The sequence below is a fragment of the Anser brachyrhynchus genome (assembly GCF_964034855.1).
Source record: "Anser brachyrhynchus genome assembly, chromosome: 1".
NCBI classification, from domain to species: Eukaryota; Metazoa; Chordata; class Aves; order Anseriformes; family Anatidae; genus Anser; species Anser brachyrhynchus.
The window spans coordinates 38,778,003-39,066,360 of NC_137694.1; the positions used below are offsets into that span (position 1 = coordinate 38,778,003).

At 41.2% G+C, this 288,358-nt stretch overlaps 4 protein-coding genes across 11 annotated transcripts in view; 1 reads left to right on the forward strand and 3 right to left on the reverse strand.

Moving 5' to 3' along the window:
- KCNMB4 (potassium calcium-activated channel subfamily M regulatory beta subunit 4) overlaps positions 1-7,500 on the forward strand; it is a 14,330-nt gene extending 6,830 nt beyond the window's left edge. Inside the window, exon 3 of the mRNA XM_080576937.1 lies at positions 6,586-7,500. Within this exon, the coding sequence (XP_080433063.1) occupies positions 6,586-6,754 (169 nt within the window). The 3' untranslated portion in view covers positions 6,755-7,500. The remainder of the gene's footprint in view (positions 1-6,585) is intronic.
- An 11,158-nt stretch (positions 7,501-18,658) lies between these two features.
- PTPRB (protein tyrosine phosphatase receptor type B) lies at positions 18,659-84,267 on the reverse strand. Of its 3 annotated transcripts, XM_080579576.1 has the most exons (34): positions 84,121-84,267; positions 82,439-82,831; positions 73,307-73,545; positions 67,805-68,081; positions 59,021-59,299; positions 58,400-58,657; positions 56,590-56,853; positions 54,820-55,089; positions 52,773-53,033; positions 50,368-50,634; positions 48,838-49,101; positions 47,596-47,859; positions 46,824-47,087; positions 45,816-46,079; positions 44,656-44,925; positions 43,758-44,021; positions 42,617-42,880; positions 41,860-42,141; positions 40,376-40,654; positions 38,292-38,441; positions 37,128-37,371; positions 35,874-35,980; positions 35,238-35,337; positions 34,254-34,337; positions 34,123-34,140; positions 33,938-34,019; positions 33,349-33,439; positions 32,426-32,502; positions 31,477-31,611; positions 28,278-28,400; positions 27,877-28,040; positions 27,252-27,387; positions 25,435-25,555; positions 18,659-23,465 (listed from the first exon to the last, which is right to left on the reverse strand). In XM_080579576.1, the coding sequence occupies exons 1-34, from the start codon at positions 84,173-84,175 to the stop codon at positions 23,443-23,445; spliced, it is 6,633 nt and encodes a 2,210-aa protein (XP_080435702.1). In that variant the 5' UTR covers positions 84,176-84,267; the 3' UTR covers positions 18,659-23,442. The 3 variants fall into 3 exon arrangements, with proteins under 3 accessions (XP_080435702.1, XP_080435701.1, XP_080435703.1); XM_080579575.1 differs by lacking the exon at positions 18,659-23,465 and having other exon boundaries at positions 25,394-25,555; XM_080579577.1 differs by lacking the exons at positions 18,659-23,465; positions 73,307-73,545; positions 82,439-82,831; positions 84,121-84,267 and adding an exon at positions 68,191-68,406 and having other exon boundaries at positions 25,394-25,555.
- Positions 84,268-84,908: 641 nt separating this feature from the next.
- PTPRR (protein tyrosine phosphatase receptor type R) lies at positions 84,909-229,541 on the reverse strand. 2 transcript variants are annotated; one of them, XM_080579605.1, is made up of 14 exons: positions 229,396-229,541; positions 218,722-219,026; positions 157,260-157,373; positions 153,855-154,010; positions 147,492-147,602; positions 140,841-141,103; positions 118,675-118,861; positions 113,164-113,248; positions 106,172-106,251; positions 103,940-104,077; positions 97,534-97,644; positions 96,151-96,308; positions 92,173-92,286; positions 84,909-86,124 (listed from the first exon to the last, which is right to left on the reverse strand). In XM_080579605.1, exons 1-14 carry the CDS (start codon positions 229,454-229,456, stop codon positions 86,031-86,033), a joined length of 1,977 nt encoding a protein of 658 aa, XP_080435731.1. In that variant the 5' UTR covers positions 229,457-229,541; the 3' UTR covers positions 84,909-86,030. The 2 variants fall into 2 exon arrangements, with proteins under 2 accessions (XP_080435731.1, XP_080435732.1); XM_080579606.1 differs by lacking the exons at positions 218,722-219,026; positions 229,396-229,541 and adding an exon at positions 205,543-205,682.
- Positions 229,542-264,401: 34,860 nt separating this feature from the next.
- LOC308191776 (uncharacterized protein) lies at positions 264,402-278,673 on the reverse strand. Of its 5 annotated transcripts, XM_080584598.1 has the most exons (13): positions 277,889-278,673; positions 277,636-277,706; positions 276,543-276,633; positions 275,650-275,679; positions 274,863-275,174; positions 274,448-274,524; positions 273,769-274,360; positions 273,278-273,672; positions 271,394-271,551; positions 270,305-270,457; positions 269,799-269,947; positions 268,398-268,511; positions 264,402-264,590 (listed from the first exon to the last, which is right to left on the reverse strand). In XM_080584598.1, the coding sequence occupies exons 10-13, from the start codon at positions 270,321-270,323 to the stop codon at positions 264,513-264,515; spliced, it is 360 nt and encodes a 119-aa protein (XP_080440724.1). In that variant the 5' UTR covers positions 270,324-270,457; positions 271,394-271,551; positions 273,278-273,672; positions 273,769-274,360; positions 274,448-274,524; positions 274,863-275,174; positions 275,650-275,679; positions 276,543-276,633; positions 277,636-277,706; positions 277,889-278,673; the 3' UTR covers positions 264,402-264,512. The 5 variants fall into 5 exon arrangements, 1 of the variants encoding a protein (XP_080440724.1); XR_013948268.1 differs by lacking the exons at positions 264,402-264,590; positions 269,799-269,947; positions 270,305-270,457; positions 274,863-275,174; positions 275,650-275,679 and adding an exon at positions 265,339-267,263 and having other exon boundaries at positions 273,769-274,524; XR_013948269.1 differs by lacking the exons at positions 264,402-264,590; positions 269,799-269,947; positions 270,305-270,457; positions 274,863-275,174; positions 275,650-275,679 and adding an exon at positions 265,339-267,263 and having other exon boundaries at positions 271,359-271,551; positions 273,769-274,524.
- Between the last annotated feature and the right edge of the window lie 9,685 nt (positions 278,674-288,358).

Here is a 288,358-nt window from a genome sequence, read left to right on the forward strand (position 1 = left end):
GACCAATAAATAGTACAAACCAACTCAGGAATTGTGTTCACAGAGGATTAATGAATCAGATACATCCACTAAATGTTCACAGAACTGTCAGTTTTCATACATGCTTTCAGAGTAGAAAGTTGTAACTGAAAGCATCACCTCTTCCGTTTCAATTCTTCCTTTTACTCCCAGTGCTGATGGGACTTACACGTGCACCAGGGTCATAGCTGGTCTCCTCCCTTCAGTAAATGGGATTAGGAAGGAGTGCTCTTGCCTGTCTCCTTCTGGTAGTGATGTGCTGGGAAATAAAAGGTGACGTGGTGGCTGGAACTGAGTGCTACCACAGTGTGCAGGCACGCTGGGAGGAATGTGGGAGAACAGCTGCGGAGGCGATCACAGGTCCATGTAGACAGGGAGGTGGAAAGATGATACTTCAGATCTCCTGATCAGCCAAGTTTTTGAGGGGTTTAGACTCCAGTTCTGGAGGGATACGGCATGTGCTTGATCAGCATGAGCCATTTTGGTAGAGCTGAGGAGACTGTTCCTGGCTGCTAAGTTAAGCGCTGAATGGATGTCTGCCCCACCAGCGACTAAAGGAGGGTGGGTGTCCTACACCACGAACACCCAGAAATTAAACAGGTGAGAGAGACTTGGGTGGGGAATGGCATGGTTCCGGGCTCAGTATGGAAGTATTGGAGTCAGATATCTGCATTCACTAAGACACAGAGGGAGGAAAATGTGAGGCCAGTGTGTGCTAGGAACTTGGAGGAACCGGGGAGCTGGAGCAGGCTGGCCAGCACAGAGACACCCAACTCTTGTGGGTAGCTCTGGGGGCTTCAGGTTTCTCCTAGGCTGGTTGTGGTTGTCCTCCCCTCCCTGGTGAGGCCATAGACCTAGTCAGCGTGCCCAGGAGGACAGTCTGTTGTCCCTGGCCAGCTCTTTGCAGAGGGGAACTACCAGTGCTTTGTAGCAAAATCTAGTTGTTTCTTATGGAAGGGGTGAAGCATTGTCTAGAGCATAAAGAGACTGAGTTTTAGGGCACCCAGGGCAGTGGCATCATGCCTGGCAGGGCCCTTGCTGCCCTTGCTGGGGCACCTTTGGTCAGCAAGGTGCTAGTGCTCGGTTCTGCTGAGCAGGAGCTAAGTGATGGCTTTGGCTCCACTGGGCAGGCAGCTGCTGTTGTGGTGAGCAGCAAAGGATTCTCAGAAACATTTCTAAAATGCCAGTTGTGCAGCACTCAGGCAAGTTTTTTTTTTTTTCCTTATATTTGCCGCATCCTATATTGTTCAATGTTATTGCCAAATGTTACGGCTGCCTTGAAACGCTGCCTTTTGCTGATTGTAGAACAATTTATATATGCTAGAAGGGAGGCTAACTGCCAGAGATACTTGAAGATAGCCTAAGCTGAAATGTGCACACCATCTATTTTCTTCTGGAGATAGGAACGAGCTTCGAAAGATAAGTTTTGCTGACTAGAAAGGTGTTTGCTTAGGTATACTGCTGGAGCTATGATAACTAAAGAGCTTACCAAGCAGGAAAAGATAAAACAAACAAGCAAACAAACAAAAAACAGATATACAAACTGGGGGAAAATTCTGTTCACTTCAGAATGGAAATGTGCATATTTTCTGTCAGCATTTTAGTAACTGTGTGGTGGAGCTCACTCCTCCTTCTCAGCCTGTACAAAATATATACAATTACAGTGGCAGGTCCCTTAGATGGAGTAGTATTCATAATATTATCGTTCTCTTGAGATGTAGAATAAAATTCTAGGTAAGTATGAAGGTAATGAATTAACATCGTCTCTTCTTCATCAAACTTAATTCAGTAACACTGTCAGGATTGTTGCTGCATGTGGAGCTTGCTGTTGGGCAACTCTCTTCAGTTTGGTGGGGCACATTTCAACAGGCTTGTTTGAGAAGAAGCAGCAAGTGATGCAATTAGTACGGTTCAAGTTTAGACAAAAAGGGTGAGAAGCAAATTTGGCAATTTCAGTCATTCTCTGTTAATACAAATAGCAAGACCCAGCACAACTTGCTGCCTGACATTTATCTAAGGCAACCAAAGCACGGCTTAGGTTTTGTGGATCTCTGATGAAGGTGTCAGTCTGCTGGCATGATGACGCTCCGGTCTGTGGGGAGAGCTGCCCAGCAAGAACCAGCTCCCAGTGTTGCAGAGCACAAAAGAAACAACAAATTCAGGTAAAGCTCTCAGGCTGCTGCGAAGGTTTGAGAAAGCACTGAGCTCTGGCACCTCAGTGCTGGTCGATCTCCCATTGAGTGTCCCGAGGGGTCTGCAGTCATGACCATGTACAAACAAGGGTCACATCTGCATGTCCTGGAGTGGGAGGTCTGAGGGAATGGGCGGGATGGAGGAGATCCTGTCACTCTGCATCAGGGGAAGTTCAGATTGGACATTGGGAAGAATTTCTTTCTGGAAAGGGTGACCAAGCGTTGGAACGGGCTGCCCAGGGAAGTGGTGGAGTCCCCATCCCTGGAGGTATTTAAGAGAATCATGGATGTGGCACTAAGTGATGCGGTGTATTGATGGGACTCAGTAGGTCAGGTTGATGTTCTTGAAGGTCTCTTCCAACCTAGATGATTCTATGGTTCTGTGATGAATTTCTTCAAGTTACAGGTCTCATTGCTATCAACCAAAAATCAATAAACAAGGATCTCTGTCAGCTCAGACCCCTCAATCTCATGCCACTCAGAGATAGACAGAGCAACATATGTCAATTCATTTCTTATTAGTGGCTCATGTATGTGGCGTCGTTGTTCTTCAGCTCTGGGCTCATCCGTGACAGCAAGAATGCACTGTGGTTGCTTTGCTGCAGAACAGCTTGATCCATTTCAGAGTTTGCGGCAGGGTGCAGTACAGAAATTCATGCCAGATTTGAAGAGCAAACACTATTTAGTGAGTAGTGACCACCTGTGTGGTGTTGGGTCTACCCTGTAGGACATTTACGTGGGAATAATTATCTGCAGAAGCCGAGGGCGCTGTGGGCATCGGGCTGCTCATCCATAAAGGGTGGAACAGAAATCTCAGTTTGCCTTGGTACACCACACAATTTTCTAAATTAATTCCCTGCAGTCAGATGACGGCATTGCTCTTTTTCATCCTTTCTTTCACTGTGTGGCCTGTGGAGCTGTTCTCAGGCCAGAGAGGGAAAGGACATCGCTGTCGGTAAGCCACAGCACTGCCCCTGCCTGAGGCGATCCAGCAGCGCCTTGCGGCAGTGGGAAAAGAAACTACTGAGTGCTCATCCTAGTGAAGCTGAAGGGAGGTGAATCTGTGGGCAAAATAAGTGCATGCAGACTGCAAACATCTTTAAATCTGGATTACTCTGAATGCAAAAAATAGTTGTAAGGTTTTCAAGTCCTACACCTTCACTTCTGTTGCTTTTGCTGTGTCACGTAAGTTGCTCGGTGTGGTAAATCAGTGAAACTTTTTGGTCCTGCATGGCTCTTTGGTAAGCCCTGCAAGCAGTTCTTTGCATGGTGCTTGGTAATTGCCCCGAAGGGCCTGGTGGGGACCTGCTTCTCTCAGTGCCTGCTCTGAGCAGCCGGGCAGTGCCCAGCCGTGAAGCATCTCACCGTGCAGCGCCTGTCTGGGCAGCCTGGTCAAGGCCATCAAGACTGCAACTCTGACCAAGAAGTCTCGCTAAAAATAAGTGCTGCTTTCACCTTTTAACAATGAAAACGGATTTATGCCATCCTTATCTCTGCAGGGAAAGGGGAGGTATGTTTTCAGTTAATGTAGAGACTTTAGTTGTGGTGGTTTTGGGTTGTTTAGTTGTTTGGGTGGTGTTGTGTAGCATCCATCACTGTCTGCAGCAGCTCCAGGGCTTGGTGGCATGCACTGGGGCAGGATGAGCTCCCGCTCACTCAGTAGTTAAAATCTCCTGATTTTCACAGCGAAAATAAACATGTTTCCAGGCACAACATACCTCCTTGGGCTTCAGCATCGCTGCCTCCAGACCGGGGGAGTGATGCTGGGGGGACTTCCAGCAAAGCCACATCCTTGTGCAGTGAGGGCTTCCCACGGGGATGGAGGCACCTTTCCTTTTCTGTTTCCAAGCCAAACACAGGCCTTCATACTCTGCCATCAGGCAGGTCACCTCTACAAAAGCAGTAAACACAAGTCAAAAGAGCTTGATACAAAACTGTGTTCGATGCATGCTGACCTTGCAGTGCAAACCCAAAACTTTAACGTTATTTTGGGTGTATTCTGGGTGTCCTGATAGCTATTTATTTTTCTTCCTGAGAAAATGAGTTGTTTGCTGTGGAAGTACAGCCACAACACTCTCTTCTCTTTTTTCATTTTTCTCCCTTTACCCTTCCACCATCCTCTCGTTTTCCCTGCCCACCCTTGGTAGCCTCTGCTAACTGCTCTCCTTGTTTCTACTGCCGATAAGAGCTATTGCTTTAGAGGTGGAATCCAGAGATTTCAGCTACATTTTTCTGCTCCTTTGGTCCACGTGCACCATTTCTGGATGGCTGCAACATTTTCTTTCTACTGTGGGCTTCCGTGTTGTGGGCAGGTGATAACCACCAAGAGGCATGTTCTCCTGACAGCTACCTCTGGGCGCATTATTCTGATTCAAAAAACTTGCAGGCAGCTCTCTTGTATTAACCACGTCCCACTGTGTAAGCTGTGGAGCAAAAGTTGAAGGTTTTTGTACCGGGAGAGCAGGATGGACCCAGCTTTTGCTGGGCCATGAGGAGGCTTGGTGCAGAGCTCTGGCAACAAGCTGCAGGGTGCTGCAGGCAGGTTTTGTTCCTTATCCCTCAGTGTCTGCTGCAGAAAGAGTTGTCCCAGGGATTTTCGCAGACGTTCTCTGTTTGTGCTTCCAGTGCCTGAGGACAGCTGCTTTGACAGTGCAATGTCTGAAGAGGTGCTGTGAGCAGCTAACAGGGAATTGCTGCCTACCTGCTACAATCTAGGAATTAGACAGGGACTCTTGCTGCAACTAACATTAATAATAACATACATCTGAAAGCAGCATTCATCCCGAGACTTCACTAATGGCACCTCTTTTCCAAAAGGGAAACCCTTTAAATGACTAAGTTGTGAGATTCACAATCCCACCTGCAATGAGTGGTTGGAATCCATTACTGCTGTCACATCAAATATTTTCCAAAATCTCTTAAGATTCAATTAAAAGGGTATCTTGGTCTCCCTAACTGCACTTTCTTTTCTTTAATTAAATCCAATTCTCTAGTGTGTTTGCATGCCCTTTGTTTTTAAACTCTTTGATTAGTATCCACTTTAAAAAAAAATACTTGAAATTCAATGTCTCTTGTAAGTTTAGAACCAAGAGGATTGAATGCTGTCTATTTATGGTCTCCTGGGCAATTAGCACTCTGTAATTCACAGGTGATGATACAGTAAATAGGAGGGAAGCAATATTATGCCTCCTGGGAAAGGATTTCCTCTTTGGGTGCTGTCATTAATTTGGCATAGACTGGTGAGTTTGTGCACATCACACTAATATTATTTCATTCACATGCGGTCTCCGCATGTTTCTGATTATGTGTCTGGAGGATTTCGGCTGAGCAGCCTTCACATGCTCCCCTGTTGAATATACCTGGGTTTCTTTTGATCGATTTTTATGTAGCTGAGTCTCAACTTTTATGTAGACGAGCTGCTCATGATCAGAGACTTACTCTGCTGGTTCCTACACAAACAGAGATGCGCTGTGCTGGCATCTGCTGATTTGCAGATTAATTAATTTCTTGGTGCAGCAAAAAGGGGATAATAGCACAGTTAAACTGCAGGGAAAGCAGACAGAGCCAGAGCTGAGGAAAACCCACCTGCAGGTGTCCAGACCAGCTTCCCAGGCTGGGGGGAGGCAGGTGGACACCTGGTCTTTCTGACATTTGGCCCGGCTGAATTGCCAAGCCCCTTGAGATGCCTCCTCCTTGCTGTTCTCCTCCTCCACCCTTCCCTCCGTTTCCCTTTAGCAATGTGCGCATCGCTTACAGACCCACACATGGCCGTGTGTTTGCTACCCCTGGCAGAGGTGTGGGGGGCAGGTCCTCAGGGGGATCCCCAAATTCCCCCTGCCTGCTCGAGCCCCCCGAGCGGCCGAGGACGTGGGCTGGTTCTCCACCCAGACCCAGAGCACAGCCAGGGCTCCCTCAGGGGCCTCCGTGTGGCCTCGCAGACGTGCCAGGGCTCACAGCCGGGAGGGAAGCTTTAACCGCGCTTTCAGTTCGTCGTGTGGTGTCTGAGGCCGTTTCAGGTAGGTATGTGTAATTGCTGTCTTATGTAACGTTTTCCTGGAGTGGTTTTTCAATCCGCAGCGTGATATTATATCTCTTTGTGATTACCACGACCCCAGAAAGACCTAAAGTACCAGCGCTTTTTTATTTTTTTTTTTGTCTGAATGAACTTTTTGGTCTGTCAGCACTGCAAGGGCAACGTCCTCGCGGCCTGCCGTGGGCGCCGATGAGAGACAGGCCAACAAGGCAGTGACCGAAGCCGAGCAGGCCGCTTAATCACACCCAGTGCTGCTGCGAGCAAAGTGCCTTGATTATTTTCACGGCAGATGCTTTCCCCCGGTGGCGGCGTGGGGCGGGTTTTCACCTCTTCCCGTTGCAGGCCAGACGACGTCATGCTGAAGCGCACCCACGACGAGACCGTCCTCCTGCACTGCTTCCTCTGGCCGCTGGTCACCTTCCTGGTGGGCGTCCTCATCGTGGTGCTGACCGCCTGCGCCAGGAGCCTGGCCGCGAGGGCGGAGGCCATCAAGAAGAAGAAGCACTCGTAATCTGAAGGGCTGTGAGGGGGAACGGAGAAGCTGGGCCGGGAGTCTCACACGGGGAGGCTCAACACACCGCGCGTCCCCGGCGTCCCATCTGACGGCGGAGCTGCTCTTGCCTGAGGATTAATCCTGGGAGACCGCCCTACGAAATGTCGGCTAATTGCTTCTTCTGCTATGGCAGTAAATAATTATATGCTACCAAAAAAACCCTACACTGCACCAAATATGCTGTGCTCTGTTAGTCCTCACCAGCAGCTGCCCGGGTCCTAGCGGTACTGAGAGACAGTTTCTGAAAACCCCTGATGTGGCTCATTTCATCTCTGCAAAGTGATCTTTGCTACTGTTTAATATCATATATTTAAAATATTTCCTTTATGATAGACTGTATTTCCAAAATAATAAAGGTTGGTTGTTGTTGTTTTTTTTTTTTAACCTTTGTTTTGTTGTTGTTTTTTTATTAAAAAAGCTTTAAGACAAAAATGTCACTGTGGTGATTTTATTATTTTTCACTGAGTAGAAGAACGTCGCTTTAAAACTCAAACTTTTACTTCTGTCTAGACAAAATCCCTCATCATCACCTGCTTATTGTGAGGAAATGTAAAAACCTCTCAGAAATATTCCCCCCCATCCCCCCACCAAAAAACAAAACAAAAAAAACCACAAATTACTGGAAAAGGTGATTAAATACTGGATCTAATTTTGTTGCCTCAGTGGTGTTCAGTCCCTACAGCTTCTCTCATCCCCTCTCAGTTGCCCCCAAACGCTGTCAGGCCATAAGGAGCAGACATTTCATTTGGCGTGGATTTACCCGAATGCGTTTCACCAGAGACTCTCCCAAACAGCAGGGTGCCCCAGCGCTTCCTGAGGGCCGCGAGCCTTGGTGTCACCCATGCCACCAGGCTGTGGGTGACAAGGGAAGGACACCAGCACGACGGGGCCACCAGCCCTGCTCCACTGGCTCTGGAGCTGTGGGCTTGCTCCCTGCAGGGCTTTCCCTGCCCCTGCCCCTACAACCAGATTTTCCCGACCTCATCCTCAGGGCGCTGCAGGTGATTTCAGGAGCATCCTCTGGTCCCCATCCCCACCAGGATGCCTCTTACCTGAAGGTGCCATCTCAGCCTGCAGAAAAGACAGGCAGTACATTTATTGTCAGGATGAACAGAGCACACAGCCTGATGTGTGCGAGTGTGCTGATGTCTCACTCACGTCTTCTCTCAGCATGGCCTCCCTGCATCCTCTGATTCTGAAACATTACATGCACATGTGTGGTTTGAGAATTTTTATTTTATTTTATTTTATTTTATTTTATTTTATTTTATTTTATTTTATTTTATTTTATTTTATTTTATTTTATTTTATTTTATTTTATTTTATTTTTAAAAAAGCCCCCAAATTTAAAGCCCCTAAAATTTAATAGGGGCAGTTTTGTGATGTGTGTAAGCAGTGCCATGTTCACCTCATCTGTTCCCTATTGGTAACCTCTTAAAGGTAAGGGGAATGGCCACGATTTTGTGCATGTGTCCTGTGTTTTCCTGCAGGAGGAGAGGTGTGGTGACACAGATTTATCCAAACTGTCAAGCCAGTAGCTTGGGGTTTACAAATCCAGATTAACAAAATCCTCTCTATCTTTGCTCCAGAAGCTTTTGTGCGTGAACTGTGCAACTCTGTCACCTCTGAGCAAAAGGCAAGAAGCGAATTGAGTTCATGCAGCCCACCCAACTGTATGTTGTGTCTTTAAGTGTGGTAGAAACATGGTGTGCAAGGGCCTCTGGAAGTCAGTAATGGCTGCAGGGACAATATTAAACCATTTTGCAGAGGGGATTAACATCACAAGTTAAACATCTGAATTGGCACACAAAGTCAGGCCGTACCCATCTCTGCCAAGCTGGTGTGTGATGCTGAGAAAAAAAAATCCTAAAATTCACTCTTCTGTCATAGCCAGCACTTTGTTGATTCAGAAATGTCTTTCTAATCCCCATACTTGTTGGTGGAAGCTGAGGATTTCCTTACAGAGTATTATACACTGATTTCCCCCTTGGCTTTGTGTATTTCCAGTTTTCGTGGCATATTCTCTGAAGTGTATCCGCAGCCAGCGTGTCTGCTTTCTTCAGAGCCATCAGCAGAGTTGACTTTTCCATTTTATTCAATATTTATGCACTCTTGCTTTGAGGAATTTTGTTCCGTCATGCTCTCTGTCGCTCAGCTTTAGCACGCCCCACTTTCATGTGGTGCAATTAAATCATTTTGTTGACACAGCATCTTTCTCTGCTAACATCTTAGGCTCCTTTTAGAAGCTGGAGTCACTGGAGCGTTGTCTGTCAAGCAATTTGTCCCTGCTGGGACTGCAGAGCTGCTCCCGCTGCCACCGGTGTCCCCAGCCCCCGGGACCAAAGCACTCGACCCGCACGGGCCGTCCCCTGTGAGCGCAGGTGGGAGATGTGAAAGGGGAAAGTTTGGCCGGTGCTTAAAAAAACCTTCACCTGAGGGGCTGCTTGAAAATGCAAAACTCTTTTAAATCGCAAAGTCAACATCTGAGTGGGTCTAACACGACACCAGATTGCCTGCTAATGGCAGAAATGTGCTGCGCAAGCCTGTTTGCTCAGCGCTGCAAACGCAGGAGCTGGCCACTGAGCTGGTGTTTCTGATAAGTTGCGCCTAAATGGCCAGAAATAAATATTTTAAAGACAAGAATGTCAGCATGGAAGAGGAGAGGACACCTGGAATTAGAAAAGAGAGGACAAAACAAAACAAAACAACTCAGGTGATGGCTTTTATTTAATTATTCAGATGAAATGAAGCACAGCAGAATTCCTAATGACGAAGCTCATTGTACCCAGTGAATAGTTTCTTGTGGTCACTGACAGAAATCCTGTAGCTGGAGTTAGCAACAAATTCTGTGCGTAATATCTCTGAGTCAAAACCCACTTTTTCCTCAGCAAGGAACAGCTGCTGCTCCTCCAGTAAATTCCAGCCAGAAGCAAAGCCCTTCCCTTTCTGCCCTCTTAAGGGTTTCCTGCGATGACACGTGGAGCATAAGCTTTGCCGCAGAGAGTGCAGAAAGCGCGAGTGAGGAAACCTCGGAGGGAAGACGTGCAGGATTCACCACGCTGCCTTGTCGGGTCAAGGCCCCAGTGGATGAATCAGACCCAAGCTGGTACCTGCGAGGCTGCATGGTGTTGACACCCCGGCACACATGTATGTAGCACACACGTATGTAGCACACACAGCAATCCATTTGAAATCACTTTCCCAGAAATGCAGCAAAAGTTACTTGAATCACCTTTGATATTGCTTAAAAATATATATATATAAATAAATAGTAATCTACCCGTAATTTAATTTAATGAGTTAATGCAGTGTCAAACATGAACCTGCAAAATACAAATTTTCCATAACATTTTGGCTAGCAAACGGTTTGTCCCTTTTCTTACTTGCATGCCAACTGTCATTCACTAAAAGGAGTAGGAAAAAAATCAAATATTCAGCTCTTTTCTGTAACTGCTTGTTCAGCAGCCCCCAGCAGCTGGCGGTGGTTTCTGGGCAAAGCACTTCCCATGCCCGGGTGATTTTTCTCCTGAAAAATCATGAAAAATTGGCCTGATACCTAAGGAAAAAAACAAATTCTGGAATCAGCCAGCTTCTCTGGCTTTTGGTGGATTAATATTCGTTCCTCATTGAAGCTACTGAGAGTATGCTGTGACCCTACAAGCACCCAGATGAGTGGATCCCAGGCAGCCAGCGATTCTGCTGTATTAAAAGCAAACCGTGTCCTGTGAACTTTGCTGCTCTTTTACAGTCAAACTGGAGACTAATGGAGACATACGGGAAGCAATACACCACAGGGAGCATTTTAAGTAATGCCTCGGGAACTTATTGGAGAAATTAATTTATATCAGGCTGGCAACAAGCTCAGGGAGACTGAAAATGGGCTGAAGAAGTGTCAACACAAAGCAATAATGAACTGCAAGATGCCGAGTGCAGGTGTGGGGCGAGGAGTCTCAGCAGCTTTACTCATGATATGACACGGCAAGGTAAAGGGCAAATTAATTGCATTTTTTAAAATATGTCAGATCAGGAGGTTTATGAGCGGCGGTTTGATGGGCAGATGAATCAAAAGCAAATATGAGCAGCTAAGAGCATTAGCAGAAGAATAAAATGTTTTTTTCTATTCTTGAAAAATACCAACTAGTAAACGAGGATGGGAGGAATACAGCAAATACAGCATCTGGGGGGAGGAAGCTTCTCGGCAAGGAGACCCTTGTGACGGTAAAGCCCCCAGGGGTGATGCAGTTCAGCAGCGTGGTGCAGCAAGCACTGAGAGCACCTGCCTGCCCCCGTGCCCTGGCCTTCTCTTCAGCAGCTGCCACTCAGCGACTTCTTGGGGAAACACGGGGCTGACGTGGCATTTTTTTAGCCTGTTTTGCTTTGTAATCGAGCAAAATAAATGAAAGTTTTGGCAAAACTCCGCATTTCAAACCAGAGCTACTTTTACTGACCTACTGCTCAAATTTCATTCTGACCTATCTGGCAACTTTGTGGGGATGATTTCTTTTTGTCTGGTGACTTCCAGCCCCTCTCGTGCAGTTAGAGGGTGGCTGTCAGAGCGATTTGTCCCTGAGAGGGGCTGGCCATGGCCCTTCCTTCCCATGTGCTGCTGGCATGGCGCACGCGCTCTGGTTTCACCCTGCTCCTTCCTTCTTAAGCACCCTTCTCCAGGCACATAAATGCACCCATACCATGTAGTAGATGTTTACTAAACTCATCGTTATTCTGTATTCATGCACACTGAGCTGTCTCTCTCAATAATTAGCTTTATAATGATCTAAAACAGTCTGTACCAACTCGCATTCCTCGTAGCATTGTTCCCCTATCGCTCTCTAACACTCAAGTTACACTTTCAAGGTTGCTTTTATTGATAGCCAAAACAAAAAGAGAAGTGACGGATTGATTAGTTTCATATTTATTTTGCAGAGGCACATTAGAATTCACTTTTTTTTTTTTAATTTGATGTACATTCTGTGCTTCGCTAAATAACCTTGAAGACCGTGTTGCCAAGTCAAATGTTGCCATTAGGATCGCCCATTATGGAGCTCAAAAGAGTTCTGATAATTTGGCCCTCTCCATTCAAAGAGTAGCTATTATGAAATATGAAATCAGAAGGAAAAGAAAAACACAACCCCTAAGAAGTGCTGTAGCCTTTCTGACAATGCAGAGTTTGCTTCCCTTTTCAGGAGAGCTTTCCCTTTTCTGGCAAATGTGCTGTATTAAAATCTGCTCCGTCCTTGGGTGAGGAAAAAGAGGGTTGGCAGCATGGTTATTTTTAATAGCTTCTTTCAAAGTGGGATTTTAATTGGAGTGTGTGTCTCCTCACATCCCCAGGAAGCAAGAATTTCTTTTACATGCAGCTGAACTGCTGCGTGCGGGAGTTAAGCGTTGTGTGCAGGGTTACTCCACGAAACAGCAGCCGAGATGGACACAAAATGTAGGGATACCAGGTCCTCAGTCCCTACCTCTGCTGGTGGATTCAGCGTTTCCCCACCTCACCTGCCCCATCGGGTGCTAGCGCTCCAGCGGAGCTGCTTCTGCAGGCACGGCTGTAAGTGATGGCGTCTGCATCCATCACCTTGCAGCTCCAACGCATGGTGCTGGCATGGTGCTGGCATGGAGCAGAGGTTCGCTGTGCTAGGGAAGGAAACAGCTTCCCCTGCCCCTCGCTGCGTTATCCCTTGCTGTTCATCTGAACAATGCCCTCACATTTTGAACTAATTTTCTTTGAACTGCGGGCACTGCGAAACTCATACTTCTGCTTGCTATTCCTTCCCTAAGCATCTGTCATTATTTATCCAGGCAGTTTAAACTCTTTACGTCCAATTTATTAGTCTCTCTGAGAACTGCCTCCAGCTTTGTGTGGAAATACACTCGGTGATGGAAACAGCTGCCAGGAGGGCTCCTCTCGTGATGGTTTTCATTACCAGGATAGCGAGGACGAGGCAGTTTCCAGCACTGCTTCAGAGGCTGGGATCTGAGGACCGTGCTATTTTCCTGGAAGGAGGCAGCAGCCCCATCTAGCACAATCTCTTTTACCACCTAAGTTTTGAGTGAAGACACGTTTAACAGTGATCCAGCAGCAGACGTCGTGGGTGCACCCCTTTCCTCGCCCACGTCGAGGGAAGATCTCCCCATCTCCTGCCCCACGGTGTGTGCTGTGGCTGGGAGGCAGCGGTGGGATCCCGCTGCCTGATGTTGTGCCAGCAGGCTGAGGACAGCTGCTCCTCACCCCATCGAGTTCATGCAGTGGTCTTAAATGTCTTAAAACAGGGAGGACAGCGAGAGAACGGGCTTGGAGCACGGGGCCTGCTTTGGATGTGCGGTTGCAGTAAGGAGGAAAACATCACAGCGAAGAGGAGATGCTTCACACGTTCAGTGCTTTACTCTCACACAGATTAATTAATTATTTCTTCTGTTTTGAATTAATCTCCCGTACTTCAGGGACTAGTGCTAGGTTTGTCTAAACTGCGTGCTTCAAGATCCCACCTTGCCCAAATCCTTTATTTCCTACCTTGGACACTGTCATTGAAGCTTAGTGGGAACCTCGGTTAGGGCACACCAAGCGGTGTGGCAAATCAGACTGGCCACAATGTTCAGGGAAAAGCTTGATTTTAAAACTTAATTGTGAATATCAAGTTGGAGGCTAAAGGGCCATTCATTTCTTCTGGTTAAAGGCCACTGCACAAGCAGATTTTGAAATTCAACTACTTCAAGGTCCATATACCACCCAAATCTGTATGCACATCGCTGTTAAAGATTGAAATGCACAGCATTTTCTACAGCATCTTGCATGCCATCTGTTTCCAAATCACTTTCCTCAGCTGCATAATTTAATTATCAAGATAAGTGCTAGAGAGGGGAAGGCATGGGGACGCAGCTAAGGGAAAAGCTCTTTCTGAAGGCTCTGCACCACATTTTCCCTTTCGGTTCGAAGGTAAAAAGTGGCATTTCAGGAGCAAAGGGGACCTGGCCACGTGAACAAACCCCTCAGCTTCCCCGTCTCAGCTGGGGACTGAACGGGGCTTGGGCCTCGCTTCCTGAGGCATCCTGGTGGGGTAGTGAGGGGCAGGCCAGGCTCTGCCACAGCAGATCTCTCCTGAAACAGACCAGGGAGTCTACTCGTCTTTACCCTTCCACCCAATTGCCTTCCCATCCCCGCATGGATGTTTGTGCAACTTTCCCAACAGAGATGAATAACGAACGCACTCACTAGACAAGAGCAGTAGAAGTGCACTCACCGTATTTTCTGACTTTTCTTCTTTTCCTCTAATTGACTCAGTACAACCAGATGTTTAGGTCTAATCCCACCTAAGCAAACAGAAATCCATGCTCCAGAACATCATTAAGTCAAGCATCAGAAATCTTCCCACCTACCCTGGCTAATCAACCACAACATACTTGACACTAGCGCTTCCTTTTGCTTTTTTTCCCTCTCTATTTTTGCCGTTTGAAATTCTGGGCATTTTTAATGCAAGATTTCAGCTGCCCAGGAGCTCCTGGAGGGGGCTTGGGGGAGTTGCTTGTTCATCAGGATGTTTACAGCAAATTTGTCACAGCCCAACCAGATCTAATTGGCATGATGTGTAAGAAACAGGCTCCTCAGCTATTTTTAGTGCTCCCCAATCTTTCTAGCACAGATCTGTAGGGCATTAATTAATTCCAGTTGTCTGCCAGTTCGGTCTTTCCAAGTTGGGCTCACAAATAATTTGGCTCCAGGTGTCTTTTAGATCCAGCGATAAGATAACAGGATGCTGCCATTTATCATGCTTGGTGTCTTGAGCCTACCTTTACTGATCTGTTTGGTACTTTGGACATTATACGAGTCTTTACTGCCTTTGCAAGTACACATATTTTTCTCCTAGTGGTTTCATTACTGTTGCTTTAGTCAGTGACAGGCAAGAGAAGTGCCCCCAATTAACACATGGACCTTTCTGTATCTGGCCTTTATTTGCATAACATTTTCCTCCCTAGCCAAGCCGTGCGGAGCATTCAGACCACCTTCACTTTACTGTCTGCATCTGATTATTTTTACTCTGTATTTTTACAGTGCGGCTCAGTTCATACCAACTCTATTCTGGTGGCTTTATTATGTGCCATCTCCAGCAAGTATGGGCTTTCTTATCCATAATACCACTAGTCTCTTCTTTAATTTCAGGTTTCCTTATTCACTGTAGGATGGAAAACAAAACTGAAGGGCCTTCTTTCTTTGCTGGCTGTGCTAGAGCCTCAAACCTGGTCTGGGTTAAAAACAGACATGTTTGTCCCACATACTCAATGGGAGCAGGAGAGATCTTGGGATTGTAGTTGCAACAGATCACTTTTAAAATTCCTAGTAATAAATTTGCAAAGTGGAAACAATTTTCTTATCTTTGCACCTTCCAGTAGGCATCTGACAACTCAAACAAATGGATTTGAAATATATCCCCATCCCTACTGACTTGTGTATGTGTGCTATGCCATGGACAGGGAAGTAATTTCTTACAAAGTCCTTTTTGTTTGCATATCAATGCAAGGATCTAGTGCTAGTGTCCTGTGGAGCCACCCAATGCAGTTGCTTTTATCCCTGAAGAGACCCTTGGTAATTTTTCCCCATCACTCTGCTAGCCTGATGATTAGGGACTTTGGCTGCACACCTTTCTCACCAGCTGTGAATTCAGAGCTTCATTCAGAAAATGCTGAGCAGCAAAGCTGTGAGGGGCTGAAGGCCCCAAGGTGACCCCAGATCACCTCCATTTGGCAGGGTGAAGTAGCTCAACTCCTTATCCGTCCCAAATATGACCAGGATACAGGGATAGTAATCAGTTTACTTAAGCCCATGGGTATCTACATAGGCACTGTAGCTATCTGCCTTGCTATCTGCTTTGTCAACCTAACAGCTTTCTGTGTCTCTGATGACTGGGGTATGGTTCTTCTGACCTCCTCTGGTTATTTGGGGAAGGGCGATCATAGGGGAAGTCTGCCCCAGACAGACATGGCTGTACTAGAAAAGTTTGTGTGTGAGCAGATGTAAACACTCCTAGTGTTTGCTCTGTCTCCAGAGCGAAATTCTTCAGCCCTGAGATGCCACCACAGGTTGGAGAAGATGGTGGGAACCAGGTTTCGGTAGCAGCTTGGTCGGTGCCCCTTGAGTGCACTTTATGGGGCATATATAACCCAATGTTAGCCAGGTGCCTGGTCCCCTATCCTAAGGACAAAGCTGATGGAAATGCTACAGCTTTAGCTCTGTGAGAACCAGCGATAAGGACTTTATGAATGTACATTGTTCTCCACATTAAGGAGGAACTTGACCTAAACTAAATTTACTCTCTTGATAGTCCTGCAAAGTGGTTTTTTTTTTTTTTTTTTTTTTTATGGAGGTGTGATATTAGCCAGATCATTGACTTTCTTCTGTCCAGGTTCAGACCTATGCAGGAGAGTGCACTTGGGCGTCCCTCAGCAAAACATGCCTAGTTTTAAGGCCCGGTGCAAACCAGCCTGACCAAGACGCGTATGTAAAAAAAGCATCCAAGAGAGCCAGCATGTGAAACAGGGCAGCTGGGAGACACCTCCCTCCTGCAAGGGCTCACCCAGCTCACCCTTTCTGCCTGTACCCCATCTTTTAGACAGGACAGTGCCTCTCCTCAGGCAACGGGGGAGCTTGTGGGAGCAGAAATACCTGGTTTCTGGCCCCTTCTTGTCCTGAGAGGACTCAAATTGGGTGGCACCTAACTACCAGCTGTGGCCTCACTGCTGTGGGGAGAGCAGGAAAACTCTGCCTTTATCCCTCAGTAAAAGGTAGCTGCTGCAGGTCTCTGCTCATTTGGAGCATAAGCAGGTCTGGGTGCTCGAACACCAAAGACAAGCAAGGACATGGTGTGAAACTTGGCAGGGATTTTGGCACGAGCGTGGGGAAGGCCATGTACAAATGCCTGTCCCCGCCAGCGCGGCGTTTGCCAGCGACGCTCGGTGCCTGGCGTTCGGCTGCTGCCCAAGGCTGCGGCTGTCACCCTCCCCCTCCAGGCCGGGCTCCTGGCAGTGCTCAGCCTCCTCTGAGCTGCTTTGCAAGCGGGCTGCAGTAACACCGGTGGGTTCTGGTCATCTTGCCCCAGCTTTTCGCCTGTCCCTGTTGCTGTTCCCACAAGCGCTGGGTGTGCGGCCCCGTGGCTCAGTGACCGAAGGCCTCTGTGTGGAGGGAGGAAGCGAGGCGGTGCCCAGCCCAGGGCCTACTGGCACTTCTCTCTCTCGTTGTCTCCCAAAGCTGTGTGCAACCACTGGGAGCACCTCCAGGGGCCGGACACCCTCCTGCCACCCTGTGTGGCTGGGAATTTGGGTCAGAAGGGGGTGTGCGGGGAGGGCAGCCTGGAGCTGAACCCTCCCGTGCTGGTGGTGGGGACCCTGTCTGGTCAGTGACAGCACTCGGGGCACTTCAGCCTTTTTGGGGTCCCCAGGACCTGCACAACAGCAAAGCTGTAGGTGCTAAGCTAATGTTCTGCATGGAGAATTGAATACTTCGAGGTCTGCAAAAAAGCTTCTCCTTGGATTTTGGTGCCTACACGCCCGCAGAGCGCTGCCTAGCCCTACAGCCTTGGGGAGCCACCCCTAGTCCCACGCAGGAAGCACAGGTGCCTGTTGTGGTGAGGTTTTTGGAAGACGCAAATGACGGCTACCACCTCACTTTGATGTAACGTCAGGCACCTGCGAGAGGCAGACCCCAACACGGAGGCACACACGCCTCTTCACGCAAATATGAACAGCTACCAAGGCCCCCTTGGGACAGGAAAAGCATGCCTGGCTTTTGCAACTCCTCCGCAATACCATGTTTTTTCACTATCTAATTGGAAGGCTGTTTTTCTCTTTTATGTGTCTTTTGTTGTTGCTGAGGGGTGTCTGCACAGGTCAGGACTGGTATTTTAAATGAGTGATGTGTAAAGGCTCGGTTAGCAGCACTTTACATTTTCACTTGTGGTGTTTGCTGATGTACTGGTATTGCCAACCAAGTTCTGTCTTCTTGGTAAAACCAGAAGTGCTGGAGACCCTCTGTGTTTCGATTTCCTTGCTGCACCTTGTAAAACCATTTGTATTTATTCCTGTCTGCAGTGCTGGCCATGTTTCTCCTGCATAGAGATACTAACCGTACATTATCTTTATTGCTGCTCTTCTGTGCCTACGTTGGCTTCAGAATGGCGTATGCTTAGGAGGTAAGCTTTTATACCACAAAGAAAAAATGTAACACCTTCCTCAAGACGTATCTAACAACATAGCCTTCAGTACACGGCTTCTCAGCGAATAGTTCACAGTACAATGTGTAACCCAATACATCATTCTTCCTTTAAAATAAACAGAATCACCTCGTTCTAAACACTTCTGATGACAAATAAGGACTAATGGAGGCACACAGGGCTGGCAACAAGCATGCTACTGCTGAGCTCCCCGAACCCACAAGAATGCTAATGGGTTTTAAGCATTGTGGAGAAGGGGAGCAGGAAAAATATATTTGTTATAAAGAATGGTTCAGATCCTCAGGTGGTAGACAGCGATGTAGCTCCAGTGCAGTCTTAATTGGTACAACCGCTTTGCGAAACATCTCTAAAATAACAGGCACTCAAGTTCCTGAGTAGCACCGTTGTTTCAAATGCACACTGCATAATCCAGACAATAAGGGCAGAGAACTTGGGGGTGGAACAACTGTATCTTTCTGCATGGGCACTAATCCAGCCACCAGGCAACAACAGAACCCCTTTCCCCAATAGGCTGAGGCTTTTGGTGAATTTAATGTTCTCTGAAGACCGTCTCACTTGAAATCAAACTCACTTACGACCTTTTCTGTGAGCAGCAGGACAACAAAATCCATAATGCAAAGGCAGTCAGAAGACAAAGATGTGATTTTTTTTTTTTTTAAATGAATGTTTTATTCATGAACTATTTATAAAAATGTGTAAAATACACTCAAATATATTTGATTTGTTGACTGTAGCTAAAAATATAAAAATATACTTAACAAATGCATAAATTAAATTGACAAGAGTAGCACAATTCTGTGTTCACCCAGTGTTTGTTTGGAACACAAATATAAGTAATTATATAGCATATGACAATGGAGTATGTGCTGAAGAATTTTTCAGTCACTTTACTCCAGGCACTGGCAAAGAATTTATGGCTAGCTGTATTTCAAAATCATGGCTTTTTTCACTATAACATACAGCCCTGGTAGAGAGCAATATATATTTAGCTACTTGACATTACTTATAGTATTTCTTTAGCTTTCAAATAAACCAAGAAACAACCAAGTCATGCATATCAATCTACCAGCATCACTGACACTGTCTGTGCCCAAATTCCACAGTATTTTCTAAATTTAGCGAGACCCCAGTCTCCAGTATTTCCTGCCAGTCTTAAAAAAATATCCCAGTCTGAACTAGCTATTGATCGGTGGGTTCACTGGTAACAGACCACTTTGCTTTAGCCATACCAACAGGTCAGGAGTTTGACTTTGTCAGCTTGGGAGGGACAATGAAGGGCACAGGGTCCAAAGCCTACATGCAGTGGTGCACACTCACGTTTTATTCAAAGTTGCAGCCTCCTGGGACTAAGGGTCCCAGAGCTCTCACCTCCAGAGCCCACTCATCTGTGACAGGGCCATGAGGGGATTGGTTGTCATTTTATATTTTATTTTGTTTAAAAAAACCTGTATGCATGAAGTACTGAAAGAACTCTGAATAAACCTAAGCACCCAACATACCACTCCTTGGTATCGAAGCTGTAACTGCTCTAGGCTGCATCTCTGAATGTCAGATGTGTTTCTCTGATCTGTGACCCTGGGAGGAGATGCTAATATAGTGATTAGATGGTTATTTGCTCATTCCTTTAGCCCACATATTAACTCCCAGGCTGGTGAGCACAGCTAAGCGCTCATGTACTCCGATCTGTTCAGTATTTGACTTCCTGCTTTCTAAGTTAAAGCACAGATAACCATATTCAATACATAATATAAACTTAAAGCTCACACATATTCTTTTCTCTGTTCTACAACTGAAAGAAAATTCATAGTATATCATGGCATAAAATAATATTTCTGGCAATCTTAGGCACGTATATAAGCTGTATAAATAACTATAGCAGCAGAGAAAAATGTATAAAGTTGCACTTTTATGACATCTTCACAGTATGCCTATTTCTCACCCACTTTTGTGTTCCATTAGTAACAAAAAATATCATTTATCAACTCCAGCTATGCAAAATCTACTTCTTTTCTATGATCGGTAGTGGATCTTGTAATTGTATTGCACGGATTAAAAACATTAATTATATTTTTTTCATTATTAAATAACTTTCAATACAAAAATTTGAATTAACCTAAAAGCCCAACCCTGCAAGTGCTTCACAAGTTGCATGGTATTTTTCAGACAAACATTCCAGTTGACTTTCATTAAGGTATTCAGGTAGCTTTGTGGACAATGTGGATATTCACAGGACTGGGCTCCAAGTGTGCAAATCTTAGCTTATGGATCAGCAATAACACTAGCCTTGCTTTATAACATTATTATTGGGAAACATCAAGAAGGGAATTCTGAACATCATCCATGGACATTCAAAACAGAAGCATCCTCTTCAGCAGAGGATGTCTCTTTCCTTCAGAGCCATCTTTGTTCAGTACACAGGCTTCTTCAAGTCCATTCTTGTTACATTAATAATTTCCCTTTGATTCTGTTGTTTAGCTTAGAGGCACAGTAAATATAATTAATTAAACTGGTAAGTAAGTGTCTTATATTAAAAAAAATGCTACATAGATACTTTATACTTATTCTCAGTGGATTTACACCGGTTTCATAGGACCAGAATTGTCCAGAAAGCAGAACCAGAGCAATAAAGTGTATGTACAGTTTCTTGCATGACCTAACTAGGCAGAGACGTAAAGCTGTTCAAGAGCACTGTGCCAGAGTGTTTAAGGTCATCTGTCATGTTAATAAGTGATAAGGAGGAAGAGGCTTATGCACTGTGTCCATTATTAGCTGAGAAAAAAGATGTTTGCTACAACACCATCATTTTGAGTGTAGACTTGTGAACTCTATAGGTGTTCCCTACAGAGTTCCCTCTGAGAAGGGAGCTGAGAAACAACATTAAAATAAAGAGCAGAATGATGTGCCCGTCTGAAAACAACGAACAACATACATATATAGTAGTATACAATCAGACTTTTGCCATCCAATCATGCATTATTGAGCGAGTTCCATTTCCCTCAGCATACAGAAATGACACGGTAATATATAGAGTGAGCTAATTTACGGAGTGCACGTGGTACTTCTTCACAGTGCTGTTGTACTGCTGGTAACTAACATGATCTTCATTCTGCAGCCACTGCTGCAGAAAGAAAGGACTAAATGCAGCGCACGTAGCACAAAAGCAATTTCCATGATGCCCTAAGTTCAGCTGTTATTAGCAGAACCAATGATCAATCTAATGCTGCCATGCTTGTTTGTCCTTGCCTGCTAACCTGGAGTCTCTGCAGCGCAAGAAACAGAGAAGAGGCCTGCAGAAAACTTGCACCCTTCCTTGTGCTTTTGCCTAGACTTCCCCCTGTGAAAGTGGCTTCCACTGCAATGTTGGTCCCTTCTTCTTCAGATCCCACTAAGGATGGTGAATCTTGAGGTTTGTGTGGGGGCCAATAGGGACGTACAGGAGGAAGAAGCAGCGTTTTCATACAGACACCTACAAGCTTATCTGAGCCTACGTGTTCTGAGCAGATGTGAAAGCTGATATGAAAGGTTGCTTCTGAGGCAGCTGAGGGTACTGGACAAGAAAGGATGAGACTCTAGCTGGAGTAAGGAAAAGGCACTATCAGGCTGTTTCTTTCTCTTAAGGAAAATCCGAGTGACGCGGATGTGCACAGTCTTGCTGGTTCTGTTTTAGAATGATTTAAGAAAACTGTCAGAGAAGCCTTGCACATTTCTTCACCCATTGTCAGACAGGTGTTCCTACTGCTGAGAGAGTGTGGCTCCAGTAAGTCGTGGTGAAGTCACAGTAATCTTGTCCCAGAGCCACTGCAGTTTCTAACTAAGGCACTTAGATGTATTGGCTGGTTCTCTGGAGGCCTTCAGAAATGCTGATTTCTCTCCAAAATAAAAGTGGAACCTAGGCACTTGTCTTCAGCAGCAGGCTAAGTTTCTTCTAAGTAAAGAAGGAACGAATAGATAAAAGGAGAACTACCAAACACTTCCTACATGTGAAGGAGATGAACTGCGTGCTGCCTCTTTTCTGTTTATTTATAAAATGCTCTTCAAAGACAAAGAACAGCTGAGCAGAGTGTTCAAATCAGTTCCTTGAAGGAAAAGCCTCTTTTGGAGAGGAAAGAGGATGTTCCTAAACTGCTTGGCTGGGCAGGATACCTGGTGGGTGCTGTTGGATTACACTTCTTGCTAATCACAGGACGTTCTGAGTGCATCTGATGATTAGCACAGCGAGCTAATCATCGTGAGACTACATCCCCTGGGATATGATGAGCCTTTTTCTATTCCATCTGCCCCTGCAGCGGTGACATCAGGCAATATCTAAATGGAGGAGTCCTTCTGTGCGGACATGCTGGGGCCACGCTTTTCCTCTGTGAAAGCAAACAGCATTCGAAGGAGACCTGCACTTGGGCTGAGGCAGCTATGCTGCAAGCAGCTTAAAGCCAAAGCCAGTTGTGCAAACTGTGGGATATGTATCTTTGTATGTCTTTATTTCAATAAGTTTGTAACCCCTCTACTTCCTAAGCTGTCATGGTACATCACTGTTTTAATGAGCTATGGAAGCTGACAGCTTTCACATCCTTATAGGTCTGATAACGTAAGTGTATGAGGTGTTTTCTTGAAAACTTTTCTTACTGGAATTGTCTGCAAGTAAAAATGCACAGACACAGGCTGTGGTCTGATTCTGCTCTCTTAAACCAGTGTAAAGAAATCAGGATGTGACCTGCTCCCCTCAAAGCGTCTGTGGGGAAAGGCCAGCTAGACTTCAAGGCAGCATGTGTTGTTTGATATTTTTCTACTATGTCACATTAGACTGAAACAGTTGCTTCTAGTGAGGTGGACCCTGTTTTACTCCGCTGTTAATGAGTTCTGTAAAAGATATGTCATGGTGGTATGGATTTCATCCATTTTGGTCAGATCACAAGCAGTAAGGTTAAAGTGAAAAGTAGCATTGTAACTCTTAGGCAGGACTACTGTTCCCTTTCTTAATAGTAGCTTATTTCATCTCACAAACACTGAACTAGTTAAAAAAAAATTAAAAAATGAGGCTTTCCTTGTAGGATTTTTTCTTGTGTGTTAAATGCCAATACATAACCTGCTCAAAATGCAGCAGTCCTGTTAGCCATACAATTTAAAATAGTTTATGTAGAACAGTTCATAAAAACTGTGGTAAGAAAAAATAGTATTATCTGAAGCTTAATATTAATATAAACATTATAGAAAAAATACATATTTACATAATGCCAAAATACAATTATATACATTAATATCTATTACACTTAAATTATATATCTTTTAAAAAAACACCAGACCAATAAATAATACAGTCTCAATAGAAAGGTCTGGCACCTTTCTAGTGCATGAAATACATACATAAAAAAAACAACAAACAAAGCCCCTAGTTAACAAATGTGGTCACAAAAGCAGGTGTCTGTAACATTCTCAGTGCCTTGAATAAACACCATCTGAAAGCAAGGAAAACTGGGATTAGGAAAAAATAAAACAACACAGGTGGCTTCATGTTCATCTCTGCCTGCTGACTTAGATTAGAGATTAGGAGGCAATTCTTCACTCTGAGGGTGGTGAGGCGCTGGCACAGGCTGCCCAGAGCAGCTGTGGGTGCCCCATCCCTGGAGGTGCTCAAGGCCAGGCTGGGTGGGGCCCTGGGCAACCTGGTCTAGTGGGAGGTGTCCCTGCCCATGGCAGGGAGGTTGGAACTAAATGATCTTTAAGGTCTCTTCCAACCCAAGCCATTCTGTGATTCTGTGATTCCACAACTACAGTGATCTGAAAGGTGATTGTGCAACAGCAGCACTGGCTGGAGATTGATGTGACAGCTCAAGAGCAGCTCCCACCTTTACTTTCCCAGTTTGTTGAACATGCTACTTCTCTTTTTGGCTACTTCCAAGCTTGCTCTACCTATTGATAACTGATATCTACAGGCTACATTAAAAAAAATGTTTTGATTCCTTGTGATGTAACCTTGATTCTTAACATTCAACTTTGAGGAGCTGCTGAGATCTGACCCTGAAAATTTCTAAAGCTCTTCGGGATCAGCTCTACAGGGCACCTCACAGGCCACTCTCACAGGCCACCTCTGCTCAGCTCTCCAGACTGGTCGTCCAGCCATGAGAACAGGAGGTGAAGGACAGTGCTGGTGCCAGGTCTACTAATCCTGCCCCAGCAGGTCAAGGCAGGGGTAGGAGAGGTTGAGGTGATGACTACTGCTTCAGGAAGACAACTTCCCAGTAGTAGATCCTGATCAACCCCCAGCCTCTCCTCATCACCAGCAGCCACCTCAACTTTCCAGGACACCTCAGCTCAGACCAGCAGGACTGTAATGGCCTGAAAAATGTTACAAGGAATATCCAACAATCTAATGTTTAGGACATTCTGCTGGGACACAGCAGAAATCTATTTAATATTGGCTATAATGAGAATCATGGGCTGTAACTGTAAGACTGGAACGTTTCAGGAACATTTATCAATACCCAGAACAGGGTATGTGACCTGGCTGTGTCTCGAGAACATACCAGGGCCTGCAGGACTCACTCCTTCCCTATAGCCACAAAAGAAATCTAGTCTTGCAGTCTGTCCTGGAGCTGTTACATGCTCTGACTGGTCATTCAGGACCACGGTGCCCCAAGGATGTAGCTGAGATGTAGCCACAGTCGCTTCCTCTGATTTCCACTGGGAAGTAAGATTGAGTTTCCTGGCACCATTTTCTCAAGGCCTACCTGTACAGGCAGCCTAGGCACCCAAATGGGTTGAGGGTTTTCAGTGCCTTTAGTGGGTATAGCTCTAAATTCTCAAAAGGAATTCTCTAATTCTCTAAATTCCCCAAGGAACAGCCCAAGGAACTGGATATAGGCTAGGAAAAAAATAAAAGCCTGTAAGGATGGAGAGCTGTGGGAGGAGGAAAGAGCCCAGCCTTGGACACATACAGTTAAGACAGGCAGGAAGTCCCCTAAGGCCACCTTAGAACAGAAAATGGGGATGATTCAGGACAGAAGCTGAACACCATGGATGATAACAGAGACCAGGGATCCCAGCCAGTGGCCTCAGTATGCTTAAAAGTAGATGGTGTAAACAGCTGCGAGGTAAAGCAGGAAGCCAGTATCAGGATAGGGAAGGGGTTCAGTTCACCCAACAGCATAGGTATCGAAAAGCATGAGACAGGGAGAGCATGAAGATAAGGTAAGAGCAGGAAGAGATGCTATAAATACTACTAATAAAGGAAATAAAGTTGCTGAAACATAGTTGGCAAGCCCCTTGTGAAGCAGATGAAATTGCAAGAGTCACAAGAAAAGATCAGTGGAGAAATGAATGTCCAAGAAGAGAACAAACATCAATGGCAAGGGATAGAGCAATTTGCCCCCTTAATTACATTGTCAATGATCTATTACATTCATAATTTGATAAACTTCCACTTACCTCTGTGATACTCTGGATTCACATTTTCATATATTGGAAACAAGGGATTTTCTTGTTCGCTGCGAAGCTTTCTGGCTCTTAACACATCTCGCACACATTGATGAAGATACACATATTGACACTGCAAAAGATTTTATTTTTTTTTTAAATCACTCTGGAAAATTTCATGATTTCTTTTGCTTTATTGTGAAAAATCATTACAGGCTGACTCTCACAGAATCAAGAGCGGTGTTAAAAGTGAAAATGTACTTCCGGAATTAATCTCCTTTTCACAGTGGTAATATAGTGAACTTTTGTGATCATCTGTTCTTAGAAATTGTACCATTAAAACATAAACTAACATAATATGTTCCGACTGTCAATATGTTTTGACTGTCATAATATGTTTTTTATGGCATGACTGAAAGCTTTATCAACTGTAAGGCATAATTTGACATGAGGCTACACTGGACAGCTACTACTTCTGAATGTTTAGGTACAATGTATGTGTAACAACTGATATGTACAGGAAAGCACAGAGAAAAGACAATTTCCTGATTTTTTTATTATGACAAAAAAGTATTTTTCACATAATTTTATCAAAATACATAAATATTTCATAGAACTTTGATGAGCTAGGCTTTTTTGGCAAAAACTGTATTTTTTGGTCCAATATAAATTATAAGATTGCTTCTAAATATGCAATGAATGACAGACCATCTATTCTGCAGAATGTATTTCACTAGAAGGAAGCTAAGATGACATTCACAACCATTGTAGAGATGGTCAGCATGATGTTACTATCAAACTATCATGACAGAACAGATTGTTAAATCCCCATGCTTTGCTACTCTTCAGGGTTTTCTGCCACTCTTCAGGGTTTATGAAATGGGTTGTTATTGCTTTGCGATTAGTGTAGCATGGTACCCCCAAATTAGGCTGAACATCTTTTATATCAAGATGTATTTTTTTAATATTACTTCATCTCAAAGATAAAATTTCTTCAGTAAGCACATTTCTTCCCCCCACATCTTTTATCTATTTTCATAAGAAATTCAGTTGTTGCTCTGTGCATTTTTCTCAGTGCTCTGGCAGTAGGAAAGTGAGGATGCCTGCTGTCTGCCTTTGCTGACTACGGATGGTGGGAACGTGTGGAAGGTGAAATGTATTCTTCTCTGAGGATGCCCAGATCAGGCTGAGAACCTGTCTCCCTTAAAAGAGGAGGCGTTCTGTTATTAAGAAAGTTCCAGGAAATCTCTCTTACATTCCCAATGGCACCTTTTTTATACTCGCGTGACTGCTGCTAAGAAGCTCAGCCACTGATATTTTTGTTTCCAAATTGCAACAAAGAGCTCCAATAGTATCAAGCTAATACAGGCAGACCCATCAAACATTCTGATTCCTCTATTAACAGTTCCCAGGCAAAACGTAGACTGCCTCAACAACTCTCTTTCATTACATCAGCTCCTAAGCGTTTACCTGCTATTAACTTAAAGTGATTTTCTTGCAGTTTTAAAAGCACAGAAAGAAATACTGAACACTTTTTCTGCACTTGTGGAATATATATACTTCCTTTTGCATAATATGTTAGAAGGGTGATCAATTCTTCCAGTACCATTAATGAAAATGGGCAGAGCAGCTCAATAAAACACAACCTTCAAAGCCACAAGGTCACTGTGCTTAGAGTTTTAAAATTATAGTAGTATTAATTAACTAGTATTAGTAGAAATTAACTAGTATTTCACAGTGGAGTAACTGTGCCGTGCTTTAAGATGAAAGACTGTTGATTATATACCGCAGCTGGTGTTGCTGTATATTGTAGGCTACCCAAAACTTACCTCTGTCTGAACCATGTGAACCCGGTGAAGCCTTAGATCATGCACTGCTGCATAAATGTCAACAGTGTCCTTCGAATCCAGTTGCTGCAGAATTCTGTCCAGTGCAATGAATGTGCCAGTCCTGCCAACACCAGCACTGAAAAAGAAAACAATCCCTAACATTTCAAAGGAGATGGAGAGGGAGGGGAGAGATCTCCGTCAGAAGGGGGTAAATGATGGATCTGTCAGATCCATAGGTAGTCAAACTCATCCCTCGGTATATATTTACTTTTCGGAATGGTTCTTTGTGATCCAGATGTTGGGCCACAACCAGCAGAACAAAGGCAATTTAAGAACGCAAAAGCATATGAGCAATGGCAGCTGCTGACACTTTGAAGTGTTCTCCAGTGGTCCCACAAAGACACAGTAGTTCCCTGAGAATAATTTTTGGGGCATCTCCAGGGCGAGATTGTGAGCGAGTGCATGTGCCTTGGGAATGCTGCTTCGATGTATCTGGGGACTTGAGCCCATCAGCCATCTCCCAGGTTCTGTGGCTGCCCATATCCTAAGAGGTGTGAATACTTGGGATCTTCCCAATGGCAGGCACAAAGGCTCTGTGCTGCTGACTTTTGGCTGCTGTGCATACCTGCAGTGCACAATAGTTGGTCCTGTGTCTGGGGTCCTGTTGATATAATCCCTTACAGTTCTCACAAACTGGATCAGGGACTGGGTGGTCTCCGGCACACCGTGATCTGGCCACACAGTGTAGTGGAAGTGACGAATGAGCCTTGTTGAGTCAAGCTGCTCTTCCTGTCAGGGTACAAAAGTGGGGGTCAGAACAGCCAAGAGAGGAGGATACAACATGGATCTTCAGAATGCTACAGCTACCACCAAATATGAGCTGGGCATGATGCAACTCTGCTACAGCAAAAGAAACCTTCCTAATTTAGCCTTGCAGTTATTTTTAACCCAACAGCCAATTATCCCCACTGTCCCGTCGACGCCCCCCCCCCCCCCCCCCAAAAAAAAAGATGAATGCAAACTTACACTGCAGATTTTAAACTCTCGTATTGTCCATTCTGGGAGCACTGATTCAGACAGCATCTCAACGATCAGGTCTCCATAGTACAAGGAATCCTGGTCAAGGGGCCAGTAGTGATCACACTTTACCTGCAGGGACACAGAAAAAGATTGATTCATTGTCAGTGACAGAAACCGTGCCTCCACCCAGCACCGGCAGGAGCAGACTTCAGACGTCCTGTGCCTAAGGATGAAGGAAGAATCATAGAGTCATCCAGGTTGGAAAACACCTTCAAGATCATCAAGTCCAACCATCAACCTGATCTACTGAGTCCCAACACTCAACCATGTTCCATAGTGCCATGTCCACGTCTCTTAAATACTTCCAGAGATGGGGACTCCACCACTTCTTGGGCAGCCCGTTCCAATGCTTGACTACTCTCTCCCTGAAGAATTTTTTCCTAATGTCCAATCTAAACCTCCCTGGCACAACGTGAGACAGTTTCCTTGCATCCTATCACTTAATGAAAAAAAGAGACTGACATCCCCTTTGTTGCAACCGTCTTTCAGGTAGTTGCATACAACGATGAGGTCTCCCTTCAGCCTCCTGTTCTCCAGAATAAACAGCTTTATCAGCCAATTTCATCAGCTGCTCCTCATCGGTCTTGTTTTTAGTCCCTTCAATAGCTTCATTGTTCTTATCTGCACATGCTCATGCAACTCAATAATCTTCTCGTACTGAGGAGCCCCAAACTGAACACAGTACTTGAGGGGCCAGTTACTTCCCTAGTCCTGCTGGCCACACTATTTCTGATGCAGACCAGGATGCTGTTGGCCTTCTTGGCCACGTGGGCACACTGGTGGATCATGTTCTGCTGGCTGTTGACCAGCACCCCAGGTCCTTTTCTGATGGGCAATTTTCAGCCACTCTTCCACATGCTTGTAGCGCTGCATGGGGCTGTTATGATGCAAGTGCAGGACCCAGCTCCTACCGTTGGACATGGTCCATTGATCCAGCCTATCCAGATCTGTCTGCAAATCCTTCTAACCCTCAAGAAGATTGAAATTCCTGCCTAACTTGGTACCATCTGCAAACTTACTGAGGTACACTCACTCCCATCATCCAGACCACTGATAAAAATGTTAAACAAAACTGGCCCCAGTACTGAGCCCAGGAGAACACCACTGGGGACCAGCCACCAAAGGGATCGAACCCATCCATTCACTAAAATCCAGGCAAACAACAGCCACGGCCTTTCCCTCATCTACTAGGTGGATGTCTGCTTCATCTTGTCATAGAAGCAGATCAAGTTAGTCAGGCAGGACCACCCTTCATAAACCCGTGCTGGCTGCTTCTGAGCACTTGATTGTCCCATAGATGCCATGTGATGGCATCCGATGATTTTCTCTGTAACCTTCCCTGGTGCTGAGGTCAGACTGACAGACGTGTAATTCCCTAGATCCTCCTTCTTGTAGATAGGTGCCACATGCACTAACCCCCAGTCAACTGGGAGGTTGTCCAGGACTGCTGGTAAATTATTGAAAGAGGTGTGGTGAGCACTTGTGCCAGCTCCTGGAGTACCCTTGGATGACTCGCGTCATAGATTTATGAATGTTCGACACATACAGGGGGTCACGTACAGAAAGAAAGAGTTTATAAACTCTCCACAGTCCTCCTGAGTTGCCTGCCCCTTCTTCCAGAGTTTATAAGCTTGCTTTCTTCCTGAGTTCCAGAGGCAGCTCTCTGTTTCAGCCAGGCTGATCTTCTCCCCTGCCAGCTCACCTTTTGGTGCATTAGGACCGCCTGCAGTGGTGCCTTTAAGATTTTATTCTTGAAGAAGGACCAGACTTTACAGTTCAAAACCACCACCTCTCAAGGGGCTCTGTCAGCCAGGCCTCTCAATAGGCCAAAGTCTGACCTCTGGAAATCCAAGGTAGCAGTTCAACTAACCACATTCCTTTCTTCACCAAGGATCAAACTCTCTATCATTTCATAACCTCTGTGTTCAAGGCAGCCTCCAGCCATCACATCACCCAGAAGTGCTTCCTTGTTTGCAAACAACAAGTCAAGTGGGGCACCTGGCTCCCTCACCACTTGTATCAGAAAGTTTTCCTCCAGGCACTCCAGGAATCTCTTAGACTGTTTCCTCTCTGCTGTATTGTATTTCCTGCAGACATCTGGGAAGTTGAAGTTCCTCATGAGACCAAGAAAGGCAGTACTAACAGCAGCTGAATTCAGAGAGATGCCACCTCCTGTCCTTTCAGCTCAATAATGAGAGGCTGGGATGGGAAGGGACTTGGATGGGGCTGGAAGTGAGAGTTCTCATCACAGATGTTTGTGAAAGGTGGAATGGGAAGCACTTCACTGATGCCACAACATTTCTGTGCTAGCTCTTCTCACAGCTCTGCACAGGCTTCTGATGTATGCTTCCCTGCCTCTTGCTGAGACATGACAGCGGGGTCCCACCCTGAGCCAGTGAGGTGCAGGAAGAGATGGCTTGCTGCCTGCTTGCACCTGCTTTCTCCATCGCAAGGAAAAATGGTAAACTAAAAGGAAATATCCCCATACGTCCACTAGATGAACGCTACTTCAGGTTAGTTTAACCTTTTTACAGATCTAGTCCCTGTCTCAGAAGGTGCAGGATATGGTCATCCATGGGGAGGTGGACTGCTGAGACAGCTAAACAACCTCCTTAAACTGGTGCTCAGTAAAGCTGGTAAGTGTGTGAGTGGTCTCTTTGCTTACTACATCCCAGCTTATGCATCAAAAAGAATGCCATATATTTAATGATGAGCATTTGCTCTCTAGAGCTTATATTTAAAGTAGTAGTTGGTAGAGGTAGATGTGATAAACTGGCTTTTCTTTTGTGGCTGGCTGTCCTTCCGCATACTTAAGGGAATTATATTAGTACTAGTGAACAAAGTGCTGGATTGGAGACCAGAAGCACTGGGCTCTGTTCCTAGCTCTAACTCTGACAAGCTGCATGATCTTGGGATGGTCACTGCATCCTTCACTTCACATACAATCTGTCTCCAGTCTTTAGATTACAGCTTTCATCTCTTACTGTGTATGACCATACATCTCCTTGAGTGGGGCCTTTGGCACGAGTGTGACGCAAGTAATAAGCACGAGCACTTAATAAATATGAAAACATTAATAATATCACCATAAAAAACATTAAAACAATAATAAAGTCATTAATAATGAAGAAAAGTCACTGCTCACCCGGCCCTTCTCAACACACTGGGTTACCATGACAATATTGTGGACATTTTGTTCCCATGCCATCTTCCAGAACTCATCTTTGGTGCCAGGCAAAGGGCCCTGAGTTGCTATGTATTCTCTGCGGAAACTGTTGCCCTGCAAGCAAAGAGAACTCCATTAGTTTCCATACAGGCAGAAAAATGATCTTCTAACAACTGAACAAGCCATGGGGTTACAGCCAGGGCTCTGCAGCAATGGTGCCCTTGCTGGGACAACAGTTTTGAGAGCTAAATTGTTGCCTTGGACTTTGAAGCAGAAGGCTGGTGGGAGCCGAGAGAGGAAGAGACTGCAGCAGTGTATCTGAATACTCTTCCTTTTGTGACAGTCAAAGCTTTTCATTGTTCTATTGTGTGCAGCACAGTCTCAAGCAATTTTGGAACTACTACAAGCTTTTGTTTTACTTTTACTGTTTTTAATAAATTAGCTGAGTGCTGGCTTGAAATTTATATTGTTAAAGCCACTGCTATTATCAATCACAACTCTCTGGCAAAGGGCATTGCTGTAATCTCGGCCAGCCTCACCATCCTGCAAGATGCCAGCACTGTCAGGATGAGCTACAGCTTCACAATATGGATGCCACCTGCAGTGATAGCTACAGTTGTTGTGGACAGTGCATAAAATCAGTGACCTTTGAAAATGTGTCCTTGGCCAATTAGACCTGCTATCTTACATAACTATAGCAATCCAAGAAAGTGTCCTTGAGTGCTGGCTAAATCACTCACAGCAAACTTAATGGCAGTCAGACACAGCCTTTCAGCACACCCACAAACTGAGTTCTCAGACTTTTAGTTAAAGTGAATAAATGAAGGGGGAGGAGAGCCTTAAGCCTCCAGCTTCGTATTCAGTTTCAGATAAAGGACAAATTGCCACTGGAGGGAGGACTGCAAAATAACATCCTTGAGTCACTTACTGGTATGTAGCTTGCATTGATGTAGTCTGAGCAAGGGTCATCATCAACATTGGAAAGCTTCACTCTTGATGTATCATCTAGGAAGAAAAGGATGACAAGAAGTTTGTGGCTAAGTCTTGATTTCCAGTCCCTCTCCCATTTATAAAAGTGCATTTGTGAAAGGACCAGCGAGATTATTACAGGGATGTTATACAGAGGGCTAATATAGAAGGAAAACTGTTTATGTTTGTACTGCTTCTTTCATCCAGGAGGGCTGTGGAGTGTTCCAAAGACTACAAGGTGGGCAGGTGAGATGGAAGCAGTGAATATCCAAAAAATGTCTCTGCTGAGCTGTACAGAATTGTTGCACAGAATTTTATTGCACAGAAAAAAAAAGAGCCATAAGTTGCACAGCACCTAACTTCAAAACTGCCCGATAGGCGATTAAAGGGGGTAACTTTCAGTGGGAGGTTTTGCTCCAAGAGAACACAGCTAACCTCACACGTGTCCCACCATGCAGAACCACACTAGCTCTACAGGGTATAGTAGGTTTGCTCTGTCCTCTGAAAGAGAAACAGAGTCAACAAAGCCATGTCAGACAGGACTGAATGGATGATACCTGTATGTAAACAACTCTACTGTTATTTCTACTATCCTTGTTATCAGCAGTGACTGAATGCCGATAATAGCTTGAGCTTTTTCTCTCTAGACTGAACACTAGTCGCTACATCTCTAGTGTGAAATGAAATTACTGGTCTGCGTGAAGCTGCTTAGGGCCATACATCATCTGCCTCCAAGCACCAGGACCTGAGCTGGCAAAGGTATTTAATCTCTGACAGAAAGGAGGGAAAGGACTGGCTGCACTCTCTTTTCCACTAGGCTTGCTGAAAAAGTGAAAAATAGCTGGTGTGATGTAATATTACACAACCAAAAGTAAAACTCACACGGCAATATATTATTGTATCGATTTTTCCCTCTGTTCTCTGGCAGAAGTGCTATGTCACATGTCTGGTTTCGACCCACATCTTTTAAGTCCTGCAAAAAATTAGAAATAAAATATGAGGTGAAAATAATTAAAGGATGTGATTTGACAGCACAGTGCTTTTCAGCTCCCAAAGGCTGTGAACAGGAAGAAGTGTTTTTTTTCCGTTTGTTTTTTAAACAAAAAAAAAGCAAACCAAACCAAAACAAAACAATAAAAAACAACTGAAATTAAAAGGTAATCACAATAGTTTAAGGCAAGCACATGGCTGGCAGATGCTTTCCATGCTTTGTCACACACATGTGGCACACAAATGAATGCCCCTGACCTCAGCCAGGTAGGCATCAGGCAGAGGCTACCAACCAGAAGATGCTAAGCCAAATGAAGAGCTGGTTTCTGTATTAGCACAAGTGGAGTTCGGGTGAAACTCTCAAACTTATTTTGGTTTGTCTGAGACAAACAAATGTAGGTCTTTCGAATGCATTAACACATTGATTCAAGCAGCCCGCGCATTCCTAAAGCAAGATGCTTTGTCTAGATTTGGTTCCCACCTCATATTCCTTGGACAGGAGGTAGTTGGAGTCTGCTTGGAGTTTGGTGAAGTGTGCTTCAAAATGACTGACTTTGATTGGACTAAAATATTCAACAGGAAGAAGAAAATCACAGGATGAATCACAGTCATAATTTATCCAGTTGGTTTATCAAGCTTTTTTTAAGTATTAATTTTTCTTTTTACCTGGAAGTTTTCCGGTTCCTAGAAATGGTATTAAAAGAAAAAGAAACACTTCATCAGTAAGCTGAATGGGGCTGCTCATCCGTGATGCCATGTTAAAATAGCGCTCTTAGAAACAAAACTTTTGATGTTACCCTTTTTGCCCCAAGTTCAGATGGACTGTCAGAGGCCTGTCCCTGCGAATGCTCAGCCTTGCTGTAGGTCTCTCATGGCCATTGCTGGAACAAAAAAGAAGGTATTTTCACTTGTTTTACCATAACAGTCTGATACCAATCAGAGCTGCCAGTAGCAAGAGATACAGTAGTAAGCTGGAAAAAAAAAGAATTTTAAAAAGTCTGTTTTGATTTATGGCTCTGATCATGTGATATTGTTTTTTGCTGTGGCACAGTTTTCTCGTATTTTAGTTTGCTGATAGTGATGCGGGGCATGTGCATGTGAACAGGCAATAAGACTTCATTCCTCCCAGCTTATCGTAAGGAGAGCATCCGATTTCCTACCAGTAATGTTGCATCTCTTTCAGTCATACAAAATGGTTTCAATGGATAAAGCTTTTTTCAAAGTTGAGACAGTATTTCTCTTTTTAAAAACATATTTAAAATTAACTATTTAAAATTCAACTATGATGTCAAATATAAAACTACCATCAACAGAAAATGGGGAAGTAAAGTTTGAACTAATGTTTTGGACACCGAGGTAATGTCACACTTAAAAATTTTTGAACTAAAATAATAGAGTCTAAATGACCAGTTTCAAGAACTCATCTAAAACAGGAATGAAAATAATTTGAAACATTTCATTTTTGACAAAAGACATTGAGTTTGCATGATAAAACAGTTTTTCAGAAATATTCAGACTCTTACTGAAAACGAGAAGTTGCAGGGATCCTCTATACCACTAACATCAGTGGGTATTTGAATCTCCTATCCAGAATTTATTCATCTATTAGTATTTAAGTCATTAGTTCTACACTTAGTGTGCATAGGTGCTAGGGGACACATATTTCAACTGTTGAATAGTTCAGTGCATTACTCTGATTTTACAGTTATGCTTTAAATTGCTCATATCAAAATAATTTGGCCTGGCCTCATAATTGAGGATGATTAAAGGACTCTACTTACCCAACTTTCTGTCTGCAGACAAACAAAGCAGTAACAGCCACTAACATCACAATCAGAAACAAGCCAGCACTCACACCTTCAATAACTCCAAAGAGAGGCTCTGGAAATGAAACAGCACATTTAAATATTTTGAAGAAAAGATATGAAGAATCAAAGAATCAACAGTGTTCAGGGGATATGTTATTACTGTCTACAGAAAATGGTTAAATTCATGGAAATTCAAAACATGTAACTGAACTAGGCCTTGATTTTCTATTCTTATTTTTTCTAAACAGTATGCAAACTTTGCACTCCCAACCAGAATAAAAGAAAACACAGCCCCATCATATGGGAGTTTGGTTATCTTGTACTTCAAAGCTTTCTTGGTAACAGCATCACTGAGCATTCACCCTTTCTTGCACTGTCAGCAACTCCATCAAGCAGTCCTCTCAATTTTCAAATTCATGGCTTATCCATGGCAAATTGATGGCCATGGATAAGCCATGGCTTCAGAATAATTTCAAAGTAACCTTAAGGACACTGCACAACAATCTGGTTTTGTTCCGCTCCTTGCAAATAGTCCTGGATACCAGAGTGTTTTGAGGCACAATATATAATTACTTGCTACAGTGAATGAAAAACAAGCCTGAAACTAACCTGCCTCTGTAGTGATTGGTAAAGAGAAGAAGGTGTCTGCAAAGAGTGGTTTAGGAAGTTCCTTTGGATCTTCACTGAAGAGCTGAGTGAAAGCCCGTATGCTGATCCTAAATAAAACAGTACAATTAATAGTTAAAGCTTATCAGATGTTCAGAGCCAACAGTGGAAAAATAAAAGATTCAGATAACTCACTTGCCTTTTAAGAGTAACTAAAACCTGTCCATCGACCACAGACAGCTCTTAATGCAGGTGCTTAAGTACAGCAGTTGGAAGAGGTGAATCCCAACCCAGCTAACACAGATGGAGGGCTCAGAGGTACCCTTTGAGGTAATGGATGGGGCCTTTGCTGCTGGCACATGCAGCCTGACAGAGTTTGAAGGCAGGGTCAGCAGGTGGTGAGAGGACTCAGAAATGTTTCTCAGTGGGGAGATGTTTTCCCTTCAGGTGGTAGGAGCAGGGCTGTGTTAATGGAGAAATGTTACAATCCTTTTGGTTCTCCTGGTAACATTGGTATTTCCCAAACTGAATTTTTGGGAAATGTGCCCTAATGAGAGCAGAGAGTGGTACAGGCTCCACAGCAATGTCTTAATGACTATGAAGAAGCTGAGAGGCCTGATGTCCACTGCCTGGCACGTGCCTTCTGTCCATGTAGCTGTCTCGTGAGCGTCTTGCAGACCTCTTTGCAAAGTGTTTGCCAGCATGAACGGTGTGACTGAGCTGCACTGGAGCTCACCTTTGGTCTCACAGCCTGTTTAACTGCTGAGCCTGGTCTTGGCAGCAATGCTCTTCTACATCCTACAACGAACTCAGGCCTCACTCTGGAGCCTCTGGACCGTGTCATGGGTTAGAATAACCTCTAGGTTTTTCTACCTTGTTCAAAAGGACTGGTGTGGGTAGTGGTGCCACATAAATTCAGTGTATCATCCCTGTCTTCTGTTAAGTACTCTTCTGACTTAGATGACTGTCTTATGTCTTTCTAAAGAAAGATTTAGTAACTACAGGAAAGCTCACATGAATAGGAAATAAATAAACCTACTCACTATGCATAATTACCTGTATCATTCCAATGTTAATGAAAGAATGGCTTATACCTATGGAATTGGGCATAGATAAAGCTTTTATAAATTGTGAAGTGAAACAGAAAGAACATTATACAACACAGTTATTAACCTGCAGAAGCTCAAGTGTATCAGGCATTCAGATAGCACCATGCCTAATAATGTGAAAGAGCACAGTTACCAAAATAAATCAGACCTATATGCAGTCCGAGGCTTCAGGGGTCCATCGCAGAATTTTTGCTGATCTGGATCACACTTTCCTCCCAGATTTTCCATTTCTCCTCCAAGCTTGATGTCGAAGCTTTTATAGTCACTGTCAGGGCTTTCAGCACACCTACTGGCAAAATAGTTTGTCTGGTAGATGCGTATAGAGTCGTTGTGTTTGTACTCCAGGTAGGAAGGCAATGGGTGCTGCTCATCAGGCTTTGGTCCTTCACTACCTACATCATGTGCAGAGAGAGAGAGAAGATGTACATATCACAGCCATTAATGTGATAGCAGCATTATAGGCTCAAAGTGTTGACAGACAAAATTTTTATTATCCAGCTTCCTAACATTCCTTGGAGGGCTGCACTGGCTATCCTGTGAGTATCTTGGGTACCTTGTTTCTAGGATAAACGCTGGTACTACTTTTCTGGGGAACTTCAAACTGATTTCCTCAGAAGACCTCAGAATAGCTGGCAGTAACATTTCCAGACCCCAAACTGTAATAGGTGTGCACAGGTTAAATTCAATGCTATGACACTTTTTCCTGTGCTGTTGGTGGCAATCTCTGTGGTCCAAAATCCTGGATCCTACCACTAGCTATTTCAAAAAGCAAGTAAAAAAATCCCACAAATGGACTAGCAGGGTCTAGTGTATACAGAGAAAAACTGCAATAGGAAACGACAGGAGTCTGCTGAAAGGAAACTCAGAGTAACATGTAAAAGACTTTCTCAAAGAGTTTTGTAGTCTGTACAAGCACAACAAAGTAGACAGTGGAAATACTACCTGTGCTTTTTCACTTAAGGGCTGATGGACAGAGAGATCAAGAAATTTTATTAGGGATCATAAAATATGTCCTGGCATGCCAGTAAATGAAGCCGCTTCTAAAAACAGCATATTAATTGTTTAGACATCCACCTGCTTTGTCACATATAGGCCAACTGCAGAAAAGGCTGCTTCTGGCTGAGCTCTGCTGTTGCTATTGACCTTCTGAGGAGAAAACTGAGTGCTTAAGATTCCAGGCTAGGGAGCCCGAAACTTCTGTGAAACTCGGCAGCTATATGAGAAGTCTCTCTGCCGTGCAGTGATGGGAGTGTACCTCCGCATGTAACTTGTACAAGCCACAGAGAGAATGGTATTAAATCATGACACTTACCATCAGCCTCTCTGACAACCACAGTAAAGTACTTCACAGCTCCATTGGTATCACTAAACCAGCTGCAGTTAAAAGTAAAGTTGATGGAGGATTTGGTAATCAGCACCTCTTTTTTGTTCACTCGTATGTCCGGAGGTGGCTGAGGGGGACCTGAAAAATTAAACAAAATAAGGAAAAAAAAAGAAAAAAGCATTGTCTATGTATTTGCTGTGAGCTACACTTAGCAAGGGAAATGCAATTTTAATAAAGCTCAGCTGGCTGGACCCAAGTTTCTGAATCTATTCTCTTTGCAATCAAGAAAGTGTCTTCATCTCCCACAGCGAAACTGCCAAAGGATGAAACAAGCCAGCAATGAGTTAACCATAATAACAGTGGCAGCTCCTCAGCAGGAGTTCCTCCAGAAGCCCACATGGAAATGCATTAAAGTCTTGCTAAATCTAGGAAATTAGAATTTGTAGATGCTAAATATGACACAAGTATAAACCAGGTGTATGGAGGCCAGTTAGCACACTCACTACAGGAAGTTACCTATTTTAAGCATCTAAATGTTTGCTTCCCTTTCCAAATGAAGAGCACTGAGCCAGTCAGACACAGCATTCAACTACAAAGTACCATTTTCCAGGCTGATTGCAGGACTTCTACAGGAAATGCTCTTTCTATGACAGAAAGTTATACCTCAAATAGTGACACAGCAGAACTAAACTGGAAAGCAAGGAATGTAGGGAAAAACCTTCAGAGAATTATTGCAACAAAAGTAGGGATTTTAAGGATCTACACTGCAGAATCATTTAAAAATCTGCACTACTGAAATTATATTGCACGTACAGAAAACACGTCAAATGCGTAAGCAGGTGGCTTAACTTCAAAAGGTTTCAGACTGGAAAAAGAACCAAAAAATCACATTTTTATGGTGTTTAGCTAAATCTCTTAAATCTCTAAAACCAAGCTTCATTTTTTTGGGAAGAGCTGTGTTGCCTTGGGGAAGGGCCTCCAGTGACAATGAGAAACTGGGAGAGCAGCAGTGTGCAAAACAATTGAGAGCAAACATGGAACAGCTAACCTTCAAACAGGACTCAGTCCAACTTCTTGTTGCATGGGCTGTTACTACACCTGAACCTGTAGCATTCTTTGTAGTACAGGAGGGAGATGGACACAGTTACCATTAAAAGGCAATTGCTTGGGGGCAGGGAAAAGGTGGGTTTGTGACTGTGACTCCCAAACCAAACATAACTTTTACCATCTAGCACTTCAAACAAGTGTGGCTTTAAGTAAGCAGACAGAGAGGCAACTCTGAATAGGCCTCTTGGCCATCCTGTCATTTTTAAGAAGTTTAGCCCTGGGGCTGTTCAGGCCTCCGTGTCACACTATGCAACTGCATTCAGAGGTGCTGCTAAAACCGGAGCAGCTTTACGGCCAGCCATTGCGTGCTGCTGACTGCAGAGACGCCTGGCAGCACAGAGGCACCAGCAGATGCTGCCCTCCACTCTGCACAAGAGAAGTAAGAGTATCAAGCAGCCTAGGGGTGGAGAAACTGCAGAAACTGTTTCAAAGCACAAGCTTTGGAAATGTATGATCCTCCCTCAGGTCTAACTCTTACAGGTGATTTGGTCAGGCAGCATCTCAGAAGAGAGCACAGAGAGCCCAAAGAGGACCCAGTGCCATAACCCAACGTTGTTATTAAGGGATCTTTGTGCTGAAGATGGCTGCTGTCTGTGAGAGGAAACAGCCAGGCACAAGAAGCCAAGCAGCAACAGTGAGGACAATTAAAAGCGTGTAATAATGAGGACATCTTTGGTGCTGACTGACCATCAGAGTGACAGGATAATTCTTGTTTATCAAGCTATATTTCGTGAATGAGCCTAATAAGCAGGTTTGGCAATGTACTGAGAGGCAGGATAGTTAAAAACCCACGTTGTCTGTCACAACAGGGGCCAAAGGACAGGTTCTCTCTTCTTCGGCTACCCAATTAAGAGTGCCACGTACTGGCAGTTGCAGACCTCAGAACTTCTGCTGTCTAGCTACCACAAGCAATTACTTATAGCTGCTCACTGCCGCCCTTCGCAGTGATTCTGCATTCCACTTACGGTCGATCATTGTGATGGTGCTGTCTTCAACTACCTCACTTGTCATGTCTGCAGAGTGCACCTTGATGGACACCAGGTAGCGCTTGTGGGGAACGAGGGTCATGATATTAAGCAGAGATTTGTCCTTTTCTATCCTTTTAGAAAATTCCACTTCCCGAGTGTCCAGCTTTTTGCACTCAACGCTATATCCATCAAAGTCAGAATCAGGAGGAGTCCAGGAACACGCGATGGCAGTAGAGGTCTGGGGCCGACAGTGAAGACTTTGTATCTTGTCTGGTTCTAGAGAGATGTTAAGAAATTAAAGTTCGGTGAGAAAAGCGACAAGCATCACTTATTTTTCTACTAACCCCACAGCTCAGGCAGCACCCCTAGGTTCTACATCAACTCTTTGATCAGAGCACGAGGCCGGGAGCCAAAATTTCTCTCCTGCAACCGTGTGCTGATTGATTGTTAGGCAAGGCAGTCTAGCTCATTTCAGCCATCTGAAATTGGAGCTAGTGGCATTGGTCTCATCAGGTTTGTGAAGCTTCAGTAATTAACTGTGAAAAAAATAAACAAAATTACCTGCTGAAGTCTTAAGAAAAGCAACACTGGAAAGCAATGGATTTCTAGCACTGTGTTGCAATTTATTTGGAGGTTACATCTGACTAACAGTATCAGTCAATACTGATATTGTTATCTCATTACTGATCGGGTTTGCTGGATAGCGCTCGGTGTGTCCATATTACTAAAGCATATCAGAGAAGTATGTTTTGTCCATGTAAAATTGGAGCATCGTATATAACATGACATGTAGCAAGAATAGGATTTCACTTTCAGATGGCAGGCACCTGCCTACATTTAAGCAGTTAAATACAGGTGAAAGAGGTAGCTATGCTAAAGAGCTATTCAGCATACGAAACATTGGTGTGAATTTGGAGCTTAACCCCACACCATGGGACAGGAAAGTTTGCCAAGGCTCAGTTATTTTTACAATTCTACGTCACTTTTTCAAATCAGCCTACTACTGAGGTTGCTAGAGCCAGGCAGAGGTGATGAAAACCCCCAGACATTCACTGACTGTTGGAAGTGCACACCAATGAAACACTTTGCTTCTAGTTTCAAATCTAGTACAGCAGGGTTTCATTCAGCCTTCCTCTCTGATTGTTCAGAAATATGCTGACAATTTCAATATCCTACTGTCCCCAATGCCAGAGAGGTTTGGATATTCAGCCTCATTTCACCCCTGAAACGGATCAGTTCAGACTCAGCAACCACACAGCCCCACTCTGGATGTGACGTTTGCAAGTGTGTGCCCATTTTAAATCTTTGACCAGTTGACCTTGTACACAGCAAGGGTTTATTTTAGAGTCCAGCTGAATTCACTGCCAGTCATTCATGAACTTGTAAATGGAAATTACTAACTGTGAAAGGAATCGGTAAGATTTAACAGCTTTGCAACTTCTCTAGCTGAGTGTTAAGGGGCAATGGAAATCATTACTTACTGGTTCTCACACTTGCAGACTGAGACTGACTGTATGTCTTCCAGCTGTCACCGCTGACCGTTCTCACACTGAACTCATAGAGCCTTCCTGGTCGCAGGCCGTAGATGATGCGTACTTTTGATTTGCTGCTGCTGTAGGGATTGAATACTGTGAGGGGATCCTTCGGGAACCACTGCAACTCAAAATCATCATAGTCTGTCCACTCTGGAGGACCCAGCCATGTGATTGACAGAGAAGTGTTTGCAACATCAGTAAAGGAGACAGAGTTAGGAGGGCTGGGTGCTACATAGAAAGAAAAAAAAAAGAGAGGGATTCTTACCAAACTTTTACATGAAACAAGTAAGATGGAACATCTATTATTTTCTTCATGCACCACAAAGTGGTTGATGTTATCCTGGATACACAGTTACCGCATCTGCACTGACTGTGGTCACTTCCAGAGCCTTTATGTATTCATAAGTCTTTGAAAGAAACACCTGCTCTAGGTGGCCCTGCTTGAGCAGGGAGGTTGGACCAGATGAACCCCAGGGGTCTTTTCCAACTTACACCATTCTGTGTTTCTGTGAAAAACGGTGCTGAACAAAATCACACTCCATTGGTTTAATACCCTCAGGGATATCCTTTCTCTTTTAGAGCTTAAGTGTCTCTTATAATAATAAATCCTTCATCATCAGAAAAAAGTCTGTTGCATAGTTGTGAACTGATCTGAATCCTGACAGATATGACTAAACAAAATCCCAAACCTTTTGGGTCTTACCTGTTCTTCCTTCAGCATTTGCTGTGTTGGTCAGGTCACCGCTGTGAGTCACCACAACCAGCGTGTACTTTCTGCCAGGAACAAGCCCCTGGAAATGCCACTCCTTCAGGTCTTTCCTGTGCCACGTTTCTTTCTGTGTCCCATTTGGGTTGTAAAGATTCAGCTCATAGAAGTCGACATCTCCTGCTGCTGGACCCCAGGTGAACCACAGGCTGTCTGTCATGTTTCTGTTGGATGCCTTGAGACCAACAACTGGCGCTGGTACTGAAAAAAAGGGAGTGGATATTACTTTAGAACTTCTTTAGGGTGAGGAGAAGCAACAAGGTCAAACAGACCTTATACTTAGATATAAAGGTTTCACATAACGACAGCTGTGTAGTAATATAGACAGACACCGCAGCTGGCCAAAAATGCAGGAAGCATCAGGAAGTAAATCTCAACACTTTGCTTTCATATTTTGAACAGCCATTGTCCCAAAAAGGAGCTGAAATGTTCATAATAGATAGTTTTGCAAATGTTAAGCAGCTTTTTCCTAGCCAGTGTCTGGAAACATCGAATTCTGAGGTAGCTGGAGAAAGTGCATCGCTGTCCAGAAGCAGTGGTACACAGGTGTTACTACATTGCGGATCAGAGAACAAAGGAAGGTTTCACAGATGGTCAGGTCTGCTAGAGCTACTTAGGAAACTCAGCTTCCCACATGTGGCTGAGCAAATATGGAGCTGCAGCCAGAGCTCCCCATGGGAAACAAGTTTTATTTCACTGGGAGACTGTCTACTCCATTAAGCCTACTTGCTTTGCCTTTTTGTCTTTTCCATTCACAGACCAGTATTGGCTTTTGGGTGGGAGACAAGTGTTTTCCTTTAAAGCTTATGCAGCATAAATTGGGTGCCCTTCTCCTGACCTGAGTACCTGGGAACTATTGTAAAACATAGGTAGTAAACCTTTTCTGATACATTTCTCTTCTTGTAACCACATAACCTAGAATTTTCCCTCTTATTTGTCTAATGCTTTAATATATAAGAAAACGTTGATACTTCTAATTGTTGCCCTTATCTAGCGTGAGCATCACACTCAGACAAGCTCACTGGTGTCTCTCACATGTACCACACTGGAGACAGTTGCTTTTCTTGTATGTTCTTACCTGTTCTCCCAAAGACAGATGACTCGTTAGTGAGGTCTCCGCTGTGGGTAACGATCACCATTCGATACATCCTGCCTTGCCGCAAGTTCAGGAATGAACATTGCTGAAGGTGCTGCTCTCCTGAAATCCTGTCATGAAGGGACTTGTCTGGGTTGTACAGGAAGATGTCATATGAATCAAGCTCTCCTTGTGAGGTGGTCCAGCTAAAGGACAGTCGGTCAGTGGTGTTCTCAGTGACCTTCAGATTTGTGACAGCTGCTGGAACTGAAAAGAAGGATAAATGCAAGAATAAGTATTAGGGTGACTACCCACTAAGATGAACCTTAAAAAAAGTAACTCATGGCTGTAACATATTTCAATTAAGCCACAAGTAGCTAAGTAATGTCAACAGCAACTTTCATAAGCAAGGAAAAAGCATTTATGAGGTGCCATTGAGTCTCTCCAATATAATGTTTGTATTTCCCAGGAGGCCTGGTTCTCTGGCCTGTGCTCACCACAGAACTGTCCATTAATTTCCACAAGAAGCTTTACTAGAGTTAAGACTGCAAGACTTGGCTCAAAGTTTAGAGATTCTTATTTACATGAAATCCTTTGCTAAGTGCCTTGAGACTGTGAATTAAAAACTTTGTAACAATAAGGAATTCAGATCATTCCATAAAGAATAGACTGAGGGAGGTACTTAGCACTTTGGTTTAGCATTCTTATATGAACTATGGCCACCTTATTATGCCAGCAAATTTCAAAGTCACATATCAAGCACATAACAGGAAAAACGATGCATAAATATCTGGAGTCTGTTCTTATCAGAAGCTTTCCAGTATCGAGATATACAGATGATTCATGTATTCAATGATATCTTACTGAGGGAGCTATAAATAAACCAAGATGTTCTAATTACCTGTTCGGCCAACAGTTTCTGCTCGTTTACTGAAGAGTCCACCACTGACTGTCAAAACTTGTATTTTGTACTTCTTGCCAGCTAATAAATCTTCAAATTTGTGCTGTTTGGCAGTAGCTGGTTCTGATTTGTTGCTCAGTAGGACTCCTTGCTCATTCAAGAGCAGAATGTCATATCTTTCAGCTACACCAGGAGCCTTCTGCCAGGTTACTAACAAGGAATGACTGCTGTAAGCGTGGTGGGCTAATAATTCTTGGACAGATGCTGGAACTGGAAGCAACAATTAAAGGCATGACATTACCAGGTGAAATAAGGACCATTCAGTACACAATTTTGACTAATTAATAGAGAATATACATTTGCATGTTCATTCATGGGAAAAGTGATGGATGCCTGTGCATGTATTTGCACAAGTAAATAATCCTAGACATAAATAGTCAGGTGAAGTTACAGAACATCATGGATATCTGAACTGGGCATGGAAAACCAAAAGATATACTTAAATTATAATGAAAAGGGGGATGGAGAGTTGGATGAACTGTCCGAAGCAGATAAGAAAGGCATATGGAGAATAACCAAAAAATACAAAAGTGTTAAATTGGTTCAAAATAGTGGCACAAAATAGAAAATGTTAGCCACCTGCTGTTGCACAAAAGTCAAGTCCCCAGCAAACATACAGGTGCAAAAGAGAGAAGATGGATTAAAAACAAGTTGTCTTTTGCATCCTGACAAGTAGTGTATTGGGGCAATATATCGTCTAAGAAGCCTTAACCATGCAATGAGTACTGCCAGCACACAGCATTTGACTGCAGAGAGTCCCACAGATGCATGTGTCGCATAGATTCAGGCACAGGACTGGGCAGGGATGAAACTTCATTCTTCCTACAAAGGCACACTTTGGGCTGGGAACCTGAATCCCACACACATTTACCCACGTAAAGCTACTTCTGTGACAGATCTCATGCTGTTAATGGAGCCACACCTAAGTGTTTGCAAGAGCAAGGACTCAAGATCTTTGAAATAAAAACACTTCTCCTGAGTCTGTGTCTCCCCACGCTCAATGGTGTGTTACATAAACAGGCAGGGTGTAACTTATTTCATACAAGTCAGCTGCTGGGTAGACACAATGAAACTTGCTCCTTGTCTCAAAAGAAACGTACTTGTTCTCCCAAAAGCTGCTAAGCTGTTGTGCAAGGCACCGCTGTTTGATTGCACCACCACCCGGTACAGCTCCCCAGCTTCCAGCTTGTGAAACGTGTGTTCAGAGACGTGTTTGGAGACACTCTGGGAACCAAGCTGATGGTTTTGCTGAAATATAGTCACTGTGTAGGAATCAACATCTCCACCTCCAGGTGTCCAGCTCACTTTCAGGCTGTTTGTCATGCCATTAGGTGAAACATGAATGTTTCTCACTGCACTTGGAACTGGAGAAAAAAAAAAAAAAGGAACACAAAGACACCTGCTCACAAAGTTCCTGGTTCATTCAGACTTTTAGATTCTTATATTTTTATGGCCATAGTAAATGATTCAAAGGACGAAGAGCATTTACGGGTACAAACAACTTCACTCATGGGTAAACACAAGTAAAGCTTCAGACATTTGTGTTGGATTGTACTATTTTAGAAAAGCAATTCTAAGTGTTTATGGCAACAACAGCAAAGAAAATGTAAGCAAGTTAAACAGAAAAAAAGTTAAAATGTTCCTTATCAGGATTACTTCCCTCTTTTTCAAGTGATGCTTTAGAAACACCTCAGAAGATCAAAGCTCTTTATGTACACTGAATTGGTTAGCCATTTTGCAGTTATCATCTCACCCACTTGTTTCAGGTAAATAAAAAGAGGTGCAAAATAACTTAACTGATTTACCCAGAGATACTAAGCAAAAAAATGGCATGTGTGAGAACAACAGAAACCCTCATGCTGACATCTCAACACCCTTCCTATGCAGCACATCAGATTATCTGCCAACAATCATATTGACGACTGTGACATCTGTTTATTAAGTGCAGATAAAGTTAGCTGATGTAGTGTGGTTTTCAATGAGATCTGTGTTCATGCCAGTGTCACAGGAACTCAAATAAGATCATGATTCAGCCTTGATTTTCTGTGCCTCATTTTTTCATCTAGAAAAGCCCCAACACATGTTTTAAATACCACGTTGTTTCTTACTTGTCAGGCCTTCTATGAAAGTAGCGCGTTGTGCATCTCCGCTGATTGTCAAGACAAGAATTTTGTATAGACGTCCTGGAGTCAGAGCCGTGAACCGATACTCCTCAACGGTGTTTCCAAGGAAAATGGGTGGGAAGATCTTCATATCATTGAAGAGGAGCTGAATCTCATATTTATCAACATCGCCCTCAGCCTTTGACCAAGTTACCTGCAGATCTTCTGTGCTTCTGTTACTAAGAGTCAGTTCCTTCACTGACTCTGGCACTGAAGAGGTGAGAAAGGAAAACTTCTCAGTACTTCTTACCAAATCACAGCAAAAAAGGTAACAGCTCTGAGGCCACACTACTGAGCTAAAACTTTTCGCTCAGTTCCTTACTAAAAGAAGTAGATGGCACTTAGCTTCCTTATACATCCTTATACATTTCCATGACAAGAAAAGTCCTCATCTTGTACATTCTGGCCTAGCTCAAGTGTAAATACTAAGCTGATGTGGAAATCTATACAGCTCTGGTTTTCAGTTTTCCATGTTTCAAGATTTATCATTCCAAGGTCACAGCACAGGTCTCTTTTTCACTTTCTGTATGTCTGTAACTTAAACATCAGTCATAAACTCAATACTGCTTTCCATCTTTGGAATGACATGCATTTGAAGAGTCACACTTAAGAGTCATCCTATGTTCAAATCATACAGTATTGTTGAGAGCAATATACAGTAAATAAATAAAAAAATAATCCCAGATTGTCTCAGGTTGTTTCTGGGGTATTTACTTACTTGTTCTGCCATAGACCCTCTCACTGGTTTCGTATTTCCCACTCCTTGTGCTGACTGTGACGCTGTACTGCCTCCCCGGGACCAGATTAGTGAACACACATTCATTTTCATCCTTTGGGACACTTTTTGTTTGGATGAAATCATTGTTGTTCTTGATGATCACTTCATAATTATCAAAATATCCAGAGGCGTGTAGCCAGGACACCTTCAAGTAGTCACTTCTGGCTGAATTGCTGACAGTAAGTCCCTGAACGCTTGAAGGGACTGAAAGAAAAAAAATAAAAAATTAAAGATTCAGAAAGCAGTAACTTCCTGAAATAACAGGAGCTGCTGTAGAGGGATTATATTTGTGGTAATTACCAGACATTTCTGAGGAACTTGCAAAAAAGACCACAACATGGATTTAAGCAATACCCTACCCTCTAAAATAGTAACTGTGTAGTTTCCAGGTTGCTTTACATCATATGACAATGGTCTGCCTTTCTCATTGTCAGTCTTTTGGAACAACTTGGTCAGTTTTGCTTATAGCTGTGAGTTCCACAGGTTGCCACTGGTCCTGAATTTGCTTCTCCTCATTTATATGGCTGTCCTCTGGATTTTCACTTATATCATGAGAAGCCTAAAATTGCATTTATTGTGCTAACTTAATGCTCTTTGTCATTTTAACACCCCTTACCATATTTCCTTTTATTTTACTGGTTTACCAAATGTAAAATGCCCCTCTTTTCAATCTTTGAGGAAGTTTGGAAAAGTTTTCCATCATTATTGCCACCCTTCTCTGAAATTCCTCCATTCTTTTATAATCTCCTTGAACACTGCATAAACAATAGACACACGTATTACTCATTTATGTGGCATCTTACTAATATTTTAGTAGTTAGCTCCTATCCCCTTCTTTGAGTGTCTGAATAACTTATTTGGAGGGTTCTCTGCAGGATATATTTCAAGAGCCACGTAGAGAGGTTAAGAGCAATAAAACACACTTGAGCCACAACTGATACATGACTTCTGCTCACTCACAAGAACTGACACTCAACTTCTATTAATGCTAAGGTCATTTTGTATGACTTATAGCAGCAATAAAGGCATAAGAATAAGACAAAGTATGTATAGCTGTAATTTTATGGTTTGACCCTCCAACTTCTTCTCACCCATCTCAGTTTGGTCAGATATTCATAGGTTTTTAATAATGGCTATCGAATGTAGTTATGGTGATTGGATTTCTTCAAAGGCTCTATTTACCTGTTCGTTCCTGGCTGAAGGAGTAATTTTCATACTTTCCACTCTTTGTGGTTATCATCACGTTGTAAAGCGTTCCAGGAGTAAGGCTGCTAAAGGAGCATTCACTGAGGGATTTGGAAATGGTGAGAGTCTGAACAATCTGGTCATTGTGCGACAGCGTTACCAAATAACTGTCTACATCTCCAGAAGCTGGCAGCCAAGAAACACTGAGGTAGTCACTGCGACCTGAGTTATTTACTGTTACTCCAGTCACGCTGGAAGGAACTGTGCAACAAAAAGGAAAAAACAGAAGAGCTGTAACTAGCCAGTTCCTATTGCTGAGAATGCCTGGAATTCAACGCTATAAAATAAACCGCCTAGGACTAGGGAGCTCTGCACCAACTCCCACTCGGCAGCAGTCTGCCTTCTTGAACAGTGAGGGAATTCGTCTGTGGTGGCATCACCCCATCACTCCTAAAATCCCACAAGATGAGTTATCTGCTCCAAGTGCCATTTCTCACTAACAGCAATAACCGCCGATGCTTGTATGAAGTTGAGGCCCATAGCAGAATGCGTTTCATTTACAATGAGTTCTCTGACGCCTAGTGGCCAAAACGTGAATGCAGTTTGTTTTTCCAGCCAGCAAGATGAGCTCAAAGTCTCCAAACAGCCAGAACACCATCAGTCTAAGGTACAAAACTATCTGAGTTATTACAGTGGCAGACCTTAATCATAAGGAACTGCTATATCTTCACAGGACTCTGACACACTGAACTGACTTACCACAGCTGTCAGAATCAAAATTATTACACTTCACATTATATGTCTATGTGTTTCAAGTCTTTTAGTGTTATTCTTCTCCAATTGCTTTTATTCTTCTTTCTGCTTGGAAATAGTTGTCTTCAAGGAGAACGCTGGAGCAAATTGCAGAATGCCTGGCTTTTGCCAACTTCATATAAAAGGTGAAATTGCACTGTGTTGCCAACTTTTCCCCTCTATTTAAATATCCAAAGAATTGCTATTACATTTCATAGGTCATTAAACTTAGAGAAGTTGATGCAATAGTAAAACCTGTCCTATGCTGTACAGGAGGGCCTCGTCAGGAGTAAGCATCATTGGTTGACATAATTTAACGTTGGAGAAAAAGAACAGGTCATGAGAGACTGCAACCCAAATTCATCCTACCACCATTAGGCAGCTAATTTGCACACCTCAGTGAGGAGCAATTGCCCTATACTGCCATCTAGTCAAGGCAACAAGAAAGGACCTTCCAAGGAGTGATTCACCCACCACAGCTGTACACCAACCTCAGGACATCTTTTTATCTTTGCTACAGAATTGTCCTGCTGTAGGCAGAGCAGCTGGCTCCATAAAGCAAGGTAACCTGAATCTCGACCCATAATGTGCCTGAGGTCACACACAGAAAGTATATGGCTGAAACCCATGTATTTCTGAAGTCCCAGTCCCGTGGCTTAACTGCAAGACCATTTTCTTTAATAAATTCAGCTTTAAGGAATTTAAAAAAGACATGCTGGAGTATTTCTTTTTTACCTGTCCTCCCCTCTGCGATCATTTGCCTTGAAGATATCCCCCCACTGACAGTGGTGACAACAACTGAATAGAGTCCTCCAGGTTTCAGGGGGTAGAAGTGGTATCTGTTGGTCTCACTGGGAACAGTCTCATTTTTGATGACGACGTTCTCATGAATCAGTAGTACTTGGTATGAGTCTACATCTCCCAGTGCTCTTGTCCAGTTGGTGAACAAGCTGTTGGTTGATCCCTGACTTGCCACAGTCAGACCAGTCACTTGGGCTGGCACTGCAAACCAAATTGTCATTATGTTACTGAGGAGAAACGAAATAAAACAAAGCAACCCCCTCAAATAACCCAAGTTTAGTCACACTGAGGAAGTACATCAAAAGAACATTCCAATTTGAAGCCAGACTCAACAAGACTAAAAATAATCTGTAGACTGCTTCCTGTCTGATGGGATGTGGTCTATGGGAAGCTATGGCACAGAAAGGTCTTTCAGGCTTCAGCACAGCTTTCCTTGGTCAGACCAAAATGACTCAAGTTCAGAGAACTGGAAGAGGCAGCATTTTACAAATACCACCAAACAAAATTTAGGAAATCACCTCTTTTAGTTATGACAATTTCAAATAGAGTCTGTTCTTCTGTTCTCCCTTTCCTCTCCTATTCCCCATCTGTCATTCTTATTAAATGGCACACTTGTTTGATGAATACCTCAGACAGAGTCATCTATACCTTGGAGAACTCTACATCTGACTCTTTAATTTCAGGCTGTACTGAGATGGAGGTTTTTGGTTTTACTTTTTATGTCATAAGGTCTGCAGAATAACTTCTCTAGCATCAAAAGATGAATTAATTATTAAACAAACATAACTTTTATCTAAGCATAAGCTGGTGAACTTAGTCACACCAAAAAGGAAAAAGAAAGAACAAAAAGGAGTATTTACCACAGATTTTACGCAAAATCATTTTTTTTTAAAAAAAGCAAAACACAAAACAAAATATTTGTTCAAAGCATGAAAATATAGTTACTTCTTTCTAAGTATTTCTTCATACATGACCAAGCAAAACTGAAATAAAGAGCCCTCAGACTTTTGAAAATGTGATTGCAAGCTTCTTGTTACTATCAACCTTTCTGCATACATACTACTGGATTAGCAATCATTAACAAAAGCTAGAAAATTAGACACATAGATGAAAAAAGGCAATATTCACATAAATGCAAACCAAAAATCACACGTGTTTTATAACACTGCCACAACATAGTAAGTCCCCCTTACTATGGTCTTCCAACCCAGAAGTGCCAGATGGCTCTGCTAAAGGCACTTTTATTGATACCTCAGGCTTCTCTAAAAGCTGACCAATCCGGGGTGCATGTAAAACCTATTTCTGTCATTTACAGTATTATTTTGAAAGTCAAGTAGGTTGTCCTGCTGGGAAGAAGATCCAGAGGTCTGGAATGCTTATTGAGACCTATTCAAATTTACTGATGTTCTTTATCACTTTGAATGTACTGCTGGCATGTTATCCCTGCCTGATGTGTTTTCAGGCATTGATTCATTTTAGCAAAGTGGGCCACTGTAACCTCTATGCCTAAATAGGGCTCATAAAGGGGTGTAAGGCAGAAGGAAGTGAAATCCCAGCTACTTAATCACATACCAGAGAAATGAAAGTTTAAGTCAAACTTTTCAGGCCTTGGAAGGAGTTGCAACACTTTAGTAAGGACCACTGTCAAGGCACAGGCATGATTAGATTCATACACTAGCAGCTTGGGTTTTTTTTTTATGGGCTGTGCCAGATCAGAACTATATTTTAAAACTTTGCATGCACTGGAGAATGCATAAGTCAAGCAGAGCAAAGGAATACATATGGTTTAAAACTTGCACACGTGCACAAAATTAGCACCCAGTAGGGGGTGGGAATGGGACTTTCCTCGTGTCACAGTCATCACTCTAAGTAACAGATACAGATTTTGGAATCAGAAGAGCAGGGAGATTCAAACTACATTTGCAAGGTCACATATGTTTTGTGTCTGTCAACCTTGGAATGTTCGTCCTAAATCAACATTTTCCTGTGTGTTTTTTTCCAGATGATGCATGCTTTGAATCAAGGGAGTGACCTTCCCTAAGATTTGTTCTTATATAGAATCTTATGCTAATGTAGATTGATCAGTTATGACATAGTGTTTCAAAAAACAATTTTGCTGAGAATTACATATCCACTTTTTTCCAAAACTTTAAATAAATACTGCAAGATATCTGAGAGTTAGGAATGAGAGACTCAGAAAAGTAACTCTACTGAGGAAGCAAACATAAATACAAGGCTTTTGATATTTAGACCCCGTGTTCATTCTTTTCACTACAAAGCAAGCGAAGTTGTTGATAGTTAACAGAAATAAAGATCAACATAGATTGACAAAAGAGTACCTGTTCTTCCTTCCACTGAAGTCCAGTTGCTTAATATCCCACTAATGGTAGTGATGGTAGCTGTGTATTTTCTTCCAGGTACCAAGTCAGTGAAAGTAAATTCTTTAGCTTCTTTTGCAAGCCCTTTCTTTATGACAGTAAGATCCCTGTCTCCCAGTGAAACCACGTAGCTGTCCCATTCTGCAACAGGGGTCATCCACATGACACTAAGTGAGGATTCATTAGCATACTTCACACGGAGCTGGAGAACAGGCTCTGGAGCTGTAAAAGTACACAAATATCACAAGAACATGACTTGGTAGTGAACACACATGCAAATCTCAAGCTGCTGTAAGGGATCAAGCTAGAAATGTGACAGCAACAGAATATTTGTAGCACTGAGGACATTCTTTACCTTCCTCTAGGAAGCCAGTCTTACAAATCTATTATTTCTGCTGCTCTTTCAAGTAAGGGGCTGTAGCAGCAGACTTCAGTAATGCGTTATGGCTGCAATGCTTAGGTTTAAATTTATGCCAGTTGATTTTAGTGTGAATAGAAATTCAGCGAAGTCAGTAAGCCCTCTCTTGAACTGTGGGTGCTAGACAGGGCCATAAAACATCTGTACCATAAAATATATCTAGGTCTATATCTAGGTAAATTATATCTAGGTCTAGCTGTGACAAATAAGGACGTAAATTATAGGCTCAGAGTGACATTGATTTTGCACTGGTTTGTATCTCAGTGAAGTTGGGAGAAACTCCAAATTTACAGTGTTATAAAAGAAGAATTCAAACTTTTATCAGTGCATTTGTGTGTGTGCGTGCGCGTGCATGCACACATGCATGCACGCACACACAGAGGGCTTCTGTCACCTGAGTTCCCTGATCTGATTTTGTCTCTGTTATGCTGAAATCCAACTCACTTTCCAAGCCTACGGGCTGACATAAAAGAAAATGAAGTGAGAAAAGGGACTAATACCTATGCTTCCCAACACATACATTATGTATCTGACTGTGAGGTCAAATACAGTTGTGATACACCCACTGCCATATATTATTTATTTGAACACGTTCCAATCTCTTAGCTGTGTCCATTATAACTATCACCGTGAGCTTAAGTTATCTGTAATTTATATTGAAGTACATGAGTTGAGAATCTGCCCTGCTTTGATCAAGTTGGCTAGAAGCGAGAGAAAACTTCAGCTTCTACTGGCCTTTCTGTTGTGCAAAACTAACAAAGTGAAACCCTCAGGGAGTGACAGGTAAGGGTGCAGCAGGAAAGGTGGCCACCAGGAAGGGTGAGGATAAAGTAGGGTGGTCCCATCTTAGCACACGTTCTCCAGCGAGATAAGGCTCTGCCTTGATCCTTGCCAAATACTCCTCTCCTCCAAGTCTTCTGGTCCTCTGAACTGCACTGTTTTACATTCACAGAGCAGAACGACTAACAATTATATTGCAACTATTTCTTAAGTTTGAAGCAATCAGATGTGGCTTTGACTAACACATTCCAAAAAAGTTCCATTAATGTCACTGCAGTGCATATGGATTTCCTCTGGAAAGGCTAACTTGAAGTAACCCCATTTTCTTTCAGGAACCCAGCAACAAGAAATGTGATGTTATGGAACAGTCATGCAAACATACACCTCGGCCAGCTTGGGTTAATGCTGTTGATACCAATTAGTTGTTCAGGCTGGCAAGGAAACCAGTTTGCCACTGAACATACTGGTGAACAACTCAGGAAGCTCTATATTGCCCTGTTTAAAGAACAATATAGGGTACCTGCAACCAGCTACAACATTTAACAGTAAAATTTTGTACACCTAATGTTTTGCCTCAGCCATGACAGAACAGTGATGTAATTCCCAAAACTTTCATCAAGATATTTATCACGAAAATAACCCCTGAAAGTTTTCGCAGAACTGCTAAAATAACTATTTCTGATGCTTACAAGGGAGCTCTTTTTAACGTATTAAAAATGAAATTATTTGTAGATTTCCAAGTGCTATTTCCTTCTGATTGTCCACAGCGCCAAGTTTTGTATTTTCATACTTGCTGGTGAGCATGCCCACCTGTTCTCCCCGTGCAGCTAGCCTTGCTTTGCAAATCGCCACTCTCCACAATGACCTCCACTTCGTACTGCCTGCCTGGAATGAGGCCCACGTCTTGGATGAGGTGCTCTGTCGCCTCCTTTTCTAGGGTGGTGTTGAGCACCAGGGCAGAGTGGTTCCAGAGGAGCAGGCGGTACCTCTCCCAGTCTCCCGCAGGGGGCAGCCAGTTCACTCGCAGAGACCTCAGCCAACCACCACCACCGGCTTTCAGCTCAGAAACCTTCTGGGGAACTGAAATAAAAGAGATTGTGAGAGTAATTTTGAAGAGGGGTATTTCTGGCAAGACTTAACTGGACACTGGCAAAACCTGCCTCACAGCATAGCTATTGTAGAAGAAGGTGCATCAGTTAAAGCACCATCAGGTACCTTGTAGTTGTTCATTTTGAAGATGATTTTACTCTTCTCCACACATCAATCACTCACTTTTTCACTGTTGGTTTCTGACATCAGAAATAGGGAACCCTTCTTAGGGTGGGGAAAATCTCCCCCATGCACCTCCGGGATGCGTCCTGCATGTTTCAGTTAGCTTCCCAGCTGTTTTCTGGAGTTGATTAAGTTCATTTAGAAATTGTCAATGAATTTTTCAAAGCTAAGGCCAAAACTTCAGTCGCTGTGGGCCAAATTGTGGTCTCAACAACAGAAACACAAAGCCTGACAGCTTCTTCCACAAAGGCCTTGTATGTCCTAGTCCCTTCCACATGCAAGGCACTGAGTTCAAAGTGAGGACCTGAAGCTGTCCCTTCAAAAGGAAAAGGTAATCTTAAAGGTCTTTAATGGTAGAGCTAGGCAATCAAAACCAACACACATAAAACTGGTCCTGCTTTGTACTTACTGGACTTGAATGGCTTTATGGCTTTTCATGCATCTTCCAGCCACATGATACTGCACTGAGGGTAGCAGCTAGATATGCCGAGGATGTTCCTGCCTTTCATGTGGGTTAAGTTGAAATTATAAATATTCTCTAAAATAAATACTCTCTCTCTCATACAAACACACAATTGGTATTTGTTGGCTCTGAGTTTATTAACGATTTATGTACATATTTTTCAACTACTTTTATATTTCTCCCATCTAAATTCTACCTGGGTTAAGCTGGTGTGGAGAAGATGAAATGTCTCCGTGGCCAGTAATGCTGTGAGAGAATTATACCAGGATTTTTCAAGTTGAGAACTCATAAAAGAGTTGCCTGAGAGGAAATTATACTTCAGAAAGAAGATAAATAAATCATAACCCAGCTTTACCCAGACTTCCACATGCCTTCCTTAGTAAAGAAAGATGAGACCTAATCTTTTCTTATTTGTAGATTTGTGTCTAGAACAAGGGATAATACTATTAGAAGTTGCAAAAATATTTAAAACTCCATTAACAATTTGACTACATACAGACTTCCCCATAACATAACTCATTTTATACACTATGCTGAGCTGAATTCAAGATAAAGTTTGTCAGAAGTGGAATAGCATAGAACACTTTTGTGACAGACTCACCCAACTATACGGTCCCAAAATGCATTATTGCTTCCTGCTCCCAAACTATGCTGTAACTGCTTTTGACTGCCAGATTAACTGTTGCCAGAGAGTCAGGAAGGGGTACTCCCGGAACGATACTGTGCTCTTTATCTTATTTTGCCTGGAGTCCAAATCACTTTGTCTCCTGCAATGATTTTCTACAAGGCCAGTGTTGGCAAAAATAGCATTGGTTAAAATGTTCTTACTGAAGCAGAAGACTTACATGTCCTGCCAGTTGCCATCTTATCAGTAAACAGTTCACCACTGATTGTGCGGGCAGTAACCTGATAAAGACGTCCTGGAGTTAGCTTGTCAAAATGAGTGTCTGTGACCACTGGCTGTAAAGTTTTGACTTCTTTAACTGATCCAAGATGAGACAGAGTGATATTATAGAAATCGAGGTTTCCTGAAGGTCTTCTCCATTTAACTTTTAATGTATCCAAGCTGTCATCATTAGTCACTGTCAAATCTAAGACTTCAGCTGGGGCTAAAAAAAGATAGTAAGAAAGAGAATAAAATACTTCAACAAAAGAACATGTGAGACCTACTGCTTCCAAACTGCAATAGTCAGTTTTGCTTTTAAATAAGTTAAACAGTAAGTTTTGCTTTTTGTTATATGAGATGGAGTATGAATGACTGCATATCAATGGTGAAAAGGGCAAAGCCTGAGCACAGTGCAACTGACCTCAGCCTTGCTTAAAGTAATCTACCCCAGAAGTGGCACCTGTTATGCTGCCCACTCTCACTTCACAGAATAGAAAACCCGTGAGCCACATCTGTACTCGCACTAGTTGTTTTGACTGTAAACCGAACAAGACACATGCTCCTAAGAATGGAGATGTCTGCACAGATTTTACTCAACACTATAGCATCATTGAAGCTCTGCCTAATTTACATCGGTCTAGGTGGGATTGGATTAAAACTCATTTAATCCAACCCTCCATCAAAAGAAAAGTATAGCCACCTCTTAACATCTTCATTTTCAGGCTAGGGGCACTCCAAGTATTGAAATGGAGTGTCATGCCAGAAACCAGATGGAATGCTTTTATATTGAGAAAACTAGTGAGATTTATTTTTTTGCACCCCACAAGAAGAAGAAATAAAAAATTCTGAAGAAATAAAGTGAAATAAGGGTATAACACCCAGAACAACTTCTACCAGGTGACAACAGCACCCATCTCTGTGTCCCAGACATTGTAGTATCATTCACTTTATATTAAATTAGGGATATGTGGTGAGATTTCTGAAAGAAACTGGGCCTACAGTTTCCCAGAAATTAAAAAAGCAGAGACATGACCCTGGTTGTGCTTACATGTGTCTTTTTGGGCTCTAGTAGGACGTCATCCTACCTTTCACCCTATGACCACAGAACTCCATTCTGAAAAAAAATTGATCTCTAAAACTCTGGTTCTGTGAATTGATACTTCTCTGTGGAGGAAAAAAAAAAGGCATTCAATTTTAAATTCCTTAACCTGCTCTACATTTTCTTCCACTTCCTTTTCAGAAGTGCAGCTATTTTGCAACCAAGAGAAAAAAGTCTGTCCTGGGGAAAAAAAAAATAAAAAAAGAATCATAAGAATCATAGAGTTAAACCCTCTTCAATACTGTGAAATAACAGACTACATACTGTCTCAATTCACTAAGGGAGTTGATACAGCAATCACATGGATCTATTTCACAGACACCAAATTTCACTTGTGATACCAGTGGGTTGGGCTCAAATTGTTAATCAATTTTAAATGCTTGATGGAGCTGCCTACACTAAGCAGTGCAGCTAAGTTAGCTGCAGTCACCTTAAAAGCTAATTTAGCAGCTAACTTTGCTTTAATGATAACCTAGGTAGCTAAGTTAGCTCACAGTGTCTGTAACTCCCTCCACAGCCTTTGAGAGAAACACCTGCCAAGGGTAAGTCAGACACTGACTTGGGAAGATACATTTGGAACGTGATCCATTTATCATTAAGTATGTCTTGTAATATTGCTAGATTATAGCCTTGACTTCTTGTTCTGTTGTGACAAATTGTGAAATCATACCTGTCCTAACTATTTGGAAACTGGTGCTCTCCAATCCTGCAGCCTGGGTTATGACAGAGAGGTTATACAAGTGCCCTGCTGTAAGTCCAGAAAAAGTGTAAGAAGTCAGAGGATCTTCCTGGTGAATCTCATGAACTGGAACTTGATTATCCAGTAACACCAGCCTGTACAGATCCACATGCCCAGAGCCAGGAGACCATGAAACATGAATAGTGTCTGTCTTGACATTGACCTGAATATTCTTCACAGGGGATGGCACTGTTGGAATAAAAACAAAAAACAAAAACACATGCTTAAGGCCTAGGGGTTATCTCCACAATTTCAGCAACTTTGCACAGATTTACTTTTCAAATATGTTGAGTTTCTTTAGGGTTAGTGAAAACCTAACCTCAGATCTATGGCCAAATAAGTCATAAAAACATTCCTCCATTCTTAGCAAATGACTCTTTATGTTAGTCAGCCATGCTTTGTTTATACCTGTTGGCAATAAATACATACTTATATATATACATATATATATTTCAAGGAAGAAGAAATACATATTTGCTAGTTTCAAAGTGCAGAACTGCAAAATACTTTAAGTGGTTTTACTTAGATGAACTACAGTCAAAGAAGTCTTACCAGTAGATCCACTTATGTGAAGTTCTGGGGTGCTTTTATTTCCAGCAACTGCAGTGAGGACAATATTGTATTTACTCCCAGGGATTAGACTGGTGAAAGTGCTTTCCATTTTTGAAGATCTTCCTGGTACAGAGACTTCTTGTATCTTTGTATTATTGTGATCAAATAATACTAGATTGTATAAGTCCACCTTTCCTGATGAACGGTCCCATTGAACTTGTAAGCTTGTCAATGTAGTTTTCTCCTTATTAATTTCAAAATGAGATGGCGGTAAGGGATCTGTAGTTAAAAAAAAAAAAAAGGACAGAAAACAAACCAATATTTCTTGCATCGGGACTGAAAGCTTTACATAGGGTTACAAAAACTTCTAAAACTCTCCCTTTTCATCATCATACTGTCATTGTTTTTCAAAAAGTCTTTTCCATTTCTAAACATCATATCAGTGAAATCTGCCTTCACGAGACTCCTGCAGAGTTCAGCAACGTTACTTGCGCATATGTGTACATACATACACATGCCCCTACAGAAAAGCACTTGCAGTTGTGGATGTAAATTGTGACCTTGGGAATCTGATGATAGTAAAACAATAATGACTAATAAGAAACATAAAACATGAAAAAAAAAATTACACTCAACGCCTCAGTGAAACATAGCTTTATAGATACAATGCTACTAGTGGCTTTCGTTTCCTAGCACTCACACTGAACACTTTATCACTAATGGGCATGAGCATTTACACAGTTTCAAGTGCCACAAATCCTTGTTTTTCATATTAACTTCAACCACTTCAAACAGATTAAGTATGCTTCTCTTCTGGTGGAGTATCGTTCATATAAATTAAAAAACAAACAAACAGTACATTGGGCAAGCTTTTAGGAAATAATTTAAAAACAATTTAATAACTTAATTAAAGCTATTTATCTGAGAAACTCTTTGTGTTCATTATAGTGTTTAGTAAGTAGCTCTCAAGTAAAATGACCTGCAAAATATCATACACTCTAAAGAAATGGCAAACAAAAGATGACCAAAAGAAAAGACTGTGGTTATTTGTACTCTCCACATGTATTTCATCACCCACAAAACTTCATGCAAATGAAAATAAATGTATTAAACATTAATGTATTAAGGCATTGACATTTATGTCAAACAACTGCATATTAAAAAGATACCTTTAAACAACTCAAAGCAGAAAATAAAGTATGCACAAGCTAGAAAGTAAAAGGTTCTCAACAACTTAACTGAATTTGGCTTCCACATGAGTATGCTCTTGGCTATTTGTGCTTAGCATCAAACAGAAATCTCCCAAACACTAACGTCACGTACACTAACGCATGCAGCATGGGGAAGAAACAAGATCAGTCAGAGATGCGCATACAGTTGCAGGGCTGTGATCTTACTGGGATCATGGAGACGTGGTGGGATGGCTCCTGTGACTGCAGTGTTGTCACAGAGGGATACATGCTCTTTAGGAAAGACAGGCTGGGGCGGTATGAGGAGCTGACAGAGGATTAAAGGGAGGACAGGACACCACTTCATAGTGGGGGTCTGCCAGAGGCCACCTGACCAGGAAGACTGAGCAGATGAAGCCCTCTACAGGCAGACAGGAGCAGCCTCATGTTCACAAGCCCTAGTCCTCCGAGGGACTTCAACCACTGATATCTGTTGGAGGGCCAGCACAGCAGGGCATAGGCAGTCCAGGAGGTTCCTGGAATGCAGTGAAGAAGGGCAAGAAGGAGAACTTGGGGAACTAGAGGCTGGTTAGCCTCACCTCAGTCCCTGGGAAGGGGATAGAACAGCTAATCCTGGAAACCATTTCCAGGCACACAAAGAAGTAGAAAATCATCAGAAGCAGTCAGCATGGATTCACGAAGGGGAAGTCATACTTGACCAACCTGATAAGCTTCTATGACGACATGACCAGCCTGATGGATGAGGGGAGAGCAGCAGATACAGTCTTCCTGGGCTTCAGTAAGGCCTTGCCACTGTTCCCCATAAGATCCTTACAAAGAAACTGCTGAAGTATGGGATGGATGAGTGGTGAGGTGAATGGCTAGGCCCAGAGGGCTGTGGTCAGTGATGCAAAGCCTAGTTGAAGACCAGTGATAAACGGAGTACCCCAGGGGTCAATACTGGGTCCAGACCTGTTTAACATCTTCATTAATCATCTGTATGATGGGGTAGAGTGCATCCTCAAAAATTAGTGGATTACACAAAACTAGGTGGAGCGGCTGATTCACTGGAGGTTTGTGCTGCCATCCAGTGACCTCGACAGGCTGGAGAGGTGGGCTAACAAGAATCTCATGAAGTTCAATAAGAAGAAGTGCAGAGACCTGCACCTGGGGAGCAACAACCCCAGTACATGCTGGGGGCCACCCAGCTGGAAAGAGGCTTTGCAGGAAAGGACCTGGGGGTCCTGGTGGACACCGAGTTGAACCAGCAATGAATGAGCAATGTGCCCTTGTCACTAAGAAGGTTAATGGTATTCCTGGCTGCGTTAGGAAAAGTAGTGCCAGCAGGTCAAGAGAGGTGATCCTTCTGTTCTTCTCAGTGTTGGTGAGGCTGCACCTGGAGTACTGTGTCCACTTCTGGGCTTCCCAGTACAGCAGAGACATGGACTTACTGCAGAGAGTCCAACACAGGGCCACCAAGACAATTAAGGGCCTGGAGCACCTCTCCTATGAGGAGAGGCTGAGAGCTGGGCCTGTTCAGCCTGGAGAAAAGGAAGCTTAGGGTGGACCTTATCAATATCTATAAATACTTGAAGGGAGTGTGGAAAGAAGATGGAGCCAGGCTCTTTTCAATGGTGCCCTGTGCCAGGACAAGAGGCATGGGCAAAAACTGGAGCACAGAAGGTTCCATCTAAACATCAGGAAGCACTTCTGTACTGTGTGGGTGAATGAGCACTGGAACATGTTGCCTACAGAAGCTGTGGAGTCTCCTTGATTGGAGATTTTCAAAAGCCACCTGGACATAGTACTGGGCTACTTGCTTTAAGCGGACCTGCTTGAGTGTGGGGGGTTGGACCAGATGACCTCCAGAGGTCCCTTCCAACCTCAACTATTCTGTGATCTCGTGATTCAGGCTGGTAAGTGAGGTCTCCATGTCAGCAGTGCGTTAAACACAGAACAGTAAGACTGTTTTTCCAATGCAATCACTGCTGTGCTGTTCCCTGAACGAGGCAGATGGAAGAGTACGAGATCGCAGTCAGCCCCAGGAACACAGTGATAGGGGAATCATGGGGCTAGGAGCCTTGTAAACTGTTCTTCTCCAACGGTGTGATTCCTTCCTACAAAACTGTGCTGAGAATATACTAGTGCCAGGTTTTGGTGGTACACTCTGTCAAGAAGTTATAGCAGGAATTTCAGGGGTAAAATACTGCCCTCCCTTGAACCTAGTTTTCTGATTAAATCCAGATTCCTCCTTTGGACCACAAAGACTCTGGTGCTCTTAAAAAAAAAAATTAAAAAATGATGACAATTAAATTAATAAAATCAATGAAGAAGAGTAACTCTCTTCTTTTCTTGACCTCTTTCTTTAAGGCCAAGCTACTTTTGCTTAAAACTGGAAAATAAATAAATAAACAAATAAATAAATAAATAAAACTGAAGTCAAAGACCAAGCACGTCAAACTTCAGGCCAGATAGTTAAAACTTTACCGAGTTACAGCAATTGAAACAGGAGGTTTTAATGAAAAGCATCAGGAAATCTTAACAATGGGCTTGAGTACCAGCTCCACCTATAACATACACTAAGTCACTGAAGGCTATTATGCTGGCAAAAGTGAATAGCAGGGGTATAAACTTGTGCCTTGAAGGCAATTGTTCTAACCAGAAAAGGTCAAACTTTGTCAGTCAGAAGTGAATTTCAGCACTATATATGGTCAGATGCACAGACAGCTGAAACAGTTTTAATTTGACTAATACCCAGCGAACGGTCATGATAACTGTCAAGTTCAACTCTCTCTCGGACAAAGTTAGAATAAGGTTGACTGTTCATTTGTCCTGCAAAAGTAATCAACGTTGTAATCCACATTATTTGTCAAATTCCACAAAAGAAGACACCTCCTACGTCTTTGGAAGTGCTTATACTATCCTAGGCAATCTGTCTTCCAAGGTGCATTAAGCAAAGAAAGTATTGCGTGCCTGGAAGGTGAAGTTCAGAAATTCAGACTTTATCTAATCTATCTGGTCCAGAAAACAAAACACTCAGTGCTCTGTACATCCGTTAGAACAAAGGAACAATGAGATTGGGAAGTGCCTGGGCTGAAAGAGCCCTGGATGGAAACAAACACTTAAAAAGCCATTTACATTGTTATACAAGTCTCTGCTGGCAACAATACAATACTGATATATCACAGAAATAAAATATTTTCTAAGATATTTATATACCATTTGATACCGTATGAATTGATGTCTCCCAGTCTTCTCTTCCAGAAGGCTTCATGTTGCTTTAATTATACTGCATCTTCATTTTGACTTTTGGGAGAATCTGCTTTGTATGCACAGGTGCTATAAATGTATTCTATAGAAACAATATACAGTTTCATACAGTCCCCCCAAATACAGTCTGTAAGCACAGAAACACCCCTGCCTTAGGCAGTAGAAAAAAAAAAATGAGGTAAGTGCTCAGGACTGAGGACTGGGAATTCCTGACTTCAGCCTCAGCTCTCCTCCTACCAAATCATTTGTTTTTTCTTCATTTTCCCTTTTCGTAAAACAGTAAACATGGCCTACTTCACAAGGACTCTTCTGAAAATTAAGTTAAAAGGTTTGATTTCACAGTTTTTAAGTACAAATACCCATTTCATTGGGACGATATACAACAGAAAATCTTTAGAACAACCTACATTATCATTTATTTTCTTTTTATACTCTGCATTTGAGACGATCATAATTATTACATGATTATGGATTATAGGATTATACAGACTATAGTTGGTGCCACGTCACAGTAGTTGTTCTTACAGATGGCTAATAAATCAGATTTATCCCGAACAATTTGAAATTTACAGGATCAAACACATGGCCAAACCACGCTTCTGGCACTTACAGTTGCGTGGTGCAATGGAAAAATACTCCGCCAGTCTGTGTCTTAGATGGTAGAACTGTTAACCTCTTTTCATTCAAATACTTAACATTTTTTTCTGGTAAAAACTTCTTATTTATCTGTTAGTTCTCTCAATGCAGGTAGGTTGGATCATGCAGTAACAAAAAATATCATTGCAACGCTTTCCTAGAAAACGATGTCGAAAATCATACTTTTAAGCCTATTTTAGAAGATTTATTTGAAACCAGGGGAATTCTCAAGATGTTTTTCCATGGCTCTCAAGACCAGTTTTACTTCTGAATTTCAAATTCTGAAATTGAAATTCATAAATTTACCAGTAAATTAGAATCTGTTCATACGCTACTGTTTTTAACTGGAAATTTACTTTAAAATATCTAATCCTTCACTGAAAATACACTACTGAAATATAGTGATGCTGACACACCAACATTTGGAAAATTGAAGACTTAAAAGTGTTTTCTCTGAAATCAAGAAAGACACAAGTCCACCTTTTTTTGTCATACAGTAGTAGCTCTTAGTCACAGAAAGTGTTACTGAGATCAAAAAAGAGACAACAAGAAAGGATCAACAGGTGTATGTGTTGTTCTGATGTTAGAATGTCAAGCATGTTGACTAGTTACATGATTTTATAGATATATATTATATAGATTGTATATATACATATAAATACACATACTAAAAGCATAACGAATGGCAAATATTAACCTGAAATAAACTAAATATCCAGACTTGTGCCCACTAACATCTGTCATCTCAGGTTTCCAGTGGAAAATCTAACTGTAGCTCAGAGGTGATAAATGGCATTATCAGCCTTTTCTTCATTTCCTATTCTACCAAAATAGCACCACCAACATTGCATGTCTGTGTATTCCTGGCTTATACAACGCGTATGTGATTGCATTTGCCATCATTTTTGAGGATCAATTTTAGGTCTCCTTGAGAGGATTAAATATTCAACATTTTATATTGGTAATTTGTAGGTCAAAATTTCTTGAGTAAATAGATGTAACAGACTCCATCTTGGTGGACTAGCATGGTTTACTGCATCACTATTCCTGCATTATTAGTTTTCAGATATATGCATCCATATATTAAACAGAAGCTGCTTCTCTACTCAAAGATTCGCTAAGGTATTATGTAAGAGTTTATGGAGTCTGGCAAGCTGTGCACCCACTCTATTAGAATATCAAACTTGTACATAGCACAGACAAAATCATAGTTATGACAATGCAGAACAATGTAAAATTAAAGACACAAAAGGCCAAATTTAGCTAAGGATTTGGTTCTCTCCAAATATTTACATTGTAACAGCAACTATGCAGTATGCATGCTCATATGCATTATTCATTGCTTTCACCATAAGTACTTAATCAGAACAGATCACGCTCAAAATTTGACAAAATATTTTGGATTTTATGGGTTTAGATGCTCCAGCACTTTATATAAAAAATGTGATGAAAAACTGAACTTCCAACAGACATAAGTACATGAAAATTTTAATGGGATTGAATATGAGGAAAATGTTAAAGCTTCTGAATGAAATGTGAATATATGAAATTCTTTGTGTAGATTCATTGTGTCAAGGCAATACAGATGATCAAAATCTCATTTTGCAAAAGTAAATGTGAGATAGGATTCCTCTCACTTAACTTCAACCATCTAAACCTCAGGTGCCTAGTGTAACCTAGGCTCCTTTCCCAGGCGGTGGAAAAAATAGGGCACCTCGAAAGGACAGCTTATCCCATCTTTCTTAAGACATACTGCTCAGGAAGGGAACCTCACCAAGTAGCAAGGTCAGACATCATATTTTTAGATGGCTCATGATAACTCAGTTCCGCTACCATCCAATCAGTGGAAATTCTGTTTACAATATGTCTGAAAATATTGTTCATACTTCCGTATTCACCAGATAGTTTCCAGGAACATACATCTACAGACACTCAGTTTCTGGAGATCATAAAGCAAAACTATTGACGCTATGTTACAAAGGAACAGGTGAAGAGTTTCCAAAAAAATGGTTTAAAATGCTGCCCCTAGTGGAAACATATAGAGAAACACAGAACTGGACCGCATTCAGCAACGAAATGCATGGAATCAACAATACAACATCAGTTGCTGAGAGGCAAAACAAACCCCATATATTGTTTGGAAAAAGTAAAATTGTCATATTCCAGAGCTAATTGTGTATTTTAAATATTATCGAGCAATGCAAGAGATGTAACTGAATTAAGGAAAGTAAGGAACCACAGACCGAACTGCGGAGCTGTCTTTGAAGCAAACCTCCAAAGCTCCTCTATTCTTATTTCTTGCTTTGACTAATCTCTGCTATCCAAAACTGGAACACAAACCACACTTCAAGTATTGTCAACTAATTTGCAGTATGTCAGCTTGTACTTTAATCAGTCTTTTCACTGACATTAGCTACATAACATGACTCCAATCAGTAGTTGCTTCATTCACTTTTATCATCTTACAGTCTTGCAAAAATCTATGTACCAATAGTTTGTAAATGGCATATACAAACTACTGTCTGAATGATCATGCATTAAATCAAAATGTGGTCTAAGGTGCTATCTTCTCTTCTACCTCATCTCAAGTGTTCATTATTATAACTTTAATACACAGTACTGATGGTGATTCATACCCGTCACTCTGATAATGGTTGATTTATTCTTTCAATTTTCAAATTACAGGTCATCAATATTGAAAACAATTGGCATGATGCATTATATGGACTTAAATCACCATATAGAAACTATTACTTGTTTTTATCAAGTGACATAACTTGAGCTTAACATACAGCTATCGCACCAGCTGATCTGTCATTAGACTTTTTCTGAACTTACCAAAGCAAATTAATGGAGGTTGTTTACTGTACTTGTATGGCTACTGCAGGGAAAAGGGTCTGACAATAAATGGTGCATCTGAACTGTTAAATACTAAGTATTTAGCTGCTGTAATCTTCAATACTAATACTGCAATACCTCTCTAAGACTTAAGGAGCAAACCAGGTAGGCATTTAATGATTGACCTTACTTAAGTCATCTCTGTTTTGAGTCTCGTGTAACAGCCCGTAAGAGGTTGGACGATATTATTTTTCATCATCTTTAAAAAAACACTAATACACACAGAAAGGGTCCCATTCTTCTGTCTCTGCAGCTGGTTGGTCTATGTAGTTCACTGCTTTGAAAGTTGGGTTGTTCACATCCACGCACAAGCACGCCCGCATACAGGGGGCTTCCCTGGGCCCCGGCAGGCCGCTGGAACATTTCTACAGCCGCTCACGGGTCCAACACTGCGAGCGCTCTGCACACCGCTGTCCGTCACAACACCTCAGTGGCTGTACTCGAAGCCAATGCACATGCAAGAAGTTTCAGCCTTACTTTTGGACTCTTACTTCTAGACTAAAACGGTCTAGGACAGAACGAAGCGGTAAGTTATCCTTGAGCGGGATCTACCTGTCAGGAAACAGGCTGCATTTAAGCGCAGCAAACACGCTGTCACCTGGGAAGCTGCGAAGCCAGCAGGCTTGGATGAGGGCACAGGACGTGAAAGCATTATCTCAAAGCATTACTCTGCTGGACGGCAGCTTGAGGGACGCAGGAGCAGCAGGGACACTCCCGAGCCTGCCGCGTTACCTTTTGGCAGCGCCCACTCCCGGCAGCGGCGTCGAGACCCCCCCACACCCCCAGAGCCGTCCTCGCCCCTCGCCCCTACCTGTCTGCAGGGACACGTCGGTGGGCTCCCCGCCGGAGAGCGGCTGGATGCGGAGGTGGTACCACGTCCCGGCCTCCAGGCCCCGCAGGGCGCAGCCGTAGGAGCCGTTGGCGGTGCGGGCGGGCTGGCAGCCGGCGGGCTGCCCGTCCTCGGAGCGCCCCGTCACGCTGAAGTTGCAGGCGGGGGCCGCGGCTCGCCAGCGCAGCCAGGCGCCGTGCCCGGCGACGAGCCGCACCGTCAGGTTGGCGCTGCACCCCGCCGCCTCCCCCAGCGCGGCCTGCGGGGAGAAGAGGGGAGAATGGAGAAGAGGAGCGCGGGGAGGCGCTGCGAGAAGCCGCCCCGCCGAGCGCTGCCCCCCCCGCCGAGCGCTGCCCCCCGCCGCTCACCTCGCTCAGGGCCAGCGCCACGCACAGGGCGAGCCCCGCTCCATGGCTCAGCATCGCCGCCCGCCTTCACCCGCCCAAGCCCTCGCGGGGAGGGGGGCGAGAAGCCGAGCGCGCCCGGCGGGGTCCCGGGGGCGCCCCCTCCGCCGCGCCGCCCGCTTGCTGCATGCGCTGCGGGACGCCCCGGGCGCCTCGCTCCCTGCCCGCCCGCCTGCCTGCGCCGGGGGGCGGCGGCCGGGGGGTGCGCGGGGGCTGCCCGGCGGCCGGCCGGCGGCGGCTGAGGAGGAGCGGGGGGCGGAGGAGGCGGGGGAGGCGGCCGCCGCTTCCCACGCTGCCATTCTGACCCGGGCTGACTCCGCCGGAGCCCTCTCGGCGGGCTTCCGCAATCAAAAGGCGATTTCCTCGCCGCCCGAAGCGGGGGTGGGAGCGGGGGGGGGGGGGTTGAGGCGGGCGGGGGCGGCGCCCCGCGGCACGGTGCGGGGACGAGCCGCGACCCCCGGACCCCGGGTCCCCGGGGGGCGAGGGTCGCCCTCCTTCCCTGGGCGCCACCCCCGCGGCCGCCCCTCGGTCCCTCCTTCCTCCCGGCCCTCGGCTGCTCGCCCCCGGCTTTCCTTTCGGCCCCCTCTCCCACCACACCTCCCTTCCTTCCTCGACGCTTCCTCTCTCTCTTCTGATCCCCCCTGGGGGGCTCCGGGCCCCTCGCCCCCCTCACGCAGGGCGGCCGCCATTTCGCACCTCGCACCTTGCCTCGTGCCCACCTCACCTCACACGCCCCTCGCCTCACACCCGCTTCTCCTCACGCCCGCCCTGTCTCCTTTTGACTTCAGCCGTCTCTGAACGTCCCTCTCAGCGTCTTTTTGCGGGACAGCCGGGCAGCCTGAGGGGCGTGTGGGGTTTGCTATGGACCACCGAGGCCTCTGTCCTCACCCTGTCCCTGTGACACCCTGACCACAGCCGTCAGGCCAGGAGCACCCTGGCAGATCTCGCCACCGAGCTGCCGCCTACGCACAGCAGAGGTGTAGCTCGTGTATCAATGGCCAAGCTGTTTGTTTTGCTCTGCATCAACTTCTGTCCTTGAAACAATTCCCCGGAATAACTCCCATGCTAAAATTACACACCAGCGAAAGGAAAAAAAAATCCCTGTTTTTAGACAGCACACAACAAGCTGCGCGCAATTTCAAATTCAGCTCTAGCTGCGGCACAGCTCTCCATTTCTGTCATGCACACCCATTTCCTTTTACTTAAGTTTTCTGCCTTTTAAAGCTCATATGCATGTGTATGCAGGTTGGGGTGATGGAGAAGAAACACAGCTAAGATTGTTTCAGACCATCAGATACTCAGATAAGCGATCACCTAGCAACTACCAAATAAATTTGTGGCTGCATAAAGGGGAAGGAATTCATCATTTACTTTCTTCACATGGGAGTGGCACTTTTCTGCATCTTTCTGTACTGCAAGATGCACACAGCATCTAAAAGCAGCATCTCAAGCAAATTCAGTACCATCCCTGTTTCAGTCTTGCCCCATTTTGATATTTAGGGAGAAAAGGTGCTAGCATTTAAAAACGTTAGTCTGCCTTTCAGGGGAACTGCTACTGTAGGATTTGGGGGGCCCTTAATCTGTCAAACAAGATATAAATATCTGAAAATGCTTAGTTCTTATTCTTCCGTTCAGAAACCAGAGGTCTCAGCACCCTCGGGTGGTGACTTGGACCTGCGGAAAGCTTCATTGCTCTCTGGAGTTTTATGCCTTGTCCTAGGGACCTGGCACAGAGAGTGCTGTGCTTTACGCTGCAAAGGCTTGGGAAGACCGATAACTTTAGGATCAATAATCTTACTTGATGTTATAAATATATATTGACTATTATATCATTGTCAAGCCCATTGCAGGACTAGATCTCCCCTGGAAGAAATGTTTTACATACTTCAGACAAAAGGAGTGACTGTGCCTCTAAGAGCTATTACAGTGGTAAAAATTCTGTTGACAGAAAACACAAGGTGTGTGTATTGGATGTTAACTGGTACTAAAACTATAAAAGTGTCTTGTAATCAGCTTAAAGTGAAAGATTTTTGCAGCATAAAATCATCTTTAGACAATTGTGCTTTAGGGACCTAATGGCATAAACTATATCAACACTTTCCCAGCACTGGAGAATAGAAAATATGAAGGCTTATTGGGATGTTTGGATCACTTCAGACCCCTCTCTGAAAATGACAATATTCAGAGCAAGCTGCATTTTCTTGGAAAGTTGGAGCTTGCTTTGTAGGGACTTTTTAAAGCATATCCATAACCTGAAATATATAACTCAGACATATAGGTGTAAATTAGTTAAGTAGATGTAATATGTGAAAGAAAAAAATGAAGTCCGTGCATACTTATAGAATTCAGAAAATAAATTTAACCTATCAAAAATGAAATTTAAAGATTCTTGGAAATGTCTGTCTGTCTTCTCCAGCTGACATAAGATAATGCGCGGAGAAAAGCTATGTTGCTGCTTCTCACCATTGCCCATAATTTCTAAGTTCCTACTTTATTACCCTTATTCTTGCTATCATAAAATCTTTAAAACTACCCTGCTATAGCTGTATTAGTAAGAAAATTCATTTTTACATGGTTTGAGACTTCCTTCTGTACATTATCCGCTACAAGACTGCTCTAAGTGTAATGTCTGCCACAGACGTCTATGCCAGTACTGGAACAGAACAGGAGGGATCCATCATTCACTGGTGGCAATATATGTATATAGAATAGCCAACATAATATGAGTAATTATTTCCAGACTGGTATTGAATAAATGGGTTTTTAGCAAATCAACAGTCTTGCAGCCTGTAACACTTACTGATCTGTGTGGTAAGCCAAGAAACTAATTAAAAAAAAAAAAAAGAATAAGAAAAAGAAAAAAAAAAAAAGAAGTGGAAGTGAGCTTTGGGAGTGGCCGGACATGTCTCTAATAGCAGGCTCCAAAGTCTCTTTCAGACACTTTCCCAAGGTTTCCTGAGTTGTTTTTTTTTTTTTTTTTTTAACACCAACCTCTCTCTCTGCCTCTCTAATCAAGAGGAAATGGGCTTTGCATAGCTTTTGTCACGGCTTGAAAGTGCAAGCTGCAGTTTTACTTGAAATCCAAGGCTGCTCTAAACCAAACATTTTGTTTGATTGAAGTGTCACCATTGTCCCCTCAGAACTAGTATGCTCACAGCCAAATAACATCAAGGCTTTAGTTCTACAAACAAGAGGACCTGGCCTGGGGCAGACACAGTTCACGGGAAGAATTGTCTTCCTAACAGCCCTTATCAGTCTACCTGTTTTCAAAGTATCACATTAACTCCGATTAATCTTTTAAACATCTCTGCTAGCTTGACAAAGATGTTTTTAATTCCACTCTAAGGACAAGGAAGCTGAAAGACGGAGGCCAAAAACGTTTCAGTTTGTATGTCAGAGTATCTGATAGAGTATCTAGATTCAAATGTCCAGACCTGGCTGGAGACTCCAAGTGACAGATACTTGTGATTTTTATTTATTTGTTTATTTATTTATTTTAATGGTGATGCCTAGCATGCTTATCATCAGCAATCTGGTTTTGAAGTTTTGACCTAAGCAACCTGCTCAGTGCATATCATGTGAACAAGGAGATGAGCTGGGGTAGGAACATAGGAGGTGATAGCTTCAATACTTCTCCAGCAGCAGCGGGACTTCAGTAGGAGTGCTGGAGGCACTTTGGGAAATAAAATATTCTACAGGATATTTCCATTTGGAGGAGACAGATATTCTGTGCAGGAGGTTTGTATATGAGCAGAGGGCATGGAGAAATTAGCTCAGCCTGCCTGTACCAACCCAAAATAATGGTATTTTAAAAGAACCAGCTGTGGAATTGGGTGCAGTGCACCCATCACCAGCTCAGTCCCTTGTGGGCAGCACCAAAATAGCTGTGACAGGGACCATAAACGTTCTAGTTAGTAATTTCGGCCAGCATAGTCCTGGGTAACACTACTTTTTCTTTCCCCCTGTCTGAAGCAGTCTCTAGTGACACTGTTTGAACCAGAATGTACAGGATTTCCTTAGAATAATCAGGATACGTTGAAGAATGAGCTCCTGTTGAAGACTACTCTGTCCCACAGCCCTCCTAAACACAGAACATATTTCTTAGTCTCATCCACGGTAACACTGACACCCAAAGTAATAACTGAAACGTTTGCCTACCCCAGTACATCGAGTGCAGTGTGGTCTCCCGGACAAGAAGCTACAGGGAAATATGGGATTTTTAGCTCTAACACCCAAGTGTCGATATCAATAAAGTGGCCAATAATCTCCTCAGTGCTTTAGGTCTAACTGCCTGGGGACGTTTTGCCAATGATTACACCAGATTTGTTCTCAAATTACTTAATTGTGCCTCGCCCACACAAAACAGAAGCCTGGAGGTACTGTATGCCCACACTTAGCTTCTTCTCTGGATGGGGCTGGCACCCATTCACCTACTCTGCCAGGGCTGTCTGTGGTTGGACTCAGGAACATAGATCCAGAAGCAGCTGTGTGTCCTCCCCTCTGTCCATCGGTCAGTAAATAAGCTGACCAGGGTCAAGGCCAGGGTTCCTCGTGATGCAAGTTAAAACATTCCCTTTTTACTTGCTTTGGTCTATAAGCCCTGTGTGTAATTTTAGGGCTCAGCTATCCTAAAGGAGTTCATAAAGCGTACTGTTTCTTACAGCATACTTAGAGCTAGACCCTCACGTCACGCAACAAACCAACGGCAGAGGCTGTCACTGAGAACAGATACCTCAGCTCCCGCGTCTCCTGCTACATCCATGAGCTTCCCATTGCTCCTCACGTACCCTGAGCCTTTTCCCTGGAGCTCAGAGATTTTCCCAGTGCATTGTGCACACCACGATTGTGCTGTACGGAAGGGGAAGATTTTTTCTGCAGCTGTACTTCTAGCAAAGGGGACTATCAGCATGAACAAAGAATCCCATCAGAATAAAGAACAAAGCTCAGTCCTGCAGCTGTTTTTCTTTCTTTCTTTTTTTTTTTTTTTTTCAGTCTATGAAGCATCCACCTGTAATAGCTATCAGGCTCCACAGAGTGGAGCAGGCTTAATAAAAATCAATCAATAATTCCTCTGCCTTACCTCCTCCGTAGTGCTAGGGTATTGAGGAGTAGTTGTTGGGATCCAGGCTTTCTCTGTTACTGCAGACTTGAAATCAAAGTAGAGGTTTTCAATTAATTTTTTACTGAAGTGTTCAGTCACATTTCTGGTGAACATCTCCGTGCTACTCTCCGGCAGATTTTCAGGCCTAGAGGTAACAGTGCTTAAAGGGGAGGATGTGGCTGTAGTACTCCGTACAGAAGTGTCTGTATCTTGGAGATCTACGATAAATGAAGGAAAGTGATTAAAATCAGCTCTGCATTTTTATAACCAGTTCTCTACATGCCTATAAATGTGGTTGAAATGGCTTCTAAGTAGTTTAAGTGCACCTGTCAGCTCTGGAGTTTCTTACTTTCAGTACAAATATTATTTTGTGTCAACATCAAATTTTGTGCAAAACAAAAGTATAGAAGAATAAATATCCTGAACATTCACACCATTCATCTTAAAAGCAGTCCGTCACTGGTTCCAAAGCGAAGAGAAAGGCTGTGTTTTGTCATTAGCAGCATGATGTTTTCACTCACAGCTTTTTCACTTACGTGAGTTTTACCAAACAGCACACAATTTCAGCTTTACATGGCCAATAAAAAGTCCAGGGTTTAAGGACAGGGGACAGATTCTCATCTGCCTCTTGTTGGTGTAAGTTCAAATTATGGCTTTATTTGAGGTAATGAAGTTCCTTGTGCCCACACGGGCATTCTCTTGCATTTCAGGTCTGTCCCATGCAGACACCACGCTAACCCCTGACTGCACCCTTCCCAAGGTTCAGCTAACAATGGTATCAGTGAACTAAAGTGTCTGCAAATGTAACTGCGGGTTTGCTTTTTTAGTCACGTATGCTTCAGAGAACGCCAAAGTTGCAATTAGAGCGCAGGAAAGATTTTACTACACATTTTTCCTCCACATTTTCACGGCTCTTCCTCCCCATTGGTATGTATTTAATATCCTTTCTTTGTGGCGGTGAGGGCAGGGTTCAATCCGTGGTGGCCTCTACATCTGGTAGCATCACATTTCAGCTAAGCGATTGGAATCACTCGCTGGCCCCTTCTCACAAAAAAGCTGCCCTGCCATTGCTGGAGCACAGCTCGTGTGTGTTGGCCCAGCGCCCAAGACACTTTGTCTGTCCTTGAACTGGGGTCTACCAACATGACAGAGCCTTGTTTTGCTGCTGAGCCACTGGGCTGGTTGCCATTTATAACAATTTTAGCTCACAAGCCCTCTAAAAAAAAAAAGAAAAAAAAAAAAGTAATGACTGTGTTAAATTGAAGCAGAAGCTTACAAATGTAATTACTTGGTGGGCAATTATGTCTTAGCAGGCCAATGTGTGATTACCTCTTTACCCAAAGGATCAGTGGGTGAGCTTATATGAAGTCTTTTTTTTGTTTTTTATATATGTGTAACTATGCGTGCTAACATGTTTATTTAATGAAACTCTCAGTACTCTCGTTTGCATCCAGAAATAAAAGTGAGATTGTAAGCCCTTGTAGGTGACACTTCCATGCAAGCGTCACCTGCACTTGACAGCACAGTGTGCTCACCAGGTATGCAGTGCTGGATCTTCTTGAAAAGGATTGGTTTGCTAGGATGGGAGGATACCCACTTCATACATTTTCCCTCCTTTTATCTAACTGTGTTTCTCTGGAAATAAAAATCACCAGGTATCCAATTCATTACAAAAATTGTTGATCGAATATTTTTCCAAATCAAGGCACTGAAAATAATACTATAGACCTAATTCTGCTTTATTTTACAATGAAAGTAGCCCTTTACAGTGCAAAGGGTTTTGTCAGACCCTCAGGTCTGCTCCAACACTGTGTGATCATCCTCATGCTGCTGCTGCTGTATTTGCAGAATCCCCTGCAGAGTGCCTACGGTGCGAAGTCTGCTGTGGTCCCACATCACAATACCTTTATGTCCCACATCAAAAGGATGGAGAAGAGTCTGACAGTGGCAGCCGTGTGCTCAGGCTGTCATCAGCTACAGAAGTAAGCCCTTCAGCTGACACAAGTCCAGGCTTAGTCTCAGGTCTTTGTTCCTGAGGATCTGCTGTTGGTTGGGGGTCTCTGAAAGTCTGCAGTAGGCAAGTGGAAATGACAGCCCCAAGGACTAGGACAGAATTAGGCCTGCTGGCTCTGTGCCTCTCTGATATCTCCAACTTCAGCAGGGAGTAGGCTACTGATAGAAAGATAGCTTTAACAAAAGGGCATCTGAGTGGTCAGCAGCCGCTTAGGAAAAAAGGCCACGCAGCGAGGTTCCTAAATATAGATTTACACACCCAACTTAAAAGCACATTTGAAAAAAAAAATCTTGGCTTTCTTTACAGACAAATAGCAGCCATTCCAACAGGAAGACGATTACATTCCAGTGCCAATTGTGTTTTAGGAAAGCTGCTACTCTGTAAAAGGGACAACGGTGCTGCCAGAGGCACCTATGGGACCTGGCATCCAGTGGGTAAGTGGCACTCCAGGAGCCGAGGGGAGAGCCTGACCCAAAAACCCCACTGGCAGCAAAATGCTTGGCCCCCAGAAATGTGCCACCAGCCCGAGGAGGTCCCACAAATGAGCACTCAGTCACTGCACCACCTGGCTCCTTTTCTTAAGACAGAGGATCTCCCCAGTCAGAGGCTGACAACCTACAACCTGCAGATGGAAACAACTTGGGCACAGCACTGTGCCATCCTGGAACTTCAGGTATACATACCAGTGCTTCTCATGTACGCTACACTGGACTAACAGGGTCCAAATCCGCCCTCACTTCAAGCAATTCAGGATTCAGGTTTATATTAGCTTTCTAAGTAAAGCCACTACAGTCCTAGCGTAAGGGCCCTCACATCCCTTCTTCAGCAGCAGGCACTTATGAAAGAAAATTTTGTATTATAAGACCCCAGCAAACAGATTTCTGCACTACTTTTCTGCACAAATTTCTATCCAGAAAAAAGCTCACCTCCTAGCTGTACATCAGCAAAGTACACGGGAATTGCAACAGTGGGATTACTCGCAAGTGTTTAACATTGTTCTAGCAGTCTCTTTGGAAATCAGTCATGAAACCGTTCATGGGAACAGAGCTGCAGAACTGACACTGACATTGATCACTAGTGGCTGGATGATATACAGTGTGTGAACTGTAATCATCACTGCATTGTAATCATCAGTGGCACACCCAGCAGAAATTATGGCATTATGACTAAGCACATACTTCATCCATGGGATGTACTGCAGACTGCATCCATCTGCACAGCAGCAGGATGCTTACAAGAAAAGGAAATCCATACGCCATGTACGCATGATGAGCAAGGGCGCTGTGCATCTATCCCTGGTTACTTGTCAGGTACTGAGAACCTGTGGCGGTGCCTTCAGACTCAGGTGAGCCAGCGTGGGGCAGCTTTCTGAAACTGCTTGCATACTATTAGTGCGCCCAACCCTTAAAGCATAGCTTCAGAAAATGGAGGCTGAATTGCTTCTGAAAACACAAATGATTCAGGTATCTGTTGTATAAGAAAAAAATGCTGCGTAAGGCTGAATCTAACTTGCTGACAGCAAGATTTTAAACTTGAAGGGGTTGTTTTAAGGTCTCTATATGTGCAGGAAAATGAATTATCTTTCTAGCTGTCTACTAACTCATAAATAGACTGCAAAAATAAAGGCTCTCTGATATATACATATACATATATATATATATATATATATACACTTTGGATTTTTGTTGCTTGTAGGAGTGTGACAGAAAACCAAAATACACTGAATGGCCTTTCTTTCCCCATGCTTTTGAAAACTGTAAAATGTATGCTACTTTAGAAAAACGTCTTCTTTATCTGAAAGGTTGTAGAGATTAGAGATGCTTGCATCTCGTGTCAGAGAGGTCAAAACTCCAGTAATCCTGAGCTGATCCTGTACTTGCTTGTTTTTGAAATGCTGAAGTAGCCACTTGGAGGCTCTTACAGCACCATACTGGTGGAACATCCCAGATAACTACGGTGATAATACCATAGCTCTATCAGCCCTATTTCTGACTCTCCAAATAGCCCCAGCTCACCCTGAAGTGGTATTTTGGTCACTGCAAGGTACCAAGACCCCATCAACTCCATGGACTGCGTCTCTACTGAAGAGAATTTAGAAAGGTAGATACTACGTAGACACCTAGGGCTTGGTTCAGTTGCCTGAACATGGACACCTAGAATGATCAGAGATGCCATAGGGCACCTGAGAGAGCTGCTCAGGGCTCTCAGAGGACCTATGGAAGACTGATGTCTCTGTGGGTATGCCGTTAGAGGTCAGGAATGGAGCACCTCGGATGGCATGAAAGCACTATATTGAGACAACTGAATTAAGCCCTTTCTTTAGACACTGGTATTTAGATATCTAGTAGCTGAAACCTTCTCCATACTCTACACAGAGATCCATGCAAAATAAAGAGAGAACTTAATCATGAAAATTACCAGTATAGTTGTCTGCAACTGTCATCTTTGTTAGCATTTGCAGCTCAAGACGATATAGTAAAGCAGGACTGGCCATCCTCCTGGTTGCTCTGGGAAGCTGCTTATGTTGCCACATGTTTTTTTTCCTATGATAGGAGCTTATCTGTTTTTATTCTACATTGTCTGCACTACAGTTCATCGAGACTTTGAAAATTAACCAAAACAAAAGACCTGGACTACACTGCAGGTTTTTCCATTTCTTTTTAGAAACTGTAAAAACACATTTATCTTTGAGCTTCTCTCAGTATGGTATTGGATTGTGTGCAAGGATTTGTAGTTATATCCAAGGATCTGACACTGATGTCTTTCTTTTTCCAGAAGGAGCTGAGCAAAAATGGTCATCCATACATTGCTTTGACCAAAGAAAGAAGATTCAAGTATTTTTTAGTATTTCATGGGTTCACATAGATGTTAGCAAACTCTTTTACTTTCAAAACCCTACAAAATAACACCTTAGGGAGATCAAAACTGGTTTGACTGAATGTTTTTTAGGAAAAATGTTTTGAGTCAATTCAAAGGTAAAATGAATATGTTCACTCTTCCTTGTCTATTTCATTCTGGAGAAAAGTGTAAGGGGTACACATACAAAAGCCCAACTTGTTATAAACCTGTAGATGGATTGTTGTAGTCATTGTCAACAATGAAGGTGTTGAAAAATGAAGGCCCGGAGATGTAACATGATGACAAAAATGATTAAGAGTTGCATCTTTTTCTGTGTTTCTGCCACCCTTCTTTGGTGCTCTTAGATACTAGGAACAAATTCTTTACTCACAGGGTGGTGAGGCCCTGGCACAGGCTGCCCAGAGCAGCTGTGGGTGCCCCATCCCTGGAGGTGCTCAAGGCCAGGCTGGATGGGGCTTTGGGCAACCTGGTCTGGTGGGAGGTGTCCCTGCCCACAGCAAGGAGGTTGGAGCTGGGTGGGCTTTAAGGTCCCTTCCAACCCAACCCATTCTGTGACTCTGTGATACTGCTTCTTGGCTGTTTTGGAGCATGCTCTGACTGGGCACTGCTCTGGCCTCCTCTTCCTTCCATCTCACCCACTGATGTAAGCAATGGGATGTGAACTGAGTAAGCTCATGCTCAGACTTCCTTGTCTATTTTGTTTTATGTCTTTGTAGATCCCACTATGGCTTTTAAGTACCTGGCACATAACAGTGAATGACAAAGCCATGCTCCTCTACAAAGTCAGCTTCTCTTCTGAATGGGGCTTAGTCCTGGTAACCACAACTGTAGGGTTTTGCAGCTACACTTACTTCAGGAGATGTCCCAACTGTATATGATACAGCAGAAGGGAAATGCAGCACAGAGTATTACATTACAGAACAGTTCATGTCACCTTCTGTGTCCACACTGCTCTACAGGTTGCATGTCACTATCTGGAGCTCAGTGAATAATTTCAGCATATACCTTTCCCTCTTTGAAATCATTCTCCACTTAGTGAATAATTTTTGGTCTGCGGTGGTTTTGAAGTTTGTGGATAATATTTGAGTTGCCAGACGGCATTGCCTCTGATCTGTAATTGCGTATTTTCGTGAAACTAATCTTCCCAGAACAAAAAAGACTTGTAAGAATTGCTTACGCTTCTCAGAAGTGACAACAGCATTATTGTGTTTTATTTGCGATGCTCTGGGTTATCTGTTATTTGCATGCAACAGATTTTGCTGTTCTCAGTCATAAGTGAAGATCTTAGCCCCTCTCAAATAACATTGCCAGTAATTTGTAATGATCACATGATTTACTGTGTGCAAAGTTCCTGTGCAAATCTGTAATACCTCCAAATACAAAATAGGAGCCTGAGAGTCCTTCAAGTCTGCCAGTTCTCTACGTGCAAAACCATACTTTGCCTAGCTCTTCCGCTGTCCTCATGAGGACACTTCCAACTACTAGTTGATTATCGTAATTAACATGCAGAATTTACTTCTCCTTCTGTCCCAGACATACTGTGCTTCCAATGAGTTTAAGCTCTCTTTTCTTTTTCTACCTTGCTCCTTAGGTGTGTTCTGTTTCTCCAAGTGCCACCACTCCCTCATCATCCTGCCTTCATCCAGCTCCTCCATGCTTTCCTCCTCCCTGCTTACACTCCTCTTCCTTCTCCTGGATCCTGGACTTAGGGGAGCTCTGACCCCAGGTTCCTGCTGCTGAAAAGAAGGCCCTAGCTCTTTTGGGACGATGCATCTTTCTGCCCATAATCTCCTCGTGAACGTGATGAGAACCAAAGTCTCACCATCTCAATCAAGGGAGATGATACCTGGCGAGCCTTCGTTGTGTCAGCTGTTTCAGCTAGCTGCCAGAATCAGCCATGGCTTTGTGTGAGACAGACTGTCTGCTGCTAGATTTAAAGTGAGCTCTGACTGAACAGAGCCGGGATACACGTGTAAACTGATCGTGATTTCCACAGAGTCATTTAGGTCAGGGTTGTAGCAAAAACTACATATCCAAACACATCTCAGACGTCTGATTTGAAATCCAAACCCAAGCTCAGACTTTATCCAAGCTCAGAAAACTCATGCTTGGCATTTGAAGTAGTTCCAGTACAAAAGGTAGTTGCAGATGTTGGGTTTGGAGCTTGTACTTTATCTGAGCTGATAAGGTGTTTGGGATGTAATTCAGTAAGTTATTCCTTTGTGAAAATATTTCTACTTTTTTATGAGTACTATGAAAACAACGAGAGTAAATTATAATAAAATATGGTGTTACTCAGGAGTAGAAAAACATACAGCCATTTCAGCTCCAAAGACTTAGCTCAGTTTTTTACTATCTTATCTAAATATAGACTGAATATGTTATTTTAGGCTGATCCACAGCAGCTTTCACTGAAATTAGACAGATGTGTTTGGAAGACTAATTTTAAGAATTCAACATTGAAATTTTTGACACTCATATGACCATTGAGACCAGCACTGTAGGCTTTTTTTTTTTTCTTGTAGTACTTATCCTTATTATTTTTAAAAATGCATCTCTTCGCACTACTTCTACTCTATATGAGCTTCTTACATACCTAGAATTCTTAGTTAGGTACTGTGGATCATAATGTATTGTTGATTTCTCAGCTTCCCAGAGCTGTCAGAAAGGAGACGATAACTGATACAGTGAGTCTCTGAAAGTGGAACAACAGCTTTCCTTATGGGGAGAATTTCAGGAAAATTAAGGTAAATTCATTAAAGAACTGTGCACAGTAAATAGATGAGAAGGTGCTTTGATACTACATGACAATCGTCTAACTCAGTTCTCATTGGTCTTAAATTGCTCCTCTGAGGATGAATAAGAAAAGGATGCAAGGTTTTAAACGTTAGCCACACTTTACCCAGCTATCTACAGAAATGAATAGTGCCTGGGTACCTCACCTTAACTCTTCATGGTGTCTTTGAGTAAGCAAGCCATTCTTACCCTATACTCAGGACTTCCAATGATTTTGCATTTTTAATCTCTAAAATGTATGGGCGGGCTGGGATGGCATCTTGGCCAATTTTCCATTCCCTGATTCTGCAAGCTGTCTTTTTGGACCTCCACTCAGGTGAGTACTCTTGCTGTTGTGAGTAGATTTCTGCAAGTGCAAATTGGGTGAAAAAAAAGATATCCAGCCTTACAAGGAGTGGGTGGATCAGCTGTCAATCATGCCTTAACATTCTCAGGTTAGAAAGAACAAGCAATTTGTTTCAAACATTCTGGAAACTTGGCCATATGCAAAAGTATTGGATCATGAAACATTTTTGAAATCCTGTAAAGACAAGAATAAATGGTGCATTTCCCTGCAAAACACTTAACTGTGCAGGTTGCTCTTATTTACCATGAAGAACAGCTTAAAAGTGTGCAAGCAGAATATCGAAAGGATGAAATGGTCAAAATGAAGGATTGACAAGAGGACATCAAGGAAAACATTATTAATTAACATTCAAACCATTCCTTTGGTTTGAATGTTCATACCTTCATACCTTCCTTTTTGCTGTGGATATGTAAACATGTAACTTCACAGGTCCAGAAGGATGTGCACAGACTCATTCATATCTAAGTGTTATTGCAAGAATTTCTGAGATTTTTGATTTAGTTCGTTATTTTCAGGATTTTGAGTGTTCTTACAGATATTTCATCTAAAGGCAGAGTGACACTGTGTAAACACATGAATGTGTAAGCCATATGGCTCTTCTAATCATGGATTAATGATTCTTCTAACCATGATTTGGGTTAATCAGAGCAATAATTGTATTTGATTTTCAGATGTCTTCTTGCTCTTGAAAGATTGAATATGCATTTGGATGATAAAATGAATGGGGAGGAGAAGGACTTGTACACATCCATATTAAAAAACCTATTAGGAATTATAACCCACATTTCTGTTTAAAAATGTAAAAGGAAATGACACAAAATAGTGAGCTGAGATTGCACATAAGCACTTTGATCCAAAGACTGGGAGTAGAAAAGAGGAGGGACATCCTGAAAATGCAAAATGGCTTTACAAAACACACCAATTGTCAGAAAGACAGCACTAATCTCAGCTGTTCTTTTTGTTCTCTAAAAGCATTTTTGACTATGAAAAATGTTTTTCCATATGAATAAAACAACAGTTTGTAACATTTGATTAAATATAAAAGACATTTTTGCTACCAAAACTTCCAGGATACTTCCTTGAAGGAATAGCTCACCTTGCTTTGAGCACAGATTTACATAGACAGGTTTTCCCATCTCTCTGGCTTCAAGCTGCATCCATGTATGAAGATATTTCTTACTCTGCTTGGCCATTACCTTCTGACCTTGTTTTGTGAGAAAGAGTGAGCTGTTGGCCACCTTCAGGAGCCCATCCTCCTCGTGGCAAGTCCACCTGACTGCCTGGGAGCAATCAACGACGATGCTGCGAGACGACAGCGCAGAGCGCGTGGAGATGCTCAGGCACTGGCCAGATTTCACGTGGAGGAGCCTGTCATCGGCCATCCACTGCCACTGCTGGTTGGGGCTGGTCATACTGCACTTTTCCATAATGACTCCTTTCTTTTCTGAAAGACACTGCTGTTTCTGCACATGGATAATCAGAAACCCCTCTGGAAGAGGAAAATCCCAGAAAAATACAATAGATTACATATGGTTATTTAACAAAAAGCAAATTCCTGATGACTTAAAATATGTCAGCAAATAAAGATCTCTTCCCACTTTCTACATGTTGAACTTTTCATGAACTTTCCTTGTGCTGAACCTATTTAAAAGAACACCAAGCATACAACCCGCATGATGCAAACACTGTTTCATGGTAATGTAAAGAGTGAGGATGCAAAAAGCAAACTGTTGTGACAAACCTTACCTTGACCTTCATTATATGTAAAAATGAAAAAGAAAAAAAAACAACAACACACCAAAATCTGTATATAAAATAAATCCAAGAACTTCTAACTTTAAATACCAGTTCTAAATATTGCACTTCCTCTGCTTGAAAGCATACAGAGATCTACAAAAGCTCTCAAGTATTTTTTCAGTTTTATGGCCCAGTCTTTTTACAATCTAATTTACTGCCTGCAAATTGTTTATTAAAACTCAGTGTTAGTGAAGAAAACATACAAAAGGACATTCCCAGATCTGTGTGTCTCTCAGTGCCCGTGCCTTTACAAGAATGGAGGCTCTTTACTGATAGGAAGTATATCTCTTACAGGATTTACTCCAATGTCTCTAGCTGTTAGTTCTGTGACTGCCCTGATTCACATTAGATCAGCTCTTTGTGCCACCATACTTTAAAAACATACAACAAACACTTAAATGAACAGAACTACAACTCATTCATCAAAAAGCCCCGAAGTTGCCAATACAAAACCCGTACATGTCACAGAGCGCAGAACTGGATGTTTCAAAGGCAGCCTCTCTGCCCCATATTATTTACATTTTTTTAATAACGTGTTGCTCAAACTTTTCCAACCTTATTAGTTACAAGGTGATAAAATCAATGCCTATTTCCCTCGGCTGGGGTTTTTCACCCCTCTGTTTTAACAGATATAGCTAGTTTCTAACTAAGCATCACAGAAAGCTCCTGCCTCTGGAATTTTCACAAAGTAGGACTAAAAAATAGGAGCCTCCCTTTCGAAGAGCTTGTCCCAGAGCTCAACCCCTGCATAGTCTAGCATGAGATCTTCTTAAAAAAAATAAGAGTTATATCCAGCATAGAAAAAGACAGTTTATTTTCCTGTGGAAAGAAATCTAAACAGAACAGGCTACATTGGCCCTGCCCCCCGTTCCTTTTGTATGGACTCAACCGAAGAAGTGACCCGGTTTTTGTAAGTCACCGGCTGCCCTGGTGGGGCAGAAAGACCAATACAGTGGAGGGGAGGTGGGGAGAGACACTTACCTGAGGACATCAAGGCAAAACAGGTAAAAACCAGGACGTGAATTAAAGAATCCATTTTCCCTCTAGCAACTCCCCACGCTTCTCTTAAAAAAAAAACACCTCAGATAAGTGAAGCGAAGGCTAGGAAGGAAATGTGCCTTCACAGGGGGAAAAAGTCAGTGACGAGCACTTCCTTCTATTCAATTGTTTTGGGGAGTTTTGCACCACTTTGTCGTTTCATATGATTCTTCAGAGTTTACTAGTTGCTTTATTTTGGAAAAATACAAATACGTGGGGCACTAGAAGAGATGGCGATGAATCTCTTTAGACTAAAAGTCCAAAGAAAAGGGATTGTACTTTTGTGTAATGTGTTGCCTGTGAAATTATGAGCCTGCAGGTGATCTGGATGGTGCTGAATAGGTATATACTGTATTATCCAGGGAACACATACACATTTCTTTTTGCTATGTAATCAAGCAAACTCCTGATATTGATATTTGTAGCTCCACAAGTCCTAAAAGCCAAGAAGACAGGGCTAGGAGAAGGGGAAGGGGAGGAGGCAGAGCTCTGAGGTTTGTACCAGGTCTTACACAAACTCCCCCGGAGGATCCAGTGATGCTGATTTTGCCTTCAGCAGGTGATCCGCTTTGCTCAGTGTCAGTAGGAGCTTGCCTGTGTCATCTGGATTTACTCTCCTGTGGTCTGAAGTCTTGGGGGATCTAACCAAATTGTACTGGTCTGTGTCTGTTTTGGGGGTACAAGAGTGTGTGCCGCATTGCTCTAAGCAAAAATAGAGACTTCAGTAAATATTTTATATCAAGTGTAATTTATTAGCAGTATGAAGCAAAGTCAACATCACTGCATTAAAAACTCATTATACCCTGTGAACAGACCTCCCAGTGCTATAAGTCATAATGCCAACTTTGAATTTCTCTTAAAAGCAAATTCTTACTGAGCAGTAAGGAAACAGTCATAGCAGCATTTTCTTTTTTGTATAACCTGTCATGGAACAGTCCATATCACTAAAGGCATCTATCTCATATTGAAAGAGATAGAGCAGATAAGATAAGCAAAAAATCCCATATTAATAAAAGACAGACAAATATTTAAAATCCTTACCATTTAATATATGCTACAAAGTTTCTTTTAAAAGTAAAGTGGCTTACACAATTTACAAATACACTGGATTTGGGTCTGTAGCAGAAGCATGTTCTAAGACAATTAACAGTATAGGGTAAATACATACACATTGAATAACAGACATTGTGCTCTGCAACTGCTCTGTAAGACCTACTGTAAATACACATTTAATAGTTAATAGTATGAAGAACATATATTTCCATATAAAATATTGACTACTTTTGAATATTTTCAAAACCAAGACTTTTAATTTTATCTCATCTTCTTTTTCATTTTTTTAAATCCATAATTGAACACTTGCAATTTTAGCAGCAAGAATATTATGTGGCCAAGAAACAAGCTCACCACATAATCAGTAATAGCACTTTACAGTACAGTTGACAGTCCATTCACAAGACAGTTTGCAAACGCTAAAGCATTTATACACTTGATAAACATTTCTTCTGTAGAAGTTCCAATGTCCAGCTGACTCCAGCAGTAGCACATACATACATTCCATATGGCAGATACCAGTATTACAGAATTAACCCACCTTTAGATATATATGTGAAATCCATGTGTAGTTTCAGCACGGTACCTTCTTTATAAATCATTTTTGGGAAGCTCACGATACATTCATATACAGTAAGGGTCCAGCAATCTTTATACTCTTGCCAAACTGTCCACAATCCTTTCAGAAGTTGGCTTCAAAGCCGTTCTTCCCACTGCAGTAAACTCCTTGAAGAAGCTGCTGGTAGGTAATGAAATAAATTACCTCAAGAGACTGACATTCGGTTTTACCCTCCTTGTCTTCACTGGACAGCTTCTGCAGAAAGTCTGCTTTCATACAGACTCAGTGCATGGTGCACAAATTCATACTGTTCACTGGTCTGAACCATTCCACCCCTGAAAAGGAAACACAGCAAAATGAAATCTTATTTCTTACGAATGCAACAATCTCCTGTCCATGCCAGCCCTATCACCACCAGATAATGCAAGGACTTTCCTCAATGTTTGACTTAGAGTTTGCTTGAGTAAGTGGGAGATTTGCCTAAGCAGAAGTACATTCTTCATGATTTACATGTACAGCATGAACTACCGGTCCTGATACCATCTGAGTAAGAACTACAGAGAAGAAACAACGGGCACAGTTTACATTGTTAAAACCTACATTTCAAATTCAATACATTCATAGAGAAATTCATTCAGATGCTTGGGCAAGGAGGACCAGGTACAAGGAATCATCATTACCATTGATGGAGCAAGGGAATATTCAGAATCTGGCCTTTCTCTTTTGTCCTTTACTAAAAATGTAACCTTCGTTGACCCTCAGATTGCCTGTACAGAGAACAGCTCTTCCTGTCCTCTTTCTAACGCCTACAATGCATCCTGTCTGAACAGCAGCCACCTAAGAAATTTTACAGCAATGACTCATTTTAGCACCAACAATACAGCAGAGTTTAACTTGACCATAAAAAGGACTAGTAACAGCCACACTGGATTTGACGCCTACATTTAATACATCCAACTGATTACAATTCCTTTTTCAGGTTGAACTGTGAGGATCAAGTCCCACATGTCCAGTGCCAGTTGCAGTGAGGTAGGAAGGGGATGATGTCCTACAGGAGGTAGGTGTGATATTTAGTATGAGTGTTACCATTCAGCTCGGAAATTGAACAGAGCTTCATTCCGACAGTACTAATGTCTTTCAGATCTCACTTCTCATTGAGTGAAGGCTCAGGTTTACTTAATTCCACTTTCTCTCACCTGCCAGTGTACTCAAAGCAACAAGCTCATCTTCAGCTTACCCTGGAGCAACTACTTACCTTTGGGGGGATGAATGGACTTAGATGGAAGGATGACATTAAGATGATTCTGTGATTCTGTGATTCTGTGATGTGTATTGTGTCTGGCATAAGCTAAACCTTCACTACAGCAATGAAATTCAGAGGGGGATTTGGATCCAGAGCAATGTAAAAGCCAGGCATCTTACAGCAGAAGGTCTGACAGACTCCCATGCGATCGCTTTCAGGGGTAGCAGCAACAAAATGGTCTACCAGTATAGAGGTGTGTGAAAAATGGCAACACTGCCTCAACAAATGTTGTCCTTTAGTATTAGAAAAGTCCACCTACAACCATAAGGTCCTTCCACTTTCCTCAGTACTGCCTCTTCGCTTTGCCAACAAAGACATCCACAAATTCATAACCCCTGGCTGCCTGCAGCCGCTCTCCTCTGCACCCGTCTCTTGCTTGGAGATCCAGTGAGAGTCCAAAGGTGCGGGCAGGGCTTTGTTTTGGTCCTCCGTGCTGCCTGGCCTCCTTCCTTCCTCCTCCCTGCTGCGTCCTGCCCGGCCCACGCAGCCCCTTCCCAGCCGCTCTCGCTCCGTGTCCCCCAGGACACACTCTTGGGGAGCGCGTTCCCCAGCTTCAATCCGCTGTGAGGAGGGGTGGAGGAGGAGAAGGCATCCAGGGAGGAGCACGTGGCAGGAAGGGAAGGTTAAAACTAGCCTGGCTGCACTAGGCTGTTTGTGGAGGTGACCCTCGCACCCACCTCTGTTGAGCTGAAGTAACACAAAATCCCTGAGAAAACATGTAAAAGCCTGTCTGGGGCTGAGCCCAGCTCTACTGCATTTGCTCCAAGAAAAAACGAGGTGGTGTGGTGCTCCTAAACCCTGTGTGGGCAGAGCAGTGCGGATCCCTGTCAGCTGAGGGGGCACTCAAGTCTTGGAGGTTCGGACAACTTGTCAGCGCTATCACACGTGGGATTCTCCCCTTTGTTCTTGTGTAGAGCCCACACCTAACATCAAGGAATTATCTGCGATCCTAAAACATCGGTTTTAGGAAGAGTGTTCAGGAGGAAATCTGCTCAGGGAGGGAGGTTTCCTCTCCCGTGTCCCCAGTGCCCAGGAGGGATGGACCCGCAGCTGCGGCACCTCCGGGCCTGCAGCCTTCGTGCTCTGCCAGCCACCACTGCTCGGCTCCTCCGCGAGCCGCTGGGCTCGCTGCTTCTTTGGGGTGGTGCTCAGAAGAAACATACCCTGGTGCCCAGTGGGTTTGGGGACCATAACCAGGTCTGCCTGAGCAGCCATGGTGCAGGGGCTTGTTCCCTGCCCTCTGGCTTGCTGCTAGTGCAGCTGGATGCAGTCCGCTCCACAATGAATGTGATGCGGCGTTTGGAATTTTTTTTTTTTCTAACCTGAAGCGATTAGTCAAAACACTTAAACAATGAATTGACGCACACTGGAAACTCTTTTCATCCTGTCTGGGGAGCCAAAAGCAAAGTTATTGGACGTCATTCCAAGAATGTGCCTTTAAGGTTAAGAATGTGCAAAGTTTCTCGATATCACAGTAAACCTTGAAGATGCCTCACATCAAACGTTTCCTGTTTCTGTTGTAAAACATAAAAAATGAAGTGGAAAAAAAATAAAGTTGAGCTGAGGGTCTGTCTTTCTATGAAGCCACACAGAGCACAGCTATTTCTTCAACGTGGGTCAAGATTTTGAGTGGATGGTCCATTTCCTCATGTTAGTTTAGCACAGATGACTGCTGCCAGATCCTTTCAACTCTTAGCAAACTCATAATTAACATTTAGCAGCTAAGATGAACACAGCACCTAAACATACTGTAATTGGGAGCAGCTCTCTCCCACACCATTCCCTGCTGGAGCTCTATTTATATATCTCTATATCTCTCTGTTTCTAGAGGGGCTTCATAGGCAGTTAATTAATATATTTTTCAGCACAGCTCTTTGCCACTATCTGCAATTTATCTGTATGCTTGTTTGGTTCTCACAGAGTGCACTCTGAACACTCAGTTTTCTCTTTTTGTGAGGGCAATCTGATGTACAAAGAATAAATTTCAGCCTGCTGCTGGCCAGCTTCATGAGGATCAAAGCCTCATTTCTGTTCCTGCTCTGCTCCTGGTTGTACCTCATTGCTCTTGTTGGCCACGCTAGCAACTGAAATGCAACACAGCTATGGCCACAGCCAGCTCTTGCAGCCATGTCTAGCGGGATGCCAGCTTCAAACCACTTGTAGTGACCTTATCTCACACACCACCAGCCGATATCCCCATGTCTGGACTGGCTCACCAGGAGAAGTTGATCTCGTGGAGCTCTGTGCATGTTACAGTGATACTCAGCTACTTTATGAACCTGCAGTCTGGCTGGGCTGGCAATGGCTGCTAAGCTCTGCTTTAGCAATCCTTACTAGAAACTAACTGCCAGGTGAGCAAGAGCCATCCTGCAATATGGCCAACGGGAAAAAGGAAAGAAAAAAGAGTATCTGGTGTACTGAGTTTTGCCCAGAAAAATGTCTTCAAAAATTAAAACACAAACATACTTTTTGTCTCAGGCAATACCTGAGAATATGTAGAGCTGAGGAGCCTTCACCAAGATCTCTGGAGTCTATTTAAATAATCTGAAACTTGAAAAAATATCAAAATGCACAAACCACAAGACTTAGATTTTATAACAAGCTTTGTGTCACTGACATCAGCGTGCTCAATGTTTATACTTAGGTCAGATTTCCATTCTTTTTCCAAGGTAATCCAGGATCATAATACATATAAGAAAGTTCATTAGCCAGATATACTTAACCAAACTGTGTTGTCAGTAATAATGCTGAAAATCTGGAACATTTTTCCTGTGGCTGAAATAATAATAAAATATTTGAAATAAAAACTGATGTAGCTGAGAACAGAGTTTGCCCTCACTTCTCTACAATTAAGCATAAGAGCAATGAGAAAAAAGTTGACTTATAACAGAAATACTAAAATGGGGAAGAAAAATACAGGCCTTTTTAAAACAAGAAGAATAGATAATCAGGATGGAGCACTGGAAACGTGGAGTTGATAATTTAAAACAGAGTAAGCATTTTTTCCCTCAGCTCTTCCATCTTTTTCTGCTGCTGTGATTTTCAGGTCAGGAACTCCCCTTGGAGAATTTTGCACTCCAAGTGGCTCATGCTGCCCTGTAAGGATCACATTACATTCTCCACTCTGATGAAGGTGTGTGGGAGGGGAAGGGCAGAGGAGGTGATGCATAAACACAGTCAGCTATATGGATTCTGGTCCTTTAGCAGTTTGTGGCTCCGGTACCTTTCAGAATGCTTCAGAACACAAAAATCCTGTATTGTCCCTTTGACCTGAGTTTTTTTTCAGTATTTGCACCCCTTATGGGTCGTTTCCATGTAAAGAGGAAAAGTATGTCAGAAACAGTTAGTATTCTTGGAAGGATATTATATAACCTGGTACCTACTGCAAGACTCCTCTGTTCTTGGTGCAACCCTGTTTGTTTACTTTATACAAAATCCTGTTTCTGTAAGCAGAATAAGAAGTAAAAGTCCAACCAAACCAGCAGCTTGCACTGTACACAATACCCACATCCTCCTTTCCAACACAAATCTTTCTTCAGCCACGGTTTTACAAAACAAAGCATTCTGCAACAATGTTGGCTTACAGCGTTCCTGCTTCCAAGCCCTGCTCCCAAGCTGTGAATTCAATCAGGGAATTGATCTGACTTAAGAAAACTCTGCAGCAAATGCCTTGCTGTTTTCTTAAGCTGGGTTAGTCTGCCAACCCGATTCAAAAGGACCTCCAGTGCAGCTAAGGAAGTAGCAGCAGCATCAGACTTGGTACTCTCTGCTGTGGACTACACACTGAGTGAGCCTGGATGTCCCTGTCAATCCAGGCTCAAAGACAGTCCTTGCCTCCTGATTGCCCCGTGTCTCTTCTGACCTAGTGGGATGCTGCAGGCAGCAGAAAGCTCCAGGAGGGGAAAAGAGGAGCACCAAATGCCCAGCAACCACAGGACTGCCATCTCAGGAGAATTTAATTCAGTAGAATGTCATCCAGTTTCACCCAGAAAACAATATTCCTTAATCAGGATCTAAATATGAAAGTAATTTTGAATGCTCAGCTAATGCTGTCATGCCAGTCAGCAAAACCAATGGCAGCCACTCCATGTAAAGCAGCATTCAGCTGTGAAGTGGTTTTCAGAGTCATTACTGAAGAGTAAACCAGTCTCAGTCTGGCTCCTCTCCATGTTAGGACATGGACTATGCCGGGCAGATGGGTTAAGTTTCCTTCCCCCATTCTCTGGTATCTGGATGACATAAGAACCTTTCTTTGTCCTTTAGAGAGTGCCCTGTGCTGATGTAACCCACAATTTGATGTTAGAGCAGCTACAGGCTCACTTTCAGTCAACAACTGCAACGTAGGGTAGTCAATTCACATGGGAGACTCCAATCACTGCACACTTATTTCAGCTCTGAAACCACTTTTGAGACACATGCATCATCATAAAGTATAACAATACTTATCTTAAAAATTAAATAAATAAATACAAAATTCCCCACTCTTCTGCCAGGATAGGAACGGAAAATTCTGTGTTTCTCTTGCTAGAGATGATTGGAGTACTAACGTCAACACTATCTGTGTCCCTGCTCATGGCCTACATACAGAAGGCAGGTCCCTGCTCTAGGTGTTAGTGATGTAACCTCCTTGTACTGTTAACAGCAGTTGGAATTGGGGTTCTGAAAGACCTTAAGTATAAACAAAAATAACTCTTTGCCTAGAAAGGGTAGAGTAGCCTACACAAACGCTTTCTGTGTTGGACTAGTTCAGCTGATGATGGTGCACGTAGGAAAATTTCCTTTGCAATCAGCAGAAGGAGAAGCAGGTCAGCTGGAGCCACAAGAAAATCTAGCATAGTTATTTGCAATTATTAAGTCATCCCATATGCATGTTAGATGTTTAGCAACCTGAATAATTAATTTTGGTGCCTATCAGACTTTTCTGAAGACCTTGACTCCTGCATATTTCTTATAATTTTGTAACAGGTTTCAGATATTGTATCAGCTACAAGACACTTTCTGCAAAGATGTAGAAAACTTCAGGTGTCACTTTAAAGAAATTCATGTTATCTGATTGATTTACAGTTCTTCTGGAACTCACCTGTCCACTCGTAGCTGGCAGACAATGCTCAATGCATCTACAACTCCTTCTTCCTTCAGTTGCTGACAACCAATGGCTGTGGCAATAAAACAACCAGTTCTTCCTATACCAGCACTGAAAAGAAGGCAAAATTTAATAGGTGAATGGAACTCACAGATCAAAGGAGTTAACTGGAAAACACTACATAGATATGAAAACACTAAAAATAAGAAGCAGGAAATTGTTAGAACCAACAGTTCCTAGGTGTGTGACTCGTAAGGGCATCTTCTCAGCTCACTTTTGTAGGTAGAAATGAAAGGGTGCAGTTCCATCAGTCTAGTTGTTGTGGGCAATTTGTGAGGCTTACATGATTCCAGTTTGCACAAAAGCGTGTGGTTAATAAAACAATCTCCGTTAGCACCACAAAGTCCAGATATTCTATAGCACAATGCAAACAAATGATGGAGATATGTGCTGAGCTGGAGGAAAAGCCCACCTAAGGCAAAAGTCAATGGGGCTCTATGTTTGAAGCCCTTGAAGTATAGAGGAGTTTTGTTAACTGTACCTCTAACCATGAAGGTGAAAGGACCAAGAACCATGCTGATGAAGTTAATGCCCTCTCCTGTGATTCTGTAGGAAGGAGAAAGATTTGATACCGTAACTTCAGCTTTTCTTGATGCCTGCTTGGAAACAGCCATTTTGGCATTATCTTTACTCCCTGAGCTTCCAGCACTTTTGACAATCTCTGCCTGACTCTGTTTCTTGCTTAAGTAATGTGGAATTCAGTACAGCTCTTCCTTGTCATGTTACATGCCAGGAAAATGTGAGGAAAATAGTTAAAACATGGAGTCAGGGGTCCAGGTCTCCATTTGGCTTGACTTTAGAAGAAATACTTAGCCATTAGACTTTGCTTTCTTCATCTTTGCAACGGGTATGAGTGCTACCTGCTTCATAAAAGCACTACAACAGTTATTTAAACTAAAGCCAGGAAGGATGTGTTGAATGTCCCAGATGAGAGCTTGATATGAGTGCAAAGCGTTACCAGGAGTATGTCCACTTGCTACAGCTGAAACAAATCATGACCTACTCACCACAGAATGAAAGATAGGAGTGCTTTTGGGATTCAAAAGCAAGCTCACTCCTTCCAAAGTGAGTATTTCCAAGAGGACTCAGCAGTATTAAATATATGAGCATGTCTAAGCCAACCATGAGGGGATAATAAGACATCAAATTGGCAGTGTAAGAAAAGGTCAAGTAAACTGAAGATTGCGAGCTGACAGCCTGGCAGTGTCAGACAGGACATCAATATCTATGGGATAGATGTATCCAAAAGGAGGAAAAAGTTTACACAGGGATCTGCAAGTATCTATCATTAGATGCATACCCCTATTCTCTTCCTCAAATATTCTGAAATCCCTGAAAATGGGACTAAGAAGTTTAAACAATTCAGATGTAACCAAACTTGGCTATGATGAAGGGTTATTTTTTCCCCGCGCTTTTTTGTGTGTGTGTGGATTAAGTGTTCTTGGACAAGTCCTTAATATGTATTAGACAAAAGCTAGGGTTTTCTAATGTATTTTCTTCCTCAGCTCAAGCATGCAGGTCCTATCTTATTACACAGCGTTATTTCAGACAGTGCAAGATAAAAACAACACAGTTCTTCACTTGCCTTACATTTCTTTTCTGGTATATCCAGAAATCTGGAGATCTACTTACTTTGAAGTGTTTTCTGGCACCCAAACATGTAACACTATAATATATATTTCTATTTTTCCCTTCTTCTTCAGGATTTAAGGTGTAGTAGCTCATTCATAATGGTCAGCTAATTGGGAGTGTAGACTGCTGAGCTTCTGGGATTAAGAGATGTAGGCAGTATCCTTTTTATAGAACATGTTTATGCTAGTGAGGAAGGAAAAGTAAAATTTTCCAGCAATAACAGTGTCAAATTTCTGAGCATGACTTTTTTTTTCACTTATTCTCATTTAAGAAACTCATATAAGTCCTCCAAAATTACTGTGTCTTCTGGGAAGTAGAATATTGCATTGTGGGCCAGATTCTTGGTCAGCTTTGTTTCACTAAGTGGGGCTAAATTAGTTTTACATTTGTGGAATATAATTCTGTGTGTCTAATTCTCCTTTATTCAATCAATTTAAAGAAGAAAAATCCTTCTGTGTCTGAAATCTATCAATTAAAACATATTTGGTCCTAAAGTACCTAGTTGCCATAAAACCCAAACTTATTCTGAGGTATTAAATGAACATGTAAAGGACAGATTAAGGAGATATTTTCCATCTTTGCCACATGCTTTAAACGAGCAATGCGAGAGAGGAAGCTTATATACCTTTCCAGAGAATATCACTATAAAGACTCTTAAGGACTTAAAACTTTCTTCCTTTGGAAGTCTACTTCCTTGGTATGTGGAGAATCAGATCTGCTGATTTCAAGGACCAAAACAAATGCTTATTATTTTTCCATGTGTTTGCAGAACAGGAACTGCTTTGCTGAAATGAGTAAAGTCCTCCTTATATCCTAAATCCTGAATGGACTCCTCACTGAAGTGTGTAAGACAGCAGCCTATGCTGATAGACGATAAGAAGACGCACATAAAAAAATGATATATATATATATTTTTACTTGTTATAATTCCAAATCTTAAGAGATTATTAAAGCCCTTCTATTTCAGATTAAGGATCATGCCTGAGTGTGCCCTGTAATGCTTCTCTGGAAATAACTGAGAATTGTGCATTTTTATCTCAGGTCTGATTTTAAAAGTGTGTACATGCTCTGTAAGACCTGGATGACCTCACTGGCAGCTCATATTAAAAGGGAAGAAACTATGTGATGAGAAAATGCATTATGAGTGAGTTTATCCACTCTGTAGACCATTGTGTAGTGGTGTATAGATAGGTGAGTTGTCACTGAAGATCTATTAATTTTAATCCTGGGTCTAGGCCTTCGATCATGAATAATTATAAACCTTGTTGTCATATCGCTCACATCAGAAAGATACCTTATTCCTCTGAAGACCTTCATTACTGAAGATCCTTACTAGAAAAACGGGAACCTCAATGGTCATCCACAGATCTGTGGATTGTTTAGGATAACTACAATTCCTGACAAAAACAGCTGGATAAAATTTAGAAAATTCCTATTCATCACATTCTAGTTTTGCAAAATGATGTGTGATTCAAATCTGGCTTCCATTTCTCTAACTCCAAAATATGGAGTTAAAAAAGAAGTGGCTCAAGATGAAAAGCTCTGGTTTTGATGTACTTCAAGAAAAAAATAAAAATAGTACTATACCAATTGTAAGAGATGTATCACAGTTATGAGACAAAGCAAGTAAAGAAACACTAATTTCATTTTTTTTTTCTGTTTTGCTTCACCTACCTTTTTTACCAATACATAAATTCAGTCCAACTTCCTACAACTTAAATTGCAACAGGGGGCAATGAATCAACAACAAACAATAAAAGGGTATGACGTACTTAGAGTGATTACAAGGACATTCATTGCAAATTGTGTTCATTAGAATTTGTGTTAATAACACTCTGCTCTTGAGTATCAAACCAACTGCCTTTGTGAAAATGTTCACAAATTTTAGTACTGATGTGTTCTGGTCTGCAAATTTGTACCCGATGTCTGCTGCTTACAACATTTTAGTCTACAAGTCATGGGGGCATCTGACTTAGGTATGTAATAATGCAACAAGATAAAAAAGAAAGCAAATCATGAACAAGAAACAGAAGCAAAAACATCTTTCCAGCTGGTCTTTCAAACACAGAGCTCATTATCAGAAATGGAGAATGTCTCAGAGAAGATTGCTAGAAACAAGGAAATTCTCTGCAAAACTCAAATCCTCAGATAGGAACTGAAAAAGCCAATTAGCATGAAAAAGTCCTAGGGAATTTTTCTCTTCCCCCAATATGCTCTTTGTTTAGGAGGACTGTTTGATGTGATTTTCTGTGGCAGTTGTTTAAGAAAAGGGTTGCAAATTACCTGCAGTGCACGATGACGGGCCCTCGGCCGGGTGATTCCAGCCTGTCCTCTTCTACATCCAGCATCAGCTGCAGCAGTGGCTGGGCGCTGTCAGGGGTTTTGTGGTCTGGCCAAGATGTGTACCAGTAGTGCTTCACACTCTGGGATTGACTTCCTTGCTGGACATAACATCAAGGTTTTATATGCACACTTGTGGTGAACAATTCTTTTTATTTTTCTCAGTGTTATGGTAAAAAGCCAGTAAACATTTTAAGAGAGATTTAACAATTTGGTTTTATTGGACTGAGGGGATACATTTGAGGGGAACAGACATGTTTTCAGGGACACCTTTTAAATAAGGGTTTGCGCACCTGAAAACTTGCCTGTTTTTCCAGCCATGTAAGCCCTGCTCTGTCCATCTAACTATGGACTTGCTGTCCGTATTGTCAGGAGGTAATTGTCAGAGGCCTGTGTTAGGTCAGCAGTAGAGTTAAAAGAGACCACCTGGATTTGGGCTCCTGATTCTCTCTAAATTATTAAATATTTCTGCTACCTTTCAAGGACATTATCATCAGGGTCAGACACTAAAATTAAAAGAGTATTTAAGTTAAAGGTGCCGAAGAACTGCACTTCTGTATTAACGAAATATCCCAGTTTGTGCAGCTGTTCTCTCCAACAGAAGCTGCTACCACTTATTTCAGCAAGCAAAGAGGGTAAATATAGGCTATGGTCATTTGAACACTTCTAACCTGGACAATATGGCTTCTACCCACTTCTCACTGCCTCTTCCAAACCAAATCTCCCCAAATATCCCAAATGAACCAAAGCTTCCCAGTTCATTATTTATTGTAAAGTTCTGTCAGGAAGAGCAGATGTTGCAGTCCCATTGCATATAAGCCCAATGTGGGGAGTAGCTTACAAGACGAGCATCTGCCTTATTTCGGACAGTTAATGCTTAGTCAAGAACCTTGAAAGCATGAAGTTTTCCTTATGCACTCCTTATATTTCTCCATTCTCAAATAGACTATAAATGCACTCAATGCATCACATGGACAGCTTATCTTTTTCTGAATCATGCTGTGCTAGTTCTTTCATTAAATAAAATCCCTTTACATCATCTTGGCAATGCTAAAAGGGCCTCAAAGCAAACATAATTCAAATGAGTGAAATTTGCATTCTTTTTGAAGCCTTTTTCTTTTTTTTTTTTTTTTATTGCCAGAATGATACAAAGCAGCAATATGATGTGTTCCACAGCTTTGGTCTCAATTATACCTTGCAGCTGTGAGCTTCACAGCTCAGTTACTCCTCTTGTAAAAATTTATGCCCTTTAAAAACATTTTAACTTCATTTAACATTGAAAACATAAAACATTAGGAACAATGCTTCTCAGATGCAGGCTGTTACCTTTATTGTAAGTTGACGGACAGTATAGTTCTCACATTCTTGCACACTGTTAACAAGGACTTCAACCTTCCCATAGATTCCTCTTTTTTCTGGCCAATAGAGCACACATTTCTAGAAAGCAAACATCAGTCTCATCAGGAAACTGGACTCTGAAGCCACATTAAGATCTAATTTTTAACAGTTTTTTTTTGTCTCGTAAGTACAGATGAATTCAACCAAGGTGTTATTGATGATAGAAGCGTTCCTAATAAAATATTGTAGGCTTGGGCCTGATTTTCAGGATCTGAATTTCCAAATATGAACCTCTACCACTGAAATCTTTAAACAGCTGTTTTTATTTTTAATGGCTCAGTGAAGTTAAATTAAAGGAACTATTTTACAGATTCAAAACTTCCAGATGATTTTTTTTTTTTCTAGAACATTCCTTATTTCACAGAGTTAAATCCTGAAGACTTATAAGGTGTACTCTTTCTAAATGGGACTTCCTTCTAAGCAAGAGGTTTAGAATTTGTCCTGTCCTCACAAGGCTTTTTGTCCTGTTTACTCTCCTGAACCACAATAAAACAAACCATGCAAATGTGCCCTTAGATCTTACTGGATTCAATGGGACTTAATGTGCATGTTAAAGTGTTTTGCAGAATCGTGGCCTAAGTTGTCTATTACATTAATATTATACAATGAACCATCTTGCTACAGTTACACACAATTATATCCAGAATTCTTAATGACTCAGTAGTGTTACACTATTTCGGTGACGTATCTGACAAGAGTCTACTGAAAAGGAGATGAAGAAACAGTATTTATAGAATTAACTGTTTTTTTTTTCCCCCTGCAAGTTTGTTTACTTTCAGATCAACAGCAATTTCATGTTCATTTCCATTAAAGTATCTCTATACCTGAAAGCAAACATCCCTGTTATAAAAATACTTCTCTAAAATAGATGCTCATTACCTCAAAAGTATAAGGTGTGTAAGCCACATTTTCTGAAATAATGCTAACCAATCTGAATCATTCATTGAATTAAAAAAATAATCTAAAGAAAGCAGCACAAAAGGTAAAAAAATGCACTGATAGAACAGACAGTCCCACAGTAGGAACCCCCAAAATGACTTGTTTGCATTTCCTCAAACACACTTGCTGAAGAAACTGGTATATATTTAGACAGTAGCCTACATTACACAGTAAAACGAAACAATCACTTTAATATAATTAATTGCTGTAAAACATAGCTTCCAGAAAATCCTGCTAAAAATGAGGCAGAAAAACCATCAGTAGTGCTCAAATTAAATGCCACAGTGAAATGCAAGGCTTTACCTCCAGGTGTGATCTTTAAGCTGCTACTCAACCCACTAGCTGATTGAACTGAATGCAAACATCCCTGCTCTATAAATACTTTTCTAAAAATAGATGCTCATTACCTTCAGAGTGAAAGGTGTATGAAAGCCACATTTTCTGAAATAATGCTGGCCAATCTGACTGGTTTCGTTCAAATCCTGTCTTTTGGAGAGTTACTCGAGCACCTTAAATTCGCTGTCTCCCCGAAGACACCAAGAATGGCAATAAAATACTCAGAAATTTGTATGAAAAAAAGTGTTCGCCAGTTCCACAGCCAACCCATGTGACACATACAGCTGTTATCATCTGCAAGATCTGCAATTCATGCCCCTCCCTGGGAGTGTAGTTTTCAGTGCTAATATGGGAAAAAATCTAAATACACAATTGTACCCTGACAATCAACAATAGTGCAGTCAACCCCTGAGACTTCTTGATAAATGAAAATATGCTGTGCATACTACAAAACCTTCAGGCAGTCCATACAAGTGTTTTTCTTGACTCTTTCCCAGAACTGTAATTGGCAGCTTGTGCTGGGTGGACAATGAAACGGGGCTGTCCATTAAAATAACTTTCATTTAACAGCCCATCTACATTTAGTAAGATACAATGGATTATTTTTAACCCAGTCTCCATGAGTCTTTTAAAGTTCTATTTGTTACTGCTTTAACTGCCTTGAAAATAGAGCTGGGATCAGCTGTTTTCAGGCACTTCTAAGAAGTCAGATATTTGGGGAAATTAACATATTTCTGAAAGTTTATTGTAATAAAGGGATAAAGGTGAAGGTGGGAGGCATAAAGATATCAGATGTACAGAAAATAATATAGAAATCCCAGGAGTATCAACAACAACAAAAAGATTAAATGGGCTCAAGCTATTACGTGAACCTAAAAGGAAATTATACCGGTCTCAGGTCAGTATATTTTAGACCTGCTCAAAAGCCAAAGACAGTGGTTAAGAAGGTTGCTCTCTAGTCTCACATCTGTAATTAGTAAAAGCTTATCAGGTGACTGTATATACTACAGAAAAGGAAGAATTCACTTGTTCTTATTATCATATACTCCCCACTTTTCATGCTCGTCCTGTTTTTTTCAGGCCTCTTTGTTTCCCTTTGGGCACATTCATCTACCACAGCACCTTCTAAGTAGGTCACAGATTTTGCGAACTTGGGGTTGAATCCTCTATGTAGTCAGCAAACACGTAACAGCTATGAGCACGATATTTTAAAAGATGCTTAAGCTAGGAAAAAAAAAATCCCAGCCAAATTGCATGCCAGCCAAAAGTCTGGGAGTATTCTTACTTCTTGTAGAAAATCTCATCTTCCAACCATCTTTCAAATTCCTCCTCAGGATGCATTTGCACGGTGTAGCTCCCTGATGGTGCCCTCAACTAATAATTTTGTATTTCTGATCTGGTGCCTGACCTTTTTTTTTTTTTTTTCCAAAAACAAAAACATTATTCCCTGGCCAGAACAGGAAGTTCATACAACAAACAGCATCTCACGTGACCTTTAATTTATTTTGTCCTTTTTCCTTCCCTCTGTGACAGGGTTGTAGGCTTAGGTTCCCTCTGTCCCCTGTCCTATCTCCTTGCATCCCACCCCTGTTGGTTGCTGGGCTTCACGTGGTAGCTCCGGAGGTGGATCTCCGTAACTGGATGGGATCTGGCCCTGCCTCAGACCAGGGCTGGCATCTGCTATTTGCCACCACCCGTGAGAGGAGCATGGGTTTTGTGACTTGACAGAAAGTGCTTCTGTTGCAGTCTAGTTTCCCCAGATAATTCTGCTGAATGGAGAAAGGATTTCTCAGCTGACTGGTTATTTACTTGCTTTACTTTCTCCACATTTGAACCCTCTGAACAAAGTTCGTTTAACAATTCCCAAATATTTGTGAAGGTGCTTGCGTTCAGCTTCAGTTCTTTTCCTGCTTATTTTTTTCTTATAGCTATGCCAATAACTTTACACATTAACTGACCCAATAACCACCCAAACACAAAACTTTAATGAATAATTACAGCAAAGCTTCAGCTCCAGAATCCCTTTTTACTCCTGCCCTCTATTGACTGCCACTTCTAACTCAAGCATGAGATTTATATTTTAGGAGGGCTTGCAGGATTTGCATTTATATACAAAAATCCTCAAAGTTACTACCAAATCTTCTCAAGTTTTATAACCCTGAGATATCTCTATGGTGGCAATAATGAGTGATCTTCAAAGAGCCTTATATGAATTCTGCAAAAGGTAGTATTTCTGATTTCCAAAATCTACTTTGCTATGGTTAGATAAGAGTGCCTATAGACTGAGGGAAAAAATGTTGCATAAAAAGTGATATGAGCTTTTCATTGTGAGTTAACAAGATTGTCCTAGATAATTACTGATAACAAGATTTCCATTATCTGAGTAGAATAAACATGCGTTGTTTCATGCATCTCTTAGTGCTAGCCCTTTTTTCTGCAGAATGGCACATAGTACTTTTTATTTATGCTTCCCAAGATATGTTTCTTGATTAACAGGTAGAAGTTCCATTGCCGTGCACTCTCCTTGGACGGGTAGATTTCCAATCTGTTCAGACACTGTACAGTTTTCAGTAAAAGTTTTACAGGCTCTGTTTAAAATACTCACTGCAGACATAATTTCCTTAGCATTATTCTTGCTTACTAATCAATTTCCATTTTTTCATCAGACATCAAAATCAAGAAGAATCTAAACGAGTTCATGCTCCATGTTTTCTCACATGGCTGAAATGAATATTTTACTCAGCATTCTACTTTTCTACTTTCACATTATATTTTCATCCATCTTACAAAAATTCTTGCTACATTGAGTCTTAACTGTTTTTCATCTCATGAAAGGAACTAAGTCCATAGAAACCTGTGTGTATAATCATTTCACACAATTTCCTTTCCTTTTGCAAATTCATGACATCTGTATATTCAACTAAGGAACTGATGTCCCAGATAACTTTACTTATGCTAAATTAATTTATTGTTGAGCTTATTGTTTTTCATGTGTCTCTCATTTGAGAGCTCCCTACTCATACAGTACTTCATACATTCTAGTACAATACAGGTGAGAAGGAGGTTGAGTGATGTTGCACCAACTGCGGAAAGGGACCTATACCTGTGAATCAGGTATGGGAATTTGTTTGTGCAGAGGTATATGTGGATAAGTACATGAGCATGCTTTCAAATATGAAGGCATTTGTATGTGTGAATATTACCAATGCTCCGCCCAGAAAACGACAGAAATACAGCAGACCACAGAGAAGAAAAAATATCAAGCACTATTATGCTAATTAACTTTTCGTGTTGCCTTCTTCATAGACCGCAAATACTTTAAAGTTAAATTAATATTCTTGAGCATAGCCGTTAGCCAAGCTGTTTTCTTTTCAATAGCAAGCAAGGCTCCAGGACAAACGTGCTAACGGTGGGAGAGTTCCTAAGGTTTCTAGACAGGGCAGGACAGCTTGCGCAGACAGCCTCTCTATATAGCCTGGGAACTACTTGAGATTCTCCACCCTTTCTATTAGGAGGAAATTACCACTGCCAGGCCACAACAATGCGGATAAACACCAGAGCTGAGGGACTGCGTAACTCAGGTAAACACAGGGCTTCCTGACACGTTGGAAACCACTGGGCACTTCTTTCAAGTCATTCTTCTTACACAGTGTCAGATGTGAGTGTTTAAACAGGCAGTATTTCCTCAGTGAAATATTTATCCTTTTGGACAATTAGGTTGCGGTAGCTTTCCTACATTTTCAGGATTAATCCTTTTAACATAGGCTTCTGGACACTGGATTGAACGGTCTAGTTCAAAATGGCACCTGGTTTGGAAACATGTCTTGGGATATTTTCCAGCACTGACCTGTATTTTGCATACACTTTTCTTAAAATCCACTGGATTTTAAAGCCACTTCATGCTAGAAGGCCAAAGTCACGGTGACAAAGAGAAAAGCATTGGTCAAGCGCAGCAGGAAGGAAGAGTATGTTGACCGAGTCTGCCTTTAAATGGGGCAGTGAGTTTGCACCATGGAAATGCACCCAGGATCTTGGTCCCCTGACCGCTGAGACTGGGAAATTTACCTGAATAAACTCCGTTTCTCTGCCACCACATTCAACTGAGTCTGAAGTGCAGGGAGGTGAGTGGAGCAGGAGCAATATGGCCCTGGTGCTTACCTGACAAGGTGCTGAGACGTGGTTGAGGCACCTACCTGGAGTTGGGAAGAGCTCCCTCATCTATCAGTTTGGACACAAGAAAGAAGTCAAACTCCTTTAAGTCTGTCTCTCTTTTGTCCAAAAACCCTTTAAACCACCTCTGTAACATTCAAACTTCCAAAATAGAGCTTTCTATTGGCCTGCTGCACAGGAGAGTGTTTTTTGTTCTTATTGTCTGACAGTGAAGTATGGACTCCGGCACTATCAAGGAAAGCATGGCAAAAATTTATATAAATACTAGATAAAGCTATTAAAGATGCAGTTGGGAATCAATCCAACTACACAGAATACATAACAGGAGCTAGATGGCCATTAGCAATTAAAGTGCTATTGTCACCTGAACTTGGTACTGAGGTAAAGAGCTATGTATTTCCATCCTGGCTAAGTCTCTCCATAGTAATGGCATTTGGGAGCCCCAGCTACATCTCTGGGATGATCTAGATGATTTGTTGCACCTGGAACGGATTCAAAAACTGCTATTTCAGCAAAGTACAAACTTTAACCATGTCAGGAAACCTCTAATCATAACACTACCCATTTGCACATCTATTCTTTACATAACAGAAAGTAACAAGCAAGAAGTACAGAGGTGACCACCAGACAAATGAGGTGTTTCTTAATAAGTAACGAAACCAACAGCACAGATCTAGAAAAATAAATTTCTTTTTGTCTTTTTTTTTTTAACGTCTCTTTTGATGGCTACACAACTGCAACTGGTGTGTTTGGGTACCCTAACATTACTTTTCACATTACCAGAGTATTTAAGAGCTGATTATTTGCTGTATTTCTTCCATATCTGCTAAGTTTCTTTCTACAGAATGCAGCCATTGCAATAATTTCTTGGTCTGGCTAGTTGTCATACCTCATTTTTTTCTTTCAGCTTTGTGATCATAACAATGACAGGGCTGTCTTCTTGCCAAACCATCTGCCAGAAATCATTCACAGTATTAATCATGGGTCCCTGCGTTGCGATGAAAGCCTTCTCTTTACCTCCATATCCCTGGTTTAGAAACAGACACAAAAGCATTTACTTTAAATTCATATGGTTGATCAAAACTGCAGGTGAATGTTCTAAAAGAGCAGAAAGAGGAATCTGGAACTGAAAAAAAAAAAAAAGAACAAGAAAAATTTATTTGAACTGAAAGCAATTATGAGTAACAGTAGAGCAGATCAGAAATTTTTCAGTAGAACAGTTTTTCCTCTGAGAATTACTGATTCAATGAACTGAAATGATCCTGGGCATACATCAATCCCTCTCAAATTTCCCTGCTTACTTGGCTTCTTCTAGCTTACCCTGTTTACAATATAGTTTACGGTCAAGAAGCCAGATAAAAAAATAGAGAACAATAAAACTGGTTTCTATGAAGATTCATGACAGGAAAAAGAAGATTTAAAATACATGAATGCTTGTGAAAGCAAGGACTCTGAATCTTTGCTAACGGAGAAGCAACATTAAGAGACCTTATATGAGGGACAGCATCAGTACAGGGAGTCCTGAGACACACAAGGCAAAGAAAGGTTGGGTAAACAGTGAAGAATCAGAAGGGAGGGAAAGGCAGGAAGAAATGGGAAAAACATGAGACCGCCTTCTTATTTTTCAGGTGAAAAGGAGATCTTGGGAGTTTGTGCAGTGACAGGGAGCCCAACAGCAATGCAGATCAGGAGAGCCTAGCAATGTGGGAAGGGAATGACTGCAGAGCAGCTGGAGGTGGTGTGGGGGCCCCTAACCACAGCAGTTTCTTTTGGGTGCCTTTCTCCCTAGCCGTGCTCTTCTGCACTGTTATCCATTGTATGGACCAACAGGATAGATCCTCAGCTGGTACAAACAGTCCCCCCTCTGCTGACCAATTTGCCTGAATGTACTCTGTCAGAGACCAGTGTGTCAGGACCCCAGTGAGCCTAATGATTTCATTTAATCGCTGACACCTCTACCAGTGGCAGCAGCAGGAGAAATCACAGTATTTTGGCATGTGGGGTGGTGGCACAGAGGACAGGGAGACCCCAGAGAACTCAAAGCGTGGCCTGGCTGATGGAAGAGTCGTGCTGTTGCTCTCCAAAGAGAACTGCTCTGCTCAGTGACATGATGATGTCTTTCATTCAAAACACTGAAAGTACAGAATGTAACGTGAGGTGGCTTAAGAGCTGTGGGGGATGTGTCCGTATATATTCATGTACTGTTATTTAAATAAGCAATATCATCGTTGAGCTCAGGGGCCATAATTTCAGTTGAAGTAATACATTTATTCCAGCTGAGGATCCGGCACATAGCTAACCAAAACATTTAATTTTGCAGGTAAAAGACTATACTCCTAAAACATTACTGAAGTAGTCTCTTAGTATTCTATGCAGCATACATTGTGCCAGGAGTTTAAGAAGGCTGTGTGTGTGTCATTGAGGATTATTACATAGCTGACACTTAGAAATAATAGTATCCAACAGGGTTCATACTGCTGAAGTGCTTGCAGCATGTAACCATGCAATATAGGGAGTAAACAGGTGAATGAATGTGCATGCTGGTGCACATGTGTATATTTAATGCATCTGCTTATGCTCCTTTTCAAAAGCTGTTACAATATCTATTTAATTACTTAACTGGTGATTTCAGGACCATCAACTGACATATTTATGTATGAAAAAAAAACATCAGTACTGAAGATGTTGGTACATAACATGACTGCCATGAGCAACCGTAGAGCTTATATTGCTATTGACTCTGATCTTTCTTTACCAAAATACTAGTATTTCTGTCTCTGTTAAAAGTTAGCCCTTTTTTCCTTCCTAAAAGGCAGCAAGACAATATAAACCAGTAAACACTGAATTAAACGGAAACAGCGATGAACGTGTTTCTTAATGTTTTAAATGTATCCGATAACCTTTTTCTTACTGCAGCCACTTTAGCACATTGATGGCTATGTGGTCTTTGGCACAATCAGATCATGAAGCTACTTCTATCACAGCAATGTAGACAAAAAGATTATAGGATTTATCAATGAAGATGGGTAGGGATAAAATGAGTGGTACCTTGGCAAAAACAGCTATTCAGTTGGAAAATCAAATATTCTCAAAAGCACAGGAAGAGTGTACATTTACTTACCCTAATGTAGTTAGCATTTATGTAGGTACTCAAGGAGTCAGATGGATTTTTTGGTTTCAAATACACTCTGCTTAGAGGATCTAAGAGCACAAGGAAGACGGAAATTGAAAAGAAAACCCATAATTAGAAGATTTCTATAGAGAATCAAAGACTTGTTGAAGAAAATAATCTATGGTTATTTGGGGTAGTCAAGCACTAAAGCATTATGCATGATTTTTTTTTCGCTGCAAAGACTCATCACGTGAAACTAAGGAATACCTACACTGCACAGTTCTGGGCTGTGTAGAAGTATCTCAATAAGCTGCGGACATCGAAGCAATACTATCAGGTCCAGGCAATGTTCAGGTAAGGTCTAATCTGCCTGTGCTGAATATCCAGCTGACCTGTCTAGACTGTCTCTGAAGCTTGTCATATCTTTGCAGGATGTTAGATAAATACACCAAGTCCTTTGGATTCAGCCTAGATACCTCCGCATGAAGCTGGGCTGTTTCAATGACTACAGCTGGATTTAATTTAAGAAAAGTCCTCTCTGCCCGGGGTGAAATCAGCTATGTGTTTCTATATCAATGTAATGTTCACTGTACGAGTCTGGACTAAGTGATCCATATCTTTCCCTTCAGTCCCCTGTTCTCATCTAACACAATTTGTGAACATTGCTGTGTAATGGACTGGAGAAAAAATGCCAAAATATGGGAACATTTTCCTTCATGCTCTTCTTCCCTTCACTGTCTTGGATGACCTAGAATGGAATGGGGCACAGCTCTGCTGACTGTAGAACTGGGGGTTAAAAAATTCCCCCTGCAAATGATGGTTTTGTTTGTTTGTTCGTTTGTGATGATGTGATTGCCCGTGTACTAGCCTTTTGGAATTAAAGCCAGTAAATTCTCAATTACATATTGTAATGGAAAGAGAAAATGAGGAGGGAAATGAGATGCCTATGTTGTTGCTGTGTAGGGGCACACTGGCTTTCTTTGCACCTTTTCTGAAATAATATTCTACTTCTAATAAAATGATATGGCAACATTTCTGTACTGGAAAAAAAAAATTCTTCTATCAGTTTGCTTAAATAATTAAGTAGAATCATCAGCTTTTTGACAGTGTCCAGACCCCTGTTAGTTTGGAAATAGTCTCTGGATAGCTGCTTTCTGAGTGCTAGCAAGGCAAAGTGTTCAAAGATTCTTATGTGGACGCTGAACTGGAGAGTAGTAAGAAAACACTATTTAATAGGTGGCCCTGTAATTTACACCAAAAGATATTATCGATGTACGTATGCTGTAGCAAAACCTGTTACTTTCAGAGTTGCTTTTGAATTTCTTCTGTGACTTTTCATCCTGTTCCTATGAAAAGATAAAACCTTTGCAAATCAAAGGAAGAGATGGGCGATCCCACACATACTTTATGTCCTTTTCCCCCTAGAGGTGACAGGAACTTTGTGGGAAGGGAGTGGAGCCATTACATGACTCGTACCCGTGTTATGAAGTATGTTTCTTAAAATGGACAAATGAATTAATGTCTTTTAATTCAAAGTCTGTGCATGGAAGTCTTGCCCTCTGTGTTAATAGCACAACACGAAGCCTGCTTAGCTTGTGTTACAAGTCTCTTTGTACTAGCTTTCCCAACTTTTTCACTTAGAGCATTTTTTCACCCCCTTAACAATATGAGGACAGGAAACCTCTCATTCCTTTTCAGCACAGAGTGATTATTAGCCATTTCCACAAATGCCTCAGGCTACGTGGCCTTGAAAAAACACTCGCTTCCTCTAGCTCACACAATGCCTCCAATTCTGATGTAGCTTGACCCCTACCTTAAAAAACCTCTTCCAAGCAGACTCAACATCCAGCTTATTTACCATACCTTGGGATAAATTCCTCTGTTACTAAGGAGCGGCTAACTCAGTTTCAGAATTTATGAGACTTTCTTCCAATTCCAATCAACTAAACAATCACTACTTTGGAATAGAGATCTTTTATAAATTAACAGTCCTAATCACTTCTGAAATAGATAATTGCTGTACACGTAGCTCAGAAATGAGGAACACCTGAGCACTCACTCAAGATCTAGAGCCACTAAGCAGTCATTGCACACAAATGGAAGTAATTAGCTGAGTTCTGAATGACAAATACCTCAGAGGTAATCATCTTCTCCTCAAGGATGGCAAAGTCTGAGAGTCTGAAGCTACAGTGGAAAGACACAGATGGTGGCTGCAAGGCTGAATTCATCAATGTTTGTAAAACATCTTGAAATGCAGCAGAGCTGTTAAGCACTTGTAATTGCTAATAAAAAATGCCTCCTACAATTTTGACTGAGGCAAAATTACTGCTGTTTTTTCCATGTATCTAGGAAGTCTGGAATAGCTCGCCCATTAAAGTGGAAGAGGCTTCCTCTAGCTCCATCTTTAACAAATTAATACTGGTATGAATTTACCAGGCTGGAGGAATAAGAGGGATTTAAGGTGTCTGTAGCCTGTGAGGAGCCACGAGAGTAGCCAGTGTAAGGAACACATGCCATAGCTAGGATGGCATTGCCAGACAGCCTTCCCAGTGCCATGGATACTGGAGTTTCATCCACTGTAGAGACACCACTCTGTCGTGAAGACTCAGAGCTTCGTCTCATTTCACAAGCTGTTCTGCTGTGGGTTGTTAGTTTTTTTCTTCTTCCACTTAGACTGCTACTATGTACTAAATTCTTTAGGGCATGAGTTTGTCTGTTCTTGTAGTATTTCCAAGGTAAGTCACTTGTTACTCTTAGTCTAGTCCCAGTTACCTTACTGACAGTAGGACTCAAACGGTGTAAGAAGGGCTATCCTCACAGTATTTCTCTTTCTTGGCCAGGAAAGGAAAACGAACATTTTGTGAGGCAGACTGCTGCCACACTTGCAGCCAATGAGTCATACAGCTTTCGGATATTGAAACATTTTGAAATTCACCCACTCCTATTTTGCCTGTTTTTGCTTGCAGTCTATAAATCAAGTATGGGTACTCATATTCTTTGACAAACATCGTAACACAGAACATGGAAGAATCGTACCAGACTGTATCCTTAATCTATGCCAGCTACAGAATAGCACTGTAGGGCAGGGAATGGGCTATTAGACGTGCAAATAATACAACAGCCTCAAAATGCCTCATGTACAAAATACCTGTAATACCATGCCATTTTTAAATCTCATCTGAGTCACTTCCCAGTACTTTCATTATAGACCAGGATTTCCCAATGGAAAACCTAACAGATTTATGATGGTGAGTGTTACTACACTTTAAAACATACTTCAGCACTAGAAAATAAAGTTTCATTGATGCAAAGGGAATCTCTCTTATCTTCTAGAAATAAGGTTTGCCTAACATCTATTTGTATTTTTAACTATGCAGCCTAACATTAATTAAATAATCAATTATAATACTGGCTATTATAATTAGTATATGATAATAGTCATGATACTGGTGAGTACAACTAGGACACATTTTGTCAAATCACATGGAAATACAAAAATTCTTTGATGAATCCATGCTGAATTCCCCTAAGATCAAACATTTTTTTTTTGATTTCTACTGCGCAAATATGTTTTTTTGTTTTTTTTTTTTTTGTCTCTAAAAACCTGCAGTTGATCCTTTGCCTTCATTAGGGAGCAGGACTGGAGCAAACATGATAGAGTTCATAGTCAGGACTATAATACAAAGGAGCTCAAAAATCCTCACAAGAGAATGGTTTCCAGTATCTGTCTATAAGCTTGTGTAAGAAAGTGCTTTGTTCATACAATTTAGATTTAAGTTTCACCTTGTCTTTAAACAGGGTGCCAGAGCCAGTTTTAGAACTAACAACAGCTTGTAGATTTGTGGGTCTGACCCACCAAGTGCTTTGCACCTTCCTGTCACTGTGAATCTGCTGTTCTGCAGTGACTGTTTTCATGCAGGCTTTTGCCCTGAGGGTACTTCTTAGAAAGAAATAATGAACTATGTCCAGGTACCTTGGATGTGTTGCACACACACAGATACCCACCGAATAGTGTTAAGCCAATGGCTCCTTTGTGAGCAAGAGCCCACGCACACTCTGAAGCACCACAGCAATTTTACCTGGTTTGAGGTAGAGAAGTGAAATAGGAAGGGGGAAAGATACAGGTCTTTGAAGCTGAGGTCCTGCTGTGGTAGGGGCTGCAGGAAGCAGCGGGTGAAGGTGTGAAATAAGAGGATGAAGAGGGGGCACCAGGGCTGGCTGGTGTTCTGCCCCAGGGATGTAACCATGGTGAGACTGTTGAGGTCTGTCTGCAGTACTGGGAACACGTTCAGAGGGAGCCAGAAATGCTGTAAGCAGATGGTGGGGGAATGCAGCTGAATGAAGATACGGAGAGGGGTTTAACAGGACCGGTAGGTGGCATCTTGGTCAGGAGGAGGGATGGAGAAACAACGATCTCAAGGAGCAGCCTAACCACTTGCCTTGTCCCTTCACTAGGAGTATTAGTATATTACTATGAAACAAATAACACTTAAAAACTTACAGACGCACCCTAGCATTTGTATTTGAGCATTGGCTATACTATACTGCAACTGAAACATCTTCCATAGAAACGTAACATTTCCTGAACATCACAATTTTCCATATAGAACTGATTTTCACTAGGCATTCATTTTACTCCACCAGCCTGGGTCTGTCTGGGTAGGATCTACTAACAATAACCTGCCCCCATGCACCCTGTGACAGAATTATCTGTGTTCGAGTTATCTCTTAGAAAAAGAGAACATCCTCCCCAGCGTAGAGGGTGGAAAGGGTAGATGGGGGCATTTTTAGAGATAATCCATCAATCTCAACGTCACTTGTCACCACAGGTGCCCCGATTCAAGAGACGCGCCCAGTGCTGGGAATGGAAAAGCTGACACGGGTGCGCTAAGCAGTAGGTTGATATCATCTGAGCAGGAAACCAGGAAGGCTGCTCTATTTAATCATGCAAATCGTTTCCAAACCCTTTCGGACTGGGCGTGGGTGTGCGAGTATTTATTATGAGCGTGTGCCTCGATCCTCAAAATATCTCCTTTGAAAAAGCTTGGTGCTAACACACAACAGACCTTTTGATTTCTGTCAAGGAGGGTTACAAAGCGCCTGTCAGAGAGTAGCTGTGGTGCACACTGGCAGTAAGTTTTGACTGAAAATGTGCCTCGGAGTCAGCTGCACGCCCCGGCTAGCTGGAAGTGAAAACACAAAGGCATTCTGACTCTCAAAACTCATCAGCATCAACCGCAGCCCAGCTGCTGCGACCCAATTCAAAACACATGCGTCACCGAGGCAGGGCTCTTTGCACGCGCAAGGTGTTCCTGAAGGCAAACCTGATGCTAGGCGCTGTAGGAAGGGGGATCTCCTTCCAAAAATGCCGCCTGTCAGGCAGAGGGAGGCTTGGGTGATATCCTGGCTCCGCCACAGCCGATGGCAAACTCCTGCTTTCGTCAAAGGGGTCAGGATTTCGCCCTCTGTGCACATCCTGTTGACACCGGGCCAAACTGTCGGGGCCACTTAATTTTCTGATTACTTGGTAACTGATAACTTGCATTCAATTGCTTTCATTTATTTAATTCCCTTCAACATTCCACCACTGCACTCAGCCGCACATAACTATTTGCTGCAACAGATGAACCGGCCCTGAAGGCAACGGGAATTCTGCTGGTGGCTGAAGGGAAGCGAGGGCTCAACACAATGGGTTTCTTTCCCAGCCATGTATCGTGTTTCTGAGACTAATCTAGTGGCCGAAGGCCATCTTTTTCATTAATCTGACTGCAAGGTCTTCGGATGGTGCGATCAAATTACAGAGCATCCAGGCTCACTGAGAGAAACCCTGTAATTTAAAGTGTGCGAGTTTGTATACTCACTTGTATTAATGTGTAACATAGTTCTACAAGGACATTACAGAGATAATTAGAAAACAGCTTCCTAGTTGATAGGACATGCTATCATTTAGAAAGTATTCTTCATTCCAAACCCAAGCAAAAAGTTGTGTTTACATTTTTCTGTGGGAGTGTCCCCCAACATTTAGAGTCACTGAAGTTTTCCACTTTGATACTGTCAAAATATCATAAAAGCACAACTGTTCATGTCTATATTTAGTGCAATATTTAAAGTTCTGCAACTTATTTTGAAACTGAACACAAAACAAAATGATTTATGAAAGAGAAATGGAATGTCTCAGTATCCCCCAAGAAATGTTATAAAAATAGTTCAATTTCAGAGAAATGTGCATTTTGAAGGAAAACTATTCCACTGAAAAGTTTTCAATCACCTCTAATTATAATAAAGCAATTGTTACTATGTCAGAAATAAATAATCTGGGCCAATGAAAATACAGAAGCAGTATAGCAAAGCAGTAATAACTCCACGGCAATGATGAGGCAGCACTGTGTGAGAGTGGTTTTCTTACTAGTGTAAACAGATTCCCACAAAGCCATGCAGTGCATGGAGAAGAAGAAAAGAAAACCAAACCAACAAAACCCAAATAACAGAGGACTTATAAAGTAGGACGTCCATTATGAGAAAGGGTAGGATACAACTGCTCTTTTAGTCTGGGCAACTTAAAGTTAGACAGGATCCCGAGTAGCTTGACCCAACCAGAGGGAATTCAGTGATGGGGTGCGTGCTGCAAGATGGTGTGGGCTGTGATGCAGGCAACAGCCTTGGTCCTCTCATCCCCCAGACTGGGGAAGATATTGCAAGGCACAGCACTCTCTCTACCCCTTTGCTTGAGCTGATGTCCAGAGAAAACCAGCATGCACCCCGGCTGCATTTCAGCAAGTGGTTGGGACGCAGCCAAAGTGTACCTACTGACTAAGGCATCCATGTAGAGTCCTGCATTGGCCAGTCCTCCAACACTGGGCTTTTCTTTCTACATAGACTACAAATACACTTATGAGTAGGTAGACAATGATCAAAGATAAAGACAGATAGATATTCACAGCAATATATTTTAAAAGAAGGGCTAAATTCCATACTAGGAAACCATGGGATAACTCACTTACTTGGCAAAATTGTTTTATAGCGGTTTTTAGTTCCATGACTTGGGATGTCAATTTCTTTGGGATCCACAAAATTCATTGGTATTTCCTATAAAAAATAAATTAAATAAGATTGGTGTTTCCAAAGGAGCCATGCAGGAAATTATCACCAGAAGGCCATCTGCTGTTACACAACTGTCTTTTGACATCAAAGTTATTAAGAAAAAAAGTGGTTCCCACCTCAAGCCTGTCAACACCCTTCCTTTAATAAACACAGGAGTTGCATACTGAAGGGGTGACTTCCAAGGAACACTTCTGATGAATTATTAAAAGCAAGGTTTTTATAGGATTAGGAGATAGGTTAGAAAACACAATAGTACTAGAAAAATGGAGTTGAAAAGTGCAGTATCATGCAGAACAGAGCAAAATTTTACATAAATGGACCAGGAACTGTCAAAATAATTAAATATTAATATATGTCAACCTTTTTTTTTTTTAATTTTGTGCAAAGCCCTTAACAATGTCAGTTAAAGATCGTATTTGCTTTTTAAAGAAAATATTAATCCTTTTAATACAGTAACTCTAAAGTATAATTAAAAAATGAACTTGATTTCTCTTGATTCTCTTTTTGACTTTTTAGCCTCTGGGTGACATTGTCACCTTTAAATTTGCAGTTGTGCAAATACCTGATGTGACAATCTGCTCTTGATCAGTTTTTCAATTACTGTTTTTCAAGTTGTTTGTCAGAATGAAAAGTAAAATTCCTCCTATTTTTTGTTAAACAAAATGCTTCATTTGGTCTAAGGAGGGAAGAATCACATTGATTTTGAGGTCCTGAAACATTGCTACTGTTCTTTTAGTTGAATAAAAAAAAAACAACCTTCTGGAAATGGTAAAATGAAACATACATTTATTTCTATTTTTATTTATTTATTTTTTCCATGATTTGGGGGGACATTTCACCAGACAGGATATGCAAGATGCTTCAGCTGACTCAAATCTTCATTTTTCACTGTTTTTTTTTTTTTTGGCCACCACTGTTTAAATTATCTTCATGTAAGCTGGAATTTGATCTTTGGTAAATTAATACTTCCACTTAAGAGCAAAGTCATTTCTAGAGACTTCAGAACTCCATTACTAGCCTGGGACATTTATACAAAGAGACAGTGGTATATTATATAAATGCCTCTTGCAGACACATGAGGAGGCACAAATGGTATTTGCTCTTCCCCTTTTCAATGCAAACCTCCTTTGACTTGAGCCGCTGGAAAATTTACTAAGGCATTTTCCTCCAAAATCAGCTGGTTTCTAACTCTAAAGCCTGTCCCGGACTTTGGCAAAAATCAGAAGCACGGCTGTCGTCCTTCAGACCCAAGTACTTATGGGGCCAAGGGCACAGACAGAAATCTGCCAATACGTTGTGGATCACAGCCATAGACGGGTCACTTATTGCGAGGCTGGCTATGAAACGCAAGAGATGATTCCAGAATAAAATTCAGGATAGTATGGGGAAAACATCCCTGCTAGCAGGGGAAAATAAACCCAGCACGAACACGTGCAAATTAGCACACAAAATCTGTAGATGTCTAGACAATATATATCAAATTGTTTTAGTAAACCAAATTGTTTTACTAAACATATATAATATATATATATATTTAAATAATTATAAATAATTTATAAGGTGCACACCGTTGCATGCGGGTAACTACACATGTCCTGCATATATGCCTTTGTTCATGGGCTACTTCGCCTATTTGGGTGGTCCTCTTCTAATAACAGGTATTCTGGCTCACACTAGACTTTCAAATGCAACAGCTGTTCATAAACGTAAAGAAATATGATTTGGGTCTCTGAGAGCAGAGATAATGTGGCAACATTTATGAAAATTCAGGCAAATGTTTTTATACCCATCCCTCCATTTTGATGAGACAAAAAATTTACAGATTTAGCTAGCTGGCATTTCCCATGCACGATTGTATTTTCTGACATTCCGGTGTTTCAGGAACATGAATTTTTCTGTTCTGTCACCAAATTCCCAAGTATTTTTTGAATAGCAGTACCTCAGGCTACTGAAGAAATATATGCTGGGAAATTTATATATCTTCCTCATTGCCAAATCAGGTGCATTCCCCCAAGTAAAACTATTCAAACTTTCTGTCAGCCAAGAAAAAAAAAAAAAGTTCTTTTTTTTCTCACTAAATATTGTAGAAAAATATTTTGATGCTGACTAGCTTTTACAAATAAAAAGTATAATTATTAGTTCTCTAAACTGTTAATTAAAAAAATAATAATTTTTTAAACCAAAGATAACCTGAAAATGATCGTGCTTTAGTTTTCCATTGAAAACTTTGAACATTTCTCAATTTTTAGCACACTTGGAAGGTTTTCATGGGAAATGTTCATTTTAGTCTCAAGAAGACTGCTTTACTATATTTTCTTAGTTAGTTAAAACAAGCTGAGTGAATGGAGCGAGTGATGGTTATATATTGCGTTCTTTGCATGCTTAAAGTTCCTAATAAAGCTATTATCTGTAGCAAGGAAGACATTAAACAGAAACTGTTCAACAGCTTCATCTTAAAACATATTTAAAAGAAAGATTTAAACTGGAACAGAAAAGTCATGATCTTTTCAATAGAATTCCTTGAAAAAAATCAAGGACCAAAGTTATGTTGTGCCCCACTGACGGAAGAATAAAATGTGAGTATCCATTGACCCAAAGCCATGAATGGATGCTGTGTGAGAAGACTTGGGTAAATGAGATTCTGTGGACATGCCAAGTTGTTTGTACAAACTGAGTTCTAACATGGGGGCTTTAAAGATGAAAATGTTATTTCTTCCAACTTTCCTGTCTAAGCTGCAGAATGACAGAAAATGGATGGCACAAGTGGTGATAAAATAATGTTGGATGCTTAGAATTCTTTCCATGTACGCTGTCTGACCATTTGTTGGTAAAACAACCTAGTGATTTATTTTTCCTGAGCAAACGACTTTCACCCTAAACCCTGTCTCTGTAAAGGTGAAAAAAGGCGTGACTTTTATAGGAGTGCAATTATTCATAATGAAAAACTACTCTTAGACTAAGATGGCACCCATCATCTGTTTTACTGACTTACACGCACAAATTGTAAAGGAAATAAAACTCTGAGGAATCACATGCTCAGGCATGTTTAATAAGAATTGTATTGTCTGTATGCTTTTGTTAAGATCAGTGTTGTATAGGTCTTCCTGCTCTTATATGCCCCATTGGGGTACACATTTCTGTGTGTCTCTATGTATTAAATCTGAGCTATTAACCAGTCTTAAAAAGTTTTGCTTGTTTAGTTTGGTTTGCTAACGAGTTGTAAAAGCTAAAAACGTTGTGGTAACATTGGGTTGGGTAGCTGGGTGTGTTAGGTTTGTCCGATCTGGTACCCTCTGATAGCAGTAAGTAGCAAGGCATCTGAAGGAACTATAGGAACAGGATGAGCTTTTCATTTTATTTATTTATTTAATTTTAATCTGGCCACCTGATTGCATTCTTTTAGCATGAAAAATAATGAATATTCACTCATGTTCACATTCTTGCTACTCATGATTTTATAGGCTTCTGTTGGAGCCTATAAAGGACTTTTCTAGTCAGAGGAGTCCTTGCTTGAGTCTATGTAGCATCATTGGATACAGAAGCTGCTCTAGCCTGTGATTATATTCACCATACTTCCATACATGCTTTGAAATGGAGCGATCAAAGCAGCTTGCACTTCTGACTGTCATATAGGTTTTTCCACTACCATAAAGATGTTTTCTATTTTATTCTCTATTCCTTTTCCCATGACTTTTAGCCTTCCATTTCAGAACCGACTGAAGAATATAAAGCTATTTCCCCCAGACACATAACATTTTATTTTTCAATCCTGAATTTCACCTACCTTGTTACACTCATATAATCCATCTGGAACTTCTTTGAAGTCCATTTCTAATTTTACTACTCTTCGTAATTCAGTATCATCATCATACTTTGTCACCTTACTATTTGTTCCCTTTTCTAGATGGCTTTTGAGCATCTTGGTCAGTATCAAATCCAAAACAGATGCCTCTGATAGCCTCCTTTCAGGCTGAGAAGCAACCATATAGGCTACAAATCCCTCTTATGCTGCTAACACTGTGTTGCTTCTTCCCTGATGTACTGCATTTGCTCATACAACTATTAGTTTATTTCTTTATTATAATTCTTTGCAGTTTCTCTGATACATACATCAGACTTATAGGTCTGTAGTTCTCCAAATCTCTTCTGGAGCCCTTCTGGAAAACTCTTGTTAACTCTGGCCCTCTGATTCCTCAGATACTGGCACCCAAGTGCTAGTGTACACCTGCCCTGTTAATACATCAGCAATTACAAATATGAAGTCCTTTAGGACTAATGGATGAATACCAGCTTATTCCAGTGTTTACTTTTTATACAATTTATTGATCTGTTCTGTTCCATTAACACTTCAATATCAGACAGACCCTTTAGCAATCTGTTTTAATCTACTTCCGCCACACAGGTAGGAAGTTCCGTATGTTCATCTGTGGTGACCACGGATATAAATAACACAAACACTTTTCTCCTGTCGCCTCACCTTTTCTACCCTTTGATCTTTTATTGATCCTCATACTCTGTTAAGTTTTGTGCTTTTGATCTATTTAAAAATAAAGCTATAAGGTTTTTTGTAAGTTCAAAACCTTTTTTGGCCTGCCTTATTCAGCTTTCACATTCAGCTGGCTTCTGGTTACGCTCTATTCCATTTCCCTTGTAAAGACTGTCTCCTTTTTTCTGATAGACATTTTTATCTGGCTGTTTTGCAATACCAGTCTCTTTCAGGTCTTCCTGAAGTAATATTTAATAGTGTGTTTTCCCTGAGTTAGTTTTCCTGCTGTGACTTGTTTCTTCCTGGCCACTGTCTTGGTTTTACATTCCTACCCTTTTTAATATTAAATACAGTTGTAGGAGACTTTCCTTTTTTTTGGTCTTGAGTATATTAGACCCACAGTATGGAGTGTTTGTTAAAGATATGTTCAACTGACTTGGGAGTTGCTTCTCTTTTTTGGTGTCCCTGTCTGCTCCAGAAATGTCATTTATAGTGCCTAAAATTTTAGACTTCAAATTACAAACATTCCTAGATGATGTTTACATGGGGATAAACAAAACCTCCAATTATTACTGTGTTTTCTGTCATCACATCCTTTATGATCTCTCTGAAACTGTCACAGCATTACAGTCCTGGCTGTTTGTACTGCACCTCTAATGCAACATTTATCCCATCTAGGAATGGAACTTCAAACCGGGAGGAATCTGTGTTATCTACGGCTATAGTAACAGTTATTTACGAGCTATTTATCTCAGTGAGTTCAGATTTCTAAACATAAAATGCCACCTTGGAACAACCTCATCAGCCATTCAGAAATTATTTGCACCTTGATATTAAAATGCTGCCCAATTATTATTTTTTTTCCACAGTTTCTGTTGCACCAATTATGTAAAAACCATCATTTAAAGCTTGCTGTTAAACTCACCATGAATTCTGTTTGAAGTAAATGAGAACATGCAACTGCATCTCGGAGCTGCTGCCGTGTCAGGACGCGGCCAGCTGACTGTAGGTATTCCATTGCCACTTTTTCTCGTGGAGTCGGCACAGAGACGAAAGGTTCAACACTTCCCAAACTACTCATATCCAAAGTCAGAGAGACATTGGATCCTCGTCTGCATTAGAAAATAATTAAAAGTTTTATCAGATCTGTGTTCATTGTAAGTCCCATACTCATGCAGCTCATCCTGAGTTAGTTATGTACCGTGACTTTCTGTGTAGTCACTGGGATATTTGAATATGCAAAGATTGGTTTCACTGGAAGCACTGGGTGGCCACAAAACGAAGATTTTACAGATCATCCCACTTCTTGAATCTAACAAGTAGTTTTGAAAGAACGCTCTTCTAGGGAGGAACTATTTGGATTATTCTTAAAAGCAGAAACTGCTCCCTGTATGCTACCTAATCTTTATGGATGTTAAATGTGCAAGTGGTATGTTGGTAAGGAAGAAACATTTCACAGAAAGAAAAGAGTTTATTTCTAACATATATATATATAAAGCTGGAAATAAATTCACAGCATATTGGCTAGATTTTTAAGAATCTACTCAAATATAAAATATAGAAGGGGAAAAATTGATGAAATCAATAGAAATTAGCGTAAAGGGAGTGCTAACATTGTGGATACCAAGTCAGTGGACAACATTTTGGGTGAGGTAAGTGAGGAGAGAGAAACATAAAACCATGATAAATCCCAAGAGAAGGGACGGTCACAGACTTAGAGCAGTTATTCAGAAATGCCAAACATCTCACATAGGACAATCAAATTCATCAATGTTTCCACACTTCCACAAGAAAATAAAGTTTGATTCAATCACACCTTTGAGCTGTGAAAATACCAAGAAAGCACATTTCTGTGTGTTTGGTATGAGCGCTAACCTTTTTGTTGCTTTCTCCAAACAACACTTTAGGAAACATTTTTCATAGTTTCAACCCATTGATCAAATGTTACCTACTCAGCCCTTAACTTGAGGTTTTTCGATGGCGCTAAATCCATACTCTGTGAACTGTGATGACTAAACACACATCCGTAGGCATTAATCAAAGCTTTTGTATTTACTAATCTGAATTTGTTACTGTGAAGACTGAGTTAGCCAGCTACCTCTGAATTGGGCTACAGATGCCCTGTCAGTGTAAACACATCTCTAACATTTACCGAGCAGCACTGTGCATATAGAGATGTGACAACACAAGTTTCATCCCTTTAACAGTAATACATATTACCGTATATTACTATAAATATCACACAAACATCACCAGACAGTATCTGTGAGGCATCTGCTAGCAATACTGGGGGAATGCTTTCCTCTAGGCTGCAGCAAAAGTTGTGTTAATGCTTGTCTTTTACTCTCCTCTCATTGTTCATGAGTGGCCCATAGATATTTGAATGCACGCATATTTGAGTAAATTATTTGTCTTTTCTGATATTGTGACTCTTTACTTCATGCTGGTGTTGCTGCTTTATTTTTAAACTTTTTTTCTTCTGCCTCCAGAATGAGTGCTCTTAGGGCTTATTGCTTTCTTCTCTGGTGGTTTTGTTTTGTTCCGAACTAGCTTTAGTGCACTTCCCTCCCTCTCACACATGTCAGCAGATCCTTCAGTAACTTTATTTTAAAATAAACTATTTCTATCATGTCATTCAGCATGAATAGAAATGATTTCAGCCACCCACCTGCCACTTAGCAAAACACAAAAACAACAATCACCGTGAAAAGAGACCACCTGATGGAATCTGTGAATCTCAGATTGTGCCATACTGTCCATGAGCCTATTTCAGCTCAAATGATGGGTGGGTGACAGCAAGAGATTTGCTGTCCAGGCACACAGATGGTAACAATGAGTCAGTGGCAGAAGCTGAGGTGGGAGAGGCAAGATGGAGCCAAGGTGGCTGCAGGCAGCTGGCTGCCTCCTGGGGTAGATGGGGACAATTTCTGCTGGCAGAGGGAAGACAGAGAGAGGGGTACGACCCTGCTAATTTAGCTAGGAGGAAGGCAGAACTGAAGCAGCATGCTGAGCAGAAATGATGAGCAGCTGTTACATGCATACGCTACCTATGTTGCATGCGTTGGCTACCGGTACTGCTCTGTGGCTTGCTGTGCAACCTCCATCGCATGGAGGTCCCGCCTGGTGGCTGCCCTCTGATGGAGGGTCCTGGCTCACGTACCCGAACCACCTCCCCAGGGACCATTCCCGTCTGCAGGGAAGTCAGTCCCTCAGCTCCACGCCACTCCGCGAGGAAAACATCCTGTTAGACTGCTTTCTCATAAAAACCCTCTCACTTAAGCACCTCTTCTGGCCATGAGTAGCAATTTATTCCGCGGAAAAAGGCAGTCCCTCAAACAGGTGGCTCTGAGGGCTTATATCACAAAACAAATCTTTTGAAAACCAGCCAGAAATTCACAGAAAAGGTGTGCAATGAACATCTCCAAAACTGTTTTGACTACCTTTGGCTGAGAAAAGGGTAGCAACTGAGACCCAGCCATACTTTTGGAAGAGCCTACTGAGATTTCCTAATATAGAGGAAAAGTATTCTCATTGTTTAGTAACAAAGTACAGTGAAAATGTTAATATTTTCTTTGGCTTTTACATTGTTATAACTGACAGTCTTGGCAAAAAGGCTATTTCCTTTTTAACAACAACAGAAAATATACCTGATCTAATTATAACTTTGAGTTTACAGCTTTTACCATTTATGGGGATTATTGAGGAATACCAGTGCTGAGAATCAAATAACTTACTCTGGAAAGAAAAAATAATTTTTGCTATATATTTAACACATTAAAAGCTACACAGTGAATAAATACTGAACATAAGACAGAAAATAACTACCTAAAGGATAGCAGTCTTTTTATAAAGACATATAACAAATACTAGCTCTAAAGGTAATTCCTCCATAAAAATGGGCACCTATACACTTTTAAGAAGAATGCTTAAGCTAATAAAAAGATTTTAATAATGTTTACATTAGTTAACTATTGCCAAGATTAACATTAATTATATAGACCTCTTTACTCCTTTCGGGGCTATACTGAGAGACAGGGCTGAAAACAGGGCATTTTGCCTGGTGTCGAAAGATCAGGGAGGGCATGAACCCATCATGTTATTGTACGCTGTAATGTAAGATGCTCCTAGTCTCAGATCCTGCTCTGGACTCTTGGATTTTCTATGTTCCTCTCATAGTTAAATTCTTCACTTTTTGTAGGAAAAAAAAAAAGAAAGAAAGCAGGACTTCTCTTCTGTTTTTACCACCTAGATGGAAAGAGGTGAAGTAGTGAGCAATCCTTTACTCACCTTATTGGAAAGAATGCACAGTACATCAGTGGGACCAATGGAACTGCTACTCAGACAACTAATTTTTTTTGGACCCCTCTAAACATACATATATATACACACACACACACACATATATATACATGCACACCCTGACTACACACAGGTATCTTTCCATTTCAATTACAGCAAAGAAGCCATACACGTTTTTTCTCTTATTTCTGAATATTTACAATTCTATGCTACAATCCTCTAAATAACTTTATCTTCTGTTCCCCATGTTAATAGCCAAAGTAGAGAAGATTGATTTTCTCCTTTGCAAGTAAAATCCCCTGTCCTGGAATCCCCTCGAGGTTCTGTCTTGGTGAGTATGGGCATTGTGTGAGGAATCTGAGGAATTGTAAACATTCATGACAACATTACATTAAAGTCAGCAAGAGACTAACTCTTCCGACTTTTCACCAGCTGGGACAGCCACCTCATTACTGGGTATGCGAATAAGTGCAATCAGGAAACCACTTGTGTCTGTGTATTGTCTAGTACCTCAGAGGGGGGCCTACTACATACTCACGGCCCTATTTTCAATAAGGCAATAGGAACACGTCCACTAATGAGAATCCACTGGAGGATTTTTAATTGTGCATTTATAGAAGCAGATTTTATTGGAGACATGATGAAAAAATGCAGTGTTTGTTTGAAAATCCTCAAAAGGAAGCTCCACCTGTCCACCTCAGAGAGCCAACAGGTTACCAAAGCCTATTAATCATTAGCAAGGTCATTTCCAGGTCTTCCCTGACCCTAAAATTAAGCCGCAGTCGGTGATTATGAAAATCCAACTACCCGACATGTTTTTCCCAGGTGTTTATTTAAGCCGGGCAATTTCTTTAAATACACCTTCCCATGTTTATTCAGCACTCTTGAAAAACGTGACGCCCAGATTCCCCGTCCCGGGCTTCGCCTGGGGCCTGGGGCCCACCGGCAGCCATTGCCCTTCGACCCCGCCATTGCAGGCCCGGGCGGTGCTTCCTCTCGCACCCGCGCTCCTCGCCCCGCCGCTGCGCCTCCGAGGGCCGAAGGCAGGCCTGTGTCAGCCCCGCAGGTGGAAGGAAGCCATTAATTAGCGGGAAGAGCAGTGCTGGCTGAGGCTGCTGGGGAGGGAGCTGCTTCGTGTCCCGAGATCCTGCCTGTAGGCTGGGATGCTCCACAGGGCTTCTCTCCGTGGGTTTTACTGCAGGGACAATGGGAAAACCACTGCCATTTCCCTGTGGGTTTCAATTCTCTGGTATTCCTCTGGTCTAGACGGGGGTCCTGATGCTCTGCTCTTGCTGGGCATTCCCATGAGCATTCAGGTGGGCTTTGCACTGCTGTAATTGCACTGAAGGAGCACAATTAGGCACACGATTTCCACCACTTACTGCCTTACTGATGCCTTTTCCAGTGCTAGAACTCTCGTGCTTATCTAGTTTCATGTTTCAGTAGAATAATTTAAAGAAAAACAAAATTAAATTCACAAAAAAAGGGCAGTGGAAAAAATATAGGACCCAGCTTTCCTGCTGGATTTTAAAATAGCTAAGAGAAAACACGTTCAGGAGGATGAACAAATGTGGTAGATAAAACTGCTGTGGGGTGGGGATGTGAAAAGCACAGCAAATCAGACAAGGACATAATGTTGTTCTTGTTATTAATGCTGTATTGTGAGATAAAATAAATAAAAATAGGGTACTGCATAGCTCCCATTGACTTCATGAAGAAAAATCAGGTTCTGTGTTAAAAAGAAAGCAGAAGAGAGGAAATACACAAGGGTTAAAAAAAAACTTGAAAAGTACTGAACATACTGCCATTTTCTATTAGCCTTGGGCTAAGAGTAACACAGATTTTCTAATATACGAGTAAGGCATTTCCTTACAAATCCAGATTTATAATATCCATTACAGTCAGTCCTCAGAACACCAAGAGATGACTCTCATTTGAGGTGAAATATAATTTGAGAATTTTAAAGTAACATTCACAGTGTTGTTAAATAACTACTTCTAATAAGCATAAGAATAGTTTATGCATTTTCCACAAATGCTTATATATGACACTTGCTCTGTACGCAATAGCCTGAAATATATATCACATTGTACTGGTAATATTACTAGATGCCTAGGAAAAGTAGGGTGAATGAGTCTATGGTTACATTAATGGGTGTGGTAATCTCTATTTTTTTCCTGCCCATCAGTATATTATTTCAAGCAAGGCTTCTAAGCATGTGGTAAAACTCCATTATTAACAACCCAAAGTGGAAAAGAATATTTTTTCCTAGGTCTCTATTTTTTTCTTGGAAATGCAGAACTTGTGGGTTTCAGTTTTCTGTTATGCTGCAACACACATTAAAGAATATTCTGACAGAAAAAAAAAAAAAGAAAAGAAAAAGAAAAGAAACCCACAAGTCATGATAATATACAAAGCACATAAATATAGTATCCTCTTATTTACTCCTACTTTCACCAAAGGTCAATCAATAACATCAGCATAAGTTTAAGAAAATAATGAATAAAAGATACAACTATGTGAATGTCACCCCAATAAATAAATAATGCACAAAGTATTTAGTGCATATAATGCACTTTTTAGTTTTAAACTCCTGGGTGCTTCATGAGGCATTGCTACACAGATTCTATGCTTGGCAAGTCTGTGATGAGAACGTAATTTCCCAAATGATCTCTGATTTGTCTGCTGACATTTTGGGGTTCCATTTGGTTTTTGCTTGAACAAGCACTGCAGCTTTTAAGAACCAACTCCGACCTGAGGTTCTCAACACTTTTAAACAAGAGGTTCTTCACTGAGAGGGTGGTCGCACACTGGAACAGGCTCCCCAGGGAAGCAGTCACTGCACCAAGCTTGTTGGAGTTTAAGAAGCGTTTGGACTGTGCACTTAGTCACATGGTCTAAAATTTTGGGTGGACCTTTGTGGTGCCGGGAGTTGGACTCGATGATCCTTATGGGTCCCTTCCAACTCTGGATATTCTATGATTCTATGATTCTATGAATTCAAGCTCATGTAACACAAAACCCGAAGTACTCAAGAATCAGAAGCTGCATTCAATGAGCTAACTAACAAGATGGAAGAATTAGCATTAGAAGCAAAACTAAAACCCAAGGTTCCCTAAATTTCTCAAGTTCCTTTAAATCATTTTGAAGTCATTTGTCGCAAACATTCTTACCTAAAGGAAATTGCTCTTCAACTGATTTTAAGATTCAGTATTGTTTATGTCAATCATTTACTTAAAAAACAACAACAGCACAGGAATACAAGCTGATTTTGATAGAAAATCTAAAACTTTGAATATAAAATGACAGAATTATGTTGCATTAAAGGATAACATGCATCATGACCAACTGATACAGCCTGATACCTGGACATTTAAGCTCAGGACAGCCTGGACATTTAAGGTCAGAACTATAGGAGAGGCAATTGATCGTGGGACACTGACCCTAGGTATCTGCCAGAAAGAAGATGTGTTACCTCTGCTCACGTTTGCTCTATCACACGGTTCTCCTCATAGTATTCTAGTATTACATTATTTTTTTTTCCATTTATTTGACACTTGAACAACTGATGCTTTCTACCTCTCACTCTGAGGAAGAGGTCCAGAGGTAACTAGAGCAGGCTGTGTGCCTACTGAAAAGGAGAAGAGAGGATACACAGCTACTGGGAGACAAGACTTCCACCCTCCTGCAGCCTCCTAGCCACAAGAAACCTGTCAGCATCCTCCAGCCCTCTCTGAGTCCATAGACACCGATCAGGAGCCTCAGCTATAATGTTTAAACAGTTCTTCTGGAAAGCGAAGGCACTTGATGTTCTCTCCAGAGGGTCTGATCTTGTTCCCACAGCCATGAGCGAGAGCAGGCCAATACTTCCAGCACTAAATTGCAAACAATTCTCAGGATCTACTCAAAGCTCAGCATGTCAAAATGAACTAAGGAAACGGTTTTGACAAGTACTTCTGGACTAAGTTTTAAGCAATCAGTATCTGGTTAGGACAGGAATGGCTCAATATCCTGTAGAGGAAAACAGCTGACATGAGAGTAGTTTCAACTTTCCCTCTTTTAATCATGCTTTCTAATGTACTGCCAATTCACTCCTGTTCTGCCCTCGATAAGGCTATGCTGCTCTGCTACGGGAACTGACTGTTCAAAAATGCAAAGCTTATACAACCTCCCATCTTTTCCTGTAGATTATTTCTACATTAAAATTGCATTTTGTCACGCAAGCTCCTCTCTCCAATAAAATTTGAAGGGTAACATAAAGCTCTGTTTCTGACTCACTCTCACATATATGTGTTTTTAGCACAGATAAAAACTGAGTTAAATGTTCAGAAATAAAAATAAATGAAGATGCTAATTTGTTGTGCTCATTTGAGCTGTTTTTTTCCAAGTGCTGAATAAATGTTTACTAATTTATGGTTAATTTGCTTTAGATGGTAGAGCTTTAATTGAATGCAGTCATGTTTATTGCTACTATTATTTGCTCACATTGCAGCATTGCTCTATTTCATACTGGAGGCCTCATTGCACAAGCATACAGGATGACCTGTTCTCTCTCCAATTAATACACACGCTAATTTAAACCAAGCTATAATGAATATAAACAAAAGGGATTAAAAGAATAGGGAAAGGAAAAAGAGGATGGGGAGGAATAACAATTAGCTGTTGAGGCTGCACAGATTAAACAAAGGCACAGGTTATTGAGTTCACATAATGCATTTATTCAAGGTAAACCAACAAGAAAGAACTGTTAAAAAAAAATATTCTGTCTGCTGCATCTTGTTTGAAAATTGAAAAAAAAATCAAAATATTTTCTGTCCTCCTTGTATGAGTTGCCCCTCTACTATTTCAGTCCATGAGTGCCTCTGCGATGCCTTAGAGGAGCGGTAGCCAGGCACTATCATTTCCCATATAGATATCTTGGCTAGATGCAAAGTCTGATTACGTTTCTCAGCACATGCCCGGCTCACTTCTTTGCTGAGCACTGTAGCGTGCCCAGAGGGTGCTTGCCTGCAGTATTAGAGAACAGTAGCCTATCTAAGAGAAGTGACCTAATAAATGGGAACAGAGAGATGCAACACTACAGAAGCAACTTCTAGGAAATACTTTAACGACTGCTTAACTGAGATGTTTTGCTATTTAGTTTGTCAGATCTATAGTAAAAAAAAAAAAGTTTTTTCAACTTTAGATAAAAAACTTTTTTTTCTTCATAACAGAAGTAATCTCAGTAAGTCTCTTTAGCATAATGTGTTTGTTCCATACTAATTAACCTCTTAAGCACAATCTCTACCTCCAGCCTGCACCTGCTGCTCATTTAAAGAACAAATATACAGCCATTAAAAATCCAAACAAGCAGGTATATAATCCATTAACATATTAATGTACTTCAGTACTTTTCTGAGAAAATCAGTCAATCTGGCAAAAAGGCATGGGTAGAAATATCCTTCATGTAAATGAGCAGAGTGTTCTTACAGTATCAGCAAGAAAAAAAATATTTTTTATTGTTACTTGAAGACTAATCAGTACAATGAGTTCTTTCCTGGTGCATTTGCCATTTGGGAAAGACAGGAAGGAACATCTGGGAAAAGAGGCGTTTACTACACCCTGTCAACCTTAAGATAATATAAAAGCACATTCGTTGTTTATTTGACTTGGTCTTCATTATCTTTAAACTACTTCAAGTGTCACAGAGAAGATTTCTAAGCAGACAAATGAATTGTTAGTGCACTTTGAAGAAATTACTGAAAAACAGCAGTTCCTGAAGCATGCAAAACCTCCAGACCCACACCATTGTTCAACAAAGCTGCGCCATCTATGGACAGTGCCCTTCGTTTCTAAAGGTAGTAGCTGATGAAATTGCTCCATTCAGTGACACAGTGGACAAAGGCTGGCTGTATGGAGCAAAAATCTTTCTAGCTCAGACACTTGGGAAGGTGCAATCCCATTTCCAGAGTGACTTACGCGCTTAAGTTATACTGTGAGCTGATGGGATTCAGGCTGTCAGAGCCAGGAGCCAGGAACGTACACTCAGGTCTGCCACTGAGCTGGCAGAAGTTTTCTGAAGTTTTCAGAGCTGACACCTAAGCTAAGTATGCAAACATTTCTCTCTTCCCAGCATTTTCTTCTTCATTCAGTTCAATTTTCTTCAGTAGTTTCCAGCCATGCTTTCTATGGGCAGGCTTGCTCAAACAACTGTATTAATGTACAAAGTGCCTGGATTCCCTTTGAGAATGAGGTTTAGGATATTCACTTGGGCTTGCAATTTGAAATGGAGCAATGCTTGAATGCTTTTAAAAGACAGGTGTAAGTGTCCACATACCAGAGTTTACTTTACCTTGCACCCCAGACATTAGGTAGGTCTTCAGAAGTGGTATGGCCAAGTTGTGCAGTCCCGTTTCGGGCTGAGAAGCTGATGAGGGACAGACAGGTAAGTGGTCTGGAGCTCCTTTCTACAGAGCTCAGCAGGTCCCACGGCTTGTGTATGGAGGCCATGGCCATGCCCACTGCTCTCCTTCATCAGAGATGTTCCTATAAGGGAATGCACAGGCTGGGCTCTAGAGAAGGGAAATGCAGCTGAACCTGTGCCCAGAGATGAAGGCATGGGCCTGAGCAAAGGCTTCCTGCACCTACTCTTCCAACATGCAGTCTGTCAATGTACTAGTACAGACTGGAAATTTCAGAGTGAAATAATTAAAACTGCTTCAGATTCATAGTTCTCTGTTAGCAAAGGATTTGTGACCTTAAAAACCTCATATCACTCGATATAAATTCACTTCTGTGAATTTGAATAGAGAAGGGAAATGTGAGGAGTCTGATAAAAGCAGGGTTACTCTAAATACACATTGTATAATGGAATAAAGAGAAAGGAGAAGTCATATATGAAAGACGACTAGACTGCTCCCCTTGCCCCAACCTGCCCTGCATTCCTCTCGCCCCAAACCCTCTCAGCACGTACAGCTCCCTCTAGCTAACGATGTAACATGGGGCACATTAACGCACGCTGACGGAGTGATGTAGACATACAGTGTGCTACGTAAGACCACAGGTTGACTGGTATCCTGTTTTCAACTATGGCCACCAAGAGGAAGTTTGGGGAAGGAACACAAGAGCAAAGTCAGCAGGAACTACCAATTACTTAATTAACATAGGTGCTTTTTGTCAGTATGTCCCCCAGCTTCTGGCAATCTGTAGCTTCGGAACATCCTGAACCAAAGGCTGATGGCACATCTTTGTGTCTGGTGCCTTCTCTTCCACGATTTTTCCTTCAGACAGCTCTCTTTGCTTACTTTATGACCCCTGCAGCATCCCAGGACAATGAGCTCCATAGCTTGGAGGCTTTGAGCTGGGAAAGAGCCAACACTGGACGCAAGGACTGGAGCAGAATTTAGACCATCTACATTAGGGAAAATCCTTGTGATAAAGCAGAAAACATTTATTTCATTCTAATCTTATCAGCAAATTGCAAATGCATTCTCTGTAGCTGGAGGATTACCCTTGGGATTAATTACAATACCAGCTTTCTGCTTTCCACAATGCCTTCTTCTTTTACAAACCTATTTAGCACAGTACTCTGAGGGCCAAATTCTCTTTGCAGATACCCCTACAAATCCACTGAGGCAAAACAAGTTAAATGGAGTCTAAAGTGAAACAAGACCATGCAAATTGGATTTATTAGCTATTGTGTACTTTGCTGCAGCCCTGACTGTTTTCCTTTATTTGTTGTAAGGCTACTCTGTTATGTCCACCATCAAATCCAGGGAAAGGAACCGAAAACCTCTGGACTATGTGAACGTCCCCCAGGGGAATTTACTACGACTCAGGATGGATTTGAGACATCTCAGAGGAGGGAGAAGCAGCTTCCAGGGGACAGCAGGAAGCGGAAGCACCAGACCTGATGGAGGGGCAGGCTCTGCCACCTCCTGCCCAGCGCTGGCTCCATCTCTCAGCGGCAGCAGCTGTTGGCCATCCCGGAGCATCGAGACGGAGTTCCCTAGAGAAACATTGTGCATAACGACATTTTTCTGTGTGGGAATTATATACAGTACTTCCCCTTCTGATGCCTATCACATATTTCAGCAGTCATTTGAAGTTGCTGTGCTCTGTTTTGCTCCTGTTATCAAATAGCAGTATTAACATAACAGAGATAATTATAGCTACCATAAATTAATAACAACAATGTGCGCTGTTTGTTAAGCATCAAAAGCATTTCTTTCACAGGCCACAAAAGGGAAGTCCCTGTCCCCAGAAAGAAATATCACTGCTGGAGCTTCTTACAGATTCCACTGGCCAGAGGACAGAAAGAAGAGTTCAAGAGTCCAGGTATTTTATGAAGACAGGGCACTAATTTGCAATATCACCTTGATTCCGTTACTTAACCGATTATATCTCACTTGCCTTAGTATGAAAATAATAAAATGAGCTCCTGAAACATACTTATGGCCATACTTAGCCAAGGTTCAAAGTCAAACCATACTGATGCATCAGCTTGGATGTGATGGTACGAAAGGAGACAAACAATTCTAGCAAGTACAGGACTGAAATGTCAGTGTCGTATGGGGTGAGCTGCTTACAGCCTATGGGCAATGTTTCTTGGGCTGAGCCATTCGCACAGCATACTTTGGGCATCCTCATGCCTGCCATGGTGATATTGCTTCTCCACTTCCCGAGGCTTGCCTGGTTGTCTGTACACATTTACTACCTTGTCTTATGTTTAGATTGTAAGCTTTTTGGATAGAGGATCTTTTCTTCTTTGTGTGTATAAAGAACCTTGCACTGAGGGATCCCACTCTGCGACTGAGGCGCTCAGGTACTATATTACTATAAATGCCAAAGAGATTTTCCCACAAGAGGCGAGAAATAGAAATAGCCTGACCCACAGATTTACAGGCAGTGTTCCTTGAGGAAAGGTGTGTTTGCAAACAAGTGACATTTCTGCTAGCAAGTGATGTTAAGCTTTCTGTACATATTGGCTCTGACTGTGTAAAAGACCTCTGCTGAATTTCCAGGACTGTTTTTTTTTAATTTTTTCTCCCTAAAAGAAGCTGTGTAATTCGACAGTCATCATTTGCAAGTGTTCTTCTGACTAGGCACAGAAATGAAATGAATTATGATTGCAGTCAAAGAAGAGATTCATGGCCTGGCATATTAACTGGTGGCTACAATATAAGCTGGATACTCAGTAAGCATTGTCCAGTATGTGGCTTCCTGCAATTCAGAGACATACTTAGACATTTTATACTGCAGGTTTGGAGGGACTTTCATGGTTTCCTTTTCTTTCTTTAACTGCTGTTCTGTGTCTGTTCCTAACGTTTTAAATTAAGGGAAATTGAACTAAAGTCAGCTTTAGGCAGTCCTGCAGAACAGCTGGACAAAAGGAATGGCATGATCAATGAGCAGTCCAATTCAAAACAAAAGGAAAGGTGAATAATTCTGTCTTAATTTGAAGCACGATCATTTTTTCAGACATTGAAGGAGACTTTTCTATAAAGCTCCCAAAACTGAACAATCAACATTACCTGTAAATATCAAAATCCTGTATATCTGGTATGGATGCTCCCTTCTGCACAGGTTGTTCCTGTTCCTGAAATCAGCACCTGTGGGTTTTAGTCAAGGGCTCACGAGATGTAATGGAGCTCATCCTGCCCAAAGGATGAGCCCAATGAGCCCAACCCTCATAACGAAGCTGGTGCTCTCCTCACTCTCTCCCTCAGCACAGTATTTCCAAAAGGCCTGTGCGAAAAGGCAGTGTATTTGGTTGTGAATGTCTCAGATGGACACGTGCTGCCAGGGGCTGAGCTATTTGGAGCATTCCAGTCCAGCTAATTTGCAATCTCGTTTTTGCAGCTGTCCCCCTCTGCCTACACATTAGCCTCAGAAATGCTGCGATGGGTGACCACAGGAGCAAAGCAGCGCCCAAGCAGAACTGTAGAAGTCAGTCACTGGAAAGCTGCAACCTTTGGTTTAACAGTGCTTAAAACACCAAACCCGCTGCTGGACAAGACAAGAAGATTACTCACACATCTCAAATTAGTCATGAGCCCAGGGCAACACTGGCCTGTGTGATCCTAGGCCTCCAGAAGCATTTAAATATTCACATAGATATTTCCCCTCGGTTTCTTGAGCCGTGTGTTACTTTTCAAAAGATCAGCTGGACGAATCACTGCAAAGCCACCAAAACTGTCTACCAGATGGCGGCCACTGATTAATTTGTCTTAACTTAAGCCAAAAAGGAAGAAAATGTGATGGGTGGAGCAGTAAAGACAAGCACAATCAACATCCGACCAAAGAGGGTTTCCTGTCACCTTGGGAACAACACTGATTGGCACTGCGGTTTCCTGTGTACAAGCTAAAACCAGTAGCAACTAGAGTAACAAGAATAAACGCAAGATAAGAGACCTGGGAATACAATAAAATTATTATAAAATTCCTGACTAAACCTCACAGGATGGAAAAGGCAAAATCAAGTGTAGGCAGGGGCTGCATGCTAAACTGAGCACTTCCCTACTTCTGAGAGGACATGAAGCTGCACCAGAAGATTTTTTTCTGAACAAGGGTGGGCTAATTTGCCTGAATTATCCACTCCCAGAAATGAATGTCACGTGCTCTGAAGAGCTTTTAGCTCTTTGCAAGGGGAAAAAGAAAAAAAAAAAAGGATGTGGGACAATTTAGATGTGACAAAACGGAGATGGAGCTAGGAGAGGCAACATAGCATCTACCCACGCTAAGGTGAAGTAATTTGCAAGAGGTGCTAGAGACACAGGGAAATGGGCTGTGGATGTGTGTTTGGGCAATGGCATGTAGTTATTTGCATCTATTTATTTAGATCATTAACTCCCATTGAGTATTGCTTCAAAGAGTTCTAACATCAACTAAAACACCTCCTAAAACAGTGAGTAGTCGAATAGTTAAAATACAGTATTTAAAGGGTCTTTGTTAGGCTGGTGCCTGAGTTCACTTCCCCTTCAGAGAAACAGGACAATTCACATTCCTGCCCTCTTCCTAAACTGCAGATAAGCAAAGACGTCTGCAATGGACTGGGCTGAGCAGACATTTCTGCAATTCAGAGGTCCGGTGTTTGCAGAAAGTTTTCAGAGAGACTGCACTAAGAGAATTGTTAGACGCATGCAAGCTGGAGGTAAAGCACAATTCCATGCCTAGTTATGCATTCACATCCTACAAGAGATCTTTCACCTCTCAGGCACTGAGCAGGAGACCCTCCCAGCTGGATCCCATTTCATGTCCCCATTACTCAGACCAGTTTCTCCCACCGCTGTAGCACAGAGCCCTTGCCCTTCCCCTGTCACCCAACGTGCAGGTGCAGGCGGTCGCCCTGTGGTCTCTGTGGTCCCCGAGGAGGAGAGAAGCCACAGTGCTGGGCGGTGGGGACACCCCATGCTGAAAGGCGGGTTACTAGAGGACATGATCAGGAGTGCTCCCATCATGCGAGCTGCGACACCAGATGTGCACTTCTCAGTGTGCAAGTCACATCTACAGAAGCAATGAGGCAGTGCCAGGAAACTATCCCAGGCACTGCCACTCGGTAATCAATATTGCTGAATTGCAAGCCGTGCCCTTGGCTTGTTTTTAGCCTTTGCCAACAAGAGCTCTCCAAAACAATTAATTCCCTGGCATAGTTTGGGAGCTAGCTCATGCACAAGGCATTTTCAGTAGGCAGTCAGCATCCAGCCCCTACTCATTTGGAGGTAAAGGGAGTTTGGCAGCATGGACACGGACTAATCTCTGCTAGTTGGCCTCAGTGCTAGCAAACACTTCTTGGTGTATTGAATTCATCAGTGCATCTTACACACTTGGACACAACACAGTTGAGGGGTCTGCCAAATTAGAGAACGCATTTTTAGGTACTTCTGAAAGTTTCTTTCCACACGCCTCTTAATCTGCATGCACAAATAGTAGCACGTAGTACTTTTACTGTACTTCAGGTTGCGGGTCTCGTCTGGGCTGCATCTCTTCAGATGGGCATGCCAGCCCGACAGCCTCTATGGATTGGACAGAGGAGGTTTATGTGGCATGTCCAAAGTGCTCTAATGAGTTGGTGGCAGACACAGGCTGGAGCACAAGAATTCCTTTCTCCCACCTCCAAACTCTTTACTGCTCCCTGGTGCTTTCCAAATTCCTTTTGATAGGATATCAGTGTAAAATTGTTCTCCAGCTATTGCTTGTGTGCTGGCACATAGCTGTGCTTTGAACAATTGCACTGACATTTTCCTGAAAACAATCCCTACGATTTAAATTAAGAATGCAGAAAGCATATTCAGCTCCACACAATAGGGTAAATTTATCCTCCAAATCTATGCAAAGCTAGTATATTTTAGCCAGGAAATTCAAGGTCCCTTCCTGTAAATATATTAAGTTCCCATGCTTCTGTCATAAACTACAAAAACTGGCATGTTTACAGGCCTCCAACTGCAAGGTGCTACCCTCTGAGTAGTACTTTCAGTGGTCGCTCACAATAGCCGGTTTTGTATAAAGATAGCAGATCAGCAACACCATAATTATATTTGCAGTACCAACAGGGCGCTGTGATTTAAAAATCAGAACAGAACCAGAGAGAATTGTTGGAAATTTTTTTCTCATCTACTAGAGAGGAGATGCAGCTGCCACTATGGTAATGAAATGAAGAGTACATCAGGTTTTTTACCCTCTCTCCAACATTTCTTACTAAGTTGAACCAGGGTATTTATTTGGCACGCAGTAGCATGAATATAATAATTCTTTTTAAGGATACTGCTTTTCTAACAGCAGGAAAATAGGTATTACAGTTACTATTTGACATCCATGGTGTTTATCTGCTGGATGGCAACTGAGGGCACAGAAATCGTATAGGTGACCAGAACAATAGTTTAATTTGTGTGGCTATGCAGAATAACCAATAAAAGAGAACAGCTATCAATATTAACTTAGGAATTTCTTCCAAGTCTAAACTGTCCGTGGTTTTCTCTGTAAAGGTGTCAAATGCAAGACATTTCTAAGGAAGGATGCCAAAGGCTGGTAGAGAACAATCATTATTTTTGTTATTTCTGTGTGCACGTGTGTGAGTACCTCTTGCAAACACACCCCTGATTCAAACTTTACCTTTTGGTGTACTAGTCTCACAGACTAGTATGGGTTATTCAAACACTTTTTTTTTTTAGTTACTAAACTATGTACTGTTTTTCTTTTCCATCAGAATATTTCATTTTCTCGTAATACAAGGAAGCAGACAGATGCGAACATTTATCAGCTTTGCAATACACATTACTTTAACTTTTTTTTTTCTCATTATAGTTACAATTATCTATTCTCAGTGTATGTCCAGAGAGCATTTGCTCAAACTGGAGAAGAACCATCAACTTACAGGCCTCTTCAGGATGATAAGGGACACCTCGCTGTTTGCAATCTGTTACCCATGTCTTAGATTTTTATAGTGCTGCTCTTCTTTGTGGGAAAAAGCAACATCCCGTGTGGTTCTCTCACAATCAGAATTCAAGCCAACATTCAGCACTGCCTGTCATGTTAGTGGGGTGCTATACTTGACATCAGTTTAGATGATTTCCCCCCCCTACTATTCTCTGCTCTGATGCCTCTTGATTTTCACTAGATGTTGCAGACCTGGTTGCACACTTATCAGGATGCCTGGCACAGTGCATGGCTGAGTGATGTCAGTGGGCAGCCCTCTCCCCTCCAGTCTTGCTCACGCTGACTTTGCCTGCCTTCCCTTTCCCAGAGGATCTTAAGTTCTCCTGTGTCCCAGAAGTGTTCCCGCATAGCTACAGAATTCTTGTATTTCACATTTAAAAAATCTGCCAGGGTTTTGTTCTAATTGGAAAGCTTTTTTTCCTTCTATTACATTCTCAACTCTCTTGTATTTATTTGCACAGAAAAAAAAATCAGCACTAAAACCCAACAACAATAACAAAAAACCCAAACCCCAAACAAAACTTGACTGAGTACAAAGCACGTGTAAAATGTTACATGGTCTGACTGAGTCTTGCATGCCCCTAGCTCCTGATACATGAGCATGAGGAGCTCTTCCTTTTAGACAGAATCATTATCTAATAACTGTGTAACAGACCGAGAAAACAGTGCTGTGATTTTTCCCATTGATTATTTAGATTTAATAGACACAGTTTTAGGTCCTTGTGGCTAGGATGGAATACTAATGCTTGAGAAGACTTTCCAAAGCATTGCTTGTGTTTTTTTTGTTTGTTTGTCTGTTTTTAATATACACAACAGAGCACCTATTTTCCACATTTTCTTTTCTTCCATGTATTTTTGCACGCTAGACAGTAACTAAATTATCTGAACAAAATAGAATGTTGTACACCAGTTGTCTGAAATACAGTTGTCCTAGTCGCAAATAATACCGTAACTAAAACCCAGCAGCACTGTCTGGGGAAAACATAAATCCATTTGTAAAACAAGTGAATGCTATGCTGTTGTGGTAACTTGTTTATATCCCCACCGTGCTTGTGTTTTAACAACTCACTGCTTGTACTAAGAACTTTTAATGCCTGACATGTCAGAATGAAATTTAAAATATCACATCCCTCTTCACCAGACTCTAATTTTGGCTGGAACCATTCACATCAAGATAAATTTTGGGCCAACCAGCAGAATGAAATGAAGGCTTATCCTGCTGGGAAAAAAAAATATATTATTCATATAAACCTGTAAAAGGCTGATGCAGCATTCATGGTTATGCTCATGGAAGAGAAAAGGATCATTTACATCCTAAATTCAGGCATCAGCCCTAAGATATATGACAGTTTGTCACAGAAGACACCCACAGGAGAAAAACATTAGCTCTCCTGCTCCTTTGGTAAGGAACAACATCGTGGGGGTTGCCGATGGAAAAGGTGTTTGCTGCAAAGGAGCAGCAATTATGAAAATGCTAGAAGAGAGCAACTTCTAAGCATTCTGTACCAAACAATTCAGGGGATGCAAGGAGACTTGGAAGAAAGCCTTTCACCCGTTTGGCCTATGTCTCTAACTAATAGAAAGGGGATCAATGCTTTTTTGCACTAATAAGCCTATCACTTCTCCTTGATCAAACACCTTTGGCCACCAGTGTTTCATCAATTCCCCGACTGCATGCTGAGCGTGGGCCAGCATCCTTGAGCAGTGCTCAGGACAGCAATTCATCTGCAGATGCCACAGGCCCAGCTGTGGTCCAGACTACGCAGTCACCTTCTCTGAGATCTACAGCCACTGCTGAACTAAAAAATTCTGGCCAATTTGCCATCAGCTCTTCAGAGTTTACTGAAGTTTACCCAGATTGTGCACCTGGGAAGGGGCAGCCCTGGCTTTACGTACAGACTGGGGGGTGAGAGGCTGGAGGGCAGCCCCACAGAGAGGGATCTGGGTGGGTTCTGGCTGACAGCAAGCTGAACACGAGCCAGCAGCGTGCCCTGGCAGCCAGGAGGGCCACCCGCACCCTGGGGTGCATCAGGCCCAGCACTGCCAGCCGGGCGAGGGAAGGGATTGTCCCGCTCTGCTCTGCACTGGGCGGCCTCACCTCCAGCACTCTGGGCGGTTTGGGTGCCACAACATGAGAAGGACATAAAACTGTTGGAGAGTGTCCAAGGGAGGGCTACAAAGATGGTGAAGGGTCTAGAGGGGAAGATGTATGAGGAGCAGCTGAGGTCCCTTGGTTTGCTCAGCCCCGAGCAGAGCAGGCTGAGGGGAGGCCTCATGGCGGCCTGCAGCTCCCTCACGAGGGGAGCGGAGGGGCAGGCGCTGAGCTCTGCTCTCTGGGGACAGCGACAGGACCCGAGGGAACGGCATGGGGCTGGGACAGGGGAGGGTCAGGCTGGGGGTTAGGGAAAGGTTCTGCACCCAGAGGGTGGTCGGGCACTGGGACAGGCTCCCCAGGGCAGTGCTCAGGGCACCGAGCCTGCTGGAGTCCAAGCAGCATTTGGACAGTGCTCTCAGACACAGGGTCTGATTTTTGGGTGGTCCAGTACGGGGCCAGGAGTTGCACTCAGTGATCCTTGTGGGTCCTCCCCCAGCTCGGGGTTGCCCGCGAGGCCCCACACAAGCCCGCCGAGGGGCACCCGTGCGCTGCCCTGCCGGCAGCAGCCGTGCCCGGGGCGGGCCATGCCGCCTGCCCGCTCTAGATGTCGCTCTTCCCCCGGCCAAGGGCAGCGTCGCTCCGGTGGCTCCACCGGCCCGGCCCGGCCCGGCCCCGGCGGTGCCGGCGCCCCCCGGCCCGGGCAGCAGCAGGCGGTGGGCACCGCGCCGGCGGCGACGGGCGAGGCTGCGCCCAAGCGGGGGTGGCTGGAAAGCGGCCGCTCGCCATTTCGGCAGCCTCTGACAGGCAGCGAGCCCCTGGCACTGCCGGGCACCTGCCGCTCTTCTGGACGCCCGCAGCCGTGGCAGGCACGGGGGAACCGGCCCGATCCACAGCGGCATTAACCAGGGCACCGGGCACCGGACTGCGCGTCGCATCAAAATCCTTCGTGGCACCTCAGGCATTTGATAACGCAAATGTTGCATAACCTGCTGGGGAAACTGTGTCTTACATAAACAGCTGAGTAAGAGCCTTTTCAAAGAGATACACAGCGAAAAAATGTACGTGGACTTGGCTTGAGTAGTCAGGCGCAAAATGCATTTTAAGAAGCTGGACACACTCCCAGAGCTGTCTATGGACAGTTCTCAATTAACAATTTGTCTGCCTCTGTAACAGCCAATGCAATTCTTATTAAAAATTGAAAGGTTCGGAGGGCCAGATGTGCTTTGTGAGTACCCAGTTCCACCACAGTTTTGCATTTAGATGTGCCCTCTGAAGCAGAACCCAGTGTGCAGGGCAGGGAGAGCTTGCGAGCAGGCATCATCTGCCTTGCCTGCCCCAGCCGAGAGACAGAAACTTCCCATCTCAAAGCACAGCAGCTGGCTCACGCCCTGGTTTGGCCGACGGTCTGTTGATTTCTCTTTGAAGAGCTGGTTTTCTCAGTATGGACTATAAAAGGCATTTTATAATCACGGGTCGCGCTCGAGAAATCAAAAGAGGCAGTTCAAATAGTTAAAAGCTACTGCTCAGGAGCCTCTGTGCAGTCAACTGGCCAAAGGAATCTCGGTGCTGACTTTGTCAAGGAACCCCTATATCCATAGAAGCCCAATAAGAGCTCCTTCCCCTGGTAGAAAACAAAATCAGGGTAGGAAACACTACTGAATGAGATCCCAAACTATGGCTATAGTCAGGAAGGGACCTCCAGGCTTGACCCCACTCCATACCGATAGGAGAAGGGCTGTGAGCAGACTGTTTTGCACAGCGTGCTGCTTGCAGGGAGCAGACCACTAGGAAGTCCACCACTGCCAGGTGTAATGGCCCAAGGCTACTCAGTGCAATGTTGTTGTTGTGCAGAAAGGTGGAAAGGGATTTAAAATTGTCCTTATACCTGGTTATCAGATGATGTCTGATGAAAAATGTATTGCTGCATTATTACATTCTGCCTCCAATGCTCCTGTGTTTCACAAGGTGTGTAAATTTGTTCAGAGTACAGAATACAGTAAAGAAGAAATATATATGATAATAGCTGCCTTTTCAGAGGAAGAGAAGACAACCTATCCCCTGTAGTTTTCTCTCTCACATCCCATACTGCATGCTTGATTTCTAGGATCTTGTGGTATGAAAGCAACTACCAAAAATATTTACTTGTTTCTCCCATTCCTCATTTTGTGATACGACTACATGTTTTATGACAGATCTGCCTTTCAGCATCTTTTACATATGGAAGACTCAGTCCCCCTCCCTTAGCAGTGTCCGTGGTTCATAAACCCATTGATAAAATCTGTCACCAAAATCCCATTGTTCCAGCTGAATCAGAGCTATGTCTCAGCTCTGAGAGTCCTCAAAGAGATCACTGACTTTGGTCTCCTTTTCCATTCTGCTTTTCCCGTCACATTTGCATGGTGTCTGTTCTTTCATTTATCTTCTGTGTCGGGGCAGAAGAGTTCAGTTGCACAGCTGCATGCTACGTTAGTTACTCAGAGCACTGATGCTTTATGAAAGTGGCCTGCAGCCATCAGGCAAGGAATTATATAGGTTTCTAACAGAGCAGAGACAGATGTCAGTGTGCATTCTCCTGTGAGAAGAGGAACTGGTTTTATAAAAAGAACACTGGCCCAGTTTTTTAAAGGTGAAATGAGTTATTGCACAATGTCTGGTGCACAAGTATTTCTAAGGAGCTGACCACGAAGGTTGCCATCATTAGCAATCACTTCTTTTTCTTTTTTGTAAAGTCTGTAGACCTTGGGCTGTATCCCTACCATCATGGAAAGCTGTATTTAAGAAGAAGAAACGATCTAAGGGTGATAATGGAAACACTGCATGAGACTGGTGTATTTAGTTGATATAAATATTTCTCCTTTCTAAGTTTCCCACGTGTCAGGGATTCCCTGACACCACCAATGTCCTTTGCTGACTAAATGTAAGCAGCCACTGTGCCCTTTGCCAGGATTTTCCATGTTTTTGATCAAAACATGCAAAAATCAAGGGAAAATGAAAAACAAATATGTATTTATTTGTGGCAATTGTTGGGAAGGGGAAGAAAGAAATTCACAAAGAGAATTCTGGTACTGCAGTTATCTCAGCTCAAAATTCTCTCTCATTGCTCACATGAAAAGAAAAGGAAAGGAGGGAATATTCATGAGATAAGACACTAACACACCAAAATCCCACTTCTGAGATGTTGTAAGGTGATGTCCCAAGTCAGCTGACAGAAGAGCCATATGAAATCAAGCAACATTAATATAACAAAGCAGAATAAATTATGAATGTGCTGGGCACCATCCTACCTTTCCTGGAGCCCCACAGGTTTCATTCTGAAAGGAGACGGACTGGCACACGGGGGAGGTTTGAGCTCAGCAACACATTGGCCTTGAGGGTCCACTACCACATTGACAACCTTTGGAGCCTGTTCAGGCTGGACCATGCTGTTGGTGGTCTTATACTCAGACTGAGATGTCTGCAGGGGAAGCGGTGCGAGGTGGATCTCCTGCTTCTTTTCCTTCTCTTGTCTCAGTGACAACTGGATCTTCTCCTTTAATCTGTACAGAACCTGTTGGAACAGAGCAGAAAGTCCAGTCTCAATTCCCTGGTAAACAAGGTAAGAAAGAAACCACAAATACAGTAAGATCGCTAAATGTGGCTTTCATTCCTAGAAGTTAAGCCACAAGTTGTGTTGCATGGCATTTCTCACAGCAGGATAAATATTTCCATTACATAAATCACCGTGAGTACACGTGGGCGGTAGGGATTTTAACAGTTCTTGTTGTGAGCCAGTAATTATTTGTAATACCAGTAGTTGTATTATTAAAGGGACAAAGAACACAGAATGGAAAGTAGTCACAAAAGTCACTGTGAATAAGGAAACACTGATAAATAAAGTGATTGTAGAACATTTTATAAGGTTTCTAACACACGAGTGACAACGGCACAAAATAAAATAGATACTTACGATATATCCAGATATATGTATCCAACTACAGCAACTTCAGTTTAAGAGCAGATGATCTTAAAAGCTCTTACTCATTTTGTATGGAACTGATAGTTGCACAGGGTAATTTTACCAGGCCACTTTTGTAATGGTAGGTTGCTACTACCCTGAAATATTCCTCAATATCCCAAGGATGTTCCTCAATATCCTCAAATAAACATAACCAGTTCTGCAACAAAGCTGAACCAGCACGTCGTCTGTGAAGCTATTTAGGGATCTGTGTCAGTTCAGAAAAGTGTGTTTTACAATCAGGAAGACATTGACATCTGAACATACTATACGTGTAGCAAAAGGTTTTCAGAAAGTTGTACTGATCCTCTTCCCCTGAGCTCCACACGGTTGTTCTCACACGGTGGCTTGGCAGGGTCTGGCAAGTAGACTGTGCTCAGCCCTGTTACTCCAAAGGAGCCTGTGTTACACTCGTGTGACATACCACATCGCTCCTGAGGGGAACATGAAAAATAATTTCCAAGCTGTAGTTGAGCAACTTGCAAAATGTGCCTAAAACCCACAAAACTTAAGAGAATTACCATCATGTCTTCTGTGACAGTCGTCCTACCATAAGCATTGCGTGTGGAGGTGGGTGAAAGGCACTTACACAGCTCTTTGATGGTGTCTGCTTATACCCATATACTTTCTACTCTGCTTTATCTGTTGCCATAAAGCACTCTAATTGAATCCTGCTTTGCAAAGCCATAGAAACAGAGCCTAGACCAAAGCATTTTTTCTGCTGCATTTTTTGACAGCTGTTTCCCTGCTAGCACTGCATGGAGATCTACCACTCCAGAGCTTTCCAGTGAAGATTGGATATATCTGATGGGTTTTTTTTTTCAAGGATTAGCATTAGAGGTTTATCTGGGAACTGACCTAATGTCATTAGCAATACACCCATTAAACAAGACTTAGCTACGTAAACCATCTGTTCATTCAGAAGAGTTTAGAATTAAATTGCACGGATAAGATAAGCTGCTCTTTGCCACTATTTTGCAGAAAAACAGCCCTGCTGTGAAGCAAGGACACAGGTATCAGTAAAGATAAAATGAGGATTTGAAATATTTTAACCCTCTTTTGCCCCGGTGATTGCTTTGGTCTCATCTTTCAGATGCATAGTGAGACATTCACAGTCACGACAATATTAACCATACCTTCTTGTCACTGATGTATTTTGATGTAGTTTTTTTTTTTTTCCCCTGGAGACCCAGGAAATTATGAGGTTGGGCTCCGAAACTCTGGACTGCTATTATTTCCGATGCATTTTAATACTCCATTACTAGAGCCTAGAAAAAAGACAGCCTGCCACTGGCAGAAGTTGGAAAAAAAGGTGAAGAACCACATTTGATCCTTAGAAAGTGTGGTCTAGGCCAGTTGTTTTTTTACGAATTCCAGGTAAAAGTCACAAAAACAGAATTGGCCAAAAAGACAGTGGTCAATCCAGTTGCCAAGCTCTGAAAAGTGGACTTAGTTGTGCTCGTATTTCAAGTCACATTAAACACGTCTGTCAGTACAGGTGAAAACAGATACGAAGCCCCTGAACTAGAAGAACCGATGATTTACCGATACCTCAGAAGATTCATTCCGCAAATTATCAAGAAGCATGGAGCAACTGAGCAACATGAAGTGCTGTTTTCCAGGACATACAAAGTGGGTCATCTCTTCATTTTTCATGTATCAGACCTAGGGTTTGAAGCCTCAGTTCTGTACAAAAATGACTTTTTCTCTGTCCTCTTCGACACAGCTTATATAGAAGAACGACAGCATGCCGATAGCACGATACTCTTCATTTCTGCTCAGTGTTCTGCAAAGGAAAGCTGACGTGCTAGCTTGGCCAGTACCTCCTAGCTACCCACTCAAACTGCCAGTAGATACTCCTTTTATTCATCTCCAGAGAGGAACAGGAAATCCCAATGAGAGATGTAGGTCTCTGGGATGAAGATCTTGGCAACTGTTATGCGGAGAAGTGATACGAAAATGCATCTGCCTAGAGATATTTAGGGCACCCAGGGCTGCATAGTAAAATCTCACCGAAACCAAGGAAATTAAGATGGTTCACTCCAATTAAAAGTGTTTTCTCTAATGAGTGCTTATCAACAAGTGTATGCGGCCAGGTGCATACCTCTGCCTGAGCCGGGCTGCTCTGTGTGTGTGTACACATGAGACAAAAACCGACTAACAAAATTTCCCTCAAACCCTGGGGAGGGTATGAAAGAACAACGTGCTAGTCACGTTGTTTAATGAACTATTAGTGGGAGGCACTTGGATACCGTGATTTGAATGCACTATAAAAGGCTTTATGGAAGGAGAATAAAAGAATTCAGACAATCCGGGACTAGTTTATACATAAAAATGCTAATTTCAAGTCTGTTTAAACACTATTGCAGTATGATTAAACTGTGTACCTTTAATTTTGCTTTAAATCTTTAAACTGATAAAAAAGAGCTGAAGTTGGTGGGTTGATATTAGTTAGCTGCAGAAAGCCTATAATCAAATTGCTCTCAGGAGCCCTGCACCATTTTATGAATCCTGAAACTTGTAAGTTTAGAAAGAAGTGATAGGCATGTGAAAAATTGGATATTGGAATGTTGTTTCTTGTTATTCAATATTCTTCCTGTTCAAGGAATTCCAAAATATATTCATGAAGCTGAAATTTATTCCTAATTTGAGTAGCTATCTCCGGAAAGCATCAAATAACTGTTCATAATTTATAAAGCACTGGAACAAGTAATAAAACTTAGACTCTCACAATTTGTTGACAAGACAAAATCCATATCTTTCATTATTTTAAATGAAAAAATATTCCTACTTTTTTGATATTTTTTTAAAGTGGGAAAAAGAACAACATTTATAAAGCTGTCTTATCTCAACCAGCTACAAATATTTCATAATCTGAAAATGATAATTCCAGACCACTTGAGTTTTTTATATATAGAGGTTATATTTTCAAAAAGAAAAAGAAAGAGAAAGGATATGAAAATATACTGATCTATCAAAAGAGGCAAAATTACAAAATTAGTAAGAAATATTGATAGCAAATAATTTAATCCACTGTCAAATATTGTGTTATTTATTACATTTAGAGATGGCTCAATTATTTCTCTACGTAAAGCAAAAAATAGAGCCCTATTTCACACATAGAAGCACTTAAAGTAGTTATTCCTACTTAGCCCTGTGCTTGGCATACTTTATAAACAACACACGATGTTCCCAGCAGATGTGAGCCCCTGGTCTGTCCCACTGCTGAGGGCAGCAGTGAGCCATGCGTTGACCTCCTGGTAGGGTGAATCCCTCCTGCGATGCCCGAGGCTCATCCTGTGGCAATGAGGACCGGCCAAGTAAATACGCAGAATGACCAGAGAGGTACAATCTGCAAGTCCAAATTCAGCTCACGTGCTGCTGTATCTCACCCTCTAGCGATACTCTGCACTGTAATTTTTTTATGTAATAGAAGCCAGATATTTGTTAAATTTCAGCCAAGTATTAAGAAGTCTGAAGGCTGTTAATGCTCAATGCTCTCGCAGTGTAGGGAGGTGCCATGATTTGTACAACCCAGGTAAGAGACAAGGCTGCACGTTTACTATTTCTGTAGTAATTTCATAGAACAAAGCTTTGACACTGAGAACTGAGCTGCCTTACACTAAGCACTGTTGATCATCTTAAATGATCATCGTGACCATCATTTAATTCACTTCCTACTCCATACTTTAAAGGACACTTCCAAGTCACCTGTAGATGCAGGCTCATCTTTCTGCTTTTTGACCCTTTAAACTACAAAGAACCACCTAAAAGCAAACCGGTGCCCACCCTGGACCTTTAAAAAAGAGGTCTCATTTGGGTGGTCTCATCTGATGACAACAGCCAGCGCCACACAGAATCAGCTCCAATGCCTTACACTAGGGCTGAGTGATCCAAGAGACTGCTTTTCACAAATCTGCCATTCTGACACATGTAAAGCAGGATGAAAAATAAAGTGCACTGTTTGTTAGCCTTATAGATTGCACATACTTCCTTTATCAGTGGGTCTCAGTACAATCTGAGACAGTGTCCATTTACATGGTCTGAAGAGTAGCACACGTGAAGATGCAGATTGGAACTGGGAGGGGACAGAAAAGGGAATGCCTGCAAGAAAGGACCACAGCATCACAGTAAACCCGGTCGGAAGGGAGCTCAAGGCATCTGCTAGTCTTTCCTCCTGCCCTAAATACAGATCAGCAATACTCAAAGTAGTCCTGACAGATGCTTGCCTAAAACCTCCATTGATGAAAACTCCCAGGCTTCCCCAGGCAATGTGCTCCAGGGCTTAGTGACCCACATGATTATGAAGTTCTTTCTAATGATAAAACAGAGTGACTCTTTCAAAAATTTGCTTCTTGTCCTGCTCCTAGTGGACAAAGGAGTACCTTCTTCCTTACCACGGCCTTTGAAAACTCAACGTGGATTCTCATATTGAGTTTTCTCAACATGATTTTCAAAAACGAAGATCTTAGAGATTGTGACCTAATTTGTAGATCCCAGGGCAAGAACTGTAATTTTTGCAACAACATTATGTTACTCATTCACTTCAGGATGGGCTCTGCTGTACTGCTTATCCTAAGAACTGACGCTTCACCAGGTAGTTCCTACATTGTATTTATGTACACAACTGGGGTTCTTCTCGCTGCTGAGCAGCATTCTCACTACTTCACAACTTTTCTCCAGTCCTTTAAGAATATTCTAAGTTCTGATAGCGTCCTTCACAATGTTTACAGCGCCCAATATTATCTACACCTTCCAAATAATTAATGAAAATGTTATGTAGTACCATGACCAGGACAGACACTATGCTCTACAGCTTTCCAGTTAAAGTCAGTAATGGACAAAATATCTTGTGTTCTATTTCTCCAAAGTAAAAATTTTGGGTAAAAGTTACTTTGCTATCTTGGAGGGAGATGGCAGGGAGAAATGAAGATGACTAGAAGGTAGAAGTTATATAAAAGAACATTTTTTTTTTAGTAAAAAAAATCATATTGAAATCCTTGGGACAGTTCTTAAGCTTAAATAAAATTTTGTTATATATTTGCTCCTTTAGATCTTCAGTTTAAATGTTCTTTCCATCTTACGGTTGTAAGTGGGAAATCCATCTAGGTTACAGAAAATTAAATATGTTTGAAGGCAAAATAGCTTAAAAGACTCCAAGATACTATGAATTCATAAGTGCTGAGAATTGTCACAGAATTCAGTAAACCCATATGTTTATGCACCACAGAAGGCATACACGCTTCAGAGAAGGAAACCATGTGAGATACAACACAGGAGGAAAGCAAAACAGCCTGTGAAGTCAGTGGTGGTGGAGCCTTGTTTGTGTTCTGTGTGACCACTGCACATCACACATTCAGCATATTGTAAGTACACCCAATGCCCAGAAACGTGGCCACTGAACTCGCACAGTGTGAATGTCAAAATTGTTCAAAGACGCGATCACTCCTTCGTGTACTTAGTAATCATTTCAGTTTAAAATTTGTATATTCAGTACCTGAACACAGACACATGCTCTCTCTCTCTCTCTCTAACAACTGTACAATGCCAAGAGTGTATCGATGTGGTATTATTTTATTATCCAACAGAACCGAAATGCAGTAGCCTAACATGACTTCAGGGATCCTGGGACCTTAGTAAGAACGTTGAGAAGTCATCACTCACGTCACTGTAGACTTACTTTGCAGACTCAAGAGCCCACGATTTATTTCTTCAGCTTTCTTCAAAGACATTCTTCAGTTGGACTCAAAATATACCAAGAAATATTTTTCTTCAAACTTTGGCTTCACAGCATGATGAGAGTGACCAACCATTACCTTCTAGCTGAGTTTTTAACAGCTTTGAAGAAACACCTCTCATGTATAGAATGTTACTCTATCCTTCAAAACTCAGAAAAGCACAAAGTAAAGAACAGCAAAAAAAGGTAAAAAAGCAAACTTACCATTAAACAAGTTACTAGAATGACAAAGATGCTGAGAAATATGACAACCGCGTAAAATCCTTCTTTGCTCCAGATTTTGTCAGCTTCCCGCTGGCCTTGCAGAACATTTTTCTTTTTTAAGCAATAAAAAAGAAAGAGGAAGAGGAAAAAAAAAAGTTACACAGTAGCGCGTGCAGATTAAATAGCTCTCGTCAGGCATTAATCACCGTCCCCAGCAGGCAGGGCTCACATTCCCAAGTCGATGGCACTTACTCGGAGTACCTACCCTAGCTAAGCACCCTGCCTGTGTGCGACATGGGCGTCTGAGATCTTCCTTGTGACCGCTGAAAAGCTCTTCCCACGCAGCCAGTGCCCTGGTTTGTGGTTTAGGCAAACAGGGCTTGTGCTCCTGCTTGGAAACTACCTGGCTGATCAGGCGAAAGGGCAGCGTTCTGGCGTGGGTTGAGGAAACTGCTCGCGCTGCCCATTTCTCCGTGCTGCTTATCTCCTGCCCCACCACCCACATGCCAGCCTCTGACCCTCTTGCACTTTACACAGAAGTGAGAACAGGTGACTCGCTGGCTCGCCCACACCAGCCAAGACGCCCTGATGCTGCTACCTTTACAGTATCTACCCGCATATATGTACATAAATGAAAAAATTCTGATTATGCTTCCAGTAATCTCGTTATCCATCTAGCTGTAATTCTGATTATGCTTCTGGTAATCTCGTTATCTTTGGGTTCCTGCTGATACTGCGTTTCTGAAACAGCTGCGCACACTGAAATTTGCAGAACTCCTGGGGAACTCCTGGAGATTACAAAACAATAATAATTGTAAAAGCATTTATTTTGGGCCTTGTTGCAGTGTGGTGACCTGGTTAGGCTATTAAATTACCAGAATTTCACTGTTCCCAGATACAAGTTTGGTAGCAGAAACAGGGCACATGCGCCCTCAGCCTAACAGCAATGTGTTATTTACAATAAAGTAGGGATCCCTGCAAGAACGGAAACCTTCTGTTGTGTGGTTCCACGACAGACGTTCAGCAGACATTGTTCTCCCCATCTCCATCTATTTGCCTTTCTTTATTTTCATTGTGTATTTTTGGTACAGTTCTCAGACTGAGGAAAAAAACAACTTTTTAAAATTCTGGTTTCCATTCTGCATGTTCAAGGTCTAGGTGTTTCTCCTTCACCGAAATTCTCTAATGGCCTCAATTACAGTTCTCGTTTAACGAGTGAGTTACCTCCCCATCACAAGGTGGCCTTCTTTCCTCTCAGGGGACAGACGTTGTGCGAGAGGACTGAGACTTGCCCCGCTCCCACAGAGGAAAGAGTTTGTGTAGAGATGAGGGGCTGCTCGTGGGACCTGTGCTGCTACAGCACCGGGACCAGAATGGAAACACTTCACGCCCTTCTGCCAGAGTACAGACACAGGCTTGTAAAATTAATACGAGTATTTGTGTGTGTGTAATTACGCAGTGTTTCATGGTCTGTGCCAGTAAGTAGTGCAGGTATCACGGGTTAACAAGGGCTGTAAGCATCAGGCTTCTGTTCAGTGAACACCTTAAAACCCAAAGCACCGCAGCTTGCAAAGGTGAGCTGGAAATCGTGCCAAATCTTTACGCAAAAGCTGTTCCTAGACACATCCACGCCACGCAGCTGCTGTAATGTGGTGCAGCTCTGGGTGCGACCTGCTGCCTCGGCGCACAGAGCTTACTCCCTCGTGCTCCCAGCGCTGCGGCTGCTCCCGGGGAGCTCCCTGGGGACCCCAGGGCGAAAGCAGCAGCCACGGTGCTGACCCCTGGGCTATAGCCTGGCTTCCTGGCCCTGGGTGCCTCACCTTCCTGGTGTTTCAGATCTGTCAGGAGGAAATCTAGGAGAAAAGCAGGTGCTGGAGGAGATCAGGTTGTGCTGACCTTTTTAGTGAATAAATGTGTTGTTTGTTTTTTTTTTTTGTACTTCCTCACTGAAAGGGCAAATACACTGAAAGTAAATGAAGAGCTAACAGGATTTTTTTGACACAATGGGTAAAAGAATTTAATTAACCAAAATTCATTAGTGTCACAAAGCCTTTTAAATATTTTTATATTTGACTTAATATAAATAACTGAGTCTAAGCAAATTAATCTCTGTGATTTCTGCCTAATGGTGCATGTGTTCAGCATACATTTTTTCCAGATTCATCTAAAAATAAAGTTCAAAGAATATTAACGAATGTTGTAAAAAAAAGTAAAAGAAAAATTATGCTATGGCTTTAACACATCCAATGCACTGTTTTAAAACACTGTAGGAGTACCTTCACCCAATGAAGAAAATCTCTCCCCTGGTCTACCTGGGCAGTGTTCAGGAGAGCAGAATCCTTGCTTCAGCTGCTCCCTAATGACAGAAGAGGCTGCGACCTCCAGTAACTGAGTCATTTTGTTTCCCTGATAAGAAATTGCTTTCTGAAATGTTAGTGCTGCTAAGTCAGAACTTTGCTCCTGGATCTCAGAGAGAGCTGATAAGAGGGACAGCAATTGCCACGATCACTGCACGACTGCTAACACCCAGGAATCAAGCTCACAGGATGGCCCAACACAGAGGAAGATGTAAAAAAAAGGGAGAGCGAGTGCTTCTGTCCATGGTGATAGGCACAGGGCCTCCCACACAGAAATGTGCTCTGTCTCAGTTGACTAATGTTGCTCCACATTTCTCGCGCTCAGATTTTCCCTGCCTGCAAATCCACTACAGCTTGCAGCCGGTTTTTGAGGAGTGGGAGCATACAACAGCCAGCAGAGGACAGGAAGATAAAGTCAGCAAAAAGGCACAGCTGGTAAAGGCAGGGGGAATACAGGAGCAGGTGGGCTGGCTGGGGAGTTTCAGTAGCTCAGGCCCTGCCAGGTCCCAGAGCAAGCCTGGCTACTGGCAGGATGGACATCATCGTGCCCATCAACCTTGGTGCCTGTCTCCATTCCCTAAGGAATCTCCACAGCTAGGTGATTTAGGCAGAATTAGCCAGGTTCATTTAAATAGTTTTAATTTGGCATCATTTGAGGTGGGAAAGAATCACACTGTATATTCTACACAATCCCTTGCTATTGCTAGCTGCATTGAAGAGTGCCTGCAGAAGTACCTGCTTTTCTCTAAAGTGGAACAAGTGCATTTAGATAAATGAATTTTTATAGACTTAAAATCCCAGATATTACAAATCTACTTGCCATACTGGTCTTATGGAAACCTAATGGATTATTTCTACAAACAAGTAAAACAAGCAGACAGCTCTTGATAATATCAAGAGAGACACCAACCTGAAGCAGCCACTGTAAAATCTGGGACTGAAAGAACCTGTCAAGATTTCAGGAGCTGCTGGGAAAATTAAGTCTTCACTGGAAAAAAAAAGGGTGAATTCTTAAATTTTGTCAGATAATCTCAGCTAGTTCCTTAGGCTGAAATGATCATGGAAACAAGGCAAGCTGCACTTCAGGGCTCAGAGGAAAGCTTCCAGGGAGCTAAGGATTGAACTTAAGATCATGCAGGGTTCACTGAAGTTCATACTGGGTTGCTTTGCTTTTTCGGCTATTTAACTAAGTTAGCTAAGGCAGGGTAGGAAAGTCTGATGAGAAATCACTTCCCCTCCAGTGAAAATATGCAGGAATGTCGGTGACCTCCTCAAACAGTAGATAACCACCACTTAATATCCCCTATGACAAAGCCTCCTCAAAGATACTAACTATGCCACGTTTTGCTTTTGCCAAGGTCACCTTTCAGTTTCATGACCATTCTCTCCATACCAGTATTCATCCTTTGCACGTGTGCGCGATGAAGTGTTGTGATTTCATGGAAAAGCTGACAGCCTGAAGGTTCCCCTTCATGCACCAGCCAGCTCACTGACTTATGGTTTCTGTATGGTTTAAGTGCATGACTGGTTCCTTTGATTTCTTCTCTAGCAGCAGTTAATATCACACACTTCAAAGGCAAACAATAGAAGCCTAATAGAGGCTGCTGCAATTGTACATTTTGGGATTGCATAATTTTGGAATATACTCTCCCATGCAGATTTCTCCTTAGTGCCACATCTTCCAGCTAGCAGCTAGTTTATCTCACAAAGCACAGTAAACCCTGCTTTACTTACTGTAATTTCAATTACTTCTTTATCCAAACCCACTTCAAAGTCCTTTTCTACTCTACTAAACTCTGAAATTGCATAGTATTTTCTTTTTTTTCTCTTTTTTTTTTTTTCTCTCAGCACCATTTTAAGGCATTAGAATTCTCACAGAGACTGTGATTGAATTTAGTCCCACCAAGAAGAACCAGTTCAGTAGCTGCTTGTTAGGGAAGTCTGCTCCCAGCCCTGCGACATGCTATGGATAAGAATACAGTCCTAAATTCCACTGCAGACACAAACTTTAGATCATAATAAAAGATCAAATGCTACAGCCACAATAGGCCATTGGAAGAGAAAGGACAAATGAAAAGATCTGTTGCCCTGGATCTTTGAAATGGCAACGACTCAATTAAACTAAATTTTCACGTTCCCACAGGTACCCTTCCCATTCTAGACCAGGCAGGAAAGGACTCCAGTGGTTCCTACAGCTAAGACATATAGGAAATTGTCTCTTCCAGCAACAGTAAAAAACTAGGATATGAATTTTGAGACAGGTAATTAATTTAAAATAAAGTCATCAGTGATTAATGCATCAGTAGATGTGAATTGGCAAATTATTACTGGAATGAATGGAAATGCAGTTCCACTCACCTACATCCACTGAGAGTTTTTATGTTTATCACATGGGCTGAGACTTTAGGAAAGAGCTTCAGTTTTCTACCCAGGTTTTCCTACACCACCTTGGTAAAGTTTCTTAGGACATGGCAATCTCCCCCACCATTAACCCTCTACAGCTAGAAGTCTAGTTTACGCTAAGCCCTGATGGAAAGAGTCAACAAGCAAGTTCAGGGGAGGTACGTCAGAGATGGGCTGAACTGCCTGCTGCAGGTGTCTTTTTCTTTCTGTTTACTGCAGAGAACCGGTAGACTTTCAAGTCTTACGCAGCTAATAATGAAAAAGACAGCTAAAATTGGAGACGAAATCCAGCCCTAACACCTCTGCGTCAGCCACCCACCTACGAAGATGAGGATAATGCTTCCTTTCTGCACAGATACACTGCTAGTGCACGTGTAATACTGGTTGAGAAGCACTGATTCATGTTGGTGGAAGACTTACAGTTTATTCACTCATGAATTAATTAGCGCTGATAGCTCAGGAATAAACACACAAAGTGGGTAAAATAACGTGTCAAAGCTATGTCTTAAAGTAACTGTATCTATATCTCCCCTCAAAAGTTTGCTTGTTTTGATTTTCTTTGCTGTTATTTTGATTGGAAGGATTTGTTCTTAGAGCAAGTTGATTGAAGAGTAAATTACTGGTTAGGAGTTGAGCAAGTAAAGATTATATGTTGTTGTCTTTTAGCTGCTGTTTTCTGTGAAGTCTTACACATGTAAACGAATTATCAAGTCCCAAAAGGAATACCTATTAGTATAAAGCTGCAAGATTTTTGCAGGATCAGGGTCTTAGCTGTATAATCTACATGCATCTGAAATACAAAAATTACCTCTTGTTTCTCCAACAGTGCTAGAAGGAAGTAGAGACTGTGCAACTTTCATTCTAATCATCCTTTTCAATGTGATGCCCTCTGTTTGTGTACACTTTTTTTCAGAGAGAAAATTCAAATACCTGAGCACTTGTGATTACCATCTAACATAGATGAGATCTTGAGTTCAGCACTGTTTTTTCTCCAGCATCTTTACATAGCTTGATGACATTTCTTCATTCATCTATTATTCATGTATGTTCTTGTCCCATAGCTACCTGAAGTGTTACTTGTAACTGAAGTACTTGGAAGAGATAATTGTATCTATCACCACTGTCACAATCATATGCTTCTGTAGGAAAGGACATTGTAATCTAAAGGGAGCTTAGTCCAGGCTGCCGTTGAGCTATATAAAGACCTGATTTGACTTTTGGACAATATCACCTGGCTTTGTTTTGTATTAAAACAGCTAAAACCTGAGAATCATCTCATTTTCATAGTGTCAGGCTGCTGTAGGGCATGTAAAATTGCACTAAAATGACCCTGTTTTTATATTTTATTTTTCATACTGAAAGCATCTTAAAGATTCTTAAACAACCTCTTTTTTTCTGCAGGAGGACCTGGATCCTAATTCTTAAACAGCCTTACAAAACACCATTAAAGTAATTTAACAGGACTAGCTGTGTAATTGCCTTACAGCAGTAATGCCATCTTAGTTTATACTTCCCTGCCTCATTCATGAGAACCTCAGCCTGAGAACTACCAGGGCTGTAAAATCTGCCTAACAAACTACAGGTGAAAAAAGTGATAACCAACCTCAGGAGAGACCTCTGTTATTCCAAACTGGGATAAACTCTGATGCAAAATGTTGATATTCAGTGAACGCAGCACTTCTTCAGATGGGAGCGCATCAGAAATTCCTGGCTTTCTGTTCACTGGGGAAATAAACAGTTCCACACAGTTCTTCTTCCCCTAGGAAAAAAAAAAAAAAAAAAGGCAAAATCATAGGAAGGTTCTGAGATTAGATAATGTCTTCTGTCTGTAGATTTTAACTATATGTCCAGAAATGAAAGCATGGAATAGAAAGGCTGCAACCTGCTCTGTGAGGAAAGTGCACGTTTTCCCTGCCTCCTTAAATTCCAGCTGACTGTGGAAGAAAATCCTAATACCATATGTGGGCAGGTGGGCTTTGTCTCATTTACTGTTGACAAGGTCCCCTCTTCTGAGCCTAGTACCACTGAACAAGACAGGTCAATGTCACATGAGGAGGGGGGGAGCCATGCATGGGGACAAGGGCAAAGAGCCAGCAGGGGTTTTAGCTGACAGTTCTGATCTGAGCTGAAGTGCAGTCCTGTTTTAGATGCTGGGCCTTAAACAGGAATGCTTAGTATAATGCTGTGGTATTTTGGCACTGCTTTCTAATCTGGTGTCAACATGTTGTGAACACACACTACAATGAAGTATAATGCCCTTTCAGCTGACAGCAGTGTAGCTCCTTAAGACAGCACAACGAAATTTAAGTTTTGCTTACTTTATGAGTAATGTAAAAAAAAGTAAAAAAAAAAAAAAGTAAAAAAGTAAAATGAGTAGGCTGAGCATGCCTAATTCTCCCCTCCATTAATTCCTGACCCAGTCTCATTGATGTGGTGCTGTATTAGAGATGTTAGTGATGCTGACTCTGTAGCAGGACGGCAAAAGGAAAGATTGCCAGAGGGTTCCTCTGCTTGGTTGTCAACAACCAGAACAGCACCTGAGACCACTGCTGGTGTGCTTGAACCCAGGTTAAGGGGGTGCCCCAGGGCTGCAGACAACCTGGCTGAGGCTGTGATGTAGAGTCCAGGCCTGGGTAGTGCCCCACACACAAGGCAGGTATGGAGCTGCTGACTGCACAGGCAAGAACTTCAACGCTCTGGTTATTTGGGGTTGGTTATGCAAGGGGGGAAATCAGTTCAAACTGGGATAATCCTGATCTCCCCCCCGCTTCCTTCCCCTTGCCATCAATGTGCATCATTACCTTTACTGAAGTGAAGAAAAGACATCTTTTGCTATTCTTAAAATGCCTCGCTTTGCATTCAGAAGTAGAGCTGCATAGAAAGGGACATTTTCACACGCGTACCCTAAATCTGCCCTGTGCGCTCTCATTTGTGCCACGGGTCCCTCTGCTCGACAAGACTGGTGGGGCTGGCGTTGCTCAGTAGGCCTCCTCAGCCCAGCGGGGCCGTAAGGAGGGAACACAGCCCTACAGCTCTGCAGTCAGTGCGTGGCAGGGGCTCCTCCTCAGGCTGAAGCAGCTGCTCTGAGACCACGGCCTTGCTCGGTCTCTGGCGTGGGTAAGTGGCCACTTCCAGGTGTAGGTGGCAGGCGCAAAGCAAGGCCTGGTGAGGGTGCAGCATTCCCAGTGTTTTGTGCCTCCTCTGTTAGGAGATCCTCTGCCTGTTAGAAGGACTTTATGGGAGGAGGATTTCCTGGAAGGACTGAGAAGATGCTGGAAATGCCCAGCTAATGTCTTGTGGCACAGTGCGTGCTGTCACATGTCAGGGGCTAAACTGCCTCCAAACTCAGTGGAGGCAGGCTGGTATCTCCAGAGAATGATTGCATCCATCCTAAAATAACTGGGATCTCAATGCCCCTCCTTCTCGCTACCCTTCTCTACATTGCTTTCAGAGGGACCCTACAAGAGCACCTTAGACCGGGCTGAAGAGAGGTGAGATGAATTTCGATGTGCCTGGCTTGCTTGCCAGCACTCTGCATGAGAGGAACTGGCTTATGTTAAAAGGATGGGAAGGTGGGAATAATGCTTCCTAAGCTGTATTTTTCTCTTGTGAATTCTGACTTCCTGTCTGTGATTTTAAGAGCAAATGTGGCTAAAGTTTGTTTTATTCCTACATCACTAAAAAACAGAAGTCGTAGCAGCCTTTTATGGATGTTGAGAAGACTAATTCATTAATAGTACTTCATGTATTCTGAGGTATATGCAGGTGCAAAATGCTATTACCTCTTCCCTTGGATCACAGATGAGAAGAGAAAGTGAAAATCTATCAGCCAGCAGGAAAATTAACAGCATCTTTCTTCTGCTTAGTTAGATCATTTCCACAGAGCGTAGTAAGAAGGCTACAAAGTGACTTGGTGTGTTGAATACACACCCCAAACTCTGGAACATTTCTCATTTAATTGTGTTTTTCTCTGAATATGTTTTTCATTCAGGTTAATACAGTGGACAATAGAGATTCAGCATCACTTGTCAGGAATGAGTGACGTCCCTGGCAAACATGAAAAGGGCTGCATTGCATTCCTATTGATCTTTTCCACTGTGCATCTTGTGTGATCCTTTCTCACAGAGACATTATTTGAAGGCGTTTTATAATCCTTTTTGATGCATACAATCCTATCAAGCTATCAAGGCAGGAAATACTTTTATGCTGAACCTGTCAACTTTCTTCCCTAATATTCAACCTGCAGGTAGAATAAAATAACATAACTCTGCTTTTCTCTCTGCAATGTGAATGGAAGGCTAGTAATGGACACATGATATTGTTGTGTTTTTTTTTTTTCGTTTGTTTCATAGAAAAACTGTCAGAAAAAGAGACCAGTGTTAAGAATGTATGCTCTTAACCATCCACATAAAAAATATAATGAAAATTGTTTTTAAAAAGTCTCTGCTGCTGGAAACAAATTTCTCATAATCTTTTGCAAACATGATACTTTAGTCCAAAAGGTCACATCCAAGGATATGTTGTTATAGCTGAATAGCAAAGCGTGAATATTAATATTTTGAGAAGACATTTATTTTACTAATGGAAAGTCTGAGAATTAATTGTGAGGATGTCTTCAAAAGGCAGAATCACATGTATTTTTGAGCAAGATTCAACCTTTGAGAAACAAAAAAAGGAATAATCAGCTCCTAATGAATGTGATGAAGAACTACACTGGAATGCAAACTAGGGGATAAGAAAACTGCTTATGAATAAGACACAAAAGAGATCTATCTGACATAATTTTTCTCTAGGCTGTAACTATGAATGGCTTCCTTTCAAAAGAAAATTTAAGTCATTTTGTAATGGAGATCTATTTTTCTTTAGTGTAGTTCAGAAAAAAATCTATCAAAACAAAGTATTTTTCTGTCCAATTTTATTGCAGTTTTCCATAATGAAAGGAAAATAAATTTAAGAGAATTCTAAATAACCAGGTAAATTTTATTATACCTAGTCTTTAGGTACTTACAATGAGCCTGTTGATATGAACTTGCTGAGGTAACAGTCCCAGTGCTGCAGCCACTCCTTGGCGAAATATCCGAAGCAATGTGATATTCAGCTTGTTTACATCCATTTGCAGTGTCTGAAAAAGCAAAACCAGTTCAAATGAACTCCTTGCTCAACACATTCAGTCCTCACGACGTCTGATCTCTGGGAGTCTCACTAATTGTTTTTTTCCCAGAATAATAATCAGTGCAATCTACTTGCACTGCAATAAAGAACAAATCCAAAGGAAAATTTAAGCATTTAAAATGCTGCTTTGTTTCCACCTTTTCTCAAAAACATTCAAAATAGATTCCAGATTTTTTTGGCTAAATTCCTAAGACAAGTTACAGTGCTCAAGATAACACAATTACTGCATTAGAAATGAAAGACAAGCATTGAACACCAATTCACCTTTAAAGAATGAGATGTTGGATTTACACAATGAAAATTTGCTTTGATTATTTTTCTTAAGAGTTTCTCCCTGCAGGTGAAGAATGTGTCAGTCATAGTGAAATTACACATTTTTTATTTTGATTAACAGTTTCTGAGACTGGAAAAAAAAAACAACAACCACACTTAGGATATATTTTACATACTTGAATTTCCAAAACTTCCTAATTCCAGGCAGAACAGGCTATTAATTCTCAGCAGAGACCAACAATAGCACTGAAGCATTTTCTTTCTCCATGTCAGAATAATAACAAAACATAGACATTTCCTCATGTTCAAATCCCTCCTGTGAAGCTGATAGTGTTTTACCCAGGAAATAATTTAGGTTCAAGTCTTCACCTTCCCAGAAGACCCAGGTGTATCTGTGCAGATGACGTGTTGTGACCAGTACTTCCATGTGGCACTCTGGGGCCCCTTTCTTTGCTTCTGTATCCCATCAGTGGACAACACCTTGTGGAGAAGGCAGGGAAGAGGAGTGTATCAGATGGTACCAGGTGGCCTCCAACATTTCTGGCAGGGCACTGGCTTAGGAACTCGGTAAGTTCTGACTGAGCTGGTTGACTTGAGCTGAAGATTTTTTATTTATAGCTTTCTATTTAAAGCTGTAGGCCAGCTTGCTGCTCTGAGGAGCCACACCAGGATTCTTCCTTCCTAACTGGGGTGGCAGAAAGAGAATTAAATATCCATGGGTCAGACATCACATTGTGAACGTGGCTGTGGTCTAGAAAGAAATGTAACTTTTTTCTCAAAGCAAAAGAGCACCACATATTCTGATTGCTGTTATTTATTTTTAAGAATTTATAAGTTACAATGTAAAACCATCAAATATTTGCTTTTCTCTTCCACTGTCAATTTGATGTTTCCATCAGTACTGAATGTTTTTCATTTTCTTCCCCTTTTCTCTCATTTTTTTACACTAATGGGATTGTCAAGCCTTGATGCATCAACTGAGACCTGCTCTCAGCATACAGCTGAACTTTAATTCAGCTGCAAGTATTATAGGAGTCTTCAGTTTCAATGACCCTGGCTACCCTGGCATTTTCAAAAAGCAAAATCTTCTCTTTGCTTCTTCTTGAATTAGACATCTTGAGTGGTTACAAAACCGCTCCAGCTTTGTCACTGAAACAGAGAAATGTCTTGAGAATGGAGAGAGAGACATCCCACGGGTCTGAGCACCGTTCCTTCTGCATCCCAGGCTGGTCGCAGCACACGTGGGCGATACAGCAGAGGAGAGCTGGTGTGGAGCTATGAAGCTGTCACTACACTGAAAGCCGACATCCTAGCCTGAGGATCCCGGGTAAGTGAGAAGAGGAGTTGTTGCTGAAATAGGAAGGCTGTCATGAGGGTCCCCTGAGATCCATCAGGATGGAATAAAGAGCGAGAAACTGCTTGTCTCAGTCAATGACCCCGAGTTATGGGGATTATGCTAGCTGTTGTTACTGAACAAAGCTAACGGGCGTAAAATCAAAATGCATTCACTTAAGTATACTTGAACCAGGCATCAGATCACATTAACACCGATGTTGTTAAACAGCATGTTAAGAGCTCACTGATAAAGACACATAAATGAAACATCCAGAAAAATATCCAGCTTTGGATGAAACAGAAGAGGCTTAAAGAGGCTATAAGGAGGTAATGTCTACCTAATAAATTCTTATAGATTTAGTAGGACTAGGTGGCTAGGCCTAGCACTGTAGTTCATCATATTCAGGGAGAAAAAAATGAGGTGAAACTCCATCATCTTCCGGACAGTCACAGTTCCTTCCACCAGACCTGAATTTGGACCACCGCGCCCTACAATAAGTAGTCATAAAAGGCTGCACAGTCTGTGTGTCTCTGTTACAGCTCCTGTCCTCAGTGCTTCAGAGGGAAGCCTGACGAGCACAGTGCTCACCCTGTCACTCTGGACTCAGCCTGCTTGGAAAGCTCATCTGGCCTTACAGCTGGAGATTTCAGGACCCTCTCAGGATGCATCCCAGCACATCTTATTTCCTGAGATCAGCCACGCCATGACTTCGCGCTGGTGGGATCTCTGCAGGTTGCACAGAGAGCTGATGGTTGCCCACACTCCAGGTACGAGCCCTCAGGATGTGCTCTGAAGCCCAGCACATACCTGGGTACTGCCCAGGCAGGCTGCCAGCCAGGCACCAGCTCCAGGGCTACTTGCAAAGGGTGGGAAGGAATTTGTCTTTAAGCCTCATCTCAGGGTGCTTCCTATGTAGCAAAATGGATTGTGATCATTCATCCAACAACCAACCAACCAACCAACCCAAGAAGTATCTGGGGAAGAAAAAGCTCATGTTTCTTTATAAGAACTTTGTCCTCCTATCCACCGAAGGAATTTGCTTCTTAAGTGCTGATGTTAGTGTGAAGCTTTGTTTCTTGCCAATTACAATGCAAATTAGGTAAAAGTAACAAAGACTGCCCTTTTCCACATCAAGCAGCACAAGAGAGTGTATTTGTCTCTTCCTATCAAGAGAAAATTTAGCAATCCAAAATCTGGCACTTTAGGAACAGGATTTCTAACTGGATCAGTGAAAGATAGCTTCTAGAAAAGCCAGATGGGACCCCATGAGCACCTACTTTAGAGCAAGCAGCACATCACGAACGTGCTCTGTGCTATCATTACCCCCTTGTTTGTACTGGAGTCTTAAAAACATCGAGTGGGAGTGGACCAGCCTGGAGATGCATCAAGATCCACATCCTGTGGCCACCTCTGGATGCTTATGGAAAGCAACATGAACAGGACAAGAACGTACTCTATTTTTTCCAAGTTCTTTCTGACAAGATCCAGGCTAGTTTACACCAACTCAGCCCAGAAAGGCAACAGGTCTCCTCAATTACATGAATATTATTACACAGTAACCCAGGCTGGCACTACGGAGATCTGGGATGAAAGCAAAGCCTGGAGGCATTATATTCGCAATGCTGGCATGTGCTGAACTGCAGTGGAGTTTAAGTCTCACCTGAGGGTCTGGTACAGAATTGTCTTTCTGCAAATTCTTACACATTGATTTTGTTGAAAAAGTTAGAGAAAGAAGAGGAAAAAGAAAAATAAGAGAAAAATAAATGAAAGAAAAGTTCTCTTTTGTCCTAACAGGAAAAAGTCCTAACTATTCCCATCACTGAAAAGTTTCTAAAACATTATTAAGATGTTAATATTTTAACATTATGGTGCCATTCTGATGGCATGCCTAGGTAGTGTGTAGACTAAAGTCCATAAAGATGGGTTTAGGATAGAAAATTGATGCTGGATGAACTGCAGATGCAACAATGCCTGTACAACAAACAATACAAACCTCCATTTAGAGAAACAGTCCTAGAATGGAAACCTGTCTGGCCAGGTACAGACCATAACTGCACAAACAGAACCAATATATATTCCAGCACCACCTGCAATAACACATGAAATTAACCTCCGTAAAGTCAACCCACAGAGTTAAATAAAATAAAGCATTAGCACCGATACACAAGGTATGCCTTACTGTGGTACTCTAGTTGCTCCTTTTGCTTCGGAAAAGAAGGCGCTGAAGCATCCCAGTCAGGCAGCACTAATCATTTACCCCATGCTCATCGCAGTGTTTACCATCTATTGCAGCCCGCTCCCCAGGGAGTTCACACTTTTGAATTTGCTGCCTCTGGTGGCAACAGGGACTTGCTGAGCCCAGAGGCGGGCACACTGGAGGACTCATTTCCCCGAGCAATTACTGATCTGGATATTGCTACTGTAGCGACAGTTTCTAGGTTTATCTGATCTAAGCAAAACAGGTAGTTTCAAGGGAAGGAGATTTCTGCGTGTAGTGGAAAAGATAACTCTGTCTTGGAAAGAGAGTTCCAGAAAAGAAAACTCAGCACAGGAAAACACCAAAGCCAACTGACACCTGAGATCCTACAGGGGCTTTTTGAGAAAGATTTGCATTTTAAAGAAAAAAAAAAAAGTCATGAAACAGAACAACATTATCTCAGATTCTGAAACAATATTTTTGTCTACTATTACAATTAGCCAAGTCAAGTTCTGCTCCTGAAGAAAAAATCAGAGATGCTTCCCTTTCTTATATTTTCCTTCTCACCGGTGATGTCCTTTCTGCAATGAGCCTCAAAAAAACACCTTTCCCTTCCATGCATTGGTTACTCCCCTCTAAACTCCTCCTGACCCCACCACCACAGCAAACAGAAATCTAGAGAAAGTTTGAAAATCTTGAAAATATTTCCAAGGTCAGGGATCAATTACCGAAAAATTGTGAGGGGGAGTCTTGGCTATTCTACAAAAGCACAGTGAAAATCACCTGAAAGAGCAGAAAAATTACAGGCATATGTTTGAGTTTACAGGAACCAGTGAAAAGCATTGATAAATGCTCTACAAATCTCTTTCTCTTGCTCTGCCAGCGTAACTGCCCTGACCTGGAACACGCTGCTGTGTAAGTCACGCATTTTCTAATGAGGAGACAGCGAGGCTGCAGAGCACGCTGATATGCCAAAAAGTCCCAGATTTCACATGCAGCCTGCAGAAATTTATGTGGCCTTGTCCAGAGAGCATTTGGGTGATGAGAAAAAGAACACTAAATTGGTTCCATATAAATGCAAGAAAAAGTGGTAGGAATGGGATACTTTGATTGCTTCAGTCCTGATTACTCCAGGAAGTTCTGTAGAGTTGGACGCTGCCTTTCAAGATGTAACATTGTACAGCTTCACTCACTTTTTTTTTTTCTACAGAAAGAAAACCATGTCTTTTATGGGAAATCTTTATTTAAAGTAAGCATAATATTTCCTGTATTTATGCATTTCTTATGTAGCCTTAAAGAACATTTTTGGCTCATGATTAATTTTTCATGAAAGCAAATAAACGTAAATAGTATGAGCTCCCTGAAAGAAATCACAGACAGAAGTAATACGTATTGGAAACGTAGGGGTAATCTCACCAGTTAACACAAATATATTGTCTCCCCCCATACTGATTTTCAAGTGCATGTGCAGTAAAATATGAGCAAATCCAAATCTATTTGTTTCGTGCACTGCAATTAATCCATAGACCTTTTTACCACAGGAATTTGCTGAGGCCAATAGCTGAACAAGATGCAGAAGAAGAGCGGTATGTTTAGGTGGCTGTTGAAAGTCACTGACAGGACTGAAAACAGAGATACTACAAACCTTATTATACAGTTGAAGTCACACCTTTAACTATCAGAAACCAAGGCGGATCCTAACTGAATGAAGAGACAAACTTCTCAGCCTGCTCTCAAAGCTCTGAGTGCTGGCCATCATACTGACGACTAGACACCAGGTTTCACCCGAGTCCTGTTTTGATCCACACGTAGATCTCAGTTAGGGATGCTCCTGGAGGCCAGTGCCTTAACAGAGGTGCTGCACCAGGCGTTGAAGCGAGGCCAGGGCACTCTGCCGGCATCCACAGCTCGGACTGGCAGAGCTACTCGAGGTGGGTGGGTGATACCACTGAAGCGGTTTGTCCCAGCTAGGTGACAGATTTACACTTCTCTCAGGGAGATGAACCAGTGTCTCAGATGAGATCAGCTGATTTGATCGCTTCTGTAGGAAGCACCAAAACAAGAGCGAGGAGCCCTCCATCTGTGATGTCCGGCTTCTGTCCAAGATTCCCTCGGTGAGATTTTACGTGCACTTGGGCAGTGAGTCAGTCAGCTGCAGAAAGAGCCTGTGACCTTCATGGATGATTGAAGTGAATGAGAATCCTTCAGCCTATTACGGATAAGGTTTGTTAATGCCTCTCTTCAAGAGGCACACTTTGATTTCTCTCAGTCCTATGTTCTGCATTAATCTCTGAGTTTGCCGTCTCCCAGCCAGTAAAAAGGGTCAGCTATTCCAGTGTCACAAGGTAATGTGGATTTACCGATCAGGTCTAATGTGAATACACAGCACAGTCTTCTATCTTTCTTCTGACAGAAATCTCAGGTTATTTCATTCCAGTTTCTGAGTCATGTGGGTCATTCCTGTACCAGACCTGACATAGTGGGGGTGACAAACTGAGAGAGTGCATTAGGCTGTCCTCTCAATGCTCACTGGACTCATTTCTTCTTTTCTTTTACCTCTTTCCAGTGGCATCTTTAATGCATTAATTATTCGTTATATATTTGGAGGCCAGATTACGTACGGAATCTCACGAGCAGCCAGTGTACTTATTGGTTGTATGAGATTACCATCTCAGAGCCCTCATTGAGATGGGGCTGTGGAATGATAATCTTATCCACAGCCCAGCATAACCTTATCCACAGCCCAGTAAAGTTAATGGGACTTTTTCTGAGTCAGGGGGTTGCAGAGTCCCGTATCCTAAATGTTCAGTGGGATACACACTTGTCATTGCTGAAGGGGTTTAAGAGGAGGGAAGGAAAGGCTATGGTCCGTGGGACCCAAGTTTGAAGCAGCTGTGTCATTACACAGTACCAGTCCCAGAAGCTCTCTGCCTGTGGGAACCCTTCAGAAGGGGGAAGGAGAGGGGCAGAAGGCTGCAGTAATGCTGTTGTACCCCATGGATGATTTTCTAGAGCTTCCTTGCAAGAGGGAACTTTCTGCTTTGCCACATGCTGGAACCCAGTACATAGTACCACAGGGTGCCTAGTGATGAAAGGAGCCAGTGTTCACCCACGTATCATTCCTTTGTTAAAAAACTGGTCACATACTACATCTACTTCGGAGAATCCGAATCTGGAGCATTTGCAATTACCGCAAATTGATTACTAGGAGGAATGAGAGGCTGAAATTTAGCTGTGCCTCTAGCCTTAGCAAGGCTACCTCAGTTAATCTGCTTCAGTTCTGTGTCTATAAAATGGGGATGATAGCATTTGACTGTCTCACAGGAGCCCTGTGAAACTAAGCATTTTATATACTGAGGAAGATGTGGGACAGATACGTAAGATGGAACTTCTCAATTTCTTTCACAGACACCTTTAATGTTGCACACAAAAGTTAACTCCTGCCTCTGTTCAATTGTGTGCTGCGTTTCTTCAAGGACTGGGATTTATTTAATCACAAACTATTTCAGCGTTCCTAAAGTACCAGCTGAAGTACATTTCAAAGCTCTGATGACTTTATTGGCTTTTTCCTTCCTCCATCCACTTCTCCCTTCCCAGCTCCCTTCCATTCACTTACCCTGAGATTACATTAGACAGCTGAAAAGGCCAAGATGATGGAAGAGCACAAGACAATACACAAGGAGGTGGAAGCATGAAGAGAGCTGGAAGAGCTCAGTTGAACACCATTTCAACCTCTTTGTTCTTTGCAAGGCATATATAATGAGCTCCATAAAATTGTCATATCTGTCCTTATTCTATATTACCAAAAAAAAATAATAAATCCTTCCATTACAAAAGAAATGCATAGTGCTATTATGTCCGGTACAAGTTTTATGCACAGCATGATTGTACCAGTCACATCCTATTTCATCATCCCAAAGCCAGCTGTAATCTTCAGAACAAACAGACCCTTTGAGCACAGTGCTTTTTAATACATTTTTTTTCCGTTCAATTATTAAATCTCTAAATAGAGCCTGCCTAAAGCTTGAAATTCCCAAGAATCAAAAATGACTCTCCTTACTCCTTTTGTAAAACCCTAATTTCAGCTAGTTTTATGTTTCAAACAATTCTTAGTTACTGAAGTTTAAATTCCTGCTACAACTTTGTAAAATGGTCCTCAATAGATCGAAATCCCTTCCAGAAAAATATCAGGCAAAACAAAACTTAGACAAAATCATCCTTCTTTTTATCTTCAGAATTTTAAATTTAGTTTGCAGCAGGCTGATTATTTGACCTTACATAATAATGGAGAACAAAACTGGAAACCTAAGACAATACAGCCACTTCCAATTTTTTCAAGAGCCAATGTGGCCAGAAGACTCCCACTGACTTACTCCCCTTAGTAACCTTTCTCTTTGCTATGAAAATCAAAGACAGACTTCAGTATTGCTCAGATCTTAGCTTTCTCAGGCTTTTAATTTCAGACGCATTCTTTACTGATAGTTTCAGATGAGCAATATCTGCCTGAACACGCACAATGGGAATGTTGCAGAAAGAGGCAAGCACATTCCCTTTTTTTTTTTTTATACATAATCATAGTTCTCTGCTCTTCCTGAGCATATGAAGATGAAAATTTGAAATACATCAGAAAAAAAATATATATATTCTTAGGATTCATTTGGCTCAGCAGAAATTGAGATATTTACATGAAAGACTGTTCTTGTAGGATTCTGGACTGTGTGATTGCCTGTGTCCCAAGACAAGCTGGACTATTTGTCTACCACAGCCAAGATTTTCCAAGTATGAAGCAATTCTTTTGCCTCAGCTCTTGGGAAATCAGGATCCTGTTCTCTGGAAACAAATGTCCAGCAGAAAGGCCTCCTTACTGTGACAATTCGCCAGTATGTTTATCTGCTTTCAACCTTTTAGCTCACTGAATTTTGTTTATAGCTATTATCATGACCATAATCACACACAACTGAATTAAAATATACATGACTCTCTACCTACTACAGTACGATCTGAGTGCAGACAGTACAAGGCACCCAGGCGACTTCTGTCTTACATTCCTTTAATTATGAACTTGAGGCAAAATCAAGCAGAGCCTTTGGGGGGGGGGGGGGTGTTTTTTCTTGGACAAAACTTGCATCACTTTGGGTTTTACCCTGCCATGGGTTCATATGCCTGGCTACGTCTTTGCCTTAGTTTTGACAAAACCATTAATGATTGTGTGTGAATCCTATAAACTCAGAAGCTGGAGAGCAGATGAAAAGACAATCTTGTGACCTTGGCAGCTCTCTCAGGATCTTTGAATTCTTGAAGCTGCTAATACCAAATGTATCCAGAAGCTATGATGTATAAATTTCCTTTCTCCTGAGCAGCCAGACAGACAAAGCATTTTTCTCTTATGTCTCTTATTGAAAAGGGAAGGTATGGATTAAGGGAAAACACTAACTCCAAATCTTCAAAGGTTTAAGGAGAGATTTACCTGAATGATTCTTGCTAATGCTAATATCAATATAATATTTTTGATGAGCAGTTCCAGATTTGGGTTCATAGATTTAGAAACCTGAAAGCTATACTGTGTCCCAAAAGCCCTAACTAACATAAAACAAGTTTTCCGACTGAAGCACTAGGGAAGAAGATTTAGAAAATGGTGTTCAGTCTGATTTGAGGAACTTTTCTTTAGAGATGACTTCACCTGTGAGGTTAATGATGAAGAAGTTGTGATGCCTTCTATTATCAAATATTACTGCTCTAAAATTACTGGGAGGCAGAGACCAATTCATGGATCTTCGGCTTCTTTCTATTAGGTTTAGCATCAGAAGAGTAGCCTGTGTTCATTTTTTATTTTTATTTTAAATAGGCAACACAACTGTAAGAGCCAACATCAGAAGATGTTTAGAATGGGAAAAATGCAGTTTTATTCCTTTTATATTCATAACTGATGAGCCTTAAAAGAAAATAGTAAAAGCTGTTTACATGCATTTCTCTCATTTTCACACATATACAAAACAAAAGCAAATGAGTGAAATTGAAAAACATTCCTTTGCATCCCCACTATCAGCTGATTTTTAGGATAAATAGTATCTGTAAGTCACTCTTAGGTTACAACACCGTCTTTACCATCCAAGAAGAATTAGGAATCTATCATTTTGAAGAGTGTAGGATTAGTTAGCTACAGTCATTTCATGGATGCTAGACAGCTCTTCCGTGATTTATTTGTTAAAAAAGTGGCAAGATTTTTTTTAAATATAGAGTCCAAATGAATGAATACAGCTGAAATCTTGAAGTCATTTTGCAAACTAATTAATTGCTTGTTTTGTACTTTGCTCACATTGCCCTTTAATCTCTTGCTTGCCCTGTGTTATTCCAAGAGTTCCGTCACATAAAAATGAATGGAAACTCCCTCAAGACACTTAAGTGATCCTACTTATTCTTCTGGCTTGATTTCCTAACCTTTTACACCCTTTTAAAATCAGAAAGCAATGTTACAGCATTTAAAGTCTATTTTTTTTCTTTTTTGTTCTGTCTTTCTTTGTAGTTTTCTGATTTTAGTCACTGTGAGTGCTTCAGTGCCCTTTCTCAAGTCCAAACATTGTCCCCTGACCACTCTACCTTCATTCAGGAAAGTAGCTGAGCAGCAAAATAATTCATAATCCTTTCAGAAAGAAGTAGCAATTGTGAATTTGGTGGGTGAGGTTTCCTTTTCCTTTTTTTTGTTGCTTCTTCCTTTTTAACAGTATTCTTTAAGCATGCAAAAAGCAATCTTCAAGGTTTCCCCGAGTGACCACCACCAGTGCAATCTGTGTTTGTGAGGTCCTGCTGTAAGGAGGCAGTGAGTGCACCTTTTTCCACGTTTCCTGCCTCCTTCCTGCACTCTGGAGGCCCGTGAAAGCCTTGGTGGTTCTGCAGCTGCTGCTCTGTGTGAGAAGGAAGAGCAGCCTGGGAAGAAATACTCAGCTCCTCAGAAACTGGATACAGGGCTCAGATTCAGAGCACCCCTGTGTTATATGTGTCACAGAGCAACAGGCCAAGTCTTAAAAATGATGGCAAAAGGGCTTGTAGACTCCCAAAAAACCCAAGGCATCTATCTTATTTCTGGGAAAGCCAGCAATCAGTTGAGAGACATGGTGATAAAAGTTAATAAAAGGATGTATGCCTTCTCTCTCAGGTGGTATACAGCTAAAATGTAGGACATTGATTTATCAGTGGAAGTGTGTCTACTTAAGTTTAGAAGCTTCATACAGGTAAAACAAAGCAAAAAGCTGCAAAGGCTCAAGAAAAGTGGAGGAATGATTTAAATTTGTAAGTTTATATGTCATACTTTTTTTTTTTTGACAGCAATATGCAGAGAAAGACAAGAATTTCACTGGAAAATGGCTATTGCTGTCTTTTTTTTATACAAAAGAGCTAACGACAGCACCTGTGGTTTTTTGTTTGTTTGTTTTAATTATTTTGAGAAAATATCTCAGTGATCTATCATTTACAAGGTGTTGTCCCATTTAGCTGTGAGAAGACAGAAATCCATTTTACAAAGAGGGTCCTGGCCTGCAAATGCTTCTGGAAAGAAAATGCACTGACATCATCGCACCGAAACCTGTGTGATAGCGTGGGAGACGCAGGCTGCCCCGGGGCACCTCTGCCCCAGCACTGCAGCTACACACGGACATGCCACGCCTGCCAAACTGCTGGCCACGACACAGCAGCAAAATTCAATGGATCCCATTAGTGTTGGACTAAACACGCACTATACTCTCTAAGATTGCAGGTTGCAAGAGATTCATTCTTCACGTTGCCCTCAATTCCCATTCTCCTGCTTTATCTTCCCTTCTCTTTCTGCAGTGCTGGCAAATCATGCATTTGGACTCCTCTAAAGACAGAAGCCACAGGCTGTGCAGCAGTCTGATTATATACAGTATATCCATTACCCACTCTCTTGGCAGCCTTACACAGCAGAGCCCATACCATACAACTCAACGTGAGGGTGCAGTCCCACTACAAGACCCAAAAGGATGGCATGACAGAGCACCAAAGGTGCACAGCAAAGAGCTTGGCCCCATTTCTACAGATAAAACAGGGCTGTTGTGGCTTTGCATACAGCAGCAACCTCAGCTTCTCCAGACCAAGGTGAATCTATCGTGCAAGTGCAACATGAGCGCTCCACAGACGTGCAGAAGTCAGCTCACAGCACTTCTGGACACCCAGAATCCATCTCTAGAGCTCTTGACCAAAGCATCCTGGCAATGTGTTACCTCAAAGAAAAGTGTAGTAGATGACTGTCAACATGGTAGATGATCGCCAAGGTCATGAGGGCTGGCAGGGCTCTTCCACAGTCTGTAGACTAACAGCTCCTCTGCCTTTTCTCTGAGTTAGAACTAAAGACAACAAGCTTGCCGTGCCAGCCTCATCATTAGATTTTGTCTGTGGCAGTGGAGCTCATGGGACTAGCTGAGACTAAGCTGAGCAAAAATAATAGATGATAAAATGGAACAACCCCATGCTGGCATGAAGAAAGAAACATAAGATTAACTAAATGGCTGTTACAGCTTCTCATTTCTGTGATCTTTTTCCCATTAAACATAACACTGCCAGAAAACCTCTCAAAAATTAAATGACTGGAGGGGAAGGAGGAAAAAATTATCAAGATGACCATTTTCTAAAGAAATCTGAATGTTTTAAGCAAAGCAAGCAGCAAGAGGAAGCTAAAAATTCTTGACTAATCTCTGTCATTGTAGCAAAAACATTTTCAAAATGTGATTTTTTTTCCAGTTGTGATTTTTCCACAAACTGGTACTGCAACAAATGAAAGAAATAATCTCAGTGAGGCTGAATGTCATACCTTGAGACCCTTTTGCCCTCAATTCTTTATCTACCTCTTGTCGTAGGATACAAGAATATACAAGGGAGAGTTCTTAGTTCAGCTCCATAAATGCATGCTATATATTTGCCATATTAGACAAAACCTACTCAGTAAAATCCATCTTCTACACACGAGCCATGTTTTCCTCTCATCAGCAGAGCCCACCACATTAAACAGACCCATGTCTGTCTCTCAGTCAACTCCTGGTATCTCCTGCTTTTCTGGGAGCTGATCAGCCACTGCTGCTAAGTTTGCATCCATGTGCACGACTTCAGGCATCTTATTTTCACCTGCCAGTGATCAGCCTTAATCAGGCATGCTTATAAGCCAGCTGAAAGGAAGGCAAATCCTGTTCACATGGTTCCAGTTACTTCTTCAAGTGCACAGCCAGCTCCAGCCCTCCCGAGGTGTGCTCCCTTGGAGAACGCTGCAGGTGGGCTGTGGGTCCTCTGCATCCTGCTGCGACAGGGGTGCACCAAAGGGATGCTTTTCCTCATCATTGCAACATTAAGTTGTATTACGCAAGTGTGGCAAAGAGCAGGGCCTGGTTCGACAGGATCTCACGAGCCTTCTGGAAGATTAAAGCAGCTCCTGCTGAATTATTTAATAGGCACTTCCAGAGAGGTATTTTAGGCAGCTGCAACACCGATCTCAAATAACCAACAGCATTAACCACATTATTGTTACTTGTATTAACATCTTTCTGTCATGCTTACGGTAATTTTAGTTCTTCCCTTACTGTTACACACATCGTGTTACCTGGGTCAGGCAGGCATACCATGGTCCCGAATGGTGCCTCATCTGGTAAATACAGAACTGCTTGTACTCTTCCTAAACAATTTCAGACATGCAGTGAGGGTTTGTGTCATGCTGGGTGGCAGGGAGAGAAAACATGTAAGGAGTAAGGACACCTCAGTAATAAATAATTCTCAGCTTACATTTGTAGGTCTTACCATGTGGGCACAACAAGGGATTTAACAGTGGGGTCTGAAGAAACCGAACTGCATCAAGGCAAAGTTGTTGCCTTGCAAACATAAAGAAGAGCACATGTCAGAAAGTGAAGATTTGAAGACCAACCCAGAATTCTGGTCCACATACCTTGTTATCTTATTTTTCAGGTTTTGGGGTTATCCGTTGTAATTTATACTGAAAAACATTAATGCTCTAACTCTAACAGAGGTCAGAATTTCTATGATTAGCACAGATTTCGAAACACAGAAACAGAGGACTTCTTATATATCATTTATGAAGATGACTGAATCTGAGGTTTTTTTTAATGTACTTCATCATGTGTGCTGTTTTCTGTTTGAAGCCTGTACTATATACGATTAAAGACTCTTCTGTTTCATTAAGAATAATTTTTGCAGTTAATTGACATCATCACAATATGTTACGTAACTAATATCAAAACACAAGACAAGCATTTAAATTATTTGCATAATGTAAACGATGGAAACTTTGTCATGTCAGCTTGAATGCTGTTTTTTTTTTAACCTAATATAATTTGAAAACATATTTATGACTCATCAATTTAACAGTTAAACCACTTAGAGATTCTAAGCTGGAATCTTGCAACTGTGAAGTTCTTGAATTTCATTGTAATTCTGTATTCTGCTTCTTTTCCTTTAGTTGTCTTTTCCACTAAAAATTCATATAAAGATTAGACACATCATAGGACGGCTCATCAATGAGAAAAATACAGTCGCAAAAATGTTTTGCGAAATGCAATGAATAAATAAATAGTAATTTCTTTCCAGTCTGTAGGAGTCCAAATAAGCTCAAACTTCTATTTAAACGACCATTGTGCAATTTATGTTCACCAAAAATCAGTCTTCATTTGGTGACCCAAACATTTTTAATTTTAATAATTTTGAGATGACTTAATAAAAGAAAGAAGAACATAAATCCAGATAAGAAAGGTGATACGTTTTTCATTAAAAGATGTTTTTCACTAAACTGTTGTGAAGTTGCTATGTACTTATGGAAGATTACTCTTCGGATAGATGAGACTTTTTAAGGCCATATCCTTAAGGTATTTAAGCATTTCTGTGTATTCAAAATTCATGTACAATGAAACACATGGAAAGCTTTAGCTAGTAGCAGAACACACGGCTGTTTGCTTTAGACAGAAGAAATATTACACCTGGATTTAGAGAGAAGCAGGAGTGCTGTTCTTATTTCAGAGCTGAAACAGTGGGAAGGTAGATGACAAGAGATGGTGCTAAGAAGCAGGAAGAAAACTGGTTTAGAAACTTGGAAAAGTAGAAAGAGAACCAAGAGATCAGATTTCATGTTATCAATCCAGTTTGCCTCCCCCGTGGGAATCCTACTCTCCTCTGATCTTCCACCATGCAAATTTCATTACATAAACTTGATGAAGGGGATAATTTCACACCGTTAGTGATATCTGCACTTCTGTAGTGACACTAATTTTGTCTTTTTGGATAAGAATCCTCTCTCTACAAAAGGTTGTAAATCGGTGTTTCCTAAAGAGCCCGATAATGCATACAAGCTCAGGCTGGGACTGCCTGTCCATCTGCAGTGCAAAACTGGGTGCTGTTTGCTCTAAGTTCTGCAAGCAGTGACCATGACAGTGGCAGTGCTACCCCAGCCTAAGGCACTTATCTCATACCCTACAGATCTGGAAAAGATAGTCTGTCCATGACAGCTCCAACCTGTAAATGTTCCTACTGAATGAGGCCACAATTAAATAGCCCCTTTAGGAGTGAGAGAGAAATACTTTGCGAGGTACAAACATACTCTGGCCCTTCAGGAACGCCTGCTGCACTGCTTTCAAATCCAGAGAGTGCTGACAGCTCGACATTCCCAGTTTATGAAAATCCAAAGTGCTTCCTCATGAAGAAAACTGCAAAGCTTCTGAAAAGACAAGTCCTTTGTTTCATTATGTTTCTGTGAAGGCAGCTAATTTTTACCCCTTCAGATAACCATGTAAATACTGCAATGAAAAAAACAACAACAAAAACGACTTTGTATGAGCTGCTGGCAATGGCTAAACGAAGAAAAACTATTCAAGGATATCTAGGACAAGTAAATTTAATCATGATATTTTGCTTTTTGGTTTAAATGTCCACAGGGATACCACACTGAAATGGTAAAATTGTTATAATGACAGACAAAAGAAAGAAGAATTCACTTCTAGAGATTTTTTGAGGATGAGAACTCAAGAGATGATACTAATATGATGCATACTGGCTATATTACATTCCAAAAGTAATCACATTGGATGTGAAAGGGAAAAGTAAAAAGGTAAGCCTGTACATACGCTGGAACTGATTACCCCTTTCAGGAAACCGCTCCTAGCTTTGTGCCAGTCAACATCCTTATTAGAGGTCTGTTGAGACACACAAAGTCATGCAGAAGCTTGAGGATAACTCTGAAGCAGAGAACATGTGCTAAACAATAAAGTAGGTCAGATGCCCTGGGTGATTCTGGTGCCTCGATCGGCTAACCTCACCTGACCATCATTTACTTAGTATTGCCAAACTCGAGACAATACAAATCTTGGAAGAGAGTATGCAGTTCACCTGCAAAGAAATTCATTACTAGAAGGAGGGACTCAGAAAGTGAGTCAAGGTTCATATTTGCTCACCAAACAAACATATATTCCCTGGGCACATGCGGGCTAAGGGTGAGTGAATACAAACAATCCCTGCTCAACCTCTGAACCGACTGGAAACGGTATAACCACGTCACAGAGGTGGTGGCATTTGGTTATTGCATCCTGGTAATCAACAGAGAGAACTGCACGCAGCCGGCCACTTTCTTCCCCTTTCAGTTCATTAAAGTGTTGCTGATGCTCATGGTCAGGAGCATGACTATGGCCACAACCACGGCCACGACCACAACCACGGCCACGACCACAACCACGGCCATGACCACAACCACACACATTCACACGCACGCAGCTTCTTTGGGAGGTGGGGATTTTGTAACTCTCCAGCTGCTTCCAGTTCTGTAAACACTTATTGACTTGGCTTCTGCTAATGAGCTGAGGCTTACCAGGTGACACAAAACACCTGAGGGGCAACCTGCACAGACTGCAATTAACTCTTGGTTCCTGTTTCTGTTATTTAATTAGCAACATCAATTTTGAACGCTGCACATACCGATCACAGAAAATACAGGCAATTACAAACCGTCATCAAACCCTATTTTCTAAATTACATGCCAAGGATAAATGATTTTCAAGTAAAAAAAATAAATGTAGGCGTAACATTTTTATGCTGTGCCTCTGCTGAATAAGCTTAACAGTTCCTCACATTTAATGATAATTCCTATAGTTCTGTCTAGGCTCAGGGTAAACAAATCACAATCTCATAAAAACTCTTCTCTGTGTAAATCTCAGTACGTGTTTTCCAACAGAACAACCCAAAGATGCAGAGTTTGCACAGAGAAGTCTTGGGAGCACCATCTACAGGTTTTGCTACTCAGAGGTACGTTGAAGAGGGTAAGGTGTTCACTGGCTACTCAGTGCTTTAATGCCTCTGTTTTACTTTGGATCCTGTTTCGCTTGGCTGTGACTAATGGGTGCTTCACAGTCCTTGGTCCAGAGTTTCTGGGTGCAGTCCATAAATGCATAACCCTGAATACTGAAGTGACTATCTATGCCAGAAAGAGCTCTCCTTTCAGTCCTATGGTCACGTAACATAGAAAGCCTAGAAGCCAGGTCTAGGGCTACAGACTTATACTGCCTTCCATGTCATCAAAATGAGGAAAACTGAGCTCCTGAGGTTAGCTGCTGGTCTTACACCTTACAGAGGCTGCAAATGAGCAAGCGCGCTAAATTTCTGTTGAGCCTGAAGTACGATGGAGATGGGGAAGAAGTGTTGATGCCTTGGGCAGAGGTTGCCCAGAGTTGTGCCTGCTGGCACAGGTTGCCCAGAGAGGCTGTGGTGTCTCCATCCTAGGAGATACCCCAAACCCAAGTGGAAAAGATCCTGAGAAACCTGCTTTAGAGACCACTGCTTTGGGCAGGAGGCTGGACACAACCATCACCAGAGGCCCCTCCAGCCTCAACCACTCTGTGATAAGAAATCAAACACATACATAGACATTAGTCATCAGCCAGAATCAGTGTTTTTTTTGTGCGCACTGTACCTGTATTGCACACTTACAGCAACCTCTCTCCTAGAAGAAAAATTGGGAAGTAATTCTATATGGAGACATAACACTGACTTTTTTTTTTTTTCCCAAAAGGAAAAAGTAAAATTAGTAAAGAAAGTAAAAAAGTTTAAAAAATGTGTATTTCTGTCAGTAAGAAACTCTCTGGCTCACTGTTTAAGTGCTTGATCCAGATCATTTTTCCAAAGCTACAGGGTTGACAACAATAAAACAATGAGAAACTTACTTTTGTATCTAATATTAAACAGCTGTGTTTATGAATAAACACAGGGCACAGCACTGCCAAGAACAAGGGTGGCATTTTGCAATCATTTTCCAGAGCAGCTGTTATGATCATTCAAGGAATATTTGCGGTCCTATTAACTTCCACAAAATTATTCATGTATTCAGCACTATGCTTCTGCATTTTGCTGCCGTGCTGCTTATTAGCCCTCACATTTTATAGAGCACTTATAGTAGGATCATGGACAATGCTTGGTATCCAGTGACAGCCCCCATTGCTGCTCACAATTCACGTAACACTTTGAGGAGGAAGGCTCCTCCTTAATATCACTTCACAGCATGAAATTATCTAAAATATGTGTTCTATTTCACGCTTATTTGTGCATAAATTGGCATAAAATCTTAAAATAGCTCTCATGAAATAACATTAAAGCGTTACTTATGCTGTGCCAGCGCTTACATTTCACAACAGGAGCGCACAGCCCTCCTGCCTCTGCCCACATTTCCAGCTCTCCCAGCCCCGTGGCTCATGCACAGCTGGAAGAAGATGTGAAAAGAAGCACAAGAACAGGGCACACGTACGAAATCTCTCCCCTGCTACTAATCCTGTGGGGGGGCACAGAGCACACTGCTTAGGCTACGGAGCTGCTCTGTGCTGTGACAGCACTACAAAACTCCGTTCTCCCCTCAAAAACCTCAGAAGATGCTCTGACTTTATATGTTTTGCATGCTCAGTTGTGCTTCAAGTCAGTTTTCTTCATCTGGTTTCAAGAAAACACTTTTACAATTAACGGGTACCACAATATTTCATATTTTCTTTTTTTATGTGTTCACTTCTAGGATTATTTCTCAACAATAAAATCATTTCGTCAATTAATTACTGGCATAAACAGTTGCAAAATTCTGGCATTTATCTCAGAAGAGAAATTTTACAATGTGTGAGAGGTTTTAAATAGCTTGAAGAAAACCACTTAAAACTCTCTCTTTCTCTTCAGCAAGTGGTGACAGTTAAATCAATTATGTAAGCGTGAGTCTGCAATTACTGAACTCAACAGCAGTGCCCCCAGTAGCTTCAGTAATACAGCTTTTGGACCTAAATATCGCTTCATTTATTAGGAGCAGAGCAGGATAGCATATGGGAGCTGCAGGAAGGCCACCTCCTTAGATACTGACATTAAAAAAACATGCTTTTTTTTTTTTTCCCTTAGAGCTTGCTAGAGATCAAAGAGATTGGGATAAGCTTCTGAGCCTAAACATAATTTGAAGTTTCACAAGTGTCCTGTTTTCTGTGATGGAGTTAATCTTCTTCATAGTAGCTGGCATGGTGCTGTGTTTTGGATTTAGGATGAGAGTAGTGCTGATAACACCGACGTTGTAGTTGTTTCAGAGCAGAGCTCACACAGAGCCAAGGACGTTTCAGCTTCTCGCGCTGCCCTGCCAGTGAGGGTGCTGGGGGTGCACTAGGAGCTGGGAGGGGACATGCTAGTACATGGTTTCAGAGAGATTTTTTGTTCATTTTAGACCTCAGCCCTAATCCTCTACAGTTCGTGGAACATGAGACTGAACCTAGACCCAGGCTGGCAAGGGCAATTGATTAAGTTGGTGCTTGTTCTAATCCAGTCCTTACACCAGGGCTAACATTAATTCGTTTCAGAATAATTACTATCATTGCAAGGGAGGACAGATTTTTTTTCTCCTTGTGGAAAGGATACATTTAGGCACACAGCTCTTTTAGACAAAGGATGAAGAGTAACATAGGATGTGTTTTAAAGACAAGAACTCTCTACGCGATGGCATACGATAAAAGCTATCCCTTTTTTTGGTAGCTACAGCTTACTCTTCCTCACCCCCTCACCAGCTGTTATTCTGCTGTACATGCAATGCATTCAGATCATTTCACATATGCAAAAAGAAACCCAAACCAAGTCAAGAATAGAGCAATTCAAACATATGACAACCTGATATCCAGAAAAACACTCACTTCAGTCATTTAGCCGATCAAGTCAAACACCACATTGCCAGAGTTTTATTTGCAGCCATTGTAGAAATCAAGAAATGGCACAGTGTAGTGGAAACCTCATCTAGGAGAGGATGACAGAGCTGCAGCATGTGTTGGTGCCTGCCTTTCCCTGCCGTGTCCGCCACAGCCTCCTGTGGCCACTGAAGAGCTGCTGCTACTTTTGGCTTTGCAGCAGCCGGGCAGCCAAGGTGTACTTGTCTCCCCCCCCCACCTTACTCTTCTTTTGGTTCTGGGGGAATAAAGTCTACACGTATCCCCTCCTCCCCGTATATTTCAGCAAATGATTGCCTAGACTTTCATGATCCCTTTTAAACATATTGATTACCATAAGTAATGAGATGGGAAATGGAGAAGCAAGTAATTTTCCTACATAGCTACAACGAGGAGGTCTTCTCTGCATGGCAAAGCTCTCACTTTATTTGTAGCCCAACTTTTTTGCTCAACATCCTCTGCAAAATGTATATAGTTTAGAGCAGAGTGTGAGATAAATCAGAGAGATGCCTCTAGTCAACCAGCAATGGACAAGCAAGGAGGACAGACAAACCAAAGTAACTTTTTGCAACAGAAACACTTGCACTCTCTATTAGCCTCAGCATTTGAGAAAACCCAACCCTGACCACGGGAATAACTGCAATGAACTTGTACTAAGCACCACTCTGTGGTCTTTTAGGAATCAAACGAAGAAATGTAAGGCAAGATAAGCACGTCAAGAACAGCAAAACTTTGACACCTACATATGGTTTTGGCAATTTGAACAAATGCTAGACATCCATCCACCTTTTCTACAGAAGTTAACTCCTATAAGAAATCTCCTGTTAAAAAAAAGACTATTAGGATTTGTGATCACAAAGGACATCTCGATGTTCTTTTTTCTTATTTATTTAAATATTTGTCTTCCTAAAAGAATTCAGACACCCAAAAAAGAAAAAGAAAGTATATAAAGCATACAACAAATAGCAGAGATTAGCATCAAGAAAACCTGGTGTTGCTGTTGGCTATTTAGTTGGCTTGTATCTTAAAAATTAGAGGGGTAGTCTGCCTGATCTTTATGATGGAAATTCTGATTTTGTCTGCCTCCGTGATAACTGGGTAACCTAAAATACAGCCACATAACAGGATGTTTAAAGCTGGGGCTCCTGGAAAAAGAGAAGTATTTTAGCCACATGTGGTTTTTTGTTCCCACACTTACTTGTCTTCAGTGACTAACATTTGAGACAAAGGAAACTTTTGAGTAAAATTCAGATGCCTCTCCTCAGGCACTGAAAACAAGCCCCGTGACAAATCTCAGGTACTCCAGCTAAATCAAGGAAGAGCACATGTGACAGCCCTGGTGTTTTTAATGGCATAACAAAAAGACAGCTTTCAAAAGTACACTTCTGTATATTTAGAATATTTTGAAGAGTACTGTGGAGTACCTCACCTACATGGGGACAGATATGGAGACTTGGCAACAGGAATTTATCAGTGCAAAGTTGCTTTGATTACTGTGGGAAATCTCTTTTGTGCTTTAAGCTCAAAGAAAATTATTCATAACTATACCAACATCTCTGCAAACATAGCGTAAAAAGAGCTGGCTAAAACACACTTTTTCTATACCCACATAAATAAAAGAAATTATAAAAATCTGTTTTGTTTGTGTACAATAACAGCTCTCCACTGTTAGTAGGTATCTTTGTCATGGACTCATCGCTTAACTCCTACTGCTCAGCTGTCCCTGTATATAAGGTACACATTACATACACTAACAAATTAATCTTCATAACAAATGTGTTTTTTGTTTGTTTTTTTTTCCATCTGCCAGTATCCTGGTGGGAGTAAATTAAGGTTACAGAGAGACAAGCTTCAGAAACTGGTGTTGAGAGCATTTAATCAATGAATTGCCCAATCTGGGGCAATACTTGAGCAATATTCAATATTCGAAAGCCTTCATCCAGGCAATAAAACTAAACAGCAATGTAAGTTCTAAAAATGTAACCACTCTCCTAACCTGTACCAGCACCAGCTGAACAGTGTGCTCCGGGACAAATTTCACCACTCAAGAACCTTTATTCCTAGTGAATAAACCATAGATATATGACCAAATTGCACATCTGGAGAGCATATTCAAGACCTGAACATGCCTGATGGATTTGGATGACCACACAGCAGGGTGTGCAGCTTGTGGCAAAGAACCTGTACAATAAGGAAGCAACGGGCAGATCTAGAAACATGCTATGCTTCTTGACCAGTCCTGCGACTGACATGCAAATACAGTGCAAATCTGCTATCTGGAGAAAAACTGCAAATCACACGGAGTGATTAAACATATGAATCCATATGGAATTAATGTGTTACAATACTTCTCCCACCCAAAGCAGGCTTTAGAAGACCCATGTTATTTACTGATGTGTGAGACCAATTTTTTGAGTAGTTGACTATATGTAATGAACATCTGAATTACTAGTGAATTTTTAAAGATGCGGATATTACGTTGATAGGTACCATTATTTTATTTTAACAGTTAATACCTTGAGCTGTTGATTGAATCGTAAAATATGGATTGGACAGAGAGAGGAGTTCACATGCTCTTTTTTTAGCAGTTGGACAGATCGTCTACTATTAAATTAAAATGACTGATGCAGGCTGAGGAAGAGAAGGGAAATTATTGAAAGAGAGGTAGAAGTTTCGTTTAATGGTATAAACATGGAACTCCTGCGATGCCTTGTTTTTGTAAAACTGTAAGGCGTGGGATGAAAGCAATTTGTGGCAAAAAGTTTATGCCTTACTGTGCCTCCTGACAAGATAGAAGACTGTGATTCACAGAGATAATGGTGAGTACTTTTCACTTAAAAGGATGTCTACGTACATTACCAACTGATTCACAAAATATATATGGTATTAATTATACAAAATCCTGCTATTTAGCACAGAAATTCAGCTATCGCTGGGAGAAGCGAAACGAATAATGAAGGCAGGAAATGCAGAGTATATGCTGTAACAACCCTGTCCCCACAGGCCCATGCTGTATGTTTTTCAGTGAATCTTCCTCTTTTTCCAGCTGTCATGGTGAATAATGACCTGCAATAAAGACAGGCAATTGAAGTTCTGCAAGATGTAGCTCAGCAGGCTGCAGAGCTGCCCTCTCCTCTGAAATGTTAAGTGTAATAAATGGCAAAATGCTTGCCACGTCCCCCCACCTTGCTTGTCTGCCTTAGAATAAAGAATGCCTGCTGTTATTGATACCACGAGAGCAGTTTTCCTTTCTGCTCAGGTGGAACAGGCATGCATTTTGGAGCTTGGTGTTTCTGTCCCAGTCTTTGCGGACTGTCCGGGTGCAGAAATCCTCAACGCTTTCACCTGCCTGACCAACTGCATAAATGAAGCAAAACTTTGCTGAAATGAGAACTGAAAAAAGCCGTTTCCTCCTAACTGACATTTTCCATTTGGCATTTCGCTTTGGGGCGCTTCTAGAAAAAAAAATAATAAAGAAAATGAAATGTTAGATTTGGCTCAGTGTTTCCACCTACTCTGAAAGCGCAAAGCAGTCAGCAGTGTCCCTGGGGAAATGCAAGACAGGAGGTCCAGCGCTCTGCCACGAGTGTGGCAGGGGGAGCCTGACCGTCATCTCCCAGCCCCCAGGACAAAAGGACTCCCACAGTGTCAGCTAGCACCCTTGGTGCCAAGCCTTATTCCGAGGTGAAGGAAATCCTGACTTCGCTTTCAGGTACTGCTCCATTTTATATAAAGCACGTTCAGTCAGTAAAAGGTAGAGAAAGACAGTCGAGCCTGGCGGGTAGGGCAGTACGTGCACGCTACGGCTGCTGTTCTCATACATCTCTGAGCAGCTCACACTGGGAAAAAAATGTCCACAGAAGAAAATGAAAGCATCTAATGCAGAAAAGCAGACAGCCCAGTAACTAAGTTTAAAATCCCTTGAAGATGAGGAGGGGTCTCCATACCCTGGGAAGTGTCTAGAGACAGCTGCCGTATGAGAGGGTTTTTTGGTGTCTTCTTCACCCTTCTCACCAGTCCATTTTTTCATTCAAAGCTACTTACTGAATTAGACCTGAATGTGAACTCTCTCTGGGATGACTTTTTTTTTTTTTTTGTGACAAATTGATTGCTTACCAAAAATATTTCTGTCAGCTTTACTGTTTCTGGCTCATTTTCAAGTGGGTTAAAACCAAATCCGTCCAAAAAAAAATGAATTCCCAGACATCTATATTATCATTAGCAACTCTGATATAGATAAGAATTTGTCCTCTCATTACCGTTTTTTCCTATGAGGGGTGAATTGTTCAGAAGAAACTGGGAAGGCACAGAATTTTGTTTCTCCACTGCTCACCTCCTCAGCCAGAGCAGCCTATCTGAAACCTGCTGGTAGAAGAACGCATTTCCTCAAATAAACAAGAATACCAGGCACTTACTTAAATACTCTATCACACAAATTGATTTTACATTAATAGGATTGAACTTTCACACACACAAGAAGGGAAAGATATGCATTTTAAAACTGACTTTTCTGATGAACTTTCCACTTCAGTGCAAGACAGTGCTGCTAACTTATATACACAGCAGGTGAAACCAGAGGATCAAAGTCTCTGAATAAAACCTGAAGCTGGAATATTTTGAGTTCTGCACTGTTATTTGGCTTTCACAGTTAATTATTCCAGCTATTATCCCAGCAAGAGATGTTCCTTTATATTTGCACGCTACTCTTATCTTTTATCTTTAATTGCCTGGCTCACTTTTATTATTAGCCTGGGAAATTCTGGGGATGTCAAGGAAGAGTCTCTTAAAACAATAACTCTGCTAGAAAACAAGATTTCCTTAGCTGTTTGTGCATTAAAAAACACTTCATGCAATTATTCCATCACTTATGACTTCGTTATTAAAAATACGTCTTCTGGGCTTACAAGGTCAAGAACAACACTCCTCCAACACGAATAAACCTCGTATCATGCAGAGCTGTCTTCCTAAGCTTTGCAAACAGGCTGTACTCACTGGGAAGCAAGAACAGCCACAAGCATCTCTCTAGGAAACGGGCCGAATATGTCATTGCTGATAGCACTAAATACTGCTAAAGATTTTTTCTTGCCAGTCTACTGAAGCCAACAAGTCCATATTCCACCATGTTTTTTAGATGTCCAAACCCTTTCTGCTCCCCAGGTGACCCGCAGCGTCCCAGAAAATTCTACATCTTGAATTTCTCAGTATAAAAATGGGAATGACTTATCTAATGAAACGTCAGATCGAAACAATAGAGGTGGTACTGTGATGATCACTTCATCTTCATTCAAGAAAAAAGAAACTTACAAAATCTGAGGGAAGAGCTACAGAGTTCTCTGCTTGCTGCTGTTGCGCAGGGATGTGGGACCTAGGTTTGACACTGACCTGCCACACTGTGTCTGCAATGTTGGCTAGACTGAGTTTGAAAGATCCGAGAGAAGAAAGAGAGAGAAGAAAGAGAGAGAAGAAAGAGAGAGAAGAAAGAGAGAGAAGAAAGAGAGAGAAGAAAGAGAGAGAAGAAAGAGAGAGAAGAAAGAGAGAGAAGAAAGAGAGAGAAGAAAGAGAGAGAAGAAAAAAAGAAAGAGAGAGAAGAGAGGACAGATGCATTCCTCCAAGATTTCTTTAGCCTGCTACTATTTGGTCAGATTTTTTGGTCAGGGAGAAAGTGGGCTTGAATCATAGAATGGCTTGGGTTGTAAGGGACCTTAAAGATCATCTAAGTCCAACCCCCCTGCCATAGGCAGGGATGCCACCCACTAGATCAGGCTGACCAAGGCCCCATCTAGCCTGGCCTTGAACATCTCCAGGGATGGGGCATCCACAGCTTCTCTAGGCAGCCTATGCCAGTGCCTCACCACCCTCACAGTGAAGAATTTCCTCCTAATGTCTAGTCTAAATCTATCCTCTTCTAGTTTAAGACCATTCCCCCTTGTCCTATCATTATCTACCTGAGTAAAGAATCCTTCTCCATCCTTTTTATAAGACCCCTTTAAGCACTGAAAGGCCGCAATGAGGTCTTCCCGGAGCCTTCTCTCCTCCAGGCTGAACACCTCCAGCTCTCTCAGCCTGTCTCCACAGGAGAGGTGCTCCAGCCCTCTGATCAGCTTCATGGCCCTCCTCTGGACTTGCTCTAACAGGTCCACATCTTTCTTGTGCTGGAGGCCCCAAACCTGGACACAGTACTCCGGGGGGGGTCACCATGCCATGGGGCATGGATCCATTGGTTAGGGTTTGTTGATTTAAACTTCCTGGATATTTATCCTTCTTGGGTCATTTTTAAAGCACAGACCAGCTCAGCATTCCACCTTATATCTCTGCCTCATCCAGATTCCAGTAACCAGCATTAGGACCATGAGTGAATGCACTTGTTTTTCTTTGTTCTGGACATATTCATAATCAAATCTATTAGTGATCCTGATTCCCTATTTTGATTTCAGAAAAGGCATATGTAAGAGATCAGGCAGAGCTCTAACAGAATAGATGAAAGAATTGGCAAGTATGCTAAATTCAAGTATGTATCCTTGGATAATTGGTTGTCATGCTAATCTTTCTGACAACTAGATTTCTTTTTTTCTAACTAAACTCTGCTAAGGTCAAGTATTCAGCTTATGAAAGGAAGACAAAGGAGCTGTGATGCTCCTCCAGCAGGACTAAAGAAAAGAGAATTAGCCAAACCAACCAGCACAGGCCAGTTAAAAATCCGGAACAAAAGCTGCCCAAATTCAGTCAGAATCTTTGCTTTTACACTGATGGATTTGGGGCAGGCTTGCACTAAGTAAGCAAACGTGACAGTAGGAAAACTGATATTTCTCCGTCAGAGAAAAAGCTAAAATCTATTCACAGGGTGTCATTTACTTCTGTCAAAGCTCTTCACAGCACGTCTCCTCCCTGGTCTGTTCCTAGTAACTCTAGACATCACGCCCTTTGTCAGATGCACGCCGCTGCGGCAAGCTGCCACTTCTGTGGCTGCTTCTCGGGGGAGATATTGGTTTATTGACAGCTGTAATGTTGCAATTTGGATCAGGGTTGCATAAGCCTGCTAAAGTCTCTCGGTTTATGAACCATGGAGTAAGCTATGTCCTCTGGTGGGGGATTTTATGCTACATGTCCTCACGTAGCCTAACGGGGTGAAATGCATGCAGTGGTTTGATGTATAGTATATAAAGTGCATGGGTAGATTTTTAGGGGAATGTTATGGGACTATCTACAGAGTCTTTTCTTTAATACCCTTAACAGTCATCTAGTAAAAAGTGTCTCTGAGAACAAAAGCACTCTTTTACTTCTAAGAGAGTAAGCAGAACCTCAGAACATCTTGCTAGGATGCAGATTTGATTAGCATCCCACTGAGGATGCTCTTACTAAAGGGACATACACCAGACAGGATGAATTTCCTAATAAACTGAGAGGAAACAAAAAGAGGAATGATTTTTCATTTAGTTTCAAAACCAGTTTGGAAGCTCTCTGGGAGTGGAACAGAACCTCTCTGTTACACTGATATGACACTGAACCATACTGTAATGACAAAAAGCTACAAGTAGCTGCCCAAAAATAGATGTATCTGTTAGGTCACGGGGGTAGATTTGTTGCTAGTGTAATTTCTCTGAAGTAGCATTGCCATACCAGCCATATATTTCATTCATCATGTTTTACCATCTACACTTCAATTTTTGGAATAATCAGACATATTGTGCGTGGTGGGCATATGGTATAGCTGCAAACCAGATCTACCCTGAAACTATTTTTGGTTATTTCTCTCTTTCCTGTCACAAAACTAGAAATCTGTAACAACAAATACTGTAACTGAATGGTTATGTCCTCTGTTTTAACAACTGTGCTGAAGTACCCTGGGATATTAATTCAACTCACGTGATAAAAATTCTGTTCAGCATTTTTCATAACACTAGATGGTAGTGGCAGTGCATGAAAAGGTAATTCTCTCTACAGTCCTAAACAGCAAGATATAAGACTGGAAAATGAGCATAGACACTCAGCTAGCATTCACTTTTCACTGGCAAAAAGTAGAAAGGTGGATTTTTTTAAACCCTTTAAAACATAAATCAGGCAATTACCCCTATTAATTAATTATTTACAAGCATCAGAAATGAAAGCTTTCTGTGAATCCTACTTAAATGTTTTACAAAGTTCATATTTAAGAATGATAATTTATGATTTTTTCCTAAATGTGACCTTTAAACAAACATATGTTGCTCACTGGCATTAGCAGTTTCCAAAATACCTGGATGTATCATAGTACTGTTCTTTTGCCTAACTCACAGTAACTTTTATTTTTGAGATCATCTTATGAAATATAAATCCCTGTCCCTGTCAGGGAGAAATTTAACTACTCCCTCTCCTCATCCTGAGCTACGATGATCCCTACTCTTCTAGATTTACCAAATATTTTAATGACAGTGGGAAACATCATTGCTGTGTGGATTCCTCCTCCCCAGTCTGCAGCATAATTGTATCTTTCCCTGCAACTGGGAGCCAAAATTACCTCTGTGCCAATTAGCTTTTCAGACCTTTCCAGGTAAGGGAATCAAGCCGAGCGGAAACACGGTGAAGGTTTGGTTGCAAGTCTCGTCAACACTACAGAGGATGTGAGGTGACTATCCAGGGGGCATTACCTGTTATTGAACATGCAAAGAGGCACTCCTTCAGGCCTCCTATGAGCATCTCATTGTAGCTCTTCAGGGCTTGGTGATGTGACTGTTCTCTGCTGGCAATTGGAAGGGTGTTCTAGAGCGTTTATCCATACAGAAAAATCTAGTTTTGTCTTCAAAATGAAAAGATTATTAATAAGGTAGCAGCAGCTTTAAATTTAGCAGGGTCAGCTGTATTTCTGTATGGCTAATGAAAAACACTTAACAATACAGAGCAGTTTCTGATCCATTACATTGCAAGATCATCTTCTAAAGCTATGGAAATGCCATTCTACTCATAGTCTGTCTGATGATCAGTGCACCATGCTATTTACTTTACATACATAAGATCACTAGGAAATAAGTTAAACTGTTCATGTATGAATAGTCCTACCACTGCTAGGAATGGGTAGCCGTTAAAGTTTCTTGCCTTAAAAATGTTCTCTCATAAGTCTTGACTCATGCAATAATTTTAGAGAGTTCTTGGAAAGGCTTAAAGCCTTCCTTCACATTCTCTGTATGAATCAGGTTTAGAAACTACAGTTATAATAAAAATCAAATCACTTGTTGAAGGAGAGGCAGTTTAAACCCACTCTGAGAGCTGGAAGATGTTGTGAAGGGTAATCACAACCTCTGGTTTTCATTGACATCTTTTTTTGCTTGCCATCATCTCAGGCATGGTATAATTACAGTTGAGTGCCTGATATTTCCTTCTGCATGGATCACCTTTCCCATTAGAGCAGCCTAACCAGCATCTTATGGACACTGGTTCGTTTGTATTCTCTTCTGTTTTTTTGAAGCTGTCAGTTCTGGGAGAGCCAGAAGGCCACACACAAGTCACGAAATGATTATCCTCACTGAAAGGAAGGTTTCTTTCTTTCTAACATTCTCAGGCATAGCGTGAGCTATGTGCCAAAGCAGAAAGGACGATGACTTTTTTACTTCTCCACTTTCCATTCTACCCTGTCTGATCACAGACATCCCTATTTAAACATCACATCTGCAAGACCAGAATAACTGATACTTTCTCTAACAAGCAGAGCTCATTTCATTTATTTTAATCTCCACTAATACCTGCACCCTTCTCATTACTACCCACGTTATCTCCAGGCTGGTGGGAGGATCTGCCTAGTCAGATGGGAGATATTGACCTATATCTTGTCATGAATTCAGTTTCTCACCAGAGATTTGTTTTGCCATAAGAGAAAAGGGAATTCATTCACTAATGCAGGAAGCATTAGCATGTGCAGTTATATCATCTACTGAGAATGAACTTCATTAACACAACCAATACAGAACCACAAAACCTTTAAAGAGCATCTGAGCTCCTTTTTTTTTTTTTATTATGAAACATTACCATTGATTTACTTTCCCAGATGTACTCCTTGTTAGAGTCTGATGGCCAGCTTAAGTGTTTTATTAGAGGAAGAAAAATCTCAGAAGGTTTTATTTCTCTGAGGACCACATTTATTTGCAGATTTTTTCCATCTTTTTTTTCCTGTCTCTAATAATATCACAGCACTTGTAACGAAGAAGAATGTTCCATATAATCTCATAAGTAAGACATTATGCAATTAACATTTAACTATTAATGGAAGTGAGGATTCAAGGTTTATTTGCTTTTTTTTTTTCCTCCTTTCTGTTTCGATACAGTCATGCTAAATTTAGTAACAAGTTGAGAACAGCTCAGTTCACCCTGGGAGGCCAAGACAAATTTTTAAACGTATGCAATGCATGTTTTCTTGCTAAAGCAGACAGGATCAAATAATAATGTTACGTGGCCACTTGGGCTTTCTTTTTCTCAGCAGGTGATATAATTCTTGCACTTTTCAATAGCTTCATAAAAAATTAAACCATTTTGCAGAAACATTTTCCCCTACTCACTAGAGAATTGTGTGGGAGGAAGGAGAGAGGGAGTGATCAAAAAACACAGAAATTGTTTCAGGATGATTCTTTATGAGGACCTCCTTCATTGCCTGCTTTCACATAGTTTTAGGATAGACACATAGTTATATGGGAGCACTAAAACAATTCATCTGACAGATGCTTACCAAATTGCTACCAAAAGATATGATGGAATGGACAGGCAGTCCACTCATGACATGATTTGGAAGAATACTGAAAGATTTTCTAGTGGAAGATTTTCTACGAAATATTTGGCAAAAATAGAAAGGGAGTGCTTGTTGGTATAACATGGCAGAGAAAGGCCTGAAAAAGATCCAAAAATGAAGAATTTGAGTATAAATATAGATTGGAATCCTTATAGTTAAGCAGCTTTTTCACAGGGGTAGATGGGGAAGATTGTAAAGACTGGATTTCTCTAACAAGGCTTCCTGTGGTGTCAGAAAAGAAAAGCAGTGAGTTTCGCCACAAAAGGTCCTCTGGAAAGAAGGTAGGAGGGACACCATTAATGACCTTTGGAAAAGGAGGATGTGGATGGAGTGGGAATCTTCATTTATCTACTGGTCTCTGCCAGCTGTCAATCAATCAGCCTTGTGGACTCTACACAGTGAAAGCAATACTTCATTTCTGCCTGGCGAGGTGGAAGGAGAAATTTAGTATTAATCATTAGGGAAGCAGTACAGTTGAGCTATGTGAATAAACTTAATGGTCAGAATAAATACTACTAGAGATAGCCACTATTCCCCTTACCGCTGCCCCATTCCCATTCTAGGGAATGAAATGAATACAAGAGATAGGAAATGAGGCAACATAAAAAACGTAAGATGACATGTAGCATGGTAAGGAAATGGCTGAAAAGGTATAAAAAGAAGTGATCTTTAGTCACTAATGCATAATCTAAAAACAACTAAACTCGTACCACCTGATCGTTAAATAAAGAAACCAAATGAGAAAAGTCACGTTCCCGCATTGATATCTATATCTACTTTTTTTTTCCCCCCTTCTGTTGCTTCCCATCCAACACTGCCACACAGCTTCTCTCCTGCCTGCAGTAGCCCCAACACCTGCTCTGGCCTCATACTGTACCTCTCATGCCAGCCTCGCGTCCCGGGACTGAAACAACCTCATCCAGCCTCCTCCACCATCAGCAGTGGGATTACCTCTGAATAAAAGCCTGTTGGTGGAAGAGATGAGTGCACCTCACAGGGAAGTAGCTGTATGCAAGGACCATCAAGGACCATCAAGGTATTCACCACTGAATTCAGTGGGTAATGAAACAAGTCCTGTAAGAGTGAGATTTGTGAACACGCTTCTCTTAAAGAACAGTTTGTTCCTTATCAGGGGAAAGCTACATCTTTGGCAGATTTACAGTAAGGATTTTTTTTTCTGTAACCTTTTACTCTGTCTCTTTACATTACAAATAAATGTTACATCCTACTAATTTGGAGCAGCCTGGCCTTCCTAGCCAATAGTATCCTTATATATATATATATATATATATTTTTTTAAGACAAGACAAGGTGAGTGGCTTTCTTTGCTCTAAAACAGTCTATTTCCCAAATAATGATTCACTCTGATTCACCATTTTGCAGCCTTCCAATGAAACAATCATAGGCTGCCTGTAGCTGTTTATTTAGCTTTATTACAGGTAAGAAGGACAACAATCAGCCATAAGTGAACAAATATTTACAAACCATGGTTACCGCATAGGAGCTCATGATCACAGCCAGGAAGACAAATGAACTTTAAACAGATAAAGGCATGGTAATGGAGATTATATATTAATAGAACTAAATTACTGACCTGATTGTTACATTCATTCAGAATGTGCTAGGAATACTCTAAGCATATCTTCCATAAGGATAGACACAAAATTTACACACCAAGTATGTTTTAAAAAACAGACATTGCGTTACAGAAAATATTTTCATTAGAATTTTTAGTTTTCTCTAAACTTTCCACAAAGAACAGTGGTTGGTCTTGAGTAAAGTCACATTTAAAAGATGTTTGACACATCATGGAGGATGGAAACTGCACAAAGGTAGCAAAAAGCTACTGGCCTAAAGCTTTGGCTACATATTTTTTCTAGTTTTGCTCAAAAAGCAAACTAAAAACTCAGTCAAAGCTCTCTGACAGAGTAAGTTATTATTATAAAAGGCTGTTTCAGTAAAACAAATCACCTTAGCATTTTTTTCCCCCCCAAATTATCTAAACTCTTCAATACTATAAAGATGGAATGCTTCATTCACAATGAATGTTTCATGTTTCTGACAGCTTTAAGGCTGAGCCACGCTATAAATTTATCTCTAATGACCCGTTGAGAGACCCTAGTCATCAATACACATATACGGAGTACATACAGATAAATGAAAAAACACTTTTAAAAAAAAAAAAAAGTTCTACAAAATTTCTCCCTTATAACCGATCATTTGAATTTTTTCTGCCTAGTATAATGCACAAATATAACTTACCAGTTGTATCTACAGGAGCAGAGCAGCCTTTTGTTCCTCACTGCCTTGTAGAAGGCTAGAAAAAGAGCTGTACACACTTTTTGGGGGACTCTGTCTGTATCAGCTCTGCTGGTGCCAATTCTGTGGAATCAGTGCAGCGAGGATAATACAGTTCAATAGCCCTAGTTCAAAAGCCTTCATATTTTCAGATTATTTTGTTCCGCTCCACATGATTTAATGCACAGGGGATAACATAAAGGCCGCGGGGGACTATTCCATCTCCTCAGTGCTTGTGTGATACTTACTGTAATGCTAATGGGAGTTGTACGTGTGCACCCAGGGAAGAACGCACCATGATTTTTAATATGATAAACAAAGAGCAGCCTAGAAACAACTTAGGTTTTTACCTCAGCACAAGTCTGCAGTTTACCTTTGAAGCACGGAAACAGAAACAGAATAAAAAAAAAAAACACAACACAAGACAATTCACTGAGCATTGTGGCTGCAAGACTCTCCTAACTGGGCTGTTTAATGTCTGATTTGTGACAGACTTGTTTTGTGAAAATTAGGTTTATGAAGCATATTACAGATGTACCATAACAACCATACTTAATATATATCACAGAATCACAAAATTGAAGGGGTTGGAAGGGACCTCGAAAGATCATCAGGTCCAACCCCCCTGCCAAAGCAGGTTCCTTAGAGCAGGCTGCCCAGGTAGGCGTCCAGACGGGCCTTGAATATCTCCAGAGAAGGAGACCCCACAACCTCCCTGGGCAGCCTGTTCCAGTGCTCCGTCACCCTCACCGTGAAGAAGTTCTTTCACATGTTGGTGCGGAACTTCCTGTGCTCCATCTTGTGGCCATTGCCCCTTGTCCTGTCCCCACAAACCACTGAAAAGAGGTTGGCCAAATCCCTCTGTCTACCACACCTTAGGTATTTATACACATTGACGAGATCCCCTCTGTCTTCTTTTTTCCAGGCTGAACAGACCCACGTCTCTCAGCCTTTCCTCATAGGGAAGATGCTGCAGGCCCCATATCATCTTTGTGGCCCTCCACTGGACTCTTTCCAGGAGATCCCTGTCTTTTTTGTAGCAGGGAGCCCAGAACTGGACACAGTACTCCAGGTGAGGCCTGACCAGAACAGAGTAGAAGGGAAGGAGGCATATCAAATGTGCAAAAATATATACTTACATATATATATGGCTATACACACAAAAAATCATACGTAGATATGGGGAGTTATGTAGGACAGAGCAATAAAGCACTGTTCTGTGCAAGGAGTCCTTTGAGGAAAATGTGCTGGGAAATCAGAGACGTGGTCTGCTTTGTAGAACATTTTTAAAGTGAATGCTGCCACTGAATGATGCCATACACACACACACAAATCTGCATGTGTACAAAAGACAGAACACATCCAATATTAAATATATTGCTTTGTATATTCACCTCTTTTCCTTAGAATGCTGGAAATTGTACTTTTGTACTTCCAGCATGCAGGTAGATACCTGTTTTTCATACCTACCAACCTTTTCTAACTACTCAATTACATCATAAAGTGACTATACCTTACATCTGATACTCACACATACGTACAGTTGGAATTAGAAAGAAACTGTATGCTTTGAAAGCCTTAAAAACACTTTGCATAATTTATAAGCTAGAGAAACCCTACAGAAGGTAATGCAGTGTGAAGACTAGCTGTGATTCAAATTCTTTATATCCAGTTTCCAAGATAAGTCCAGGAGTTAAAAACATGATAACATGACTTCTTCTAAGGGAATTCTTTTCTGTGGAAGATACATTTTTTTCTAATCAAATTCATTTAAGTTATTCTGTGCTGTTTGAAAATTTGAAACAGGATCACAATGCCATTAACAAAAAAATAGTTAAAAAATAATATTGAGCTTTTTTATTATTGTTATTTGTTCAATCACAACTGTCTTTCCACTGCAAACTTTTTACTCAGGAGATATTGACCTGAATCATTCATGTGCATCTTCTCTGCTGAGCGATTCCCCAGGTGCACAATCTGCCGGAGCACATTCCTTAGAGGCCACACACCAGCCTTTGATTACAACTGCAGAACAATGCCCAGTCATGTGCAAAACCTCATGCTTACACCGACCTTCTTTGCCCAGGTATTGCGACTGCAAGGAGGTAGAGCTGACAACACAGCAGATAAAGCTGGCAGTTCTTGGGAAAGGTGGATACTCCGAGAAAAGCTGGGGAACCTAGAACTTTAATGGCTTATCCATCACACACTCTGCGAGATGAGCCATAATTTAATGTACTTTTTCTTGTTGCTTTCTATCTTACTTTTATTGATAAAAGTATATGAGGCCTAGTACCTGAAGCACTGGCACAGGTTGCCCAGAGAAGCTGTGGATGCCCCATCCCTGGAGGTGCTCAAGGCCAGGCTGGATGGGGCTTTGGGCAACCTGGTCTGGTGGGAGGTGTCCCTGCTCATGGCAGGGGGGTGGAACTGGATGGTCTTAGAGGTCCCTTCCAACCCAAACCATTCAATGAGTCTTCAATTCTAAAAGTCTATGAGTCTACGATTCTAAAATTTGAAAGTTTAATATAGATGGCCGTATTTTCTTCCTAATGGAGATTTTATTTTTCTTCCTTAACTGCATCACCACCAGTATCATCAGGTCAAATACAAGACAGTGCAACAGCACAAATGAAACCTAGAAATACCCCGTGCCCATCTGATTTAGCTGATGGAGCTGCTGAACAGCAGACTGCGCTGTTGGTGTTTGTAACCTCTCAGAACAGCAGCTTGGTACCTGGCAGCTTGGGGGATGTTTCTCAGATCATTGCAAACAGAACAGCTCCTCAGCTTTTCCAAATCATGACTGTCATCCACAAGAGCAAAAAGCTGTCAGCCCAAGAAGAGCTGTATGACATATTTTCTTTGACTTTTTTTCCCATTAAAAAGTAACTTGGTCTTATTTTTTTACTAAAGAAAGCAATATTTCAATGCTTTTAATATGAAATTTATAAGGAAAAAAAATTTGGCAAATTCCAGTTGGAATTCCTACATTGATTTAGTTTTGGAAAACAAAGACTATGATACATCTTTTTCCCCCCTCTGATTCCTCATCCCCAATCCAAGTTTTTTGCCATCAACTGGAATAGAAGAAATGATTTCCAGCCTTGTGATTTACTTTAGTTTCCTTTCCAGTTTTCCTATTTTTCTCTTTGTGCTTTGTATCTTTTTGTTATTTTTTCCTTTTAACTTACCCAAATTGCTTGAAGTTTTGAAGAATCACAGAATGAAAAACACAACATAATGACTAAAAACCAACCCTGAAATAAACACAGGTATGCTTAATTCTACTAAATTACATAACAGGAAAAAGGAAACTAATAAGAAATGATAATGTGTAGAGAGGTTTGAAAACTAAGATAAAGTGAATTTCAGTCTAACAAATATATTTAGTTTTCTATAAAATATACAAAATGTTCGACAAGAAAAACAACTCAGAGGATTTCCCTAATTAAAAAAGAAAAAGGTATAGAGGACTGTAAAAGTTGGCCCTATTACCTTTATATTTAATACCTTAATGAATGAATTACAATTTATAATCACTACTCCTTACAGAGCTTCTCTGGTTTAGGACAATCGTCTGGAGTGTTAACCACCAGCCTCTGAAAATCACTGAAAGACATGTAATAACATGAATGGGGTCTCACCAATCATCTCTTTCTTACAGCCTTCTCTTTTTCAAGAAAACATATTGGAGATGATGCAAGCTTTCTGAAATCGAGATACTGAAGAGGAAGAGAAGAATTCTCTTGCCTGTGTAGGACTGCAAGAAGTAAGCTTTGACCTCCCAGACCTGCCTGGTTAGCTGTAGCAGAATTCAGTCTGTCACTCCAGTGGCTTCAAACTGAGCACCATGCATTAATCATGAATTTTAAATTTTGTCTGGCAGAACAGACAAAAGAATTTGTTAAAAGCAGATGGCAGCCTCTAATTTCATGCCCTGCTTTGCCTTACCTACAACATCTGCACGCAGCACCTCTCCTGCAAATTAAGCCTTTCACTCAAAAAAAATATATATATATTTGTAGACTGATTTACAGTTTTACCAGTAGTTTCACTAAAACACTTTCTTTAAATTGTCATGGAAGGAAATGTAGATCTGTTTCTACAGGAGACATATCTCATCATGTCAGATTTTTTTATGGTTATAGTAATACTTTGTTTTTTTGCAATAGATGAGCTTGTAACAAATGCTCCATCTTTGTAAGGTAAAGCCAGATCCATCCTACTTAAAGAGTTACTCATGATAAAAACCAACAAGCCTGTACTGCTCTGTGCTGAAAAGAAAGACTCATACTATGTGCAGTAACTGGGTCTATACATTACCTGCAGTGGGAATTGTGATTTTCATTTTAAGTATTACAGCTCTGGGGGGATATCCTGCATGTAAAATGTTTATGCTTTGGATCACCTATAGGAGCTAGCATTAAAAAAATGAGTTTCCCAAAACTCTGATTTTAAGGCAAACTTTGTGTGATGTTGCTCAAGTCTAAACACACTGAACTAATTTCTGAAAATCTGCAGTGAAAAGCATCCTGTGCTTTTAGCTAAGACTAAGAATTATCTGATTTCAGATAATACGGAGCTAGAAAACACCTACCACATTCTTCTTGGATCAAGCTTCTTGCTATTGAACTCAACCAAGACATATAAACCTACCGTACGCTGAAACAATGAGAACACAGAAAGCTAGGCAATTCAATCAATCTTTTCTCCACAAAGGTTGTGGAGTACAGATTTTCCTTGCTGTTAGTGTGAGAATATTCACTTTGCAAGCACCTTTTGAGACATACGTGTATGCTGTTTTTAATTTTGAAGGTGTTTTTTCCTTTCTATGTTTATTACTGTTGTATTTGAGAAACTCACAGACTGTTAATGAACGTGTATGTGCAGCTAGCTCTGTTTGTGGCAAAATCACTAACACCCTGACTGAACAGAGGGGAAACTGAGGCATAAGCAGACAGACCATGCATAAAATCTGTGCTGGAGCTGGTGACCAAACCAAGATCACGGTGAACAGTGGCATGTTTTAAATCCTGTTCCACATGAGTGCAAGTCATACCCAGAGGTCTAGGCAAGGACTCTGCTCGCTTGCTTATGCTCAGGCTGCTTCTACATCCAATACAATATAGAAGCAATCGTATCTTCACTCCTGAGTAATTTAGAGATTAGGGATGTCATCTAGAGTAAAAAAACGTGGGTTCAATATTCTCCTCTTTAAAAGTAGACTTCAAGCCACAGTTCCCAAGAATGAGATTAGTCTAGCAAGCCTGAGGTTATTCTAGGACTTTTAGCATTCTCCATCCATCCTTTTGAAGCCAGTTCAGTGCATTGATATGAAGTCCAGATTTTGGAAGGAACAGATAAAGAATTAATGTGACTGTGACTCTGCAATTTAGTGACCACTTTAGGCACAGAAGGAGGCGAGTCCTCAATTCTGCTCCCTGCTTTTATCCAGTAAATGTTTTGCAATACCAGTATTTGGTATTTTTTTTATATAATTATTAACAATTAGCAATTCTTCCTTAGAAAATAATAACTAAACACATGCAAAAAGGACTCATTTGTAATTTATGAGTAATAAAGTAGCATCTTCCCCAGGTATCTAGTTTCACTTTATGCTCAAGTTCCTGAACAGTATTTCATTCCATCTTTTAATGTATAATACATAGCAGAAAATTAAAAATGAATTTTCCTCTTAATCATGATTACTAATAAACATATACTATTTAGCATATACACAGCATGCAATAAATTTTATATTCTTCCTAAACAGAGGCCTTATTATCCTAACTATTCTGTAATTTTGCATCTCAGAGGACGTTCACTGGTACCTTGTGCAAAAGAACCACAAGACAAGTGGGTTTATGGCCACACGGTCCCTTCTGTGCACTGAATGTCTGCAGGTTCCACCTGGTGCATGTGACGGCATTTTGAGGTACAGTGTAGAAAAAAAAATAAAGATCAAGCTAACCTAGCTATGGCTACTATGGCCACACTGCTCCCAGTACCTGGGCTGGCTCATTTACAGCTAGCTCTTTGCAACGTGTACCATAAATATGTCCTGGTTTCTTACAAGGGTAGTGCTCAAAGCAGGAAGCAGACACACTAGAGAACGGTATTTTTAGAGGCTGGAAACGTGGATATGCTTGGCTAAAACGTCTAAGATTGTGCTAGTTTTTAAACATCAGTGTGCCACAACAGATTTATGGTTGCATAAAGAAGAAATTAGGAAGGTGCTCTGCTCCAGAGGAAGCAGGCTCCAGGGCAGAGCTCCGGACCTTTCACAAGAACATTCTTCTCCCAACCTCCTCCCCAAAAACTGAATCAAACAAGCTGTCTGACGTGGCTGTGGTTATGCAAGTAAAGTACTGCTCTCCCACCTACCACCTCTCTGGTGCCACTTCTGTCACAGGTTTTTCACCTCTATTTTTGTAGCAGAGAGGAGCACAGCCAAAAGGAAGAGGCTGAAAGTGAAGTATGTGGGAGTTCAGCTTGAATGAGTGCTACAAGATTAGACAGATGCACTTTTGTTTTATTTCATGTTATTATGTGATATGGCAAGTCACACAAAGAAAAGCAATTAAAGAACCAGGAACATTTTGTTCATTTCAACTGCTCTGCTGAAGGAAAGGTTTTTTTCCTGGATCTTTGCCTTTGTGAATATATTACATCTATTCTGGATTGCAATCCAAATGTTATGAGAAGTAACTAATACGCTAAGTTAGTAGTGTTGCCTTTGCATAAACACCCTTCAAGCACTGTTTTGCAAAACTTGTCGCAAATGCTCTAAATTACCGGGATACTATTTAATAGACTTAATATTGTTTATTACTGATGAAGCAAAGCCAAACATAAAAAGATTAGTTCACTGAAAATGGTTTTGTCCGCAAAAAGGACAAGTTCTGTCCTCAAAAAAGGATATCATGAACGCTATTAGCCCTTATAGGAAGAACGGACAAGACAAGAAGTGATGGGCAGCTGCTTTCTGGGCAGCTCTAGTGGTCTAAAGACCGGCAGGGAGCTCTCAGGCAGAGCTCGGTGTCATGCTGACCAACAGCGAGTACTGGAGCTAACAGAAAGGTTAGCTGGCACTACAGACACAATCCCAACAGCAATTCAAAACAATCGCATGCAGCTGTCCATGCTCACTGAAATCTGAGAGCTTTGAGATGACATACTCATGGTTATATTCATAAGATGCAAAATGCAACTTGTAAGCAGACGGCACTCATCCAGTCCAGTCCATTCTACGCTCGTAATTCATCTGCTGTGTTGCAACATTGCACTCACTGTTGGCCAGTATCTTTGATCTCCATATGTACTAAGATCTGTTGAGGCAGAAACTGCCACTGAACTTGAGCCATTTCTTTTATCATCACACTAGAAACGCACACAGTGCCATTTCCTCTGCAGATATCTATCCAAGGCACATCCAGTTTGAGCAAGTGTCCGCAAGATGGGATCTCTGGCTCCCTTCCCTCGGTAAGGCACAGGCAAAGAGATGCCCCAGCATTTGAACAGATCTCCAGAGACACAAGCTAGATGTGGATAAATCTCAGGACAGGAACCCCTACGAAGTATGCTCACAGTATGCATGGGTGCTTTTCATATGCCTACGTGTTATAATCCATACCAAGATAGTAGAAATACATGCATGGAGATACAACAAGCATGAAAGAAAAGAGTATTAGAAATAATAGTAAATATATTATCCAAGACCTTTTTCTTCCATTTTACAAGAATCATATAGATAGTACTCAGAGTTGCTAAATTGTTCTGCATTTTTTCCAGCCTTATTTTGACTATACTATAGCACATGAACTATTGTTAACTGAATGTATATGGTTAATAGTTACTTAAAACAATTCCTCTACTGCCTATATTTTTCACCCACTTTAAAAATCCATTGTCAACCCTCCTCATAAAGCGCTACCAGACTAAAACCAGGTGTTACACTCGATGTCTGTAAACACAATCCAAATAGTTTACAGTAAGAGGATTTTAAGTCCTCTATAAGGAGTGTTATGGAAGCAAATTTTATAAAAAAGCTCACTGCTGACCAAAACTTGCCCTTGTTTATATGATATACACCTCATAGAAGATTAGCACAGATATTGTAATATTTCCTAACTATCCTTTTTGTAGAGTTATCCGTACTTAGATTGGTATGTAAATTAAAATTTAGCTCATCAAAAGCACAAGATATATTGAGTACTTTCAAGTAACTACAGAAAAGAGTAATCTAGAAATCTTGCTGTGATATCTGCCCAACTCGTATTTATAAAATATATTCTCTCTCATTTCAGCATTAGCAGCATACTGCTAAAATGGAGTTAAGCCGCAGGTTGGTTATTATACCTTTGCACACTTATACAGTATCTTCTAGGGTTAAGCATAAAATCTACTTAAAAATTACAAGTACTTACGTAATCTGAATTCATTTCTGGCTTTAGAGTAGGTTGTGTACATTCCTACATTAAAATTAAGAAAGTTGTGCAAGAAATTGTCTTGTCTCTATCGTTTTTTCATCTAGTGTCTTTCCTCAACACATGCAAGCAGTTTAATAAAGATGGTACTTTGTGAGATTAAAGAGCTAGAGATAATCCAGGAAACTGCAAATAAAATAACAGGATTAAGTTATATAGTTAGCTCACTGGACTGAAACAAATTTAGTTCACTCTGTTGGGCTAAAATACATATAAAACCTTTTACTTCTACTAAACCTTCTTCCTGAAAGAAGCTTATTTACATTAATATTACAGTATATCATGAATTGAAAATCTTAAATATATTTATGTATATTTAGGACAAAAAAATCTAAAAATTAAATTAGTTTTGTATTGGTCTACGGATTTGAAAATCAGGGTAGCATTTTCTAATACTCAGACTTGAAGTCAATGTTCATGTCTTGTTTACTGGGCTAAGGAAGTTAACATTTTTTGTTAAGGAAGTTAACATTTTTTGTTATTTTGTTTGATTGCTGTTCTTGAGAGACAATAATGCCTTGTGGAAACAAAAAACATCACAAACAAAAGTCAAAAGAAACTTCCCATGCAATATGCCTTCTTGAAGTACATGCACACAAATATACATAAATACAAGATATACTTTCATCTAATGAATATAAGGTGTTTGTTGATATCTTAATTCAGGAAACAGAAACTCTTAGCACACCCACCAGGATGAGGATGTCTGCTGTTCGCAAAGTGGCTTATTTTCTCCGAATTAGTTAAGAAATTTGTTCTTTCCATCTCCCTTCCTGCCTCCCTTGGCTCCCACTGATTTCCCCTTACTTAATCAAGCTTACAGTGCTTAGACACCAGAAGGCAGTAATTAAGACAGGATTCCTACTGATGAATCAATCTACGTATGTATTTCTTCTGTTCTGGGAGCAAAGAGAAGCTGCCTTCTACTGGAACAAAAATGGCGTCCACCCGCCGCAACTGCCGGGCTGAGGCTGAAACCCAGACGGAGGAGCCACAAACCTCCCAGGACAGAGGCCTACATCTAGACAGACCTTCTGAGGACCAGAAGAGCTGCCCAGACACTCACTTGCAGGAACTCCAGATTCTGGCAGTCCCCGTGGGGCCTGAAGGCAGAGGTGGGTGTTGTGGGCGCAAGTGTGGCCAGCTGGGTGAACGCTCAGGGCCTGGGGTTCTACAGTCTCAGAGACACCTTCGGGAGACACCAGACATGCTGACACTGGATGGGGTGCACCCGACCTGGTGGGGCAAGAGCCTTCTGGGCAGCAAGCTGGCAGGGCTTATTAGCAGGGTTTTAAACTAGATTCAACAGGGGAAGGGGTTGTACCACTGAGTGACAGTATAGAACCTGTGAACACTGACACTAAGAAGCAACAGGGAAATACCTGTGAATTGTCCCAAAAGAATTAGGGAGGGCTTCTCTAAAAAGGCGATGGGGCCGATAGTCCAGCTGAAGTGCCTCTGCACCGATGCATGCAGCATGGGAAACAAGCAGGAGGAGCTGGTAACTGCAATTAGAAAACTACAATCTGATTGCTATCACAGAAACGTGGTGGGAAGAGTCACACAGTGGGAACACTGCAACTGAGGGCTACAAGCTTTTCAGAAGAGAGAGGCAGGAAGGGAGGGGTGGAGGTGTTGCCATCTATGTTAAGGAATGGACAGTTTGCAAAGAGCTGCTGCTGAGAAACAGCCACAGACAGTGGAGAACTTGTGGGTAAAAATTAAGGACCAGACCAGTAAAGGACACCTTGGGGTTGGGGTCTACTACAGGCTGTCTGATCAAGGGGACCCAGCAGCCGAGGTCTCCTTGCTTCAGGTACAAGAAGCATCACACTCAAAAGCTCTCATCCTGATGGGGTACTTCAACCACCTGGGTGTCTGCTGGGAAAGCAGCAGAGGGGGCTGTAAGCAACCCAGAAGACTCTTGGAGCATGTCAAGGATAAGCTCCCGGTCCAGATATTAGACAAACCAACCAGAGGAGAAGTGTTACTGGACCTGGTGCTCACCACTGTGGATGAACCCATTGAAGAAGTTAAGACTGGAGGCAGTCTGGGTTGCTGCAGCTGGCTGCTTAGTCATCGCAAGGAAAAGGAAGCTGGGGCGTCCTCCCTGTATGGTGGCATCACTAAAGAGCTGCGTGATGTCCTGGAGCTGGCCATGATGCTTAAGGGCAGATGTTGGCAGACCTGCCCATCTCCCACTGAGGGCATGGTCAGGTATATGGTGATCTACAAATCTGAGGGTAGTAGCCAGAGTGGCCAGTCTCAAAGAGATACTTTGCAGTCCTGCTGTAGTCCCTAGACACGCATGTAGGGCTGATAGCCAAGCATTTGGCTCAAGCATGCTTCACGGCAAGCTAAGAGGGCAGCTGAGAGAAATGATATACTTGGCACAAATGCAGGTACCATGACAGCATCTGCTCCAACATATACCGAAGTTGAAATCTCCACAAAAGCCTCATTCCTTTAGCTCACTAGTTCTGCCAGTTCCAGTAACCTGGAGTCTTTTATAGACAGGTAAATGAAGTATATTGACTCATATTTATGAGATTATATTTACACACATAAATTTATACAAATCGCAAATATAAGAGATTAATGTTCATCACTTCTACCATGCAATGCATGATAGACCATTTGCCAAGAGAAGGAAACACACACAAAACTGAGATGACAAGTAGAAACTTACCAGTGAACTCCTATAATTTATTTTCATAACTACAGCTCTCAAATACCGTTAATGTAATTGCCATTTATTCATGATCTTATTATGCAGTGGTTAACAGAGACTTGGGAAATACATACACTGTGTGTAAATTGCCTTTAATAAAAGCAATTAGACAGTTGAATGAATATTGTTCATTACCACCTATGAGTACAGGGACATCTGGTGGACAGTACAGTTATTTGATATTTTTGTAGGTACTTTCCATACATGTTTTTCTGCAAAACTCCATAGGGTACAAATTTAATCTGCTCAATGTCCCACACCTAAGAAATAAGGCATATCTTTATATTATTTTGTGACCTTTGATATGTAAATCTTCAAATAAATTAATTTTAAATGAATATCTATCTCAACTAAGATAACTTTTCATTGTCTTTCAGCAGACATCTATTTAGTTTCTCTTAGTCAGAACTCGTGGTAAAAGTGAAAATATATTTTCTTCCATAACACTTCAGCAAAAATAGCAAAATTCTATCCGGGACTTTGAAGTATATTTTGGTCCCAAGTTTAAAATGAAATTTTCAGAAATCAGTTACATCTTGTATTTAATTCTGGGTCTGTAAGTACATGAGTGTACCTACTTCACAATAACCCTTACAGCACATGGAATCCAGAAGTCCATGGAGCATTGCTAAAGCAAGGCAACCCTGTAGCAACAACAGTGGATCTTCTCTAGTAGTTTTTTTCCTAGCCTAACACAAGCAAATATGTTTAGAAAACCTCACAATGGACAACAGCAGTTAAATACTATGAATGAAATAAAATTGAAAAGAAAAAAAAACTACTAAAACAAAACAGACCAAAACATCTGACTAAAGACTGAGCTGAGAACACATTCCATAATGTCACAATATACGGCGAGAAGATGCACGTTACTGTTCAGGAAAATGTCTACGTTTCTACAATGTTGTCAGAGATCTGGTAACAGAACAGGGGCCCAGGGCAAGTAAGGGAGCGTGCACAGCAGAAGGGAAGACTACGAAGGGAAGTAAAGAGAAATGTGGGCTAAAAAACAGATAAGAATGGAGAGGAAAAAGGGATCAGTAATGTGGTTTGAGGCTACAAGACTAAAAGAAGGAGCAGAACACAAAGAGGAATGGAAAGAAGATGAAAGGCAATGAAGGCAAGGCAGACCCTGGTAGTAGTCTGGGACAAAAAGTAACAGTGAAGAGATGCAAAAAGGAGGGTAGAACAGCAGAGTGTGTGAAGAATGAGAATGTGGAAGAAGAAAGGGTGCATGCATAGCTAGAACTGTGCAGAAGAATAAAGTGGCACTCCATGGAGAAAAAGAGTTTCACTTCCAGCAGCTATATGGGGGCATGATCAAGGAAGATGAATGTGCTATTTAAAGAACTTTTCTGAGTTCGAATTTATTATTAAAGATTTGGGGTAAGATTAGATGTTTTCCCTGGCATAGCCTGAAACCCAAACACATGTTAAAAAAAAAAAAGACAAGAGGTGGATAAGGAAATGATTAAAGGGTTTGTATGATTCACATGAAGTAGAGTCAGGGGCTAGATGAAAGAACAAAACCATCAGGGACTGTTTGAACGCATAGCGACACAAACGTATTAAGCAGCATAGACTAGGTATTTTGGGGTAAGAACTTCAGTACATTCATTACAGAAATGAAAGAGGATAAAAAAAAGGGAAGAGAGCACTGCATGGTAAGCACTGAATGGCTAGCCATTACAGAAGAGGACAAAAAAGGAAGGATGTTTAAAAGCTTCAGCAGTGTTCTTTTGAATCAATGATTCTGAATATGTTACATGCCTCATTAAATGGAGAAAAAATACGAGTTTTACACTGGGCAACACAAAACATATCAAGCTCTTAGGACACTTATTCTCATAAGTTTCACATCAATTCACATCAGTAGTATAATAGCATTAGTCCCTGTAGAAAATATAATTCAGGAAAGAATGAACAATGTAGAAGTAATTTAGTGCAAGTTTGGCTTAAACTATCATCTAGTTGACATTCTGATTTTAACTAAATGACTCCCAATTATTCATGGATAATTTTTAAAAAACTTCCCTGGATAATAAGTGACATTTCCAAACAGAGAACATTAGAGTATGCTAGGCTGACCACACTACAGTTTTATTCATTCTTTTCTATTTGTGTAACCTATCTGGTATTGTCTCTGAAAATCAACTTCTGCCTCCTACTTTACCAGATAACGCACACGGACTGCATACGGTCTTATCTCTCTGCACACATGTAATGGCTTGTATTTTCACTCTACAGTGTTTTCTTCAACTTTTTTTTTTTTTCTTTAGAAAGGATGCAGAATTTCCCTGCTATCTAGGTTGTGTGAGGAATTCAGTATACCCTTATCAGGATAATCTGTGTTGAGCCAACACATTGCCTTCTTGTTTCATCCAGGCTTTTAGCAAAAGACCAGGTAAGTACAGCTTCTTTCTCCGGCTCCTGTCCCCAGAACTTCTCAAAATTGTGAGATTTACACTGCTGAGAAATAATACACTGATGATAATCTCACTAAGGGCCAACCTGATAAAGACCTGAAGGAGATCTACTTACTTCTGAAAAAGCAACAGATCTGTGGTTAGAGCTTTTTGTTGGCTATGGGAGATTTCTGCTCAAGTCCTTGATCTGTATATGCCTCAGAATAAAGAATTCATGCTTTATTCTCCATATGCCACATGATTAATTGAACAACTAGACTTCCAGATGAATCTTTTTTCAACCAACACCACAAATTCTACTCAGAGCAAATAATTAAATAAAAATTGATCTGGAAAGGAGAGCAAAGCATTTCAGTGTCTTGAAGAGGCTTGTCCTTATAGAATTCCCATATAAAAGGCAAGACCAATCTCAAGTGCAATGAAAACACCCCTTCTAGGTCTTGTCTCAGGTCTACTTAAAAACTGAAGCAAAGCCACTAAGTGACCTGATTTGAGTGGTTTAACTACCTCCCTCCTTGTGAAGCTTGGCTCCAACCAGGATGTGGCAGAAGTTGGGCTCTGGGTTATTGGCCATTTCATGATGCAAGACTCATTTTCCTTCTCGCCTCCCCATTAAAGTATCTAAATAGCTCCATTTTGTCCCAGTTTTTTTTTTTTGAAAACCTCTGAAATCTTTGAAAATGAACTTTGTTTTCAGACTATTTTTATCTTGCATTTTTGACTCCAAAGACTTCACTTCAGTGGGTCTTGATCAGCCTTCTGTACAGCTCAATAGCTGCAAGGAATGGGTGATCCACACCGTAACTAATAAGCTGTTAGAGATCTGGTTGGCAGCTGGTGTGATATCAAAGCGAAGGTATCTTTGTATTGCATCAGACTCAAAGCAGTTTTGAAAGAATTCAACAATTAGAGACAAGAGAACGAAAAAGAAAGCCAAAGACCGAGCCAGAATAAGCCAGCCTCCAGGCAGAATAAAGTTTAAGAAAGAAAAGATGTAGCTTATATGCTAAAGTAGAAGAGTCAAGAAAACAAATTACTATGCATCGGAGCCAAAGATTACAGTCAGTGTCTTTCTACTACAACTGAAGAAACTATAACAGTAGTAACATTGCCAAGAGAGCAAAGATCAATAGCAGTAGAAGAATGGATAGAGGGAGTTATGACAACATTAAGACAACAAAAGAAAGCTAGCAGCCTTTGCCAAACTTATACAGTCCTCTTTGGCAAAGGCAGGGATCACTGGGACCGGCAACACACAAGACATTAATGAGGCCACAGTGACTGAACAGTCCTTTCAAGCAGCAGATATGCACTTCTGAAGTATTTGATTTCTTCAGTGATTGATCAAAAGAAGTTAATATACAGAATGCTAAAAGCACTGGATTCTTCTAAAGTCTCTTACCTTTAATGAAAAGAATTTATAGGGTTACACTCAACAGATGAGGACTGGTCAACTAGCAGCCGATGAGTCAAACAGGGCATACAAGGAAATTTTGGCTAGCCCCTGGAAAAGCCTATAGCTGTAAGACAAGCCAGCTTTTCAGTCCTCTGAAAAGTAACAAGAGAAAGCCAAAGTGAATTTGAAGTGGGCCAAGTGAGAGCATTTCCAATCATTGAACACACCTGGCTGGCCAGCCAAACAAACCAGTAGCATTTCAGGAGGAGAAAGGTAAATTGCATAAGAATGAGAGAAAGGGTTTGACTGTGGGTAGGACAGTTCAGAACATTTGAGTCTGATCTAGAAATACATTCTCTGGCCTAGAAATAAAGTCAGTGCTCAGTCTAACTGCACACAAATGTGGAGACACCAAAGCTGCCCTTATGCAGGAGGACCCCTTAACTTAGTGCTAACATTGATGCTCCTCATGTTCTGCAACACATTCCTGGGCACTGGGACTCCAAGGGACATTTGGTTAGAGGTGGCCAGCTCTGTACATTGATGCTAGGCCTTAGCTGGCAAGACTTAATAGATGTGAGCTAACTGTGTCCAGTACACCTACATCTTACTATGCTATGTCATTATATTATTACTTTACATGATCAGGGCTTCACAACATCACTTAGTCCCTCACTTTTAATAATGGAGAATTAATTATAAAAACATCCCACTTTAACACCTGCACAGGAATAAATATGACCATTGAAAATAAGCTGCCTATCTACTTCTTATTTTTTTTAAGTATATATACCACCACCACAAAGGTATGCTATTCATACTGAATAATATTATTCTCAGACTGAATCTCTTTTTTAGTTTTAGAATCCAGCTATAAAATTTTTCCTTAGGTACTTTATTGAAACATCTCTGATAATTCTGGCATAGACTTGTATAATTTTGGCAAAGTAAACTTGTAGCTTAAGCCTCACATTAATTTCAGCGTGTATTTTGTGCCCTCATTTTATAATGGGGTGCTGCAAAATGTTTATTTTGGCCACCTTCTTAACGAAATTAGACTCCAGGAAGGAAACTACTAAAGGTGATAAAAAGAGAGTTTAAATTAGTGTGCTTAAAAAAAACAACAAGAAAAGTGAAAAGGAAAAAGATATTTTCTGCAGTGTTCCCTTGCCTCTAATGGCATGAAGGACTGTGCAGAGTGAACTGCCTACCACAGGTCCTCTAAATCTCTGCCTGAAAAAGAGGGAAGAAACTCATTCAGTTACTGTAGCAATAGCCATCTTACTTCTGTTACTGTACCATGCAGCAGTTTGAAGCATCTGGAATTCTTTGGGCAAGACAACACTATTCCGTAAGCACAATAGTATCCCAACATACTTGCTGAGCAAGTTAAAGTAGAACATGAATAATTTTCATTGAACAAAAGAAGACAGTAATGAAAATAATTTAAAAAATAATAAAGTAGCACTGTTCTGCAAGTATTTGTAACGTATCAGGCCCTCAGCCTTCTAAAATTAATTAATGCTTTAATGAAAGTTGTCTGTTATCTGACTAACAAATTTAGTTTTTCTAATATCCAGCTACCCTGGCTTTCAATTAAGACTCCAAGAGCCAAGAACTGATTAGAAAGGACATCATAAATGATTTATGAATGTCCTACTTTTGTGTATGGTACATTTATTATTCCACTTAATGTATCCATATGGTTTTCTAATTCATTCATTACTGAAAGCTTCACATTACAGTTATTTCATTAAAGGTTATATCCATTTTCAGGAGTTTCTTAGGAAGCACATTTAAAAATTAAAGCTACAATTGAATTTTTGATTTAGTGTATGGATTTCAAAGCATCTATTTAATTATTGTCCTATTACCTATTTCTGAAGCAGGCAGTTGTCGACTTTTTTTTTCCTGATCAACATTCAATATCTTTCTTGCTATTTCACAGTGTGTTTAGTCTTTTAAATTCACAGTTAATGTTTCCTTGTTATTCCAGTTCCAGTCAATAATCCCTTGCTGCAACCACTAAAGTATGTATAAAGTGTGTCAAAAAGGCATTCTCATAGCTAATTCCCTCCCCCCTGCCCAGCCATCCTTTAACAGAGTATTCCTACCAGGGTCAACCTAGAAATCCTTCAGCTTCTGTCTTAGTAGGCAATGGACAAAGGGGAGAGGTCTTTAACCAGTGTAGTTATAGCATAAACACAAAAAGTGGACGAAAGGGAGTGAGTATTTTTAATTTTCAGGTAAATTTCTATTGCCTGTATATACTTCCATTGTGGCTAACTAGGCAGAGCATTGTGCTACACCTTTCCAGAGAAAGCCTATGAGAGGGATTTGAGGATTTCTGTTTTCTTCTTCATCATCATCACATTTAGGCAAGGAGTATCATTTCTATAGTGTTTTAGCTTTATTTTGCCCAACAAATGCAAAGACTTTAAAAGAAAAGAGCAGTATTTATCTTCCTAGCCCAAAACGTTTGTTTTAATGACCTGTCAGCTCAGAATAAGGTACTTTGATAAAACTGCATGGTACAGTACCTGAAATGAAACTATGAAATTAAAATATCATATTTATTTGTAAGTATTAGCCTCAAGAGCTCTGTTCTTAATTAGGCAATATATTATGTGTTGCTTGAAGAAAGCGTATCAGCAACAATTTGGCTAAACAGTGCAGAAAGAGATAAATGTTGCCAGACCAGCACAGGATTATAACCAAAGCGATCCTTATTTCTTTCAGTGTGTTTTCAAAAAACACCAACAATGTTTCTAGTATAATCAGTAACAGCAAAAATATAACCTCTTATTGTAAGGCCACCAACAGGAAAAGGGGCAAAAAAAAAACAAATTAAACTCATTTAATGACATTGTGTAAATCAAGCCAAATTGACTTTAGCATATTATAAACGTAAAAATCCTGACTATATTGTCATTGATTTCTATGTTGCAGTTTATTACACAATGATGATTCCCAAAGAGAATGCGTATCCCCAGCCAAATCTGTATGAAGCAGACATTCCACTTTTATTCTCCAACAGCTAATAAAGTCTGAAATTCATATTTAAATAAACATAGATATAAGCTGGCAAACACTTTCCTACACTATTCATCGATATTATATTAGCAGCCTTGATGCATACCCACAACGCTTTTCACAATGCTTCTAGCATGTATTCAGAGAATCGGAATCACAGAATGGTTTGGGTTGGAAGGGACCTTAAAGCCCACCCAGCTCCACCCCCCTGCCATGGGCAGGGACACCTCCCACCAGACCAGGTTGCCCAAAGCCCCATCCAGCCTGGCCTTGAGCACCTCCAGGGATGGGGCACCCACAGCTTCTCTGGGCAGCCTGTGCCAGGGCCTCACTGCCCTCTGAGTGAAGAATTTCTTCCTAATGTCTAATCTAAATCCACCCTTTTTTACTTCAAAGCCATTCCCCCTTGTCCTGTCACTACACTCCCTGACGAAGTCCCCACCCAGCTCTCCTGCAGGCCCCCTTTAGGTACAGGAAAGCTGCTGTAAGGTCTCCCCAGAGCCTTCTCCTCTCCTCCAGGCTGAACGACCCCAGCTCCCTCAGCCTGTCTTCATAGGAGAGGTGCTCCAGCCCTTTGATCATCTTTGTGGCCCACCTCTGGACTCATTCGCACTACATCCACTTGAAGTATTTTCCACCAGTTTACTGTGGTGCAGAGCCAAATAAGAATTAGCTCCATCCCAGATTATCAGTCATGACTGACCTTCAAAGGAAGGACAGCAAAACATTACTTGAATGCTTTTAGCAACAACAACAAAGACTTTGTACCTCTTTGCTTACCTCCCTGGGTTCTTCCCCTTTCCACGAACTGTTTCAATACCAAGGGGACTGAAAAACCACTGTTCAGTTGACAGCTCGGTGATCATTTTCAAATTCCAATACCCTCCCAGCCTGTGCACTTCATTTATGAATTCAATATTTATTTTTGGTCAAAGAGATGCTGAAGTGCAGTAATACTTGACCTATGAGGCTTTGTAAAGAGTGTGTTCCAAAGATCACTTTCTGCTTCCTAACACTGTTTCTCTGATTCAATAAGTCATCATGTTTTAAAAATATCATATATTAATGTAGTTATATAAAAATATGTTATTTTTCTTTTTCAAAAGCTGTTTTTAAAAGGCTTAACATTTAAGGGGTTGCACACAAAAAACACACTATGAACCACCTATTGAGGAGCTTTTGAGAAGCTGTCACTTTCCCTAACAATGATGTCAGAAGTGGAGAACTGGAAAGATTATTCCAGAGGCTGAACTGCCAGATCCAACAAAACATTGACTGATAATGAAACACATGCTGTCTTGATGTCTTTTTATCTGAGTGCCCTTTATCTGTCTTTTAAATGTTATTGTAGAGGAACTTGGCTTTCCACAAATATAGTTCTCTGAGGGCTCTAGCAGAAATAAAATTAAAAAAAAAAAAGTAAAAAAAAAAGTATGCTTCTTCAGTCTTTATTCCTGAACACTATCAATGCAATGCATAGATTTATTGTGGGGAGTTGTCAAAATATTTATTTATGGGTGCGTCTCACGGTGGGTCATTTTGTTCATTTATGACATTGGATGTCACACACCCACGATTCCAGTGATGGCACCTGGAACTGTGCATGCCAGTAAACTCATCCCTCTCCTCAGCCATATTTAGACAGTAACAGGATTCAGCTCATTATAAAAGGAAAACAGAACATAGATCGAACTGCTGAAATGCAACCCTGTCTGTACTGTTACGGGGGAATGGAGTCGGTGCAGCTCCAACCAGGAAGGGGAGCAAGAGCAGCCAAGAAGCTGAAAGGCTGCAACACCCAAAATGTAGCTTGTGCATTGTCATAAAGGAGACAAGCAAAGGGCAGGGATGGAAAATCCACTTCACTCTAACATTTTGTGTCTTTCTCCTGGAAATCAGCACAGCATGGCCAAATAAATGGGGCCATGTAATAAGGAGGCAGCAGGGGGCTGTTTTATTTTTTTTCCTCTATTTCAAGGACCAAATCAAAACACATACAAGAAATTTGTACTGGACCAGCCTAAGATTAACGCTACTTTGAATTTTCAGTTGACTGAACAATGTCTGTTGGGTCAAACAAATGTGAGTATGAGACATGGGCTATCAGTACCCCTTTGCTCAGTGACTAAATCACGTGAAATGAGAAAGACTCAAGTTTAGTTTTCTCTTCTGCCTCCTTTAGGGCAAGGCTTCGAGCCAGGTCTCCCACAGTTGGGTATACAGCCTTTCTGTCACATCTAAGTTCCCCTGCATTTTTGAGACATCTTGAAAATGCTTAAGTAAAAATGAAGATCTTTGATTTGGCGGCAACTGTTGCTGAATGCAATCCAATGTCATGGAGAATCTCTGTTTTGCCAAAAAGTGTTTTATCAATTAAAAAAGCTTTTCCTGGAGAAAAAAAAAATGGAAAAAAGGAAAAACATTCCTTTCTCCTACACACAAGTATCTACTTTATAGCTGGGACTGGCCAATTAAAGGGAACATGCAGCTGAAAGAAGCATGGAACAGTTGATACTCACCTTATCTTTTTCTTACAGATGAACTTTACAACATTAACTGCCAATGAAAATTTAACCTTTAGTTTGAAAGCAATGACATGCCTGCTTCTGAAATCCAGTTTTCATTTAAACTGTGCAGCTCATGAACACTAAATGACTTCAAGACACATCTTCACTGAAAAAATGATGGAAAAGGAAAACTTTGTAATCAAAGAGGAACTGGGTAATTTAGGAAAAATATTACTAGCTTTTGTTCAAGTTTAGCATCCCACTGCATGATACAGAAAATAACTCCAAAGTTGCCAGCAGTAAGCTAATCAACTAAAGCACTGGGTTACTAAATATTCCACTAACATACTATTAACTTTTTGCTAGTCAGACGACAAAAAAAAAGCCTTAAGGAGGTCTGAGTGCATGTTACAACCTAATGCAATCTTTCCTGTTTTCCACGAAGACTGACAGCAAACACAATACCATGATAATGGTTCAGCATGCAATTATCCCTGCTGAAGTGCACAGAAGGAAGCAGAAAGCAAATGAGGCCAACTAATGCAGACTCTCTAGATTTCTTTGTGCAAACAAAATCCAGAATGACAGAGCTGCAGGCGACTAGGTCTGTTTGTAAGGCTTGCTGCAGTTATGTTGCACGCAATGTAATTACTTAAGAAAGGACTAAGATAACGATGAGCATCAGTCTTTAATTAGAAGGTGGACTTGAGTTTAGAAGCAGAATGCTGTAAAGATCTGGTCATGATGTAAAATGTAAAGGGACGCAACAAGGGTACTGACTGATAGTGCCCACTGTTGTAATGTGTGACTAACATTTAGAACTTGTTAGCAATTCAGCGCTGTAATTATATTAAGATCTTAAAACTTCACCATCGATCAGCACAGCACTTGTCCTCTGTTGATTCAAGCATCAGACAAATACATGACCTGGAAACAGAGAGGGACCATTTGATACCCCATTGGATCTGGAGATCCTACTCCTCAGAAGGCTCCTTTGAGAAGTTACTACAGAGCTACAATCTTGTATGAAGTCTCCTCTGCCCAGCCTAATACCAATCCCTCTCTTAGGCTGGCAATAACAGGCCTCAGATGCTCAGTGGCAAAAAGGGTCTTCTGACTTTTTGTTGCATCTCATAGACGGTCAGCTTGGCTGTTTGCCCCAGCACTGGTTGACCTGCCAGTTTATGGACTACTTATTCTCCTGACTGATAGCATGTTTATGCCTCAGTCTTGCTCCATTTTGTAACTTATTATAATTTCAAAAGTGTTTTGACCACCTCTTCACAAGGCCTACAGAGGGAGTGCCCTTAGGGTACTTTTACTGAAGGAGAGTACACATCTACATCTATCCCAGTGAAAAGAAGGACATTACCAGAGTGGATGTAATAGGAAGATAAAATTTGAACATTTTGAGTAACTTCCAAACTAACTGTAGTTAGCTGGTCACACAACGTAACATGTCATACAACACGTGATGGGAGGCAGACAGTTCATGAGCAACACTTGCTTTTAGAAACTCTGTTCCACAGAAAGAACATCCCCCAGCCATCATCCATGTCTCTCCTCTCCTGTGTACCAAGCCCCCCAAATTAAGAATTACTTTTGGTTTGTGGTCTCCTAAAAACAGTCCTAAATTTCTGGTCTAATGGATCACTCAGCCGTCAAAGTTTCTCACAGACTTCCATGCATTTTCATCAGTCAGACACATTAAAATGTAAATTTGCAGACTGTTTACCATGGCCTCACTGAACCCACTCCAGGAACAACTGAGCTCAGAGATGCAGATTGTCCAGCTCTGTATTAGCTGGACAGATGCTGTGCCAACAGAGGCTGCACAGAATTTGAAAGCCAGAAGAGTTTCTGACATAGAGAACAACAACAAAAAAAAAAGTAGAGACTTGGTCTTATATCAAAATAAGGTGTTCAATATCAGGGAAAAGAGCGGTGAGACTATGGAGAAACATTCAGTCAGTGGAGCGGAGAGCTGGGGAAAACTGGAACAGCTATCAGTGAACAAACATCATTGGAGCATATTCTCAGGTCTCACTGAAATGGTAAAACCTATGGAAACCAGTAGCCAATACTCTGTGACGCAGCCTTGAAAAAGAGGGGACCTTACATTACCAAAATCTCAATGAGAAGAAATGTGTATTTTCTGTTTAAAGAAAAGCAAAAAGCAAATTCCACACTGTTCCATTTGTATGAAGACAAAAAAAAAACCAACAACAAAAAAAACCCACCTCTATTAAATGTCTTCACAAAAATGTACCTATACGGAAAATATTTTGGGGCTGAACATGACCAGAAGGACTGAAGGACCCCACTTTTTTTTTTTTTTTTTTTTTTTACCAGGTTCTCTTCCTACAGTTCTTTTGGCATTCCAACAAACCAGTCAGTAGAGGTAATTTCAGTGTTAAGAAGTATGCTTTGTGGCCTGGTTCCCTTTGTTTGACCAGTCTTCAAAAGAAAGAAGCAAGTCCCATATCAAAAGCAAGTCTTGGGTGGACGTATGAAGGACAAGAGAGAAGGACATCCTGTTTTTCACTAGAGGAACTTGGATGGGACATTCTATGTGGAAGCCATGGCTTGCCAGAAAGTACAAAGGATTAGAACATTTCTGTCAGGAAAAAGTGGTGGGAATAATGAAATAAAACATAGGAACAAATAAGGTAGCTGAGGTCCTGGGCTTTGACACAAAAAATTAAATCTGATGCATCAGGAAATGGGGAACTAATGGAGGAATAAACTTGTATGTGTAAGGCCATGTCAGTAAGCAAACAAGAGCTGCACCTTCTCTAAGTATGTATCATGGGCAAACTTAGAGAGGAGCCGTACTTGTGGGATGAATGTGACATAAATGTAAAAGCAGCTCTGCTGTGGTTTCACAGGTTCATAGTTTTCAGCTGCCCAAAATCCTAGAAGCAGCTCACCTACTTGAACTATGCCTCGATTCAGAAAGGATTTCCACATTATCTCGGTATAAAAACTGTTGTTTAACCTGGGATCACCTGCAGACTAAGACAGCACTAAATCACAGAATGGCTTGGGCTGGAAGGGACCTTAAAGATCACCTAGTTCCAACCCCCAGTGTGCATGCATGAATATATGATACATATAAATATGCAAGTAGTCAGTGTGCAGCACATGCTTATACACCTGCTATCACCAATAGAAATCTTGTCAGTACAGCCATTTGGGCCTAGGGAGAGAAGATACTTGGCTCACCCTGAAGTAGACATCAAGGCTATGTTGTATTGGTAGTTTACATGCATCTGGCACTGTTCTCTGGCAGTAAGAAAAGTGATGTGGAAATGGCCCACGTCAGTACTAGCCTCCAGAACACGAAGATCACATCCAGTTTGACTACTGGATGTGGACCCTGACCTATATTAACTCCCTAATCATGCAGAAATTGTTTAGAATAGTGCTAGACAGCTCGTTAGGCTACAAATAGGCTAGATCTCCACTGCTTATACTGAAGCTTGAATACCTCGCTCACACGTGGGCATCTACTTATAGCTACATACATTCACGTGCCTTACTCTTCCTCTGAATCCTACCTCGGAGCACTAGCACCTGAAACGCTTCCTTATTTTCAGCTTGCTTGAAGGTAGAAGGGTCAAACGTTAATGACAAAACAGTTGTAATGGTATGGCAGAGCTGCAGCTCTGAGGAATTCAGCCTTACACAAAAAGCCATGGCAATGCAAAGAGAAGCTCCGTGTGGCTGTCTGTGCATCTTACATCCCACGGATATTAGCTGAGAGAAACTCCACTTAAATCAGCTCAGTGCAGTAACACACATGCAAGCCAAATGAAACTGAGGAGATGCACTGAATTTTAGGTTACGGTACAGCGCTGTCAACTCCATAAGCAACAAAAATAGAGACACAGATTTTCATATTTATATAAGAAGGTGCATAGTAGTAGTGGGAGGTGAAAGGGAAAAATGATATAGTGAGCAAGCTGATTAGCTTTACATTTCTGAAACACTTTATAGTATCTGAGTGAAAAAAGCATCTGAGAAGCTTGGCCCAATGTTAGCACAACACGCTTGTGTGTCTGAGAGAGACTTTGGACAGACCAAACTATATCAGGTTGCAAGTGCTGATGCTTTAGCATTTCCATGAGGTGATACTTCAGGTCCAGCCTGAGCTGTAACCTTTACTACAAGTCCTTCTGCTTTTTTCTCAAGTTCAGCCCTAACTACATATATATACGTATGTATGTATGTTTGCTTGTTTGTTTGTTTGTTTAAAGTATGTTAGGCAGCAGCACTTTTAATAAGGGCTTATCAACATAGTATTTATGCTCTCTGTGTACTGCCTTGACCTTGCTGGTGCTCTTATTCAGTATTGAGAAGACCTAGAATAAACAGAGGCCTGTTTGGAGAATTTGTTCATTTCCCTGCTAACTGTCTAATATGTTTGATGCATGCATGGTTTCTGGGTTCCCAAACAAACCCAAACAAACAGAAAATATTAAGTGTTACCAGAAAAGTAGGTAATTCCATATATTAACCAAGCAGTTTTTAGATGAGTGGTCTCATGTCCTTTTGAATGACAGCTAAACAAAATGCATGGCTAAGCACAAAAACATTGATAAAACAGTCAAAATGCTTCTAAGATCTCTGGATTGTCCTTACTTCCTTCAACGAGATTTAAGCACTGAAGGGAGGTAATGTGACAGAAAGCCTTCAGGTACAGAAAACATACTGCCAGAAAATAAAACCCTCGCCTTCCTCCCTTTGGCAAACAAGCAGTACAATTTCCCCAGGTTCAGTAATATTACTTCTTAACATGCATTTTTTATTGGTAGAGCCACAAAACACCATTTTTTGACACAATACCTGCAGAATTCTTGGCTTCACAGCACTCTTCTGTGCATTGGCAATGTTTTGCTTGTCAGATGGCAGAGTCCTTAGCACGAGATGTAACCTTGTAATCGTTCTACATTAGGCATCTATTTGCCCTACCTTTCCACCTCCATCATGAAGAAAATGGACCTCAAGTCACTGAAATTAGATTGAATTCAGTTTCCTCCCCTCTGCAGAGCTGCAACAGCGTTGATTTATTTTAAAAAATAACCCCCCTTTCAGGCTTTCGTTCTAAATCACGGTGTGCACTAGTCATGTAACTGGATTACAGGAAGCATTAACACCAGCAATTGCCCTTTCAAGTTGAGCAACCAACAACATTGCTACAGGCTGGAACAAAAAGGGTCAGCCAGGGCAAAACAACAAATGTTGCCACTTGCCCTATATAATAAAAACCAAAAAGCAGCAACAAGCGGCAAGTGCTAGTTCAAAACAAAGAGGGAATGACATACATGCATTCAAAACAAAACAGACTCCCTTGGCAATGACATTAAGATTGCAATCTACTTAACATGAAATTCATGAGGGAGAAACAGGGAGAAACCAAGCATCCAAGTGCAGAGACCTGGAAGAAGCAGGGCTGTGCTTGGATGATGGCAAGCACCCTGCTGTGGGACAGATGCCCTTTAGAGGAAAACAACTTCGAAATTTTTTATTTTGGGATTACTCCACTGGTTGCCCAAGTCTCCCTGTGCTTCTGCTTTAAAATATATGCTTCCCAAAAGGCTTTTTCTGAAGGGATGACATTAAAACCAAACTAAAATCCCTGTCCTTCAACACACCGAGAGATAACTGAACATCCCGAGCAACAAGCAGCTTTCATGTCGTGATTAGCTCACGCTGTTATGCCCCCCCTCAAAGCACATATGGTTCCCAGCCAGAACAGAAGGTTTCAGAGCAGCAGCTCCATCCTGCAAATGCAGTAGCAAAGCTTCAGACCGAGGTCACTTAATGAGAACTTAATGTAGATTTAATAGATCTTTTTTTATGTGACTCCAGTTGAAAATCTGCCTCACTTAAGTTTTAATGCAGTCACAGAGCCAGTCAGCTAACATCAGAGTAGCCCCAGAATATTTTGCAAGATTATTCCATTCACAGTTGAGCACTGTGGATCTCCAAATGCATGCAAGGCTCTGCTAAAATAATAGTTCTCAGGTAACACCACCATTAATGAAAAAATAAGAGCTCGTGCATATTCTGAACTCCTTGCACTAACAGAGAGCTTTCATCTTCACGGGAGGTGAAATGCTTGCCGTGGGAGAAAAGACCAGGCACTTTTGTGCTGGCCAGGCTTTCGTGCTGGCCCTAATGGCTGCAGCAAGCACAGGGCATAAATGTATTCAGCTTGTTTGACATTTCCTCCTCCAGACCAGTACCATTCAGCATGGGGACTGTGTGGACGGTTGATATGTCCCTGTGAAGCAAGGCTGTCAGTCCCTTATTTTGCTCTGAAACGGACTGCAGTAGCATGCCTCCATAGAACTGAACCTAGACCGCTAATTACATCAGCCATCAAATCTCAAATTAGGAGGCTTTGCTCACAGGGAATGCAAACATGCCCAGAACACAGCTTTTTGAGGCTAGATCTCTATTTTTTAACTCTTAAAACGAGCCCTTACTGCACTCCACTAACCTCGGTGGCATGCAGACAGCTACTCAGTGCCTTCACAAGGGCAGATCTCCAGAGGTACCAGCAGTAAGAGAAACTATCGATTGTGAAACACTTCAAGTGCTAACATCTCCCAGCGCTGTACACTCTGTCTTCTATCCTTGTTTGCAAAGGCCATTCTTTTTTAATCTAGCATCTTTTGTACAAAGCATTTACAGAATTAGGCAAATAGCTGCTGATTGTAATTAGCCACATTGTTTCAATTTAATCTTTATTAGTTAACTCTAATGGGTGAGTGAGCCGTTACGAATGGTTGTTCTTCCCTCCAGAAAGAAGAAGGATAAACCCAATTCTGCATCATCAGGCAGGGCTCACCATGCACCGGGGTGAGGCAGAGCAGTGTCCGTGCAGAAAATACGCAGACTGCGCTGCACACCCCACAGGGGACAACTCTACTGACACTGTCCTGCTCCCCTGGCATGAAGGGTGAAGATGCAGCAGGGTGGCATCAGTGTATGGCTCCACTGATGTGCTGTCGACTGTAAGAAGGAGGGCTGCCATCACCTTGCTGAGAATGGGAAAGATCACACAGGTTACTGAATGAAGAGGGTCCCGGACCGTATCTCCCAGCAGGAATACACATGGCTTACACCAACAAAAACATAATTCTTAATTTTTTTCAAGAAACAGACTTGCTTTCAAACAGCTACGTAAGCATAATGGTGGATTTGTTACAGAAATAGAAGTGAATGAACCCTTTGCATCAGACTTTTAAAATCTCCCTGCCTCTGCAGAATTGTTCACTGAAATATATTTTCTTGTGCCCTATGCAGAGTAAGTTTAAAACCCATCCAGCAGTGCAAATATTAATCAAGACAAGAGGATTAAAGGCATTTGAGGCAAAGGTATGTTCTTTGCCTACAGAGAAGCTATATTCTGCACTGGTTCATCAGATTGCTTGTTGATCACGGAAAGGCTATACGAATGCAAGTTCTACTAAAGTGAAGAGCTTCAAGATGTGTGGTCACTATTTAGATTTACATGATCAGCCAGGCAGAAGAATATGAGCTTTGGATACCCCACTTTAAAATCTGTGTCTATATTTATCTGTAAGCATATTTATTCACAAAACAGCTCCAGAAACCAGAAAAAGGCACTTACCACAACAATCACATTTGTTGCAGGAATGGGAAGATTTTCCACTTCTAAATCTTGACCAGCCATAGCTAACAGATTGAGGGACGGGTCATAGGCAGGTCTGGGGAAGGTTGATTTAACAATTATTGCAGGGTGCAGCTTGTTTATTTTGGTGTGGGAAGAAGAATGGAAATTTTGTTTGGAATTCTTATAACTGTCTGTATCCAGACTTTTCTCCACACTCTGCACATGGTGATAAATAAACACAGGTTTTCCACTCTTTCGCTGATGAATTGCCAAAAAGTGGTCATTGTCTCCAGAAAAGCAGCCTGCAGAAAGAAAAGAATAAGTTTAGAATGTCTCTCTTGGATATTCTGTAGATGATTCTAGAAATTTGATGAGATCTTTGGGTTCTACAAGATTTGGAACGGTTATTTGTGGAATACAAGAATTCCCTTGAATGCAATTTCTATAGCGATAGCTTAGCAACACCACAGAGAGTCTACTAAGTATGTTAAGTGTATTAAATTCTTAAATTCGTTTTTACAGTGCTTTTTCAAATGTTTTCTACTTCTAGTCACGGTTACATTTCAAAAATGATATATGTGCTGAGCCAAGTCCAACTTCTGTACTGGTATTGACTTCATTATCAAAACATATGCAGTCCACTTTCTGATGTATTTAATCACCTAGGAATAACAAAAAATGAGAATTGTAATGATCATCTTTAATATATGGGAATTGAGGAAAAAAGGCCAAGAACCAGGTCAAGAAATCAGACTTAAACGCGTAAGAAAGAGAGAAAAGGTAAAACTCAGATGCTTGCCTCCATAACCACAATTTACCACCCCACCATTAGGCAACTGCATACAGAGTACATATACATCCACCTCTATCACCTCTCCATGTTTGTAATAGAAGGGGGCTGTCGCACTCCAAACCTTCCATGCTGCTGCCATGAGATGAAAAATAAGTTTATGTTTGATAGTCAAAGTACTTCCTAATGATGCCTTTCTAAAAGGAACCAGAAATAAACAGCCACAACAGCCCAATTGAGCTGCTCGTCTGGGAGACAGGCTGTCCCTCTGAGCAGAAAAATAGGCACAGATCATCTCCTTTATAGATAAAAAGTAACTGAAGCTGAATTAGTCACCTCCTGGATGAGTGCTCTAAGAAACACGCTGTGGTACAAAAGGGACTTTGTGTTCTAAGAGAAGTGAACCCTGAGAGCTCGCTCTGCTCAGCTTGGGATTTCTTTTTCAGAAGCTGCTGGAGTTAATGGGAATGGTGAATTTGTGCACTGGTTTTCAGCTAGGAAAAAAAAAAAACACATTATTTTAATTCTCATAATGAGCTGTGAAGAACAGCTCCAAACCAACTACATTTTTCCCTTCAGGTTGAACAAGAAATCTTTTTGTTCTGTTCAGACTGATTTTTGCCTCTGTTTTTTTTTTGCTTCTATAAGCAAATCAAAATAATCAGCCATTTGCACAGCTCTACCCGGTGCCCTTAGGAGATTTCAGTGTAGGTAATTACATTCTGTTGACCTAATTTCCTTATGAAATTTCAGTTAGGAAAATCAACGCCAATATCTTGTCTGTGCTATAGTATTGCTATGCATCACTGGGATCTGCGTTCACTGCCAAAAGTGGGTCCATGTCAGTAGGCAGTGAGGCAATTCGTACCATACATGAGCAGAAAATCAATAGGAAGACAGAACACAGACTCAGGCATTCTGCAGTACGCTTAAAGATCCTCCCAATATAAAGTACAATGCTAAACCCAAGGCTATGCTTTTAAATGGAAAAAAAAAAAAAAAAAAAGCCAATTTCTAGATGACCACTGAGGACACGTTGCCAAGTTTAATTGCAAAGATCACTGAGAGCAGAAAAAAATGAGAAATTGCAGAGTATGGTCTTAGGGATAGCTGAATTTCAGAGCTTTTTAAGCTTTCTGGGATCTCATTCAGATTTCTGGGGGCTGGCTTCATTGATAAAATCCTGAGGGCTGGTCTTAACCTAGCAATTTGTAGAGTTACGTGAAGGGCAAAGTAAAAACAAGGGAACTTCAGCACTTCTCACAGTCCCCTCTTCACTGGCTTTCTTTTCATGTCTCCATCACAAGCAACTCATATTCCAAAGCCGAGCATATTAACTACAAACACACTTTGTGTCTGTGGTTCCTCATTGTTTCCTTCACTCCTACTTCTTTGTTTCTGAGGGAATAAAAAGCACTGTGTTTCCCCAGGAATTTTTTACATTGGATTTCCTCCTCACTTTAATATTCCAAGTTCCCCTTTTATTTCATTTATTTTTACTGAAAGAAGCAGAAAATATAATTACTAGTCCAAATTTGTCACTGAATAATATTAAAGTAAATTCCAAGTAAAACTTCAGAGTTAATCCTGTCTGAATCCAGAAAAAAAAGAATAGTTGTCTTATTTTTGATAAGCCAAGAGTTTAAGGAATTCCCCCAAAAGCTCATCTGCTCACAAATCTTATTTTTAATAGCAGTATCACCATTTCTGACTAAATCCTGACAGACTCTCTTCCTTTGCAATGCTAAAATCACGGCAGTAACACAGCTCGCTGCAGCAGATTCAATACATGATCCATCACCACAGATTTTCAAGATGGACAGCAAAATACAATTTGGTAGTGACCCATTCTGTAGAAATGAGCAATTAACTAGTCTATTTACACAACGTACCCTCTGCACTCAGACAAATGTATTTTTACCAGCTGACAGCACAGAAGGTCAAACACGACCCAAGAAAATTACCAGGCTGAACTTAGTTTTCTGAGAAGTCCACACAGCCCCAATAATTTCAGCAGGTTCCATGCACTGACAGTACCCGGTGTGAAAACTTCATTGATCCCAGTAGATTGTGGATGAGGCCCTAAACAAGACAAGACTTTGACTCCCAGACTGCTACCTGTACCTCAGGCGACCCTAACATTGGCCACCATTGATCCTATGGTGGAACCTAAAGCTTCCTCCGATAAACATTCTTTCTTGTCCCTGCCATCCAAACCTCAGCTCTGAGCACAGTTTGCACCAACGAGGCACTCAGAGAGGTTAAGGCAGAAACACCAGCACTTCTGCTACACATACCTACAAATATTGCCGGTCTCCAGCCCTTAAGAGGGAGAAGATAGGGAGTCTCTTTTCCTTCCCATATCTAGTTCTGTACCCACACACAAAAAACAAGTTCTCCTCTGAGGCCCCTGGGGAAACCACCAGAAACTATGAAGAACTGAAGCAGCACAGTATGATAGCAAAAACTGATTCAGGTGTCTTTTAATCTTCCGCTATATCAAGAAACACAGGGATTCAGAAAATGAGACTTAGGACAAGACTCAAAAAAAAAACAAAAACGAATTCCTAGAGGAGTCTCTTCCATAAGCTTAGCAAACTTGATCCTAAAGTGAATTTTTATATTCCAGTCACATTACCCTGTTTGAACTCTACTTCAGAGCATCATTATTCATGACGGATTTGCAATCATTCATCCAGCGCTTATATCGCCCTTTACTAAAATAATTTTATTCCTTCTCCTAAAATTCCTCCCTCCCTCAAGTGTATTTACAAAGCGTTATCATTTATTCTGCCTTGGCGTTGAGGAGAGTAGACTAGATGTTCAGATTGTGATTTCATGCTATTTCTTCTAATCAAAAAGAGGATGAATCTTCACCTATTTCTCAGCTAAGTATAGTTATTTTTAGGAAAATGGAAAATTTGATTTCAGTATTTTATTCCAAAATGAACAACAATCAGTGGCTACTTCCAGACTTGCATCAGAACTTATCTCAGCAGCATGTTTGTATCTACCTTTGCTCCTGGAAGACAGCCTCCCCTTCCCTCTCATGTAATAACCATTCCAATTCTCTTTGGTAACAGATGCGGCACTAACTTTTATACTGGTTTGACTTGTTGATTCTGTCTTCCAGTTTTCTACCTGTACATTGTTCTGATGGGTCAGCGCTCTGGCTTAGGTTCCTGATGAATATTGCTACTTCTTCCTCTGGTCTTTCCTACCAGTTGACTTTGACTTCTTCCCTGCAAGGAGTTCCTTCTTCCATGTAAGAAGTTACATGCTGCTTCTTTTCCTTAGTTGTTGTTGGCTTTGTTTGTTTGTTTCTCTTGTTTTTGTTTGTTTGTTTGCTTCTTACAAGCAAGAACACCTCTTTCTCAATTTTGCATGTTCTCCTATTGGTTGTTCTATTTCTGTCTTCTCTTTGCTTCCATGCTCCTCCACTGTAACCCTCTTCTTTAGTTTAGATTCCTCTGCACAACAGTCTTCTTCCTCAAAATCTCTGATTATCTTTAGTTGCATTTCTAGTCCTTGGAGCTTTGCTTCTAGACCTTTTAACAGCTGCAACATTTCATCAAATGATAATGTGCAACAAGAAACTCCACAGTAATGTAGAATGCATATTTTCTATTTTATTGCTTGTATTAATTTCAGTACTCCACAGTAATGTAGAATGCATATTTTCTATTTTATTGCTTGTATTAATTTCAGTATTTCCACCATTGCTACCAGTTGTCATCTTTGTCTTCATCATCTTTTCGGGAAAGTAGAACAGGAAAAAACCCTACCAAACTCCCTTGCAAGCTCACAATGTATTTCTTTATCCCTGCCTCATCCACCTTACTGAAAAAAAAAATTAACATATCAAGAGTAGTCAACATCTCTGATGGGAAATAAAAATGTTTTAAATGATGCTGAAAGCACAAATGAAAACAAAAGCTGTCTGGAGGCAATATGCCTTGCATCTGTACTGTCTAGTTAACAGTATGTCTTACCATCAGCAAAGTAGTACATCAATCAAACCTAAATCTCATTTGGATAGGCTGCACAGCATTAGCCCATCAAAAACTACTCTTCAACTTTAGCAAGGTAGACCAAGAACTATTACTATTCTGTGATTTGGTGATATGACTTCACTAACCGTCAGAGAAATAGAACAGACTTTCAAAAGTGCTTCCGTGAGGCCAACCAGGCAAACCTGAAAAGGAGAAAGTATGAATCCACTTTCTAGCTTGGTAGCACCTATTGGAAGTTTGGGAACTGGTAAAAGAATTCACCTGGGAAAACCCTTTCCCACATATAGCAGTCCTTGTCGTAGAGGGACTTGTAGGCTGTGGGACAGTTTCTGTGGTGCGGAGTGCAACAACAAAACACAAATCCTGATCAGGTCCTTCCTTCAAACCACTGCCTTCTCTTAAGATAAAACTGTTAAAGCAATACAAATGAAGCTATTCCTTACCCAAAGTAGGCTGTTAGACCCAATGACTTTTCATCAGGCATGCTCCTGCATGGCTTCTCACAGCCTCCTCCAGCTAAAGGAAGTTTCTGTGCCCCATTAAGTTCAAAGTCTTGCTTATGGGCAAAGAGGAAGCACACCTCACACATGTAATTAAAGCCAAGAGTTCATTGTTAGCAAAATGAAACTCTTAAAGGTCTCATTCAAGAAGCAACATAGGACTAGATATAATTGTTATAGAAAAACAAGAATAACAATGCAGGTAGAATGCTTATACAGATAAAATGTCACACTAATAGCAATAATGCAGTAAAAATTGTTACACATACACTTCTTAGCTTCTATCCCCGTTCTTTATGGGAAGGACTCTGTGATTTCCTAGCAAGGTCTGATATGCAAAAGGTATGTTTTTTATTAAAAAAGTGTTTTGTATTAAAGGAATAGCACCCTTTGTATGTCAAAATTCAAAGCAAGTGACCTGCACCAGAGCTGAGCAAACACAGAACAATTGGAAAAATTTGGAAAAATATTTTGATTTGCCCTTGAACAAAATGTTCAGAACTTCTGACTGAAACAAAAAGTTCAAATGATCAATAAGGACAAAATATGTAGGCATCTTGGAGGTGTATATTCATTTTCTGTTCTCTACACGTGAGGGAAAACACATGCATATGTGAGAGAGAGAAAGAGTGCGAGAAAGAATTGCAAGGGATTCTTTTCCTTCTGTGATAAGCAATCTGCTGAAAATAGAAACGACTGTAAATTCATTTTTTGCTGAATTAGTCCTTTTCAGTAGGGAAAAAAAAAAAAGTGCTCTGGCCAAAAACATCCACAGCTACAGTGAGTTAGAATTAAGCACATCGGTGCTATCTTTTTCAAAAAGGCACTTTGCATCTCATTTTATGGGCCTGTTGCCTAATATGTCAATAATGAAACTGGATACTACAGAGCATTGATTTCAGTAGGTCCACTCATGTGAATTAATGGATGAGCCACTGGTCCCAAAGGCCCTTAAGTATTCCGCCATACTCATGCCCTGGCACCGACGTACCATATGCTTTCTCATCAGACTTTTTTCTCTCCAGAAAATGTGAGAAGGTGCCACACCAATGTGCTAATTTTGTGATTACCGTCATTTTCCAAATGAAGGCTGTGGCTAAATTCTGCTCTGCATAACGTGGATGTAAATATATAGTATCTCCATGGAAATCAGTAGCTGTTATGAAGGGAAGCAAACTTCAGTCTTAAGGTTTTAGCAGGTGTGGGTGTTTGTGGTTTTTTGTTTTGTTTTGTTTTTCTGTTTCACTAATACTGCTCTAGGAGATCACACCAAGGATTTCTGAGCAGATTTTATTAAGCTTCTCCAAGCACTTATTCCGAAACCATGCTGAAAATCATGAAGGGCAACAACTGTGCTTTACAGAATGAACCTTACTCCTTCTCCTAGCCCCCTACCAGGCCTGAGAACGTGCCTGCAGAGGGGGGCCACCTCCACAGCCACCTGCTGTACCTGGTTTGCTGCCTTCTAGACAGAGAGACTCCCCCAAGAGATGAATTTGTGGCTTTTAAGCAAGGCTCCTGCTTCACTCTCTGGAGAAGCTGGAACCAGCCTTTGCTGTCTAAGATGTTTCGGTCTTCTCATAATGCACCAAATGAAATTGTGCAGGGATTCCAAGATCACAAACCTCAATAATTTCCTAATGGCTGTACTGAACATAACCCCCTTGTAGATGATGCCTTTCAAAAATTGTGAATAGCACGAATTTCCACATGTAAACACATGACAAGAATCTTCTCTATTTCTTCAAAAATAATACGAAGCCAGACACTGAATTATAAAGCTATTTTTCCCCAGCTGAACTTTTAAGGGGACAGATGACTACCCTCTGATTATCCACGAGTCTCCTAATAAAAGGCACAAATGTCTATTCTAGTAAAAACACCCACACATGCCCGGCAATATGTTTTCTACTGAAGGCAATTATAAGTACCAGCTACATTTAGATTATGTTAGTGTAATGAAGCAGAATTCCAATGCATTTTTTAAATCAATAGCTCCTTCACATTCACTCTAAATGTATTTAGAAGCTAGCATTATTCACACACTAGTATGAGGCTACTGAAATGGATCTGATGGCAAATGCATTTTGTGCAAATCGCATTTCAACCCTAGAAATATCCTGGAAAATCCCCAGATTTTCTTATTTTTGTGACAGAACTTGTGTGATTTCTAGAAAATAGGACCCCCAATACTTGATTAGGAACTGCAGTCTACTCCAGTCATTTCTAACCACGAGAATACAACACACTGCATATTCGACCAGGAAATCTGCAGGACTAGTTTCTGCTCAGCAGGACATGGTAACATCACCCTGCGGGCTTTGGTAGCAATTAAATGAGAAGTGGCCTAGCATATTTATAAGATATGTTTCTCTACCTGGAGAGTTTTGCCCAAAGAAGTGTTAGTTTGTGGTCAAAGCATTGCCCCAAGAAAATGAAATGCCCCTATTTCCTCCTTTGAATTTCACCTGATTCAGCCAACGGGCTTGGAGAATGGATCTACCAAGAGGCTAAGACTAGGACCTACGTGCTTCCTCTCTGAAAAGGCTGGTAGGGAAATATTGGTCCATACTGACTAAAGGATGTCAGTGCATCTCTTCACTGATGAAGAGAAGAATAAAGTGAGGTATTAGAAGCCCTGATGAAGCTACCATAAGGCCTTTGCTCAACCAACCATGTCTTAGATGACCTAACCAAATCTTCAGGTGCTAACTTTTTGCTTTTCCTGTAGCAGAATTTGTTCCTCTTCATACAAATTTCATGCAAAATGCTTTCTTCAGATTTTAACAAAAGGCAGGGGGTGGGTTAATATGCTAATTGTTAACTAAGTTTTTTCTAGTCTAAATGATTTTCCTGGGTTATTTCCTATGACCAGATATTTAATCCATCATATGTTTTAACTCTTTTCATACAATCTACTAAAAATGAAAGTGAGGTGAAACAGTTAATTAGTTGAGTAATCTCGATGACGCAAATAGCTCTAATTGCATGTTAGTCTAATGCATCACTTTGTGGTTTTGCTACCACCTGCCATTCTTTTACAAGGAAACAATGCTCTCTAGTCATCCTGGGAGACATAAATTTTTCACCGCAAGAACACGTATTAGATCATAGCAACTAAAAAGGAGTATAACCTGTCTTGCACTCTCTCACGCAATGCATAATAGAAGTCAAAGATTCATGCTGACCTGTAATCAGTAGCTACAAATTTAGGTCTTCCTTTAACAGCAAGCTCTGCATACGTTGATTACTTCACCTGCTGCACTCAGCATAAGGGTCTAATTCTGTTTCCAGAAATGCACACACAAGTGTCTTTGATTTCAGCAAGAGATATACCAGTATACCAACAGTACAACAGAAGTTAATTTTCTGTTTACACAGCTGTCATGTTTTATTGGAATAGGTGTCTGAATCAACTTAGTAAAATGATACCTTTTTAAGGACATGGAAATTCTCAATCACGACAAGGCTATTTCCTTTTTTTTTGCAGATACATATGTGGCTACTGTGACACGAATGTAATAGAATTGCCTTTCCATAGCATACTAGATTTGCAATATGACATGCATTGCCTTTCTATTAAAAAACACTATTTAAACATATTAGAAAATGAATTCTTTTTGCAGTAGTATCACATCAGGTAAATGTAGGGCTATGTTTTCTCTAAAATCTACTATCACCAATTGACATTACAGGAGATTTTCTTAACATCTGCTGACGGTTTCTTTGGCATCCCTTATGCAGAAGCATGTCTCGTGTATATTCATCCTCAGAACAAAAAGAAACGTGAAAAGCCAAGCACTTTGCATCACAGTACAAAATACTGACATTTGGGATATAATTTGTGATCCAACACTAGTGGCAAGTGGAATGCATTTTATGATATCACATGAACCAAAGCTGCAAAAGCACCATCAATAATTCATAAGTTTAGGCTATACATAAAAGATGTCTGTAACGGTACTCCATGAAAGACCAAATTTTCTACTTGCATCAGATGAAACGGGGAAATCACAGCAGTTTAAGCTCGCTGTGTTATTTTATCGTTATGACATCTTCAGTGACTTCCAGCAGGAGCCAGCCGCGCTCAGCCCTGCCTAGAGGAAGCCCGGTTCTTGCAGTCAATGGGAGCCGTGCCCAATATGCAAGGGCTGAATTCAGCTCCCGTCCAGCCTTTCTGTTGCTTTCTCTGAAACACTTCTTTTCCAAGATTGCCCGGGGAGCAAAGTAGCACCATATGAACTTCTGGGAGGTATTTTTCTCCTATTTTCCTCGTGATTTTCGAGGCCTTTTCATGATAAAGGTCAAGCTTTGTAGGCTTTCTCAGTGACTTAGGGAAACAAGTTAAACTTGGTAAGGAAAGTAGATGGCTTTCTGGCAGGAGATAACACCAGTTTCCATTAGCAGGGTATAAAAACGAAGCACATCTAAATGAACGCAAAGCCCACTATCAACAGAGGATAAACGGAGATTAGAAGACAAGCTATGCCCAACAGAGGCTGCCCACTAATTTCGTACACGCGATCGTTTTAATACGTGCTGTAAAGGAACAACCTAACAGCGGCTTACGGCTTTTATTGAAACGGATCACGAAACGCGCCCTGCCTCTCCGTAACCCCACGCAGACGGGAACGAACATCGGGCGTAACAGCGCGAGCTTCCCAAGGCGAAGGGCTCCTGGGGTTTACGAAGCGAAGCCTGGCGTACCGGGGCAGTGCGATGCCGGTCACCACGGCGAGGCACTTCCCCAGGCGACGGCACACGGAAGGATGGGGTGCCCGGGCACTGCCGTACCCCCCAAGTCCTCCTAGCGCCCCGTGGAGTGGGGGCACGAAGTTCGGCCACTTCCAGCGGCTCTGCAACACGGCGACGCCGAGGCGCTGCGCCCGGGCGCCGCTCCTCTGAACACCAAGCAGGGCACCGAACGGTGCTGCATTTCGGGGTGCGCTTCATTGCCTCGGCTAATTAGACTTCGTGAAGTGCACGCAGGGCGGGTTTGTGACGCCCCCCCCCCAGCCTGAAACCCCCCCTCAGAGCCCTGCTGCCACCGGACAAGGGAGCAGCAACGGCGCCCGGTCCCCCGAAACCGACACGGGGCGCCCCCAAACAACGCTCCCCTCACGGCGGGGCTCGGGCCGAGGGGCTCGGGGGGGGGGCTCGGAGGGGCTCGGGGGGGTCGAAGAGGTTCGGAGGGGCTCGGAGGGGCTCGGAGCGGTTCGGAAGGGCTCGGCCGCCGGTCGGGGCGGGCGCTGTCCGTGGTGCTGAACGGCGCCCGCCCGCCGCCAGCCGTTACCCGCTCCCCCCCCCCCCCCCCGCCCTCCCGCCACAACAGGTGCTCCCGGCCGCCCGCCCCAGCGCCCCCGCTCACCTGCGGCGCGGAGCTGCAGCAGGAGGCACAGCGCGCGGAGGCACGCGGCCGCCCGCCGCATGGCGCGAGCGGAGCCGAGCGGAGCCGAGCCCCGCCGAGCGCAGCCGAGCACAGCCGAGGCGGGCAGCGCCGCGACGCCGCGTCCCGCTCCCCCCCCCCAAGTCAGTGAGCATGCCTGGGAGCGCGCTGCGCATGCGCAGCGCCGCGCGGGCGGGCGGTGGGGCGGGGGGCGCCCGCACCTGGCTGTGGGGAGCGGGCTGAGGGGAACGGGGGCGAAGGGACGGGAGGGGAGCGGGGGGGCACCGCCGGGCACAGCCGCACCTGCGGCCGGGTGGAGGGAGCCCAGCTCGCCGGCTTCCCCCTCAGGGTCCAGCCGGAGCCGCAGCCCGGGCTCGCTGCCGCAGCGGAGCGGTGGTGTTGCGTCTACCTGGTACCAGAGGGCGGGGTGTGGGGGGGGTTCGCCCCAAAAGATGTGGGGCGTCTGTGGGGGTTTGTGCTCCCCTCCGATCTGCTGTGAGGCACGCGGGGTTGTGAAATAAACGGTTAGCAAAAATCGCGTGATGGGAATGATGGCTGATGTGAGGTAAAGTAACGCTCGCTTGGGGTCTGCTGAGCTGCTGGCTGGCAGCGGTTCAAGCCAGGCCAACGCAACACCGACGTAGCAGGAGCTCAGGAAATTTGGTACCATGTACATTACAAACCCAAATAAAGAGGGCACACACAAAACAGCTGTGTAACGTGATCGTTTTCTAAAGTTGAGTTTAATTGAACAAAAGAGTCACTGGAGGCTAACCGTGAAAGGAAGCGACGGATGTGTCACCCGGCAAGTGACCCATCTACAAGCATACGGTTGGATGTGGCTCATGGTCTGTCCTGCATGGAAACAACGCTTCTGAAGTGAAGCAGAAGATAATAGGAGATTAGCAGAGCTTTCCTGCTTTTAGTTGTCTTCAGATGGAGCTGTGCAGGCATTTTCTTCATGTCACAGAATCATAGAATCGTTAGGGTTGGAAAAGCCCTCCAGGATCGCCTGGTCCAACCATCCACCTACCACCAATGTCACCCACTAAACCATGTCCCTAAGCACCACGTCCATCCTCTCCTTGAACACCCCCAGGGACGGTGACTCCACCACTTCCCTGGGCAACCCGTCCCAATGCCTGACTGCTCCTTCCGAGAAGAAATGTCTCCTCATTTCCAACCTGAACCTCCCCTGGCGCAACTTGAGGCCATTCCCTCTTGTCCTACCACTAGTTAGCTGTGAGAAGAGGCCGACCCCCAGCTAATGATGCAAAGGGCTGCACAGGACCTGTTTTCTAGATGCGATTGCATGCGTGACCGTACATATGCAAGCAAGCTTCCTCTGCTAGACCCCACATGGCTGTTGACATGCTTATGGGCTGCTGGGATGTTCAATTGACAGCACCCTCAGTGAAAAAAGGCTTGGGCTGGGAAACAGCTCTCAATCCTGAGCTCTGCCCGAAACAGGGAATTAAAAGGATCGAGGGGGTTTTGAACGCAAAGTGGCTTTTGAGCTTGCCTTTTTAACTTTTGTAGGTATTGTGCCGCAGATGCCCTTCTAAGTCACAAGGTCTCTGCTGCTTCTTATACTGAGATGGTACTTTGCTGTGGGTATGGACTAGTTGTAGCGCATTCTCTTCCAGTTTAATCCTACTAGTTCTGAGCAGTAGAAATGAAAGGTAAAAAAAAGTGAAAGATAGTAGTCCGTCTATGCAGCGCACCCCACAACAACATTTCCCGTGTGCCCAGAGAAGAATATGGGAGGAATAAGTAGGCAGTTATAATTATTCCCCTGAGTAAATTATGCAGTGCAAGTTACATTTAGCCAGCTCCTAGGGAAAGACACAAGAAAAATTTACTTACAGTCGTCTGCTGTTTTGTTATTCTCCACAAGTCATCACCCTTGTGTGTTCTAGGCAATGATTTAGGGTCAAATATGTCAACAGGATAACTGCACTGAAGCTAATGGTATTGATTCATCCCCGTGTGGTTGCAGATGAGGCAGCTGTGGTTTTATATGATTGAGCACTGCAGCGCTATCTGCTCACCTCACTTGTAGAGCCCAAAGACACGAAGATCAGATGACTCACCACCACTCTGTTAAGAAAATTGTTTTCCACTGGGGAAATGCCTTTAGATATGGTTTTGAGCCGACATCCAAGAAAACACTTAAGCTTCCAACTCATACTTAAGCTGAGTTCAATGGGAAGATAAGACTCATTTGCTGAATTTTATATCAAGGCATCATTTTTAAAAGGCAGTCTCATCAATGCAAAATGGAAACATGACCGTGGAGTGGGAAGCTGTTACACAGAAAGTTGAGCTAACACATGTTGCATTAGCTTGAATTCTCTAGCTTCAGGGATTATTATTTTCTCTTCCAAATATAGAACATGATATTAGCAGAGCGGAGATAATTAATGTATGTATGTTGAGAGAGGATATTAAGTCTAGAGCCGAATTAAGTGTTCAGCTGAATGCTAGCTTTACCAATATTTATCAGAGAGGTAAATGACATGGGATATTGCTAATTATTTTTTATTTTTATTTTTTCTATATGTTATTCTCTTCTGATGTGACAGAGTATGCTGCTGAGAAGTCGTATTTCATGTTGGTAACAATTAAGAGAGACTGGTTGAAGTGTTAGAGCTCTGCTTTTCTCACCCGTCACACTGGTTGGGATCTTCCTTGTTTGGGATCCATTTTGCACCTAGACTTCCATTGACAAATGGCTTTAAGAGGAAGCTAAAACAATGAAAGCCAAATTCTAAAATAGTCTTTAGTTTAAGAGGGCAGCGATACATGGATTAGCAAGCAGGAAATGTGTCTGAAGAAGAAGGAATAACATTTTTGTCTGAGATAAATAATACAGATGCTTATGTCTGTTGTCACTTGACAAGATTCAGCAGAAAATTAAAGCACTGTGTAGTAATAAATGAAAGCAGGTTGGAGGAGGAGGAGGGGTGAAGAGGAGGTTATCTGCATAGATCAAAGGATTCTTTGGAGAGATGAATGCAAATCAGAAAAACAACTACTTTTTGCTGTGTGCACATGTGTATGCTGCGATCTCAGTGGAGGAAAGCTCATGACATGTAAGATTAGGCCTAGCACAAAATGATATTGTTAGGGTGGGCAGAGGGGTTGCTTTAACACAGTGCTGAAAGGTAACTCTGCAGGAAGAGTGTCAGGGACTAGCTTGTGACCTGAGAGATTGCCTGTGGGCAACATCATCATTGTACCAATGTAAACGCATCATATTCCTTAACGAGTATTGTCATTATAGGTCTGCAGCACTTCTGAAGTGGTCTGAGACTTTCCAGTGTATTTTTGGCAGAATCTCTCATATAGACAAGAAAATTTGACAGAGAGAGAGGATACAAGGGTATTTTACTGTCTGAGCCAACTCATTTGTGGCTATGTGAATAGATATAAAACTTCAAAACCTCTACCCAGATTTTGGCAAGACCGTATTATAAATTTTACACCATTTTAATTTATTTATTTTTCCTGGTGAAATTACTTATAGCTTAACTGGAAAAAAAAAAGTCACTCCTGCTTGGTGGGGCAGTCTAGAAAGAATGAAATGAACTGGGGGGTATGTGAGCAAAAGCTGCCTGTTAAAGCTACAAGGCACGCAACTGTTAATCCCCAGTGTGAGCAGCTGAAGTGTTGAATGAGGCCTGCAAGGGGCTGGGGCAGCCCCAGCTGGCAGTGTGGGCAAGGCACGAGTACTTGCAAATGCATTTAGCCATGCTGATTACTTTCCTTCTGGCAGCATGTTTCTTTCATGCATTTAGATTGCTAGTGAATTCTCATTATTTTCTTTTGATGTGAAGTTATATAGCTCTGGGTAACTTGCTTTCCAAGGCAGTGCCCAAAAGCTATGTCTTTCTACAGTATCTTCAGGAGTTTACATGTTGCAGATAGGGAGAGAAAAACAAGTTGGTAGTTCAGATGCTGGTTGTGGTTTCCTCCTTATTTTCCACATGAAGGAGGAGAGGAATGAATGTGATGGAGAGCTGCTTATTCCTACCAGGTTTCTGATTGCTTGTCTCAGCATCTTGTATTTAGTGGTAAAATACTTTTAAGTGGTTTTGAAAGAATAAGGATGGCTATTTGTCTTGCTTGTGGCAAGGTCTTTTAGCACTGTTTCCATCTGAAGCCTAATTGTGCAAATGGACCAGAAACGTCAGCTTTGCTCTGTGCTGTGCTGCATTAGCCATTCCATTGTTTTGCCTGAAAGTGGGACATGAACGCAGAGGTCAAAATATTCCAAATATAGGTGTGGGATTCACTTCACCTAATTTGAGAGATCTTCAAGGTAGGTATCTTCCTCTGAGCTAGTCATGACAAGCTCTATTTGTCATAAAGAGAAACAAGGAAGAAGTCCTAGAGTATATTTCATCCAACTGCTTTTAAATATCTGCCTTCGGATGAATCGTGACCAACAATGCTGATTTTTCTCCACTGACTCTAATGGCAGATAAAGATAATTATCTTCCATATAGGTAACAATATTTGCCCAGATAAACTTTACACATTCTTACAAAATTGCTCACCTTGGGCATTTCTCTGGGTTTCTCATTGGAGATATCTGTGCCTTCGGATTTCTGATAATCCTCACAAGGAGATGTTCAACCCTCCACAAGGACATAATCAATAATTCCATGTTAACATGTGTTTTTGGCTCTCTGTCCAGATCCACTCATAGTAAATATTTGGAACAGCAAATTGCATCTCTGATTTCATACAGCCCAGGTTTCAGTGTTTCCTCTGATATCAAGCGCTTCTCTCTTTTATGCTATTCATACCAGAGGGTGGTAAAAATACCTTCCTCTGAAGTTCTACCAACAGCATCAAGATTCTTAAAAACAGACAGCAACACAGACAGCAAAAGATAAGAAAGAAGTTTTGGATTATTCTCATAGACCTTCAGTCAAGGCTAGGAATATCTGTCTTGAGCTATACTAATATGTAGAGTCAACTATTTTATGTCAAGATAACTTAATATGGTACACCTTTCTCAAAAAATACTCATATTGACCACAAATATGTGTGTATACTAATGTGCATTTAAATATGGAATACAGGTTACCTGTGTTTACTGGTAAGTACACAACCCGTCTTTAAATGAAGCAACTATGCTTAAGATTTAAAGTAATTTGCACAGTACACTTTAAACTCTAGACAGAAACCTCTCAACACAGAAGTAGCTGAATTTGTATGGAGATAGTAGTAACAATGAACTCCTCTCTTGAGTGAGTCAAACTTCAGACAACTGATCTAATCCCAAGGTGACAGTATTAGGGTTACTTCAGGTTCAGATAAGATTAGGCAATTTGCGCGCTTGTCTATTTGTAGTGTAAAACCTCAGATAGTTTGCTTTGGTGATATGTTTCAAGAAAAGTATGGCTCCTTGAAACAGAAAATAAGAGAGAATTTATTCAGAATTTCATTGAATACACAAATTTGTATAAAGTGAACTTTCTCTCCTAACCCAGTTAAGCAATAATAGACTGCCAGTCATCTCAGATCAGTTTAACATTCATTACTTTCCTGTATATGCACAAAGACTGAATTAAATGAAAATATGTTTGATATAACTCCCCACTGGTTTTCCAAACAATGTTGTTAAAAAATACTTGCAATTAGGAGTTGAGGTTTCAGTACCTCCAAAGCTGCAGCGCCTTAGCCTTGATTTAAAAAAAAAAAAAAAAAAGGTCAGGAAATTGTAATCTGTCAATATTGAATTGACATTCGATGAACATTAGGGGGTCACAGCAGTTGTCCTCAGCAAATAGTGAGTAAACATCTTGTATAATTAATATTCAGCCAGACACTGCTCAGAGATTCATTGGGTATAAGCACTTTTTTGTTAATGATTTTTCTTTAGGGTATCATTTGACTGATTTTAGATTAGACACGTGAGGCACCATAAATGTAAAGATCTTAATGTAATTGCCCTAGTTGAGAAAAAGCTGATTGTCAGATACAGTTCCTGTGAAGATTACAGCACAAATCAAGGCCTTCAACTCCATCTTCCATAGTAACCTTTTAGTTAAATTTGAGGTGTATGAAGTGGGGAGGAGAACTGCAAGGTGGGTGGAAAAATGAATGAATCAACAGGCTCAAATGGTGGTGGTTGATGCTTCAGGGCAAAGCTGGTGACCTGCTACTAAAATCTATATTGGGGTTGACACTGTTTAAGGTCTACATTAACAAAAAGTGGGGTGGGTTGCACCCTCAGCAAGTCTAAAGTTCACACAGTCTGGACAAGGAGTTGGTACGCTGGAAGTCAAGTCTGCTACTCAGCAGGACCTTGACAGACTGGAAAATGAGCTGACAGAAACCTTGTGAAGTTCAAAAAAGGAAAATGTGAAGTCCTGCACCTCAGATGGAATAACGCCATGCAATTAGTTAGCACAAGCCATGGGCTAGTGGGGTAGGAGGCAGCTTTACAGAAATGGGCTAGGAGGTTCTAGTGGAGACCAAGATGAACATGAGTGAACAACGTACCTCTGCGGTGATGTTGTGGTGTAGCAGCTAAAACACCACAGAGCAGTTTGCTCACTCCCCCGCCACAAGTCAGGTGGGGGAGCAGATTGAAAAGTGAAAGAACTCGTGGGCTGCAATAGAGATAATTTAATAAGAAAGGGGGGAATAACAACAAAAAGAATAAACAAAGCAGGTGATTCACAACGCAACTGCTCACCACCCACCCACCGATGCTCACAATTGCTCACATCCCGCACTCTAGTCATTTCTACTCACTTCTGCTTGCACACACAGACAATACCTCTGAAGTTCATGGGTGTCCTAAACAAGTGTTTATCAGTGAGTGGCCAAGACCATGAAAACAAATTCCATAGGTATTAAGAACGATGGCAGAAGCTCATTTACTTTCATTCCAAGTCTAAGGCATATTTCTTCAGCCTTCCTTTACCTAGCATAAGAGCACAGCATTGTGCACATAATATTTGCTCCAAATTTTCTCTCAGTTTTTATCTGGGGTGGAAGATGGGGAAAAGAATAAACAAAATCTAGCAGACACTGGAGATGTTGCTTAATTCAATTCTGGAAGGAAGACCAATCTCACAGACACAAATTATAAGTTGAACAATTTGGATCTATGCACTGTGAATTTGAATAACTTGCTGCACAGTCCTAAATCATTAAAGAAGTCACACGTTTTATTAGACTTATTGTTAGAAATATTACTTCTTGGGTGTTTTGTTTGCTTCTTTTACAAATATAAACTGGAATGCAGCAGCCTATAACAAATTTGTATCCCATTTAAATACTGCATATAATACATATATTAAAAATACATAAAATTTAAAGTTTAAATACTATTTTAAGTGAAATTTACTTGTAAAGAGGGTGATAAAGGAATCACCAAAAACATAAAAAGTCCAGTGTGCACATTTTAAAAATAAATTATTTACAGATAAACATTAGCCAAGTTCTAGTCTACAGGCTTGGCAGTATTGTTATGAATTATAACAGGTATATAATAATTTTATAGAAAGCCCAGACTATACCCTTTTTTGTTGGGAGTTTAAAGTGTTATTGTGATTCACAATTAAAACACAATTTATTCTTTAGGAGGGAGCTGGAGAACATTTAAATACAAATTTTAAAACATCAGCTATTTTAAATTCTCTAATTAAGGTTTCCTTGCATCCTGTAGCCACAGTTATTTCCCATTTCAGTTGCTTCTAGAGCCTGTGGGCTTATTTATTTATTTATTTATTTTTAAAGAGAGTTTACTTAATCTTACTGCAACACATTTCACTCTACCTGTTAATGCCAAGATTAAACCATTAGAAAGGCATTATAATCTCTAATATCACCAAAATTTTGATAGGCTCTAAGAGCCATTCTGATGTCAGGATACACATTGTTGTTATCGCAAAAAGTTGTCCCAAATTCATCAAAGTTGTAAGAACTATATTGAGGGTTTCTGGAGGTGGTGACTGCTGTTTGCTTTCAGCTGGAGGTTTCATCTGGAGATTTCTCTCAAAAGCTCACCTGCCCAGAATATACTTCAGTGCTAGTAGGCATCCAGCAAGAGCATGTGTGTCACTGCAAAGGTAAGCAAGATTTCCTGTAATTACTGCTCCTAGCAGCAAGGAGTCCCAAGCAGCAGAATGGAAAGCAGAGAACTTCTTTCTAGACCTGCTGCTAGCAGTGGAAGGGAGAAGCCCCAGTGGAAATATCAAAAGAGGTATGAGCGGAGAGGGAAGTGTTAGCAAGGTGATATGCTGATGTAGTCTGTTTACAAAAGGAAAAACTGAACTACAGGAGTGGATGGGGGAAGACACAAGAAGAGAGACATAAAGTGGTCAGGAAAACAGGAGGAGACGGCAATAGAAGCATGAGGGTCTGTGGTCAGTAAAGTACATATCATAATTTGGATAGGAATGCCAGATTCTTTGTGGGCTGAAAAAAAACATTTCAACTTGCTGAGCAGCGAGTAATTTTATCCAAACAAAAAAAAAATAAACAAATATCATCTCTGCAATTTATAGTCTGGAGAAATAAAAAATGAGAGGCCAACATTTAGTAATTGCTTCTCTTAATGTCAGTTTAGGGAGTCCAGTCCGGCTTTTCTAGTTACATGGGCTCCCTCACCAACTCCTAGGGGACACAGCGATTAAAAACAAGGAAAATAACTGTGCTTATTAACCATGATTCTTTAATTGATAAAAAATGAAAAGAAAAAAAAATTAAAAACAGCACAAAAAAAGCAATGGTTATTCAATTTTCATTCTTCCTATTCTATTTATTTATCCTTTTTTTGTGGAAAGGCCTTAACAAAGGCTACATCACAGAGTGTGGTCCAACCGTATGGAGTCCAGAATATTTACTTCTTCCAAGTAGCAGCAAGTCTTAATTTATCATAGGTAACAAAGGTAGTCTAGTAAGCTATCCGCAGTTCCATCTGATGACTGATCAGACCTATATAAAGTATTGCAGATAACCTAACTTGTAGAATTATAGATTATCAATGGAGAGAAATGTTAAAACTTATAATATCTGGAAAGTGGTTTGGTAAAAATAAGTCATTTGGGGAGCTGTCAAAAGTAATCGTATAAATGTGTATCAGTAGTCTGATAAAATAAGTCTTTCTACTGTTCTCTTTTCCCCATAGTATTTTAATTCAAATAGTAAATCAATATCCTGGTAGAATCGTCAAAATAGATGTATCAATCAAAAGTCTTGGCAATGCTTTAACGCTTTGTCTTTGGCAATGTGGTCTTGTCATCATATTACAGAAATATTAATGAGAAGAAAATCACTATTCCCAAGTGGTGTGTAGCAGCTTCTTTGCTTTGCCAGTTTTTTTTAATGTATCTAGTTATTATTTATTTGTAGAAGCCAATGGACAAATTATGATAATTAAAGTAAACTTGAGAGCAGAAACAAAAGCTTTCTTCTGTTACTCTGCTACTTGTTTTATAATTTCATATTTTAATAACTTCAGAAAAGGAGGAACATGTATATTTATCAGGCCAGAAGTGTTGGCTTCTTACTGTCTCCAGACTCACTATGTGCCTCCACCCCCTTGTACACTCTTGACATATTTCCATCATGTGGCACTAAACCAGATCTCTGTCCACCTTTTCTCCTAATATAACACTACTTTTTCTTTTGTTTCTGAAGAAAATAATCTTCTTTAAAGTCTAGAGTCTTTCTGACGCTCAGCTGTGATGGAAGGTTTATTTTCTTGAAAAAACAATTGTGCCATTACCTAACAGGAGCCTTCTGAGACAGACATTGCTCTTTCCAGTGACATGCATTTGTGGTTTAACTCCTGTTTTCTCACTGTACAGTTGCTTTTACACTTTATTGGTATGTAAAGCACTTCCAAAACATAATTAAAGATTCATGACAAAATACTGTACAGAAGGCACAGAGATTTTTATACACTATCAACCTTATAGCATAAAGGGAAGTAGTGTGAAAAGTTGAAGAAATGTAAATTTGGGTAAAAAAATGCTTTAAAAAATGCATTAAAAATGTTTAGTGCTTCGTGGCTAATATATTTTACCTTCTAACACTTGAAACTGATCCTTAACTAAGAAATCATGCAGAATTCGTATATTTATCCAGAGCATTTCCTAGTGGAAAATAAATCCCCCCAAACTTAACCCATAAATAAATACAACTTTCTGCACTCTCCAGCTATCACTGGTATAAAAATAATCACAGATACCTTTTCAAATTGAGAAAAACTCTGACAAGATAGCAATGATTTAACATTAAAATTTTACTTACAACCATTTTTGAATCAATATTGTTGTTTTTCCCTGCACTTTGCTACCAGAATACAGCTATTAAGCCACAGGCAAAGTGCATCACTCATTCTCCAGCAGCTGATACCCTGAGAGGGAAAATAGCCTATAATGCTCGAAGTGGCTCAGGTCACGGAGGACATTGTCAGCGTAAAGACTTCAGCTTGTTGATGACTCCTGGGAATCTGTGCTATTCCTAGTTATTTATAAAATGCAAACTGAAGAGAAAAATAATCCGATATGGAAGGTTTCAATTGAAACATTATGTTTATGCTTACACAGCCAAGTCAAATACCTCATTGTTTATAGCCCATTGCTAAGTCTTAACATACTTTTAAACCAGCTGAGAATGGTGAAATACAGCCTCGCTGTTCTAGCTCTGTCTGTTTTCAATACAATTCCAGGCCAGACCTCTCATCTGACTTTGTAACCCTCTCTTGGATATTTAACATTAACATTAAAAATGTTCAGTCCATTGCTTCAGCTAAAATATGGTGTCCAAGGAGCTAGTAGGAGCAAGGAAGGAAACAGCAAAACACACACTTATTGACAACATTTCTTAACTATTGTAGCTTTATTCTTAAAGCACTCAGGTTTTCAAAGACCTCACCTTTTTCCCACACCTGATCTCACTCCTACACTGCATTTGTCAGATTGTTGTGGTGTAAAGGGGAAAATCAGTTTTTCTTCCTCCGTCCTACAAGCCCTTTCTATCACGTGGCTGTGGCTGGTCCCCACAACCTCGCTGTCACGGAGCCTGGCTCTTGTGCCATGTGTCCTCTCAAGCATTGCAGCTCTTTCCCTCATTACAGCCAACTCTTCAGTATATCTCTGCAGAAATGCCAAGAGGAGTCAGACTACTTGAGGGACAGTGCCTGCTTTGGTGTCAGCATGGTAAGGACAGACAGCAGTGCTCTTCGAAGAAGTCAATCTCATTCCCGGGCTCAACAACTATCTTCTACAAAATTCATTGTATCTGCCTTTTAAAAATTAGAAAAGATTCTAAAGACATATTTGACTGTCATGGAGTTGCAGAAATGATACAGTAGCAAAGTCGAATGCACAAAAGCTGGGAAACATCAAGATTAAGTTTGTCAGAAAACTTTACTTTGGTCCTGTTGTCCTTATCCATTAAGATGCAGCTTCCATGAGACGACCACACACCACACTTTTCCCTGAGATAAAACACAAAGAGGCTTGATACAGTGGGGTGGTCTTCAGATTCCAGTACTGACATTTGAGATATTTGCTCAAGTTTTCCTCAAATGTGTGCACACTTTCAGCATTTGCAGTGAGGAAAAGAAAAAAGAGGAAAGAAAAAAAAATGTAAATGCCACAGCACAAGAAACAATCAAAAATTCACATACAGTGGGATTTCATCCATTCAAGTAGCTTATGCTAAGGCACTTATGTGCAATAAACTTCTCATCGTCCAGTTTTAGGAGTTACATAGTGTATAATATAAAGATTTAATTACATTTATTTTTCCAGCAGTTCAGGCTTTCTCATCATTATTGCTGAGTTTCTTCAAATTCTGGCAGATAAAGCTGGTAATCATGATAATCTATATAATCTTTTTAACTGGTGTGGGTGTAGAAAAACTGTTTCCTTAGACTTAAGTTTCTTTAAAAAACACTACCGAATTCGGTCCAGTACCTGTCAGAATATCAGTAAACTGTATGTATTTTATATAATAAAACACATGATTGCAGCCTGGGCAGATGGGATTATATATAATGGCCACTTATGACCCAGCTGAAAGATCACCTCTCTGGTTTTTAAAGACCAAGTGCTAATGAGATGTCCAGCTGTGGATGCTGATGGGGTGCTGAAGACTTCCACCTTGCTGTCTGTGTACCTCAGAATCATTTGTAATCCCTAAGTTAATTATAGGATATGGTCTTTGAGAATTGTTCCCTCACAGAAACATTTCCAGTTGTTTTTGACTCTCCCACCTCCTGGCCAAAGGTCCTTGGAGGATAGTCCCAGTTGCCATTTGGTCACAGAGCTCCAATATAAATTGAATAGTATTTTCAGTTCTAGAAACATTTAGTTTTAAAGCCGTAACATCTTTTCTCTTACAAAGATATGTCCACACATTCATAGTCCAGGGTTGAGCTCCTCTGTTACCCATTGCACAGGTCCTGGAGCAAGTCTGTGCAGGGCACTTCCCTACATGTTACTCACCATGCTTAAGTCCTCCCTTCAGAGTTACCCCACTCCCTTACCATTCCTTACCGTACGTAGCTGCCATTAATACTCATTAGACCGTGTCAGAGATTAGCAGTGCACGCAGCTGAGATTCAAGGAAGTGCAAAGTACAAATAGCAGAAAACCAAACTGCACCCAAGTAGCAGGCTCAGCCTCAAGGAGGACCCCAGGCAATGCTCAGTAAGGGTCAGGATGCTCACTAGATGTCACTGTTCTCCAGAAATAAATGTATGAGTACTGTTTTGTGGCTGTGAATATAGTGCATCTTTTACAAAAGCGTGCAGCAACTCGTACGTTCAGAAACTGAGATCAACTACAGAATTTTCGTAGTTCAGCAAAACATTTCTCCAAATGCCTACTCCGCTTGCATCGTCTGATTTTCCTCTCATTTACCTCAGTGTAAACCAAGAATAAGTTCACTCAGACTAAATAGCACGTCTGGCTGGTGGCCAGAGAGGAATGTGGTCATTTTTCAATCTTTTACCTGTCTATACTGTCTAAGATACATGCTTTAGAGATGGGGGGATCTCAAAATGAACATTGCATTGCTTTATGCTGCCTGGCTGTGTATGTATACAACAGTTTTTCGCCCTGCAGATAAAGAAAATGGAAAATATTTTGATGCTGCTTTTACCCAAGTGCAAGTTTTATGCATTTAACTTTGTATGTCTAAATTAATATTTTCCTTAGTGTCACTATATGATCACTGGGAACCAACTGAGTCTTCCTCAGTGACTCAGATTGGAAGCACAAGTGACGTGCTGCTGGAAGAGCTGCTCTTTTTTCCAGTGAGTATATCAGCTGCTCAGGAAGAGATGACTTTTCTTACCTGATCACATAAAATTACATGATTAAAATTGACAAGTGTGAGCACTCCCAGAGACACTGGACTCAGGTTGTATCCGTGCATTGCAATATAGAAAGGATGCTACTAGTAAGAAGACAGACTGGAAGAAGAGGCAAAGATGTTTCTAGTGAGGTAATCAACTGTAAAGAGGATAACTGAATTAAACCAGGCTGTTAAAAAAAAAAAATTAAAAAAATTAAAAAAAAAGGCTCTTTTGAGAATGTTTTGGAACTCCCAGTGTTCACAAGCAGGCTACAGCATGGACTCACTAATAACTGCCAGATTTGGCACTGTTTTCCTCATATTTGCTAAATCAATAAACATTGGGGAAAAAATCCAACCCACATCACCCAAGTGTGTCCAGAGCATCATTAGTGCATAACAGCATGTTTCTACATGGGAGGTCACCCTGCTGACTTGAGGCAGTCAGCAGCTTAGGTGCTCTGACTCGCCTTGTGCAGAATCTACTGCTCTCTGGTGACTCCTTTACTTTTATATAGAGAAACTAGGCTGTGAATCACCCTCAAGTGTGCAGTTCAGCAGCATTTTAAGCTGATCTAAGTCAGTGGTGTGGCAAGTCCCACCTCCACCTCCAGCTGTACATTCCTGCTCTTTCTCCCTCACGTCTGGTAGGCGGTGAGCTGGTTCGGCCAAAAATTAACCCAGAGGGGAGGAAAAAAATAAGCCAAAAACAAACATTAGTTTTCTATTTTGGATAAGCTCCCTGAGAAGACTAAAAGTTTGTAGGGAACATGGGAATGCACCACCAGGGCGATGGAAGGCAAGACCCGGGCCACCCTGACTGAACTTTGCTTGTGCTGCCAGTGCTGGCACTGGGTGGAGAGGACAGCCACGTTCCCTCGTGGGTAAAACATGAAAGAACAGCTGAGATATAGAGCAGAGCAGAGTAAAAGAGCAGTGATGCATATTCCTGGGTTGCTACAACTTTCTGAGGGGCATCTTGGCTCTCAGTTTGGTTACAGATTATGAGGATGGAGAATGATTTGGAGAAATCTTTATTCAACCCTGATGCTAAAGCACGTACAGATTGCACAGATCAAGGGGGCTCTCTCTACATATTTTAAGTTAGGCAAAACAATTAGTCTTCATTAACAGCTAGTCTAATTTAATTTAAAGGATAAATCTGCTTCCCTGTTAGATGACTGAAATAAACAACAACAACAAAAAGCAAATTAAAGGCAAAAACTTCAAACCAACATTTGACTGCCACGTGTGTGTATCAGCCAAACTCAGGAGTCATTACTACTTATCTCAGCTCATCATCTGCTCTCATTTTGTTCAGAAACTTCACATCATTCTTGACACCATATCAGAACATTTCATGGATTTTGCATTACAAAGTGCCAAGTGCCGTGGGAGATTGATTTTGCTAGAAGCAACTAGGAGAAAGACAAAAATCAAAGCCTTTTAACTAGCCCGTAGCATCAAAAGTCTTATGTGGATTGAAATTCCTGTCATGTGGAATTTCTTAAAGAAACTCAAAGATCTCATTGAACTTTCTTAGGGTGAAGTTAATAAGACTGTCTTTAAATATTTAATGAATTTGTTGTCACATTTGGACTGATGGTTGCCTTGGCCAACCACCTCTGGTCTTTTTCTGCAGAATGTTTATTTTCTAGGAACATATATTCACCATAACATTAATTCATAGGTTACAAGCAAGCAAATCTCTACTTCTCTTATCCATGCCTTGGAGTCTATTCTACTTTAAGATATTCTGTCTGGGAATGTGTGTCTCCTTGGTTACATTACATGCTGAGAAATAAATGTTAAATCCAGAGATTTTGAAGGCCAGAAAACATTTGCCAGAGACTTACAAAACTCTGTGGTTTGTGATGCAGTTATTTATCCTCACCTGCATTTAAGAAGGCTAAAAATCAAATAAATGCTATAGTGTTTTTTGTTTATTTGTTTGTTTGATTGATTGATTGATTGTTTTCCTAGGCAAGCTATTTCTGCCTTCCTTGCTCAGATATCACTGTATCTTTATAAAAATATACCTAATAAAATGGAAGACACTCAATAAATCTATGGATGGGGAAGAATGGGAGACAATATATTTTGCCTGACTTTGTTTCACATTGCAGGGAAATGGACAATCTCTTGAACTTAATAAGTTTCCTACTTTGTCATCCTTCCTTCATTTGTTCTTAAAGAACTTGATAATTTCTCATATTTGTGGGATTTTTACAGGATGTAGAAGGCACAGGAAATTGATAGAAATGCAAATTTGTGTCAAGATTCACCGTGGTTCAATGGACTGGAGAGGAAAAACAGAATACAAAGAAAGCAAGACGGAAAAAAAGAACAGTCTTGGAACACCAGACGGGATGTGTGAGTTGTAGTTCCAAATCCTCCTGGTTTGCAGCCACATCAGGGATTTGATCCAAATTCTTCCGCTTCTCCAGACAGCGCCTGATCAGGTGCGTTAGGTATCTTCCATCCCGTTTGTTGAAGTTGGTTCTTTTTTGTAAAAACAATACAAATTTAATGGGTGCAGATGCCCTGAACCCTCAATTGTGAGCAGAAAAAATGTTTCTTTTTTTTTTTTTTCCATTCTCTTTAATTCAACATAAAATATATAAATAGTGTGAATATTGCAAGTACATTTTCTGCCACAGCTTTCCATCTGTTCTTGGATTATCATTATGCTTTGGTCACAATATCTCGGCCGTCTGTAAGCCTTGTTGTTTCAAAACTTTATTTTATTTTATTTTATTTTATTTTATTTTAGTTTTGGTAGAAAACTGAGTACTTAGATGCTGCATTAATAAATAGCTGTTTAGCAGCCAAAGGGTTCCTGCTTATTTTCAGCTCATCATCTTGGGGTGAAAAAAAAAAAAAACACAAAACACCACTTCAGAAAGCTGAGAGATTGATACTGACAGTACTTTGACCAAAGGATTACTTCAAACATCTTGTAAAATAGACTTCAAGGGAAAACAAAGATGAAAACACTGAATTTGTAAGAACTGTACACATGGAAAAGCCTTCAGACGGCCGGCAGAGGAAAATCTGTTGTTTCCGTTCTGATTTCAGTTACCTGAAAGGACAATGAAGGAGTTTCAAGGCCCTGGGGAGAGCTGACATTTGGAAAGTCAGTCTACCTGATTTCATCAAGTGCTCAGATGTTTTTAGGCATTCCTCAATAACTAGCCGTGGGGATCCCAAGGCCACGGACAAGGTATCATTGTCTTGTATTTACAAGAGATCATGCATGAGAGGAGTTTTGTCCTGTAGTGGTTCTTGGGAAGCTGAGCTTAACCATGAAACACAAAGGAAATGGAAGTTAACAACTCTTCTGCAGTAGATCATACCAGAATGAGGGGGAAAAAAAAATCACTTTTTAGCCAACCAGCTAAATCAAACGCCAAATGAGGAGTGTGGTCACCCCGTGTTTCTTCTGGTGTGAATGCATAAAAAGAGATACCGTGAAAGGGCCCTTCAGATCATAGCCGGACAGCATTAACTGTTGGAGATTCTTATTCACCTGCTCTGAGCAGAGACTGAACCCCATACTGTCATGTTCCTCACTCCTGAAGCTCTGTTGGTTTCTCTCAGACAGATGAATTCGAGTCACAATACCTGTCCCAAAATACTGGACTTGTAAAGCATCAAGTTCAAATAGAGTATTTTCTTCTCTGTAAATACTGAGGCAAAGAAAATTAGATGACTTGCCAGGGTCACCCAAGGAGTTTGTGACAGAGCCAGAAATTCATCCAATTCCTATTCCAGTGCTCTAAATGCAAGGCAGAATTACCATTCCCTGTAAAGCTTTCATGACTTGTTCTGTGTTACTTTCAGATCACTTAAACAGAAGATTTTGAAAGTAGGCTAGTTTATTAGAACTTATTTGAAAAGAGCAAGTTTGACAGACTAAATTAGTCCCTGAATATCACTTTTAGTGTTTCTTTTACATTTGCCATCTTAAAATTGTGGTACCACTTCACAATAGAACAAAGGTTTCCCTTTTTCCAGTAAATCAATGCAGACGATTTCTGAATATGTTCCACAGGCAGGAACAAAAATTTAATGTTTTTTTATTTTTATTATGAAAATATTCACCCTTTGGCCTTGTGGGAAGAGAAGGTTGTGACTGAGAGATAATTTGTTTGGCAAACCAACAAACTCCTCAAACTGCAGCTTTTCTTTCCTCAATCCCAGATGCTTTGGGGGCTTTACAGTGCTGCCACTTACACATGTGAAGAAGCCCACATCCCTACGGGCTCCCTGTGCACCTTGTCCAATGATCCAAGTCCCCCCGTTCTTGACTCCAAACTCAAGGCTGCTTTTGACAGTGATTGATGGCCACCCTCTTACAGGAAGAGTGACTAACTCCAACCTGTGAGTATTGGAGGTGCTACAAAATATATCTGCTGTACTATTTATTTTGGGAGGCGGACATGTGCCCACATTTTTATTCTCGGAATAAACATTCTGACATTTTCTGGCAGGTGTGAATGCTGTAGCATACCAGCAGGCAGAAAAAAAAATTAAAATGACAGCTTCTAACCTCTCTGATGGAAACAAACTGACTATTGCTGATGTGAAAATTGTAAACCCTCACCAGATTCCATATGAATTCTATCACTTGAAAAGCCAGATTTTGATCTTAAGGGTCTCTTGGCAGACCGGAATGAAAAATATCAATTTTTTTCAATGGTGCCTACTTGCTCTTCTTAACCAAATCCAAACCATAAGACAACTGTATAATGAATTATGTAAATTTTAAACCTCAGCCTGATTGCAGCCAACTCATTTTGCCAATAGTCTGAAAAGATTAGCCCTAATGTCTAAGTGACAGCATGCAGAACCCTTCTCAAATCTCTTTCAGCTGTCATCTCATCAAAAGTGCATTGACGTAGCAGGTCTGATGTGAAGGGGTAATTTCAGTTCTTATTCAGTTTAAGGTCAGTAAAATTTAGACTTAATTTTACGTTGCTTTATTCCAACACTTGCCTAAAAATTTATATAAGCTTTTACAACAAATATTTATGAAAACCTATTATAATAACAGTTCCTTACACATTATTTGGTATGTCTTGGCTGTAATGTCTTAGAACTTAACAGTGTGTATGGAGAAAACATTAAAAGTCACAGATGAAGCATATCCTTTCTAGCTTCATTACATATATGTATAATTGTAGGCTATAGCTAGTAAGAATATATTTTTTTCTTTTATGATTAGTCCATAGGGAGACAATCTCTAATTCTAGATTGGAGTTTGTTAATGTTTGGTGTCACTTGAATGTTAGCATTGACCAGAACAGTACAGAGAAAAGGAGTAAGAAGTTACATGAGTCAAAATAGGGAAACTCTAATAAATGTCAGTAAGTAGGCCAGAAGAATTCTGTATATACTGTAAGAAAGTCTTAGATAAATTCATCTTTTCTCTTGAGCATATGCACTGTACTAAGAGCTACTTCTCTACTACTCAAAGAACATTTTGGTTCTGAAAAATCACAGCGTAGAAATTAATCTATCCCACATGAGTCTAGCAGTGTAAGTCAATAGTTACCCATTTTGGACAAGCACACACAGAACAATTCATCAAAAAAAAAAGTCATTAAAGCATTTCAGTGCATTAACACTGTCACAAGAACAGAGCATCTTCAGAAGTCAAGAAAGGCTGAAGTGTCTAATGGAAAGAATACAGGAGTCCATCACTAACCTACCGCAATATCTTAAATTAGCCACTTCACTTTTCCGTGCCTCAGTTCTCCATTTCTGTAACCAGATTTTCTTCAAGTCCTGTGATTAAACAGCAATAGAAATGTTATGCTTTTTATCACAGTAATTATTTAAGATTTGGTTTGGGGACTTGTTAAGTTCTGTTTATATATTATTTCTGAAATAATGCAAGTTTCCAAAATGTGGTGCTGTTCATAACTGACTGAATAATAAATAATAATGAATAACTATGGCTAAGAAAAAATGGGCTCATCTGTGCACAGATGCCTTGCTCATATGCAAATTGTTTGTATGCACAAATGTCTGAGAGCACAACTGAACTGAAAAATATTTAGTATTTGAATGAAAGCAGGACTGCCAAACCACAGCATCAGGCCACCAACATTCATGGCACTGGTATAAAATCCAAATATTAAGAAATACTACATTTTATTGGTCTTCTGGTTTTTGAGCCTTCCATGATCATTTTTTTCCAGCTTTCTTCAACAGCAAGAGCTAGTCACAGAACGGAATTTCTGTCTTCAACAGGCAAAACCATTAAATCGTTAAAAATGTTGCGGAACATAATTTCTAAAAAAGAATTAGGTATGAAAGCACAGACATATTTCATTCTGATAATATTGAAATACCATTAATATGAAGTTCAAATGAACTTCTGCAGCTCTATCAATATGGAAATCAATATCAATATGGTTGAAATGGCTTTCTGTGATTAAAAATAATTTATCTGTAATGGTGCTATATTTTCCAGGTGCGAGCCATACTGGTAAAAATCTTCCTCTATACAAACCTGAGACTAAGATGTTGATTTTTAAAAGTAGAACTGACATTTTTGCTTGTGTGATAATATTCTGTATATGAACTCTTTAAAAAAAAAAAACAAACGATCTAAACCAGGAGGTTCCTACATACTGAAGAAATCTGTACTGCTGTTGAGCCTTCATGTGGTCCATTGCTGCACGTCAACATTATGCTGGGTAAATATTACCCTATGGTCAGGTGCAGATATACAATGGAGAAGATGGATACATCATCCTCTTTCCTTCCCTGCCTCCATCATTTATACGAGAAATGTGTCCCAGTCTTCCAGATCACAGCACACATCCACAGGCTGTACAATGCCCACCATTTAGATTTGTGTTGCTTCTCTTTGTGACAGCTCTACAGCCAAGCTTAGGAGGTCACAGGACAATTTTCTATCAGGTCACAGGCTTGACTGCCTGACAGCGGGCAATTTGCTGCACTGCCTCTTCAGCAGTCAGCCATCTCAATCATTACAGGCCATCCTTTAATTGTCACCAATGCCATGATGACATCAACTTTCAGGACAGCCCACGTGTTTGAAACTGCCTTCTCCCAAAGGCTGTCAACCAGTGCTTCCTGTGTAGCTGAAGGAGAGAATTCCCAGAATCTAAGCTGGATGGACTGAATTATAGGAATTAATTACAGGAATTATGGGGGCCTAGATTATTTTGCTGTGCTACTTCTTTCTCATATCTCTCCTTCCTCCTGCCCAGGGATCCAAATGTGGTGCTCAGGAGAGTAGAAAGTTTGAGTTAGTCATTGCCCTCTTTAATGCAAATACTGTGGTACTGAGGTCCATAAATCAGGCAGGTGGGCCATCAATTGAAATGTTTCTCCTTTCCTTTCTTAAGAGTGAACATGCATCAGTACAATTACTCTAGATTCTGCATGCGTTGGAGTGGTACCCTGCTATTAACCAGGGCCTCTAGATACTCAAGTTGAAGGAAGACACGCAGTCTGAAAAACAGAAAGCTTTGTGGCAAACACATGAAACAGAGCTCAGGCAGTTTTCCCTAGGAACAAGTTATGCCCCTAGCAGTTCTTATTGAATATTGTAAAGCAAACATTTATACTGGCTTTTCTTCTGCATCTACATGGGCTGTGAATTCTCCATGCGCACTGCAGCCAGCTAATCTGAATGGAACAAAAACATTTGTTTTTCTTCACATTTCTCTATATACCAAGCTCTTCCAAATAAATATTCAGCTGAAATCTCTTGTACTATTAGGGAAAACAAATAAATCAAATGAATGAATTCATTTGAATGCCAGAAAGATCTATCATTTCTGTGTTCTAAGAATATCCCACAAACAATTAAATGTTCATGTAACAGAGGCAGGCCTGATAAAATGATGAGTCTCCCTGGCGCCAGCATTAGGCCTGGCTAAAAGCCAGCAACAGACGAGCATTTAAAAACCCTACAGAAAACATAAGTGACCCCAGCATGGATAAGCTGAGGAAGAGCTTCCCTTTGAACACCCGGAGCAATTCACCATGCTGAATGTTCCTTTAGTCTTTGGCTTCACTGTCTGGCTCAAACTTGCAGATGAAAATCCAGATGAATTCTGTGGGTCTTTACTCAAAGCACAGAAAAAAAATAGGCAGACATTTCAAACTTGATTCTGGCTTTGGATTCAGTCTTCCTTGCATTGATAGTGATAAGGTGATGGAAAGCTGGGAATTTCCCAGCATGAGTGGGCACAAAACTAGATACCACAACAGTGATTTGTTTATACCTATACCATCCATACCAGTTATTTCTCTGGGTTCAAGAAATGGGCCATTCCACAATGAAGCAGGAGGGAGGCAGGATTAAACTTATGCCTTCACAGCCTGCTCCAAGTTGTGCTGTGATTTGGCCTTTGGTCTAGGGATCAAGAAATAGATAGGGTTTCCAGGGCAGTCTGGCTGAAAAAGCATCTAACTTTTGGGATGCAAAAGCCCCCAGACAAACTTCATATACTTTAAAGTACTTTTACAGACTTAAAGTGTCTGGTAGTGTAAATTATAGTAAGTAATGGGACTGCAGGAGTTTTCTTTCTTTTAAGATTCGGGAGTTGTTAATCATCCTCTGCTAGTAATGGTACTACCATTAATAATGTCTGGAGCAAACCAAGATTATTGCCATGTTGCAAAGAAGAAAGACAATGAACAAAAGGGCTGAGGGAAAGTCTCTGCCTTCTCTAATTTGCACGGTGCACCCATTAAAAATCACCCTTATTAAACAGGCATCAGCGTTAAGTATCTGCTTCCAAAAATCTTGATTATACAGTGTAAATAAAACTGAATATTTTTAATATGCAAAATATGCAATTAGTTTTCATTACACACTTGCCAATTTTAATTTGGGAAGAAAAATCTGTGCTCCAGTTATTGAACTGAAACCTTAATCTCATTTGAAAGGCTTTATGCTTAGAGATGAAAACTGTTTCTTCTGTGTCTTGACTTCCTTCTCACTCCCCTAATCCTAATGGAGCCCTCTCTTCTCTCCCTCTTTTTCTGCATTTTCTTTGGGAGTGAGCAAGGAGGCCCTCTACCCTGGGGGAAGGCATGCATCTGTGTGGCCTGGAAATACAGATGAAGCCCTAACAGACGGTGTCACTGTGGTTTTGATGGGGAAAAGAGAACACTAAAACATCTAAGGCTGTTGAAAGGACTGCATATCTAGTTTAGGAGAAAAATGCTTTAAAATGCCATGGAATTAGAGAATCACAGAGTGGTTTGGGTTAGAAGGGACCTTAAAGATCATTCAGTTCCAACCCCTCTGCCATGGGCAGGGACACCTCCCACCAGTGTAGGTTGCTCAGATACACCTATTACTCCTTTGGTTCCCAGAAATGGGCCATTCTACAATGAAGCAGGAGGCAGGAATGAGCTGTCATTCTTTGATTGCACTGCATGGGTGTCTGGGGCAACTATCACAAAAGACATTGGGGTTATGGACAGTCAGCGTTTGGTTAAGGCAGGAGGAGGTGCAAGTGGAGTTATAGGACTAGTTTGTATTAAGATGCCTTGAAACATTGTCTGATAAACAGAAGCAATACTTTTTCATGGCCATGTTCCTTCTAAAACACACTTTCAGGTACTTCATCTTTTCAGGCTACTGTGAACTTTAATGTTCAGAGATTAATTAGACTTCTCAGGAAGATTGTACAGTAGAGATCACCTGATGGACATACCCCTTCAGTGGGAGTGAGGAAGCCCCCATATCCTGAGACTTAAAAATCAAATCATTCCCAATGTGTGTCTTTTTCCATTCCAGCCGAAAATGAAGACTGGATCACAACCAACACCTTCTTGTTTGGGCATCTTTTCATCTGATGTGGTATAACAGAGATGCTGTGGACATTTGGAGTTGAATCCCAGTGCTGGCTCATCCCTGTGAAACTAGAAGAAATGTTCAATTTCATCTACATCTTTTTTCAAACTGTCACTGTGATTTACTGGGGGAAAAAAAATATATTTGCTGGACATTTTTTGTTTATAGATGACTTCTTGTTGACTGACTCCTGTGTGATTTGTTATCTTAACACACAGACAGGTAGCTAAAACACTTGTAAAGTTCAGCAGCTGTAAATTGCTGCAGCCTGAGCACTAGATTTCTCATGAGCCAAGGAACATCTCCAGTAGATGATTTCTCAAGAAGCTGTTGACTTTGAAGATGTGTAATACATCCTATATGCTGCAGCTTGCAGGACTGCCCTCCTATGGCTCAGAGGTAATATCTGCTTGTAAATACTAGTAATAATTTGCAACATCATATAATGTTAGCGTAAATGACAAGACATGGAAGCTATTTAAGTAACCTCTGTTTTTTTTGTAACATCTGTCTGAAATCCGTGAATGATGTTTGCTTCAGTTTACATTAAAGCAAAAGAATCAGTTAAAAATTATGACTCAAGGTAGCATATTGGTTAGTGTGACTTACTGTAATATCTGAAAAAAAAAACCTTTAGAAGGTGATATGGTGTCCTCAGAAGTTCTAGAAGAGTTTATGAAGCTTCTAGCATTGCAGAGAGTGAGGCAATTCTGTAAATGCATAGTATTTTCATATGAAATAATACTGTAAGGTAACACACATAGCATTGCCATTCATCAACAATTTGCTGCTGCATATGCTGTACTTGTTTTTACTTGTAGACCACAAAGTGCAGATATTTTTCATGCAATATTTAACGAGTGGTAGTGTTCTCACAAGAGTGTAGTATTTTCTATAAGAACAAAATGTAGTAATGTTGGGTACCCTCAATTTAAAAAACAAAACAAAACAAAGCAACCCCCTAAACCCTAATAGTGCCTAACAGAATTTGTCCCACTTCTTTTTTTTTTTTTTTTTTTAATCAAGAGGAAAATATTGTTTGCAGTTACAACATTTCTTCAAGGTTATTTAAGCATTCGAGTGTTCTGTTTATTGTACTGATTATGACTTGCTTTGCCAAACCCAACAAATTTTAAGTCACTGCTTTGATAGTCTACCATTCCTTCTGTTCGACATGTGGTTTCTCTAGCATATGGATGTAATATTTCATATTCCACTTAATACTTCTTGTTAAAACTCCAGTTTTCCTGCAAATCTTGGTTCTTTCACCTTCTATCTACCCTGCTATATCCAATCTGACCCACTTATGACATGCCCAAGGCTATCATAATAGTCTCTTCTAAATCCTTCTGTTAAACCCGTATTCAGATCTGGTTAGATTTGCTACATTTTTAAGAACTTAGCTATGTGTGTATCAACATCTTTCCAACGGGGCTAGCATCAAATAAATAAATAAATACACTGTCTGGAGCTTTTCTACCTAAATCTAGTAGGTACCATCAGTATGAAATGTGATGCTTTCCAGATGTTTTGGAATTTCTTTCGATTGTTGAGCCAATTCTATGACATTCTGAATGACAAAATCCAGAAAGTTATATTCTGAATACTTTCTTGTGGCAATAGTTAAGGGCCTGATCCTGCAACATATCGAGCATGTCATGAAAGGTCATAAATGCCCTTAAATCCCACTGAACTCAGAAGTTAAGAATGAAATTTAAAAACTGTATGAGATCTTTGAGCTTTCACAGCATAAACTCTTGAGCATTGGTAATTGAGGATACTCTGCTTTTGGAGACATATGTTACATATAGTCACAACAGTTGAGGAAATCAGTATATTTAGAACAGGAAATCCCTTTAATACACATGCCAATTAGATCAGAATTCTCTTTGAGGAAAAACATAGCTAGTTTAAGAAACATATTGGTTTCCAATACACTTGATTCTTGAACAAAAACATCTGCTAACAATGCTAATCATGGTAGAAAGAACATCATAATTAAAAATGCATTTGACATCCAAAAGCTAAGGTACAAAGCAAGGATCTCAGTGGTTTTTTTTATTTGTTTGTTGTTTGTTTTTTTTTTAATCACTTGAAAGAATAAAGAGTTTTATCCCTTAAGTGACGTCCTGATTCAGAACCAGAAGCTCTGATGATTCTTTACCTTGAACTGGACACTTTTTTTTTTTTTTTTTCCTAATGGAGACAGAAACAAGCCCTATGCATTAACCTAATAAATTACACAAAAATAATTGCACAGTGGCAGTTGCTCCCACTTTACCCTTTTATCTCTGTAGCTTACACAAACAAGGTGAAGTTTTCTTTCCAACTGCCTAAATTACTATTTCTTTGTATACTATGTGTATTTCTGTGACACCTATTTCTGTTTTTCTGTTGTTCTCAGAGAATGAATTTTTCAGGTGATCCACCAGAAACATGCTTTCCAGTCTTTGGTTTCCAAGATATACTATGTCAAATTCAATTCATCCTGGAATATTTAGGAAGTATTTCTGTAGAGCAGAAAATGGCAGACTTTCACCCTTCAAGCTCTTGTGAGTTTGATCCACCTCATTGGTCAGCATGTCTCAGGGGAATGTAAAACCATCAGGTGTAACCTTGACTTTTCACCACCATGTATTCTTGTTTTAATATGTGCACTCTAAGTGTTTCAGTTTTTCCTTAACTGCCGGCTTATGTTTAGCATTCTGAGCTTGTTCATTTACTTCTCCGTGTTTCTCCATTGGTATTCTCTAGGGTCTTCACCCATGTAGCAAGTAACACACAGAGAACAAATATTACAGTTGTAGCTACCTTTTAGTGATCTCCCAGTGTTCTTGCATCTACTTCTTGCAATCTCTCTCTCTTCTGAAGTAATTCATAGAGTGAAAAGACTTCAGTATTGACTGCTTAATTTATAATACAAGACTTTCAGGGTCTTTTCTAATCACTGTCTTACACATTGTGATTAAATGTTATTCAGTGCACTAAAGCTTTGGTTGAAGTAGGAGCCAACAATCAGATTTTATTAGAATACAATATTCACAAGAACATAGGTCATGAGGACTTATTCTGGCAATTTTCACCTCTGAAATCTGCAACACCTAATATACTTAATACTTCCACATCTTTCAATAGAAAGGGATAGATCTTTGGATTTGACAAAGACTTTTTAATTTCTGAAGTGCTTCAGATTGCAGTTTCTACAGTTTATGATTACTTGTGGAGCTACAGTTTTGCTGTGGTCCTTTGGTTTCAGCCCTGAATTTCTCTCATTATGGCATTCGAACGTGAAGACCCTTCAACCTGTTTATTTCTCTCCTTGCTGCATATTGGCAAATTGGCAAATGGATAAACAGTTTAGGTGGTTTCCATCATTCAACTTATTTATAGTTTATAAATTAAAAAAAAAATCCTAGAAATAAAATATGACGTACTTTTGGATCTTTACAATATATGATTTTTTTAAGCCTCACATATCACCAAAATATGAAGTTACTTTTGACATTAACATTGGTCTGACTGTCTACAGAAAAGCAGGAAGTAAAGATACATTACTAAATTTTACCAGAACAAAATTAATCTATTCAAATGCCTGAAGCATGCAAAGCTGGTGATGTATTATGTTACTGTGATAGAGTGACCTTGTATTATTGACAGGAAAGGAGGAGCTCCTTCACAACATCAAACTGTTGCAAAATTAACAAAAGCCATAACAAGATGAGAAATATATCTCCTAAAAAGGCGAAACCTCAAATCATGGATATCCTGACCATCCTGATGGGAACAGAGCTGATCTGCCATGTTGGTAACAGATGTGAGAAATATGATCTGCTTCCTACTAGAGAAAGGACTGTACAGGACTTCATCTGTTTTCATTTCTTCTGAGGATATGGGAGGGCTTCTCTGCCAACTCAATGGGAAATAGACAGCTATATGTTTTTTCCGAGCTAAATTATTGCTGCCTCCCTTTGGTTTGAAATTTTTATATGTAAAGTGCTAAATTTATTCAAGTACTTGCTAGCATGTTAAAAATAGTCTAAACTTGGAAACAAATATGATTTTCTCTCAAATTAAAGGCAATAAATATTTGCATTTTCCGAGTGTTAGTTATAGCTCCTTTTGAAGCTACACAATCCCTTTTAGAGTGTCTGAAAAGGAAGTAATAAGAGGCTGTGTCCCACCTATGAAGCAGTGAGCCACAAAGTGTTTGATGCATAGTGGCTATGTTTATAAAGTAGTATGAGAAGGAGACCTCCAGAAAGTTGAAGGATTGCATGCTAGGATAGATTAATATGCTTTATAGAAAAATTCAAGAAGCTAAAAAAAGAAAAAAGGCCAGAGATGCAATTAATGAGTGATTAACACTCAACACTAAAAATTCTTATATTTCTTTCTGTAAGGCAGTAGGGTTTTGGTAGGTCCAGATGAGGATGGCATGTGCAACTCAGTTCTTCCTAAAAAATCAGATCTTTGGTCCCTTTTTGCCTACAGCTTTCGCTAGAAATGGTCAGTCTGCAGGACTGCAGCAAGAGACAGGTAAAGATCTCTTCTCTCTTTCCATCTCTCTTCTAAGAGATTTTTCATATTAATGTTTTAGAAAGATGAGGACAAACACTCAGTTTTGTCCCTTCCTTGACTCACTAGTAGTCAGGTTTCAGGGGAAAAAAATCAACAAATTCAAGTTTTCTTCTGTGACAAAGAATTTCTCTTTATTCCTGCCACCCTAATCAAGATCTACCCTTAGCTCCATGAACAGATTACCTGTTTTTATAAACAGTGCTTCTTCCCTACATCCCGCTTAAGAGGCAGCATAAGCCTTGTTCAAATTCTTCAGTTTGTCCATGTTGTTCACTAATCAAGGTCTGGCAGATCAGCTTCTTCCTAAACACTTGGACTTCTCGAGACATAGCTAACATGATGTGATACTCAGATCTATGCAGGAATCACAGGACTCTCCGGTGGGCTGCCTTCTTTGGCCACTCCTTGCATAAGATCTAGCCTAGTGACTCAAATGCAGATTCAGCAAGCAGTCTTAGCACTTAAATCAATTGACTCAAAACAAACAAACAAAAAAAAAAACCAAAGCAACAAGAACAACAACAACAACAAAACCATAGTGCCTTCTGGACCGCTGTAGCACAATCACCTGCAGCACTCAGTACCTGCAGAAGATCCATATTCAGCTGCAGACTAAACTAGGATGTCCTCAGAGATCCTGGCACTAGACATGTTCAGGCAACTGATCCTTTAAATGTTTGTTCTCCCCCCTTCTGTGAAGCTTTCAGTAAGGAATTTGGAGAGTATTTTTTCAAGGATGTTAAATAGCCGGCTTATAACTATGAAATGAAAAATGACATTAATTCAAATACCAGAGAAGAAGGTGAATATAACTATATCCAAAGACTTTGGACAGGATCTCTAGCTCTTGCAAACCAACAAACAGATGTATCTCCATTATATATGAATAGATCATGTATGTAGGCTAGACAGGTAGATAGGCTTTGGGATATACTGTGTCCTTACAGAAGGATACTTTTGAACTGATTCCACAGAAGCAGTCTAGTGCCTGACAGGGTTTTGGCAGCCAAGGAATGCAGCTGAGTGTTGAGCCCGTATTACTGATCCAACGCCCCAGGAGACTCTGCATCTCTGGAAAACAAGCTCACCCTGCTCATGTCTCCAGCTTAGGTCTGGTATTGGCCTTGCTGGACTCCACTCAGTTGCTACTCCAATGCCTCTGCTCTCTTTAGCTGGAAAGCTTCAGTAATTTAGGCACAGCAGTGACCTGCTTCAGCTCTCAAAAGTCTCATGTTCACATGGTTCGGCACCTGAGCTGATACCAGGGGGGTCCAGTGCAGGGATACCCACGCTCGTTCTGCATGAGCTAGTTCAGGGCTGGAAGCCATCGTACTACCTAGGTTTCTGTGGACCAGAGTGTTGTAACACCCAGATTATCCTGGGTAACAGACAGCTGATGTCAGTGATGCCATATTGACTTAAACCAGCTGGGGATCTAGTCCTTCATGTGCGACTGCAGAAAGAAAATATGGAGTGAACTTCCAGAGGAGATTAAATGAATCCAGGGCCTGACCACAGTTCAGAAGCTCTGCCAGCCCTTTTTATTCGATAGAGTACATTTTATCATAACCAGAACATTTCTCATTCTTTTCCCCAAAGAACATCCCATGGCAAACAGAGTTTTCTAGAACTGAAAAAGGAGAAGAGCCAGAAGAGCCAGTCCATCAAGGAGTATACTGCTGCCCTCTAACTTACATGGGAAGTGTTCAGATAACATGGTGGCTGGCAACACAAGTCCCTAAAATAAGGTTTAAGCCATCAGTGCAGGAAAAGAGTTGGAACAAGAGATAACAGAATGGCTAAACCCACAAATTAAAAACAAAAACAAAACACTTTTTCCAGAAATTATATGTACTGAAACTCAATTGATCAAGACTGATCTTTGAAGAATCGATTCTGATATCTCTGTTAGGCAGCTAATGTGTAATGCTCCAAAAATAGTAAGAACATTGCTTGCAGTAATCCAAAGCAGTCTTCTCTGTCACTGCTACTCTCCTCCTCTGCAGTTCAGGGTTTAGTGCCATCCTATTGCTTAAAAAATTGTTTCTCTCTTGTCTTCTGGATGCTTTCATTACCCATGAATGCACCTCAAGCCGTTGTTCCTGTTCAGTAAGATCACATAGTGTTTTACCTACTATGAAAAGTTTTGGAGAGGAAGAAAGATTCAGTTTATCTAAAATGTTCCTGTTCTCTATAAGAATCTAAAATACTTATTTTTTTTTTGTAAAAAATAAAAAAAAAAACAATTAAAGAAATCATTATGTGGTGAAAGGCCTTAAATTATAATGGAAAAAATATAAAAGGGTAATTCCAAAACCACTCTTTTTTTTTTTTTTGTAATAAAAAGAGCAGATAAATCAGTTCTTCCTAAGAAGAAACATTTTCCTTTCAAGCAGGAAGAAAGAATAAACTTTTTTTCCTTTCACATTAGATGTCTAGTTTAGGCTACCTGTCTAAGCTTCTGCCACAGTTACCAAAACAAGTGGATATTCACTCTGAAGAACTTATACCATCCAACCTATATACCTTTCTCTGATTGTCCTAAATCAGTCCAATTAGAGAAAACTCTCACCATTTCTATATTTAGGTATCAAAAAAAAAAAAAAAAAAAAAAGAGTTGAAGTTTATTGCTACTGAAGACTTTGTTTCTGGTTACCATAAACCTTCAGAAATACTTTTCTGCAATCAAAATAGAACGAACTATACACAAGCAGACCAGCGATGGCATTCATCTCTCTTAATCATCACTGCCTATGCCAGAGCTAGCTATCTGGACTTCTTTTGTTATCAGTAAGGAAACAACAACAACAGAAATGTGGGCTGAAAGGGATCTATGTGGGCCCATCTAGACCAGAACTGTCAACAGCACAAGATCAGGCCAGTGCTGGCTTTGTCTTGAAAATATCCAATGAGGCATATATCACAGTCTTCTTGTCGGGCAGCTTTCGCAGGTCTTTCCAGGAAAAGTCACCTGTAAGTGTGGAATTAGACAGAGCCTCTAACCTGTTTTACATGGCTGCTGCAGAATGAAGGAGCTGTGCCTCAGCTTGGGCAGCCTACAGTGACCGTGTCAGATGTGGACGGTTGGCAAGGTAAAGCCAGTCCCAGTTAGTCAAGTAGCATGTTGTCTGCGGTGAGACTTAGCTCTCCTGATTTAAGATATTGGGAAGTTTGAGTGTTGAGTCTAAGTCACACAGGCCTCTTCCTTGATCAGTGGAGAGATATTTCCAAAGTGTAATTCATCTCATCTTAATATGAGGTGGAATGAATTGCCCTCAGGAGATACGCAGCTATTATCAGCTATGGTGGGAGAGTAGATGAACAATTTGTGCTATAGGTCTATATTTTAGATTTCAGAAATTTATGTGGTTTTGATTATATATTCAGAAAGATATTATGACAGTCAGAAGGTTAGGAATAGTAACTTCCAATCCACATATATAAATGTATATCCAACAAACATTACAAAACCTAGTTATCCTATCATTAAAAAATTATAACATTTTAACAATGCTTTGCATCAGCAGAAAGAAGTCTTGTGCTGAAATACTGCTCAGTCCTTAATTTTAGAGATCACAGGAGAGTTGATAATAAAGAGAAATGCCTCAAGGCTTAATTTATATTTTCTACTTTTTCCATTTGCAGGAAAAATACCAAAGGCATAAACAGCATTTCTGTAACTATTTAGGGAGCTGCACAAATTTCTTAAGGAATTACATCTCAGTTTGAATAGACTTCACAGCAAAAAGAATCCAGTATGGAAAGAAACATAAGCAATGCATGCTGAGATCCACAGTTATGTCTAGAATAAAACACAGTTTAGCACAATAACATTTAATGATCCAATAAGATGAACCCATTGCTTTTCAAGCAGCTTTAGTCACTCAGCTGGGAATGATATAGTTAATAAAAGAATATTTAATACAACTAGGGAAGATTTTTCAAAAGGGTCACTAAGCTAAAAGGCAATCTATAGCTTTTTCTTTTTCTTTTTTTTTTTCTTTTTATGAACAAGTTACCTTCCTATTTATCTGCACTGCCCTGTGGCAGAAAACTGACACTGCTATTTGCAGCCTTTGTCTCATTTAGAATAGATAATGCAAATATCTCCTTTTATTTTAAACAAAACAGGACCGGTTTATGAATTCAAGTAGAAAAGAGAGAGAAAGAGAAAGAGAGTGCATGAGAGAGAGTGATAGAGATTTATGATAGCTTAAAAACAGATGCTGGTAAAACGAGCAACAGCAACACGGCTGTGGCACCTCTGTTGCAGCCTAGATACACTGCACAGTGTCTAACTGATAATTCTGTTTCAAGGAGGAAGACCACAAAAGTTGTATTTTTACAGCTGAAGACCCATTCTCTATTCCTTTCCTTCGATGCTAGATGTTTAATCATGTAACAGGGAGATGCCTAGGTCAAGCATCTTTAAAAAGTTTGAAATTCTTAAAAATTTCTTCTGTTAAATGTGCACTCATTTCTCCAGCTCGTACAGATGAATATTACCTTCATGTATAGATGAACTATAAATGAGATCTATAGATGAACTATAGATTGACTCTAGATCTTCTACATATGATCTCTATAGGTTTTCACAGATCTCTATAATATATATAGAGAGAACAATAGAGTTCTTTATAGATCCCTAAAATATATAGAGATCTAGAGATTTTATAGATCTCTATAATATATATAGAGGGAACTATTAAGATCTATAAAGATATACAGATGAACATAACCCAGAGTAAACCCAGGCCTGGTCTGGCAGCTTGTAGCCTGGATGACCTAACAGACATATTAATGCTTGTTGATGGAAACAGGGCATGAAATGGCATCTCTATCACAAACCATAAAGATCTGTTACTCAACAGAACAAGCAACAGGGTAAAACATTATTCCATGCAGTCAGTTTAAATGGCTAAGATTTTGGATGTTTATTTGTGGTGAGTAGTCTCCTATATATTTTTTGACAGGCTCTGCCACTGACCACAGAGTGCAAAAAGAACTGCAGTATAAGCAAAACTACTTTGTAGACAGATGTCAACTGCCTTGAGTCTCTCCTTAAGCAGCTGAGCATACACCAGTTATATCCAAGTTGCTGGGGTTTGGCAGGTTGATGCTGAGCTCTTGGTTCAATCATGTCTTCAGTGAACTCTTCACCTTTGTTTTAGGCCTCTTCAATTTGTTTGGCATACATAGCAGAACTGAAGATTTACCAGCCAGCCCTGATGACCACCCACTGACATACAAAAACCTCTAAATATTATCTCTCTCTTTTTTTTTTCTTTATTAGGTAAATAAATATTTTTGGTTTTCTTAGTTTGGTTAAGTACATATTTCTCTATATATCCTATGGTCAGAATAAGCATCATAACTGAGGTCTGTGTCTTCTAGCTCTGAGCAAGATAATAGAACAAGGAAAGTATTACTATCTTTGTGGCTCCTTTTTATCTCCTCCCCACTGGATCTTCACATGGACTTACGAGAAACCCATCACACAGTATCACAATAGCTACCCTTGGGTACAGTAAAAGCAAGGGTCACGTTAGGGCTGGCTGAAAGGCAGTAATTCCAACTCATTAAATATACTGAGGTTTCAGAGCCTGTTCCAACATGAACAAAACCAATATCTCCTGTTATATGTGGATCAAGAAAACAAACCTATTCCAGGAGACCAGCTGGAATATTATCTGTAACCTACTGATTAGTTACTCACCTTGGGCAAAAAGAGAGCCAACCTCAGCTCCCCTCAGGGAACCACTCAGATGAGTGGAGTTGAATTTGGGTTTCCATCCTTCCAGGTAAATGCTTTTCTCTGATACACTCCTGAACCTGAGAACCTCATTAATCATGTTTTCAGAGAAACTGGTATGTTTTGATTTTTGGTTTTAATGAAATAGCTGTCATGGAAGAAAAGAGCTAATTCAAAGTTTGAAACAACCATAGCTAGAGAGTGCAGAATGAACTGCCCCTCGGATGCTTGGCCTCCTATTCCTCATACTGTTGCCTGTGTCAAAAAAACAGCCATACAAGGCTATTGTTTCCAGGCAGACAGGCGTCAACATTTCAGGGTGCATATAACAGAATACTTGGGGGTTTTACAAGCCTGAATATTTTGGGATGCCAGTTCAGTCCAGTGCCTTTCCTTACTTCAGATTTATGTTTGGCACGTCTAGCCAGTAGTAACAAATGAGGGCTCTTTCAGCCAGGCAAATATTCGCACCTGATGGCTCAGCACTAAAATACAGTCAAACTTCCAGAGTTTAATTCACTCTAGACCTCAGCCACACAGGACTTCCCAGCACTACAAATCACTCGCACTTTTGACAAAGGCAGACTTGGTATTTTAATATTGCGTATCTCCTTTTCTTCCTTTCAAAAAGTTCCAGTAAAATGGCATGACAGTTGAATATTTCTCAAGGTGAAATAAATTATGAGGACATGAGAATTAAATTACCCCACCAAAAAAAGCTTTATAAATCATTCTAATCTACATATCTAATTCACCTATTCCTTTGATAAGGATGTGGAGCCATTTTAAACCAATTTTGGAAGGAAGCAAGGATCCTGTTCTGTCAGTTATCTTTCTTTCCTTTCTCATAGTGTTTGGACCTAATCTGATATTAAGGTAAAGGTTTCAAACAAAATCATGAGAATTCTCTGCCAGATATAGGGAAAAGATCCTTGTGATTGCTGATAGTCAATGTGGATTCCCAGATGTATAATAAAGTGGAAGCTTGTGTCTTCATAAAACTCATTTAAAAAGTTAGTCAATCACAAGAATAGAGTGATTAGAAACTAGGTTTTCATAGTTCTGGTCCTTACAGAACTATATAGATTTTTCATTTTTTATTTATATATATTTTTTTGGGGGAGAAGCAGATTAAATAAAGAGGGCAGACAAATAAGGTTCTGTTCTGAAAATATATGGACAGTCTCTAATCTTTGGTGAAGTATATATTTTTTATCAATAACATTTGATACTATCAAAGTGTGCATGAGGGTTGCATATGATACCAAGACCTTTGTATTTGATCTAATTTCCCAATTTACAAGTCTCTATTTCTAAAAGCAATAAAAGCTCCAAACATTTCACTGATACAGGGGCAAGGCACAGTAAAGGTACTTGCACACTACTCGGTTGAGGTGCAGATAATTATGCCAGTCTGTTGGTCCTCTTTAGCTGGTGGGAAGCAAAGATAGCCCACTTCTCGTATTCTTTTTTTTTTCTTTTTTTTTTCTCCCTAGAATATCCCAACAGCTGTGTGATTTCACCTCCTCCATGAGACTGAGACTGTTGCTCCCAGGAAGGAGGATGGTCCCACCATCACCCAGTCGGGCTGTGTTTTGAAAATCCTCCTGGCTGCAGTGCAAGGCAGGAACATAGCTCAGCTGGGGAAGACAGCTGTGGGGAGGAGAAATAGGGGGTATTAACACTACTTCTTTCCTAATCCACTGTCTTAACTTATTTTAACTGAAGTGTTCTGGTTTTGATCAACACTCCACAAACTGCTCAATTTGGACGTGTTTTATCAAGGAAAAGTTCGCATTTTTCCCTTGCATTGTTCAGTAAGAATATCATTAAACAAAAAGTCCAGCTTTTCATGTGAAACAATTCAAGCACTGAACCTACAAGTTGTCATGTAAATGAGGTCCCTTAGTTTACTCACTGAAATGAAGTAAAAATTATGTTTCAGGATTTTCAGGAATAATTTTTTGAAACATGGACAGTAATAACAATAACAACATAGAAATCTAGTACAAGAAGTAGAAAATGAAACATACCATCTTTTAAAAATATTCTGTTTTCTTTATCTGTGGTTTTGAGAAAAAATATTTGTCAGCAGAAGTCTGTGAATAGATTTAATTAACTCCAAACTGTACTTTTAATTGGTCTGCTGAATACCATTTGTTTTTATAAATAAGGGTAGGAAATATTTTTCTGTGTCTTCGTTCATAAGGCTTTGGAAATTGCATATGCACAAAGACTAACAAAAATTTCTTCACATTCAAAGTATTTTATTTAACCTTTCTTTGTCCTTACCTTGATGTAATAACATTCTTTTAACAGGTTTTAAAGTCTACCAAGTGTTGACGTTAAATTGAAAGAAATTCTTGACCATATATATCTGTAAGCACTATTATCACAGAATTTTCATGACGTGATGCATATTGTGAATTTGGTTTTAATAATACGTAAATAAAAACCCAGTTTCTTCTTGGTCACCTTAGTAAACTCAGATAAAGAAGTAGCTGTTATGCACAACCAACTGTATTATGCATCACCGTCAAGGCAATTCCAACCTCTTTGTATCCATGCCTTAGGTATAAAACATATTTTGATGTCTTTAGTAGGGTATATATCTTTAAAGACTTTTGTTTTTGAAATGTCTTCCTGTTGTCTATATTACACAATAAATTAATTGCTAATAAAAATGAGCTTGACTCAGCCAAGATAGCAGTGAAGTAGTGGCTGTTGAGCTGCCAGCATGTAAAGCTTTGGTTCCCAGGCCTCCAGCCAGCACAGACTAAGCAGATTAAAGAGGTACCTTGCTCAGTGTTGATGAAAGATAGATAAAGGTCACACGAAGATACTATTTTGTGGTTTTTTGTTTGTTTGTTTTTTGTTAGAATTTCATATGCAATCTGTACATCTTAAAATACAGAGAGTACATTGACTCCATCCTGGACAAGCTTCAGTCTCTGTGTGCAAACCTTCTTCTGCATTGCAGATTAGCTTCCTTGCCTAGCATATGGTATCCCTGCATCAGTTCTATTTTGTAGAAGTGTACTTGATGAGGTAGCTTCCAAACTTCAGTCGACCCTTTTCACGTAGAAGGAACCTGTTTTTTCCTTGGTTGGCAACCCTAGCATGTCCTTATGCGTACCCGGGGAGCATCACCAGTACAGCTGTGATGGCTTCCAGCCATCAGCCTCCTCATTCAAAAGAGACGATTTATGAACTCTCTTGGATTCATCCCCATTCAAACTTAAATATGAATTTAATCCCTGGAAAGTCGGTGGTACTTAAATGCATACAGAAAGCTAAGCACAGGTTTGCAAAATAAAAACGGTTGGAGGGAAAAAGCTGCATGGTTTCCTACCACCTTCTGCTTTGGCTCTTCAACCTCCAACCAGGTGGGTCCCACAACGTTCTGGCCAACCCTCAATTCCTTCTCCTAGAGAATGTTCACATTTATTTTATTTTTATTTCCAAGCCAGAGTAAAGTCTAATTTGAAATGGCAAGTACTATATGAAATGGAATTTCTTTCTTCTGCCCAGCTCAAATAAAGACCTAGAGTTGCAGTTTAAGTAAAAGATAATGATATTTTTATTAAACCAAGTGACACTTGTTAGCAACACTAAAGGGTCAAACTAGAAGTGAAGTTGCTTCATGATGCCCAAATGGGTAATAAAATGCAATTATTTCCTTCTCAAAGTGCCATGATGACTTTTTTCCACTTGTTTATATCCCATTATATGTTCCCTGAATATGCACAGCAGAGTCATTCCAATAAAATATTCCTGCCATGAGATTCCATGAAAACTCATGTTTATCTACAATATAAATATTTCTCTCACTTCCAGCTCAAAACCCAGTTTATCAACTTTTTTTTTTAAAAAAAAAAAAAGGATTAAGTATTTTCTTTCCAAAACTGGACTTAGGAAATATATTTAAGTAGAACTATGAAATATTCAAGATTCAAGATTTTGTATCCCATAAACTAGAGAAACTAGCGCCACATATAAGGAATGCTGAAGTGATTAGCACGACATAGTGCCAAGTACACAAACGTATTAAGTGCAACCTGACATCTCTAACACCATAGTTTTAACTGAAGCAATAAAAGTCATAACTCCCATCAGATACACGCTGACCAAGGCTTATTTAACATCAGATGCCCATGGCAAGTGCCGGTCTGATATGCAGCCATGCACATTGTGAAAGGAAAGTGTTTTTTTCTTGGGGGGTGACAAAATCTCACTACACCGAGCATCGTTCAGTGCAGCTGCTGCCTGCAGTGTTTCCAGACTGCAGGCTCTTCAGGTGAAGACAGCCCTGAGGTGTGTGGCCTCCTGTGATGAGGAGAAAGTGTGATTACTGCTGGAATGTGGTATCAGCTGCATGCAGTGCTACGAACTTTCTAACCTGATTAAGGCAAGATATTTATGAATGAAGGCAGTAGGATAATATGACCACATTTCATTTCTCAGCTAACTGGTTATGTAAATGGCCTTCAAGAGAGATTAGAAGAAATGAATATGCATGCATTGCTATCAGGCTGCTCTTGATCAGAAAAATACATTAGAAGGTGACACATACCAACTCCTGCACCTCTTGTTTCATACCACTCAGTAAGATTGAGCTAGCTTCTGGATTGCAGCTTAATGCAACCCAGCCTTCAGGTTGTGTGCAAACAGCCTTTAATTAAGAAGAGATTGCAGCACTGTTTTGGTGTTAAATCTTTTGGAAGAAGTGGAAAGAAAGAACAGGGACAACGATGTGGCTGCAGTTTTCTGCCGGTCAGGCTTTGCCTGTTAATCCTATCTCCTCTCATCCTGCTCCTTCAGTACCAATGCTGGGAGACCTTCCACCCCCAGAGCTGAGCTGTGGGTAACCCTTCGGGTCAGCACAAACCAGCTACTGAAACCACCAGGAGATTTGTCATCACCTTCAGAGGAAACAACAAAAAACAACTACCCTTTTTGAATTTTGTCTAATCTCATTTCGCCTGTTTAATGCATGTATGAGGCATGTTGTTCAGTTCCATTTGTTTCCAATGATATTTCCAGATGGGAATATTCCCTTTGCTAGCTTTCAGGTCTTCCACCTGTTTATTCCCACTCTCAACCTGCTTAAGTAGTTACTTCTTTCTAATAGCATTACTTAAGTATTCATGTGTTTAAATGTTTCCTTCCTCTTCCTTCCAAAAATGACTTTCCAAAGCTGTGTATATTAAAATGTATTAACCTATCTCAGTTGTTCACATACAGTTGTCCTTTTAATAAATACTTTGCATTCAGTTTTGTTTCCATTTTTATTGATATATATACATCTATACCTTTAATTTATTTTTACACAAAAGCTTAAAAATTGAATCCCTATGCTGGAGCAGAGGCTATGCTTTAAAGATTGGTAAGACCTTGATCTTACTTATGAAATTCATTACCGTATAGAAATCACTGCTTTGAGAGCAGCACACGTCTTACATTAAGTTCATGCGTAATTTGTCCTGCAGGATTCTTCCCTGCTTCACCCTCATGGGCCATGCCTTTAATGAAGCATTGGTGCTGGTGGAGGCCTCTTTCCTCATGTGAAGCAGGCTGGAAAAGCAGAGGAAAGCCAGAAGTGCTCAGTCCATTGCAACCATGGGAGGGAGTGCAGAAGAAGGGTTATCTCACCTGTCAGCCCATACCTACTTCATCTGGAGCCTCCTTGTCAGCTGGGATCGTCCTTTACAAGGGATATGTGCAGCTAGCACAGGGTGAAGGCTCGTAGGCAATTTCCAGACAAAATAGATTTTGCTTGGAAAATGCTGGCTCACTGAAAATAAAGCTTTTCATAGTGTGTGCCAGTTTCAATGAAACACTGATTGGGCAAGAGTTCTCTGCTGGGGAATGGAATTTCTGCTCAAAACTGCAGACAGTGGACCACCACCAAATAGCCAAAAACATAGGCCCTCAAATGGCACCCAAAATGAGGGAGGTCTGGGGCTCAAATCCTTACCCCAGTACAGATTCCACTCTCCAAGCACAGAAATTCACAGGACCAATAGCTGGAAAATGATGATGATGAAAAGGAAGCCAAACCTTTCATTTTTGTTAGCTTGTCATCATAGGCAACTGCAGAAATTTGCACTCAATAGGGCCCAATAATTATTCTCACTTGATAACATATGTGCAATGCAATTTTTCAGTACTACATTTGCTAGTACTGCATTAGTAGTTTATATATTAAAATTATATATGCATACCACAGTGCTAGAAAAGGCTTCTCTGCCTGGCTCTAGAATTTGTTGTTAAAGACAAGAATGTTTCTAAATAACTGATATAAAACCAACTACGTTAGGCTACCCTACCACCATTCTTTTTTTTTAGTGTAGTCTCTTTTTAGAGATACAAAAAACACTTTGATAGAAAATAAAATCTGAAACCTCTCCCCCCCTCCATTATACTTCAGTAATCTCCCTGACAAGTCAAACGTAGCAATTTCTGCTAGATGATTTATCTCTGGCTCCTGTGCTTTCCCAGCAGTTTATCGAATAGTCTCTACAGGACATTTGTGTGTGATTTTGGCACAGCAGAACAGGCTCTGGAAAGGCAAAACTCTCCTGGTGAGCCATCCCAGCTACAGCCCTGTACTCTTGTGGTAGGAACTGTACCTCAATGGGACCAAAAGGAAGAGACTGGAAAACTCTTAACATAAGCCTCAAAGGATATTCTGCAAAGGTGTTAAACTGCAAGCATGATTTCTATTGTGTCTATTGCTATAGCCACTGAATTCACAGTATTGAGTCATGGGATTAATTTTCATATGTGGCTAACAATCTTGTGCTCTAGAGAGAGATGCAGCATCATTTCTGTTAACTGGTGTTTTCCAGTAGGCCTTACCCAACGTGATATAGGTTTGACCAACTCTCTTAGTTCAGCAGAACATAGACACGTGGCAGAATCCAAACCTTTGGCCAGAACAGGGCTGTCTAAATGGCTGCCTTGTGCAGACATTCGTCTAAGTCTTGGTGGCTTCCATTTATGCAGGACTACAAAAAAAAAAGGTAAGATCTATTGCAGCCATAATGTTAACGGAGCTTAGACATGTAATCCTGGTTGTACAGCACTGGCGATCTTCTGTTTATACAGTGCCTTTTGTGCAGATGGATTCCAAAGGAGTACACAAAACCATGTGTGTATACAAGACTTCACCCAGCACAGGCCTGCAGGTCCCTTAGGAGCGGGGCTCTGCAGCTGTCCAAACAGCGCACAGCAGTACCCAGCAGTTCAGAGGAGAGGACATTTCAGGCTGAGGTTGGAGCAGCAGCTCAGACCCAACCTGCATTAACCCTCATGAGTGTTTAACTAGACGTATAGCCAAGTGCAAGCTTCACAAAGGATCTTACCTGCCAGCACATTTATCATCTCACTTGACCTGTGTCCTAGCTCTGAAATACAGTCAGGTAGCAACCTCCTTACAGATGACTAAGGAGAGAGATGTAGTCTCCTCAGAGCAGATTTCATGTGGTAAAAATGGCTTTTTACTTAGAACGTTTAATCTAGGAAATAAACAGAGAGCTGTCTTCAGTCCTGCTAATCTGTGTTTTCTAAACGGATGTTCAGTACACTGAAGTTAGAGGGCACGTATGCTGTGCTGAGGGCAATGCCTACCTCCGTTCAGTATCAGCAGTCTTAACCCATCTCTTGCGGCTAAAGTACCAAAGAAAACTTATCAGTCACCTGTTTGTAACACAGCAGGGTTAGGCATTACCTTGGTGTCTGCTTTGGTATGGCTGTGTTAAGAGCTTAGGCACTGCCGAATGTGTGCAGAACTCTAATTCTGGATTTAGGCTACTCAAGCCTGTCTGCATTTCTCTTTGAGTTCTTGGGTGAGTTAGGGATCTATCTGTAGAATAGATTTTACAATGAACTAAGCCAGCTCTGCTCTCCATTTTGTATAAGAATATCCCATACACTTAAAAAAAAAAAATGACTACTTCTGGAAGGAGCTATAAGTCTGAGCCAAGGACAGTCCAGGGAAGCCTGCTGTTCTCCTAACCCAGACAGATCTGGGTACCCTCAGCAGGACCTTTCCCAGGGAGCTGTCACTGCTTTTTCTCCTTCCAGAGCAGGAATGGTGCCTGACGGTTTGTGTCTCCTAGCAGCCACCCTTTGAAAACGCTGGAGATAAAGAGGCACTTCTAGGTCCTGATTCTCCTGATCAGCTCAGGCACCTGGGTTTTGAGAAAAGCAGACTGAAAAAGGGCACCTAAGGGAGCGCAATACGTCCAAGCTCTCAGAACAGTCATGGAGATCTGTTCAACTCAGTCACTGGAGACCAGAGAACAATTTAGTTCACTTTACAAGGTACAACTACCCTTCACAGCAAAGACCATCTCCACTGACACACCAGACACTTAATGAACAGGCTTAAATCCTGGACCCAAATCCTACCCTTACCTTAAGGTTGAGATGAATCATGGGCTGTTTCTTACCACTCATTAGGAAGGGAACATCAACAGCTGATGAGTGGACATGTTCATGCGTTTTCTTCGCCTGGGTTATGCTCTCAAAGTAGTGCCTTTTCTAAGCTGCAAATCAGACTGCGCAGGTCCCATGCCACGTCTAGGTGCTCTGCTCCTCCTCCTTCTGTCTGCCACAGAGGAAAAGAAAGCATCGGGCAGCAGCAACAAGGTCCTCTCTCCAGTAGAGGATAATTAGGTGGCTGCACTGCATCTCCTGCACTGACAGCTCTCCTTCCCAAAGCTGGTCTAAGGGAGGTGTCTGAGCTGCAGCAGGAGCAGCAGGGCTGTTGGCTCTGGCAGAGCTGCTCTGAGGATCAAGGCAGGGACCCATGCAAGCAGCCTCACAAGCTTGACACTCACCCATGTACGCATAAGCTCTTATTTGCGAGGTGCAGGCTCTGCCTGCCTTTGCTCTCAAACACCTAGCTGCAAACAGCCAGGTTTGTGTGCAGACAAGACGAAATGTACAAGGGTTAAGGGGGTTGCTAACGAAGCAACCCTGCTCTCATGCTGTAAGGTCAATCTTTTAACCATACAGTCAGAGCTACTGAACTCACCAGAGCTACCAGAGGAAGGAAGGAAGGAAGGAAGATCAGCCCCTGGAGCTCTTTCAAATTAGGGTCCCAGTTCTGCCTGCAGGTTCCCTAGTGTTAACAGGGTTTTTACGTGGGTTCATGTTAGCAAACGGGGACCTAGTTACACCCTTCTGATTAAAACTAAACAGAATTTGACAGTGCAACCTTTTCCTTATGTCAGAAATCTACAGCTGTGTGCCAAATATGCAGGATAAAAGAATATAACAAAACTGAAACAGTATAAAAATACATTACAGTAAGCATATATTTTTATAGCTACATATTTTTTCCAGTTGATTCCATCCAGTCCATCTCTCTTCAAATAATTGTCATTAATCAAATACAAATATAGGCCCCTTGGGTCTAACTCAGACTTGAAGCTAAGCACATGTGTAAGTGTTTGTTGGTCTGGAGTCTTAGTTGTTGCAGTTTTATTGAGAAACAGTCTACAATACTTTTTTTTTTCTCCACCTCCCCTCCTCCCACCCAACAAATCAAATTACAGAGGGATTGATCTAATCATTTTGAAAAATGTTTTCATATATCAAATATAGTCCTACCCCTACAAAAAATAGAAAACCAGAACAAATCTGCTTTTTCCATTGTCAACAGCAGATAAAGTCAAGAGTCTCGCTTTAAATCTTACAGATGGACAGCAGCTTCAGAGCCATGCAGTGCAGCAACAGTTATGGAGAAAACAAGTCAGTTCATAAAGTGTTGACTCACACAAGTCAAGAAAGGCAGGAGCAAAGGTTCAGGTAGGTGGCTGCTCCCTCAGGCAGTTCCTCCAAAGACACAAGAGGAGCAGCAGCCTTCTGACAAACAGCAAGTGCCTGGCTTTGGGCTCAGAACAAAAAAAGCCAGCCTTTACTCTGAGCTGTCAAAACAGAGTCAAAACCCCACGCATCCTCTATTGCTGGAAGAAATTTTACTGATTTCAGTGGGATTCTTTATGGTTACAAAGATAAGCATATGGCTCTGCTTTTGCATAATTCAGTATATAAAGATTTATAGTCTTGAAGATGTTTTTGCATGTATACACACATATTTATATCTATGCATATTTGTTGTATGTATATACACATACCACGCATTAACACATACGCATAGAGGAAAATTGCTTTCCAACCCACAGCTAAAAAGGAACAAAGAAAAAGCCCAAAGCTCAATAACCCTTGGCACCTCGACAAATTCAAAGAACCTGAGAAAGCAGAAAGAAACAAGAAATCATAATGTGGCCTTCCCCACCCATCACGAGGAGTCCAGACTATACGCTTACCATGGTCCCAGGCTGTAATAGCATCCTCAGCCTTGTCTTTTTGTGGAAGCCTCCTTTCTGCAGGGCGCTCCAGTATTTCACATTCCTGTCCTCCAAAAAAGAGGCTTTGGATATACAAAGTCAACCAGCCCTGAATACTTTTTTTTTTCCCATCACTAATATCCTGTGACACATACTTTTGTTTCCAGCTGTCCCATGCTTTGTAAGAGGAAGATGTGCCATTTCCCCATCTCCCTATGATAAACCTTTCACAGAACTCTGCATTTGGAAACTGTTTGTTCTGAAGAAGTATACAACATCTAGGAGAAAACAAGACACGTTTATGCTTCAGTCTTGCTCTCGAAGAAGGGTTTGCACTGGGAACATTTCAACATAGAGTAAAACTTCCACCTTTCCTGTAGAGACAAAAGATTAGATTGAGAGTGGGAATACAGATTTCCAGAAAAATAGAAAGAGGATTTGAAGATTGACATGACACCTTTTCCACACACCTTCTTCAAACTTCACGCATTACTGGAACAGAAGATGGATTGCTCAGGTTCTGTGAGATCAAGGTGCAAGACCTTCCATGAGAAAAAATTGTGTAGAGGCTAAGGGTTGAGGTATGCTTCAAATGTTCTCAGATATCTATTTCACCATGAACCAAACACAAAGACAGAAAGGGACTTCTTAATTCCACTCTTCTTCTTCCCTCTTCTTGTAGTAGGGGGATTTGCTTAATTCTTTACAGCTGACCCAGGCCTTCTACCCTGACAATCTCTGTGCTAAGTTTACGGCATGCAGCTGCGGTCCTTCTGCTCAGGGCAAGAATGTTAACCCTTCCCCTGACAATCCTTGAACTGGTTATTATACATAGTCCATCACACGTATCTGATTTGAGACACCACCAGATGGTTGTTATTTAGGTGAAAGCAGACCCAAATAGAATAATAGTCCAAAACACTACAAGGTCAGTTACTAAACTACTAATTTGCGATCAGAAGTTGGAAGAAAGAAATATGTTGGCATGGAGAAGGGGCATGGATGACAACTGCTTGAGTTCTTCAGTCCCTTTGCATTCCTCCTCTTGAAGAATTTTCAAACCTAAGCAGAGAGCTTTTTTCTTCCATCAACTATCTTGTTTGGGGGCTTGGGTCAAGTTTTTTTAATGTGCTGTTCTGAAACACAAACCTTCTTAAGGAAAGGTTGAACTTAATTCACAGCAGAGCCAGAAAAAGAGAGCCAACCTTCCACTGGCACTTCTACGTCTGAAAAGGGAAGAAAATTGACACCTGGAAATGCTGACATTTTGGAAAACAAATCTTAGCCATTTTGAGCACGAGTAGGATGCTGGCAAACAACATGACATTGAAGCAGGAGGAATGTAGGAAAACTTACAAAACAAAACCTGAGAGGGCTATTTAGGAACAAATAAATAATGAGTGTGCTTAGCAGTGCCACGGCTAATTAATTTGTATGACCGCTTTTCAAGTCAGGGACAGAACCTGGTAGATACTACTCATCTTTCCCCTCATAACAGCTGCACAGATATTAACACTAGTGTCTGCAGGAGTCAACTGAAACCGTTGGCTTTATACCAGCCTACCTCAAATCAACATGATGGTTTCCTTTAGGGCTTTGCAGATAGTCGATATTTCAGCTGGGAGGCCAAGTTATACACCAGTTTGGTTCAGGCTAACCGAGTTTAGATTTTCTTTGTACTTGCTTTTCTCACCAAAGTGAGAAACTGGAAAAGGTCTGCTTTACAGGCAAATAAAATGAACAACAACAACAAAAAAACAACATGACTTTGCAAAAGTAACCTCCATCTTTCCATCCACCACAGCACATTTTGGGACCCCCTGTGGTACTGAGCAAAATTCAGCTTCTGTTCCATCTTCTGCCAGAGGCTCCTTTCCTACAGACACATGATCAAGCAGTTAGACTACAGGACAAGACAGCACGGGATGTTATCAGCTTCCAAACCACCCCTGGAGCCAACCTGTCCCTTGATGCAGCCACCTGGCCAGCATGCCCTGACTGAAGGCAGCCCTGGGCAGGCGGGGGAGGACATCCGCATTCCACGGGACATACAGCACAGACTTGAGTCTCCTGCTTGACTTCTCCCCTCCTTGCCCCATCTCTTCCCCATAAGCCCACATCTCACTGGCAAGGGGGAAAAGCCAGTATTGTGTGATGGGGATATCTGCCTGCCTGGGGAGCACTGGGTGCACCAGCCTGAAGAGCCTGGATTAAACAACCAGTACATTTTTCTAAAGAGTATTTGCTGCAAACTGGGGCAACTTTTCTAATCTGATGTACACGGGACAGTCCTCTGTTCCCTGCGCACAGAGCATTCAACCCTTCTAGCATCAGGCACCAAGTCAGCTCACCTGGTCCCTGAGTCCCACTCTCTCCATGGTCTGTAAGGAAACACCAGAGTGATAGGGAAGCACCAGCTATGCGGCTGGCAGGACTGGGTGAGCACAGCCCAAACTCTTCCCGTGCTGCATCTGAGTGGAGGAGTCTCTGTTACACTATGACATGCTCTCCCATGGTGTCCACACTGAGTTCTCCCTTACATCCTGTTCAGAGAACTGCTTCGTTTGAGCTAGTTTATAAGTTGCTTAGTGAAGTAACTGATTTCTGAACAATCACATGCTCTACAGACCAGCAGTGCTCTATAATCATTCAAAGAACAAAAAGATGTATTATGACAACGTTTGGAATGCAAATGCAAATAAAATAAAGCCCAGACATTATAAGGTTTACATATATTTAGCCCAAGCAGAAGACAATTGGAATTAATTTAGTTCTTACACTTTAATATACCATATATGTATACAAAAGGAATGCATGTAAATCAAAAACAATTTGCAAGCAAAAAAAACAAACAAAACCAGGAACTAATCTGCAGCACTCAGTACACTCATATGGTGGATGTATTTTTGTCCCATAATGTTAGTCTTGCTGGGTTTTTCTTTTTCTTTTCTTTCTGCACTACTGTACCTAATTTGTTCTTTTTAATAGAAAACTTGAGCAAGTTTGGGTTGTAGGAGCTCTTCCTATACTGGCAAATAGCAGAACCAGCATCACAATCATCTGGGGACCCTTCAACTTAAACAATACTCATGCAAGTTATTTTCAGAGATGGTGTTTTTAGTAGGCAAACCCATATACCAAGGTTCTCAAAGGTGGATATTTTGTGGGTCATAACACAGAAACAATCTTCCTCCTGAACCTGCTTTTCCATATCAGGTTGTTGTCTTTTCATCTAGTTACGTACGGAAAAAGCAACCGCAATCCTCCAGGCCTGTCAGTGGATGCTACTTTCCCAACTCAGCCGAAAGGTAGTCATATCTGTGGGTCTGAAACTTCTGCAAGAGTAGAAAACTTCGGTTTGTTTCTTGAAAGATGGGATTATAATGGAAAATAGCATTAGGTTAAAGAAATAGCACTGGTGGTATAATTTGGCAGTAATATAAAGGCCATCCAAACAAAAGGGTTTGCATTTCTGGAAAAATAATTTTAGTTTTGTGCCAACACCGTCTGGACTGAGAAAAAAAAAATGATTTACACCTTTCTAAAGCCTTGAACCCATTGCCAGAAATATGCAAGAAAAGTCAGAATCCTAAGGAGTAAATATCTTGGGCTGCCATTTCCAATGAGTAAGTTTGATAAATAAAATTTAATTTTTACATCTGCCATGGATTCTGGGGTATGATTAATAGCTAGAACATTGTGGCCAGTAGCCAATGTATGTATGTGATTACAGCAATCTTAAATATAGTACATTTTGAATAAATATGTCAAATAAGAGTATAAAAAACAGTCCATGCATGCCTGGAAAAAAATCTTGTCACAGTGTCAAATATTAAATCCTTATGAAAGTTAAATACCACAGGCATCGTTAGGCGAACTCACAGAAGCATGGGGTGCCACTGGCATCAGCTCAGCTTTGGGAGCTCAATCACTGAAACACCATTTCTGTTCATTTTGTTTCAGCTTATTTGCTACATATGGTAATGGGGAGAAGAAAAAAAAATGAAAAAAAAACTGCTCTGCCAAAAGTATCATTCTAAGCTGGTTGTCTTTTGGAGTTTCTTGAAAAAAAAATTTAAAAATTAGACTCTGCTAACTCAGATTTTGTGATCTGCACAATTTCCCTCTCCTCTTCAAAAGGCAGCATGTTCTCACCTGTGCTGACAGCAACAGAAGGATAACAGAGAGTCACTAAACTCTTTTGCATGACCACCACAGAATTATTTAATGGCAGTCTTGCAAGGAAGAGTTCACTGGGATTTCAGAGGAAACACAGGATATCTCCCAAATCCCTGTATCTGTAGGACAGGGAAATTTTCTTCTTCCTCTCTCCTTACCTTCAACTTTTCTGCTTCTGCAGTCTTGGTACTACTGGCTCTCCCTTCAATATCTCCACCACGCCTGTGCTCTGCCAAGGAACACAGAGTGGCAAGAGCATCATACGCACCAGGCAAGCAGCATGAGGTAGGAGCAAAAGGGGTGGAAGCTCCTAGAAGTTCAGAGCTTAAATAAGGCTTGTTCAAGCCAATCAGTAATCTTGGCTGTAATAATAGCCATGTGGTCTTAACAACTTTTTTGATGAAAACTTACTCTGTGTCTTTTGTACACTAGGTTTCAAGTGCCTGAGCTCTGTGAGCCAATTGCCTTGCTGTACAAAATGGAAGGTAGTCTTCCAATGGCTTTAGGGTGTCTTTATTCTAGGATACCACATCTATCTTTGGTGGAAATCTTAGACACCAGGTTCCCATTTCTGCCAGCCTGTTCAGGGCAGAGATTTTTTCAGAGGTGCACAACATCAGCTATATAATAGAAACTCAATTGCAACCCTGACTTCTCAGGGAAGGAAGGAATAATTACCTTTGTTATTAACAGCTGTCCTCTATCTGCCTCCAAATGGGCCAGGTTTCACCTGCTAGTTACATTCCTTACCTAGTTACACTCTAAATAGTCATCATCTCTAAAAGCAGGGCTTGCTCTGCTCTAAGCAGCGAACTCTGAGCCAACATTTGTATTAAGCAGTATTGACATCCAGTGGAGAGTTAGAATAATTACAGGCATGCAGATAACCCAGTGAAGTAGTCCAGTTTATATTCTGAGTTCAGCTCAAAAAGAGCAGTGTACTTACCTTACCCTACAGATATGATCTTCCTAGAAGATGTAACTCAACCTTATTGTAGTCTCTTTATTAAGAAAAACTGGAATATCATACAGACTCTACCATTTCTCTGTAAAGGGTTTTCTTTTGTGCAGTTTCCTTTCCTTCCACATACTTTTCCTTTTTTGTTATGGTTGTTCACAAGTAATGTCTGGGCTGCAGGCACTGTTGTTTTCTCTCAGAAAGAAGATATCAAAGCATGTGTATGACAGTTTTCCAGGACGTGTAAAAACATGCCTGCCTTTAAAAGCAGTATTATAATGTAATTTAAACCCAGATTTGGAGCATCAGACTTGATCCCATTGCCTGAGGTTAGAGAAGATGGACATGCATGAGCCATCTAAGTACTGTCTCATTGCTGTAGATGCAGTATGCAAACTGAAATAAAGGGAAAGTCGGTATGAAATTTGGAGCAGTGGGAATGATATCATCAACACTAGTCTAAGAATTTGGTGACCCTATCTGATCCTAAGAGAGTTATGTTCTTATCAAAGAAAGCTAATTTAAAAATGTCCACTTTTTCTTTCAAAAATTGTTAACTACTTGTCATAAAACTAACCAGTTTTGAGTTCTCAGCAATCAAAAGCTGAATAACCTTTGACAAAAGTGGTGAAAATCAGGTAAAAACCACAGTAAGTGTGAAAGAAAGGAGAAAAGAAAACCCAAAATGTAACAAATTTTGTAGCCTGAAACTTCTGTCTTTGTTGCTGTCTTCAATCTATACCTTAGTTAAGACTGTCACTATCTATTCTTTACTAAAGACCATCCCGGGGACACTAGAAAGCTCCAATTATCAGCAGTAGAAAATAGAGAATTCATCCACCAGTCACCAGTTAAAAATTTACTTTCTCGATGTACTTTGATGGCCTGTGCTGTATGAAATGGTTGTATTTAGTTTTGCCAAAAGGCTTTAGCATTATAGAAAAAAAAAGCTTGTAAGTGCTAATTCAGGCTCCAGTGAGTTTGTTGAACATCTGGTCCTGGTGTAATTGCTCAAAATTGCAGAAGGCAGGGTGTTCAGGCATGCAGATGCAGATCTGTGGGAGTGTGGTATACTCCCTCCCAGTGTATTGTTCAGAGAAAAAAAAAAAGAGAAAAAAAGGTAGATATTAAAAAAAAAATATGTCACGTGCTCTACAGGTATCAGGTAGTGCCCACACGCTCCTGTCACCCCAAAGACTTTGAAGGCAAATGTTTTAGTCTTGAACAATCCCCCGGGGAGTTAGCAATAAGAGCACCCCATAGGCTTGCTGGGAGGGAAAATACTTAATACCTCACCCTCTGGTGTGCTTCCTTACACTGTCCAGGTACACCTGTGTCACAAAAGAACCTCACACCAGAGCCTCGTTAAGGAAAAACTATGTGCAATGAACAGTGGGGAGCTACCTGTAGCAATATAACATGGGCTGACAGGTCTAGGTGGACCCTGGAGGTGCTTGAGGAAGGCTGCTCAGGACAAATGTCTAGCTTCTGGGCAATGCTAGGAAACAGTATAGGCAGAAAGTTTCAAATAGGCAAGGAAAGCACTAAAAGGGCCGTTTTGGAGTATGGTGTCCGTTTCAGAGAATGGTATGCTGTGGGATGCGCAGTACAAACTCAGTGTCCAGACTGAATGCACTGGGAAGGCTCTGAAGGTATCACCAAGACGTGAAGTGTGGGAGCCCATGGAAGGCCTTCACTGGAGAAGCTTTAATAAGTGAACTAACAGAATAGTTGCTGATAACATGCTGATATGGCCCAAAGCAACTGTTGTTTGAGATCAAGCCAAGTTTGCAAGACTCCTTGAACAACTGTAGGTTGTAATATATATATAAAACTATGCACATGTTGCTGTCTAATTCTCATGCTATAGTCATCTTGTAGGTTAGATTAGGACATCCAGTTAATCATTTGCTTTTGCTGCCTCCCAGATTGATTCACCTGCATAATTTAATTGTTCCATCTGCCCTTTACCTTAAAGTTTCTCCTTGTCACACAGAAGGATGCTAATTGGTTCCTACTCTTAATTATATCTACTCTTTCTTGCAAAAGAAAAGAATTCTGTTTAATGTATTCATTAATGTGTTCTCAGTACATAATTACTGTTGATTTTCCCAGTTTGTCTTGTATCTGTTCTGATTGCTCTTGATTTCTCTCAATTAGCGGATTTCCCTGGGATCCTTCACAGTATGAATGACAGGAAATGCACTACAAAGACCTGTAGTTAATAGATTTTCATGTCTCTGATTAATTTGTTACGTTTTCAAGGAAAAATTTGCAGGAAGCCACAAATTACAGGGTTTATAAATCAAGTAAATAAAAATGTGTGCATGAGACTATTTTAAAAAAACAGAGATATTTGAGAAAGACCAACAAGCTGCAAAGAATTTTCAACTTATAAATACAATTCTAACTGTAGTATGCCAGATATTTTTCATGAAATGCACACCAACTGACTAGTAGGAACATCCTGAGGTTTGACAACCACAAGAGGTCCAGGTCATGTATTACGGACCCATGCCAAAGTGCCGTCCCTCCAAACCAGCTCATGAAGTGTTGCCATGCAATGGAGAGTATCCTACATATTCCACTTATTTATTTTTAATTCTTCCTTCTTTGCTGGTTATATTCTTCAGCTTTCTGATGAATTTAGGTAGAACAGAACTGCTTGCAGCTCCCCAGTATGGATCCAGTTTGGCCCCATGTGCAAACCTCCTTCTCCACGGCAGAGGTAGCAGCACAGGAGCTGGTCTAGCACAGAGTGCCCACAGGGTGCCAAGGAATCTGGCACAGCATTTCCTACTGGAAGAGCTGATAACTGTTGTGTTATAAGAAACCTTTATCACCATGGGCATCTGTGGTGGTATTGTGACACTGTGGCCAAGGAATAAGAGGCACTGCCAGCTTCCTTACTCAGCAAATACAAGGGGCTGTATACAGCTATTTATCTCATGTCACCTAATAAATACATGTTATTTTTGTTTATTTGTTTGTTTTTAATGGAACATCTGAATCCCATTGCCTTCACAGTGAGATCTATATATCCAAGACCAAAAACTTCTGCTTGACTCTATGTGCTGGTGTGTTTGTTTTTTTCCAGAGTGTACAGATGCCCACCACAGCTTACAGAAACTTGTACCTCTTTGCCTTAAAGCTTGTGCTTCTATAGCCATCGGGTCTGCATAATTAGAAATGGGTAGTCTTCTTCCACAATCAATCCTTTTATGAATTTCTGAAACCATTTGCAGCTGTCGCATATTTGGTTGTTTATGGCGGTATCTAATGTAAGTAAACCTAGGAACTAAACCATTTGTCCTCGCTGTTGACAATCATCCTTATTATTAATAACTTGTTTCTTTGATTCAGATGTGAGAGTTGTATGGAGTCACAAGATTTCATGTTCTGGAGGTTTAAGATGAAGACTAAATACCACAAAATAACTTCCCAATTCTATGTACACAAGCTTCAAAGTGGATCTCTATGGCAAGTGGGAGACATTATTCACTATAGCTAACCTCTAAGCCATCCCACTAGCTTTTGGAAATTCACTTTAGCTCTAGATACTGGAAGTGATTTACAGTTTCTGGTCTTAGTCCCCCTCTTTTGACCATCCATCTCCTTTTCAATTCTTGTGAGACCGCATTAATTCCGTGGTATAGTTATCCTCAGGTTTCCCAGACCTGGAGAGGTACTTCATTAACAATGTTGCAGAAAGAAGTTTTGTTCACTTGAGTTCCTTATCACCTCAAAACTGAGGACTTCAGTCCTGCCTTAGACCTTAAAATTTTAGAGCACTTTATCAAAAAGAAAGAAGACAGTATTCTTGACCTCTCCCAGTCTTATAAATCCTCATATCTGATAAATGCTTAGCCTACTTCTTTTTCTTTTATGTACCATACATCTAAGATGCCAGAAATAAATGATTGTTCCATTTCTGCTCTCTTTTCAGACTATTGTAAGCTCTCTGAGTGTTTACAAAATGTATGAGAGCTGCCGTCTCTACACCTAGAGAAGGATTCAAGACATTACCAAGTATTCTATCTGTTGTAGCTGAAATAATCAAAAGTAGTTTGATCAGGATTCACTTAGAAACCGTACAGTAAATGTAACTTTCCCTTCGGAGATCTTTCTTAAAGAACATTTGAAATTATACCCAACTACCTGGGAAGCCCTCCCAGCCTCAAACACATCCTAGCTCTGCCAGAGCACACACTATCCCATTTGAGTCTCTGGTCTTTTACTGTTAAAAAAAAAAAAAAAAAAGTTTTCAGTGGTAAGAATGTTTTTGCAGGATAAAACCTCTTGCCTGTGTCTATACCAGTAAATAGGAAACAGGCTGGGCAGAGATCACGATCTGGTTCAAGGTGACCATGAAGCACATTGTGCGCTCTTGCCCAGTCCTGGCTAGTGCCTATTCATGCTCTCACAGCCCGTCCCCTGCCAGGGACCGTTCCCACCAGGCAGCCTGATGTCCTGTGTTGAGAGGGCATTGAATTTGGGGTTGAAGACAGGACCGGTGCCACGCCAGCTGGCCCGCAGCATGGAGAATGAGCCCTTGGCCTGTTCTAGTTAGTGGCGTAGGCACCGCCTTTCAGAAAACAGCAAAATATTTATTAAAAGTTATATCAGATTTATGGTTTCAAAAAACTTGTTTATCCATTTTCTTTCCAAAGCCTAATAGCCGGAAAGATGAGAATACATTATGTGCTCCAAATGGGTACACAGCCTGAATTAGTGGGACCTTGCAACACCAGCCCCACCTATGTTTCTCGTAACACAAAGCATAAAAGGTTGTTTTCAGCTGATTTCATTACAGTAATTTAATTGGCTTATCCTAAACTCCTGTGTTTGGCTGAGATGACTCACTGTAGCTGTACCAATTTCTCTCCATTCACTGGGGAATAGCTATGTTAGACAGCTTAGATGTAGCGTAGATGTTAGACACCTAGCTAGAGACAGCTAGAAAAGGAGTTGGAAATTCCATGTCTGTGAAGGAAGAAAGGATACACTATCACTAATGTTGTGACTGGATACATTTTCTGCAGCAACTTAGCAATGGTCCAAATGCTCCCTCAGCGGGCAAAGGCTTGGTGCTCAGTGGTATTTGTGATCTTGTTCCGCTTACTTGCTCAAAGCGACCTGCTAATTTATCAGAATGAGCTGAGTGGGCAAAAGTCTCCTTTACACCCTGTTAGAGGTTGTTCAGAACAAAGGGACTTCTGTGCTTTTCATATGCGAGGCACCTTGTTAAAATTCTCCTCAAGAACTGCAGCTATTACTAATTAAACTTCCTTACCATCAAAGTAGTCACATAAATCAGCCACACAATAATGGTTCTATGAAAAATACTTTATCGAGCCTTCTGAACACACTTTAATGCAGTGCCACTGAAAAATAACAGAAGATCAACAACTTTATTTCCTCTGGTCAAATACTAAACCATCCAGCTAGGTGAAAAGCAACTTTGTTTTTATACCTACAGCTTTGATGCAACCAACAGTCCCGAATACGGTACATGATGAATTCAGTTTCTGCCAAAGACATACACATATGCAAGTGAACTCAAACATCAGCCTTACTCCTCTGTAAGACTCATGTCTTACTCTCAAATGCCAGTCTCAGATGTGCCACAGCACGGGCTGGGATGAAGCTGCTATGCTAGGGATGTCTTTGGTGATATTTCTTGCTAATGCTATTTTTTATCATCTTGTTGTTACAGCCCCCTTTCTGCTATTCTCTTCTGGTTTGTTGTTGTTGTTTGTTTTTAATTTATTTATTTTTTATTCACAGTTCCTGAAGACCAAAACTATACATTTTTTTTCTGCAGTACCCCATTCTGCAGAGTTTCTGATTCATACCTGCCTGGAACTGATGTACTATTTAAATTGACATTAAATTTGGCCCTGATTCTTCTGTGGGCTGACCACTAGCTATCTTAGACTTGAGCACCATCTTTGCCCTAACACAGATTCCCATTGCATGTATTTTTTTCTCCCTGTCCTGACCTGTTCCATATTGCTGATGTCTTCAAGTTCTCTCTCAAGAAATCTGGGTATAAATTAAGTCATGGAAAACCAGAACAGTTTAAATATGCCCAGAAGTGTTTTACCTACCTCTGCTTAAGATCCAAGCAGTGAAATGGTCAAATGAAGATGACTGAGGTTTCTTTCTTTTTCATTTTGATTAATGCCTTTTCCCCACTTGACAGAGATCAAGGCAGCTGGTCTGGTTTCTCGGCTGCAAGATACATAAAACGTCTTAATTTCCTCTGTTACCTATTTTTCATATGGTGCCAGTGTCTGCATCTTCTGGGGCTTTACAAAGAGGACACATGCAAAATCATCCAGTTGAAAGAGTAATATTGTCTTGATTTAAGGATATGGCATCTAGAGAAACACCATTTAAATTAACAGGGAAGCATCTATTCCCAGGCTGGCTCTGTGTAAGAAAGCAGAAGTTGAGAAATTCTCTAATGAGAAATTCTTTGAAGATCTACACTTTGGTATAATATTACTGAAAGAAAGTTTAGACCCTGTGAAATATATGTCAACATTGTGGCTGATTTCCATCAGCCCAGGATTGCTTCCAATGTCTTCAAAAGAAAAAAAATAAAATAGAGTTTGGAAGATTTTTTAATAAATAAGTGGAATTTTGGAGGCTGCTTCTGCACAGAATCATACCAGCAGGTGAGAAAGAAGTCAGAGCTGTTTAGTAAATGGAAAATCTATGCAAAGCAAAGGAGAGGCTGTTTCACAACATTCACAGATATGCTAGAGCTTTCTGGATGTACACACAAGCTGTGGATAAGTAACCTTCTTCTTCCCGCATATGGAAAAAGTAGGTGTGCTTTGGCGAGAGAAGCACTGACTAGCATAATTTACAAACTGATAGAACTGCTGAAATCAACACCAATCATTTCTGAAAAGCAAACAAACTTGTGAGATGACAGATATAGCAGGGATCACAATGATACTGATCTGGTCTCCACCCATCCTGCCTGTGTAACTATAAAATAAACCAAAGGGGAAAATCAAAACAAATTGCCTCTAAGAGCAATGCGATTTCGTCTTTCGACCAGTGCCAGCTAATGGACCCCCACAAGAAAACAAAAGAAATTGTTTATAGTTTTTAAAATATTTTCCATTTTTGAAGTTGCTCACAAATGAATTCCGTAAAAGAAAAAAGAAAGAGGGGAACAGATTATGCTGGCTAAACTAAAAGCAAAAAAGAGCAAATGCTCCATCTATAGTGAGAAAAAGTGTTCCTGGAGATATAGCAGATTGTTGTTTGAGAGTGCTCTGCTGCAATAATTTCTGTAAGAAGGCAGCAGCCAAATCCACAGGATTTTCACCAACCAACTGTGCTCTGCAGCCATTGGGGTAAACCTGGAAATACCTTTGAGATATGGAGCAGTTCTTGTATCCCACGTTTCCCCCAGAAGCCTACTCTGACAGTGCAATGCCCAAATAGTTCCAGCTAATCTGAGACACCAAATTGACAGATCCAACTTAGATACGCCTTAAAAGCAGCAACAGTTTCATTACATATGAGTACAGAGTTTCAATGCTCACTACCTTCTTGCTGGCTGAATTTTGACCAGCCTGTTCCCCTCTTAAAGTCTATACTCAAAGCATAAACACCCCATTTAGCCTTGAGCAATGACCAGAAGTAACATCACTGACCGAAAAAGGCCCTAGCCATTGCTACCTTTAAAGGCCCCACATGTCCCATGAGAAATTCCCTCAGTTCTATCATGTGGCTGACTGGACATGCAGCAGAAGCAGTATTTAAATTAAAAGACATAAAGCAGCATAAAAATTAAAAGCCTCCTCCTGATTGTGCCTTTGGACCACTCAACTTCTCCATGTATGAAGGCTTGAGTTCTATAGCCACATTTCGCATCCTTGGGGCAGTCAAAAACCCCGGTCTCTCTCTTTGGTGAATTTTCCAGAGTATGTAGAATCTGGCTATCATTGGAATCAACCAAAAAGTTCAACAGATAGGGAACAAAGTTCAATGAGCAAGCTTATTAACCATGTTCCTTCAAGAAACTTGGTTAAAATGTTTCCTTTTCGCTGCATTGAGAAATATGACCAAAGAAGAGCCCTCATTCTAAATGACACCCTCTGCTCATTTGAATTACCAGTAGGCCACAGTTCAGAGCGTGAAGCCCACCTGTGTGGCAAAGACAACAAGCAATTTCAAAGCAGAAGGCCACCAAGGGGCTGAACACCTCCTTCCTTCTGCACAGCACGCGCTGAGCCTTGCACAAAGTGAGATCTGCCACTGCTGCTGCTTCTGCTCTTGTTGCTGCCTGCACGCTCCTGCAGTTTCTCAGATTTCTCTTCAAAACTCTGATTTTGCCACCCTGCAGAAGAGAGGATGATCAAGGGAACTACATCTCTTTTCAAAGGGATGCGATTAGTCCCCGAGAGAGGAAAAAAGCTCTAATCAGGACTCACGCTGTGTGGTGGAAGAGACTGGGCTGCATGCCAGAGTGCTGTTAATTCTACCTGGAAATGTATTAAATTCTGGGTCACCATTCTGGATGTGGAAGCCTTTTGCTTCTTCCACATTTCTAGCAGGGCTCTGGAGTTTTTGGCAGTGTTTTGAGCATTGTGCTCTATAAAGCAGTGTTAAATACTGCACATTTATAGCCAGGAAACACTTCTAAGTCCCCTTATGTCAATTAGCTACTTCCTCTGCAAAGTCGTAAGCAGATGCATGAGAGTCGCTCTCCAGGAATATATTTGCTAACAGGTGCATTATTAGGAAGGAAAGAAGCTGTTTACATTAACAGAAAGTTCCCTTCGAAACCGCTCATCCAGTGTTTTCTGCCTGCTGCTGGCCCTGCTGTTCCCTCTCACTTTTCACCCACACATGTTGGATAATTAGGGGTTCAAACGATGCATGAAGGGCCTCTGCTTCTAGTGACTCATAGCTTCAGGGATTATCCAAGATTACCAGAAGGCTTATGATTCCGTCTGGCCCAGAAGAGAAGCTGTCTGTAATGCACTGGTCTTCATAGATGCCGTAAGATTGAAATTACAAGGACTGCTGACAGTAATGATAAATTACAGCAAGCCAGGTCTTCAGCTGGTATAAACAGGGTCAGCTTCACTGAAGGCAGCAGAGCTTTGCCAAATTGCACCAAAATTACAATTGATGATCTAGCCCATTACAAACAACTGCTTCACAATGGCTTTTTTTCCTTTCCACTATAACTCAGTTTCTTTCTTACTGTGCAGCCTCTCTCAAGGTGCAGACGGCCAAAGGCAGGTTGTTTTTTTTTGTTGTTGTTGTTTGTTTGTTTTTTCCTCTATGTTTAGATCACCAGACTTATGGATTTACACAAATACAAGACAATCTCAGGCTGGGCTGACCTGGACTTGATTTTTAGTGAAGTCTATTTTGGTGTGGGGCCAACAACCACACATTTGTTTTCAACCCCAGCATTACAGCAACCTTCACATTCAACCTGTACTCTGTATCCATTCAGATCACGGATTATATTCTTATGCTAAGAAAGTATTCTTATTTCTAGTTCCACAGTCAATGGGTAATAAAGCAATCAAGCTGGAAGAGATGAGCTATATACACTACAGTGTTTTCAAGTGTAGTGTATACACTTGGAACCCTGATGAAAAAAATAAAAGGGGGTTGCAAGAAACTGTTGCAGAACTTGGAGTAAATTAGCGTGAAATAATGCAGCATGAGATGAGAAATACACTGGCACAGTCCTGTACTCTTCTATGGGAGAGAGAGACAATCTGTCTTGGTCTTGTTTCACAAAGGGAAAGTATTAAAACAAATTAAAAGGCTTTCCTGGCCTCAGGTTACAAGCTGGACACCCCTACACATGGATGCAAGCAATTAAGAGGTGCTTTCAGAATTTGAGGTTGAGTTAATCTGCCAGTTCAGTTGGA

What these genes read in the sequence shown, in the direction of transcription:
- PTPRR (XM_080579605.1), bottom strand. Translation starts at nt 229,456, where the DNA reads ATGCGGCGGGCGGCCGCGTGCCTCCGCGCGCTGTGCCTCCTGCTGCAG. An exon ending in CCCGTCATCGTGCACTGCAG is followed by an intron (nt 92,287 to 96,150) that starts GTAATTTGCAAC and finishes CCTTCTTTTCAG; the next exon opens with TGCTGGTATAGGAAGAACTG. An exon ending in TGCCAGCTACGAGTGGACAG is followed by an intron (nt 86,125 to 92,172) that starts GTGAGTTCCAGA and finishes TTTCCTTTTCAG; the next exon opens with GGGTGGAATGGTTCAGACCA.
- PTPRB (XM_080579575.1), bottom strand. Translation starts at nt 84,175, where the DNA reads ATGGATTCTTTAATTCACGTCCTGGTTTTTACCTGTTTTGCCTTGATG. An exon ending in AAATGCTGAAGGAAGAACAG is followed by an intron (nt 42,142 to 42,616) that starts GTAAGACCCAAA and finishes CTTTCTATGTAG; the next exon opens with CACCCAGCCCTCCTAACTCT. An exon ending in AAGCCTCGGACTGCATATAG is followed by an intron (nt 35,981 to 37,127) that starts GTCTGATTTATT and finishes TGTTTTATTTAG; the next exon opens with GATCAGCATACGGGCTTTCA.
- LOC308191776 (XM_080584598.1), bottom strand. An exon ending in TCAAACCTATATCACGTTGG is followed by an intron (nt 268,512 to 269,798) that starts GTAAGGCCTACT and finishes CTGCTTTTCCAG; the next exon opens with CCTGCTTCACATGAGGAAAG. An exon ending in AAATTACGCATGAACTTAAT is followed by an intron (nt 264,591 to 268,397) that starts GTAAGACGTGTG and finishes TCCTCCCCACAG; the next exon opens with CTGTCTTCCCCAGCTGAGCT.